The sequence below is a fragment of the Xenopus tropicalis genome, chromosome 8 (genome assembly GCF_000004195.4).
Source record: "Xenopus tropicalis strain Nigerian chromosome 8, UCB_Xtro_10.0, whole genome shotgun sequence".
NCBI classification, from domain to species: Eukaryota; Metazoa; Chordata; class Amphibia; order Anura; family Pipidae; genus Xenopus; species Xenopus tropicalis.
This window is the reverse complement of record NC_030684.2, coordinates 57,965,437-58,195,382: the sequence shown is the minus strand read 5'-3', so window position 1 is coordinate 58,195,382 and position 229,946 is coordinate 57,965,437. Positions and strand designations below refer to the sequence as shown.

Here is a 229,946-nt window from a genome sequence, read left to right as displayed (position 1 = left end):
CTGACAGTCTGTCAGGGTAACCAGGTTACCCCGACTGCATTAGATACAAATGTACCCAAAACAAATACTACAGGTGCCACTCATGTTTCCTTGGCTGCATGTGGCTAATCCCACAACACAGCAAATTCAGTGGGCCCTTAATATAAGCAGGACACTTTCTTTGGATTTTGGGATGGTCTGTTTCTTCCCACCTTTTCTTTACAGGTGGCAGGAAAGGATCCATCTCTGCAAGATCAGATCACAGCTTCACAACTCTGCCACAAGCAGGATTTGCTATGTGGTAAGCAGATGTCTGTATTGGGAGAACCAGACACCTACAGTTGCCCGAACTTCATCATAGAATTTAGCCGTTAACCAGTAGAGGCTACATTACTGGGACACGACTTGTCTACAGCAGTAAAGGCTAGTGAAGACAATGCTAGAGAGTTGCTAGAAGGTGACATTGAGCATAGTTATAGAATAAAAGTAGCAACAGCAGGTGATATACTTGCATGCCCTAACTATCCATTGCATGAGATTTGGGTCTAAATCCTATAAAAGCTTCAATGGTATAAGGAAAGTAAAGGAGTTGCATAGTATTTAGATAATTTTATTGTGATTAGCTCACCAGCATCCACTGTGTGAGAGCAGGTTAAGCACTATTCCAGTTGCATAAAGAACAGTAACATTTAAAAATGAAATTGAAAGGAATGGCAATATAACGTTCTGTTTCCCTGCATTGGCAAAACCTGTGCCTTTGCTGAGCTGTAGCTATGGGGGCTGCCATTCAAGCACATGATACACAACAGATAACAGATAAGCTGTGCAAAATCCCATTGTATTCTACAGACTATCCCCTATATATAATAAAAGTCACTCATTTGCCCAGGAACAGTAAACCATAGCAACCAATAAGATGTTTGCTTTTAAACAGGTGACCTGTAAATGCTGCCTGCTGATTGGTTGCTATGGGTTACTGCTCCTGGGCAAACTTAGTGCCTTTTATTACATTCCTCTATCTGCTATGTAACCTGTGCCTTTTCTCCTTATTTGACTTTAAATGGCCGCCCCCGTAGTTACACAGCAGCTTCTTTATATAAACTATAGTAAAGTTTCTGATGCAAAGGTGCCAGTTTTACCAGTGCAGGGCAACAGTAGCTTATATTTTAATTACATTATAACACTTTTATTTTTTGTGTTTTAGGGCCCTTAGGGTCAATTTTTTCTCTTCCTTACAAATTCACACTTAAAGGACAATGAAAGGTTAAATATAAATTAAAAGTAAGTCTAAAGGCATTCTTTTTAAGTACTTACTGCATATCTAAATTCCCAGATCCCTGCTTGCTTCTCTGAGATATGGTGCTGGCAGCCTACAGCAGTGTGAAGACTACAGTGACATCACTGAAATCTCTCTTCCCTTCCTGTAGGTGCCAGCGGCAGCCTTCCTATTCTCTGAGCATGTGGGTAACTTGATCCTGTCTCCTGTTCTGAGCTACACATGCCCACCAGCCAATCAGAAGCGGATCTGGCAGAGGGGAGGGGGGGAGGGAATGAAACACATGTGCAGTATGAAGCAAGGAGGGAAAGGAAGGGAGAATACCTTTTTAGAGATGGCTGCCTGTTCTAGAAAATGTGAAGTAAGTGTGACTGAGTAAATATTTGATTAGGTGAGACAAAAGTGTGGCGTTTTTACTAAACAATAGGAGGACTATTGGGCAGTATGCTTTTTAAATTTTGACTTGCATTCTCCTTGAATGCATTTTTTCAAAGTTCCCCTCTTTTTTGTTGTATTATGAATATTATGTGTATCAATAATTGCCCCAGGTCTCAGTGCTCCATTTTGGAGTGCAGAGACCTGTGTGTAACCCATTATTACAGCACTGCAAGGAACATTTTTGAGCCTTAGTGCTCCTGCACTTTTGTTGGGAGTCTTAGGCTAATGCTAGCTGGATTCCTCTGCTGCATCAACATGCTTAAGATGGCCATACATGGTAAGGGCCCAAGGGCGACACAATCAAATTACAATGTTGGTTATAGGGGCTGCTGGACCGAGGACCACATTAACGAGCCAATGCTTTTCAGCCAGTTATCAATTGGGGAGGATCACCGAGGGGCTCCATACACGGGCAGATAAGCTACTGAATAAAGGTCTAAAGGACTCGAATTGGCAGCTTAAATCTGATCATGTATGGCCACCTTTACTGTTTATGGATTTTTAAATCAATAATTTAGCCACCAAAATTCATATAAAGTAGTATGTATATGACCAGCTTTAGAATACTGGTGACCTAAAGTGTAGAAGCGGAGTAAAATATTAGGGATTATTATTGGGAGTCTTAGGCTAATGCTAGCATAGGGGCTGAGCCGAGGATTAGTCCCCATGCTGGCATAATCTTTCCCCTTTTCCTGCTCCTGGAACCATTGCATCAGCCCGGGTTCAGGTATACACAGTAGGTATCGGCTCAAAAATGCAAACTCTCATGGAATAACCATATCCACTGATATCCACCGTGTGTGCCTGCACCTGGGCCGACGCAGTGTTTCCAAGTGAAGGTAAAGAAGATGCAAGCATAGGGGTTGATTCTGGGCTCAGGGAAATATAGGGAATGGCTTATTAGCAATGGACACATTAGAGAGTTTGAAGTTTCATATTAGTGAGGGTCATGATGGGCACAGATTGGGGTGGACTCCACTTAGGCCTCAGTAATGCAGGACCAAAAGTGATTTTAGGAATTGGTGCCCCAAAATTTCTGAGTAAGGGAAACCACTGGAAACTTGCTGCAGTTCAGGTGAAAAACCCAGGCGAACCCAATGGTAGCAATCAATTCTGGTTGCACAAGTGATTCCTTCCACTCCTTAGGGTGAACCAAATTTGGAGAAGCTTATTGCTATGGTAGGGAATTGGTATCCTTCCTTATGCCTAAAAAAGGGTTATTGGTTTCAGTGGCCCACTGCAGATACAAATCACTTATCAAATCATTTATGTTGTTTTCAATAAACATTATTTATTTTTGAGGCCATTGTGGAATCTTTCAATGCCTGGATTCCTCTGCTGCATCAACAGGTTTAAGATGGCCGTACATGGTAAGGGCCCAAGGGCCACACAATCAAATTACAATGATGGTTATAGGGGCTGCTGGACCGAGGACCACATTAACGAGCCAATGTGGTCACCTGGATGCTTTTCAGCCAGTTATCAATTGGGGAGGATCACCGAGGGGCTCCATACACGGGCAGATAAACTACTGAGGTCTAAAGGACTCGAATTGGCAGCTTAAATCTGATCATGTATGGCCAACCTTTACTGTTTATGTTTACTGTTTAAATCAATAATTTAGCCACCAAAATTCATATAAAGCAGTATGTATATGACCAGCTTTAGAATACTGGTGACCTAAAGTGTAGAAACGGAGTAAAATATTTTAACGTAAAGTAGAGAGAGTGTAAATGAAGAGGAAGGAGAGAGGGGGTGAGTAGACAAAGTACAAAAGGACAGTTGTGTGGAAGAAAGGTAGTAGAAAACAGAAATCAGAGATGTGAAAGAATAGGAAAACAGTTAATCTATGGATAAGCAAGGGAACAGTGAAGAGGAGTGAAAGAGCATAAGAAAGAGGGTGGATAGTAAGGTACCAGAAAGAGTGCAATAAAAATATTATAAAATAGAAGTGGTAGGAAAAATGCTAGGCTGTGCCATTTAATGCTATAGGTCCGTGTAAATGCTGGGAATTACTATTGTTCTATATGATGATGGGAATCATCATGCATTTGATGCTGAATAGAGTTACTGTGCTTTTTAATGCAAGCAGTCACTGTTTCATTTAATGCTTGGGGTCTTTGTGCAATTTTATGCTAGCTGTCACTGTCTTTTTATGCTAGGGATCACTTTATTATTTGTGGTGCAGACAGGCCAGAGCATGTACAAAATGTATCTAGTTAGTCATATAGTCTATTTAGTCATATATGGCTGTAAATGTTGGAGTGACTTGCATAAACATGTTTCTCGTTTTCAAAAGTTGGCATACATGCACATGTAGGCCCATATTTTGGGTCATTTTACAACCAAGAGATTCCCCTGATGGTTAGGAACGTATAATGACTTTTCCATATACCGTGATAAATGATAATGTTACCAAATTTAAAATAATTCAGTGTTACTCAAAAGCATGTTATGACAAATATTTTAATGAATCATACATCAAACCCACAGATGCATAGTATTCTTACGATTTTTTTTTTATGTCAGTATATATCAGCCAGGCACTGCGAATGCGAAGGCACTATGTGAATGTGTGTTTATTCAGCATCTTAACCACCTCATGCATAAAATTTACAAGCAGAAGGGCCTAACTTGCAAATGAATAACAGGTTCTTATAGTAGAGCTATAGACAGAAAAGGAAGGGGATAGAAACATAGCAATGCCATTTTTTTGTTGGAGTCCTCCAATTATCATCACCAAAACCTTATGGCAGATAATCTGTTTCGTACACATACATTAAAATTTAGCATCAGTCAGAACCACCCATTGAGTTACCCATATTGCTCTGTCTCTGGATAGCAACTGACTCTATTGTTTTATCTCTGCAGATTTCTACCAGATATCTATTCATTTTGTATTCGGTCTCTGGCTTTCACCTAGACTCTAGAGGCATTTTACTAGCACTTGAATGGATCAGTGTGTGATACAAGTCACTTTTATATAAAAGAACATTTTGTAAATTTCTCAATTATATATGTCAGTTACATAAAAACAAATATTTATAGATAATAATAATAATAATATTAGTATCATATATTACTTTATCTGTGCTATGGGGCTTTGACAAACAGTGTAAGTGTATGAAAATATTGCTGGAAAAAATATGTCACATAATTCAATGCATAGGTGCAGCGTAGGTGGTTTTTCACGGTGAGGACAGTGAGGCTGTGGAATGCCCTTCCTAGAGATGTGGTAATGGCAGACTCTGTTAATGCCTTTAAGAGGGGCCTGGATGAGTTTTTGAACAAACAGAATATCCAAGGCTATTGTAATACTAATATCTACAGTTAGTATTACTGGTTGTATATATATAGTTTATGTATGTGAGTGTATAGATTGGTTAGTATAGGTTGTGTGTGCTGGGTTTACTCGGATGGGTTGAACTTGATGGACAATGGTCTTTTTTCAACCCTATGTAACTATGTAACTATGCATAGAAAATAAACCATGTGTTGCCTATATCTACCTAATTAAGTCCCAAGATCAGCCTACATGGCGTTTCACCTTCACATGTAATTAACACCAAACAAATGTTGAAACTATATACCACAAAGTTGAGACTTGGAACTTTCACTCCAAAATGACATAATTGCAAAATCTAAACACACACACAAGTTTTATTCTTAAAGGCATTATACACAATGATTAAAAACATCCCTATCCCATAAAACAATATTAGCAGCAGTTAAACAGGGGCCCCTCCTATATCATGTGAATAGATATCTTAGTCAAAAGGTGATGAGTATTAAGAGCAAAGAATTAAAATCTTTCTAATGCTCCTCCCTTTGCCCAAAGTAACTGGGAAGATATTCCATATGAAATCTTCAATTAGCACCATAAATGCCCTTATAAACTGAAATATCTGTGCTGTCCATTTTTAATCCACATATCATGTACTAAATATAAACCCAATGATTGTAAGCCTAAGGCTAATGCCACAAGTAGTGTATGGTGCATATTTTCGGCAAGCCAAAAACCTTGCCGAAAATATGTTCCATATGCACCTGAATGGATTGAATACGCTTGGGTGCTGGCACATGTAGTGATATCTGCATAAAAACGCAAGACTTTGCATTTTCTCATGTTTTTATGCGAACATCGGCTACATGTGCCTGCACCCAAGTGTATTCAATAACCCACCTGTGCCTGGTAGACTCCCATTACTAGGAAGGCAGTAGTGCAGGCCTTTGCTGTGAAAAGTAGGTATCTGACAAAGTAATGTAATGAACCAAGGCATAGACTTTATTTAGCAGCTTCTCACAGGGATGGCAAGATACAGACATGAGCGCTGGAAGCCCAATGTTTAAGTATAAATTAATTACACAAAATAAGCAGAAAGGATGCTTACACATCCTCATACACACAGCCAGGGCGCTCCTGCCAACCTACTCCTGAACTCTCCAATTAACTAACTGGCACAGGGTCCTGCCCAAACGCTATCTTCTTGTCAGGGCCCTTGCTGACTAGCTTGGCTACCTCTGAGGTGTGCTACTAACTCACCTAGCTCTAGCAGGCTCCAGCCTACCACCTGCACAGTAAGTGTTCCCACCAAGTGTTCCACGACTGGAATCAACTGCAGGATTTTGGGAGAATTTGTAAAAATCGGGGGGTTGACTAGGGCCGCCTCTGAGCCACATTTTTATTTTTGAAAATACATTAGCAGTCTCTTCACTAGGGATGCAACCCCCTCTGGATCTGTTCAGACGCTAAAGTTGTAATCACCGAGCGGGAGAGAGGGGGCAGCATTGGGGCTGCTGCTGCCAGAATCACCACTGGGGTTAGCAGCTCTGATATTATCAGGACAATGACAAAGTTCCCAGTTCCTCTTTTCTTTATATAGGCTCATTTAGAGGAATTCCCCTACAGAACAACTTTAAGGGTTAGTGCCACCTGCTGGCTGGACTGAATATTGCCTTAACTACTTTTATAAAATATATCTTTATTTGCCTGCTTGATTTTTATTCAGATATCTACTGGGCAGACCTTCCTTAAGGTGCCTATACACCTTAAGATCCACTACCTATGGTTGGGCGATATCGGGAGAATCTAGGCTAATTTGATCGTTTGGCCCTGGGGCCAAACGATCGAATTATAATGACGGGTATAGGCAAAGTCGGTCGGGGACCGCATCGGCTAGTTGGTGCGGTCCACGATCCGACTAGATTTTTAAACCTGCCCAATCGAGATCTGGCCGAGTTCAGGCCAGATATCGGTTGGGCAGTCCCGTCGGCAGTGCCCATACATGGGCCAATTAGCTGCCGAATCAGTCTAAGGGACCCGTGTATGGGGACCTTACGTCCCCAATACACTGCTGACAGTCTTATGGTATAATAAATCTCCAAATGATACAGGCAAGTTTACTGGTGTAAACTGGTGTACTACCCCTAATGTTCTGGCACATTATACCCAAATCCTTCCACAAATTCAGAATTCAACTGGTCTAATCATACAATTTGCCCGCCTGCAATAGAACAGAGGCAAATGCACCAACATTTCACTGGGGAATGTGGACACCCAATGCTGATCCATGTATCAGCTACATAAGATCACTAATACCTGGTGCCCTCAGTACAGAAGAAAATATTAAATGAATGAACTTTATTAATTTGTTTAATAGTTGTAATAAATAAAAAAAAGATTAAAAGAATATTTCTGTTTTTTTTTTTTTCATTTTCATGGAAAGGGAGTGTCATTGGGACGCAGTGAGTAGAGAGGGTAAGGATTGGGTATCCCTTAATGTAAACACTGAATATATTAAAAAAAAACATTACCTTATAATATCATACCTCCCTTCTGAAACATGAACTTTTTGAGGCATGTAATATGTTATGTCATTTGTACTTTTACATATTTTACCCCTAGGGGCTCTCATGGGTAATCTAGAAAATAATTCAACAAAAAAGGAATACAGCACCTTACTTTACAATTCAATTCGCTGTATACACTCAGAATATCACTGCATTTGGAAGCAATATAAATAGCAATATTTATCCACCACCGTAAAAAGAATACTTACCTTTGTATGTGTAATGTATACCTAAATCAAAGGTTTAGTTAGGAAAAGTAGCATACATCAAAAGAAGGATGATGGCATGAAAACAGATGGATGAGCCAGTATCATGATAGTGATAATAATGAGGATGATGATGCAGATAGACTAGAATGGCAAAGAATCCCAGATGGAAGATGAAACAGAATAGACATGAGTGGCTCCGAATCAGGCTGCTATTTTTAATAAAATGTCTGAATGATAAAGCCAACTGATCAGCAGCTGAGGGTTCTTAAGGAAAGCTATATTCCTGGAATGAATGCTTAACCAACAGATAATTTCTATCATATCTGGAAAATATATATATAATTAACATGTATGTGTGCCCTTGGTTTGTTTGTGTGCACTGTGAATCATATGGTCCCAAGGGGTGGCCCTTAGTACTTAAAATGCCAGTATTCTATTTATAATTACCCAGTGGCACATACTACTAAAATAAGTATATTTTTATGAAAATGATTTATTTAGATGAAGCAGGGATTTGCAACTGAGCCATTTAAGCAGTGGTCTAACTACCTTTACAGCCTGGGCGAAAGGGGGGCCCAGACCATGGGGTCTACTGTATTGTAGTCCCCCCTCCCTGGCCAGGAGGTTCAGCGCGGTGTGGGCCTGGAAGGGGGCAGGGAGGAGGGACTGTTCGTGTCGGGCTCCCTCAAAATATTTCTTTGCAGGAGGGCCCAACACGACCAAGTTATGTCACTGTGTTTAAGCAATATATTTTAATAGAAACCTTCATTGTTCAGGGCTAAAGGCTCATTTGTGAAATGAGTCCATGGTGCAAAATGCATTTTTTAGATGCAAGGCTTTTTTTGCAGTAAGCAGTGTTATTTCCAGAATTCCAGTGTCATTGCAGGCAAGTGTTGAGTTGCGTCTGGCACACATGCATGTAGTGTGCCAAAATGTGCATTAAGCACCTTATGCATTTCCATGAGTTAAGCCCAAGTTGTGGGTAGAGTTTGCAGAGTGGGGATAGTATGTCAATGTGTGAGGTGTTAATTACAGCATTACCAGCAGCTATTGATATAACCTGCCATTGGCCCTCTGAGCAAGTACTTGCAAGTCCAAGGACACAAGGCACCTTATGAACTGTGATCTTAGTTTGGCGCCCATTATAGTGAATTAGTAAAAAAGAAGGAAAAGACAGAAAACCTGGCAGGGAAACACTTGTATGAAACCTGGAAAAGTCTCTGGTAAACTACATTTACCTTTCATGGGTAGAAGCACTGATGTCAATAAATATGGAGAGAAATGTAAGGTGCAGAGAGGTGAGTACTGTCCCTGACAGGAGGGCATAAAATGAAAAGCAGGCCATATAAAGGCCAACCTTATTAATGGAGTAATGCTTTGTGTAAGGAGCCAAAAATGGCATGTGTGCACATGACCATGTCCCTGCCCTGCCCCAGTCACTCTCCATAATGCCTAACCCCTACCCACGATCCAACCCAAACCCCATCCACTCATGCACAAGTCCCATTCACTTTGTGAACTGTAAATTGAACGTTTACATCTTTTGGGCCTCCTTTGCCTTGGGTTAGTTTTAATGCAAAGCTCATTTATAGTGACCAGTAAAAATCACTAATAAGTAAATCAGAGCTGATCAATAATAGATCTGCCCAATGTGTTGAAAATACTATTAAAATATTCAGTAATCACAAGGTATGCATTCACAGTTTTGTGAGCAAGGACACAGAAATGAAAATAAAATTATATTACTATTATTCTCCTTTATTTATATAGTGCTCACACATTTATACTTTTTGCAAAGTAAAAATACGCTTTTGCAAAGATTGTTTGTCATTAGGACTGCTTTATAAAAAGAGACATATATTTTGTTTACTTATTAATATTAATATAAACTTTATGTTTTGCACCATTAAAGGAGCAGTAACACTAAAAGTGTTTTAAAGTAATTTAAATATAATGTACTGTGGCCCTGCACTGGTAAAACTGGGGTGTTTGCTTCAAGAACACTACTATAGTTTATATAAATAAGCTGCTGTGTAGCCCCTGGGGCAGCCATTCAAGCTGGAAAAAAGGAGAAAAGGCACAGGTTACATAGCAGATAACAGATAAGACACCATTGTATTCTGCAGGGTTTATCTGTAACCTGCGCCTTTTCTTCTTTAGAATGGCTGCCCCCATAGCTACACACCAGGGTTTATATAAACTCTAGTAATGTTTCTGAAGCAAACACAAAACCTTTACCAGTGCAGGGCAGCAGTACATTATAGTTTAATTTCTTTGAAATATATTAATTTTTTGGTGTTACTGTTCCTTTAAGCTAATATACTATTGCAATGCTTAAAGTGTATTAGGGGTTCATATGCCTGGAATTTAAGCCCCTTTGAAATGTATACTGTCCCTGCACAAGTTTGCAATTTTTTTTTGTTTTTATGCTTCTGATAAATCTTATCTTTTCTGTGCTTCCAAGCTATCATTTCTGCATTTTATAGGGTGTAAGTATTGAGTGATAAAGCCTCAGTCATACAGAGCAGGATGATTGATGCTGTTAGTTTTGCAGGGATAACTTGATTAGAATCCCAGCCATAAAACATGACAGGCTGTGTTCTTTAACAGTAAGGGAGCAGGCATAGCCCTAGATTGGAGTCCTACTGTATGTTCACATTCTTTATAACATTTTTTAAAGAAAGTTTATGATGTAATGCAGATACTCAGCATTACCAACTGAATTCACTTGCTGAAATGTTTTATTTTTATGCCGCTGTCTGTGTAACTCAGTGGTTATCAGACTTTTTCCCTTATAAGCCCTCCTTGGAGGTTCAATATTTAGTTAATAATAAGGCTACAGATATAATAAATAATAGGTGTATCAGTGATTCTTCCATCTTTCCAAGCAGGTCAGAAATGGGATTCAAAATAGTCCATGGCATTTCAAGTCCACAAAGGCCCAAAGAGCCCCACAGACCCAAAACAATGGTGATTGTCTCTGGCATCTTACAGCAACCCTTCTGGCATTTGTCAGAATCCACACATTGCTAGTCAGGGACCGGTTCCAAAAATAGATAGAATAGCAAATAAGAGTTCATCCCAAGGCTCACCCTAACTGATCTTCCTGATGGGCTTTCAGGAATTGACATGTTGCTCACCAACCCCTTGGATGTTGTTCCCCGTGTCCTCAAAGCTGGTGCTTATTTTTGAATTCCTGGCTTGGAGGCAAGTTTTGGTTGCATAAAAACCAGGTGTGCTGACAAACAGAATCTCCTGTAGGCTGCCAGTTCATATAGGGGCTACCAAATAGCCAATAACAGTTCTTATTTGGCACCCCAGGAACTTTTTTGCTGCCAAGTTCTTTTTACATTTAAATGTGGCTCACAGGGAAAAAAGGTTGGGGAACCATGATCTGAAAGAACAGATTCCAACACCTCACTCTAACTACTACCCTTTAAGCTCATCCCCCCACAATTTAGGACTGGGTTACCCAGAGCCCACTGGGAATACGAGTCAAGGGCCCACAACCCAGCCCCAGCTTCCCTTTGCTGTACCTCCAGAGGAATAATTAAAGATGGCTATGTATTCCACAATCAAATTGACAGCCATCTTTAATTATATTTCAATATGGCTGGTTTGTGAGCAGGTGCTAGGGCCCAATAAGATCAGGGCCCACCAGGATTTTTCCCAGTATCCCAGTGGGCCAGTCTAACCCTGATTTAGAAATCTGAATGCAATACAAGCCAACACCAACACAAATATTCAGTGTTCAAGAAAATATTTCCTGCCAGAAAAGTGCCAGGTATTCTAACTGTTTCAAGCCAAGACAAATAATGTTTAAAAAGAAAAAACTGATTAAACCTCAATTTTGTGCTTTGTGGTACAACTGTGCCTCTTGATTTATTAAAGGAAACAATACATAACACATATTCAGTCAATATTTGGTACAGAATAAGTTCAGTAATTCTCCATAAGGATCCTGTTGTTTTTTTCCATAAGGATCCTGTTTTTTTTTTTTTTTGCCACCTTACATTAGTAAATCATTATTGACAGGTTGGTTTATAAACACATTATTTTGTTACTTTCTTAGCATACAACCATTGAACATATAGCTACAATGAAAACAAAAATATTGATTAATAAGTATTGATTGCAATAAATGCTGTAAGTAGATATTTATTAGACTTAATCAACTGGCACTGGTTATAAAAGTGAATATCTAAGTAGCAATATTAGAAGGCAATAATTTATTTTGTAGACATTTAATCCAGGTATAATAAGGAGGACACCCCCTAATTTGCGAATTAATGTGACTGATCAGTCTCTAGTTGAAAGTGCTTTGGTTATCCTGGGTTGCAATCATTCAGCAGGCCAAGGACACAACCTTTGTTCCTGCAAGAAAATGCTGCCTTGCAATCTGAATGGCTGTATATATATGCCTTGCCTGTCTGCATTCAATACATCAAGGGGAAAAAATCAGGATCAATCACGTAATTAATCTGAGGTTGTGACACAGCATTTCAGTAAATTGGAGACCTGTGACTGCAAAAAAAAATTGTCCTCTGTATTTTTCTAGGACAAAATAAAAATGCTGAATAATTCAGAAAAATGAACATTAACCTTTAGGTGCAAGAAATGTTAATTGTGATGCAAGGCCTGGCTAGTATATAGATACAAGGGTTGATTCACTAAGGTGCGTTAAAACGAGCGCTATTTATAGCGTTAAAATTTTTATCGCGTCTTATTTTTCGCATCTTAACGCACAATTCATTAAAAGGATACTTGCGTTAATTTAGACGTAATGCTGTTTGCGTTATTTAAGACTATTTTCTGTGGTATTTGACGCAACGCGCGCTAATTAACAGCTGCCTTGTCACACAGCTCCGGCAGTGACAGTGAGAGATTGAGGCCTGGCTTCATCGGCAGCCTAGATGTGTCGGATGTGGAGGGCACTGACAGGGATTATCGGCCAGAGGAACCCAGTGGAGAGGAGAGTGAGGAGCTTCCAACCCAATCATCACCAAAAAGGAAGAAACAACAGGAGAGCAGGCTCCGAAACTTAGTTTTCGGAGTTTGAAAATGAGGCTCTTGTGGAGAGGCTCATGCCGGTATTTCACCAGATTATCGGCAAATATGCTGGCAAGATGCCGACAGCTGTTAAAACCAAGGCCTGGAGGGACATCGCAGACCACATAAATAGCATTGGGGTCTGTCTGTGCAGTGTCCAACACTGCAAAAAGCGCTACCAGGACATAAAGAGGGCCCTGAAGAAAAAGCTGGCAGAGGATTCCAGATACAGGTAAATATCTTACATTCATCTTTCTATTTAACACTTGCTCATCTGCTTTTCTCCTCAATCAGCTTTTCCTTTTGGCTTACTGTCTTTCTTTCCTTTTTGGCTTCTTTCCTACTTACTTTACTTGTATGTAATGTATGTATGGCACTCCTATTATTATGTGCGCAACTTATGTCCTCTGTGGAGTAGAACAACCAATTAGGACAGTAAATAGGGGGTTCATTTAAGAAATATTTCCCAAAATAATGAATGCCCTGTACTCTCCTTTATCAAGGAGGAAGCATTGTTTAATACAGAGTATAAGGGAGAGCCCTGGGAGTTAGCGAGGCCACTTAGCAGCAACTCGCAGCATTTTAGTAGGGTTTGTGTCAGAGCATGCCTTAGCATTGTTACACTTGAAAGTAAAGGGAATTGATTGGGACAACAATGAGTAACAAAAAGTGACTGCGTTGTTATGGTATGCTTATTGGAGCCAACATAATAAAAGCATTCCTATATTTTATTTAGATCTGGAACTGGAGGTGGCCCTGCAAAGAAAGTGTTTCTTACTAAATATGAGGAGCTGCTCCTCCCTTTTCTGCACACAGAGAGCGTGTCCGGCACCTTCGATTCAGACAGGAATGTTGGCCAAGGTAGGTGATTAATACAAGTGTATTTACTCTTGCAAAGAAGCTTAATATTAATGGAATACAATGTTTTCTACAACAGATTCATCCTTACCACCACCTGGCACAAGCAGACGCACACAATCGTCATCTGCTCCGATTCCAGGTATTTTTGTTACCAAATTTTGTTGGACCTGTGTTTTGTGTTAGGCTTGTGCAGTGGCATAATAGTGAATTGTGTCTGTGTATATTGCAGGTGTTTCAATTACAGAAGTGCAGTGTATTGCTAATAAGATAGGTGTGTTATTGGACAAGTGTCTTGCTGGGTTAGGTGCAGTCAGTTCATCTTGTACTTTTGGACAGTAAATCATTTCCCTTTTTAGCTCATTTGGAAGGAATCAATGTCCACAAATAGTTTTTGCAAAACAAACTTGTTCATGTTTTAAAACAAATGACAATCATTATTGTCCATGAAGTTTGCCTAGCATCATGAACATAATAACAAAAAATTAAATAAAGTATTTTTCTTATTTCCAAAAGGTGGCCACGGACGCTCTGCTGAACGCTCCTCATCTCTGCTCCACTCCCCACAATGTGATCCTGCAATTGAAGGGGAAACTATTAGTGGGGAGGCAAGTGAGAGAGGGTCACACGTATGTGGCAGCGACATGGCCTTGTTTTCAGATGAGGAGCCGGCCAACATTCCCCAGCAGCAGGTCACAACCCAGGCCAGAACCAGCACAGCTAATGTGGCCCCCCAGGAACCTGTGAAAGTTAGGTTTCACAAATCCCTAATGAGGCATAATAAAAACTTAATGAAAAAGTTGGACACATTGCATGTCGACTTGTGTGTGGCCACTAACGCCTACAATGCCAATCAGGCACGCCAAGCTGCAGACAAGTTGGCCATGTTAAGCCTCCAACAGGCGAGTCAGGCACGCCAAGCTGCACATGAGGCTGCCATGTTAAGCCTGCAAGAGGAGCGTTTAGAACTACAATGTCAAAAAGTAGCATTGTTGGCTAGGCAAAATTCGCTCCTAGAGCAACAAATTGCCTTGCAAGAAAAAGCACTAAAGGCAATTCAGCCAACATGCTCTACCAGTAGAGTTAGTGGTGAGAGCTCAGCTACCACTCCTGCAGCTCCCACTAGGCAGCTTTGTAAAAAAGAAAATAAATGTGCCACATTAGGGATCTGTGAAACCTATCTTTTCTTAGGCCTATGTTGTTTGTAAATATTTCTTTCTGTTTTCGCTATTTGTGTTGCGGGTGGGGGAATCACCTGCTCAAACCATTTCTTTTGGAAGTGGGAAAATAATTTCCTGGTAAATAAAACCTTTTTTTTTTGGAGAAGTTGTTTGTTATTTCTTGTTTAGGGGACTAAAGATTGTAGGTACTTACAGGAAAAGTAACGTAAATAATTGGTAACAATTTGTCCCCGGACTTCCCTCTGGCATCCGCACCTCGGACAGGATCTTTGGGATGTATGGGGTCATCCAGGTCCTCAGCCACATCACCTGGTAAGCCATGCCGGTTCACCAGATTGTGCAGTATAGCACACGCACCCACAATTTTGCCAACTTTAGAGGGGATGTACATTAGGCTGCCTCCCGACTTATCCAGGCAGCGGAAGCGGATTTTAAGGACCCCAAATGTCCGCTCAATCACAGACCGCGCTCTGACATGTGCTTCATTAAAAGCACACTGAATGGGTGTGATGAGCCACCTAGAGCACGGGTAGCCAGCATCTCCTGAAATAAAATAAGATGTAATAAGATGCTGCAAACAAATAAGCTGCTTCCAGTCTCCCTCTGTCAAAACATGGCCCTTTTGCAACAGATGTGACCATGTGAGACTGATAGGTGACACTACAAGTAGCTGCTTTGACTCTCCCACTGGCAAAAGAGGGCACTTTACAAATTGCAAAAAAAGCTTATGGCAGGCAGGGCCTGGTTTGACAGTGGGAGACAGAAAGCAAATGTGGGCAAGTTGTGCTAGACGTGACGCAAATACTTACCTAACAGCCACCCGTGAGGCATTTGTCCTGTCTCAAAAGCATCATAAAGTGCAGACTGCCTTAGGATGTAAGCATCATGAGAGGAGCCGGGGAACCCAGACACGATGCTCAGGGTGTTCAAAATGTGCATCGCACACCACTTGCACATTGAGGGAGTGGTAGCTTTTCCTGTTGCGGAAAATGTGCTCCCTGCCTTGGGGGGGGTTTAACGCCACATGGGTGCAATCAATTGCACCCAACACATTGGGGATGCCACTTACCCCATAAAAATGCCTTTTCAAAGCGTTCCACTCTTTCTGATTTTTGGGAAACAAGATGAAATTCCCAGACACCTGGCCTGGCCAAGGCACCGTGAAAAGGTAGGCTGTGACACCACCCCGTAAACCCACAGCAGTTTCACCATTCCGGGAACGGCATGGCTTCTGCGAGTAAGTGGCTGCAGGAAAGGTTCAAGCAGCTCATACAGGCTGTATATTGCTGCTCTATTGAGCCTGTAGTGCCTGACCACTTCATCTTCTCTTGAGCCCTCTAAAGTGGCCCTTTCCCGAAAAAAGTGAGGCCGCATCACTCTGAAAGGCTCGGGGACTTGATGTTCCTCCTCCAAATTGAGCAAAAACCCCATTGCAAAATCCATCTTGCCTTTTTCCACAAAAAAATGAAAAAATTTGGTCTGCACAACGCCTTCCCCAATTTAACACTAATTTAATTTAACACTTCATGCGCTTTTGTGAATCATGCATTACTATTCTTTTCATTCAATAATTAACGCAATGCGTTAAAATTAACGCATTTGGTTGCGCGCTATTTAACACAGGCGATATGCGACTTAACAAATGCGATAATACTTTAGCGAATCGCACGTTTTTTTCACGTCTATTTAAGAGCAAAAAAGCACTCTTAGTGAATCAACCCTACAGTGTCTCTATATAAAAATGCAAGGTACTTCATACTATATAAAATTGCTACAACTGATAGTTACAAAAATAGATATATGAGTAAAGTATTTAGGGACACATGTGAATTAAACATTTTTCAGAGTAGGTTTGTAAGGAGGTGGAAAATGATGGTGCTAACGAAAAGGTGAAGTGTGTATGCTTAATATGTATATTGAGAAAATGTGCTAAGGGTTATAAACAGGCCCGGATTTGTGGCAAGGCCACAAAGACACGGGCCTGGGGCGGCGCAAATGGGGGGCAGCCTTGGGGCGCCAGAATTTGAAATCCGGCACTGGTTATAAAAGCTTTATTGCTGTGTTAGGCCACTAGGTGGCAGTATAGAACTGGGATTAATTATAAAAGTTAAGTGTAAGGTAGACCACCGGCCACCAGAAGGCAGTGTAAGCAGGAGGATATAAAAGGAACAGGTATACCCCGGTTCAGGGTCTTTGACAGGTGGGCGTGGTCGAGGTAACACCTATCCACAGGAGGTGAGTTAGGGCCGGAACAGTTAGTAGAGGTTAGAGGGGTGTAATAGCGAGCATTACGTGCACAAGGCAGTCAGGGTAGATAGAATGGGCAGCCTCCGCTCCAACCAGGAGAAAGGGGAACCAGGTTCCAACGGGCACCCCGTTAGTCAGGAATCCAGTGGCAGTATAGGAACAGCTAGTGTGGAAGTGCAAAGGGCTTATGGCCAGAATCCATTAGAAAAAGGCCTATCCGGGGAAGAGTGGAGGGGTATCAGCCCGGAATACTGGACCACTAGAGCGGATGGGTGGGACAAGATTCCATGGTAACGGGAACAGAGTGAATTTGCCTAGCTGGGATGCCTATGGATATCCTTGTGGAGGGAAAGTAAAAATGTGTGAAGTTATTTGTTAATCGGCCTGCCTGAATGCCTTGGTAACCATCCCTTGTTAATAAAAAGTTATACGAGTCTGCACATTTTTCCGACCGGAGTTAGGAATACCTGACTGGGATAAGAGAGTTGGCACCGAAGTGGAGCTGCACCTTTAAAGAACTGGTAATCCGCCCTACAGGTTGTGATGATAAAGGAAGCATTTGGTCTATGTATCACAGACTTCCTGCCTGTAAGACTGCTGAAGAAGAGAGGATAGAGCCCATATGTGATTAAAAAGACTCAAAGACTGATACCTTGCACATATTCATGAAATGAGTTTTAGCTTTTGATGAGATTTTTCTAATACATCTCTATGCAAAAGGAAAGACTAATCCTGTACCTAGGAAATGTTGCATTGCTTTGTAAATCCAAGCAAACATTATACCATTTCTTGGCCACTAGGGGGCAATTTTCATTAGAGCCTAGGAATAAGGGTTCCTCTTCATAGCAACCATTGTTTCCCTTCATAATGTCAGTGAATACAGATAGAAAGACAGTTACAGATTTGCAATATAATTTATGCCACTGTGTTTCAATTTCAAGAGAAATTAAGTGAATGTAAATGTATAAAAAAGGTAGCATTTACTGGTCACATGCTCAAAAGCAGAGATGTAATTTGTTACTATGGATAACTAAACCTTAGTAAACATTGTGCCTTTTATTTCATCACCTATAGAAAAATATTTTCACAACATCGTAGTAATACATATCGCCCATTGTCAGTGAATGTCACCTGTATCCAGAGTTGCCACCACATACATCCAATATAAGCGACAACTTAACTGGAGGTAAACCTTGTCCAGTCCTCTTTCCAGCTACTCCAAGTCTCCTAGGTAATGTTAGAACCTTGCACGCCAGTCTCATTACATTAATTTGTGGGTATATATTTTGAGTCTATGTCAATAGAAACAGACAATAGAGCTTCATTGCAGACAAGTCTGCAAATAAAGCTACACGCATAGTTTATCAAGGACAGGCTAATATGAAAACAAACTGAATGTATGTGGTTACATGCTGAAAAACAGATGGCATACTTTATGTATACTAAACTGAGCCATGTGGTATGTTCTTCATATAATAATCAGGCAAGAACATCATGGTATATAATTTAAACGTATACGTAACAAGTACAACAGCTGGTCTGCATAATGCAGAAAAGTGGTGCCATAGCACCATCAAGTGGCTTGGTTGGGCATTACACGTTGTAATATGACTATATGGTCACTGTTTTCATTTACATTTATTTCTATAATACCACAATGTATGAAGCCCATAAGAGCACAGTATTATTATGATTATGATTATTCTTAACATGTATTGTATACAAAATATATTCAGCAGCACTGTATTATAACAGCATAAGTAACTGCATAGATTTTCTCAATACTAAATACTGTCTGTACATGTAAAATTTTCTTGTGTTTGTGGCCCTTTCTTGCAGGTGATGACAATATATAAACAATAATAAGCAAAGGAAAGGTTTGAATGCTCTACAGTGCCCTTTTTTTTACTTGTAATAGCCAGTAAGGCCACCTTTTGGCACTTAGTTACACAAATGGATCACTTAGGAAGACTCTAATTGCCATTTGGCCAGGGCCTCATACATAAACTGATGTCCTGTCATTACATCTACAGCACTCAGGTTGCTGATAAGCAGTGACCAGGAGTTCTCAACCTGCATGAGAGTGGAAAGGCAGCTCTAAAGTCTCACACTACTTGCAATAATCTGAACAGTCCACAAACTCTGGACCCACACAGATATATGTGGCTTAGTTTAGCTGATAGTTTCTTAACTTGCCAACAAAATTGTCCACTCTGAAGCCATCTTTAACATTTAAATGAAAGCAATACATTTTATATAGACTTTTCCATAAATAGTGCACAGTAAGCCTAGGTTTATATTTTTTTTATTAACTCCTAATAGATGGATCGGCCACATAATGCCATTACAGCTGTATGCTTATGATATACAAATATACTTATTAACCCCTTCATTAACAGCTGAAGCTGATACTCAAATCTCTAACTGCCTCGTAGAAATCTCCAACTGGAAGAATCAGCACCTCCTCAAACCAAACTAATCATCTTTCTGCCAGAACTTGGTCTTACTCCCCCTTCTGTCTCTATTGGTGGCATGCTCATTAACCCAGTCAACTCGGCACATTGCCTGGGGATAATCTTTGACTCCTTTCTCTACTTCTCTGACACCCCTGTCAAAACCTGTCACTTTTTCTTATGCAATATTGCCAAAATCTATGCCTTTCTTTCACAAGCAACAGTTAAGATGCTCAGGCATGCTCTCATCCTACCCCTGTCTAGGCTACTGTAACCTGCTACTAACTGGCCTCCCTAACTGCCATGTCTCCCCCGTACAGTCAGTATTAAATACTGCTGCTAGAATTCTCCTCCATTCATCCAAAAGGGTACAGGCCCCTCAGCTGCTGAAGTCCATATAGTGGGTTCCCATAAACAAATAATAACATAAAAACTCCTCACACCTCACTACATCTCTTCTCTTGTATCTCCATATGTTTATTGCAGACTCGTCCACTTCTCTCAGAGCAACTGCTTGGTCGCACCCTTACTGTTCCTTATATTTGGAATGTTCAAAAGAACACCCTACCCACAGTTAAGCATGGTAGAGGCAGCATCATGCTTTGGGGCTCCTTTTCTTCAACTGGAACTAGTGCTTTAGTCAAGGTGGATGGAATCATGAGTAGCTCAAAGTATCAGTCTATTTTGTCACAAAACCTTCAAGCATTTGCTTGGAAGCTCAAGATGAAAATAAACTTAACCTTTCAGCATGACAATGACCCAAAGCATACATCTAAATCAACAAAGCAATGGCATCACCAAACACTTATTAAGGTTCCGTAATGGCCCAGCCAGAGCCCAGACCTTAACCAATTGAAAATGTGTGGGGTGATCTTAAAGGAAAAAGAAAGCTAAAGTCACTTGGGGGTGCCAAAATGTTAGGCACCCCCAAGTGACTTTAACCGCCTACCTTTTACCCCGGGCTGGTGCCGCTGTCAGGAGAAAACAGCACCAGCCCGGGGTAGCTGCCGGCGCTTCCTCCTTCCGGCTTCGCTGCGCACGCATGCGCAGTAGAGTGAAAAGCCGAACTTAAACATTTAAGTCGGCTTTTTCGCTCTACTGTGCATGCCCGGCCACCGGCAGTTTAGGAAGTGGAAGGCGGAAGGAGGAAGTGCTGCGCTCCAGGTACCCCGGGCTGGTGCTATTTTCTCCTAACAGGGGCACCAGCCCGGGGTACAAGGTAAGCGGTTAAAGTCACTTGGGGGTGCCTAACATTTTGGCACCCCCAAGTGACTTTGCCTTTCCTTCCCCTTTAACAGAGCTTCATTTAAGACAGGATTTTTTTATATTTAATTTTGAAATTTCAAATGGGGATAGCCATGTTCTGCATTTCCCAGGGTGCCACAGCTATGTGACTTGTTCTCTGATACACTTTAGTCACACTTGACTGCTGAGCTGCATTCACTTACATGTGTCAGTGAATTGAATGGGGGCTAGGTGGGCCCTATGACAGATGCAGAACCAACAGCACAGTACCAGCTACTATGTTATTTATTTTTTTTGGCTGCTACACGAAAAGAATGCTATTATTATCAAATGGCAAAATAAATACACTGTTGCAAAGAATTATCTCCTCATCAAGAATGATCAAATCTCTGATTAATAACATCCTTGTGCTTTCATATAGCTGCAGTACTCCTAAGTTCTTTCTTTCTTTAGGGGGCTATAAAATCTGGCCTTAAACTTGATTTTTGCAAGCAAGAGGATAACATGGATAAGTAAGTTTGTAACGAGTACCTCATGGGTAATAATACATGTAATGGTTTGCGATTATTTGCGGTCTGCACACTGGCAGAGATAAGTCTTTTTACACAGAAAGCAAAGTCTGTGCTTATTTCAGTCAATTAGTTCCTTTGAACTGTATCACTAATTATAAGCCTACATAAACCAAGGTAATTAAATCATGGCTCTCTAATGTATAAGCGTGTCTGCCTATGCATTAATCAGATGCCCCCTCTCCTAAACAAAGAAGCGTAACAGGTGGTGCCTGCAGGTGCATCTTAATAAGGATTACAATGTCTCTATGAAATGTTGTTTCATTGGGTCTCATTTAATAAAACGTGCACAATTCTATGCAAAAAAGTCACTTTAGCATTATTTGCTATTTGTTTTGTTTTTTTGTTTTTTTATCAGAGCAGCCCTGACTTTTACCTTATTTGATAACTTTACAGAGTCACCAAGTACATAGAAGTCAAACTGGGATCAGGATATGTGCAGAAGGATAGAAGCAACAGGTTATCAGGATAGAGCAGTGTTCTCCAACCAGTGGCTTGTGAGTGACATGTTGCTACCCAACCCCTTGGATGTTGCTCCCCGAAGCCTCAAAGCAGGTGCTCATTTTTATAATTTCTGTGAAGGAGGCAAGTTTTGGTTGCATAAAACAAAGTATAATGCCAAACAGAGCCTTCTGTAGGCTGCCAGTCCACATAGGGGGCTATTAAGTAGCCAATTATAGCTTTTATTGGCACCCCCAATAAAAAGCTTGTGTTGCTCTCCAACACTTTTTCCATTTAAATGTGGGGTATAAAAGGTTAGGGATCCCTAGGATAGAGTAATAGGATCAGTGATCAAGAAATAAGCTTTATAATGAGGCTACAGTTGTTTTAAGTTTTATTTTTATACAGGCTGTTGCCTATTCATCATGCATTCTGTAAGAGTGAAGATACCCTTCAAATTGTATTAAAACATTACTATTAGTAAAATGCATATTTTTCCTTAAAGGACTCAAGTGCTTGTACTCAAGAGCATTTGTTCCTGTGCTCCCCTTCACATGAAGAAACACATTTCATTCTTTCTAATGGGGCCGTACTAAAATAAGCAAGTGCCAAACGCAGGTGGAACGCAACATGCTGGGTTCCTCCAGGAGAGCACCGTTGCAGGGAAGCACAGAAATAAACGCTCGAGAGTATGAGCCCTAAGTGTCAGGTAAGTCAGGTAAGATGGTGGTGCTGCTTTAGAAAGATCCCTTCTTAAGGTGGTCATACATAGGCTAAAAGCTGCAGACGGACCACGTCGGCAGCTTATCGGCCTGTGTACGGGGCCCTCCTACAAGTTTAAGAATCCTGTCGAGCCAGAAGAGCTTCAGCTCCTTGATGCAGTCCTTGCCTTGATGGCCTACATCCCATCAATGTGATCCCTCAGGCCAAACAGTCAGTTTAATCTGATACTGCCCACATTGCCAAAGTAGCCAAGTGAGCATATTTTTCAGTGTATGACTAGCTTTAAAAGCTAGAGAATAAAAGCCAAGGGGAAATAATTCTACATTTACTGCTTGATATTTCTGTTTGACAAATATAAGTTTAAATGCTGGTTTGTTCATGTGGCTGTAGTCTGCTGTGTTTGACTGAGAAGTACTTAAATTGCCTCCCAGGGAGAAGAGTGATCACTAAGGGAGACATGTTATAAAAAGTATTCATTATCTAATAAACTCCAGCATGTGATTTGTGTTTGTTCATCAGGAAAGATTTTATCCGTTGATGTGTAGTAATGGGCTATATCAAGCTGTGCACATGCCATTTAATTTGCTTTATGTACCTCTAAAATAATGCAAGACTCAACATGGCAATTTGTGGCCAAAGCAGCTCTGAATCCAATTATCGAGAAACAGTTAATGGCTGATAGAGACACCAGCTGTACATGCTAGTTGTAATATTGGTTTTCCCACTGGAAACAAAAACATCCAGTTAGATTTAACACAAAAAATGTTTACTTGTTTTCAGTTTACTCTGTGCAGAATTAATAAACGACTGACTTTTTAGCAATGACACAGGGACAGGGTTAAAATGTAAAGCTCAACCCAGCCACAAGTTCATGTCTGGGCCGGAATCCCAGGTTAATCCACACCTCTGACAATATTCCAGCTACATATAATCTGTGTCACGTTAATTCATAATTAAAACTAAATATACTCAGGATATTGGCAGTAAAGCGTAGAAAAGGAGGGGTAATTTGAAGAGAGTAAGAAGAAATAGAAGCAGAGACAGAGAATGCAAATGAGAACCTTTCTGATAAAAGGCTATTACTGTAAATCCTCTGCAGACAATCTATTAGTTTAACAGCTTTATATGACAAGTAAGGCAGGGTGTCAGGGACACAATGATGCATTTTTAAGACCTTATTTCAGGTTACTATTTAGAGTAAATCGGAATTCAGTTTTAAATAAATTCAGAACTGGATCATGGTTGCCCTGATGACATGGGGGGGGGTAGTTGATATCTCTGCTCTCACAATCCCAGGGCGAGCACTGAGTGCCCAGTGTTGGTGTGCCTATACCTCACACCAGTTTTGTCTTTGCTTGTTAGCTATTTGTTTGCTGCGAGATTAAGATTTCAATGTTCCAATAAGGTCTGGGTTATGTTGAGTGCCATTAAATCTTACAAGGTGAGACCCTACAGCTGAAGAAAGCAATAACAAAAAGGTAAGGAAAGACTGTCCTCAGTGAACAGTGATCCTTGTAGAAAACCCTAGCACAATTTAAATTTTTAGTCACAGAATACAAAAAACAAAATCTTTTATAACTGTAATTTTATAAGAATAAATGCATTTTGGTTACAGAGGCATAGAAAAACAGGACAAGTCTGCCACCTCTGGGATATAAATGAAAATGCAGTCCTCAGTTATATCAGTCCTTATGCTATAACTCAGCTCCTACATATTACATGTAGTGGGCCAAATAATTCTCATACAGAGTGTTGAAGGGGCCAGATTAAGTTAAAATAATTTTCTTTCTGTTCAGGGCCTCTACTATTAATCTTCCAGTGTGTTTACCTGGGTAAATTGGCCCCTATCAACCACACTATTTGTACTGATTGATTGATTATATTTTTGGGGGGGGGGGGGGGGGTTTAACTTATCCTACTCAAGTTTTTCTCACTGTGGGAACATTTATCACAATGCAAATCTTTGGGAAAGCTCTGCAACACAAAAATAAATGCACTGTTTTGTGACTTCTTTAGTATTTGCCCAGTGTGTGTGCCATGTTCTCTTCCCCCTCTGCCATCATGCTGCATTGCTGCAGAGGAGGACAGGTGTTTAGAAGGTGAAACACTGAAACTGAAAGCCTTCATTCTTCCTGCTTGCACCAAGATTAGGGCTATGCCTTGGGGGGTATGGCTGACAGACTGCTGTTGTATACACATTAAGAGGAGAAGGGCTCACTGTGGGTCATAGTATAAACATGGAAACAGAATTTTATACTATAAAAGTCTGACAAGAAATGAATCACTTATTTATAAAACCACCATTTGTAAAAGATAACCAAGTTTTCCTTTACACTACTAAAATGTGTACACCAGAGATATGCCAGAATATATGCAGTTATTTTACACCACCATGGAATTTTAGAAATGTTGAAATTAATGGAAAAAAAGCTGCATAGCATCAGCATTAGCCTTTTTTTGGAGTGTGTTAGCCCAGTGGGGGAGCTAGTTTTTATGTGAGGTAAGTTTTTATGTGATAATAAGTAATTCTAGTAGATAATGCATCTATTGCAGCTTAGTGATCTTCACAGTGATCTAAATTCTGCATGTTTCCCTAGATCGCTTTGTTTAGTTGAATGGTTAGCACCATGGCCCAAGTGGTTGGTACCTGCTGCATGCCAATTATACCAACATAACAATGCAAATGAGTAAGTCCAAAACCAGGCTGATGATACTGGAGTTAAGCAAATCACTTTGCTTCGTGGAGGAACTATGCCCAAATTCTTATGTAGCACCATTAGAATGAAACTTGAAACTAGGCCCGGGCAAGAATTTCAAAATAGACACTGGCATTTCAATTACACAGACGCCCAAACAGCACCCCCCCCCCCCCCCCCCCCCCCCTGTTAAAAGCATTTTAAAGCAGCCTCTCTGGCATTTCCGTAACCCACACATTGCCAGTTCATGCCTGCTTGAAACTGAACTGTAAAAAAACATTGCTCCAATTTCATTCAGTTCCTGAAGGTGGCAGAGTAAGATTATTATACTGTGTATGGAATTTTCATGATTGCTAACTCTGCAAACTGATACATTCCATTGGGAAACAAGCTGAATGATCCTTAAGAATAAGTCTCTTTGTGACTTTTTTTGTACATATATTGTACAATTACTTTCTTTTAAACATACAGTGTTGAGAGGAAAAACGTTTTTAATGGAACCCAGGATTTTCTTGGACAGCACAAAGGTATGAAATCCTCTAGGCTTATTCCTCACTCATAACTTTATGTTTTGTTTTTACCTTGCATGCCCCATTTTAATGCATTTGTTCAAGACCAGAAGGCTCATTTATTAAAGTATGAGCAAAGTGCATTATTCAGATGCAGAGCACTATGTTTTTACCCACAATCCAGTAATTTTCCCAGAATTCCAGCATAATTGCAGTAGCATGAGAGTATGTACACCTAGTGCACCAAGTACCATCCAGGATGAAGCAGTGGCTTAATAAGATGTTACTGAGCCCCACTGAAAATTCAATTTAGGGCCCCAAAACATTTATATACCAAGATTGAAATTACGCATTAATTAGGGACTCACTAGGCTCTCTACACTACCAGACCCTCCAACAGCCACAGTGTCTGTTTCCCCTATAGTTACATCCTTGACTTACGGTGAGAACCATTGGTACTCACCGTAAGTTTTAAAAGCGGCTGTATGGTCAAAAGTTTGAAGTACCTAAAGCACTCAGGCTCTCTGAATAGTGTCAATACATGTTCAATTCTGCATCCATTTCTGCTCTTTGTCATGGATTTGAAAGTCCCTTCTGCAATACTAGTAGAAAGTGATGAAATTGTACAAATGTACAAAACCAATAAGTGCATGAGAGTCAGTGGAGGAATTTTATGGGTTGGGGCATCCACTGGATTAATTGTGGTCGCCACTTGCTGGACAAAGTGCAGTGCTATACTCATTACTCAACACCAGCACTAGAACTATACAGATATGGGATCTGTTACATGGAAACCCATTATTATTATTATCCAGAAAGTTTCAAATTACTGAAAGGCCATCTCCCATAGACTCCATTATAAACAAATAATTAAAATTTTTGAAAATGATTTGTTTTTTCTTTGTAATTATAAAACAGTACCTTAAACTTGATCCTAACTAAGATATAATTAATCCTTATGGTAGGCAGACCTATCCTATTGGGTTTATTTAATGTTTATATGATTTTTAGCAGACTTAAGGTATGGAGATCCATATTGCAAAAAGATCCCTTATCCAGAAAACCTTAGGTCCTGAGCATTCTGCATAAGAGGTCCCATACCTGTATTAGCCATGCAGCAATTTGTTAGCACTAGTGTATTTTTTAATTCTGTACAATAAGTGATACATTAAACAAACAGCTTAATTCAGTATTTACAATCAAATTCCAGTCAATGTAATGCAATGAGAGATATGTGAAAATTGGATCTAACTGCAGACACAATTATTTTCATGTTTGCTATAAGCATAACATATGGGCTTGATCATTTGCATTCCAAATATCAGACTGGCAGCGTGAATTATTAAAACTCTGTTTCTTGAAAGCATTATCAACCAGATGTAAAATTGTCCCTATCCTTTTGCAGCATTTGCTTAAAGGAACAGTAACACCAAAAAATGAAAGAGCTTTAAAGTAATAAAAATATAATGCACTGTTGCCCTGCACTGGTAAAACTGGTGTGTTTGCTACAGTAACACTACTATAATTTATATAAATAAGCTGCTATGTAGCCATGGAGGCAGCCATTCAAAGGAGAAAAGGCACAGGTTACATAGCAGATAACTGATAAGTTCTGTAGAATACAATAGTGTCTTATCTGTTATCTGCTATGTGCCTGTGCCTTTTCTCCTTTGAATGGCTGCCTCCATGGCTACATAGCAGCTTATTTATATAAATTATAGTAGACTTTCTGAAGTAAACACACAACTTTTACCAGTGCAGGGCAGCAGCACATTATATTTTAGTTACTTTTATACACTTTCATTTTTTGGTGTTACTGTTCCTTTAATGCCTCGTATTTAACTAAATACAAAAGGAGCAATTCAATGCTAGAGTGGCAGTTGCCCATTATTGAGCCAGAGCAAACTCTGTAGGGCTCATTTACAAGTGCAGCGTGTAAAATCTAGTTTTAGGTGGCAATTGCCAGCTTTTTATTCAAAATGCAGCATTTTCCTCACAATTACAGATCTTCTTGGGCCATCTTGCAAGTTTAAGATGTACCCACAGATTTTCAATAATGTCAACCTAACAAATAATTCCAAATTTATTTCTATCATGTTAGTTGAGCAAAATAAACTTCACTTACACTCTATAAATAATATGTCTTGTTTCCTTCAGTCTTGGAATTACACAATCACAAGCAGGCAGGTGCCATTTTGTGGACACTGTTAGTAAGGAAAGCTTTGCATCATGCCAAAATATTGTTTATGTGATAGAATGGAGGACCAGATGCCCATACCCATGCACTGGCTACACAATTAGATAGTGAGGAAGGAGGGGAAAGTGAGGAGTGCAGTGACATCTAGGAAGTGCTGAATGGAAAGTTACTGTCTTCCCCACCTCTATGTTATTATACAGCTTTTTATGTCTGGGTAACAGCCCTCTTAATGTCTGTGAGGTCCATTCCAAAACCTTCAGCTTGCTTTTCTTCAAGCAGCTAATGGGGGCTTTTGAGGTATATTTAGCATCATTATCTGATGATATTATGAATAGTCATATTGGTATCCACAATTTGCTGATATTTAGTGGAATCCATGTGGAGATGGCTCCATTATATTTTCTTTCTTAAGGAAAGAACCTAATTAAGGCCCATTTACATTGTTGAAATCACCACATGTAAAACACATTACATGTGGCAATCCTGAGTTATTTTTTCAAAAATGCCTCCTTCCAAGAATGGATGGATCACCATAAGGGATGCTGCCAGCTACTACTGACCTAAAGCATGGGTACACTTAATTATTCACAATAAAAAATAATTACCTTCCTTTTGTAATTTGTGGGCATACACTCTGATTATAAACAAACTTCTTCAGCATTTTCACTGGTTAAATGGGTAAGAAATGGAAATTGTTATGTTTGCACAAAGTCTAGTAAACAGTAATAACCAATCAGCGGGTAACATTTGTTTTAAAACAAAGTTGTGATTAGTTGCTGTGGGTTACCATGCCTGGTGCATGCATACTTAATGACTATTGTTATATTAAACCTTAAGATTTTCCTTTACTGAAACTTGATGTGTTCCTTTATTGAGTAAACCTCTGCTTTCTGTGCTGCAACACATGCTCAGATACTTCATTTGCAGCTGCAATTCCCTGTTTACATAGCTGCATAGCTCATAAATGCCAAAGCGTGATTTCATCTTTCAAATTATATGTACAAACTGGTTTAAAATCCACCTGCATTTAGAAAATTTGACCCACCACCAGCTGAACTTTATGCTAGCATTGCTTTTGGTGGCTTGTTTATGCAATTTTTCACCATTTAAAATTTTGGCATGGTGCCACTTTCACATTTGTAGTATTTAGCTTTTATGTTTATTTTATTTTTCATTTCTTTTGATCACCAATTAATTTATTTAAATTAAGTTTATGGATACCACAATTTTCTGACTCAGAATGTGAAACATACAAGAAGCATCAGTGTTTTGTAAGGTGCTCGTGTACACTAATCAAATCACGCCACTTTAATGTTTACTATAAAGATTAATATGTTTTTTTATTAGTATAGTGACAACCAGGGGCCATCCTGGCTCCTAGTGCCACCTTATTGGATGCTGCAACCCCCCCTGCTTATTTGCGCATTTTTCGCCTCGGAGGGGGCCAAGAGGGGGCACATCACTAGTGCAGAGTGGGCAATAGCACTATAAAAGCTATGTTACCTCAGTCAGTGACTGGACAGAGCTGTCCCTTAAAGATAATGTCCCATGGAGAGATTAGTTGCCCACAACAGATCTTTACTACCGTGGGCAACTAATCTCTAAAAGAGAATTGCTGGTGGAAAGGCCTACGCAAAGTCTCCTGTAGGAGGAAACATTAAATGAGGATTTCCACATTTTGGAGAGATTAGTCACTCCTGGTAGCAGAGATCTATCACGGGAAATGAATCTCTCGGTAGGGCATTACCCTTAGATCTCATTGAGCACCATTCATGGCCAGATATTAGGACAGTGTAGCCCCATTATTTGTATAGCCAATAAAAACCATAAATCCAGCTGTTCTCGAGTCAGGTGTCATGGCCAGATATTACAGTGTTGGCAGCTAATGCTTCATTTATATAGATGTATATAAAACATATGTACCTAGACATATGTAATCTACAATGATTATTTATAAATGAAGGCCTTTTATAACAGCCTCCAGTCTTTCTAGGTTGACCCAAATATACATGATTCTCTGAGGAATCGTGAAGAACCCAAAAACTGCGCTAAGGGACCTATCAACATAATAAATATTAAAGTTCATGACTGTTAGAAAAAAGTCTCAACAATTATGACTTTCATACAAGGGTAATAGTGATGTGTGGCCAGAAATCTGTGGGGGCTGTGGGTTTGGGCTGGCTCATCACATCTTTGGCAGGTCATGGGTGGCCGGCTGGTTCACCCCACCTGGGATGTTACTACACTGCAAAATGCCTAGCAATCTGCTAATTTATACACACGTCTACCCACCTCACCACTAAACCACTGTTAAAAACTATTCCTCAAAGGTATTGACATCCTGTGTGTAAACAAAATCCCTTGATCATAAATTAACTAAAGTAAAGTCAATTTGTAAGGAGTGTGTTACACGTGATCTGGTACAATGTTTCAGACTGAACTTCTACAGAAAGTGTTATTTACTGCTGCTGAAGGTAGTTCTACAAGCTAATGACTCTAAAGCACTGCTTACTATTTTACATGATTTCTGGCACGTAAAATAGGTTATTTAACACAATTAAGATTTACTGCTTAAGGTTTACTAATCATGTCATGATGTAGCATAGGCATTTTAATAAATGTAGACTTTCTTTTTAATTTCACTGTTTAAGAACTTGAGTCAAATTTTGATAAATCTGCCCCATAAATTAATTGGCTAGTCCAACAATTAGTACATCACTACTGAATCAATCTTTGCATGCAAGTAAAATAGTAAATAAGGTTGTTATGACCACAGTTAACACTGGGTGATTTGTAGTAATTAAGGCAAATCAATGGAAGAAAAAACGTATCTAAAGAAAGCCTGGTTTGTGCTTGAAGCAGAAGGTGTAAATAGCGTGTGAAACATTTTTTAACGTAGTATAACACATAGGTAAAAAGGAAGCTGAAGGAGTTTTTTATTGCTGTCATATTCCTGTCACAATAAAATAAAAAAGACATGCAACTCTTAAGGTATTTCCATGCTTTGACATCTTCTCTGCCCCATAAAATTAACAAATGATGAGTCACACATAAAGGAGCGGGTGACTAGGCTGGGCATTTTTTTCCTAAGGGCTGTGACAGACGAGGAGATTAGTCGCCGCGACAATTCTCCCTTGTCGTGGGCAACTAATCTCCCCCCGAAATGCCATCGTACCAGCACCGGCTGTCACAGCCCTAAAAGGCACCTCAGTTTTCAGATTCAATAGGGGGTGCCTACAGTGCCGATTCTACCCTGCTCCGTGCTTAGAACTTTAGTTTCGGAGCGGGTCGAGAGGTGGTCGCATTGCTAGTGCAGAGAGGGCTTTTGCACTTTTTGCAGTCCCTGGTAACTGGCCACTCACTGCCACCTGAGGCAGGTTCTCACCTTGCCTGATGGCAGGAGCGGCTCTGGGTGCCTAACATATTGGCTTATGTCCAGTAAATCTGGCTTTCCTTCTCCTGTAAAGGAAATCCAAGTCTGCTTGAAGGGTATGTAATATTCTATTGCCTCCTCTCTCAGGTCCTCACCTGCATTGTTTTTCATGAGAAAAGAAGTTACATAGACCGACATAGGAACACAGAAAATAGTTATTGTGGCACTTGCAACAGTTTGGGCACCCTACTAAGTCAGTGTTCAGTAATTCCCATTTGGCACAGATCACAGCCTGTAAACAGGTTTTGTATCCAGCTGCGAGTTATTCAGTTCATCTTGTAGGGATTTATGCTCACTCTTCATTGCAGATCATTTCTTATTGAGATTTTCTTGGGCCACATTGCATGTTTAGATTTTCCCAGACTTTCAATGATAGAACTGTGAGGGTCATTCCAACACCTTCATGTTGTTTTTCTTCAAGCAGCTCATGGTGGATTTGAGGTATGTTAAGTATCATTGTTTTGCTGGGGCCATTCCCTTTTCAGGTCTTGGCTGACTGTTTCACGTTGGCATCCATATTTTTTTGATATTTAGTGGAATCCATTCTTCTCTCTACACTTAAAATGTTCAGTGTTTACTCAATCAGTGCACAGCACTTGTTTACAAAAGGCATCTAGCTTGTCTCATTGGTGCTTTTCACCAATCTCAAACAGTGACATTTGTGATGAGGTCACAGGTAAGGCTTCCCCTGATGATTCTTCCCTGCAGATCATGTTCATGTAAGCACTGCTGCTCTATGGAATGGATTCAAACTCCTGTGTCAGCCATCGTAGGGTTTGCCTCTCTGGCCAGCATACAAGCAGTCCTCTCTGGAAGTTTTCTTTCATTCCAGATCTTGCCTTAAATTTTACAGGTCCCCTTAACTACCATTTCTTGACATTACAGACAGCAGAAATTACAAACTGGAAGCATTTTGCAATATTTTTATTCCCCCACCCTACATCGTCAATTACCTAGAGGAGCCCATGGCTGTTGAGTGACAGCCCCAAGTTTAGGGTGTCAAGAGATTTTATTATGCTTTCCAATAGTCAACATAGTCTAATGACGTATTAGAAAAAAGAGGAAGGTTTCCAAACTTTTGCACATGCCACACTTTCTATTTTTTTTCCAATATTTTAAAGTTCACAAAATGGAATATAACTGTGCAATAACATTTTCAAGTATGTTGTTTACATCACTGATTCCTGCAGTAGCTGTTTCTACTTTTCACTTGAAATTAACTAAACATATAATTTGGCAAGGGTTGCATAAACTTTTTGCATTCAACTGTATGTCAGAGCTAGATAATACAGTGACTGTCATTCTCTGGCTCTGTTACACTTACCAAGTAAAGCAGGCTATATACAGTACTAAAAGATCTTTTGAGGTGGGCAATATTGGGCTGAACACAATGATGGCAAATGCAGGCCCTTATGGGATTTTTAAATCAATATCTGTCTGATTTTTGACCACATATTGGTCAGGCAGGTCCGTGCATGGAGACTTTTATGTATGGTCACCTTGGCTTTTTCTCAGAAAAAAAATGCAATTCATATAGGGACAGGACAGTCACAATAAATTAAATTAGAAAAATAAAACAAAGTATTTAGTATGGGTGCGTGCCTGGGGGCAATAAGCACTTGCAGCCCTGCAGCATAGAGAATGACTTGGGTGCTGAGGGTGCTACATAAATTATGACAAAAGCCAACTGTTTGGATAAGCAAGCCCTTGAGAAAAAAAGGTTTATCTATTATTTGCATGTATTAATAGCCCTATGATAAATCTGAAGCTGTGCAGAGCTAAAAAGCACCCCCCAAGATAAATTTCACGCAACTTTGGAAAGCTACAGCAATGCTTAGGTCTTTCCACTGGCTTTATTACCAGTGGAAAGGCTTTTTTTGGGAAGAAGTCACATACAGTGGCAGAGATTTATTGTGGGCGACTAATCTCCCTGTGGCACATTTCCATAAAAGAGATCAAAAGCTCTATATAAGCAACACCCTTCCTTTACTCCTTTGTTGTGACTGTTTTGACTTAGCAATATAGAAGTCTATTAAGCAGAGGGTTAATCTACACAGCAATTTTAATTTCCTATCATAAACCACTAGCGGATGATAGTTATGAGTATGTGTTTGACATCACACATATAATTGGCACATGAGATGCACAAATTATGTGCACTCTATTAGCTGTGGTGCAAGCTAATAGAGCCCGCACTCAGGTTGGGGGAAACAACAGTTTGTTTTGTTCTTTTCTTTTAATTTGTCCCCTAGCGGTAGGCCAGCCACACCAGGTGCAGGGGCCATGTTGTGCCACAACTTTTGCTTGTTATGCATGTGTGTTACATAACACGCATACCTATTTGTGTCTGTAAGTTACCCCCCATATAGATATATAGATTGTAAGCTCTACGGGGCAGGGACCTTCATCCTCTTGTGTCTTTGACTCTTTAACTTGTTGCAACTGTATTTATCTTGTATTTGTTATTTGTATTAATGTATTCAACTGTACAGCACTGCGTACATAAGTAGCGCTTTATAAAGATATATGTACATACATAACTAGCACATCATGTGCACTGCCTACACCAGGAGCTCCCTCCCAGCACAGGCAGCTTAGATCTTGTAAGAGGCATTTAAAATAAAACCAGAAAAAGAATATAGCCCACATCTCTGGTGGGGGAAACAACTTTACAGTGACGTGCCCTAAACTGTATGTTCAGTACAACCCTGGGAACTTTGTTAACGCACAGTTGCCATACCTTAGTCCAGTGCTGTCCAACTTCTGTGGTGCCGAGGGCCGGAATTTGTCTAGCATACATGGTGGAGGGCCGCTAATGGAAGCCAGTTTTGCCACTCCCCTTTTTTGAACCACACCCATTTTATCACAATGGTGGTAGTGCAGCAAAAACCCAATTGCTTGGTCCTCACTGCGGGGATATCAACAGTTATTCATATATGAAAGAATTATATTATGCCTGTGTGTGCCATACTCTGCCTGCCCTATGCTGCCTGTGTGTGCGCCATACTTTGCCTACCCTATGCTGTCTGTGTGTGCCATGAACACAGGCAGCATAGTCCAGACCCTACATACAATGTCTGAGGTGTGAACAGGGGAATAATGTGGTTGATTACAGCCTGAGCCTGAGGTGTGATCACTGCAGGGGGTGAACAATGCAGAAACTAAAAGGTGTGAACAACACAGGGGATTACATGTTTAAACAATACAGGGGGAATTACAGCCTGAATCTGAGGTGAGAACCATCTCAGTACTGATACTATTTAAAGCTTACACAAAGGTAAGCCATCAAAGCAGCCAGACAGGTGGGGGGCCACAGGCCACATGCGGCCCGCCAGTTGGACAGCACTGCCTTAGTCTATTTAATGCATAGCCTTCCCTCAGACCTGTTTAAAGAGATATACCTATATCTATTATACACATTAGAATGTTAAGATAACCCTTCTTACTCATTTAACACTGAACATTCACAAGACATCACAAAAGATTCCTCCTCCGTATAAGGGGACGAGAATATCCAAATTTTTTTGCATTTCCAGAACTGTAGTGTATTTTCAGGTAACTAATCGGTTAGTGTACTGACAAGCAAAATAGAAGCTCTATGAAGATGGTTGAACTTAACTCTTAGAACCATCTTGAATACTAGTCAATAATTTTAATTCAACTTAATTGGGCCAACTGGTATCAGATCAGGCTACTTGCATAGCAAGTTCTCCACCTTTTCATAGTGCAGAAGGCAAATACCAAATATGCATTAAAACTAGACCATCAGGGCAATGCTGTGGTTAACTACCACTATACAGGTGCAATTGGCCTCCTACTGCAGCGCAGGTCAATGGATTTGACTGTTAATCTTTGCTTTTTTTTTTTGAACATCTGAAAACTTGACACTGGCTTAGCACCTCTAAAATTACCAAAGTATTTTATCAATGACTTACGGAACACTTCAGTGTCACAACAGGGAAACCAACTTGTCATTACTATTGTGACTAAACCCTAAAACTTCAAGTTAAAACAGCTGCAATATATTTTCAGTGGCAATTGGATTTGTAGAAACATACCTTGCATCTCATTCCCCTTCTTTTAGACCAAGATCTGTTGAGCAGGGCCCTTTTTACATGTATGTAATCTAGGTTTGATGTATATACCTTCTATTATACAGAGCTATGAAATATACTGGCCCTTTGGGGACACATTCATTGTATAAAACTCTCAAATCAAACATTTTCACCAGTGTCACTTAAAAGATAAAAAAACCAAGCAAAACCAAACCTGATGAATCCTGGAAATAAGTGGAGCATGTGGAACGTTTGTCAAGAACAGTCTTAAAAATGTAATACTGTTTTATTTTTGCTTCAAAAACATTTCAGCATTCTAAACATAAAAAACATAACAATGCAAATATAAGTACAGAACGTTTTTGAACTTGCAGATCCTGTACTCACTCGCTCTTCACTTCAGTCAGTAAAGTAGTGTCTACAGTCTTTGTTTAAAAACTACCGCACTTAACTAAAAAATAAACCCATAAATGTTTCTCATGCCAGCTGAACCCCTTCCGACAACTAATGGCAGAATGCTAATCTCACTATATACAGAAAGACAACTTTAAGCTAAATAGACGCCCAATGTAGTGTAAGTTGATTTCATGTGCATGCTTTGGGCTAGAAGGACAACCCCCTTTGAAAAGGGTGACCTAGTCCAGGGAAGTTTGTAAACCCTGAGGTACCAAGAGCTCCAAGAAATATGCACCATAGGAATTTGTCTAGTTTACAGATTACAGATATGTACAAGTCATAACCCAGGATTTTCTAATCAATAACCATTAAGTAACACCTTAAATAAAAAAATGCTTGAAACATTTTTAAATGCTTTGTTACACTAACAGCAAAGTGCACAGAGTGAGGAGAACACTAGAGCGCTTTTTTTCTTTAAAAAATGTTTGGAAATATGTACAGCTTTGACAGTTTCATATTGCTCATGTTAACACGCACTGCTACTTAATGTAAACCAGTTACAATCCCAAGAGCATCATTATGAAACATTCCATAACCAAATTTTGCAATTAAACCTAATGAGGGCAAGTTGACCACCTTATTTAAGATGGAGTCATTGACTTCGGTTCCCCTACTCTATGGTATTCACATGGACAGAATGTACAACTTTAATCATCATCATCTTCTTCGTCCTCTTCATCCTCCTCCTCATCTTCATCATCATCATCCTCGTCTTCCTCTTTTTTCCGTGCTAATTTTGGGGCTCCTTTAGCACAGTCAAACTTTCCTTTAGATTTGTAATCAGCAACATCCTTTTAAGTAGAAAGAAATTTTTTAACAATCATGCCCTGTGAACTACTATAATCAGAAGAGTAAAAAAAAAAAAAAATTCAAAGTTACCTTTTCATATTTTTCCTTGAGTTTAGCTGCCTTGTTGTTGTATGGCTGCTTCTCACCATCGTTAAGGTTATTCCACATCTCACCTAGCTTCTTTGCCACATCACCAATGGAAATACCAGGGTTTGTAGATTTTATTTTTGGACGGAATTCTGAGCAGAAGAGGAAAAAGCCAGATCTAGGGGGAGAAAAAATATATATATATTTAGCAACTAATCACAAGTAACATCATAAACAGAACTAGCCAAAAAAACACCACAAACTTGGTACTTACGGTGGCCTTTTAGGGGCATTTGGATCTTTCTTCTTCTTGCCTTTCTTTACAGGTCCAAAGTCTTTCATTTCTCTGTCATACCGAACTTTGTCTGCCTTTGCCAGATCGTCAAACTTTGATTTCTCTTTAGCCGACATGGTCTGAATAATACAAGAACCATTAGTTTTTACAATAGACAATAGACCTTTAACGATGAGACTTTACTAAAAGATAACAAACCTTCCATCTCTCAGAGCACTTCTTGGAAAACTCTGCAAAGTTCACAGGGATTTCAGGATTTTTCTTTTTGTGTTCTTCACGGCATGTCTGCACAAAATATGCATAGGCAGACATCTTGCCTTTCGGCTTCTTAGGGTCACCTTTAGCCATCTTCACTCTAAAACAAAAAAAAAAAAAACCACACACATTAGCTTTTTACTGAAAAAGACATTTAAGCGACAGACTAAGGGGTCTGTAAAATATTACTCAGATTAGCAGAGACTAGAAAGTCAGCCCTTGGCAGTATAGATATTTAACCACAACTCCTACAATTCCCTTACCAGAACCAGTAGCTTAAGGTTAGTTGCTCTACATGAGTTTTGGCTATTTCTATTATCTCTACTTAGTATTATAAGCAGTAAAAAGATTGCATCCACTTGCGCAACATTGAAAAGCCAGACTAATGCCCCCAAAAGACCAACCACTGTACCCCTATGGCTGCAACAGCACACACTATGCCCACCCAAGTAATCAAGGAGCAGGCACTTTGTGTAGACTGTGCAGCACGTATAATTGTTGGCTACATTAGAATGGACCTAAGCTTGACTTTTTTTGTGCCATTGCACATTTTAACATAGGCAGCAAAAAATAAATTTAGACTCATGTGGAAAAATGTAGCTTATCCTAAATGCTTAATATATAAAGAATTTAACGTTTAACACCTGGCTAGAGTGTGTACATATATCTCCAGCATAATAAAATTGACCCACAGTACTAGGCATTTGTAACCAATCTTTGATGTAATAATTCTTTTGACTATACTTGACTATGGGTTAGTTATGTTTGTATTGGGGGTTGGTTTTAGAGGGGCAAAGACCTATCACAATAAGGTCTAATTTGGCCCTATGTATTTCATTACTTTTGCCAAGCTGCTTTCATCATTAGTTTTGCAACTACTGGTCAGGAAATAAATAAATCAGCGTTTTCCTTTGGGCTTGACCACTTAGCCAAATAGGACAGGACAAAAATTTTAAATTGAAACTAAACATAGAGAATTCTTAAAATGGAATAACCCCCCTCCCCCCTACACACAACCACAAAAAGATTCAGATAACCAACTATAAAAAAAAAAAAAAAAAAAGTTCCTGAAACTTAAATAATCCCCAAAAATATGGGGTTTTTTTTTTCTTTCAATGTGTAAAAAAAAAAAAAAAAAAAAAAAAAATAAAACGTTGTATCAGTTAAAAAAAAAAAAATAAATAATAATAAATAATAGAGAAGAATTGTTATAACTTACAGGAGAAAAGGAAAACAGAACAAAATAAAACAAACATAAAAAAAACAAACACTCTTTTGCCCCGCCATCTTTCCGTTTCCCCACAGCCAAGGTCATTATTAAAATAAAATCTGAAAAAATCCTAAAAAGCATGTGGGAATAAATGCCCCCTGTGGCGGGCTGGAGTTGCAGGCACGGCCCCAGTCACTGCATAGGGCTGCACTGCGAGGGAAAAGAAAGACGGCAGGTCAACAAGACACCAATAATTCATCTTCCATTTTGTGAAATGCTTCTTCATGAAAGAAAGTCCCCCTGAAATGCAGCCCTCAGGAACCCTTTAAAAAGGATTTAATTGTGGGCCGGAGCTTTGTGGGGGAATTTGGGATTAATCTCCGGTGCCGGCGGTTCGTGTGCCAGTATATAGCCTTGCTATGGAGTATATAGAGGAACCCAAGCTGTTCTTTGCAATGGGCTCTCCATTCACTAAAATGGCTTCTCTCTGTGTGCATAGGCACTGCTATACACACACTGCATTCCTCCTCCGCACATACTGACTCGGCTCTTTCGGCGGCGGAAAACGGGATAAAGCCATAAATGGCACGTCTGGAAAGAGCAGACTCTTTTCTATCTAAATGTGAGCTTTACATGAACGAGCGAAGCTGCGGGGGCGCTTGGGGAGACGTTTTACGGTGCCCCCCCATCCCTACACGCTGAGGCTTAGCGCAATACCCTGTTTAACAAAGAGCCGCGTTCAGCCATTACAGGCAAAGGGAGGGAGACACGGGCTTGGGGGCGCCGGGAAAAAGTAGAAAAACGGCAAAACCACTAAGGGAACTAGCGAAAAACCGACAGCACTGGGCAGGGCACAGCCGGGGCAAGAGCATGGGGTAGTTTAGGTGGCTTATAATACTATTACTGACAAACAGGAGCAGGTTAAACAGCGGGGATAAGACGAGTGCAGTTCTTTCCCCACTGCCGTGTTATTAATGGGAGTCATAGGGCAAACTGCAGAGCGGAGGGACAAACTAACAGGGCACTAAGCGGGGGGCACAAAATTATCGGAATATACAATAAGTGGGGTAAATAACAAAAAGGGGGGGGTAACCCTCCCCACCCCTCCTCCCTCGTCTTCCTCCTAAGACAGGGAAACAACAAGGCAGAGGATGACAGGGACAGCCATGTTAATGCAGAGCTATTGCAATGCCTATACACACACACAACCACCGGTACCCCAGCTTTTGCAGAACTACAAGTCCCAGCATACCCCGTCAGCGCTGCCGATACGGGGATGCTGGGAGTTGTAGTTCTCCCAATGACTGAAAAGCTCTATTAGTGGAACATACAAATGAAGGCAGCCATACAGCAAGATACTAATTAACAGGCACATACCTAGCTATACATTCGTGCAAGATATACTACGGGACTGAAAGAAAAGGGAAAGTTGACCAAGAAGCAGAGGCATATATACACACACATACATAATAGAAGGAAGCGAAGGAGAGAGTAGGAGATAAAGCCGGCGGGACCAAGCGGAAAGTTGAGGAAAGAGGAGGGGGTGCCAGGAAGGCAGACAGAAGCTGTAGGACGTTACCTGTATTGTTCGCTAAGTGTGGAGTCCCCCCTTGCGCACGCCGCTCTGAGCTAAAAGCCTGGCTCGCAACCTCGCGCTAGCTTACTACGAGAGCCTCCTCATTGGCTACTCGCCTCTCCCCCCTGTTTAAAACAACCTCCCAGTCCGGTCATTGGGTCTAGGGCTCATGAATAATTCGCCACGCCTAGGCGCGTCTTGATTGGCGGAGAAGGGCGGCGACGTCATTCATTCAAAAAGAACACCCGCCTGGGGAAAAAAGAAAAAGTGGCGAGTTGCTGTGCAAATTCCAGTGAAAAGAGGTTTCGCGCAAATAAAAACAATAATAATAAATAAGACTTTTCGCTCATTTGATTCACAGTATTTACTCTTACATGTTGTAGTCGCATACTTTATTTCACAGGCGCTCCTCTAACTGTAATTTTACGCAGAGTTGTTTGGTACACTTGGGTTGTTTATTTTGGTTTATGTGCACGTTTTGTGCTTATAAAAGAGTGCGTATAATCTAGTGCGTTTACCTACATAGTTACATAGGGTTGAAAAAAGACCAGTGTCCATTAAGTTCAACCCATCCAAGTAAACCCAGCATACACAACCCACACCTACCAATCTATACACTCACATACATAAACTATACATACAACCACTAGTACTAACTAGATATTAGTATCACAATCACTAGGAAGGGCATTCCACAACCTCACTGCCCTCACCGTGAAAAAAAGTTTCTGGGGGTGCCAATAAAAGCTGTAATTGCCTATTTAATAGCCCCTATGTTGACTGAAGCTTCAGAAGGCTCTGTTTGGCCTTACACTGTGTTTTTATGCAACCAAAACTTTCCTCCTAACCAGAAATTCAAAAATAAGCATCTGCTTTAAGGCCCCTGGGAGCAACAGCCAAAGGTTTGGAGAGCAACATGTTGCTCACGAGCCACTGGTTGGGGATCACTGCTCTAATCTATAGGGGTGACCTCTGGTGCGTTGATTGTATTTATGGGAAAAAAGAACATCCCCCATCTGCCTATAATCCCCTCTAATGTACTTGTACAGAGTAATCATGTCCCCTCGCAAGCGCCTCTTTTCCAGAGAAAACAACCCAACCTCGACAGTCTAACCTCCCCTTTACCAGTTTAGTTGCAGTCTCTGCACTCTCTCCAGCTCATTAATATCCTTCCTAAGGACTGGAGCCCAAAACTGCACTGCATACTCAAGGTGAGTATGCAGTGCCAGGGACCTATAAAGAGGCAAAATTATGTTCTCATCCCTTAAGTCAATGCCCTTTTTTATACAAGACAGCACTTTATTTGCTTTAGTAGCCACAGAATGACACTGCCTGGAAATAGACAACTTGTTATCTACAAAAACCCCTACCTGACTTTTAATTAAATGTAACCGTATTTATTATTTTAATTATCAACTCATTTATAAAACACCAACATTATCTGCAGCATTGTACAATAAATGGGTTTATACGTGAAATATACATTTGAAATGATTCTGTATCACTTGTTTGATCTAAATAAAAAATGAAGGCTTGTATGCTAATTTTGCATTACAGTCCAACTGTGTATATTCAAAATATTAAAAAGTTTACCTGCCCTTATTATTATTTTCTTTCCTCCACAGTTTCTGTACATTCCTATAGAAATGATAAAGCCCTTACTGAGGACTTTGCTGTTATTTTGCTTTGTGCCATTTGTGTTTGTCCTGGTATACATAGGGCTTTATATATATGCACTCCAGGGCCTGTGCCTAGGATGGCAGCTTTTGGTGGTGCGGCCCTTGGGTGCTTATAGATTAGTAGGGGGCGTATTTTGGTCCGGTATCTATAGTGGCATCGCAGCTAAATACAGCCTTGGGTATATTCTGAGCTAGGTATGGGCAAAGATTCAAAACAGGCCCTGGCATTTCCCTACACATAGGCCCAATCAGACTAATGTAGGTTTAGTATAAAAGTATCCTGTGGTTTCCAGGTTGCCAGTAGGGCCCTGTACAGAGCCCAGGCAGCACTGAATAGTGTGCTTTATTCAGATCCTCTCGTCCATAAGGGCTCTGGCACACGGGGAGATTAGTCGCCCGCGTCAAAACTCCCTGTTCGCGGGCGACTAATCTCCCCGAGTTGCCGCCAGTTGCCATCCCACCGAAATCGCGCCGCCGCGTGTGCCATCCCACCGGCGACTTACATTGTCGCCGGTGGGATGGCAACTGGCGGCAACTTGGGGAGATTAGTCGCCCGCAAACAGGGAGTTTTGTCGCGGGCGACTAATCTCCCCATGTGCCAGAGCCCTTACTCTGCAATATCTTTATTTTGTCTTGTATTTAGATAACATAATCTTAAACAACTCTCACTATTGCTTTTGGAGTAGGGTTTACACAAACATCAGGGCCTTCTGCACAGCCATAGCAAATATGCTCTTAGGGCGGTATTTTTTATATAGGCATCCAAACCACTTGGCTAGGGCAAGATTAATTCCCCTGCCACCAGCCAGGGCCAATTTAATAAATGGGCAAAAGGGGCATTTGCCCAGGGCCCACCAGGATAGGGGGCCCACTAGTGCACCTTTCATCAAGAAGCATCCTGCAGAGATGGCAGACCCCTCATTTAAATTAACTACAAGAGCTCTGCAGTATGGTTATTTTAATCTCTTTACCATTTTGTCATTTTTCTGCTGTCAGGCCTGTTGGTCCAGCACATCATCAGCACACCTGGGAATCATGTCTACCTCGGTAAGCACAGAGCATTCCTTCTCTGCCTGCCTTACTATATTGAACTTCATGTGCGTGCAGGCAGTGTCGGACTGGGACCCCAGGGGCCCACCAGACAACCGTAGACCCTAGGCCCTGCTTTCCAAACTACTTTTCCTCCTTTTCTCACCCAACCTCTTTATTCTACTATATTTTTTAATTTACATGCTAGCATCTATTCTTACATTTATTTCTCCTCTTTCTTTCCATTCAGAAATAGGGAATGACCATGAAACAGGCCAAATGGTCAGGAGTAGGAGGGCCCACCGGGAATTTTCCTGGTATCCTGGTGGGCCAGTCCGACACTACTTGAGGGTTATTCTATCACAAATTTCTTGGGGCAGTGGGGGCCCATCACTGAAAAATGCAGCCTGACCTCCATTTGCCTGCACTTAAGTGGACACTGTCATTTTCAGTGCAGGCACATGGAGCAGTGTAGGGAAGAGCTTCTCTCAGCCTGATGGAAAAAGGCAGGGTTCTATTCATTCCTATGGGATTTTTAGAAACATATGCATCAACGGGTGCATATGCATAAGCATTAAGTACACCATTTGATAAATACGCTTCCAAAAATCCCATAAAAATGAATAGAACATGGGTGAGTTTTTATGTGTTAAGCTCTAAACTCACATTTTGATAAATTTGCCCCATGGAGACAAATGTAATAAAACTTTAAATTTTCTCCTTTTTTCTTTTTAAAAATACGAAAAACTTATTTCCATGACATTTATAAAAAAAATCTGAACTGAAAAAGCATGTGCAGGAAATGTCGCAGAAAAGTAATAAAAACGTCTAATTTTTCAACTTGTCCCACAATAACTTGAACTTTTTCAAACTGATGCAAAAAAACAGGGTCAAAAATCTGAAAACCTATAAAGTTTCAAAGCAAAGAAAGATCTTTCAGGGATAAGAAGGGACATCTGCCATTGACTTCTACATGATCTTGACAAGTTTTAGATAGTGTATTGTCAGACTTGTTGCTGTTTTTAACATAGTAAATCTCGAAAAAGTCGCAACTTCTGCGACTTTTAGCACTAAAAATAATTAATCGGAAAAATAAATTTGACTGTTAATAAAGGGCCCCCTAAGGGACATTAAATTCAAGTAAACTCATTTCCATGAATGTCTTACATGAACTAAAAAAGTCCACATGGGAAAAGCCGGAAAAAATCAGAATTTTTCGACTGAAAACGTTTTCAAACTGTCACACAAAAACCCAGCATCAAAAATCCAAATCCTCTAAAGTTTTGAAGCACAAGAGAATCCTCAAGGGAAGGGATATCTGCCATTGACTTCTACATGATCTCGGGAAGTTTTAGCTGGTGAATTGTTGGATTCGGATTTTTAGCCGTTTGGCGACTTTTAGTGCAAAAAATCGGAAAAAAAATCAGATGGTTAGTAAATGGCCCCCTAAAATTCGACTACAAATGTCTGACATATACTAAAAAGTCTTAACTGAAAAAGTCAGTGCAGGAAAAAGTCACAGAAAATTCGCAAAACTGATATTTTCAAATTGTTGCACTCAAAACCTCTACTTTTTCAAATTGTCACACAAAAAAAACAAAAAAAGTTTTGAGACAAAAGAAGGATCTTTCAGGAAAGGGATGGGACATCTGCCATTTTCTTCTACATGATCACATTTTAGCTGGAGAATTGTCGGATTCGGATTTTTAGCCATTTTGACACTCAGGGGCCCATTCATTAAACCACAATTTTTTTGTTTTCAGAAAAAATCATATTTTTTCTAATTTATAGGACTTTTCGTAATGACCACAATATGGTTGTTAATTTTCACAAAAAAGTCGTATTTTTTTGCAAGAACTATGACCATTTCGGAATCCATTAAAGCTTTGGTATCGTGACTATCTTTTGGCCGGGTTGGAGCTGTAGAGTGCCATTGAGTCATATGGAAGGCTTCCAAAATCATACATTGAAGTTTCAAAGCCAGACAGGTTTTTGTGCCGTTTACGAACGTTTGGATCCAAAATCTTTGTGACTTTCAGAACACAACCATGATATTTTCGTACGACCAGTAAAATAATTTTCGCGACATTTTCGAACATCAGAAATTATCGTGGTTACTCCAAATTTTTTCAACAAATTGTTTTGAACCACCCAAAATTTGTGGTTTAATGAATGGGCCCCATAGTAAATCTCTAAAAAGTTGCAACTTTTTTTTCTGTGACTTTATCAAATTTTGGCACTAATACAAAAAAATACCGAACGCTAGAAAATGGCCCCCTTAGTGTCTGCATTTTAGGGAGCTGTGCCTGTGGCCTTTACATGCTTGTGGGCATGAGACTTCAGTGTGCTAACAATAAAAATAAATATTAAGCAATAAGGCCTGAAGAACCAGATTAGACACTTGGCACCAATTATACAATTTCTAAGTGGCACATTCTGTTACAGCAAAAACCTTCTTTTTATTCTTGTTAAAACGCTAATTGACACAAATCTGATGCTGTATTGCCTTTGACAGGGTCTCTTCTTATCGGTTAGTATTTATGGTCATGTTCTGAACCTCACTATTAATAAAAATACTGCCTGAACTTGCATGATCATAATAATTATTAACAATAAATTAAATTGTCTCTGTTTCTCTTGATAGAAAGAAAAAAAAAACTGGTTGTTATCATGGCAATTAGTGCTATTATTTACATATTTCTAGAAATGGTTCTTTCAAATTTAATGGCAACAGTAAAGTAAGAAATGATATTAGATTCACATTGTTTGCTGTATCTTACATGGAAACTACTACCCCATAAATTTACACAGTGTTTTTACAAGACATGAACACAAATAAATATATTGGTGTTAGAAATTAGACAGTGAAAATAAATACTACTGCTTGACAGTGGTGGAATTACTGTGGTTGTGATCGTATGCGTTAAGAGGTTGGCGAGGGCCTGGCTGCACGTCCTGTACCCCAGGCCCCCACCCATTATAGTTAAATTACTGCTGCTTAAAGTTTCAATACACAGTTAGGATGACGGTCCTGTCCCAAAGAACATACAGGAGGAGCATTGTTAATGCAGAGAGTACAGTTTCACTGTAAATTTGCACCTTGAAACTTTACCAGAGGTTGCTTTTTGCCACTCCTAGTAAAATGTCCCCTGAGGCCAGGTTTTTACCTACTAGGCCAGAATGTCAATCATGCATATACTAGAGGGAATACTACTGTAGATGGAAGATTTGAAAGATGAATAATAGAGTAAAATCTTTAAATTGTTGAGGTTGATGGTGATGATGTTGTAAGACATTGATGATGATGTTGGAAGATGATATTGTGTGGCTCTGTGTTTTACACTACAGAAGGGTCTAGGTGATGTGGTCCTGACCTCAGCCATATAGTTTATGCAATTTGTATGTGTTTGGTTTTAAAAGGATGAACAGAGACCATAATATGGGGCATATTTATCAAAGCACGAGTTTAAATTCCGAATGGTAAAAATTCGGATTGGAAACGAAAATTTCACGATAATATCGTATTGGCGATCCGAAAGTCACAAAATTTTCGCACCGAACGATTGTAGACAGCGGCAAAACCAATCCGATTTTTTTTTCACGCTAAAAATACGAAAAAGTCGCACAAGGTACGAAAAAGTCATGGAAAATACGTTTGGACCGATTGAACAAACTCTCGGAGCGTTCGTGGATAAGTAAATGTGCCCCTATGAGTAGCATACACTATATTTCAGGGCTTGTGGTTTTCAGTACCCTTTATATGTATTAGTACATTAGTGGTAGTTTTGGACAAAGCAAGTATTAGTAATACAGCAATTTCTGGATAAGGGATCACATATCTGGATTGGTCTGTGTTTGAGGAAAAGCAACCTTGTTCCTAAAGGTGGCCATACACGCTATAATTATGATCTTTCCCACGACCATTGGTCATAGGAAAGATCCTTCATCCACTCTACTTTCGTTAAGAGCTGAATCGTCATATATGCAGGTAGAAACAATACAATTCTACCCCATCTGACGATTCAGCATTAACGCTATAATGGCTCCCTATCAAAATTATTAGTCGTACCCAATCATCAAGAACACTGATATCCAAGGTTTTTACCAATATCGGTTGCCTTGTCTCCCACCATACATGCACCAATTATAATAATGGTGCATGTATGGCCACCTTTAGGCTTTAATACAAATCACTGGTTTCTGAGGTGACTTTTTAACTTTATGTTTTTATTAGGAGTTAGACTGGCAAACTTCTTGCCTTAAAGGAACAGTAACACAAATTAAAGTGTTTTAAAGTAATTAAAATATAATGTGCTGTTGCTCTGCAAAAAACTGGTGTTTTTGCTACAGAAAAGCTACTATATAAATAAACTGCTGTGTAGCCATGGGGGCAGCCATTCAAGCTGGAAAAAAGGAGAAAAGGAACAGGTTACATAGCAGATAACTAGTAGATAAGCCCCATATAATGGGGGTTTATCTGTTATCTGCTAAGTAACCTGTGCCTTTTCTCCTTTGAATGGCTGCCCCCATGGCTACACAGCAGCTAACTTATGTAACCTATAGTAGTCTTTCTGAGGCAAACACACCAGTTGGAGCAATGCAGGGCAACAGCACATTATATTGTTATTACTTTTATACACTTTCATTTTTTGGTGTTACTGTTCCTTTAAGGCGTGGTTTAGATCATTTTTGTATGATGTTCAGCCTATGGCTTACATTTTTCAGCCCTTGCCAAAAGAGCTTACAATCTAAAGTATTATTATTTCTTCTAATAGTGACTTTTGCTTTTAAATAATACTGGGAGCTGTAGTTCAAGAGGACTGCATGTTAGTTAATAGTCCTAGCTTATTAATGTTAGATGGGATTTACATTATTTCTATTTCTTTACTTGTTTGAGGCTCAATATGTGGGCCAGTGAGCAGTTGTCTGGAAATAACCAAACTATATGCTGAAATAGTCCAAATGTGTGGCGAACTATCTGTTTATATAATCTGTAAGCGATGTAGCAACTATAACATAAAGAACATATATGAAGTTATAATTATGCCCCTGTGTGAGTATAATATAGATATTGTACAGTAGTAATAATGGAATGGATTATAATTACGTATTTATAAAGCAGCAACATATTCTACATACACATTACATAATAATATCCCTGTACAGGGGGTAATGAGGGGCGTTTTTAGAACTTTCAAAATGTAAAGCATGAGACTGAAGAACCTTTTCGACAAGGTTACCAAAATATGACCCAGTAGTTCCTGATTTATGGCTGCATCCTTGGTATCTTGTCGACAGATGATGGAGAAAACTGTTCTCTTTATTCAAAGATAAATGTAGCTGTGTAAAAATTGGCAGGGTTTTGTATTGTAGCACACAAAGCTACAAGAAAGTGTGTGTAAGGGCTCTGGCACACGGGGAGATTAGTCGCCTGCGACAAATCTCCCTGTTCGCGGGTGACTAATCTCCCCGAGTTGCCATCCCACAGGCGAAAATGTAAGTCGGCGGTGGGATGGCACACGCGGCGGTGCGATTTCAGCAAATCGCCGAAAATGCCTCGCGAGGCAACTTCGGAGATTTGCCAAAATCACCTGCGCATTGTGTGCCATCCCACCAGCGACTTACATTTTCGCCGGTGGGATGGCAACTCGGGGAGATTAGTCGCCCGCGAACAGGGAGATTTGTCGCGAGCGACTAATCTCCCCGTGTGCCAGAGCCCTAAATGTGCCAGCCTTATAGATTTCCTACAGAAACAATACACACTGTGTATTACTAGTTTATCTTATTTATCCTGCCCTGCCAGGAGACCGTCTGACATTGCAGAAGTTCAGAATAATTGTATCTGTGAGTACTGTATCAATTTCCTGAGAGGAGCACAATGTACAGCTGGCAAACACGTCTTGCACAGAATGAATTAGCTGAATATTTTAAACCCAGCACCAAAATGCATACTACCATAACACATTGTTTTCCCTGTTTAGCCAAGTGGTATTAAATATGACCTCTTACTACTTCCTCTTGCCTTCTTCCCCTAGACAGCCTTTAAAACTGCATGTCAAACCATTGTTAAAGGAATACTGTCATGGTAAAACATTTTTCAAAACACATCAGTTAATAGAGCTTCTCCAGCAGAATCCTGCTTTGAAATCTATTCTTTAAAAACACAAACAGATTTTTTTATATTAAATTTTGAAATTTCACATGGGGCTAGCCATATTCTTCATTTCCCAGGGTTCCACAGCCATGTGACCTGTGCTGTGATAAACCTCAGACACACTTTACTGCTGAGTTGGAGTGATATTAACCCCACTCCCAGCAGCCGATGATAGTTACATAATAACATAGTTACATAGGGTTGAAAAAAGACCATCAAGTTCAACCCATCCAAGTAAACCCAGCACACACAACCTATACTTACCAATCTATACACTCACATACATAAACTATATCTACAACCACTAATACTGACTGTAGATATTAGTATCACAATAGCCTTGGATATTCTGCTTGTTCAAAAACTTATGCAGGCCCCTCTTAAAGGCATTTACAGAATCTGCCTTTACCAGCAGATCAGAACAGCAGAACAATGGGGAGGTAGCAAAATTACAGCTCCCAGTAGATATCAGAATAGCACTCAATAGTAAGATATCCATGTCCAGCTCGGGACTACTCCAGTTACATGGGAGTAGTAGAAACAATAGGTTACCTGAAAGCAGTTCTAATGTGTAGCACTGGCTCCTTCCGAAAGCTCAATTATTTGCTATGTAAACTTGTAATTTAGAAATAGAAAGTATACATAAACATCATGACATTATCCCTTTAAACTACAAACCCCAACAACAGTTTTTTAGACAAATTTAGACAAATTTAGTGAACTGCAGGATGGACATCTGTGCTATGGGAAATGGATGAAGAGGTCACAGTGCAAATCTCTGCAGTAAAATGTCAACTCTACATTAAGATGGATTGTCTAAATATTTCCAACAACAGCGTTTGGCAAACCAGTGATGCTGGGAAATATAGTCCAGACAAAGCTAGAAGTAAACTGCAGGACAGACAGCTGTGGAATGGAAGATAAGAGGTCAGATTGCAGACCTTTGCAATAGAATGTTAAATCTACATCAAGATGAATGCCCAGACTGTGACCTTCCTTTAATAGCAACTGTCGCTCTAATGTAGCACAGTTTCAGTCACTAGTCTGAATAGCATATAAGGAACCTATAACCTTAACACTGCGCAGCAATGTGATTGCAGCACGTGAGCTGTACCCATAGCTTCCAGTGAGATCTTGCCCATAAAATATGTCACAAGGCCTACAGAAAATAACAAAAGATATCATGCAGAAAATCAGCATTATGTGACTTATTGTTAGCAATAGAAGATACATAATGATTGTACCAAAGAGCATGAGCATCACCCTCTAACTCGGTGGGCTACGTTAGAGGGCATGTTAAAGGTGTTTCTCATTTAGATCACCTTTTACCTTTGGCCTGCACTATATTTCTCTGCCTGTGTAGAAATGCAGGCGCATAAAAGGCCTCCACTCTGCTTTGGCACAAAAATGCTTAATTTTACGTTTATACACCGAAACAGTGCAAAACTGAGAGGTGAGCCTTTTTTCTGCTGGCATTTCTATGCAGGGGGAAAAATTAAATATGCTATTGGTCTAAATCTTACCTGCTAATTTCTCCCCCATTTAACCTTTGGTCTGCTTTGTGGGGTTAAACCACACTGTTGATGTGATGTACTGTTTGCAGAATAGTAGTGTATTATAATACACGAATTATACCTATTGTGGTAAATCAAGCACTTTTTATTAAATAGTAGTGATTGTCTTAAATTCATTACAGTGCTTTCTGTTAGTATGCTCAAGCAAAAAGGGAGACTTGGCATACCAAGTCCACCTTTAATAGTGAAAAAAGGCTTAACCACGTTAAGATGACTTAATGTGCCTTCTTGCTGTGAACAGAGTACAGATAAGTGGTAAAATTATAATTGAGTATTCAAAATGTGTATTATTGGATTTATTGCTGCTATTCTGGTGGCCATTGAGGTACAGAATGTATATCCCTTTGCTGCTTTGCACCATGTGGGGCACAGAAATAAAGCCAAATATTGTTCTAGGAAACAAAGGTAACTGGAAGGAATTTTTTTCTTATTGCCTTTAGCCCAAGATATCATACAGATTTTAATGACAACCCTGCTCTCAAATAACATCTTCAACTCTTTTTTTTTTTCAAAGAAGTCACTTTAGCAAAATAACTCTTCTCTAAAGACAGGCAGCTGGCTCAGCTACATTTACTGACGTTCTTTCTAAGTAAGAACAAAGGATTTGATTTAGCTCCCCTCTCTAGCTACTGCTATGCGGAGAGGTTGCATTTTATAAAGGAAGGATAAGAAATGCAGCTTCTTAAATCTTCAGAGGCAGAGAACAAGCAAAGTGACTGCATGTATCGGCTATTCAGTGCCATGAGTGGGAGCCATGGACTTGCTTATTGTTGAATGGCAATGATTAAGCCTTCAGTACTGGAGAAGACTGAAATCTGCACATGCTGGTGTGTTTACAACATGAAACAGACCCCTAGACTGATTGTGGAACAGTAATCTTTACTGAAGCCATGCTTTTTTTACATTAATGTGTCACAGAAATGTCACCATTGAAATATCTAACAAATGCCCTAGGCCTGTGCCCTTTTATTTTTCCTGACTCCTTTATATACTGAAATCTTGGACTACTGGTGTAGAAAAAAAAAATCAAAATTTTTCACATGGGGGGGGGGGGGGTCAGTTAGATGGTGCTTAGGAAGCAGAAAAACCTTAGTTTTGTGATGTAGCCCACTGCAGAAATATTAAAATGATGGTTCCCTCATTCTTTAAGTTTTTGAGTGGAGCACAAGAACCGATCCTTCCAGCACTGTATTCAATAGGGACAAGCTTCATATAGCCTTATGACACACATGATGTTTTTTTGTTTGCTGGGAAACAACACTGTCACAAAAGAAGGGAAATTTGTCCTTGTAAGAATGGCATACGGGTATAAGTATTAGCGAAAACTTTACCTCCATTTTCAAGCAAAAATGTTAACCCCTATGAAAAACAATTGCTGACTACACGGATATTGGATAGTATTATAACTGACTTACAAGCTGGACATACATATTTCAGATTTTATTCAAGGTGAATGTTAATTAAAAGAAAAACAGTTTCTGCTTGAGGGTGTGTGCTTTGTATGAAACTCTAACACATTCTGCTGTCCTGTACAACAGAGGATATTTACAGAATGCCAGTACCAAGAATATAACAAAAATAAAATCATTCCAGCAGAGAGGTACAATTGATTGTGTAGGCCCGGCCAATAACACTGTCAGAGGAAAATGCATTTTGCTAAATAACTCACTGATTATTGTGTATATAGGTTTTTTCTCTTGTGTTTTTGCCACATGGATTTGTAAGACAAAGAGGCCAAAAACATTGCTGTAATTGTTAAGAAGTTCCATAACAAACTGCACCATTTACTTCTACAAAAACCCCTGTAAATATTCAAATGAAGGGCAGCTCACTTTAGTAACAGAGGCTTAACCTATTGTTATTGAGCTGGGACCAAGCTTGCATATTTAGCAAGTGATCTGCAGTGGCTTTAGCAGTTAGCCAGGACAATAGAAACGCAAGTATTCATCTGCAGATAAATTGCAGACCAGACATTGCCCCCCCCAAAGCCAGACAATATGTAGATAGAAATACAATACTCACATCACTTTTAGTAGTTTCGTGTGGAAATTATTTTCCATTTGGTGAGACCTATTTACTAATAAGAGGTAAAGTGCCATGTGTGATTTTTCCCACAATGCGCCTTATTGCCTTCAAGATGCATGTTGGGTGTCTTTAGGTGCAAATAATTTGTCTTTGAGAATGCTGGATACGTAAATGACATGTCAACCCCAAAAATATCTGACTCCTCCAGCAAGACAGGTTTTATGTGTTACATTGTTTCAACAGTCTGAGCTACCAGGGAAGAGAATAGAAAAGGACAAACAAACATTGCTTTTAATAGCAATTATATATACAAATAAGTAAAAAGCCATTGCAAATTTGCAATAAATGTCTATTGCAAAGTTGATTACAATTATGTTTTTTTTTATTAGTCAAAAAATTATATTTTTGGTTGACTTGTCCTAAGGGGCAACACGTGGGTGAGATGTGGGTGTCCCCTATCTGAATTACACATAAGGCAGAGGTTTCAGAGGATGCAAAGTAAAAGTGTGCATGAACTTTACACCTGATTAGGGCATGTATCAAGTACAGGGCTCCATAGTTTCTGTCAGCCATGTCCTCAGCTGTGCCCTTGGGCTGGATTATATACAGAGCAAGGTACAGAGCACAGCAGCACAAACTATGGGCAAGTCTGTAAGTGTTAAATGTATGGACCCTTGCCTGTTGTTAACAAGCCCTACAATAAAAAATACTGTATAATACACTTATATAATGGGGCATGTGTGCTATTTATAAATGTGAATATTTGCTATCCTAATATAACTTTAGACCTACAAGCAGTGGATAGCTTTATTGGTTTCAGTGTTGCTTTCTGGCCCCATGTAGTGGCAGGCCCAAACCTAATTAACCGATATGTTTGAATGCTCTCTTATAATTATTTAATATTATTATTTTTATGATTATTTCTCAACTTGATTTTTTAGTATGCCATGGCTGCTAACATAATGGTTGCATTGATGCAAGCTGTATGACAGCCCTCTAATAACTAAAAAAAACATTTTTTTTTAAGTTTGAGATCTATACAGTAACATTTTCTGAACAATGAATGATCAATGCAGATGAAAATAGTCACATGAAAACAGCTCAGTATACTTCACACAGTATATAGGACATATCTCTGCAGGTCAACTGCAAATGCACAGTCAGCTGATCTAAGTAAAACCTTTATACCTGGCATGTCACCATGAAGCAATTTAGAAGCAGATTGAAACACAGCAGAGAAGGTAACACACACTTCACACATATTTCAGATCTACATGGTTCTTAGTTATAGGCAGCAAGCATTTTCCCTTACATAAAGGCAACTTTCCATTAAGAATTATTGTGCCTTTAATCCCTCCATGCCAATGTTGTTTTCTGGACAGCAGCAGAAATTTCTTAGCCTACCAAGCTTTTAGGGCTCTTACACACAGGATTTTGGGCGGTTTATGTGTTTGATGCACATTTGAGACATAGATTTGACTGTATCCAAGCACATATCTTAATTGAGTTAGTGTTATTCTGCCTTGTTCAGTTGAGTTTAATTGCATTCACGTTTTGCTGCAGTATTTTAAACACAATGGGGGTCATTTACAAAGTAAATGCGCAGTGCACATTTATTCACATATGGTTGTTTTGCGCATGTTTTCCCCTAAACGATTGGATTTTGCATTGCTGTTCGAGATTTTCCTTTTTTTGCGAACCGCTGTGAGATGCGCATTGCACATAAAAATTCAAAAATGGGTCGCAAGTGACGTTGAGGTTTGTGTGAGCATGGCCATTGTGCGTGTTTGTTGTACATGAATATAATGGCAATTTCTACTAAAATGTTTGCAATTTGTGATAATGCAATATCTAAAAACTCTTAAGAACTGTGAATAAGGACTAAATGCCGCAATAATGTTTGCACATTAACTGCATCAATCTTGTCCAGCTTTATAAGTATAAACACAGGCAGGGCAAATATGTTCACTGTGCAAATAATTTTGTGCTGTGCAAACTTTATAAATGAGCCCCAATATGCTTCAATCTATTGAGGGTTGCGTTTAGAACAAGAATAAAGTATCCATGTGTACTGTAGAAAGAAGTATTATGAAGGCGGATTAACCCCTCCACAGCTAAGTTTCAATGTAGTGTAGTGGAGTGGCTGGAACATCAACATGAGGGAAAGATAAGTACCATGGACAGCAAGCAGTGCTACATCCCAGTTCCTATGTGCTACCCCAATTAATGCAAATTGCAAAAATTGTGGCGGATTGTGCCTGTTTATTTGCACAGTGGCCTGCATGTGGAATTTGGGCAAATATGAAGTTTAATTGAACTAAAAAATGAGTTTCTGTCAGAAAATCATTAAATGAGAAATTGACAACATGCAGGGAAATTTGGTACTCCAAAGTCACTAAAGTTGTGTTTTAAAACAACTATTTCACTTTAAAGTGTGCAAAACTGCAATATTCACAAAACTGATTAGGGGGTTTGTGAATATGATGTTTATTAACACCAATTTTAACTCCAATAATATTTGTTAACTCCAAAAATCCGATTTTGTGAATTTGTTCCCCTAGGAGTTCTATGAAGATTTAAGCCCCACCAGCAAGATATACCTGTAAGAAATTTTTTATTCTAAGACTGATGTCCCACACAGAGATAAGTCACCTGCGATAGCCGCGGGCAATTAACCTCTCCAAAATGCCTTTCCACAGGCAACAATACGAATCGTAATAAATCCTTGCTACTGCGGGCGGTTAACCCTCCCCTGGAAAGCTTTTCCACTGGCAATAAAGAGAATCGCCAGTAGAAAGGCCTACGCGTTGTTTCGTTTTTCCAGTGTCACAGAAAGTTGCTTGCAGGAGGAAACTTTGCGTGACCTTGGAAAAATAAAACAACGTGTATGCCTTTCCACTGGTGATTCTCTTTGACACCTGTCGAAAGGCATTTCAGGGAGATTAGTCACCTGCGGTAGGTATCGTGGGTAACTAATCTCTACGTGGGGCATTAGGCTAAAGCTGGCCATACACACACCGATAATATCATACAAAACCTTGTTTCATACGATATTCGATGCGTGTATGGCAAGTCGGCGAGGTGCCCGATATCGCAGGAGGCTGCTGTTATTGGTTGACTCACCGGGCGGGTTAGAAGATTTTGATTGGGCACCATTGAAGGCGGCCAAGCAAAATCTATGTTCAGGGCTGAATCGGCAGAAGGAGGTAGAAATTCTATTGTTTCTACTTCCATATCTGACGATTCAGCCCTAAAAATGCACAAAAAATGCCAGTTGACTGCAATTCATTTGGTAATACCTCCAAATGTTCATTTTATATTTAATACAGTAGTATAGCCATATACTGTAAATGACTTTAGTTCTCACATTTAAATCTAAAATATGAATTTTGTGCATTTGTTACATGTTTCAGTAGATGCACATTACAACCTCATATGTATAATCCCTAAAGGGCAAGTAAGCATTGTTTTACTGCTTAGTTACACATTATTTTATATTGTTGCAGAGGAATTAATGATTTTAAACTATTTTACTATATTTTAAATATACCAATAGGCAGTGCAAGACTCACATAAAAGAAGAAGCCATGATGATGAAGTTGAGCGTATATATTTTGGCCAAATATGGTATTTGTTTATGTTGATCTATATTTTCCTTTAATTAAACATTATTCTGACTGTTCATGAGAGATAATATACCTAGTTCAGAAGTTGTTGGCTGAAAATGTTGTTCAATATATTTGACTTTAACCTGTCAATGTATGTATTAATTAAACTGATAAATATGACTTTGTGTGCATATTCGGAGGTCTATCAGAGAATCTGACATGGAGGGCCCACTCTGACAACAATTAGATTTAGAATTTGCTGTTTTACAGAAACATTATAATAAATATTCATGAAGACATAATATGAATGTAACATCTCTCTTATAAACAGAGTACATAACTTTTATTAGGTATGAGAGCATAGATTATGGTACTAAATACTTGTATTTGAATATATACAATGGAAAAGCCTTTTTTCTCTTTTGACATAGAACATATTCTCTAGAGGTAATGTAAATAATATCAACCCTCTAGTGGTCAAAATCACAAATGGAGCAGTTTCAGGGAAGGATGTAGAAAATGCTTCAGCACTGGCAAATAATATGGTAATTCTTTTGTATGCATAGATTTAAGAGGAGGAACACCTCATTGCTAGTGATACTGGAAAGCCAATTTTTCATTAGGCTGTAACAAAGATCGGATGGAACTAAATACTTGCAAAATCTAATTTTGTGTGTGATGGGGAGGCTAAATTCTTTAATATCATATTAAATGAATTATAGACCAAGTCATTAGTTACCCTTAAAATTCTAGCCTCTGGGTGGGACTGTGCTGTCATCATTAATAATGTTAATTAACTGTAGCTCAGGGCGAAAATATTTTGTGAGGCCAGCACATTTTGGGTTGTACAACAGCTGCTGTATTTGCTGTATATACAATAATGCTATGTGACCAAGGGTATGATAATTTCCCTAATATAATATATTAGCACTCATATTATCATCTTTCATATCAACTCAAAGAGGCTACGGATGGCAGGATCTGAAGAGTCATTGTGAGAGCTTTGTTAGCCCTTGCCCTTGCTTTGCGTTATGTATCAGTGTTCCTTCATATGGTGGTGGTGGAACAAATGCACTGCTGATTTTACTTTGTGGCATGACAATAGAGAGTATAGTAAGGATTGTACCTGGTGGCCAGTATCAAGATAATGTGCAAGAGAAGTATTCTTAGAAGTCATAAAAAATGTGCTGTGCATATTTGTCTTAGTATATTCTACTGGGTACATGGCAGTGCATACTGGGAAAACTGTAAATTCAGGGTAAAGGTGGCCATACACGCACCGATAATATCATACGAAACCTCGTTTCGTATGATATTCGGTGCGTGTATGGTATGTCAGCGAGTCGACCGATATCGCAGGAACCTGCTGATATCGGCCGACTCGCCGATCGGACCAGTTGGAAAATTTTGATCGGGCGCCATAGAAGGCGCCTGATCAAAATCTCCCTTCAGAGCTGAATCAGCAGAAGGAGGTAGAAATCCTATTGTTTCTACCTCCTTACCTGCCGATTCAGCCCTAAATGTTGTGTGGCACATCTGACGATGTTTCGTGCGACCGATGGTCGCACGAAACATCGTCAGATCACCACGTGTATGGCCACCTTAAAACTACCAGGTGCCGGTGATCTGGGGCCCAGGTAACTTTAGAGATATTTACATCCATACAAATACATTTTAGAAATTTGTTCAGTGCGATGTTGTATAATGTTAGCCCAGATTATGAAATTTTCTAGTAATAACGTGGCCATAGGGAAGTTAAGGGGTCTGCACTATGCCTGCACCAGTATCATTCACTATCACTTCTTGGGGAAGCAGTGTGATGTATTTATTGCATTTGAAGACTCATTATCAGTAAGTTAGGGCCTCTGGCCAGGTAAGCAAATGACATTGTGGAACACTATAGTAGGCAACAGGTTTTCTGTCCCTAAGATCTTATTACTGAGGTTGTGCATGTAACATACAACACAAGGCCCCTTTGCCACCATGACACTATTTGGATGTACTATACATTATGACAAAATGCTACCCTCTTTTTTTCTTTTTTTGCGTAAGCTCAGATACAGCACCTTGTATACCTGCTATATGCTTGAATAAGATGCAACACGTAAGAGATCATGGTGAATAGCACCAAAATATGGCATTCGTTTAGTGATGCCTTGCCTGGAAAAAGGACCCCCAATGTTTTTCCTCATTAATATGCTCGCAAAATCCCTGCTGCAGTAAATGATATTGTTAATGCTATCAGAAAAGTATATTTGATTCTTTTACAGACCATGGCACTTTGAAATACTGTACATCTACCTGTGTATAGTAACAAAAATGAAATTGTGCTGTTTATTCTGGATCTGACAAAGGTATTTAATAAACTCATTACTTCAGCACACAAGGAAAAAGCAGAGCAGTGCTGCATTGAAGCGAGCTTTATAATAAACTGCTTCTAACACTTGTAAACAACCTTGCTTTCAATTAGCATGCTGCAAACATCCTCCTCAGCAGCCATAATGAATTAGCCAAAGGGCAGACAAACAATATATTCCTGTTGTCTAATTGCAATGCCGTCTGCCCATGCTTTATGGATGCAATCTTGGAAACGCATGTTTACAAATTCCTCTTTTGATATCATCTCCCTTCATGCCCCTGGTTGGAAATTGTGCATATTTCACAGAAATGTCCCCGGTGAATTACTGTGCAAAAAAGGCATTTGCATTTGATTATCTGTAAACCTCTGTACTACATGGCAAGGACCGCACGGGTACACACGCACACACACATGTCAGAGGATTTTATTGTGCATTCCTGTTAATCAGCAGCTCAGCAGCATTACAGCACAATCTGCAAGGCTTGGTCTTTATTTAGAAAGAGAGAGCGGAGTGGCAGTCTGTAGCAATGATGCTATTTCCATGCATAGCAAACAATATGCTTGCACAGTGAATGATGGTTTTGACCTTTTTTAGGTATAAGCACTCTGCAAGTAACAGTACCACCGGGGTTGCAAATAAGTTGGCTTAGCAGGGATATTCTATATGTTTCCCATGAAACATTGTGGCAACTAAACTCTCATAGAATTGTCACAGCTATCCATATCTACAAACAGTGCTTTTCTCCAAAAGAAGAGAGGTCTGCACGGATTTTGGGTTAATTTGGCTCTGAGTAATTGATAACTAGAGAATTCCTTAGCAGGTCTTCTTTGCTGGTTCTGTCTCCATTTTAACCCCCTTCTAGATGCCTGCTCTGTATCACAGACATTATTAACTGGGCTTAAGCCATCTATGAGATCACCAGAGGAAATGGGTTTATTAAAGCAATAAATACATTTAAAATCAGCAAATAATTTTACCCTGCTAGTATCAGTAATTATAGGTTAAACAGCAAGTATAGCAAATAAAAATACAGTTTTTCTTTACATTAGTTTCCTGGTATAGGGCTGCCAGACCTTTAAGTTAAGTTGGGCAAACATGGTCAGAACGAGGCAAGGTCACAAAATGAGTGGATCTGGTCCAGATTTGGCCACCCATATGTTGGGGGCAAATTGGGCTTATCCTTGGCCTTTGGGGCCTAATGAGCACCTTGGGATAAGGGCTGAATCATTGTGCTAAAGAATTCCTCATCTGATTGCATTTTAAAACCTGTCCTATTGATATCGGCTCAGTTTTTGGGCAGGTGTCAGTTGGGAAGGTCCGTGGTGGGCCCCATGCATATGGGACAAGCTTCTGACTTCTGATAGGCTTCTGACTTGGTCTAAATCAGTAGCTTAATTCTGCCTTAGTTTTACAACCTTTAGGCCAGTGCAGATAAACACAGGCAGAGAATCCCCCTCTATGTTTAAAAAAGCTTATTGATGCACCAGCCCGGGAGCAGGCACTCTGAGTGTATTTGGTGGGAAACTGCATATGTGAGTAGTTTGGTGCCAAATTCAGCTCAATGTGCCTGCACCTTAACCAACACAACAGTTCTGAGTACAGGCACAGCAATAACATATTTGAGGCATAGGGGAGGGTTCTTGGCCTGTGTTTATCCACAAACAGAGAATCCACCCATGTGGCAGGGGCCTTACTGCCTGCCACTGTACATATGGCCAGATGAGCATTTTGATGCTGAAACCAGCCCACTTGTGTAGTGACAGACATTTGGCTTTCACGTGGTTTGGCCCTGCATTGGAGTTTTTTTCTGCCGATTGTTTCCTCTCTCGTAGAAAAACACTTTGTGATATAAGCCTAAACCTTTTGATACCAATATGCCTAAGAATCTATGTCAACGGCATACATGTACCATAGTTCTGACTATTCCATTGGTTTTCTATTGGGTCTCCCTTTACTCTATACTAAATTATGTGTATACAGTACATACAAAATACTCAACAATAATTAACTGTGTGCAATTGTGTCACAACCTGTGTGCATGAGTGGACAGAGATGCCAACTTGGATTGGAGCTGATCCAGGTACATCTTGGTTCCTCCAGTCACACCCTGGCCATGAACTGACCTGTCCCAATCCCAGCCTCAATCATGCTCCAAGATCAGCTTTAGTGGATTATGAGTGACATTTTTATGCATTTAAATGGATTAGGTAAGTAATCATTCAGGTGAAAATAACTGACAGCAGTGTCGGGAATGATTCTGCAGGTGGCCAGGTAAGAGTGGTAAGACCAGGTGAGAGCCCCAGATGTGCACATTTGAAAACCAAAAGAAATGGTTAAATAAAGCATTGCCCTGCACACTTCACATTTGGTTATAACAGTTTAAACCAAAGTATGTAACAGTTAAAACAATTTGCACCAGGACTGTTATATTTGAGGGAGACATTCAATGTCTATAGTAAACATTCCTTCTCTTCCTACTTCAAGTTACCAGTAGGAGCTGCTGTATTGCTTGCCATGGCTAAAGCATATCATTGATATCATTCTATTTATGCATGACTGTTTATTAAGAGGCACTTGCAGGCAACTTGCATACAAGTGAATAACATTCTTTATACATACATACATACATACATACATGGGACCTATGCCATTGTATTTAACCAATAGTCTTTTTAAATAATTTAAATGGAACACCTACAAAATGGGGAACTTTTATTTAACATTAATACATTTTTTTTCCATGAATAGAACTGCAGTCTAGACTTTGAAAATGTTACTAACAATGTTGAATTGTGTATGATTAAAAAAAAAAAGGCCTTTTGCCAGCAACAATCTGTGAATGAGTGGGAATAGAGGATTTCTGTCTTTTCTTTGTCATTGCTTGAATATGTTTCACAGCACACAGGCTGTTCAGGCATAGCAATTAAAAATTTCAGTTTGTGAATTCAATTATACAATTATATCACCCACATAATGTTTTGTGGGCAAATTACTTCATGATTATCTATTAGATATGTAAATTATCTAGTTAATACTGTTGTGAAGTATCGCAATTTGGCATGCTCCTATAGGTATAATGAAACCATCACCCAACCATTTCAAAGGAAGTGTTCTATTATATTTTTAAACCATGTGCACAATATTTTAGTAGACTTTTCTTATAATTTAAATCTACATTGCACTCTTATAGGTTGCAGTTAAACTGACAATAGGGTTGACACATTTTTTTTACTATAATAACGGCCTTTGGGTTGGAAGAGCAGGAGGGGGCATCACATAGGGCATCACCTGCTCGCCATCTTTTTCAGGTTACATGCTCTTTTGTTATTCTGCTTCAGGCTGCAGGGCCAGAGTTAGAGGAAGCAGCAGAAGCATGTGTCTAGAGTCCTAGTGCCCTTCCACAGTTGTTCCATAGGCACATGGCTCTGCTGTCTATTCCTAGTTCTTGCACTGGCGATTTTGAGCAAAATTCTTCTCACACTGGTGACCCTGATGATGCATAAGGAGCTTTCAGGGCTTTATATTGATTTTGTGCAGCCCTAAGGGCAGTGGCACAAAGGAAGATTACTTGCCCGCAATAGTGAAGATTTATCAAGGCCAACTAATTTCCCCCTGTACCATCCCACCGGCAAGAATGTAAATCGCCAGTGAGGTGTCACATGCGTCGCTTCAGTTTTCTGAAGTCGCCCGAAGTTTCCTCGCGAGGCAACTTCGGACAACCAAAGCAATACGTATACCATGACACCGGTGATTTACATTCTTACCGGAGGGAAGGCATGTCGGGGAGACTAATCTCCCTGTGTGCCACTGCCCTAAGACATACTGCTTAACTTCAGAAACTGGTGGTGACTATGGAGACAGGAGGCTTCCTTGTTTTTAATATATGTTCCATAAATGACACAACTCATGGCATGGGGCCCCAGTGAAAAACAAATAACTTGCAGAAGTACAACCACATCTGCCCAGTCACACCCCATTTTGACAAAAAGACTTTTGTCTGATCAGCAGTTGTGTTGGTGCCTTCTTATTAGAGAAATATATACATGCATAATGATGATACAGTCAGAAATGTCAGCATTCTATGTTGTTTTGGTACATGTAGCCAGCCTAAAGGTGGCCATACACGAGGCGATTTCGCTCGTTGTGCGATGAACGATTATATCGACAAACGATCGTATGGCGATCGAGTTCCCATACGATATGCCATCCACGGGCAACGATAATTCGGGAAAGATTTCGTCGCATCATTATCGTAAAATACGTACGATCGTACATCTACGTATGATCGAATGTCGTTGACTTCCGCTGCTGGCAATCGTGACATGCGCAGAGAACAATCGTTGAAAGACAAATGTCTGACACTCACACCAACTGGCAGATTTTATCGTTAAACGACCAAAATTTTTAAACCTGGCCGATCGATTTTGGGGACGATAATGTCGGCTCGTTTAGTGGGCCGACGATCGTTCGTACACCACCAACTATACGATAACTTAACGATAGCATCGGATTGTTCGGGAATCGGTCGTTTGTAAGTAAAAAATCGGTCCGTGTATGGCCACCTTAAGTGCAGGAGTGTTAAGTGACAGAGAGGTATTTAAGCTTTAAGCTCCATGCAGAAAGTAATTGAGCATAGCCCTTCTGTCATTTGCATCTGGTTAAAAATCCAGCACAAAGTGGGCAGAGCTGTCAGGTGCAGGAGGTCCCTGCACTCAATGCCTGCCATATAGTCCATCCAAAACACTGTGTGTCCCCTGGTGCTTCTGGCATGCATGTTCTGAATAACACAGAAGTTAGGTCTGCCATGGGATGCCATTTGTAAGGTCTGCTAAAGTGAGGGACTCGGCCAGTGGGCTGGACTTAAGGTGGCCATACATGGTAAGATCCACTCGTTGGGCGAGGTCCGGCTAATCCAATCGTTTTGCCTAGGACTAACAGTAGGCATAAGCGCTGTTGGACCAAGGACCACATCAATAAGGCCAATTTTAGGAGAGATGTTGGTTGGGTAGGCCCGTCGGGGGTGCCCATACACTGGCAGATACGCTGCCGAATCGATCTGAAGGACATGAAATGGCAGCTGAAATCTGCCCCTTTATGGCGACCTTAAAATTCTGCAATAGCAGATTAAAGCATAAGTAAAAAACATACATTAATAATTTGTTTTTTTGTTTCAAAGTGCTTTTACTTGTTTAACAGCAAATATAATGGGTTGTGCCATCTGCTGGTCAGTTCTGGTAACTCTAGGATCTGAGAGATTTAGACATCTGGGGTTGTTCTGCTCAGGAAAGAGATAGTAAACGTTTTCTAAGCATTCTGTCTCACTCCAGCTTTTTTATGGGGGTCACTGGCCCTGACAGCTAAATTATATTGCTCTGTAAGCCTACAATTTTATTTGTTATAAATACTTTCTTTTTTTACTTTTAATACTTTTTTTTCCTATTCAGGCCTCTCCTGTTCAAATCCAGGTCTCTCATTTTAACCAATACCAGGTTCCTAGCGTAAAGTAGACCCTAGCAACCAGATAACAGCTAAATTTCCATATTGGAGCTGTTGATCTAAATGCTTAGTAATTAAAGGAGCAAATTGATGCACTTCATGTTTCATGTATCATATATGTTTCATGTATTGTTCTACTTACCTAGATTACTATCTTTTGGCTCCAGCATTCCAGGCAGGGGGATGGGTGGTGACATCACAGGGGCAGAAGAATGATGTCACAGGTGATGTCAGGGGCTGGCCATGACGTGGCGATTAGCCAGTCGCACATCTGGATTTCCTCATTTAAAAACCAGGCAGCCAGTTTTGAACCAGACAGCCCCTCCGGCATCCAGTCTGTCTGGGTCAAAACTGGATAGGTTACAACCCTAAAAACTTCATTATCCCAGTGTTACATATGTATTAAAAATAAGTGCAATTATACTCAAAAAATTAACTATATCCCATATTTCATATAAATACGTCTTGTGTGTAGCTCAAGCGAATCTGGTATTGGTGCATTACATATGTAGGAAAGTGATTAATATGTGATTAATATAAATGATTTAGTAACTTCAAAACTAATTAATATACAGTGTACAAGATAATAAGGGCATTGCATATCTTCTATATTTAATAAAAGGCACAAAGTTTGTCAAGGTGCAGTAACCCATAGAAACCAACATAAGATATGTAACACTAAATTCTACCTGATTGCACCATTTATTACATTACCCTCATAGTATAATAAGTGGACAGTAGAAACATAATGGAGCAGAAAAAGTACTAAGGAGATAGTATAGGTGGAATTAATTAATTGAATTTTTTTTGAGAAACCTACAAGTGATTAACTGTGTTATTCTTCAGAATTTTTCGTCGCTTGAGCAACTTTTTCGACGCCCATGCAACTCTTTCGCACGCTTACGCGAAAAATGACGCCCCCCCATCCCTCTGCACTTTTGTTTATTGCATCAGACGGGGATGAGGGTGAGTACATCATTAGTGCAGAGAGCACAATAGTGATCCCTGCACTAGCAGAGGCAAGATTCAGAATCAGAATCCGTCACACTGGTAACTTCAGGAGCTTTGCCACTGGAGGCAAGTATCTTGACTCACCTCATGGCAGTAGCATCCCTAAATCATACCTCCCAACATTTGAAAAATAGAAAGAGGGTCAAAAACAAATGCTGTGCGCAGCATGGTAGATCTTTAACCACACCTGTTTTTGCAACAACACCCCCTAAATACCACTCTGGTTATGGTAGCTGTAAAGCTTCTCATGCTAGCTAATACCTGTATATATATATATTATATATAAATATTAGACCATTAGCTAAATGGATTAGAGAATATTAACTCTCATAACTGAATAAAGTTCCAGAATTAGGACAAGTAACCTTGACATAAATAAGCATCATTTTTTAGGATGTTTAGGCTTAAAGGAGAAGTTCAGAATAAAAATGAAACTGGGTAAAATAGACTGCGCAAAATAAGAATGTTTTAAATATAGTTAGTTAGCCAAAAATGTAACCTAAACCAAAAACAAATGCTGTGCGCCGCTTGGCAGATCTTTGACCACTCCTGTTTTTGCAACCACACCCCCTAAATACCACTCCCATATTATTAAATTTGGCAGGTTATTTTAAGTTTGAAATAAGTTTTTGGTTTGTTTTATGTGTTATTACAGTTTTGCTAAGGGCTCTGGCACACGGGGAGATTAGTCGCCCGCGACAAATCTCCCTGTTCGCGGGCGACTAATCTCCCCCAAATGCCATCCCACCGGCGAAAATGTAAATTTTCGCCGGTGGGATGGCATTTCGGTGAGATTAGTCGCCCGCGAACAGGGAGGTTTGTCGCGGGCGACTAATCTTCCTGTGTGCCAGAGCCCTAAAAAGGTGAAATTGCCCTTTAAGCTGCAAGTCTCAGTTCCCCCAACAGACCTGCTTATCTTATTAGTTACAACTGTATCCAAGTGCAGGTGTAGCTTGTTACCTTTCTGGGCATGTTGGTGAGGCTGTAAATCCATACCTGCTTAAAAATTTTGCTCATCACTGTACAGGTATGGGACCTTTTATGCAGAATGCTTGGGACTTGGGGTTTTCTGGATAATTGATCTCTCCTTAATTTGGATCTCCATAATTTAATTTAAGTTTTATTAATACAGAGAAAAAGGAAATAATTTTTAAAAATTAAAATTATTTGCTTATAATGGAGTCTATGTGAGATGGCCTTTCCATAATTCGGAACTTTTTGGAACAATGAGTTTCCGGATAAGGGATCCCATACCTGTATTTCTCACGGGTGATTTATAAGCAAAATAACAATGTCTATTGAAAGGATAAACCTTCGGAGTGCTCAGCATTTACATTTTCTTTTTACTGATAAATAGAGTTTTATTTGGGATGGTGATGAGGACCAGGGTCGGACTGTTCCCTCATCTGGAGGCCCAGACCTGATGCCTATTGCCACTCCCCCGGCTGCCAGTGTCCTCCCCTGACGCGTTTTACTTATGCACACTCAGGGGAGGATGTCGAGGGGGCACCTGCGGGGGGTTCGGGGGGAGCATTGGGGGACAGAGCACGGCAGGGGAAGCCACAAAGGCCTGGGCCTAGGGCAGCACAAAAGGGGCAACAATGCCACCCAAGCCACAATGAAACTTACATACGGAGCAATATGGACTGAGCATGTAGAAACTTCAGCGCATCCTCTCCCCACTGCTCCATATGTGAGTTAAGTGGGGAAGCATTTGCGCGAGGGGGGAGAAAGGGTGGCGACATTGGGGCGCCATGTTATCAAATCAGGCCATGGATGAGGGTTCTGTTCGAGTTTAAATAGCATTGTAAATCTGTGAGCTTATTTGTAGTGAGGTGCTCTGGAATACCAGGAAAATTCCTGGTGGGCCAAGGTGTCAGTAGGCCCTCCTGCAACACTGGACAAATATGAGTCAATTTGTTTTTTAAACCTGTTATCAGAGTCCATTTCCATTTACAATCCTGAAATGTACCAGCTCTATCAACATAAAACAACTGTTTCCCTTACGTCCCTTTGCGGCAGCAACCATGAGATTATTACATTCCCCTGTCAGGTAGGACAAGCACAAAGAGTTAAAATAAAAGGAAAAACCCCACCTATAAGTAGGAGTTACCTTCCAGCCTTCATTAGTGTTTTTTTGTCCTAGTCGGTAGGTTCAAGTGAAATCTTTCTAATTTCTCTTTCTTTATTTTTCAGGTTTTTGCCAGGTCCTGAGGGGACTTGAGGACCGATGGATTACCTGTCCAAGGGGCAGAATATCCAGAGGACGCATTATGTCCTTAGGTGGAGCGGCGCCACAGTAAGGGAAGGCAGCCTAGGGCTGCCTCTTACCAAGATGGCCGCCGCATAGTGAATGCGCTGCTCGGAGCATGCGCCATACGATCGCGGGTCGCGATGACGTCACACGCGCGCCGATCGGGCGGAAGTGCTGGGGGAAAAAAGGGATTTAAACCCAGTTATTGTTTGGCGCGGTGCCTAGGATCAGGCGGCGTTTGGAGACGCTTAAGAAATCCTACAGCGTGACTCTCCTGCCTAGGCTGCAGCCCTCTGAGTAGGCTGTAAAGTAGTGTAGAGGTTATGGGCTCTGTGGTAACTGCTGTGTATAATGGGATTTACACTCAATTACTTATTGTTTTGTTCCAGATGTCCACCCCTCCTGTTCAGGATGCACCTACCCCCACAGGAGGTTTCTACGCATAGCTGTAGTAATCAGAGGTTCCCTTCTCCACCTGCAATTCAGAGTCTTACCATTCGGGATAACAACAGCCTAATACTTTCGTTCAGCATTATAGGGTGGACATCTTAGCCTCTCAGGAAGCTTCCTTTGGCAGTAGCATAATCCAGAGGGCGGCATAACCTTAGACCCACCCTAAACTACTTGTTAGTTCTCATGGTTGCTGCCGCAAAGGGACGTAAGGGAAGAAGTAAATTTATACTTACCGTAATTTACATTTCCCTTAGTCCCTGCGGCAGCAAGAATTACCCTCCCATTAAAGTTGGTTAAAGCATTTTTGTCTGTGTTACTTTTTTAAATACACTAATGAAGGCTGGAAGGTAACTCCTACTTATAGGTGGGGTTTTTCCTTTTATTTTAACTCTTTGTGCTTGTCCTACCTGACAGGGGAATGTAATAATCTCATGGTTGCTGCCGCAGGGACTAAGGGAAATGTAAATTACGGTAAGTATAAATTTACTTCTTCGCTCAAGACATCTTTATAGGGTATAGCCTATTCAAGTATTTCAGTAAAGAAATTAATTTTCATATCAAAGAATGCTTTTTTTTTACTAAAACTTGTGGTTGTAAATAGCCAATCAAAAATAGCAGTATAAGGATATTTAAGAGGGTTTTATGAACCTTCTTGATAACCACTGATTACCTTGAAAGTACATGTAGAGTAGAAGTACATGGAAGTAACAGATGTAAAGGTGCCCATACATGCTACAATTACCATCTTTCCCACAAACAATGGTCATAGGAAAAATTATTCGTCCACTCCACTAACGTTAAGAGCTGACTCATCAGATATGCAGGTAAAAAAGGAATTCTTTACACCTATTTGACAATTCAGCATTAACGTTCCAATGTTAGGGCACATTCAAAGGCAGGCAAAGATTTTACCGATATCGACCGTCTCGCCTCCTACCATACACAAACTTTGTTTTGTACAATGATATTGGTGCGTGTTTGGCCAGCTTAAGGCATGTACATTCCAAAGACCACTGAAAATGTGTTCTAGGTCTTTTACCAGACAGTTGGATATCACTGGTTATGGTAGCTATAAAGCTTTTCATGCTAGCTAATATATATATATATATATATATATATATTATGTAGGAAAAAATATTAGACCATTAGCTAAATGGATTGGAGAATATTAACTCTCATAACTGAAAAAAGTTCCAGAATTAGGTAAGCTTGACATAAATAAGCATCATTTTTTAGGATGTTTAGGCTTAAAGGAGAAGTTCAGTGTAAAAATGAAACTGGGTAAAATAGACTGTGCAAAATAAAAACGTTTTAAATATAGTTAGTTAGCCAAAAATGTAATCTATAAGGGCTGGAGTGGCAGGTGTCTAACATAATGGCCAGAACACTGCTTCCTTCTTTACACCTCTCCTCCTCCTTTACAGCTGTTAGCCGAGAGTAACCAATCAATGACTTGAGGGGGGAGGGGCATATAGGACATAACTGTTCAATCATTTTGTATTTGAATCTGACCTGCATGCTCACAAACTAACTGAACAGTTATGTCCCATGTGCCCCCCCCCCCTAAAGTCACTGACTGACTAAGAGGTTAGAGAGCTGAAAGCAGGAAGTAGTGTTCTGGTTATTATGTTATCTATCCACTTCAACCTTTATAGATTACTTTTTTGCCTAACTAACTATACTACAAATATTTTTTATTTTGCGCAGTCTATCCATTTTACCCAGTTTCACTTTAGAATTGAACTGTTCCTTTAAGATTGTTGAAATGGTCTAGCAAATAAAAAAACAACGTTGTTCACCCTTCCTTTTTCCTCAATATATCTTTGTCATGATGTAGTAGATCAACATAATGATTTATTGAGAATACTATGTAATATATATAGGGCCCGATTCACTAAAGTGCGAAATAACGTGCGCTAAAAATTTTACCGCTTCTTAATTTTGGCGCCTTTTCGCACGATTCACTATTAGTACACTTGCGCTATTTTACGCGCGGTATTTCATGCAATATCCTTGTCGCGATAAATAGCGTGCGCGGTATTTTCCACATGCACGCTATTTATCGCATGCGCTAATTGTCGCGACATTACGCACGCGACAATCGGCAGGATAAAAATGGCGACATTTTGCCCTGGGAGAGCACAGAGTGCTAGAGAGGTGCTGTATAAATATTTATTTGCAAAAAAAAAAAACAAAAACCAATAAAAATATAAGTAAGAAAAAAAAAGAAGTGCTAGAGATAATAAAATGGGGGGGGGGGGGGGGGGGCATTTAAGAATATTTAGCCAAATACTTAGGGGTCCGTTTGCTAAAGTGGCTTAAATTAAGTGGGAGATTTTAGACACAGAATAAATGGCAAATATGTTATGGGCACTTTATTAAACGGGGACAAATATAATATTGCAATTATTCTGGCAACAAAACATTGGATTGGCAGTTATCACACTCGCCGGAAAATACGCTACGTACTAATTAACGCAAGTTTTACTATTCAGCAAAATGGGCTAAAGACTAAATTGTTGGCAGACAATTGGCCTCGGGGGCCTCCTCAGCCTCTGGGGCCTGTGAAGGTCCTGGGGCCTCTGGGGCCTGTGAAGGTCCTGGGGCAGGTCCTGGAGCCTGGTCTGCCTGGGGTTGTGCCGGAGGGAGGAGAGGCGCGATGTCGATATTGAGTTCTGTGAGACAGTATTGCAAGATGTTATTTAAATATATTATACATATATATATATATACATTCATACACAGAGGGCCACCATCCTAAATAACGGGGCCCCTCACAACACTCCTCCCACGCCCCCACTGGCCCCTCCCCCTGTGATCCCTCACATCAATCCAAAGGACACACAGACATTGTTAGCCAGGGCCCCCTAAAACATTCGTGGCCCTTCCCCCAAATGGGCCGCTCCCTGCTGCTTCCCCCCTGCTTTAAACTCATTTATGCATATGTATTTGAATATGTGTGTTTGTATATATATATATATATATATATATATACACAGGTATGGGATCCCTTATCCGGAAACCCGTTATCCAGAAAGCCCCAAACTACGGAAAGCCCGTCTCCCATAGACTCCATTTGAATCAAGTAATTCATAATTTAAAAACTCATTTCCTTTTTCTCTGTAGTAATTAAACAGCACCTTCCTTTATTGTGTATTTTATAAAAAACATGCATATATACACATATATATATATATAGAGAAAGAGAGAGAGAGAGAATATACATTTCAAGTTCAAATTACTTGCTAAATCTTTGAAGAAACGTATTGTGTAAAACCATATTAAAGTAGAATAATTACCTTCAGCGATTTCAGAGATCCCCTGAAAGCTCCTGCACTTCAGGTCTGACGAAATCCGCTGGAGCAGGCGGAGGTCCATTATGAGGCGAAAGTCCCTGCGCAACCCAGCTATTAGGTTGCGCAGGATAGCCCTCTTCCTCTCATGGACCCCTACTGGCCCCAGCGGCAGCCTGTCATACCCTGAGTGCAGGAGGAACGCGATAATATAGCGCCTCTCCTCCATTAGCAGCTCTGACACCCCAGGCATGATGCTCTCAGTGTGGTGACAGCAGGCTCAATGACACAAAATGGCCACAAGTCGCACATGTCATGAGATTCCAAAATCGGCACAAAATGGCCGCAAGTCGCGAGATTACAAAATCGCGATAAAAAAAATCGCCAAAATATACATAGTACTGTATTTTGCCCGACTAAATATTCACTGCTATGGTACTGTATATTATCACTACTAAATATTCACCGCTATTGTACTGTATATTTTGGCGACTAAATATTTACCTCTATAGTACTGTATATTAGTAGCGAAATTCCATACATGTCAAGACTTTAGTGAAATTGAGTAACCATATTTTATTGCCCAAAACTCATTTACTGTACTTTTCTATAATTTTTCGCCTGCCTGTAGTAGGAGTTAATTTTCGCATAGCCGAATGCGATATTTAGCGCGCCAAAGTTATAGTGAATCATGCGATCGTATTCTTTTCAGCGCGGAAATTAACACATGCGGTAAAACTAGCGTGAGAAATACCGCATGCGAAAAAGGCGACTTATCCCATGCGGTAATGCTGTAGTGAATCGCGCGCTAATTGTCGCGTCTTTTTTACCGCAAAAAAGCGTGCGATAATTTTTATCGCACTTTAGTGAATCGGGCCCATATAGTCTTAGAAAGTTTAATCCTTTATTGGCAGCTGTCAATGCTATGCATCAGTGTTGTCCTCCTGACTTCCCACCTTCCACAGCAACAGTGGCCAATCGCATAATTAGGTTATGGGGGCCATGCCAACATGGGTTTTCTCAGGAAAGAACTAAAGCACTTTCACTGCTATTGGTTAGAATTGTCCAGCTCTGAGTGGTGAATGTTTCTTCTTGGCTGACTCTATGCTTGCCTTCTGTGGCCTCACTACCGCTACACTACAGCAAATTATACTACTATATCAAGTCTGAAATATTGATATCATTGATGATCAGTGCATAGAAGGACACCTTGAAGTGTAATTAGGATGAAAATGTATGTTTGACATTATTGATATTTCAACATTTTCTTATGTGTTTAAAAGTCTTATGAAGTCTCTGTAAGCAGTGAATGATATTCTCAGTGTACACACCACACAGGAAGACTTTAGCCAGAAAAGGCAAACATTATTGGCCCAAAATCTGCCTTGCTGACATTTGGTGCAGTATTTTTTTTTTACGATTTTTACTGATTTAGCCCAACATTGTATACTTGAGGAGATTGTGCTGCACTGGGGTTTTAAAAATGCCCTCTTATGCTAATGTCACACAAAGCTTGTCTCCAATGGTTCTGAGCACCTCTTGCAGTTGCAACTTCTTTTAAAGGAGAAAGAAAGGTAAAAACTAAGTACCGTATATACTTGAGTATAAGCCGAGTTTTTGAGCTCCAAAAATGGGCTTAAAAAGACACCCTCGGCTTATACTCGAGTATATACGACAGCACCCCCCCCCATCCCGTGGACTGACGGGTCCCGCCGACGGCTCACTCTCACGTTCGCGTCATGTACATATGGTGGCAGCACCCCCCCCCCCCCCTGGACAGACGGGTCCCGCTGGCGGCTCGCATCGTCTCACTCTCTCACACGGCGAAGGGGTGCGGCACGCATCGTGTACATACGGCGGCAGCACCCCCCACTCCCTGCCGTGGGGCATCCGCCGGTGGCTCGCATTAGATTACTCCCACACGCGAGCCGCGGGTTGTGTACATACCCCCTGGACGGCCCCATCGGCGGCTCGCAGCGGCTCACTCTCACATGCACGGCTGGGGCTAGGGAGCGGGCGTCTCGCATTGTGCATATACGGCAGCACCACCGCATTGACCACCTTCCCCCCCTTCTTTAACTAAGGGCCCTAGCAGCAGAAAATATCAAAGTCCATTGCACCTTATGTAGAGGAGACTGCAGTTCTAAACATTCCCTGTGTGACTCTTGAGCTGAGGTTCAGGTGTCAGTGGTACGGGAAGTTGCTAGAGGAGGTATGCATGTATATGATTTGCACCAAGATAAGGACTAGTATGGTATGCCAGAACTACATGTACCCATATTGAGTGGAAAGGTGCACGTTGCTATGGCAATGCCAACCATCTTCCTGGGCTTAGCAACAAAAATTAGAGTGCCTGGATTTCTGATGTAATAGGATGCATTTATAGTTATAAAGTTATTAATAGTCATTTGTACAAAGTTATTAAGAGGGGTCACGCCAGCGGTTCGTGTCGGCGTGCATATGCAAGCGTGTGCACACTCTTAGGTGCGTGGCTTCGGGCTAGCGAGTGGGTATATGAAGAGCACAGGGAACTTGTGCATGCTTGTGTAGATATATGAGAGTATATACAGCAGCACTACCAGCCCCCCTCCCGTGGATGGACGGGTCCCGATGCAGCAGCTTATACAAGAGGTATGGGCAAGGCATTTCTCTTGCGTACACCACCTGCCCATACATATTCACTACACATGGGCATAGGAGAGGCACATACCTGCATATAGGTTTTTAGCAGTCACACTCCTCCATTGAATTACAGGGCAAATGCCCATACATATACACACAAATATAAGCAAACACATAAAGTTACACACAGACATGCATATGTACATATGTATCTATCTATAAGTACACAGATACATATACACATAAGGAGACATACAAATACACACTTAGAATTGCAGAAACACATATCCACACCCACATGTATATTGAATAAAAGTACAAACATTCCTGGGACTAAGAACTCAGGGGTTTATGTGACTAATGTCCATATCATTTATGTTACCCATGAATTTAAGTAGAAGTATAGCAGATTTAGATGTTGCTATGCATTTTTGCGTTTGCAGGATAGATAGATGATAGATAGATAGATAGATAGATAGATAGATAGATAGATAGATAGAAGCTTTGCTGTCAGTTGTGCTGGGAGACATGCCGCATTGTGATGGGAGGGCACACAGCAGGATGGCAAGTACTTGATACTTTGTATGGCAGCTTCCTTAGCCTTCCCAAACTTGCCTGACAGTTACAAAAAAAAAACACCCTAGGCTTATACTCGAGTCAATAAGTTTTTCCAGTTTTATTAGGTAAAATTAGGTACCTCGGCTTATATTCGGATCGGCTTATACTCGAGTATATACGGTAAGCTTTATCAGAAAGGTCTATGTAAATACAGCCATAAGCACTCACAGAAACGCTGCACTGACTTCTCTGAAAAAAGATTTCTTGTGTCTGTAATTCCTGTGCCACAAACACACAGCTTTCTGCTCTCTCCTGCTCCCCCCTCCCTCAAGAATGCTAAGAACTCACTCCCCCCCCTTAGGAATGTGGATCTGAGCAAATCAGCAGGAAGCTTCCTCATGGGGGCACATTTACTTACCCACGAACGGGCCGAATGCGTCCGATTGCGTTTTTTTCGTAATGATCGGTATTTTGCGATTTTTCGGAAAATTGTCGCAACTTTTTCGTTGCCATTCCGAATGTTGTGCAAAATCTGGCGATTTTTTCGTAGCGTTAAAACTTGCGCGAAAAGTCGAGCCTTTTTCGTAGCCATTCCGAAAGTTGCGCAAAATGTTGCAATTTTTTTCGTAGTGTTCGCGCCGAGTACGAAACATTCGGATTCATTCAAGCTTCAGTATGGTGACTTTTCTTGGGCCAGGTTGGAGCTGCAGGGTGCCATTGAGTCCTATGGGAGGCTTCCAAAATCATGCTAAGTCTGAAAGTTTTGCCCGCCGCTTAGGAGGGCTCAATACGAAAAAGTCGCGACAAGATACGAGCGCATCGTAATGGCTACGAAACACTTGCGTTTTTTCACGCGAATCATATTGGTAACGAAAAAGTCGCGACAATTTCCGAAAAGTCGTAAAGGCGCCGAAAAAATCGAAAAAAATACAAAAAAGTCGCAAAATGTTCGTTTTCCAATCGGAATTTTTCCAATTCGGTTCGGATTCGTGGGTTAGTAAATGTGCCCCATAGTCTTACAAACTGAGCATGTTCACTTAGTCTGGGTGTCTGTGCAGGAGTGAGGCATTATGGGAACTTTCTTTACACAGCTCAGCGTTTTTTCTTCCTATTTGGCATCTGATCTTCTGAACAGGTGAAATATGGGGACCACACAGTAGTACAGGTATGAGAGATGTTCCTTCAACCAAACTTAATAGGATCCACAGAAGTCAGAAGGGGGAAGGTATATGGCCTACTCAAAAAAGCCAGGGAGAATAAACCCTCTGTGTGACATTAGCATTTAAACTGATCTGAAGCAGTGCTGTCAACCGTCCAGACTGGACTGGAATGAAAAATAGGCCCTGGCATTTCAAGCACACAGAAGCACAACCAGCCCCCCAGCAGCCCACTAAATAGTCTATGGCATCTTAGAGCCAGCGCTGGATTTTTTATCCGGGAGCCCCAAGGCCGCCCCAATTCGTCAACCCCCCCCCCCACCATCGACATTTGGACTTGCATACGGAGCAGTGGGGAGAGGTACCCATTGCTCTGTATGGGAGCAAAATTTCAACATTTCGGTGCTGCCCTAGGCCCAGGCCTTTGTGGCCTCTCCACAAATTCCCTATGGCATTTGACAGAATCCACAGTTTTGGCCTGGCTGTGACAGGCACTTACTGCGCAAAATTTTGCAATGAGCCCTGTAACACGCAATTTACTTTAGTTAAAGGGGGTAATATAAAGTGTTTTATCTATAACAACTCACCACAGAAGAAGAGCGCACCATCCTGAGCCTTCAGCTAGGGGAGCGGATATCACTGTTTTTTATATAGCAGGCACTCATTGAGCAAATCTTCAGGCAGAATTCTTGATTAAAAAGTAGCTTTATTGGAGTACCACAATTGCCTTATGCGTTCATGCTCACAGACAGTCAAGCATAGACAAACTATTCATAAGGCGAAGAATTCTGCCTGAAGATTTGCTCAATTAGTGGCAACTCTACAAAAAAAAAACGTGATATCTCTTTAACAGACTTGTGTTGACTGAATTGGATGCTAATATAATTTGAAAATAATGCACCACAACTGCAATGTTAACTGCCACGTGTCATTGCGAGCAGGGTCGGATTGAGGGGTCTGAAATACAAGTGCTTTGGGAATGACTGCACATAATGGAGGAATTGTGGAGTAGGGAGCAGGTAGAATACTGCACAATGGAGGAATCATGGAGTAGGGAGCAGGTAGAATACTGCACAATGGAGGAATCATGGAGTAGGGAGCAGGTAAAATGCTGCACAATGGAGGAGTCGTGGAGTAGGGAGCAGGTAGAATGCTGCACAATGGAGAAATCATGGAGTAGGGAGCAGGTAGAATGCTGCACAATGGAGAAATCATGGAGTAGGGAGCAGGTAGAATGCTGCACAATGGAGAAATCATGGAGTAGGGAGCAGGTAGAATGCTGCACAATGGAGGAATCATGGAGTAGGGAGAAGGTAGAATACTGCACAATGGAGGAATCATGGAGTAGGGACCAGGTAGAATACTGCACAATGGAGGAATCATGGGGTTCAGGTAGAATACTGCACAATGGAGGAATCATAGAGTAGGGAGCAGGTAAAATACTGCACAATGGAGGAATCATGGAGTAGGGAGCAGGTAGAATACTGCACAATGGAGGAATCATGGAGTAGGGAGCAGGTAGAATACTGCACAATGGAGGAATCATGGAGTAGGGAGAAGGTAGAATACTGCACAATGGAGGAATCATGGAGTAGGGACCAGGTAGAATACTGCACAATGGAGGAATCATGGGGAGCAGGTAGAATACTGCACAATGGAGGAATCATAAAATAGGGAGCAGGTAAAATACTGCACAATGGAGGAATCAGGGTGCATGACAGATGAGGTAGGTAGGGAGCAGACAGGACAAAGGACGTTGCAGCTTACCCATAGGTAGCAAGTAAAATTTTGCAAAACGAAGGATTCAAGGTTTAGGATGGAGGGAGGTGGGGGGAGTGAGCAGGACAGAGAAAGTATGCTCCAGCCCGGTACAATCGCATGCACAAAAAATGAGATTTCAGCTTGTGGAGGGAGCAGGACGCACTGTCATTTTGAACGGGTCCTAAAATGGACAAGGGGGCGGGTTTCGCCTGAGAGCTCCCCCTACCCTTAGCACTACCAGTCTGATCTCTCCGCCCTCCCGTAGTCGCATCGCCGTTTTGCCCTGAGGCCGATACAGGGAGTAGCCCCTCGGAGTGAGGAGCCACAGGCTAGTGTCTTTCTCCTTTTGGCTCACCCCCACACAGCATGGCCAAATGGGGCTCACCCTTCGTATTTGCTCTGGCCTGTTTGGCTTTGAGCTGGAGAGGTAAGTACACATTTGTGTTTGGGTTGGGGGTGCAAGGGAGACAGTAGCTGTCAGAGTATTGCTGCGAGACAATAGCCGGGTGTTTCATGCATTATTAGTAGTACAAACTACAGAGGGACAGTGCTCTTGCAGTCACAGGACACAAAATCACATATTTGCGTCCCGTTGTTCAGTGCATGGGGTGTGATGTGGCCGTGTGGGGAATTTGGCCCCCGGCTGCCAACTACAAGTCCCAGACCAACAGCAGCTGCTGTTTTTGTTTAGGCCTGTCTATTTTATACCTATTGCAAATAATAATATGTATGGGCCATTATAAACTATGTTTTGCTACATATTTAAAGAGGCACAGGAGTGAAGCTGAAAGTGTAAATTATGATTTGCTTTATTTATTAGAAGTCTCTTTGTTATACAATTATTAATATAGGTGGTACAGTAATTGGGATACTGGCCTGTGATGAGTCTGTGAGGAGTATAGAGAAAAGATCTCAGGTGTCCCAGAATCCCCTGGCAACTGATACTGGAAGTTGTAACTGAGCAACAGCTTAAATCTGCAGATTAGACGATCCCTTATACATCACAGTTGCACAATTGCACATATGTATGTGGGGCTCAATGGGCATTCATTCCTTCTTCTCAGTTGGACCTCAGTAAGCATTGTGCTTGGACTGAACCCCCCTAAATTGCACTCCTCAAGCTTTGAGCAACATCTGGCATTATTATAAAACTAATAAAGAGTACATTTGTTCTGTGTTTTAGAGAACTAGCCTTGTTGCAGCAGAAGGATTAGGTCCAGCTGTCATTAGGCAGGTGTAACCACTAAGGCAGTGTTGTACCCCTTAGGGCAGTGTCACATTGGGTGTTTTCAGAGAAAAAGATCCACTGACTTTTGCTTCTTGTTCTGTATACACAGCATGGCCTGTCACAGTACAAAATGGGTGGTTTTCACAGCAGATTCCACCCCAAACGAGGTGCCTAGGGTCCACTAGACTTTGGGTAATGGCATATGGGCGATTGTATCTATCACTGCTATTCAGTGGAAAATGGTAGCAGACTAAACACACTGTCTGCCTGTCACATCTCTGATGTTGTTAAAAAACACATGGGGCCATCTTGCCTGTGGTAAATCTGTGCTATCTCATGAGGTATGTTCTTCCAATTCACCTTAATGTCACAGTGAAAGCGACTTGGGGCTGTTTTATTGTCTGCAGTAGCAGATTTACCTCAGGCAACAAATTGTCTCAAATGCCATTGCCCTTAAGGTGGCTACACCGAGCAATTTTCGATCTTTCGTGCGACCGATGGTCGTTCCCACCCTCCACTGACATTCAGGGCTGAATCGTCAGATATGGAGGTAGAAACAACAGAAATTCTACCTCCTTCTTCCGATTGAGCCCTGAATGTAGATTTTGCTCGGGCGTGATCAAAATCTTTTAACCTGCCCCAGCGACGAGTCGACCGATATCGGCAGCCTCGTTGAGCCGCAATACACGCACCGAATATCATAAGAAACAATGTTCGTACAATATCATCAGTGCTTGTATGGCTTTAGAAGTGGTTATTGTCATACAGTGACGTTTTGTTTTACACCGAGCAGCAGCAGACAAAACTCTATTACTGTTCTACTTTAAAGCACCAGTAGGAAGCAGCATAGGCAGGAGCACCATCAAATGAGTAGATATTAACAGCACCCATGTTCATTTTTTGTTTTGCCTCTACAGCACAGTTGTTTTATGCAGTGAATCCCATTTTGGGATTTTACCCTGAATCCTTTGTAAAAGAATTGGCCAAATACCAAGATACATTTGCATATTCAAATTAGCTAATGGAAAGATTAAAGAAAACTGTGAGTGGGGTGTGCAGTTAAAAAATATCAACTTCCATATATATGTGACGAAAAGTCATGTGATTTTAAGGATTTGGTTCAGCCAGGCACATGGATTTGGCCAATTCCGAATCTTGCTAAAAAATAGGCTGAATCTTGGCCGAATCCCAAACCAAAACATGGATTCCGTGCATCCCTAATTTGTATATACATCCTGGCATAATAGTGGGCTGCTTAGTCAGAAAATCTTTTTATATGCCCTTTGATGACCTCAGAACTTTTAGATTATCAAGTTTTTATACATTTACATTAATTATTATCCATACACTTTAAATGACAACTATCAGGTACAAACAGTTATCCACTAAACCATTTACATCTTAATAAAGCTGAAATATTATTTATATTTTGGGAATGTGTGAAAAAAGGGAACAAAAAGGTATTGTTCAGTGGCGTGTAGGCATTCTGTGCTGTCAACAGTTTTTTTGTATCAAATGATCCTCTGCCAAAGGATTGGCTAATCCTTAGTCACTTAATAAAATTTGGATTACAGTTGTATCACTATAGCTATCATTAGGGATTTAGAGAGTGAATGCAGCTTCCTTCTGTTAGTGTGTATAGTTAATGTGCATATATCACTTTCCAGGACCAGTTCTGGAAAAGGGCAGAGTGGGCATTTCCCTTTGATCCCCAGCATTAAAGAGGCCCTTTGTAGGAGGGAAGGCAAATACAAGTTTGAATGGTATATTACGCTGAAAATCAATGTTTGATATTTTCTGTCTTCACACTGAGGATGTCCAGTTTTGGCGATGATAAGGTTTGATATTCAACAACTTATGGTCAGCCCAGAGTTATGCAATTTCCTTTTTCCACTCCAGATGTAGATCTGGACTTCTCTTCCTGGCACACTTCTCGTTTCTGTGGTCTTCTTGCTTGTTTTTGTTATTTATGCTAAATCCAGTTTTACTCACTTTCTTGATAAAATACTTTTAGCCACAGGTGAAGCAATTTAATTCTTGAATCACAGGATGACCTGTGACCATTCTACAAGGCTCTTTGCCTTTGAACCACAATTTGCCATAACTGTGTGGTTGTTCATTTGCTCGCAATAAATAGGTTGCACTTACATGTGGACAGTTCTAAAGGACAAGAAAAGAGAAAATTTCTGCCCTATGCTAGGGCACTCATCAATAAAAAACAAACTAGATTATTTTGGTTGGGTAGGCCCTCCGGAGGGCCCCATACATGGGCCAAAAAGTTGCTTACACAGTCTGAAGAGGGTTAAATTGCCATCTTTTATCTGCCTGTGTATGACTAGGAAAAGGAAAGGTTACGTCACTGAGGGCTGCCAAATGTTAGCTATCCCCAAGTTACAGTTATTTACCTGATAACCAGGGCTATCACCGGCCCAGGTTACTTCTGAGCGAGAGCCATGGAGAGATCATCTTCTGATTCTTCATTCTTCAAGGGCCCCCAGACCAATACATATGCAGTAGAGTGGAAAGGCTTGCCTTTTGCTAAAAGTTTGTCTTTTTACTCAAGAATAATAGTAAAATGTCACAAATAAACCTTTTTACACCAAGGGGCCCATTCATTAAAGTACGATTTAGTCCGAATGGAAAAATGTTTTATTTTTTCTGCTTTTAAAACTGTGCATGTTTTCTACAAAATTTTCATTAATTTCCGCGACTTTTTCGCAATTTGCGTCAATTTGTGTGACAAAATCGCATTTGTCGCAACGAGTACGAAAGTTTTGGATTTGTTCAAGGTTCGGTATCGTGACTTTCCTTGGGCCAGGTTGGAGCTGCAGAGTGCCATTGAGCCCTATGGGAGACTTTCCTTGTGCCAGGTTGGAGCTGCAGAGTGCCATTGAGTCCTATGGGAGGCTTCCAAAAACTTGCACAGAAGGTTCAAAGTCAGAAAGTTTTTGCGCCTTTTACGATCGTTCGGATCATACCATCATATTTTCGTACGCCCATGATCCGATATTTTCGTGCTTCAGAAAATATCGAATTTAATCCGAATCTTTTGTATTGTACTTTTAGAAGGACTTTGATAAATGGGCCCCCAAGTGTCAGAGCTTGACTGTTATTGTATTTTCACTTCATGCTGTAAACTAGCAACACTGGAAAGTTAGTAACTTAAAAGCCATAACATTAAAAAAAAAAGTTGCTTAAAATATGGGCCCCTTAACTCTATGCTAGCACAGGTATAGGACCCATTATCCAGAATGCTCGGGACCAAGGGTATTCCGGATAAGGGGTCTTTCCGTAATTTGGGTCTCTATACCTTAAGTCTACAAAAAAAATCAATAAACCATTAATTAAACCAAATAGGATTGTTTTGCATCCAATAAGGATTAATTATATCTTAGCTGGGATCAATTAAAAGGTACTGTTTTATTACTACAGAGAAAAAGGAAATCAGTTTTAAAATTCTGAATTATTTGATTAAAATGGAGTCTATGGGAGACAGGCTTTCTGTAATTCGGAGCTTTCTGCATAATAGGTTTCCGGATAAGGGATCCCATACCTGTATATGTTTCTAGTGAAAAGAAGAGCAAATCATTAATAAAGAAGTGAACAGGTGAAATAGAAAATATAAAGAAAAATGCAAAATAAGTGAAAATTCCATTTTTGGGTAGTACTTCACTAAAAGGAGAAAGAAAGGCTAAATCACTAGGGGTTGCCAAATATTAGTCACCCCCCAGTGATTGTTAACGCTTACCTGAAACCCACGGCCGATGCTCCTCTTAGCACCGGGCCGTGGTAAATGCAAGTGAACGATTCTCTTCCTTCCTTGTCCTTTCACAGCGATCCTGGGGCCTGTGCATGCACAGTTGATTAAAAAAGCCAACTTCTTTGTTGTTCAGCTTTTCACTGTACTGCGGAGAGGAACGCTTGCTCGCATACACCCCAGCTGGCACACCCCTGTGATTGTAACTTTCCTTCTCCCTTAAAAGTTATTCAGATTAAATAATTGATGGTTAGCCCTGGGTACATGCCACATTTGCCCAAGTGGGCCTGTCTGTCACTCAGTACAGTATTTTAAGTGATGATATTAGGAGCAATGCTGGTGCAGATGGCTCTAGAAAAAGTGTGGATCACTGTGCCAAACCATTTTTTTCTACCTTTCTTGGACTTCTCTATACTTAGACTAGTGGCACATGGGTGGTTTTTATTTCAGCAGAGAAAAGCTGATTCCCTGATTCCAACTCCCTTAATGTATTTGCGCTGACATGTATAAGACTGGGCTGTCAGTGCACAGAGAACTGAAACCCTAAGCCTAAGGTATGCAAGTTTGCGCCAGAATCACATGTGTGTGTGCTTGTTGACTGGCTCATCCTGTGCCTAAGGGTTCATTTAGTCAGCACTCCCCAGTTTTAGACACAGTTTGCTCACAATGCAGTGTTTTTCCCATAATTCAAGAGTCCTTGAAGGGGTGATACACCTGATGTAGTTGCAGCTCCTGCATAAAAATGAACACACTTGCATGCACACTTCAGTAAAAATCGGACACATTTCCACTGAAAATTTTCTGTATTCTGATGGCATGTCTTTTGGCACTCTGTGCATGATTCTTTAGGCTCAAGATACAGACAGCTGTGGGAACCCTGAAGCTTCTGGAAACTTCAAGGATGGTGGTAGCCCCAGAATGGCCCTCTGCCAATAGGCGCACTTGGGCATGCTTTTTGAAACAAAAGAGCATAGTAGTTCAAAGCAGCATTAGAAACAAGAATCTTAAATGAATGTAATTTTTTTTATGCAGTGACTGCAAATGATGTGCAGTTGCACTTTGTGCAACTTTACTGATAGATGCATTCGTAACACATATTGCAGCCAGTTTGTGTGGTTGGCAAGGTTTGAACTGTCAGCCATAAAAATTAATTGGCACAGTTTATATTGTGGGGATCCTCCTTACTGTGTAGTTTAGTGTACACATGTGGTTTTAAATGAATCAGAAGACCTGGGGCATTCATATTTATGATGTTTAACCTTTTTACTTGGGCTAGTAAGATATAAAATGCTACAAAACGTTAACTTTTGAGATGATTTTCAGAAATTTTGTAAAAATATATTATGTTGGAATGCTTTCTGGTTTTCTACTTTTGGTTACAAAGACATGTTTAAACATATTTAATTATTGGAAATGTCTACTTTCGGCATATGTGCGGTTTTATATGAAATCTTAATGTCACTGTAAGCCTTAAACATTCCTATGTAACTTCCATGGTGCTGTTCCCAAGTTACCTCCTCAAAGGGCACTCTTGTCTTTGTTACTTTATTAATGTAGTACATGTAAAACCTTCTGTAAATCTGTGTGTATTAGGCTAGCCAGTTTTATCAGTCCTTCTGGCAACTGTGGGAGGAAATTTTAATTTGACAGAAAAATAGCACTATTTTGGCTGTCAGCCTCAAACAGCATGTTGTTCAACCCAAACATCCTTTTTCAAATAATCTGTTGCTTCAGCTGAATTAAACAAAAGTGATACACTCACTACCTTGTTCTACATCTTACATTTGGTTGATAGGAACTTGCCTCATGAGGAAACTTCAGACAACTTTGAAAAATTGAAGCAACACGTATGCCATCCCACCAACGGTGATTCACGTTCTTGCTGGTGAGAAGGCATTTTGGGGAGATGAGTCACTCTCGGTAGCAAAGATTTATTGTGGTATTGCCCTGTGGTAGGATCTAGCAATCGCCTACAAGTTAGAAAACAAAAGCAAATATCTGATTGGTTGCTATGGGCAACATCTCAGGTGATGTTTGTCTCCAGTGTTAATAAATATACCCCTTAATAATTGCCACAATTTAATCTAGGGGCCAATACCCTTGGGGATGCAGTTGAATGTTGGATACAATAAAGATTGCTTCTGATTTCTTCCATGTCTAGGGGGACACAGGGACTGTGGAGTAAAGGGTCACTCCCATCAGGAGGCAGGTCACTCATGACATCAGAGTTGAGAACCCTCCTTCACTCCCTTTATTCCCTGCTACCCTGGAAAGAAGCCCGTTTTCCCAGTGTCCTTCATCCAGGGGGCCAGGAGTGGCCTCTAGGTAGGCCCAGCTAAAGCATTCTGTAGTTAGTGATTAGCACTAACAACTGGGGTAAATGCTGTGTCAGGCCCTGTCTGTTCACCAGTGGCGAGCCCCCTATGTGGGATTCCCCAGAGTGTGCCTTTGTGTGGAAGAACACTACCGGCGCGCACACACAAATGCACTGCATCAGCTCTCCCTCCGATTTAGTTATCATGGCTGATAGTAGGGGCAATCTGTTCTCCAAGAGGGCCAGACACACTAACCATGCTGTTACCAAGCATTTCTCCATACAGTACCCCTTCCCTAAGGAGGCCATCAAGAAGTGGAGCATGCCCCAGTCTTGCGACTCTTCAAGGCCACTGCTCTCCCAGTGCTGCACACTTCGGCCTGTAAAGATCCTACTGATAAAAAGTTAGGCCTGCTCAAGCCGAACTTTCTCTCAGCGACCTGTCCTAGCATCCACTTGGGTGAGACACGCGGTTGAGACGGGGTCCAGCTCCCTTCTACAAACCACTCATGAAGGCAGCTCTAAGGAACAGATGTATGAAACCCAGTTATTGTACAGCGCTGCAGAATATGTTGGCGCTTTATAAATAAATGTTAATAATAACAGATAGTATAGCTAGCTTCCTACATTTAGGAGGCTAATTAGTTTTTAGTGGATGCTTCCCTCGATGTAGCCCAGGTCCAGGCAAGGGCCTCCGCTCTTTCTGTTGCAGCTCATAGGGCCTTATGGCAAAAGCTTCAGTCTGCTCACCTTAGCAGGGGGGTGCCTTTGGTATTTTGCAGATATCTGGAGGCAAAATGTGGAAGACCTTTGGGTCATCAAATAAATTTCAGCCAGCTAACGGTTACAGTTTCACCACATTCCCCCAAGGCACTTCATGTCCAGAATTCCCTCACAGTCCCTCAAACTAGAAGCCTCCCTCTCCATAATAGACAAGCTGCGTGAGATGGGGGTGATTGTGTCAGCCTCTCGAGCCCAAAGGTTCCAGGGTTTTTATTTTAATCTTTTTATTGTTCCAAAGAAGGATGGGTCCTTCCAACTCCTGAAGAGATGGATAATCTACCACAAGTTGACTATCATTCCGGCCCTGGAACCAGGAGACTTCTTGGCTTCTCTGGATATTTGAAACGCATACCTGCATGTCACAATTTTTCTTTCTCATCAACAATTTCTGAGATTTGCCTTTCAGAATCAGCATTTTTGATTTGTTGCTCTACCTTTTGGCCTGTCCTCAGTGTCACGAAGATTATAGCCGCCATAATGCTGTATTTGGATGACCTCCTCATCAAAGCAAGATACAAAGCCCTAGGGGGCACAATGTATAACTGACAGTACAGAAACTTCAGATGTTCAGTTGGTCTATTAATGTGCACAAGTTTTCCCTGTCACCGAGTCAAAATATGCAGTTTCTGGGGCTTAAGTTCCAGACAGCACTGCAGAAAGTATTCCTCACCTGGGAGAAACAGCTCAAGATTCAGTCCATCAGGCTGCCAATAACATCAGCATACCCAAAGGTTCAGACATGCATGAGGGTCTTGGGATTGATGATCTCCACTATGGAGGCAGTCTCATTTGCCCAATTTCATCTTCACCCCCTCCAGATGGCAATATTGAAGCTTTGGAACAGGACATCACTTCACCAGAGGATAGCCTTACTGGAGAACACTCTGAGGTCATTAAGCTCGGACAACCCCACAGCGGTGGTATATATATAAATTGACAGGGGGGCACAAGAAGCAAAAAGGCAAACCAGGAAGTGGCCCTCATCCTAGAGTGGGCAGACCAAACTGCCACCCAAATATCTGCAATACACATTCCCGGAGTGATCAACACAGAGGCCGGCTTTTTAAGCAGACACCAGCTGGATTTGGTAGAGTGGGAACTACACCAGGATTCATTTCAAATTGAAATGAAATCAATCTCCTGGTGTCCAGACACAGTTGAAAGGTACCCGAATTCTCAGCAAGAAGGCGCCACCAGTCAAGAGCCCTTGATACCTCGTGGGTGCACAGGAATCTTGCATCAGCTAAGCAAGTTTGCAGGACGGCCATCTATCAGTTCATTACTTACCTGTCTGCAGAGGCAATCTTCAGATGGAAGGTGCTCCAGGCACTGATTACCCATATGGTCAGAGTTCTTTTCTCCCGTCTGTTGAATTGCTTTGGTATGTCCCCACAGACCCTGTGTTCCCCTAGACATGGGAGAGATTCATATACTTATGGTTAAATCTTTTTCTCTCCCCTCCCAGAACTCTTGTTCAAATATGCCATCAGTTTTGTTGAAAGTTGTTCCTTCTATTCTGTATACATGATATCTTGTGTCCGACTTCTATCCCTTAGAAAAATCCTTCAGGGCAGAGCAGCTCCCCCTTGCTTCTGCTCTCTCCCCTCTCTGCTGTAATACGATCTTAGAGTTGCTTCCTGTCTGCACCCTGGCGCCTGGAAGTGAAGTCAGACAAAGTTAAAATGGCTGCTGCTATCTTAGTTAACTTTGGTAAAGATTTCTGCAGAAATATAGGGTTCTAGCTTGCACTATTGTGACTAATCTATTGGCAATAAAATGCCTGAATAGCTTTCCTTGTCTTTTAAACAATCAAGCTCACATTACTGTAAATCTGCCATAGCTTTGTGCTCAGTATTGCATTAGTTCAGTGCTGTCCAACTGGCGGCTCGCGACCCCCCTCTGTGTGGCCCCCCACTTGTCTAGGTGCTTTGATGGCTTACTCTTGTGTAAGCTTTAAATGGTATCAGTACTGCCGCCCTGCATGGTAAACCCTCTGTATTGTTGAAAAATTTAATCCCCTGTGTTGTTCACACCTTTTAATCTCTGCATTGTTCCCCCCCTGCAGTGTTCACACCTCAGGCTCAGACAGTAATCACCCACATTGTTCCCCTGTTCACACCTCAGACAGACTGTATGAAACCCACAAATAATCCCTGCACACTACAAAAAAAACATATACTGAGGTGGTACTGCAATTAAAAAGTTTTTTAATATATAGTTATTGTGCAGACTGTAGGAGCAGTGCCAGCAATGTGTCACTGTATGCTGCCTGTGTGTGCCATACAGCATAGGGCAGGCAGAGTATGGCACACACAGGCAGGGTAGGGCAGGCAGAGTATGGCACACATAGGCAGGCTAGGGCAGGCAGAGTATGGCACACACAGGCAGGGTTGGGCAGGCAGAGTATGGCACACACAGGCAGGGTAGAGCAGGCAGAGTATGGTACACACAGGCAGGGTAGGGCAGGCAGAGTATGGCACACACAGGCCAAGTATGGCACAAACCAGCCAAGAATGGCACACACAGTCAAAGTATGGCACACGCAGGCAGGGTAGGGAAGGCAGAGTATGGCACAGGCAGGCAGGGTAGGGAAGGCAGAGTATGGCACACACAGGCAGGGTAGGGAAGGCAGAGTATGGCACACACAGGCAGGGTAGGGAAGGCAGAGTATGGCGCACACAGGCAGGGTAGGGAAGGCAGAGTATGGCGCACACAGGCAGGGTAGGGAAGGCAGAGTATGGCACACACAGGCAGGGTAGGGAAGGCAGAGTATGGCACACACAGGCCAAGTATGGCACAAACCAGCCAAGAATGGCACACACAGTCAAAGTATGGCACACGCAGGCAGGGTAGGGAAGGCAGAGTATGGCACAGGCAGGCAGGGTAGGGAAGGCAGAGTTTGGCACAGGCAGGCAGGGTAGGGAAGGCAGAGTATGGCGCACACAGGCAGGGTAGGGAAGGCAGAGTATGGCGCACACAGGCAGGGTAGGGAAGGCAGAGTATGGCACACACAGGCAGGGTAGGGAAGGCAGAGTATGGCACACACAGGCAGGGTAGGGAAGGCAGAGTATGGCAGGTTTTTGCTGTACTACAACCATTAATATGGGTATGGTCATGTGATAACACGGGTGTGGTTTCAAGTGGGTGCGGTTTCAAAAAGGGGAGTGGTCAAAACTGGCTTCCATTATCGGCCCTCCACCACGTAGGTCGGAAAAATTCCGGCCCTCGGTACCACAGATGTTGGACAGCACTGCATTAGGTGATTGTGTTGGTCACAAAGCTTTTTACTCACATTAAGCAGAAGCTATTAATCTACTCTTCTACATTTTTTAATCAGTGTAATTATTATTATATTTTATTTTGTTTCCCTATGGGAACAGCTGGGTGCTCATAGTTTAAAAAGCAGCTGCTTCCAGACCGGTAGAATGTACCAGAAACCCCTTAAGCCGGGGGAATAATGTTTTGCAGGTAACTGGAACATTTCTGTATCCTTTCATTTCTGTATCCTTGTTTGTACACGTTCCAGGAAGTTGTATAAGGGGGTAAGTGTTTTTTTGCTTACATTGCAAGGCATATCTATTGCTAGTACCAATTTACACACAATAAACATGTATGGCATGGGTTCCTACATGTAATAGATTATTAGTTCCCTTTGCTTGTTGACCAGTATTGACTGTAATAGTAACATAATAAAGAGTAGGGTAATAGTAATAAATAAATAAATTACATTTACTCTATAAATTAAAAATAGGCCATATAATGTGCAAGGCCCAGCTTGTATTGTCTTTTATATAAAAAGGAAGTTATCTTCTAGGGCTGTGTTTTTTAATGATACAGTATATTGTCCATGGTGAAGGTAACATACACTCTGTATTGTGTGAAGTAAGCACGAATTGTATATTCATTTGTAACCATATACCCAGAGTCATCTGTCCTACCGCACCCAACCTTTTTGGCAAAGCACCTTGTGACATATGCTCTGTACTAATTAAAGGACTTTTAAATGGACATTCTACCCCCATTAAACAGGGCTTGCGCTGAACATACTTTTTGCCTAGGAAGTATCTATGGTTTTCAAATCAGAACCTCATTGAAAAGCCTCTGTATAATTAAACCCCTGCCTCCCCCAGCTACAACTTGTTATCTATGTAGATAAATAGCAGCTCGTTATACAGAGACTTTGTTTGATCATTGGGATCAACAGCTGATCTACTCTTCTCAGCCTGCTCCAGTGTTTGCACTAGCAAGCACTGCTTCGGAGCAGGAACAAGCAGATGCCAGCGGATCATCTGATTCTTGACCTGCCTTTATATGTGGGCCAAGAATCCTCCCCATGTGGTACTAGCCTTAATGCCTAACTTGAGTAAATGCACCAGTCCATGCCATCTTGTAAATATTCTCTTTAGCATAGCCAAAATGGGAACAGTTGTGTGTTCTGTTGTCTTCATTTTTATGTGGTCTCCTTTTTTCATTTGGTATTTTCCTTATTGTCCACTTTTCTGTTTCTTTTTCCCATCTCCCTGTATGGCATTCTGTCCTTTTTGTTCATCTTTCTTCCAGATTTTTATTCTTTTGCATCTTCTCCCCATGTTGTTTTTGGTGCATTTATGGAAGATTTAAGAGGTCCATACACTTTGCGATCCGCTTGTTTGGCAAGGCTGCCAGTCGAGCGATCTTCTCCTGGCCAAATGGTGAAATTAAAACTGAAGGCAAAGGCGCAGTCGGACCGAGGACCACATGAGCCAATGAAGTCCCTGATCTAACAGGTAAATTAAACCTGCCCGACTGAGATCTGGCAAATTTTAGGCCAGATGTCGGTCGGGTAGGCCTGTCAGGGTTGCCCATAAATGGGCAGATAAGCTGCCAAACTGGTCTGAAGGACGCAAATCGGCAGCTGAAATCTGCCCCTGTATTGCCAAGTCAAAGACTTGTTTGAGAATCACTGCTTCTTATGCAAACACAAATCCATTTTTGTAGGATACTTTAGGCTAATGTCCCACAGGGAGATTAGTCGCTCATGATGAATTTCTGCTACTAATGTGCCTGAATCTTTCCATTGTTGCAAAATTGCTCTTTTTCTTTTATTAGTAACTAGAAGAAAAAAAAAAATAAAACCCTAAAAAAAAAAAGGTCTCTGCTATCTATATGTTAAAAAAAAGATTGCTGAGGGGTAGTTAAGTGTAACTTCATTTTTTTTAGAAATGATAAAAAAAGTTTATTCCGTGAAAATTGTACTTTGTATTGTATTAAAACCTATGCTTGTTTTAATGTATGGTAGGTATGGTATATGAACAGTGGTCCCTGCTATGAAAATTTCCAGTTATGGCTGTGGATGACCAATTATACCCAATGGTGGATTAAAGACATGTGAGGCCCCTAGGCTACACTTTCCAAAGGGTCCCCTTCTAGGCTAGACTGTGGAAAGTATAAATGTCCATGCAGGGAGAAAAAGCAGAAGGTGGTGCTTAAGTCTGTGCAGGTTGAACAAGCATTGGACAAATGGCGTGTACGTCTGTGCCCTGTTACAGTACCTCACAGAAGGTGAGATCAAATTGAGGAATATTGGCCTAGAACATAATATTTGTAATTGGATAGAGAACTGGATGAAGGATAGATTACAAAGAGTGGTGGTAAATGGAACATATTCTAATTGGACCAGTGTGGTTAGTGGAGTACCGCAGGGGTCAGTCCTTGGTCCTTTTTAACTTGTTTATTAATGACCTGGAGGAGGGCATAAAGAGTACTGTTTCTATTTTTGCTGATGACACTATATTGTGCAAAACTATAAGTTCCATGCAGGATGCTGCCACTTTGCAGAGCGATTTGACCAGCAAACTGGAAAATGAGGTTCAATGTTGACAAGTTCAAAGTTATGCACTTTGGTAGAAATAATATAAACGCTAACTATCTCCTTAATGGTAGTTTGTTGGGGGTATCCTTAATAGAGAAGGATCTAGGGGTTTCTGTAGATAACAAGTTGTCTAATTTCAGGCAGTGTCATTCTGTGGCTACTAAAGCAAATAAAGTGCTGTCTTGTAAGGGATGAAAACATAATTTTGCCTCTTTATAGGTCCCTGGTAAGGCCTCACCTTGAGTATGCAGTGCAGTTTTGGGCTCCAGTCCTTAAGAAGGATATTAATGAGCTGGAGAGAGTGCAGAGACTGCAACTAAACTGGTAAAGGGGATGGAAGATTTAAGCTATGAGGTTAGACTGTCGAGGTTGGGTTGTTTTCTCAGGAAAAGAGGCGCTTGCGAGGGGACATGATTACTCTGTACAAGTACATTAGAGGGGAATATAGGCAGATAGGGGGTGTTTTTTTCCCATAAAAACGATCAACACACCAGAGTTCACCCCTTTAGATTAGAGGAACGGAGATTCCATATGAAGCAGCGTAGGTGGTTTTTCACAGTGAGGGCAGTGAGGTTGTGGAATGCCCTTCCTAGAGATGTGGTAATGGCAGATTCTGTTAATGCCTTTAAGAGGGGCCTGGATAAGTTTTTGAACAAGCAGAATATCCAAGGCTATCGTGATACTTACATCTACAGTTAGTATTAGTGGTTGTATATATAGTTTATGTATGTGAGTGTATAGATTGGTAGGTTGTGGGTTGTGTGTGCTGGGTTTACTTGGATGGGTTGAACTTGATGGATCTGGTCTTTTTTCAACCCTATGTAACTATGTTACGTTGTATCGCATTTGGTGTGTGCCAATTATATCACTGACGTGCGACAAATGCGAAGCAACATCAGAGCGCATAGACTTGCGTGTCATTTATCTTCTGCTTCTTCAACCTTCAAGCTTCTGATGAAGTGACGTGAGGTCACGAAACGCGTTAAGCGTAAGTCCTGATGCTGTACATGTGCCATTTTAATGTAACTGAATAAAGACTGATTTTATTTATTTTTTCACCACGTGGTGCTCCGCTTCTTCTGGATGGGCTTCTTCAACCTGCATGGACATAAGCGCCATCTTGTCTAAGTTAGTTGACGTCTACTTCTCTTCTCCCTTCACAGACCTATGCACCGCCTGTCTCCGCATGGGGCAGCAGCTGCTATAGCCTATGGGTGCCTAGTGACTAAGTACATACCTCCCAACATTTGAAAAATGAAAAGAGGGACAAAAAGATTTTTTGACCACGCCCACCTTTGTGGCCACGCCCCAATTAACACACCCCATTTTTTTCTAAAAATACTCCTTTTATGTAGTTGAAATGGCGGGATCAGACGCAAATGTGCTATACCCTCATACTGTACTGCCTAAGGAAAACAATATAGCAACTCCTACATATAAATACAAATATAGAGAGAAGGCAGTGAGTTATAACTATGTACCAGTTTTGCCCCCCATACACAGTACCCCCAATACACAGTGCCGTTCATACACAGTGCCCCCCAATACACAGTACCCTTCATATGCAGTGCCCCCCAATACACAGTACCCTTCATACAGTGCCCCCAATACACAGTGCCCCCAATACACAATGCCCTTCATACACAGTGCCCCCCAATACACAGTGTACCCTTCATACACAGTACCCTTCATACACAGTGCCCCCAATACACAGTACCCCCAATACACAGTACCCCCCAATACAAAGTACCCCCCAATACACAGTGTCCCAATACACAGTACCCAAATACACATTGCCCCAATACACAGTGCCCCAATACACAGTGCCCCCCAATACACAGTGCCCCCCAATACACAGTGCCCCCCAATACACAGTGCCCCCAATACACAGTGCCCCCAATACACAGACCCCCCAATACACAGTGCCCCCCAATACAGTGCCCCCATTACACAGAGCCCCCCATTACACAGAACCCCCCACACATCCTCCTACTTCTTCCGCGGTTCCTCTCCTTATGCGGCTCCATGTGCAGCGGTGCTAGGCCCTTTTATAAGGTTGCGCCCCGTGTGTACGTGTGACGTCAGAGAAGAAGCCACATAAGGAGAGAAACCGCGCAAGGAGCAGGAGGGCCCACCTTTAGCCGGCGGATTTCGCTATCACGGATCGTTCCATGAATGTTACAGAAATGCGGGACATTCATGGAACGATCCGGGACAGTGGGATGCACTATAAAAAGCAGGACTGTCCCGCGCAAAGCGGGACAGTTGGGGGTATGTAAGTATACCCCATTGTTGGCAGACCAAGGCAGACTGAACACCTTGATTGCTAAGCCTCTCTGATTTCTTGTTAGGGTAGGAGGAACAAATAAATATGTGGAATTATAATATCCTTTTTATTTCATAAATACCAACAAATAATACAGTTAATCAGTGAGTGGTCAGTCGACTAATTCATAACAATTCATACAAAAGATTTCCTTAAAATAACTAAAGACCACTTTAAAAATTAATTAGTAATTTTTATTAGAACCTAATGAATAAGTTATTCATTCACTATAGATCCATTTATAGAACCCTAATGTGCTAATTTCCAGATTATAATAGTTCAACAGCCACAAAGTGAATAAGCTGGTCTGTAGTATTTTGCAGTGTGATGTGATTCAGCAGCCTCTCTCAACAATATAATGCTGCAGTTGGGGTGACAATAGTTAGAGCACGGTATAAGGGCAGTAAGATTAAGGCAGATCACTTCGTAGACACAGTCACAAAGTCTGTTATGGGGAATATAGAGGCAGATTTATTATGCTGTGTAAAAAATGGAGACAATATTTGCCACACATCGCCAGGTTTTGCTGTGTAAAAAATGGCATAAAATTTGCATAGTTTTTTTTACGCTTTTTTCATCCACCAGAACTTACGTGAATTAGTGCCGGAAAATCTGGACGGCAAACTTCATTTATTTTCCACAGTTTTTTTACAGTTTTTACTGCAAATTTAATTTTCCGCAGCACAATAATTAGGCCCCATAGTGTGTATATACTGCAATCGTAGAGACTTTCTGTTTGGGGATGTTGTCACTCCACACCTTAGATTTAGATTTCCACAGGACATTATAGGAGAGATCTCACCCAACTAATTCTCCGAGTGCTCTGCCTGTTTGTGTCTTTTACATTAATCCTCTGTCTGGACCCAAAATAGTGTTGTGCTCCACTCACTTGCATGGGCATTCCACTGTCAGGTTCACAATTGAGCATTAATTGCTACACGTTTTGCTAAAACAACTTGTATCCTTTCCTTATATCCCTTATAACCCTCTACTGGTACTTTAAAAGGAAAAAGTTAGGGGAAAGTAACCAAAAAAAAAGGTGATAACTCTTTAGTGTATCTTTTAGAGTAGCAAATATATACTGTTATTCTTTTCATATCAGCAGAAAGAAGAATCTACCCCAGCTAAAGTGACCCCTTTACTCCTAGTAAAATTGCTTCTGTGTTTATGGGCATACTGTTCATAAGTATATGGAATCTCGATCCCTGCAATTAAAGAGCAAGGAAAGGCTACTACTGTAGCCCTTAATATAGTGTAGAGCTCCCTTGCCCATTTTTTAAAATAATGGCCACATCTCCCAAAAATTTGCTTGTAACTTAGGGTGTATTTGCAGCCTGTCATGGCTGCCATCTTGGATTCCCCCCCGCTCGGGAGGGGAGCGCGCCTGCTTCTCTCACTAAAATCGAGCACTGCGCATGCGCCACCTACAGTGTCCTGGTCACATAGTCTGTGCAGGAGCGATGCATTATGGGAATCCTCTTTATCCAGCTCGGCGTTTTTTCTTCCTGTTTGGCTTCAGATCTTCTGAACAGGTGAAATATGGGGAGACTAAAGGGCACTATTGAGAGAACTGAAGGTATGCCTGCAGCTTGAGATTAACTCTTTATTAGCCTTTCCTTCTCCTTTAAGTTAAGATTTTTTTAATTACTTGTACCTCTGTGCCCTCCCCCCCACCCTACTGGTAAGTGCTCCAATTGTTTTCCCAATATATCTTTATATATTTGGAAAGTGTGCTTGGGCATTCAGTGATATAAACTACATGTTTGTATTGAGTCACAGGGTAGAACTCATGATATGAAGCATAATAAAAGTGGTGTAAAGGTGACACCTTTAGGGCTCTGGCACACGAGGGAGATTAGTCGCCCGCAACAAATCTCCCTTGTTGCGGGTGACTAATCTCCCCGATATGACATCCCACCGGCGAAAATGTAAATCACCGGTGGGGTGGCATACGCGGCGGCGCGATTTACGGAAATCGCCAAAGTTGCCTCGCCGATCTTGCCGCCGCGTATGCCATCCAAAAGAAAAACAGGATTTGTTGTCTTCTTTTTTGTAAACATGTTTACAGAAACATCCTTAATTCCTGGGGCCAGAGTCTGTGCAGCTCTCTCCTCTATCCCCTCTCCTGCTCCCTCCTCCCACAAGAATGCTAAGAACTCCCCCCCCCCCCTCCCTTAGGAATGTGTGATTTGAGCTATAAGAACTAGTTGCAGCAGGAAGCTACTTAAAATGTCAGCTGCTGTCTTAAGCAAATGGAGAAAGCTTCTAGAACGGTTTATTCAGGTACGGTAATGCATTCTGCAGAATAAATATATTGTTCAAGGTGGCACTAATGTGGCAATTCTATTGGAAGTAAAATACCAAAATGAGTCTCCGTCTCCTTTAAGATCTGCAGTACAGTGAATGTGTAGACACTCTATAGGTTACCGCAGTGTTAACTTAAATCACCACCAGCAGGAGCATGGGAAATAGGATAGTCCTTGTTAAGGGTGACAAAGCTGCTGGTTAGGAAACCATCTGTTGTCAGCTGTATCACAGCAGCAGCAAAGAAAAACAATATCAGCCTTACGCTTCTGTTCACCATATACCAGACCTAAACAAGGCAATGAAGTCTATTTGGAAACAAAATGATTGTTCTGTTGTTATTGTCTTTTAAGCCAAACTGAAAATATTGAACCTTCCCAATAAACAAACTGACCTGCTGATGGTACAAAGATAGTGGTTGGGACTGCCTGCCCAACGTGCACATAATGAAACTTTGTTTCATACATTTTAGCAGTATGTGTATGGTCTAGGTGTAAGCAAGAGAGAAAGCTGAACATATCAAAGCTGCAAATACTTTAAAATACAGATTTACAGAGTAGGGATGCACCAAATCCAGGATTTGGTTTGGGATTCAGCAGGATTTGGATTTGCCCAAATCCATACTCCTGACCAATCCGAATCTTTAAAATCACATGACTTTTCATCACATAAACATGGAAGTTGAAAATGGTTCTCTTTAACCTTTCCATAGCCTAATTTTCATATGCAGAATCGGTTCGGTATTCGGACAAATCTTTCATGAAGGATTCAGGGTTCGGACAAATCCCAAAATAGTGGATTCGGTGCAACCCTGGTACAGAGTAGGTATGATATGTTGTCATTGCAACATTGTTTCAAGAGTTAGAGCCAGGAGGGCAGAGAATGTAGATGGCCAGGCAAACATTTACAAACAACAATAAAACTATTAAAATTGAAAGCAATTTTGTGACATGGAACCTTTTTTTTTTTTTTTTTTTTGCAAAATGCGTCCGTTGATAGCTGAATCCTGAACTAAACATGTTTTTCAAAAGCGCAAAAAGGTTTTTTTATATTTCATTTTGAAATTTGACAAAAGGCAATTTTTTTTTATTTTTTTTTAACTTTTCCAAGTGCCCACAGCCTTGTGACTTGTGATGGGCATCAGTAAGTGGTAGGATAGGTGGTCTATTGGGGTGAATTGCCGACACTGCTCGTTTGCCTTAGCAGATACAGTTATTTAGTATACACCCCTATATTAGGTTTAATAATCTGATAAATTGTATTCTGGTGATGTATCTGCAGGTTAGCCATTATGTCAGGCTGATTAACTTTTATATACATATATGTATATTTTTTTTTCTTTGTTTTCATGTTCACACATTTATCAAATTGTGTTGCTTGCATTGATATGACTGTTGTGTTTTACCATAGAATATGTAGTTCATTATACCATAAAGTTTTTATTCTCTATGCTTGTTTACACTCTACGCTTGGTTCTACACTCGGAATTCTGTTCAATATATCATAAATAGTGCCTAGTGATGTCACTACGGATGTCACTATGGAGTTCCAATAGATGGATATAAAGGTATGGGACCTCTTATCCAGATTCTCTGGATAAGGAATCTTTCTGCAATTTGGATCACCATACTTTAAGGTCTAGTAAAAAATAATTTAAACATTTAAACTGTTGCCTCCAGTAAGGATTAATTATATATTAGCTGGGATGAAGTACAAGGTACTGTTTTACAGAGAAAAAGGAAATCATTTTTAAAAATTATTTGTTTAAAATTGAGTGTATGGGAGCTGGCCATCCTGTAAGAGCACATATTCACTTTAATTGCTGTAGTTAACCCTAAAGGTTTATAAAAGCATAACATTTTTAAAAGATTGAAGCAAATTTTATGACTGTACCTCATTGGTATATAATCTCTAAAATCTAGTGGGATTTTGGAAATTTCTAGTCCTTCTGTCATAAATGACAGTCCTTCAAGTACGCTGCATTGAGTACGGGTGAGTAGGCTGCTGTTTGTGTGCAAGCTGCAGAATGCTCAGTGGGAGTAGAAATTTGGCGTGGGTTTATATTTTTGGGGAAAAGCCTAGTTTTACAGTATTTTTATGTAGCATGTAAACACATTGTGTCATAATAAACACTTGTCTTTAGCACTGGCAGATAAATATTACATGTATTGAAAATCTGTTCCACTTTTCCAGCTTAAACAAGAACGTGTCATTATGCCTATATATATGTGCCCAGTACTAATGTTGCATTTGCAAGGCCTTCTCTCTAACTCTCTACCAATACTTTCCATGGCAAAGTACCCATAGGCTAAGGCACTGTATACATTTGTCCTCCAGTCTGTCTGTATTATACCTGACCCCCAAAGCCCACGTCAAATGACAACTTCCCTGTACTTGAAGCTGTGACGGGGCTCAATTAGGTAAGTAGCGGAGGGCTGGGGGGAGGCATATTTTAAAAGCAAGATTATTACTGACCACATGTTTATATGCATAATGACACATTCATATTACAACCTAGAAAATGTCCACGGGCGACTTACAGACATCGCAGCGACGCGTATGCCATCCCACTGGCGTTGCCTACCCCTGCCATCCCACCGGCGAACATGTAAGTCGCCGGTGGGATGGCAGTCGCGGCGGCGCGATTTCGCGCTTTGTGCCAGGGCCATTGTGTCTCTTTACTCTCCCTTCCAGTCCATGGAATTTTTTAGTACCAGTTCTTATTCTTCAATAGCATTTGCAACTTAAGTACCACTATTGATTGGTACTATCTCTTTAGTGGATAGATGGTGTCACCACATATATGGCATATGTGCGATATGTGCATGTCTGTTTTGACTGGAATGTGTGCAGGATCTGCAGGTACCCATAATAAAATGTGACTTGAAACAGTGCCACAGATATTTTTGGAGATAAGACCTAGCTACTAAACCCATCGCAGATGTCCTGTTGTGACTTGTCAGTGGAAGTCAACCAGTATTCTCTGCTTGTACAAACCACCTCTAAGGGCCGTGTCACACAGGGAGATTAGTCGGCGCTCGACAAATCTTCCTTGTCGCGGGCTACTAATCTCCCCGAAATGCCATCCCACCGGCTAGAACGTAAATCGTGGTGGGATGGCATATGCGGCGGCACAATTTGTTGAAATTTCCTCTTAAGGCCGGTGGAATGGCATTTCGGGGAGATAAGTCACCCACAACAAGGAAGATTTGTCACGCAGCGACTAATCTCCCTGTGTGTCACAGCCCTAAAAGGGTCAGTTTGGCCATTCAATCCAAATCTAAAAATGAATGATGGCTGGATTGGTCAGTTTAGAATTGTGTAGACCTGCCCTTCTGCCTAGTGATTGGGCTGTTTGGCCTGTGCAATGTGTTTATACTGTGTGTAGCCAAATGCCACAATTATCTGTTTGAAAATACCTGACGAAGGCGCATGACCCTGAAACTTTGGAATGTTTTTATTTTGTGTGACTCCGTAAACACAAGGGGCTTGCCACCCCCCCTCGCCATGTGTGCTGGTAATTATTCCTGATATCTCCGCTATGTCACATCCACACAGGCTTAATATATATGGGGATATGCTCCGGTCACATGGAGCTAACTTGAGAGCAAGACCCGGATTCACCACATTGTATGGTGTAAGCAGTATTATTCTTCTGTATTTTTGAATGATTTTGTATAAAACTTCATCCATGGGAAATCCAAACTGCTAGCAGAGAAACATTGTTATTACAATAACTGCACCCAAGCCTGTGCCATACAGGGAGAACGTACACCTAGTTGTACCTGGCTAAGAATTGGTTACAGTTTTTCCATGTGGCTAGAAGGTAATTATGTCCTGTCTGGAAACTAATAGTAGCAACTGGTCTTCCTGTTTGAAACAGAGCTTATAGGCTATATCAAAATGAAATAGTATAATTATGAAGCAGGTATATATCACGGCATACTCTTTTTAATATCATACATTACCTGTTTGCTCCCCTTATCACTTATCTTTTTTCCAGTAGAAAAGTGTATGCCCTATGCCGTATATAAGTTGTTAATCAATTATAAAGATTATTTTGCCAATAATAATCAATATGGATTTTAACTTCAAATTAATTTTGTTTAATTAACTCTAAGTGATTTCTTGGACAGGCTATCCCTGGTAGGGAACCAAGAGTAACTTGTGGCAAAACATTATTTTAGCAGCTTGAAGATTTGCTTGGCTGCCAAAGTCTGCTAAAATCAAACTTCTTATTTTCTTTGTTTTCCAGTCTATGGAGATGACTTTGACTTGTATGATGCTCTAGGTGATCCAACTGAGAAACGTAAGTACAACAAATCTGTGTAATAAGTTTTTTACATGTTAGTAGTGAAACTAGTCTTATGTTACGTGAAGCTTACTTTAATGCACCTGCAACTTTATAGATATCATGTTTTACACAAAATGAGTTAAATGTCAACACCACGGTAAACAGTGGTACTGTGTGCATCAGTTTAATGGGGTTTATGTAATAAAAGTTTGCTTTAGGTCTGGTGATCCGTGACAGCCAGTCATAAGGTAATGGTAAGAAGCATCTCATTGGTTGCTATTAGTTACAAGAACCAATACAAACATTTTTCCCTTCTGTTACATTGCTTTAATATAATTTCTTTTATCTTATTCCATTTTCAAGGCAACAGCATGAGACACACTTTTGATAGAAGCAACTGGTATAAGTGTCTATATGGATTTTGTGTGGGGGATTTAAACCTTCAGATGAGGAAATCCACACTCTAGAGCAGAGATAGCAATTCCAAAGGAGTTTTCTTAGGGCAAAGTCTGACCTGGCGTACTGTCTGCTGCTACCCAGTGATGTGGAGCTGCTGATGAGCACTGTACGCCTGGTCTGACTTTGCCATTAATCGCAACATCTTCCATGAGGGATTAGACCAGAGATTTCACATCTGCAATCTTTATCAGAAGACAGCAGCTTCCAGATTCCGAGCTATAAAAAACATACCAAAATGTCCCAACATTTCATTTGTGATGAAGAGGAAATGAATGCACCTTTTGTAAAAAGGAAGCCCTAATCATTTTTGGCAATGGGGGTACAGCTATAGGGTGTTCTAATCTCTTGGTGCTCAGGGGATCTCTGGAGAGAACACTATCCAGGTCAAGGGAAGACTTGGACTTAAAAAAAGGGTCAAAAGTGTGAAACTGTTGCCAAGAGAAAATCCTTGTGGAAATCAGATTAGAAGTAATAGTGTGCTAAATAAACAAAGGGAGTACAGGCTCCTGAAGCAGCAGGTGCTGTAGTAAATGAGATTTCTAGAACGTTTAGGGCTCTGGCACACGGGGAGATTAGTCGCCAGCGGCAAAACTCCCTGTTCGCGGGCAACTAATCTCCCCGAGTTGCCTTCCCCCTGCCTTCCCACCGGCGAACATGTAAGTCGCCGGCGGGATGGCACACGCCGCGGCGCGATTTCGTGCAAATCTCCCCGTGTGCCAGAGCCCTTAGAAAACAAAGTTGTAGATATATTACAATGCTTTCTCTGTAGTTTCTTCAAGTGGGTGATTATCTGCAGTGTGCTAATCTCTGCACTTTGTGTTTCTATTTTTATTGCCCAGCTAAAACAAAATAGTTTGTTTTTCAGTTGCATATTAAAGGGAAACTAGAACCCATGTACTATTTCATTCACCATAATAATTAAGGTTATCCCCAAATACAAAAATTAGTTAAATTCAAAACTCAAAAATCTATCTGGTAAAGATGAAAAGTGAAACAAAAAATATATAAACGATAAAATTCGTACCAAGTTGAACAATGAGGTCCAGGTGTGAACACCCCGAACCTAACACAAATGTTAAGAGCCAAACCAAAGCCTGTGAAATCTAATAGCAGTCAGATTCACTCGCATTTTAATGGATTAATAAAGATGGGATTTTAATCTTTGAAGTCCAGAGTATTTGGAGCTTCTTCTGTTCGAATTCATAATAATTAAGGTAGGTGCTGTACAGTCCAGACAGATCTTCAAACTGGGGAAGCAGCCTGCCCAACATGAAAGGACCAGTGCAAGAAAAAGGTGCTAAACCTTGTTTTTTTTTAAATGTGATAACCCTCTTCCTCATGCTTCACAGATGGAAGATGTTTAATGTAGACACTGCATGCCCATAAACCAGGTCTCTGTGCTGTAAAGGGTTATTTGCATTGTAACCTATGAACTACAGTAGAACCCCCATTTAAAGTTTTTCAGGGGACCAGAAAAAATGGTGCAAAATATATAGTGGGACCATAAAACAATGGTGTAAAATGCAGGAAAACTTAAACTCGGGTGATTAAAATTGAGGTTTCACTGTAGTTCATATTTGTGCTGTCTCTTTAAACCGCTTAATGTACTTGCTACCTTTTTGACACAGTACATGAAGCAATTTAAGCCTCAATAATATATACTTTGAAACAATTTAAAGGTCCCTGGCTGTGCTAAGCAGCTCTTTATAGAAAATCAAGCACTTACAAAGCCAAGTCTAAGATCATTTTGTCAAACTTCCCATTTCAAATGGAATCGGGAAAGAGCTGACAAAAGTGGATTAATTCTAAATGCAGGAATTGTCTGTTATGTAGACCTGAATGACAAAAATTGCCTGCAGAATGTGCTTATTGTGCTTAGGAAGTGTTATTTATCTGCTCCTTCCTTAGTTATAACTAATGGAAACTTGCATAGTAGTGGCTCAGCACATCAAGTTAACAGCTCAGTTGCAACATTCTGGAAGTAAAGGGATGCTTTGATCACACTGTCATTCCATTTTCTTGAAAAACCATTCCAGTTTTTACATAAGTTTAGTGTTGTGCTTTATTCTGGTAAATTAGAGGTTTATATTTAATACACATATATAGCTTATAAGTCCAGTGCATCTTCTTACTTTGCCTTAACTAAGCTTCCTTATCTCTTTTGAGTTTGTTTCTAATTCTGCCACACACATGCCAAGCTGCAGGGTGTTAAATGTTAAAGAACCTTTCCCATCATGAATATTTGGTCCTGCTTAGTTTTGTGGGACACTGCTTGAGGATATCTAGGGTAGTTTCTGGCACTTTGCCAGAAAGAGAAAAAAATAGTTATTCTATTTTTAGTACCATAACTTCTTATTATTTGAAATGTTCAGATGTTTTGCTTCTTTTCAACCAACCTTGTAGACCGTAATTCATTTTTGGAGAAAATTGCTCCCAATCAAATCTTCTGTCAATGAGTGCCATACCCTGGCAGATTTCAGCTGCCGATTACGGTCTTTCAGGCCGATTTGACACAAGGGCCAAACAATCAAATCAGCCTGATATCACCTACCTTTAGATCTCATCAAACAAGCAGATTGCTATATGTATAGTAGCATAAAGTATGGCTACAAATTTTATATACTGTACTTACTGCATAAGCAAATATTCAGAATCTTTATAACATTAATAATCCAGGTCTTTACAGCTGTCATAGGAACTTCCCATCTTGGATTTTGTCAGGAGCGTCCGTGACACTTACATGCTCAGTGTGCTCTGGGCAGCTGTTGGGAAGCTAATGGGCAGAAATGAGGGTTGCCTGTCATAGGCTACAGGGTTGTATATTAAATTGTGATGCTAATTGCACCTGCCATGTAATGAATATCTGAGTAAGTTACATAATAATCAAACTTATATTGGGACATTTAAATTATATATGTACACAGTATATTGTGCATCTGTCTCTAAGCTCAGGTAAGTGACAGCAGCACAGAGCATGTGCTAGGAATGAGCAGAAAAGAAGATGGGGAGCTACTGGGCATGTTTAGAGGCACAACTTCCCTACTAAAGGGCTGTGGTTGCCTTGGGCTGGTACAAACGAATGTACAAGATTTCTGCCCTACCTCTTTAGCTAAGCTTCAGTTGTCCTTTAAGAATTGCATGCATGCTGCAAAATTTCTATTATATTAATGTTTGTAACCATGTGCGTGTGTTTTTTGTGTTTTTTTTTATAATAACAGCTAAACCAAAGCCGCCTAAACCACCCAAATCCCCAACTCATGACTCGGGTAAGTTGTATGAGTTTAACATGTAGTTGGCAAATTATTTGCAGTTAACACTGATTATTTTATTCTACGTATCTATAGTTTTGTAAATGTTGATCAGACAGTCCTGACCAATATGTACATGAGTATCAGTTGGTTAGCTGATCAGGCAGTGTATGGCCTATAGCCCATATGGGGTCAGACAAAGCATGGCAAATTTAAAACAGATTTATTGATTTAACCATTTATTTCCCAGTCTACCTGTGTTAAATAGGGGGTGCAGTTGGTCATTGTGGAGCAGATGCATACACCCACCTGCGCTCTCACTGTAACACAAGTTTCCCATTTTCTGGTTTGTTTGCAGGTGATCTGGATCTGAGTGATTTTTTTGATACCCCTGTGAAGACAACAACCAAGTCACCAAGACTCCCACCAAAACAGCCAGGTAATTTTGGGAGGCTTAAGGATAAAGGATAAAGCTGTTATGCACATATAATCACATTTTCCCCCTCTCAGGGATAGTAATAAATGCATTGGATGTACTGAATGTAGGTTTTTTTATATTCAGCCTCAGGTCAGATCCTCTACTGAAGGTTTGGCTCTATACCGAAGCCAATTTTGAATGCACCTGCCCTTAAAAGGGTTGTTCATCTTTGGGTTAACTTTTAGTATGATGTAGAAAGCAACATTCTGAGACAATTTGCAAGTGGTCTTTATTTCTAATTTTTTATGTTTTTTTATTTCACCTTATTAACCAGGGTGTGGTTTGACAGAAAGACTGATATATGAATAGAAGAGAACCTGAATCGAAAATAACAATAACAATTAAACTATAGCTTCACAGAGCAATGTTTTTTTGCCCCCCGTTTGAAAGCTGCAAGGAGTTAGAAGAAGGCAAATAATTCAAAAACTATAAAAAATAAATAATGAAGACTAATTGAAAAAGTGCTTAGAATTGACCTTTCTATAACATATACTAAAGGTGAACTACCCCTTTAACATTTATGTAACCTTTTTGTCATTTTTTTTTTTTCATTTGCCCAGGGCAGTAAATACATAACAAATTGCAATTATTGTGAATAAATATAAATCTTGCAAAGAAAACAATGGGCTTCAACCAAAGCTTTAATTTAGAGAATCACAAATTGGCTAAATCTTAAAGGGACAGTATACACCCTTTTTTAAATGAGCTTAATAAAACATATCTTTGTAAATGTAAGACGTGTTTGTTTCTAGCATCTAGGCTCTGCAAAGTCTTTACCAGCAAAGATGTAGGTAGATGAATAAGGCCTCTGTATAATCAGCTGCCCCTTACTTGAAGCCTAAAGTTAGCTACATATGGGGCAGTTTGAGCATGTACCGCAAATTGGCGGGCCTTTGTCACAGATAATGCTATAGTTGAATCACAAAATAAAAGCCCCAGCAGGGTACAGTCAACAGCAGTTAAAGTTAATGGAGAGGCAGCGCAAAGTGTTTTGCTGCCTGTCTAACAAGTTTGAGGTCATGCAGGTGGCAAAATTCTGGGAATCTCTGTTTGTGCTATAATGCTAAAGAAAAATAAAGGGGAGCCAGGAGACTCTAATATAAGCAGGGCTCTGATAGGACACCTAGGACAAGCTCTTAGCTGCAGTTATTTTGTATATCAACCAAACCCAATATATATAAATGCAGGCCAAGAAACAGCCCATCTGCTCATGCTTCTAGCCTAAGACTAGTTTCAGATGTGGCTGTTTCTTGGCCTACATATAAACCTAGAGCAAAGAAACAGCCCATCTGTTCAAACTGCTTCTCTCTGCAGTGACAAACACTGTGTCAGACTGGGTGCAGACATATGGAACAGATTTTGCAAGTATGCATTTTTATGTTGAAATCCACTCAGTGTGTCTGCACCCAGTCCAACACGATGCCTGTCAGTGCAGAAAAGAAGCATGAGTGCCTGGCACTACCCTAAATATTATTTAGCATTCCATTCTTTTCTGCCGGGAAGAAGTGCTGGTATAAAATGTAAGTTAATGACAACAGAAAGCTGTTTTTTGCTATCAGTTAGGAACAGCACTAATCTGGTCTTTTATTTGATTTTTCATTGACTCTTTTAGACCTTCGGTTTTCTACCACAACAAAGAAGCCCAGAACTACTAAAATACCCCCCAAGAAATCAGGTACAGTACACAAGGCGATGCATGGTAGCAGTTGTGTAATGTTTGGGTCCCCTGTCTGTCCACGATCATGGGTCACCCGTAGCATGCCTCCCCGCCCCCAGACACAGCAGAAAACAGTTTGGCCCGGGATCTGCTTCCTCTATCAGTTAGGAATAGCACTAATCTACTCTTTTATTTAGATTTTTCAAAAGATTGTGATGACCAGTGATTTCACATATGTAGCAGGTCACCCCAGAACCCTCCGTTCCCCCCGCCACCAGACACAGAGGAAGCAGACCTGGGCCCCTCCACAGCTACGGGGTTTGCTTAGTTACACTAGTGTAGGGAACTCTTGACAAAAATGTTTAAGCTGAAACATTGGGGTATTCTTTCATCTTTGGGGGGGGGGCATACAAGGGGGGCTGCTGGACACAGGAAGCCATTTGGACAGCACTGCACTAGAAGAACATTTTGGAATGTTGCACAGTCACTTGGTCAAAAGAAATAGTTTTGAAAAAGTTTTAGACCATGTTGTTCTGTGATATTGACATTTTATTTACACAAATATATGTATCATATATATTATGTTTATGTGATTTTCAATTATATATCTAATACTGTGCATAAAAATTTGCTTTTTATTTGATATTTGGCTTTGTTCTTCCCATTTTCTCCTTAAAGATCCAAATGACTTTGACTTGTCAGATGCTCTGGATGGAAACAATGGGAAAGGAGGTATGGATGTGTCTGCATAGGCTGCATATCAGCTGTTCTGCCATGGGCGGTCTACTTTCTTATAAAGAGCGGATAGCATAAATAAAATAGAGGTTTTATATCACTTAATAAAGACAGGGGAAGGAATACCTGGTCTACTTAACCATTTGTTGACTCAATAGACTGTATTATGCCTAGAGCACCCTTGTGTGTCATTTTCGAAAAAGCTCCGTCATGGATAGAACAGGGAGAGACTAAGGGGCACATTTACTAAGACACGAATCTGAACCGAATTGGAAAAATTCCGATTTGAAAACGAACATTTTGCGACTTTTTCGTATTTTTTGCGATTTTTTCGGCGTCTTTACGACTTTTTCGTTACCAATACGATTTGTGCGAAAAAACGCGAGTTTTTCGTAGCCATTCCGAAAGTTGCGCAAAATCTGCCGATTTTTTCGTAGCGTTAAAACTTGCGCAAAAAGTTGCGCCTTTTTCGTAGCGTTAAAACTTAAAAGGTGCGACGTTTCGCGCAAGTTTTAACGCTACGAAAAATCACCAGATTTTGCGCAACTTTCGGAATGGCTAAGAAAAACTCGCGTTTTTTCGCACAAATCGTATTGGTAACGAAAAAGTCGTAAAGACGCCGAAAAAATAGCAAAAAATACGAAAAAGTCGCAAAATACCGATCATTACGAAAAAAACGCAATCAGACGCATTCGGCCCGTTCGTGGCTTAGTAAATGTGCCCCTAAATGTGAGCCATTGTAAAATGGGAATTGAGTGAAGGGATGCCAGTAGGCAGATTGGAAACCTAGGAGTAATGCAATACAAAATGTAAGGCCTGTAAATCCTGCCTACTGATTGGTTGGTATGGATTACTAGAACCTGAGCATGGATTATCTATAGAAGTGGAAGTGAAAGTGTGGCTATAAAACAGGGTATTTTGGCTACAGCTCATAGCACTCCTAGACATTCTCTGTTTTTCTGGAGATACCTAAAGTTATATATTAATGACAGCTGAAGGCTAGTTTTGGGGAATCCTAAAACATTAGAAGGGAAAGCCTTAGCAGGATTCTTGTTTTTTATTTTTATTTTTTATTCCCGAAGGCCACCAATACAGAGTTATGATGATGTAAGCTTAGCTCAATATTTAGATGTTACACATTACCATGACTTTTTTCCCTTTAAAACAACATATGCTTGACCTTTTCATGGCTCTAGATTCAAAGGATAAACCCTCAGGAGGTAGACAGTATGGTAAGAAGTTGCTCTCTAACACTAAAGTGCTAACTCTATTCACCTCTTTAGCTCACTAGCCTCTAACTATGCTGTTTTTTTGTGCTATTTTGTGTCATGCTGCAAGCTGAAATACCTTTAAACTCATGTCTTTAATCCTTTTATTGGCAAGCAGGGTCCATTTCAATCTGTTTCTCTGTCTTTTCATGAACTCGAATCAGTCAGTCTGCCTGAGCGTGAAATTTACAGTAGATGCAGTTTTAGGGAACTCATCTACAGCCTTTCATTAATCTTGCACAATGATATGACATTGCTTATTTTATATGCCACTGGCACAGAAGCCTGTTTAGTAAAATGCTTTTCCATTAACCTATGGGACAAAATAGGCTGGAAAATGGTAACCTATGTGACTGGTCTCATGGGATACTGTAAAATGCCAGCCATTTGTAGTTCATTGACAAATGGTTTATAAATTTTGACCAGTTAAAAGTTCTAGTTAAAGGAGAACTAAAGCCTAACTAAAGAAATAGACTAGAAATGTTGTACATTATGTTTTGGACTTCTGTACCAGCCCAAGGCAACCACAACCCTTAAGCAGTGAAGATCTGTGCCCCCAAATAGGCCCCAGTAGCTCCCCATCTTCTTTTCTGCTGATTCACTGCACATCCTCTGTGCTGCTGTCACTTACTGAGCTTAGGGACCATACTGTTTATATAGAATATAAATGTCACAATATATGGCTGATTAGTAATTAATACAGATAATTACTGTGTGGGAGCTCAGAAACCAGTGCAATTAGTGTAATAACACACCAGTGTTGAAAAAGGAACATCAAGCACTCCGGACTGCAGATCTGCTATAAAACGGACTTTATTTCTTCATTTTAAAAGAACAAATAGATGCCTGACGCGTTTCGTGCGATCGTGCACTTAATCATAGGCCTATGATTAAGTGCACGATCGCACGAAACACGTCAGGCATCTATTTGTTCTTTTAAAATGAAGAAATAAAGTCCGTTTTATAGCAGATCTGCAGTCCGGAGTGCTTGATGTTCCTTTTTAAACACTGGTGTGTTTTCCCTTCAGCTGCGGGTTCGGGGCCTTGAGCACCCGGACCACCATTGGACTTCGGTGAGCATGCTGTTTTCCTTGAACTAAATGCCTTTTATGTGATTAATCTCTGTATTGGGAGCGATAGACTCGGGGTTTGCACACCCGGGTCTCAACTTTCTACTAGGTATTTAACTAATTTCGTTAATGCTGTGCTAATAGGCACAAGCGGTGGTTCAGGGATTTATTTATTTATTTTGTTATTCAACTATTTACTCTTTTTACTCTTTTTACTCATTTTACGCTGATTTTGCCTTTGAGCGTATTTTGGTTTGATTACAATTAGTGTAATACTTACACTAAGAGCGCACTGACCATGTGCAGTGTCACTGACAAGTGCTGAATCATGGCTGCTATTGAGATGCTGAAACTTTAGGCTGGTGCAGTTCAGTTTCTAAAATGTAATTTTTAGCCATATTAATTTTTAGGGTTTAGTTCTCCTTGAAAAGAGTGTATATAAAAACATAATGTCATTATCAGATTGCTCAGAAGACTGATTCATGTTAAAGGGAACCTGACTCCACTATATATTAGAACTGACAAAATATTTAAATAGTAGAAAGCTTATTACCGTATATACTCGAGTATAAGCCGATCCAAATATAAGCCGAGGTACCTAATTTTACCTAACAAAACTGGAAAAACTTATTGACTCGAGTTTAAGCCTAGGGTGGGAAATGCAGCAGCTACTGCTAAGTTTTAACAATCAAAATAAATACCAATAAAATTACATTAATTGAGGCATCAGTGGGGTATATGTTATTCAATATTTATTTCAAAGAAAAACAGTAAACTAGCTCTGTAAGCGGAGAAAAGGGTCAACAAAAACAATATGAGTACTACCCCACGCTCATTTCACATTGGCAAACTGGCAGCAGACCCAGTCCCGGAGGAGATGTAAGGGCAAATAAGTATTGCTAGTGGGAGCCTAGGCCAGGGCACTGGAGGGTCTGGTTGCAGGTGGCCTAATTTGCACACAAAGGAGAGAGGGTGCTAGTCTGGAGGGACCCATGGCACCCAACTCGAGTATAAGCCGAGGGTGACTTTTTCAGCACATTTTGGGTGCTGAAAAACTAGGCTTATACTCGAGTATATACAGTAATCTTAAACTAGTGAGATACCCTCTTACCCCTCTTTCCCAGATTGCCTTGGCCACTTTTACTGTTGGTAATCAAATGATCCTTTATATAAGTAATAAAGGAAACATTCCATGTTGTGCTATGCCAAATCCCACTCTGGTAAGCTATGGAATACTTACTGGGGAATACACAATCCTTTTTTTAATAAATAAAGAAAGTCTGTGGGTTTTATTTAGTTTCTTTATTGGAAGTGAAGCCTCTTTCATTGGCATAATATGCAAGGGGGAACATAAATATATGCCCCCCTTTTTCTTCTTAAAGAACTATATACAGTGCTTGTAAGTGATTACAAAGGTAGTTTTTATTTGGTGCCTTTTTTATTATTGTGGGGACAGGTTAACTTTACTTTCTAGTTGGGGCTTTGAGCTTTCTGCCGTGGTGTTGGGCTATCCCTCTGCAGTTTGTATTGCGGCACGCTCTTTCACCTTCAGCATGTGGGTTCTGTGCTTTGTTATATAATCATGTTATTTTCTAATAGGAGAAGTCCTGCATCCTTGTGTTCCATAAAATAATGTGTATTTCTCTTTTCTCTGTAAGTAAGATAAATAGCAAGTTGTCTGACATCATTCTGTTATACAGCATTCTCATCTGGGAATTCCCTTGTATCTGTAATTAAATCATGTGTCATTCTACAGCTGTATTATTTTTTGTTTGTTGTTTAATAAAGCCTTAAAATGTTCACCCCAAATCTTAGCTTTTTTTACTCCAGAAGGCCAATAAAGGTATCACCAAGAGACCCTGGGCACACTTGGCATTTTGTCTGGCACTGCCCTCATAGGGGAAAACAACCACCCTCCTGTCTGTCAGCACTCCTTACCTTTTGTTACACAACTGAATGACAATGCAACGTGGAGTGGTGACAGGCGATTTCTTCACTTAAGCGTTTTATCTGTTCTCCTGAGGGAAGAAGTGTACATAATGGCCCATGTGCTAGGCAGGCTGACCTGTCACATATTCTTTGGTTCCTGGGTGGGGGCAGCCCCACAATTTAAACCTTTTTTCAAACCTTTTTTGTGATATTGGCCTGCTAAAAAAAACATATTTATCGAAGGCCTATAAATATATTTTGTTCTACACTCGACTCTTCTACAATAAAAATAATGACAGAAACCTATATGAGATACTGTTCATTTCATGTGGCATTCTAAAACCCATGTGTTTCCTCGTCACAAGTCACCATGATCAAATGCTTTATGGTAATGCACATCACTTTCTGTTATAGTCGGTGGGAATCAAAGTGCAAAAGTACAAGAGCCACCTTTAAAATTTGTTTGTCTAACTTTGTGCTTTGTACCCAGGACCAGAGCTAAGGGTAGGCAGATGGGGCACCGTCCTTGAGTGCAGTTGGTAGGGGGAGCAATTGGTGACGGAGTGAGACAGAAGCAGTCAGGGGGGAGTGGGCAAGGTGCTAAACAAAATGCTACTCCCTTGGGCATCTATACTAGTTAGCCTGCCTCTCCACCTAAAAACACTGAGTCCCATTGATAGTAGCATTTGTTTTAATTTTTATTCTTCTGACTTCATGTAAAATATGCACCCCAGCTATTTACCCTTATACAAGAGGTTACTGGTGGATTGAATTATTCAGTGAAGTTTCAGCCCAGTCATCAGCCTTTGTTTAATTTAATATCTGTATTTAGCTGAACTGTGGTGTTTTGTTTTTTTTTTCCTTTTTTTTTTTTTTTTTTTCCTTTTAAGACATTTCCGATTCGGATTTAGATGATATTCTCAACGATGGATATAACCCGGACAAGAAAAAAGGTAAGGATCTAAAGGGCAGCACCATTAGTTTTACTACACACATCTCAGTCCTTGGACCTCTTCACTTCCTTCATGTTTTCCCTTTCATTGGCAACAGCCCATAGCCCAATGCAGCTTAAGCAACCCACAAACATATGTCACTTACATCAGACCCTGCCCCATTGGAATCCAAGGTCCCGATCACATCCACATGCAGTATTGTCAGTTTAATCAGGAAGCAATTAACCAAGGAACCTGCTGATTTCTGTTTTGCCGTAAAACTAAAGCTGGCCATATTTGCACTGAAATTTTTTTTGTACGATATTCGGTGTGTGTACGGCAGATTGACAAGGCGACCGACATCGGTCGTCCCGCCGATCAGGCAAGTTAATAGATTTTGAGCGGGTGCCGTTGAAGGCGCCCAAGCAAAATATAAGTTTAGGGCTGAATCAGCAGGTGGAGGTAGAATCCCTATTGTTTCTACCTTCATATCTGACAATTCAGCCCTGAATGTCAGTGGGGTAACCACCTTAAGTTATCCGTTAGGCTGGCCTCCTATATAATATGTTTTCAATTAATTATTGTATATATGTGGGCCTCCAAAACAATTAGTTTGGCATTCTAAAAATTAGCTCAGGTATGGAACCTGTTATCCAGAATAAGGGTTCTTTAGTTCTGATATACCAGAAATTCCCCTCTTCTTTGTTAGATTAAGTACAGGTATGGAACCTGTTATCCAGAATAAGGTGTCTTTAGGTAACTAGGATCTCCATACCTTATGTCTGCTAAAAAATAATTTAAACATTAAATAAACCCAATAGGATTGTTTTGCCTCTAATAAGGATTAATTATATATTAGTTGGGATTAAGTACAAGGTACTGTTTTATTATCACAAAGAAAAGGAACGTATTTTTAAAAATTTGAAATGTTTAATTAAAATAGAGTCTTTGGGAGATGGCCTTCCCATAATTCAGAACTTTCTGGATAAAGGGTTTCCAGATAACGGATCCTATACCTGTATATGCAAACATGGCCAAAAAAAGTATGGACATTTTATTTAAATGCCCAAACAAGTAGGAATATTTACTGTCTCCGGCACATTTGCCTTTGTCCATTTACTGAGTGTGCACTGGCTGGGTCTCCGGGACTGTGTCTCCGTGACTGTATTATCACCACAGTGGGAGGATTAGCACATTTCCTAGAACAAGATGTACTTTTTACATTCAGACACTAATGATGTTTTCTTTGTTCAGGTGGCGGAGGCGGTGGAGGCGGTGGAGGCAGAGCCACGGGTCAGGGAGATAATGACGGCTCTGATACTGGTTTTGGTAAGATTTGTTGAGTCTTCCTTATGCTCCCAGTAAAGTGTCTTTGGGCCTTTATTTAAAGTGGGTTATTTTTCTGTGCTTTTATTCCTTCCCCTGCCAGACACCCTGTATGGTGCAGTTTCCAGTCTGAAACACTGCTTATCCTTCTCCCGTCAATTATATACACTGAGCCATTCAGAAACTGCTGCTACAGCACAAACCATTTCAGCATGAACTTCTGATGTGCTCAGGCTGGGCTGCAGTACAAGTTTTGCATTGTCAGAAAGACTGGTGGATAGAGAGTAGAATAACTGTTTTAAAGGCCCTTAGTTTTATGATTAAAGTTATATTGTCATCACATAGTCACCCCTTTAGATGATAAAACTGTTCAATAGTGTTATGTTATTTCTGCAAATAAATTACATTAGAGGTTCAGATTTAATTAGTTATTAGTGAATATATCCATTTGCTTTGCTTTAGTTTAGCCTCCTTATCTCTTGCACAGTCGGTATTATGGCTGCAGCTGTGCTCAAGCAGGAATCAAAGGGGGAAGGGGAGACAAAATGCCCCTTTCTGTCTGTCGCTGCTTCCTTTATTATGCTAAACCCTCTACCTGTGTCACACTTGTCACACCAAAGTCGCAGCATTTTCATCATACATCCCAAGAGAAGCAGATGGGCTTTTGAACCATCACTGTTTTCTATCCGAGCATAGCAGTGCTTAAACTGGGTTGGTTGCCATAGGCCTTATAGTTAAAACAGACATTCCAAACAGTAGTGTAGTAAATGTAAATAATAGGGATGCATCGAATCCAGTATTCTGTTCGGTATTTGGCCAGGATTCGGCCTTTGTCGGCAGGGTTCAGGTCTGGCCGAATCCACGGTCCTGGCCAAACTGAATCCAAATCCTGATTAGCAAAATTAGCATATGCTAATTAGGATTTGGAAGGGTTCGTGTGAAAACAGAAGTGAAAAAATTTCCCCTTCCAGATCCTAATTAGGATATGCTAATTAGGATCTGGATTCGGTATTCAGCTGAATCCCTTGGGCTGGATTCGGTGCATTTCTAGTAAATAAGCGTGATTGTTCCTATTCTCTCCTGTAAATGTTGCCTCTAATACTGATACACCTATATATTTCCTATATATATACCTATATGTCCCTGTATTTAATATTATAGTTTGCCCTGAGAGCACTTCAGCAGCCAAAAAAGGGCCCTTCTGCCGTAGGACTTATGTGGCCTTTTATGACTTCAAAGTTATCCAAATGGATGGCCAAAATGTGAAGGCTTTTTTTTGTTTTTCTCTGATGGTGAATTAGTATTGTATGGCTGAAATTAAACCCAACAAACACACAAAACAGCTCCAAATGAAATGTTTAAAAGTGCCAAGCAGGAATAACTTGTATGCCATGCCATGGTGACACTTAGAAGGGCCTTCCAGCCACATATTTCCAAATATTTGCTAAACCTCAAATCCCTGGCTCTGAGGATGCACTATATGACTGGCTGCCTGTGCCTGTTACAGGAGATGTGGGCCTAGGGTTCTTTGCTACTTTGCATTTACCACATGCTTATGGAGTTGTCTATTCTAATGACAGGCAGTCAAGCAGAGACTGGGACTATTGCCGGTATCGCCAGTGCTTTGGCTATGGCATTAATTGGTGCAGTATCCAGCTACATTTCTTACCAACAGAAGAAGTTCTGCTTCAGTATTCAAGGTAAATATAAGCCTTACAGTTAGATCCAAAAGCCTGGTATGTACCTTCTGTTACTTAGAGTATTTTGGGTTATTGACCAGAATTAAGGCATAGGTATTTTCCATAAAGTAATGCATGGTTGCCTTTTAAAAAGAGTGCCGCTTACACTTACACAGTGGGCATATTTATATGTTTTACGCCAACAAAATTAAAAAAAAAACAAACCTATGTATCTGTCCTTGTTTGGTGATGTATGGTGTATTTCAGTGCCTTTTTTGTGAAGGCTTGAAATGTAACAGCAAGGCTAGTTGAGTTGCTACTCCCCTGTGAATAGATCTGCTTCCCATAGCCCATTAGCTATGCACATGTATCTGGGAGATGAATGAAGCAGAATACTCCTACAGAGCTTGAAAGGGAAACCCCCTTAATGCAATATAATGGAAGGGATCAGCAGCTTATCCATTAAAGTGCATTAAGAGGGTTTCTCCTTTCACTTGCCATTGGACTGTGCAGCTTCATTTATTAATTATTGACATAATCTGTCAAATTAGCCTGTTTGTAATCCTTATATGTATATATAAGGATATATAATTTTAAAGGGGTATAAGTATATACCCTAATCACTTCTTATATCCTCCTATTTGTATTATGTCCAGCACTGTTTACATTACATATAACAGGTTACCCACATCTTATGTCTATACAAATATATAAGTGAAAAAGCTAACTGTATTAGGCTGCTATTCGCCTAAAGGGATGTTGCCAGTTGGGGCCCCTGTTTGTGCTAGGGAAGATAGTATGCTGCAGTAATACATTGCATACCCATCTGTTAAATGCATCTCCCATGGGAGTATTGATTGTCAGGAGCCATCCTTCAGCCTCTATCAATAAGTCAGGCAGTACGTGAGCACCTCCTAGGGGAATGGAGAGAGGGATTAGCTGGGAAGAGAGATGCACTGCCTCAGATCCCATGAGAGCCAAGCGCTGATAACTGGAGAAGGCAGCACATCTGCCTGTGGCTATAAATGAAAGATAAAGGGAATAAAAGTTAAATAATAGTAAAGATACCTAACCATACCCATAAATAAAGGAGACAACATTTCTAAGAGCCTCACATTTGTGTGTCTGGGAAATATCTGCCATGAGCTGAGGCTCCTATGTAAGCTCTGTTCTCTGCTCTGGGCCCTCCTAATATTGTGTTTTGATTGTAAATGGCCAAGCCTTCTGGACATATAAATTATACAGCTTTTTTAAATTGGCACAGCAGCACCCTTGAGATGGGACTGAATGTGCAAGTGCCTTCCCCTGTGAGGAGCCACTCTGCATAGCTAGGTGAGGGCAGGGATCAGCTTACTGCCCTGTGGGGAACAGCACTGCAGCAAAATGTGGGGGAGCAAAAATGCTGAAAAATAACCAGTCACTTTGCAGTTCTGTCACCAATAGATTATATAAGTCAGCAATCCAATATATTTTTTTTTTTTTTTTTTGGAGCAGTTACTTTTATTTACATGTCTTTATTTATTATGCATGATCCTGATTGGCTGGCCTCTCCATAAAAGGAATATATCCTTATACTCAGTCAGTGCCAAATTTGGTAAACTCTGAACAGCACAGACCTACACTTTTGTATAATAATCTGACCAGCCAACCTGCCAGCCAAGCATTCAGATCTGTACAATAGAGCCCCCCACATAGAGTCCTGCGTAGGTCTACTTGGGCAGACCCATGCCCAACCCTGAGCTGGGGGGAAAGGGGGTAAATAAGTCCATGAGCCCACATGGTCAGGGAATTGGAGACTTTCTGCCTAAAACCTGATGGCTTTGCAAGTATTCTACTGGTACCAGAACCGATGCAGAACTCCCTCTGTCTCGTGTTTAAGTTGGGCAATGTATGACTGGGGGGTTGGGGGGAAGGGGGTTTGTAGCTAATTTATTCCTGTCAAGGCAGTCCAGTAGTGAAAGTCTGAGATATGTAATGTAGGTAGGTAGGTAGGTAACGTTTAGCATGATGTAGACAGAAGTATTATTTTTTAAAAAAGAAACTACCACATAGCACTTTAAACTGCAGGCTTGAAAAGAACAATTGTAGAACACTTGGTAAAACCAGGAATAAATAACATACTAATATTTTGTTAAGTGTTTGTGTGCCCCCAGATACATAGGATATATGTGCCCTGCTCTGTGTAATTAACATGGAGGAGATACAATCTGTAAGAGGTTCTCTTAAACAATCACTAATGCTTATTCATCGTATTCACCATGGGAAACTGCTTCATATTCTGGATGCCTTCCCCCCTTACTACTCTGAGTTTCTCACCCTTTTAAATAGGACGAGCATGAAAGTGGCTATTGGTTACTGTGGTGTCTGGTGTTGGCATCCATTATCCCACGTTTTATTGCTGCTTCATGTTATAACGTGCCTAATAGTCATCCGCTCCTCTATCTATATATATATATATATATATATATATATATATATATATATATATATATATATATATATATTCACAAGAGATGTTTTACCCCACCTACAGAAATGAATAAGCCAAAGCACTGGCTGCTTCCTTCTCCTGCACATCATTACTTTATCCCTATAATAGAAATGTCCAATGAGCCATGAAGAACAAATGGTGTTTTGCTGTAGGACAAAGACAATGATAATACCAGACCTGTCTGCTAAATTAAAGGGGCTGCAACTGAGATCTGCTAGCACTGAGCCCCTTATTTTTGCTGCACTCCCCTGTTTTGCTCTGGAAAGAAGCAATAAATGTATTTGTATTGTGCAAGGGCTGCCCAAAGACCCTCAGCCATGTGTAGAACTGTATCCCATTCAGCCTCTTGGGGCTCTCTGCTTCCTGTGCCGCTGCGTTTATATACGTGGGGGCACTCTGCCTGGCACCTGACAAAACCCTCGCAATAACTGTGCCTTTCATTTCTATTTGCTTCACAGAAGGGCTTAATGCTGAGTATGTGAAGGGGGAACATATGGAGGCTGTAGTTTCTGAAGAGCCACAAGGTGAGAAATGCCATTTTATTCCTGATTTCTCATTCTTCATTCTGTTTTCCACATTGTTACCCACACAGTTCTCTCAACCCTTCTTCTTCTACTTACCACTTACTTACCAAAGTATCTTAATGCTAAAATGCAAACTCATGCCTTGTTATGGTACAAGGTGGGCAGCAGAATACTGCTATATATTATATGTTATGTTTTTCCACGTTTCCAAGATATTGGCAGGTTTTACAGTGGTAATATAGAGAATTTAAACTGACAGTTGCACCTCCTTTCTTTCAGTTTGGCTTGCATCTGTCAGAGAAATAGCTTGCTGAGCAGAGAAGCATCTCCTCTCATTGCTCTGCTCTATTACTCATAGTTACATAGGGTTGAAAAAAGACCATCAAGTTCAACCCTTCCAAGTAAACCCAGCACACACAACCTATACTTACCAATCTATACTATCACATACATAAACTATATATATACAACCATTAATACTAACTGTAGCTATTAGTATCAAAATAGCCTTGGATATTCTGCTTGTTCAAAAACTTATCCAGGCCCCTCTTATAGGCATTAACAGAATCTGCCATTAGCACATCACTAGGAAAGAGCATTCCCCAACCTCACTGCCCTCACCGTGAAAAACCACCTACGCTGCTTCAAACGGAAGCTCCGTTCCTCTAAAGGGGTGACCTCTGGTGCGTTGATCACTTTTATGGGAATAAAGAACACCCCCTATCTGCCTATAATCCCCAATAATGTACTTGTACAGAGTAATCATGTCCCCCCGCAAGCACCTTTTTTCCAAAGAAAACAACCCCAACCTCGACAGTCTAACCCCATAGCTTAAAGCTTCCATCCCCTTAACCAGTTTAGTTGCAGTCTCTGCACTCTCTCCAGCTCATTAATATCCTTCTTAAGGACTGGAGCCCAAAACTGCACTGCATACTCAAGGTGAGGCCTTACCAGGGACCTATAAAGACGCAAAATTATGTTTTCATGCCTGGAGGCAAAGTGGCAGCATCCTGCATGGAACTTATAGTTTTTACAGATTAGTGTCGTCAGCAAAAATAGAAACAGTACTTTCTACTCATTGTCAGCTCTGCCATCAGAGCAGCAAAACTGAGCATAGAAGTGTCAGGACATGCTTCTCTGCTCAGTAACAATTTTCTGCCCGACTAAATAGCTGTGGGCCATGCTGTTTCAAATGCATTATATTAGCAGTGTGTGCAGGGGTGTTTAGTTTCCTAGCACTTAGTGATGCCAACCATATGCATTGTTTGTATCTTTCAGTGAAATATTCTGTTGTGGAATCTCAGTCGGCAATCCCCTAACAGAAGATGGTGCAAAGGTGTGAAGGCTGACACAGGGAACCACCACAAGTCAATGCCAGCCGCACACTGTCTCAGAAGCCTGTATGTGTTTCATTATTAGGGCACCATAGATTCTAAGCTTTGTGACAAAACAATAACTGGGATCTCCAGCCTGGGGCTGTCTGCTCTAACTGAACTTCAGCTTTATGCAATGTAAGCTCTAAGGTACACCCCTTCTCTAATACAGAGCTGTATGTTTGTTGTTTACACCATTTTATTGCACATTTAGCCACTGACTATATTGCTACTTTATACATACATGTTATTAATAATCATATTCTCGGGTACTAACTGGGGGGTTATAGTTCAGTAGAAGCCACAGGTTGGTGATCCCAGGTTTAAAGAGTTCTGTGTTTACAATTTAGTGGCAGGCATTTCATTTTTGTCATGCTGTGAATGTGTTAGCATTAGTGTGGCGCACAAACTGCAAGAGACTGGGTTTGGCAGAAGCCGATACCTTGATGCTGTTTTATAAACAGTCTTTTATTTGGGCTCTCTTTCCAGCATGGGGAATAGATCAGCCAAACTGTAACCCACTCCTCTCATGGATAGTGCATGATACCACATGATTTCCGTTTTAGAAATAATGAAGAATTGTTTTTTTAATGTCCATCAATGAGGAAGTTCATATCTTCCATTTTGTAGATGGAACCAAATTTCACAGTTGGTGTTCATAACCAATAAAGGTTCCAACGTAGGTCCACATGAATCCTATATTACTGCTAGCTGATCTAGAGGAAGGCAGAACCCCATCTCATGTCTCAGAGGGGTAACATTCCCTCCTGACTCCAAAAGGGGCAATCAGACCACACACTCTATCAACTTTGTACAGAACCTATTGATAGGTTTTTCTTCTTGTATTTTCTTACTTACCTAAAGGCATCCCTTTTCTGGTGTGTCTGCCATTACAATGACTTCCAGCTTCCCATGGAACTTTAAAGGAGAAGGAAAGATAAAAACTAAGTAAGCTTTATCAGAAAGGTCTATGTAAATACAGCCATAAGCACTCACAGAAATGCTGTACTGAGTCCTTTATCAAAAGAAACACAGGATTTCTTGTCTCCTTTTGTGTAAACATGTTTTTTGGTATCTGACTTCCTCTCTCAGAAAAATCCTTAATTTCCGGGGCCAAAGTCTGTGCAGCTCTCTCCCATCTCCTTCTCCCCCCTCCCATAAGAATTTACTCCCCCTCCCATAAGAGTGTAATCTGAACTACCAGCAGCTAGAGCTGCAGCATGGAAGTTACTGAGACCAAGCTAAAATGGCAGCTGCAATCTTACACAAACAGAGAAAGCTTCTAGGGCTCTTTATTCAGGTATGGTAATGGTTTCTACAGAATAAATATATCATTTTAGGTGGCACTAATATGACGAATCTAGTGGAAGTAAAATGCCAAAATGCCTTCCCTTCTCCTTTAATGGATGCCATTGTGTTGCCTGTAAGGCTCTGATGTTTTATAAAACATTATCCCCTATATCTAATAAAAGACCCCAAGTTTTCTCAGGAGCAGTAACCCATAGGAACCATAAAAGAAAAAATAAGATTTTGCTTTTAGGTAGTATATTCTACGTGCTGATTGGTTGCTATGGGTTACTTCTTCTGGGCAGACTTAGTGCCTTTTATTACATAACCCCCATGTGTAATATTGTATGGTTCCCTTCTATATATATACCTAGTAGCCAGCTTGGTCAGCCTTTCCTCCTAACAAGTGCATTTCCCTTTCTGCAACCCTTTTAATACCATATAGAACAATATCTTGCTGCTGCAGGTTTCTATCCACCTCTAGGTGAGGATTTGCCTTACCTGCTAACATTAAATATGTCATTTGCATGTTGTAAATGCCAAGTGCATGACCTTACATTTATTGATCCGGAATCTCACGTGCCACCCAGATTCTCGGTTTATCAAGATCTCCCTAATAGAAAGCACCTTGTGCATGCATTTAATTAACTGATGCATTTAGAATAAAGTTGCCCATACACGCACCGATAATATCGTAAGAAACCTTGTTTCTTACGATATTCGGTGCGTGTATGGCAAGTCGGTGAGTCGACCGATATCGCAGGAGGCTGCTGATATCGGTCGACTCGCCGATCGCCCAGGTTAAAAGATTTTGATCAGGCGCCATAGAAGACGCCTGAGCAAAATCTGCCGTCAGGGCTGAATCGGCAGAAGGAGGTAGAAATCCTATTGTTTCTACCTCCTTATCTGCCGTTTCAGCCCTGAACGTTAGTGGAGACCGAAGCAGTTTTTCCCAGTTGTACTGGACCCATTGTATCTCACCATCGTTAGAGTAACTGACATAAGCAGTTATCAATAAGATGCCTTGACAAGCCTACATACCTCTGTCACCTTGTAACAAAGGGGAATGATACATTCTCTGTAGGTTTCTATGCAGTGCGCTGTACTGTATCTGTTCAGCTTTAAAGGGGTATGTGAGAGCCTGCAGGCCCCATACCTGTGTAATTGGGTGCCTTAATAGGTGAATCAAATCTTAGGGGTGGGTAGGTGAGTTCTGAAACCTGCAGTCAGAAGCCAAGAAAAGAAAGAGGGCATGTGTCACACAGCTTTAGTTTTTGGGCGACACAAATTACAGTTCTCTATTCATTTTAAAGCCATTTGAACATTTGCCTTTGTCACATTTTTGCAGAAAATACTTACCAGGTTTGAGTTGAGGAGATATTTTTATAAAAAAAAAAAGAAGAATAAATTGGCAGCTTTCTGCAATTTTGTGCTTGCACTGCGCATGATCATTGTTAAATGGGCCCCCCACGAGTTCTATAAGGAAGGTCTTCCTGTTGCAGAATGGTATGCTTCCCATGTTCATTGTCATATAATCGCATTGTCCTAACAGATTTAATTTGACCCTTACTGTACTGATACGCTGGAATTTGGGGGGGGGGGAGGGTGTTGAGGGAAGGGGCGATGTTGAGGGAAGGGGCGAGCAACTTCAGGTCAGCTCTCTGCTTCCTCACGTGCAGATTGTTCATTGCACATAAGGGGGGAGGGAGGATAGAACAAATTTTGCTTAGAATGAAATACCTTGGGTTATTGTGTTAGTCGGTATAAAATGAATTGTATGGAAATATCATGTTCACTTAAACCACAATAAAAGCTTCCTCTCTCTCTCTCAAAGTGCTTTCCTTTGCAGTGTTCTCTTATACTGAACCTGCCAGTAACCATGGCGAGTAATGGCACGGCCTGCTTTTCTCTCTGTATATATAGAGCTGCTGTTGCTGCTTCTGTGGAAATGCATTTGGGGAGTTATTGCTGCTGCCCTGCCATTGCAGCAGGGGGTGTAACGATAGTGTTTTTGTATGTGCATCTGCACATTTAACCAACTCACTAACATCTCCCAAACTGCAATTACTAATTATGACATTCTCTGCATGTTGTTTTATTGATTTATTGCAATGCCACCAAATGTCTAAAGTGATGTAGGAAAGGGGATTTTCTTACTGGTTAATCCTTTTCTCCAAAACCCTGTAGCTCCTCCTGCCCCAGTGTATGCAGAGGGCTCCTCCTGCCCCAGTGTATGCAGAGGGCTCCTCCTGCCCCAGTGTATGCAGAGGGCTCCTCCTGCCCCAGTGTATGCAGAGGGCTCCTCCTGCCCCAGTGTATGCAGAGGGCTCCTCCTGCCCCAGTGTATGCAGAGGGCTCCTCCTGCCCCAGTGTATGCAGAGGGCTCCTCCTGCCCCAGTGTATGCAGAGGGCTCCTCCTGCCCCAGTGTATGCAGAGGGCTCCTCCTGCCCCAGTGTATGCAGAGGGCTCCTCCTGCCCCAGTGTATGCAGAGGGCTCCTCCTGCCCCAGTGTATGCAGAGGGCTCCTCCTGCCCCAGTGTATGCAGAGGGCTCCTCCTGCCCCAGTGTATGCAGAGGGCTCCTCCTGCCCCAGTGTATGCAGAGGGCTCCTCCTGCCCCAGTGTATGCAGAGGGCTCCTCCTGCCCCAGTGTATGCAGAGGGCTCCTCCTGCCCCAGTGTATGCAGAGGGCTCCTCCCCTGACATTTTCTAGTAACAAAGTCACCGGATAGGAGGAGAAAGGAGCACAGAAAAGAGAACTATTATAGGATAACTAGATGCAAAGGGAAGAACATAGTAGAAAGTATAAGAAACCATAACATCATGGCAATTTGGCCAGGTGCCCCATAGGCCCAAAGGAATAGCTTGTTTGGGTAAATATGGCTAAAGTGAGTGTCAAGGGGGGGTTGCTAAAATCTAAGCTTCCTTTTGCCTTATGGCCCATATTTTTGGCCGATCTGTGTACATAGTGGGGGAGGGGGCATTGGGGTTAGGTTCACTGGTGGGCCACAGGTATTCCAGTCCTAAGCTGCATTTTTCTGTTATTTTTCATTGTGGCTGCAAATTTTTGCCATAAATTTTTTTAAGTGTTGTACAACATTCACATACCATTTTTGCAAAATTGGCAGCACAGGAAAAAAAAACCCCTAATTTTAGAAATCTCATTACGGAAACCTTTGTGAATTTATCCTGTAATGTTACATGTAGTCTGAACCCAGCCTATATCCATTCTATGGCTTTACCTATTGTGGACCAGAGCATGAGGCCCAAAGCTATACCCTGCTGTTACTATAGGCTACAGATGTAGGTTACAGCTGGCTTGTGTATTTCTGCTTATGCTGAACTTTTGTTTCCTATTGGACAGCAATGTGAAGCAGCCAATCTACATTGAGCCTTGCAGCAATGCCACACTTAATGTTGAGTGAATTAAAGGGTAACTACCCATTTTATTTATTTTCCTTCCACTGGTCATGAGGGAACCATAAAGGAAGCCTGCATTATAGCCATATCCACGAGGATCCATTCCTATCAGCAGTGCCACACACTAATGAGAAGATGCATGCTGCATTCCCATGCTTTGCCCAGAGGGCCACATACAAAGGGATGAGAGAGCTGCACAAGGTGTATAATAAAAAGGCTTTTATTTCAACACTTTTGAACAGAATACCTGAATGTCAGAAGAAGTCACTACAGATTCACTTTACAGTATATACACTGGAGTAAACATCTTTGTGCTCACAGATACCTAACAGCTATAAATACTCTTACATTCCATGTACAAAAATAAATGCACAATAGCATCCATATAGCAGGTGAGTAACAACTCTACATTTGGGCAGTATATACCCCATACCCCACCCCACGTGTCAGGGTACAACGGAAGGGCATTGGTGCAACATGAAGGGAGACGGGTAGTGCCCACTTGTAATGCACTATACCCTCACACAGCTAATAAAGGGGCAATTATCCTGCAATAAATGGCTACTATGGTGGGACATGCCATATTTCAGATGAAGAAGTCACTTCTGTCACTAAGCTGGGTTCCTATACAGGGTGCAGAAACAACACATGGGAGAGCCTGGCGAGGCACGGTGCTATAGTTCAGCAAGTGATTGTGTTCTACAGTGTTCCTATAGAGAGAAGGAATTGAGTCTGCATTAAATCATGATTTGAGCTGTTACTAGGACTGGCCCTTCATTCCCACAAATTTCACATGGAAGCTAATGAGTAGCTGATACAGATGTATGCTGCAGACTACGCAGGTTTCTGAGCATTAATACAATATGCACCTCAATTAAAATGGCAGTTAGTACAGTCAGATGTGCCTTTATCTACAAGCTATGTTGTTGGCAGCCAATCAGCAAACAGAGTGAGAGCCTGCCAACAACGTAGCACTTATGTTTCCATGTTTAACGCTGAGCTACAGAAAAACGTACTGCCTAGAGTCATGCTTTTTATGAAGCGCACTTTACCTGTTTTGCTGGCATGTTACAGGAATGCAGTTGTATCTCTAGCTGCTCAAGCTGATCAAAGGTGATCTAAACATTCCATAAAATGTCCAACTGCACCCCTCTAGCTCTCTAAAAGAAGGGATAATAAAGGGAAAACTAAACCCCTTTTTCACATGAGCTTATTCAGTTGGGGTTATGCAGAAAAGGTACCTTAAACACTATCCGAACTTCCTAAAATAAATATAAAAGTATATTTTATACACAGACATACCAGATTCTACAGACTGAAAGGAAACCATGATACTCATACAAACTATTTCCCAACCCCTCCATCACGTTGTTCCATTGTTGAAGTGATGGATTCTGGGACATGAAGTCCTTCAGTGCACCACCCACTACGGAAAGTAGATGGACTTCAAGTTCCAGAATCCATCACTTCAACAATGGAACAAGGTGAGGGAGGGGGTCACATCATGCATGAGCCGAACAGGGTGGGGTAACTGGTCCCAGCAATCCCAGAGACAGACAATATTGGGTTGTTTTTTTCACTCTGTGGTATCAGGTACATAAAAAGACATTTATAATTTCTGGAAGTTCAGATAGACAATTTTGCATTGTAGTGCAGTTGCTGACTGACAAATACACACACATGCACAGATCCAGTAGGACAAGAAAGGCTGCAGAAGCTCCAGCATCACTTTCATTGCCTTTAAAGCAACCAGCCTGTGTGTGTGACTGCCGGGGCCCAGGGCCACTCCCGTGTGTTGCAGCTTTGCAATACATTTTGCCATTCATTCGAATGTGAAAACACAATATTCACTGCTGACACTTTTTTTTTTTTTTTTTTTGCCAGTGATGTTGATTCTGCACTGCTGGCAGTCAACGGGTTAAGCTGAGCAATTTAGTAGCAAGTAATGAGTAGAATCTCCTAAGAAAGGAATAGGAAGTGTAGCACAACCCAAAGGAATGTCAGTGGCAATTACAGTAAAGTATCCCATGACTAATGGCACATTTAGTTCAGAAGAGTAATTGGATTCAGCAGTCACACACACACAAACGCTTATTATTCAGGTGGGACACTGATTCCATCACTTACAGGAAGACACAAATGCACAGCACATGGAATATACCAGAAAATCATCTCCTTGAATCTATTTCAGTCTCTCTTTGTTCATCATTCGCATGTTACAAGAGCAACACAATGCTTTCAATGGCAGTTTAAAGGGAACTGGTCCATTATTGTGTCAAGGAACTCAGTTGAGATATATTTGTGAGTACTGGGGTTACCACTCATCCTATGATAATGGGGCACCCCTTGTCTGTACTGAGCTTTAGTGTGTGTGCCCCCTTCTGCACCATGCCCACCCTGCCCAGAAATACATTGCAGCTGTAGGTAGGCATGAGTGAAAGGTACAGTGTAACCCCCCTTTTCCAATAACAGTTCAATGAATTGAGCTTTTTGCTGAATGTGCTTCTTGCCTATTGTTTTACTTAGGAAATATCTGTGGTTTTGTTCATTCTTGCACTAAAAAGGGCAAAATCTGAGAGCAAAGTGATGATCAGAAGCAGAACACAGGGCCCATACAGTAATTGTATACTGCTGTATGCATCTTACCAGCATTAGTTTTCCACTGATTCAGCAGATATTATGCTTGTTGCAGCTATTAAATATAGAAAGCAGCTCTCAATAGGGTTCTGATAGCAGCTACAGGTATCTAGCAAAGCCTTTACATGGATAAACTGTACATGAGTGTGTTGATCAGCTTAGCACAGGCTCCATTAACCATGCACACGTGCCTGCAAACAACAGATTGTAGAATGCACAAAGATGGTCGTTTTTTGCACACTAAGCCTACAATAAAGGACAGGGGAAACACTGGCACATCCATCCTGTTATGTGCCCCAAACATGATCAAAAACACATTTTGTGCGGTGCTCAACACTAGAAAGGAACCAGTATGAACCAGTTGATGTAAAATGGCTCATCACATGCAATAAATAAGATAAAAAAATGTGAGAGATATACTGGCAGCTAGCTACACCCAAGCAAAGGCTTTCTGAGGTATGAAGCCCTTCCTGTATATTAACACCCAATGTATTGGCCAGTTTCTGTCCTACCCCATAATGGAACACTGCAGAGCCTATGCAGTCTTCCAAGTCCTGATTCTGCCTTGTCACTTACACAATCACTATAAAGACTCCATTGTATATTATGTGCAGCATATAAGCCAGCACTGCATTAAAACAAATACTTCTTTCCTTCAATGAAACAGACTAAACAATGTGTTTCTATGGCCTACCCCTGGGAAACACAGCAAGAAATCCCCCAGCAATGAAACACATGGTCCCCAATGTGCCTGCCATGCGTAGCCACTGAGCCACTACTCCTCTCACTGCAACTAATGCAAACATGGTCCCATTTAGAATATATATATCAGTAGCAGCTGCAGTGACTATTTCTATTAGAATAGAATGGCCAACCCACTCTGCTAGTTACACACACAAAGTATACACACAGGCTCATCATGCTCTAACATAGGTCACAATGTCTGCACCTCAGCAACCTGGCCACACTTATTCATATTGTGTCAACAAGTGATAAAGCGGAACTGCAACCAATCAGCAATTAGCTCTGATCACTTGAATGCTGTGAGGAGAATGACAAAGTATATAAATGGCTGCTAGTGGTTACTGGCAAAGGATTGTAATTTCAGGTGCATATGAAGCCTTACTTGGCTGTCGCGGACTCCACCTCACACTCTCAGTCCACTAAGCCAGCGACTGGCGTAGCACTGACTGCACTAGTATGAGCATCTCTTCATTGGCTGCTTTTGAGGAGAAAACACCTCTTCTCACAAGTATATGCTCCCCACCGCATTGGACTAAAACATACACTGTACAGTAAGGAATTTGACAAGAAATACAATGTGTTCCCTTTAAACTGCTGAAAGGCATGACTTAATAAAAAGAACCCTACAGTGATGCAATAAAAACCCCACCGTTTAAAACTTTCAAAATCTTATAAAATGTAACAGATTTAAACTCAGCCTGGAGGAAGTAAATCACAACATACACATTAAAATAATAAAAAGCATGTAAACATTGTCTGGGCTATTTACACATCCGAGCTATGTGGGGGGGATTGTAGCAGGACGCACTCCAGCATGGCCTCTTTAAGAAGCCGGCTACACTTTGCAGCAGGTGAGGGGCTTACAGGTTACACTGGCAGCACAAGGAGCAAAGGTACCTGCTGGGACACTGCTTGGGTGCTACAACTTCAGCACAGACCTGTTTGTACAATAGACAGGTAATGGCACCTAGCAGTGTGCACAGAGTCCTAGTTTCACATTCATGCAACTTCAAGTCCCGCCGGCTTGCTACACAGCTGTGTGTACTGGGGTGGCGGAATGTGAAGGGGATGAGCCCCGGTCAGAGGATGAGGAGACAGATCTAGTTGCGGCTTCACGTTGCAGCTCCTCCACCTTCTTCTGCAGCTCTGCTCTAATGGCCAGGAGATCCTTGAGGTTCTGATGAATTGGCATCTACGGTTTGTAGGAAACATGAAGGAATTAGACCAATCAGCAAACATTTATTCAAGAATCAGTAGGCAAATGTGCTCCCACTATTGCCAGAAAGAACCCCAAACACAACTGCCAGATGTACACAATGGCCAACAACAGAAAAGAAATGGTGGGTGCTGGTAATTTAATTTTAATCAATGCAACTAGCCTGATAGGGTTTGGTGGGTAAATGATGCAGAAAACAATCTGGTCTATAAAAAAACCACTGTGACCACAGAGCTATGATGCAATGGGCAGAGTAAGGGAATCCCTACAATACAGGCAAAATTCATGGATGATAAAAAGAATGGCTGAAGCTGGGATGCAGACTGCATCAGTCAATGGACTTTTTAAAGTGATTCACTGCAACATTTAAAAAGGCAGCAAGGAAAGTAGAGGATGAAGACAATAGGGTAACTGGTTTAGCACAAGGTCTCTGTATTGCAGCCATCACACACAAGAGAGCCAATATGCCAGATATACCCAAGAGATGGAGTGTTTATATTCCTGTTATATGTTTATTCCAGGGCACTCAGTTTCAGCATCCTGTTGCTAAGGTTTTGCCATAAACACATGAGTGTGAGTATATGGTCCTATCCACAGAAAGCAGGGGGTGCAAGGGAAATGCTGGACTAGAATGAATGTACCTGTAGTCAGGCTGTATCAGAACTATGGCCAGAAGGAAACCCTAGTGAGCTTCAATACAAAGTGAACTCCTGCACAGGGCTAGTACCAGGGGATACAGTAATCAGGAGGCAAAAGGGACCCCAGGTGACGCAAAAGTTTCAATTGGATTGAGAAGAGGTGGGGCTTGAAGAACTGTTCAGGGTTTGGCTAATGTAGGTGGGGTTTTGGCATAATAGTATTTAACTGGGGTAGATCAGTGTCACAGCTGTGCTTTTTTTTTTTTTATTGGGAAACCATTCTACTTGTTGGTGGGCCCTCCTCCCAGGGGCCAAGGTGACCATGGGTTACAATGGGGGCAGGGTTCTGTGAGTCCTGATGGCCACACTGTTCTCACAGATTATCTGTTCTGTAATAACATGGTTGCTTGTGCTCCTTATATCTGCCAGTACCAACTCTGTACAACTCATTTTCTAACTCATTTAGTAAACCAGGCAAAGAAAAGGGGAAAAGAGCATTTGCTGACTCCAATGAGTAACAATAATACTATATATACAGCACATTATTTTGTAACAGTAATGCTATATATGCTATACACAGGGAAAAGGAGGATTTATTTAACTTTTCAGTTCCTGGCATAGGGCCATTTACAGACAAACCAAGGGGAAAAAGAAAAAAAGCCAGCTTGCCCCAAACACAAGGAGCATGCATGCCAATTACATGATCATACAGCAAAATCACAAAAATGGTCCGTTACATGCAAACCATTCCAGGGTACAGCCAGGTATCTAACCAACATTTCTTTCAATCGAAAACTGTCACACAGAAGCCAGAATGTGCAGTAGCAATGGCTTCTGTTGTTGAATGAGGAGAATGGGTGGGGGAGACAAATCCAGAAGGACACAGACATAAAGGCTGCTCCTGTTTCAGCACGTGTGCCTGGGTATGTCATGTACGCTGCATTATTCACTCAAGGACACACATTAGCTTGCAGATTGTTATGTGATGCACTTATTGTTCCTGCTGAGTGAGTGCTGTGTGCCTAGTAGCCCTGTGCGTCTAGTAGCCCCGTGCAATGGGAAGGTTAGCCTTACTGTAATGCTACTCTGTCATCTCAGCCGCATTCTCATTTATTCATAATACATTCCCTTCTATGGTTTTTTTTTTTTTAAGCATCTTAAAGAACAGAATGTGATAACCTGAAAGCAGCCAGTAATATGCATTTGTGACAAAAAGCATCATTTAACTATATGAAAGGCTGCAAGTGAATGCACTCCAACGGGGACAATTAGCATTTACCAGCATTGTTAGTAGGCACGCTTGCTGTGCAGTCTGGGTATTCATTATAACAAATACACCACCCAGCTTCACACAAGGGATGACTGCAGCTTTCACTATTTCCTTCTTATTTACAAAAAACAGAAAGCTAATTGGCCCTAGTAGCCATGAGCTTCTCATTACAGCTCAGCATGGGGATAAGCGGGTTATGTTTTCCAGCGAACTCTCTCATTACAAAGCATTAGTATTTATTCTCATTTGGCTGAGTGCATTTTTACATCCGGTTTTTTATAACCCAAGATATTGTCCATGGCTTCTGATGAAACTGACCCTAGTGCTTGTGTTGAGTGAATGTGATAGGGACACTAGTGTAAGCTCCACTGGGGCAAGGACTAGGGATGAAACCTTTGCTTGTATTAAGGAGGAGTATTACTGGGCAAATCAGAGGTGAGGACTGGGCAGGGACTGGGATCTGGATAATAGGGGATCAGGGACTGGGGTGGATTGAGAACATAAACAGGCAGGTCAGGGGAATGATGGGGAATTACAAATTAATGGCAAGAATATGGCCAGTATATCTGTAATACAGGCCTCAGCCTTAGTTAGTGATGTAATGGTTGCACTGGAAACCCTAGCAAGTACTCATGTGAGCGATGTATAATCTTTGTGAGGTGATGTATTACACGCCAGGCACTAGAAAAAGGTAATTTTTGCCATATACATTCTGTATATTGAGCACCCTGTCTACCACTATCGTGCTTGGGCTCTCAGACATAATAAATCAGGAGGAGGTTGTTCCCCAAATGAAATGGGGCCAGCTCAACTGCACAGTAGGATCAAGCAAGCACTCTACCAACTCTACCACTGGAACAATCAGTTGGATTCTGGAGGGTTCAGTCTTCATTACATTCGGTGAATGAGGTTTCACCCATCCTTGTAAGAGCAAGGGATATAGCACATTAAGAGGAACAAACACAAGTATGCAGTTAATATGCATTGCTGAATAACCAATACCTAAGCAAAGGTGGTCATTCAGGGGCAGATTTAATCTGCCAATTCGGGTGTACAGCTATGAGCAAGGTAGTTGGCCAAGGGAATGAAGAAAAAGATAAGCCACATCCTAGCACTGTGTCTTATCCTTAGTAGGCATCTGAAATCCCTCTGTGCAATGCAATGATTCCACTGGCTTCAGTACTGCACTAGGCAGAGATGCCCTCATAGAATAGTTTCATGAAGGCAGCAGGCAGTCTTTACAATTAAAAACAGATCAGCTTGGGTGCATGTTAAATTAACACTGATGAACACACACTCAGCAGAGGAAACAAAGCACACTTACAATGCAGATACCCTTGGAACATGCTGTGTGACTGTACTGACAGACAAGCAAAGTGTTTCCCATCTAGAGACATAAAAATGGCGTAACTCACCTGAGGTCTTGTCCGAGGGTTCCATCTAACATAATAATTCACCCAGAGTTCTAAGTGGCTGAGACTGGCAACTGGATACAGAACGTGGTGTTCATAATTGACATAAAAAGGGTTGGTAAACTCATCCACATGGCTGTTAATGTAAGACCACAACGATAACGTCTTTGTTTGGATTTCCTAGGGGTAAGATAAGGGAGAGCTGGTAAAGGATCGTCTCCCATTATCACAGTGGCGCTGGAGACAAAGCAGGGTATACTCCATGTACAGAATGTGTAACTGGATTAGTAAGTTTCCAGAAGTTGAAAGCAGAATATGAATGACTGTTCTCCTCCCCTATGCAGAGATGGAGGAGGGGGTAGAATGGACAAATCCACTGAACAAACCTAACATGCTAAGGGTGCCATCTTGTGGCTAAAATGACCTACAGTAGCAGACAGTGTATATATTCTCATTGTGACAAATCTTTTTCATTAAGAATGGCACAGGCAGAAAATAAATACAATGCATGGTTATAGCTGAAACACATTTTCAATGTAATGTGTACGTTTCCTTCCACTGCCTCAGTTCACTAGTGTATAGCACATCAGCAAATAAGGCAGTAAATAGTGAACAGGAATCATTTATAAAGTAAAGAGGATGAAAAAGCCCCCCCACCCCCCCACCCCCCCCACTTAGCTACTACAAAGCAGATAATTCAGCATCAATAGATACTGTAGATGGATAAATTAAAGTCACAAATTTTGTCATTTTGTCACTCAGTGTGACTCTAAGCAGTATTATACTGCTACATGGATGCAGGATAATGTAGCTCACTTCTCAGTTTTACTGCCCCAGGTATATTCAGAGCAACTGATGTGTCAAACAAATCAGGCTCCCTGCATCTTGCCAGTAAAACCAGCCGTATATCTCTTGCACTTGGGGATAACAGCTCCAAAAAATACAGAACAGTAGTAAAGTCTTCCTTTAGCCATACAGTTATACAGCCTTTATACTTATCTGCACCTCTGCCATAGGTGCATATTAAGACCAGTAAAAAATAGGTACAAGAAAAAGCTTTAAAGCAGAGATTAACTGCTCAAAAGTATTTATTGTCACACATCATGTTTCAAACCTATGGGGCTCTTTGTCAAGTGTGACTTGACTATATTTTCTTTTTTGAGTACCAAAAAAACGACATCATGCTTAAGAGGTACGAAAGCTAAATGTTAAAGGAACAGTAACACTAAAAAATTAAAGAGCTTTAAAGTAATAAAAATATAATGCACTGTTGCCCTGCACTGGTAAAACTGGTGTGTTTGCTACAGTAACACTACTATAATTTATATAATAAGCTGCTGTGTAGCCATGGGGGCAGCCATTCAAGCTGGAAAAAAGGAGAAAAGGCACAGGTTATATAGCAGATAACAGATAAGCTCTGTGGAATACAATAGTGTTTTATCTGTTATCTGCTATGTGCCTGTGCCTGTGCCTTTTCTCCTTTGAATGGCTGCCCCCATGGCTACATAGCAGCTTATTTATATAAATTATAGTAGACTTTCTGAAGTAAACACACAACTTTTACCAGTGCAGGGCAGCAGCACATTATATTTTAGATACTTTTATACATTTTTATTTTTGGTGTTACTGTTCCTTTAATATTAGAGTTTGAATACTAACTGAAAGGTACCCAATAGGGATACAGTTGCCCCAAATGTCTTCAGGGCTGGAAAGAACAAACATATGCAATGTACAAATCATTCCCTAGGAATTGCCTAGACAAATGTGACCCTTGACCCTGTTTATTTAATTCAAATAATGGTGAAAAACCTAATAACCTGTTTTTTAGACAACTTAAATATTTCCAGGTTAAACAACCCCACAAAAAAGCCACATGACACAAGTACAGATTTTATTAAGCTGCATTGGCTGCATATTGATTCAGAGAAAATAAATCTGGGATTCAAAGTGCCGTATAGTTCAGAAGCAAATTAACAATACACATAAATAAGTGGTTTTTTTTTCTACATGTTCTAGATACATGAACACTAATGCAAACTGCAGTGGGTACAGACACAGCAGAGAATCGAATCTAGGAAAAGTCATATGAAACCTGATCTTTAATGAACTGATATAAGGGCTCTGGCACACGGGGAGATTAGTCACCCACGACAAATCTCCCTGTTCGCGGGCGACTAATCTCCCTGGATTGCCATCCCACCAGCGAAAATGTAAATCGCCGATGGGATGGCATACGCGGCGGCGCGATTTAAGTGAAATTGCAAAAGTTTCCTCTCAAGGCAACTTGCGCAATTTCACTGAAATCGCACCGCCGCGTATGCCATCCCACTGGCGATTAACATTTTCGCTGGTGGGATGGCAATCCAGGGAGATTAGTCGCCCGCGAACAGGGAGATTTGTCGTGGGCGACTAATCTCCCCGTGTGCCAGAGCACTTACTCCATATAAAAAGGAACCAGGTCCTAAATTTCACGTCAATGTAATTACACAAAGAGAGAGAAGTGTTCACCATTTGATTTTCATTACAGAAGAGTAGCAGGAACTTACCTCTTTCATTCTTTGCTGTTCACTGTTGTACAAAAATGTTCCAAACAGACAGCTATACAGGTGATCAAGTATGGTAATAAGGAAAAGCTCATTGAACTCAAAAGCTGCAGGAAACTAGGATAAAAGTGAAAAGTTAAATCTGTGTCAATTAAAAATTTTCTGTAATGTATTGTACTGCATGGGGAGCGTGTGTGCCCAGCCAAGATTGCTGTGCAAGCAAATCTGAGGCAAGTGCCCCCCAGTGGTAACTTGGTAATGGAAAAAAAAAAAAATAACAGCAAAGTGAGTGCTTTCACCATCACATCATAATACAAGCACTGTGGGGAGGGGAATCTACCACACCTGCCAGACAAGGGAAGAGCCAAACACATCTGGGACACTTGCATGCAGATACCGCAGAAGAGAATGTGCTCGTTCATCACACTCATTCATCAACTCACTTTGTTTGGGATAATACATAAAATCACACAAAGCAGGTGGAGAAGTGACAAGCTGCTATGAAACTTGTCAGACTGCTTTCATAAGGAAGGTATCCAGTGTGGTGAAGGAGCAGTGTCCATCTTTACATTCTCTTTTGACTGATGCCCCACTCACTGTGCTGCGGTTTGTTCCTTCTATTTGCCTTATTTTGGAAGGGTGATGATTCCTGCCTGGCCATGCTCCGAGTGGTATAATTGTGAGAAGTCAGCTGGGTTTCTAAAAGCCGTTTAAGTGGGTATGTATAAACATTTATGCACTGGTTTGCTCTAGTTGAATAACCCACTGCAAGCAGTAAGGTGATTGCTACCATACCAGGAAGCAGTTGAATGTTGCAAGTGAATGAATGGTGCAAGTGCTGCCACTAACAGGGCATAATGCCACATCTGCAAGCAAATTTGCTACATCAAAAAATTCAGCTACATCAAATATGTTAAGCATTCTCTATTGTGTCAATCTTTACTACAAGCAAATGCTCAGAATATTGGCTATGGTCAGTAAGCCAGTGCAACACATTAGAACTGCTTTCAGATAACATATTGTTTATCCTACTCCCATGCAACTAGAGGAGTCCCAAGCCAGACTTGGATTTCTTACTATTGAGTGTTATTCTGATATCTACTGGAAGCTACTATCTTGTTGCCTTCCCATTACTTAAAATATAAATGAAATTCAATACAGGTTTCTGCTGGAGAAGCTCTATTAACGGATGGGTTTTGAAAAAAAAAAAAACAAACAAAAAAAACAGGTTTTCCCATGACAGCATTCCTTGAAACAACTGGAAGATTTTGCCTTGGATTGCACAATAAGAAGTGTCTTGAAGGTTGCCAAAGAATGGTTATTCACAGGACTGCAAGGCTTGCATATGTATAATGTAAAGAGGGCTGTAGTAACGAGCTTACCTGATTTGTCATTTGCCAAACACAATCAATGAACTGGAGGAAAATTGGGGATCGATCAGCATCGGCATGGTTATCATCTCCATGCCCCACTCTCTGCACAGATCAGAAAAAAATCATGTTGCCGTTGGTTATATTATTCACCCAACCTTAACTACAGTCTGCATTTACACACACAATCCATTTATATTTTGCGTTACAACGCCAACATACAGGCAAACTTACCATGGCAAATCTGTGGCCAAAGCTTATCCACTCTTTCTCCAACAGAACCTCAAATCCTTTAATTGTTCTATAGTAGCTGTCCAACATTAGCATGGCCAGAGAGGTTAACTGTGCCGTCCGATCCCATCCATCGCTGCAATGTACCACTACTGAGGTTTTACTAGATTCAACCCTATCAGCTATTCTCACTGATCCAGCAAGAAGCATCTGGAAGACAAAAAAGAAAAATTACACAAGGACTAAAAGGCAATCAATGGGCTAATTCTAAAAAAAAAATAAAAAAAAAAAATAATCACATACTTTTCTCTCTTATGAACATTGGTACAGGTACTACTATCCTCATCAGTATCAAGGAAAATGATACTACTTTATACCAAACCCAAACAATGCATTTAGAGACTGAAAGCAGTTACATGAATGACAGATAATAATTTGTATATGTAAGTTTACTACCAGTGAAGTTGTTAAATGTTAAACTTACCCTTATGTACTCTAACCAGTGTGTGCCATCAACATTGGACAACCAGCGTGCCTCATCAATGGCTGGATATACTATTTCCTTCAGCTTACGCAGGGACTCCCTCATCACATGAATGTTATGTATTTCCAGGAAGATCAGCTCTGCATTTGGGTATGCACTCTCGCTCTCATATCCTCCTCCTTTGGTCTAAAATGTAGTAAGCACAGGTAACAAGACATTATGCAGTCTTTGGCAATACACTCCATACACTGCTAAGAACAGAATCTCCATGGATTTTAGACAGAGTAACATTGATTTTGCAGTAATTTACATTTTTTTCAATAAAACATCTCAAATAATCTTATCCATAACCTCTTAACTGCCACAGATTGTAAAATCTATACTACTGACACAGTATAACCAGTGTGCCAGTGCCATATATTCTACAATTCCATATAGCACGTAACAATTAACAATTTTTGAACAGCGGTGTCTCCCCAAACAACTCCTTCCCAGAACTTCCAGATTAAAATATAACTTGCAAGTTCCTTACATGTTCAAGGTAAGAAAATCATACTTTCCCATTGAGAACAGCAAATGTGATTTAAATATACATCATGCTCTGTCAAGAGGTAACAGTGGTTTGACTGTGTTTTCTTAATTGACACACAAAACAGATAGTAATTGGAAAGTGTTCCCCCAGCAGTGAAATTTCTCATAGGGTAATGTACCTCCCCAAACAGATTTGTCAACTGCAGTCGTTACCTGTCATGTTATGTTAAATGATGTGCCACTTGAGCTGCCAATAAGAAGCACTGCAGCAATAAATAATTCTGCTACCAAAGCTGATATTTTACTGGGTTGATGTATTAAAATCTGCTTGTTGGCTAGTTCACAGAATGAGTGGATCCTTACCCAATACAGCTATCCTTTTATAAATTAAATTCAGTCTTTGGTTAGGCAAGTGGCCAATAAATCAGTCTGATCAAGACCCATGAAGTCTTTGGGGAGCCTATATTTCTGATGGTAACCACCAACATAAGTGTATATATGCATCTTAGGAAGACCATAAACATTAAACATCATTACATACACAACATTAACATATACAGTGGTGTGAAAAACTATTTGTCCCCTTCCTGATTTCTTATTCTTTTGCATGTTTGTCACACTTAAATGTTTCTGATCATCAAAAACCGTTAACTATTAGTCAAAGATAACATAATTGAACACAAAATGCAGTTTTTAAATGAAGGTTTACGTTATTAAGGGAGAAAAAAAACTCCAAATCTACATGGCCCTGTGTGAAAAAGTGATTGCCCCCCTTGTTAAAAAATAACTTAACTGTGGTTTATCACACCTGAGTTCAATTTCCGTAGTCACCCCCAGGCCTGATTACTGCCACACCTGTTTCAATCAAGAAATCACTTAAATAAGAGCTACCTGACACAGAGAAGTAGACCAAAAGCACCAAAGAAATTGAGGAACAAATGAGAACAAAAGTAATTGAGATCTATCAGTCTGGTAAAGGTTATAAAGCCATTTCTAAAGCTTTGGGACTAGAGCGAACCACAGTGAGAGCCATTATCCACAAATGGCAAAAACATGGAACAGTGGTGAACCTTCCCAGGAGTGGCCGGCCGACCAAAATGACCCCAAGAGCGCAGAGACAACTCATCCGAGAGGCCACAAAAGACCCCAGGACAACATCTAAAGAACTGCAGGCCTCACTTGCCTCAATAAAGGTCAGTATTCACGACTCCACCATAAGAAAGAGACTGGGCAAAAACGGCCTGCATGGCAGATTTCCAAGGCGCAAACCACTTTTAAGCAAAAAGAACATTATGGCTCGTCTCAATTTTGCTAAAAAACATCTCAATGATTGCCAAGACTTTTGGGAAAATACCTTGTGGACCGACGAGACAAAAGTTGAACTTTTTGGAAGGTGCGTGTCCCGTTACATCTGGCGTAAAAGTAACACAGCATTTCAGAAAAAGAACATCATACCAACAGTAAAATATGGTGGTGGTAATGTGATGGTCTGGGGTTGTTTTGCTGCTTCAGGACCTGGATGGCTTGCTGTGATAGATGGAACATGAATTCTACTGTCTACCAAAAAATCCTGAAGGAGAATGTCCCATCTGATGTGCCATCTGTTCGTCAACTCAAGCTGAAGCGATCTTGGGTGCTGCAGCAGGACAATGACCCAAAGCAAATCCACCTCTGAATGGCTGAAGAAAAACAAAATGAAGACTTTGGAGTGGCCTAGTCTAAGTCCTGACCTGAATCCTATTGAGATGTTGTGGCATGACCTTAAAAAGGCGGTTCATGCTAGAAAATCCTCAAATAAAGCTGAATTACAACAATTCTGCAAAGATGAGTGGGCCAAAATTCCTCCAGAGCGCTGTAAAAGACTCATTGCAAGTTATCGCAAACGCTTGATTGCAGTTATTGCTGCTAAGGGTGGCCCAACCAGTTATTAGGTTCAATTACTTTTTCACACAGGGCCATGTAGGTTTGGATTTTTTTTCTCCCTAAATAATAAAAACCCTCATTTAAAAACTGCATTTTGTGTTTACTTGTGTTATCTTTGACTAATAGTTAAATGTGTTTGATGATCAGAAACATTTTGTGTGACAAACATGCAAAAGAATAAGAAATCAGGAGGGGAGCAAATAGTTTTTCACACCACTGTATGCAGTTTGGGTCAATACCAGGTGAAAAATTTTGAACCTGATACAGGTCTAGTAAATATCATGTATACATATCATATATGTCCACACAGGGGGCACAAACTAGATTTATGTTTAGTGGTCAAAATGATGTTATTACATGGAGCTTTACAGAGTATATACACCAGGATCCCTAAGCCTTTTTTACCTGCGAGCCACATTCAAATTTGGGGAGCAACACAAGCATAAAAAAGTTTCTGGCAGGTGCGAAACAAGGGTTGTTAATGGCTATTTGTCAACCCCTAAGTGGACTAGCAGCTTGCAGGAGGTTCTGTTTGTCAGTAAACCTGTTTTTTTTGCAACCAAATCTTGCATCCAAGACAAAAATTCAAAAATAAGAACCTGGTTTGAGACCTCCAGGAGCAACATGTTGCTCACTAGCCACAGGTTGGTGATCACTGATATACACACATGTTAGTGTTCATGCTTGTTCTGCTGTTACCTTGTTAGTGTCAGCAACACTGTTTTGTCTGGCATCAAAGATAATAAGTTTGTGTGACTGGGCATTGGCATCCATTATTGTCTGCAAGTATTTCTCATCCTCTTTACATCGTTTGTCATTTGGTCCAACAAGTGGCTGGCTGCAGCGGGTTATTGTTGCCTGGCTTTCTGGATGAATCCATGACAAAACCTGAAAGCAAAGCATAAAGTTTCTGCGCTCTCATCTTCCGTGTTTATTCCCATGGGAACAGGAAACTTGAGGCAACCCATGCAAGGATAATGTTAGACAAATCGAAGAAAAAAAAAAAACCCAACATATTCTGTCTGATACTGCCCCATTTCTCTTAGCAGTCATAGCATTGGTATTCACCCATGACTGTGGAGGCAGGGTAGGTTTAGGGCCAAAAACACTTCTGTGCATTAAATGAATTAAGTATTTTCTCCACTGGTGAAAAACACAGTTTGATATTTACCTTACTGAATAAAAGGAAGGTATTTTATCAGCTATAGGTTTTTATAAATGATATCATTTTGCTATTGTTTTATTGCAGCTTACCGGTATTCGTCCTTTGGCTCTAAAAGCAACAACTCTCGCAAAATCCTCATCTAACACACTGGTTGGTACAACAAAGACTGCAGGGTAAGTGTCACACAGCTCATAGGTATTATTAATCTTTGTTATCTTCCAGCTCTCATTTGGCAGACCCTGAGTGCACAAATCAAGTAACAAAAATGTAAAATTATAATGTATACAAAGCTCTGAAGAGATGCATTGCAAAGACCTGTACTATCTAAACCTGTTTCCCAGTGCATTAGAGATAAATTAAAAGTTAATGATAACTAATTAGGCATGCCTTAGTTTTTTTGTTTTTTGTGGTGATCCATTTAATTTTGTTCTTTTTACCTTTGGCATTGGCCTTGGCCTTCTACCTTGCCTGCCCATTGATTTGGCCCAGGTTCTGGGTGCAGGCAAAGAAGAAGGCTGATGCCAGTGTAGGGGCTGATTCTCTGCAGGCTGAGATCAGCCTATGTGGCTTCAGCCTTAGATATCCCTCTCCAATGAATTAGATAGCTAAGGCCTATATATGCACAGTACGGTAAAGTCAGAAAATATTTGCTCATTCGCAGCAAGCCAGGAAGGAACAACAAATGAAAAAGGTAAGATATAACTGATAGGGGGGTGCCTAATGTTTTTGTACCCTCCAGTGAATTAGGCTTTACTTGTTTTATAATTTATTAAAGACATCCAGTCTTCCCTAAGGAGTGGATTATGGCAATATTTGACCTTATTCCACCTGTAAGTAATTGAGCTTTGGTGGAAACAGAAATCTATATGCCTATAGAAAATGAATGGAGGTACATCAGGGTTTCCAGGGCAGGAATCATTAGAAAGACTTAGGGCAATGGCACCTGGGACAATTTCAAGTGCTTTGATATCTGTTATTTTAAGCAACTTGAGAGGTGGCGCCCACTTGCCTTTTACCTAAAATGGCAATTGCCTAAAAGGGAAAATATACTGGAAAAGCAGGCTGGCACTCCGGATCACCCAAAAGTATAAAGCTTCAAAGCAGCTCAAATGATGTTAAAAGCATTCTTAATGTACTGAAGCCATACTCAAGCCATACACAAACAAAGCCTTACGCACAAAGGGTACTTAATCATAGGCTAGCATGTCAGGAAGATTAGTCGCCCCGCAACAGTGAAGATTTATCGCAGGCGACTAATCTCCCCGCGTGCCACTTTAAGCACACACATGCAGCAGCTGTCTTTTTTGTGGGCAGGAAATCTGGCTTCCTGCTCTGGCCACTTCATGATAACTGATTGGAATGCCTCACTGAGCCTGCACATCTACAACTCGTCTCTCGTAGCTACACAGCAGTGCAACTCTGCTTGAAGCGGGAAAAGAGCAAACTGCAGTTAATATCTCTACTTGTGATTGGTTAAAGCATTTGGTTCATGGCATCTGTTTAAGATAAGCACAATCAATAGGACAAGAACTGAAAACGTATTCTTTCACTTAAAAAAAAAAAATCCAAATTTTTTTTTTTTAAATTATAACAAATAACAAATTTTTACAGTTACTGTCTTCTATTCTCTACCCCCATAATCAGCAGGAAAAACAGAAATGAGATAAAAAACAAAACAAAAAAAACCAGACCCCCTCCATTCCCCAGTTACAGCCTTTTATTATGCAGAAGGCTTATCCTTTGACCTACTCCTCCTCACACTTGTTTATAAGAACAAGGAAGTTGGAACAAACTCTCAAATTCGGTCTTTGCCTTAAAGGAACAGTAACACCAAAAAATGAATTGAGTAATTACAATATAATGTACTGTTGCCCTGCACTGGTACAACTGGGGCTTTTGCCCTTTGAAAGACTACTATAGTTTAGAGAAAGAAAGCTGCTGTGCTGCTGTTGGGGCAGCCATTCAAAGCAGAAAATGCACAGGATACTTAGAAGATAATACATAAAGCCCATTATATTCTACAGAGCTTATCTGTTATCTGCTATGTAACCTGCACCTTTTCTGCTTTTTTCCAGTTCGAACGGCTGCTCCCATGACTACACAGCAGCTTATTATATAAACTATAGTAGGGTTTGTGTCGCAAACACACACATTTTACCAGTGCAGGGCAACAGTACATTATATTTTAAATTACTTTAAAACACTTTAATTTTTTTGGTGTAACTGTTGCTTTAAAGAATGGAGTTTTTGCAGTCTTGCCATTTTCCAAGATGTTAAGAGTTTTCCATACAGAACACAGAATCTGTTAACAAGTCTTAATATTTTTAGAAGTTGCGTTGAGTTAAAAACCTTAAATGAATATGAGTAACTCGAAAAAGCAAGAAGAAAATGATCTGTAAAAAACTAAAATGTGTCTTCTTAATAAAAATATTATATGTAATCTTACCTGTCTTTTGTATTCTGCTGTAGGATCATAAACTTTCCAACCATTTACAGAGAATTTTTCTTTATAACTGAATGCAAAAAGAGGCTTAAGAAGAGGAGAAGAGAGTGAGTTAGAACAGTGTTGCATGCTGTGCTACTATAATGCAGTCTGAGAACAAGAGCACAAGAAGGGCGAGGTAGCGCTGTTGGTACAGAAGTAATTCTGCTGCTCTGTTAGGGTGAAGACACACAGAGCTCCTACTAATGGCTACTTGTCACAGCTACGGAAATAGACAATGCTGATCATAGAACTGTCTCTACATGTGTTTTAGCAGAAGCTATTCTCATTATTGTCTTAAATAGAGTATTTTCTGGTGTTTAGTAGCTGTGACAAGTAGCTGCTACTGAGTATCTCTGTGTGTCTCCACCCTTACAGAAGCCCAGCTCAGCTGCTTATAATGTATTTTCTTGAGCACAAAGGACTGCTGAATTTATGCAATTTACAGCACAGGTAATGGAATTACAGCCATGTTGGGGCGCATATATGTGCATAATGAGCGAGTGCCACAACTCATTATGCGCATGTGTCTGACATATGAGGGATTTAAATTCACTGTTCCTACGTCAGGCGCATGTGCATAGTAAGCAAGCTTATTATGCGCATGCGCGCCAACCAACATGGCCACCCGCACCAGGAGCTCCCTCCCAGTGCTGTAGCCCAGCCATGGCAGGGAAAGATTTTATTAAAAAAAAAAACAAAAAAAACTATTGTTTCCCCCAATCGGAATGCGGGCTCTATTAGCCTGCATCACACACACCATTTTCAGTCTTGTCTTGCAAACTTCTCCCTAATTAATTACAATGAGGAAAGAAACAAGGTTCTACTCACCAGCTTATTGGAAACAGGAAACGCATTTTTTATGAGATTTTCAAATATTTCCAATTTGTTCTGCTCTTCCTGTTTGTAGGCCAGCCGCAAGTTTCTCATATCCTTTAAACATTAAACAAAGGATTGTGTTACAAGAGGAAGTGCATCAAGACCCATGTGAAAGGCCAAATAAAAGTTAGAGCGGTTAACTATTTTGCTGCCACTACCCTTGCTAATTACATTACCTAGTGGCCTTTAAATAGAATACAGAGGGATTTATCTGAAAATAAAAGGCCAGCTGCTATACTGTGAATCGACAACCATCAGGACACCGGCAATTATACAAATGCTTTCCATGTTCTGCTCATTTATCAAAGACAGACGTGCATGAATGAAACACAGGTCTTGTAGTCCCCATTTATCTCACACTGAAGGCTTATCAATAACAAAGATTTAATCTGGAGATAAACAGCCAGCATAGTCTACCAGGTTCTGAATATATAAGAAAGGTATGCATGGAATAAACAAGGTTTTTTTTTTTTTTTTTAGAAATGTAAATGTTATTTTTCTCTTTCCAGTTTTAGCAAAGAATTTGTTAGGAAAGACATTATACCCTTAGGGGCAGAAATCACAAGTTCGAATCCCGATTGGGAAAAATTCGGATTGGATAAGAAAATTTCTGAAGATCGCAAATATCACTAAAAAAGCTTACAAAAAAATATTGGTCACAATAATATCGTATTGGCGATCCGATAGTCATGAAATTTTTGTACCGATCGATTGTAAACAGTGGGAAAACCTTTCGGATTTTTTCCGTGCAATCATACGAAAAAGTTGCACAAGCGTAGAAAAAGTCAGCGAAAATATGCTCGGAGCGTTTGAATGAATGCTCCAAGCATTCGTGCATTAGTAAATCTGCCCCATAATGTACCAACACCTTAATCCGCTCTGCAGTTTTCACTTCCTTGGTGCTTCAATACCTATAACTACAGATGTATAGGATCTGTTATCCACTAACCCAATATCCAGAAAGTTCCAAAATAAGGAAAGGCTATCTCCTGTAGACTCCATTTTAATCAAATAATTCAAATATTTAAAATGATTTTCTTTTTCTCTGCAATATTTAAACTAAATATTTAATCTTAACGTGACATCTATAGAGTAGAGGAAATTTGAGAAAACCCCCAGGGACCTGAGCCCCTGGTTGCAACTCAGTCACCTCATAACAAATAGGGACTTATAAATTATTTTAATATTGTTCTTAAGTGCTATATAACTTGCCGGCCATGGCATAGCAAACCAGGAAGCATGATGTAACATCAGTGGGGGTGTGCTGGTTAAGTTTTTCATTTCCAAAGCAGGCACAACTTATGAGGTTCTCTCATAGCATAAAAAGAGAGCTGAAATACTGGTATTTCCCTGTAATAAGTACAATTCTGCAGGAATTTATTTATATATATATATTTTTTTTACATGGGGATCAAATCAGGTTTTCTCATTGCATGACAAACAAGAATAAGTTAAATACATTTAGTATTACCTTGCACACAATCTCTATGCCGTAAGAATGGCTTCCTTGACTCTGTACACCAATCTTCTCCACTCTGCTTATAACACCAAGGGGAACATCCAAAATAAAAGGAGGGTCCTGAAATGCAACAAAAAAAATACATTTGCATTATAATGATGAACACCTAAGAAAACATTTGAATTAGTGTTATTTTCCCAGATTGCTCTAGGGCAGTCATCCCCAACCAGTGGTTCGTGAGCAACATGTTGTTCACCAAACCCTTTTATGTTGCTCCCAGTAGCCTCAAAGCTGGTGCTCATTTTTGAATTTCTAACTTTGAAGTAAGTTTTGAAGGCATAAAAACCATGTGTACTGCCAAACAGAGCATCCTGTAGTCTGTCAGTACACATTTGGCTGCCAAATAAACAATCCTAGCTCTTACAGGGCACCCCCAAGGAACTTTTTTTGATGCCTATGTTGCTCTTCAACTTTTTCTATATTTAAATGTTGCTCATGTGTAAAAAAGGTTGGGGATCCCTGCTCTAGGGCAATTCACTCATTTGTTACTGTATACTAAATCAAATAGTCTAAGGCCAAGTAACTGCCCCATGTTACGAAAAGATATATGAAAATGTAAATTGGGATTTACAAGGATTCCCAGCAATTCTAACTGTATCACATTTAGAAAACACTTGACACATTTATGAGGAACAGAACTTGTTATGTCTCAGTACATCCTAAAGAACCTTGTGTTTGAAATAATGTATTTGAAATAATATAACTGATAATTAATTGGAAATGTCAGTTCAAATAAAATGTATACAATGCATTTTATTTTTATTTTTTTTTTAAAAAGTGTTGCGCTCACAAGAAAACTGTAAACTTTGATGAGCAGGGCCCTCTTAACCTGTCAGTACTTGCATATATATATATAGGCCCTTCTATTCTACAGTGATGCAGAATATGTTGGGACATTATAAATGTTTTATAATATTTAGTGTGCAAAATTGATGGAAAGACTGTATTATAATAGTACTACTTTTCATTTGAAAATACACCTACTACATAAATAAAACAGAAGACAAACTTACCCTTTCAACATTTTTAAAGTACATCTTAAAGTCTGTGACTGTAAGAGTCCCACTCACTGCTCCCCAAAATGGACAGATGTACATAACGTCCTTAGCTACAGAAATGGACAGTATACACGTTAGATAATATACAAATAATATACAAGGATGATTTTAAAAAAATCCAATTACAAGGCATTTTTCCTTGTTTTCACATTAACCCCCTAGCAGTTAAAAACTGAAAGAACTGGAGGATGCCCAGAGCTGATGCACATAGTACATAAATACCACACATCCTCATCTGGAAACCTTACTGCAAAGATTCATTCTCAACCCGAGAGCTCAAAAGCATGGGTTTCTATGAACTTCACCATGCATAAGTATCAGAGGTGTAAAGGATGCCATCACTGGACTCTGGGTATGGTGGTTGCCAAGAGAACCTTGCGTGTCTGAATGCATAGGGCTGACTATAAAGCCCAGTGGAGGAGGAAAAATGGCTGCAGTTGTTTCTGATATTTTCAGGAAGGGCCCACAGTTAGTCAGGCAAAGTTTAATTCAACAGCATACAATTATAAATCTGTGCTTCCTACTTTGTGACATTGTAATTTCCAAGTGCACAAAATAAAGTCTGTATAGAACTGATTTCTGAGAAGGGAATGGAAGAACCTGTCCGGAACTCCCATTGTGAGCCAGGCCTGATCCAACATCAGACAACAACTTCACTAAAGATATAGAGACTGCTAATCCCACAAATAACGTTCCAATATCTAGCAAAAAGCCACCCCAGTACAGTTATGGCTGTTATATAAGCAAAAGAGAAAAAATATTAATAGCTTTGGTTTCAGAATGGAATGTTGGATATCCTGGTATGCAGATAATTTTGGTAATATAGTACAGGTACTAAAGACAGCAATGACAATTGACAGATGTCATTATATCTGTATAGCTACTTTCTACAGCAACCGTTGCATGGTTTTATTGCCTTATCTAGTCATGTAGAACAAACATTATGGACAATAAAGTCTTTCCCGCTTACATAAAAATCTTCAGACATGAAAGGGATTGTGTCATGATTTTTATGGTATAGTTCTTATTATTATATTACACTGTTCACTTTGCAAATAATTATGTCTACCATTTAAAATTGTATTCTTGGACCAACAAATATATTTTTTTAGTTGTAATAAGTAGGCAGCCATCTCAGTGTTTTGTGCTTGGTTCTGAGCTTTTAGAAGAAGCCAGCACTGCACAACAGAACTGCTTTCAGGTAACCTATTGTTTCTCCTACTCCCATGTAACTGGAGAAGTCCCAAGATGGATTTGGATTTCTTACTATTGAGTGCTATTCTCATATCTACCACTAGGAGTGATATCACTCCAACTTGCAGCTCAGCAGTACAGAGTGACTGAAGTTTATCAGTGCACAAGTCACATGTCTTAGGGCTCCTGTGAAACTAAGAACACGTCTAGCCCCATGTCAAATTTCTAAATTAATTATAAAAAAATCTGTTTGGTCTTGTGTAAAACAGATTCAATTAGGGATGCACCAAATTCACTATTTTAGAATCTGGCCAAAATCTGAATCCTTTGCTAAAGATTTGGCCGAATACAGAACCTAATCCTAATTTGCATATTCAGTTTCCATGTGACAAAAAAGGCACGTGATTTTAAAGGATTCGGTTTGGCCAGGACCATGGATTTGGCCGAATCCCGAACCAAATCTAGAGATTTGCTGCATCCCTAACTTCAATGCAGGATTCTGTTGGAGAAGCGTGATTAATTGATGTGTTTTGTTAAAAACATGTTCCATTTACAAAATCTCTTTAAGGACCCTCTTGGCTTTTTTTTTACCATTCCATAACCCACGGCAAAAAAACATTTTATCAAGGCTAGGGCTAACAACATTTCAATTAAAGTTTAATCCTGTCAGCTACATTTAAGGGCAAACGGTGGTGAGCCGTCTCCCTTTGAGCTGTGTATTGCACAGTCCCTTTTTGGAGAATGCAACAACCTCTTAGGACACAAAACTCATTAGTGAGTAGTGTTCTGTTTGGGACAAAATTGTCTTATGGATGAGGATTTTTGTTCTCACCAATTGCCTTGATAGACTCGCCAGGAAATAGTGGTGCCTCTTCCATCTGTGCCAGCTTATTTCCATCTCTCAGGGCCTGGCAAATGACAAAAGGCAAGAAATAAATCCGGTTTCCCATCTGTGCATTTCTGGCACAAATTCAAACTCTTTCTCCCATAGTCTTGAAGAAAAACAATGTTGTCCCTGCTATCTGCATCTGTTTAGTTGCAGCGAAGCTAAAATAAGTTTTATGTCAGTAGATGGGGTTATTTTCAGTCTCCCTTGTACAATCGTGATTAATTTATTTCATCATTTCTAATTGCTAACGCACAGTTGCACAGTCGGTTCCGGTGCATTGACCCCCGAGGAAAGACTATATAGTTTAGATGTCTCACTTTAAACATGTTAAAAAAATGTCACTCATTAAACTTCACATTCACCCTCCTAGTAGTATTTACTGGCTACCTGTTTGAAAGTGCCATCTGATTGGTTGTTAGAAACTACTACTCCTACCTTGCAGAATTTGTTTTTATTACCCACATTGTTTGCCCTAATTGACTAAATGCAGCAACTGCCAGAAATGTAATGGTTAGGGCAATGGCACATGGGGTATTTTGACACCTGTGGAAATTAGGCACCCAGGTGGCTGTCAAAATGCCATAAAATACCAACCCACAGAGTTACATTTGAGCATCCTTACCATTCTTACGTGATGACACACTGGATGAATCAACTAGAATGTCTATGGGAAAACGTTTTCAGCTGTATTTCAATTAAAGTCACACCTAACGCCACCCCTAAACACACACACTCTTGTGCAATATAAGCCTTGATATAGCAAAGACCAACCTAAAGCATTTAGGGGGTTGCTTCCTTCTATGCATATACAATGCCATAGCAGCTGTCAGCAAGTTATGCCTGGTTTAAAATTATACATATTTCTGTCTGGTTAGCTGCAAGAGGATACAATATAGTGTCTACAGTCCTACAAAGAATTAAGAAACATCTCATTCACATCATATCCTAGGTGTGTAGAAGTTCAACATTAGTAGTTGCAACAAAATGGGATGGTCAAACATATCTTCATCAAAGCATTCATAACTAATTGAAATTTGGAATGAAAAAATCGCACAGGCTAATGAGGCTACAGTTAATGTGCATTAGCAAAAAAATCCAGTAGCACACTGAAGATGCAAGCCGTGAAAATTTTTTTATTTGCCATAGTACATATAAAAACCAAGAGCAACGTTTCGGGCCCCTCCGGACCCTTTCTCAAGCCGGGAGGGTCCGGAGGGGCCCGAAACGTTGCTCTTGGTTTTTATATGTACTTGGGCAAATAAAATAAAAAAATTTTCACGGCTTGCATCTTCAGTGTGCTACTGGATTTTTTTGCTGTTGGATATTGACCCACATGCAAGGTGAGGTTCTTCCAGTATTTGCACCTGATACCCATTTGGGTAAGTTAACAGAGGGTTGAGCTCCCTAATACTGCTATTGCTACAGTTAATGTGCATTGGCATACTGTTATTTACAGTGGTGTGAAAAACTATTTGCCCCCTTCCTGATTTCTTATTCTTTTGCATGTTTGTCACACTTAAATGTTTCTGCTCATCAAAAACCGTTAACTATTAGTCAAAGATAACATAATTGAACACAAAATGCAGTTTTTAAATGAAGGTTTACGTTATTAAGGGAGAAAAAAAACTCCAAATCTACATGGCCCTGTGTGAAAAAGTGATTGCCCCCTTTGTTAAAAAATAACTTAACTGTGGTTTATCACACCTGAGTTCAATTTCCGTAGTCACCCCCAGGCCTGATTACTGCCACACCTGTTTCAATCAAGAAATCACTTAAATAAGAGCTACCTGACACAGAGAAGTAGACCAAAAGCACCTCAAAAGCTAGACATCATGCCAAGATCCAAAGAAATTGAGGAACAAATGAGAACAAAAGTAATTGAGATCTATCAGTCTGGTAAAGGTTATAAAGCCATTTCTAAAGCTTTGGGACTAGAGCGAACCACAGTGAGAGCCATTATCCACAAATGGCAAAAACATGGAACAGTGGTGAACCTTCCCAGGAGTGGCCGGCCGACCAAAATTACCCCAAGAGCGCAGAGACAACTCATCCGAGAGGCCACAAAAGACCCCAGGACAACATCTAAAGAACTGCAGGCCTCACTTGCCTCAATTAAGGTCAGTATTCACGACTCCACCATAAGAAAGAGACTGGGCAAAAACGGCCTGCATGGCAGATTTCCAAGGCGCAAACCACTTTTAAGCAAAAAGAACATTATGGCTCGTCTAAATTTTGCTAAAAAACATCTCAATGATTGCCAAGACTTTTGGGAAAATACCTTGTGGACCGACGAGACAAAAGTTGAACTTTTTGGAAGGTGCGTGTCCCGTTACATCTGGCGTAAAAGTAACACAGCATTTCAGAAAAAGAACATCATACCAACAGTAAAATATGGTGGTGGTAATGTGATGGTCTGGGGTTGTTTTGCTGCTTCAGGACCTGGATGGCTTGCTGTGATAGATGGAACCATGAATTCTACTGTCTACCAAAAAATCCTGAAGGAGAATGTCCGGCCATCTGTTCGTCAACTCAAGCTGAAGCGATCTTGGGTGCTGCAGCAGGACAATGACCCAAAACACACCAGCAAATCCACCTCTGAATGGCTGAAGAAAAACAAAATGAAGACTTTGGAGTGGCCTAGTCAAAGTCCTGACCTGAATCCTATTGAGATGTTGTGGCATGACCTTAAAAAGGTGGTTCATGCTAGAAAACCCTCAAATAAAGCTGAATTACAACAATTCTGCAAAGATGAGTGGGCCAAAATTCCTCCAGAGCGCTGTAAAAGACACGTTGCAAGTTATCGCAAATGCTTGATTGCAGTTATTGCTGCTAAGGGTGGCCCAACCAATTATTAGGTTCAGGGGGCAATTACTTTTTCACACAGGGCCATGTAGGTTTGGATTTTTTTTCTCCCTAAATAATAAAAACCCTCATTTAAAAACTGCATTTTGTGCTTACTTGTGTTATCTTTGACTAATAGTTAAATGTGTTTGATGATCAGAAACATTTTGTGTGACAAACATGCAAAAGAATAAGAAATCAGGAATCAGAAATAGTTTTTCACACCACTGTAAATGCTACAAAAACTCAGTATATAGCACTTAAACCTTAAGTTCACTTAAAGACTTTGTGACCTATAATAGATCCTTGTATATTATCTTAGGAGTACAAAAACACTTCCAGACAATAACACCACAATAGGAAGGACCATCTACTGCATGTGGCAAATGACACCAGTTGAAATATGTAACAACAAAAAAATTAGGTGGGTTCATTGAAGTCAGATTTCTACTATGTTTAACAGCATAATTTAGCTGTCCCATTCAGTCTTGGGTGGACACACTCCACCCACTTTTATTGATAAAACAGCCCCTGCAGACACAACACAAAAAGTTAACTAAACTTAATAACAGGCAGAATCCTTATACAGGTATGGGACCTGTTATTCAGAATGCTCGGGACCTGGGGTTTTCTGGATAAGGGGTCTTTCCCTAATTTGGATCTCCATAACTTAGGTCTGCTAAAAATCACTCAAATATTAAATTGGCTTGTTTTGCCTCAAATAAGGATTAATTATATCTTAGTTGGGATCAAGTACAAGGTACTGTTTTATTATTACAGGGAAAAAGGAAATCATTTTTAAAAATTAGAATTATTTGCTTATAATGGAGTCAATGGGAGATGGTCTTCGGAACTTTCTGGATAATGGGTTTCCGGATAAGGGATCCCATACTTGTACATGTAATGAGAGTGGCAGAATTTCATTCTTAAAATCCTATACGAATAAAGAGAGAGCAGCAGAATTTTCTCTCACTTATAAATATGCCTCTATTCTTCCAGCCAGTAAGTAAACACTACAGCACAACCTGGCACCAGGTTTGCCCTTTACATTCTCTTGCAAGCCATCTGGAGGCACTTCTAGGAGTGTTATACAGACAACTGACCCATGGAATAGATAAGAAGCAGTACATATCTAATTTCCTTTCATATCTCTCACCGTACCTAGCCTGCCAGCACAGACACAGACATTAGGGTTCTAAGAACAATTAGAATGGCCAAAGAATATCACGGTGATTAAAGCTGGCCATACACAGCACCGATAATATCGTGCGAAACCCCGTTTCGTACGATATTCGGTGTGTGTATGGCAAGTCGGCAAGTCGCCCGATATCGCAGGAGGCTGCTGATATCAGTCGACTCACCGATCGGGCGGGTTAAAAGATTTTGATTGGGCGCCATACAAGGCGCCTGATGAAAACCTGCCTTCAGGGCTGAATCGGCAGAAGGAGGTAGAAATCCTATTGTTTCTACCTCCTTATCTGCCGTTTCAGCCCTGAACGGTTACTAAGGCACAACTGTACAGAACAACTGACCGTAAAATAACAGTTTTAAATCTGGTGTTCGGACAGTGTAAACTAAAACACGCCTTGATAAATTCGTCATTTATTTTACATAGCTCTTTGCACCATTTTTTTTCTTTTACATTCTTCGTTTTACACAGCACAATAAATAGGCCCCTAGGTGACTTACTCAAGGTTATTAAGAATCGCCACAGGGAACCAAAATAAGGTCTCAAGCAAGAGATCCTGCATCATATAATGTATTCATTATTTTTCAGTGACAAATAAACTCCAGTGAGCAATATTAATCCTGTTACTTTAACAGTGATGCAGGAGAAGCAGGAATAGGTTACTTGACCGACTAAAAGATCTCAATTGCTTTGTAGACCAGCATCCCTAAACCTGTTAAATCACAGACCCTTTTGCAAAGTAAACAAATATTATTGGTTTTTCTTGCACAGTGCAGAACAGACATACTCCATCAAGTTTAAATTTTGAAGATGCGGAGTACATTCTCACAGTGAGGACGGTGATGAAACCTGTCCAGTACACTCTGCATGAAGCACATATAGGACGAGGGCAGTGCCATAAAGTAAGTTTGCTCAGTAAGGACTGGGATTGTAAGTTATTATGCAAAGGGTCCCTAGTCACGAAAAGTGGCACAGCAGCCCTATGCCCAAATACAAGGCCAAATAAAGTAAAAGGGTAACTAAAGCCCAGGCTAAATTTAAAGTCAAGTAACCCTTTAATCTTCCTCCTCCTGTCCTGTTAAAGCCAGCATGGAGAGTATGAAATTCTATTTAGTCTATTTGAAACTATAGACTCTCCATCATCATAAAGGAAATTACATCAAGATAATGCTGTCACGTCTTTGCGCTAACTGTTAAGAGTGGTTGGCGAAGAGTTTAAGGGGTACCAAGAAGGTGGGAGGGGAAGGGACAGAGGTTCCATATTGGTAAAGAAGCACCTCCTATTTATAACTAATAACAAATGAACCTGCAGGATTTTTCTAGCTTTCTTTTTGCAGTTTTACTTTTTTAAAGACAGCAATCTCAGACTGAAAGCATCTCCACCTTTGCTATATTTATCTAAACAAAGAAGGCAAGCTACACTGGCACAGGAAAGTAGCTACAGCATGCACTAATTTTAGCAGAAACATACAAGTGAGGGAAAAAAAGAACTTGCCACCTGCTCAGTCTCCGACTCTGAATGAAACCCATTGTGCTCGTCCTGAATATCCTGCACAGCGAAAGGCAGCGATGGACAAAAACAGAGGCAACAAGAGAGAAATAATCATGCACACAACAATACAAAGCACATGAAATACACAATTTAAAGAGACAGTAAAAACTTTCACTTTTTCATATCTAAGATATTGTAAAAGACATTCCTTTAAGGAAAAAAAACAGATATTTTGAATGATATGCATGCAGTTGGTGAAGTGAAAGTGAAAAAATGCCTACAGAAGTTTGGTTATCATGCGTGAGCTAGGCTCTACATCCTCAAAATTAGTGTTGAGATGACAGTAAGCTTAAACTGCCTATTTCTTTCAGTTGTGTCTTGGTCTCATATGTTATAATGCCTGGCTATGTGGAGGTGTGTCTTTGCAGTTCATGTTTTTATCGAATTACACTGAGGGCTACTTTATACACCTACACTACTATAATACTAAACCTGATAACTGCCAGTATTTGCAATGGGTATTCCTTCTATTGGGGAGGTGCAACAAGGAGCTCAACTAGTCCAGAGTGTTTCATGCCCCAGTCATATACAATGACTTAAGGGTAACTATCATGTTTTTAAGATAACAAAAATTCTTGAGCTTCAAAATAAAATGCATGCATATTATTCTATATTCAATATTTAAGTCGTAGTGCAGTTGTAACAATTATTGCAACACTGGAATAAAAATGCAAAAGAAATGAACCAGCAGGCATTTAACAGAAAGTGTGTACTGTCTTTTTAAAAACAAGCAATTACATTGCATATGCAAAAGACCTGAGGAAAACACATGCAAGAAATAAGTTGGCATAAAACAGGTATAATCATGCATAGTTGAAGATGTTGCAAAACAAACACTGAAGCAAAAAAAATGAAAGCACAAAATAAATAACTGCTTAGATAAGTGCAATGGAACATGCTTATAAGGCAAACCAAACTGGCCTGTACAATGGAAGCCATACAGGGTTCCATATGCAATTCAGCCCATGGGCCAAATGGATGGATATCAAATTAGGGATGGCAACCGTTTTTTCCTTAATATTGTTTCAATCATTTGGCAGACAACCAAAGCTGACTGTCCCCTGTACTTATCTAAGCAGTCGAATTACATTTACAGGTATGGAACCTGTTATCCAGAATTCTTATGACTTTGGGTTTTCCGGATAAGGGGTCTTTCTGTAATCTGGATCACTATTCCTTGTCTTGAAAAATAACTGAAACATTAAATAACATCAATAGGCTCAGCCTCCAGTAAGGATTAATTATATCTGCATTAGGATCAAGTACAAGGTACTGTTTTATTATTACGGGGAAAAAGAATATAATTTTCAAAAACGTGAAATATTTGCTTAAATGGGGTCTATGGGAGATAGCCTTCCCCTATGGGAAGTTTTCTGGATAATCGATCCAATATATGTAAATGAATAGTCAGTCTGACTGTAGCATAGCATAAAAGAGCCCTACAAATTAATTAATTCTATTTGAAACTTATTATTTAACTGAAAGCTTTGACAAAGAATGTAAAATTACAACTCTTGTAACTATGAAGACAGAAGAAGTTATTTTGCACTTTATGTCCAATAAACGTTATACCTGAACAGGCACATAAGCCCTTACTCTGGGTGTGTGAGGCAGATGATTATTTGATTCTTGTAATTCGGTGTGTAAGACTGCATAAATGCTGTTCATACTTACCAATTCTTCTTTGCAACATTAGAATCTCCTAAAAATCTGCATGCTTGGGGACCAATGTCACATAAGTAGCTTTACTCAAAACACAACCATCATGCAGTTTGGCCATACATCATGCATAGACATTAAACAATATTTTATCAAAGTTCCATAAAGGGTATATAACCAGTTTTGCAGACTGTCTAAAAACCATTTGTTAATTTGGGCAAGATCTACTTTGTGATACCAGCAAAACCACACACACGGACCAGGTAATTCCCAGTGTGGCAACCAACACATTTTAAAAGTGCAACAATAATAGTAACTCACAAAAATGCAATGTTTACTGTAAGATAAAGTACTTAAGTAAAAAAAATATTTTAACTGTACACACTGATATTTTGAGTTTTCAACTGGTCTTCATTTTCTATTTTTTGTTCTGTGTTTTTGAATTATTTGACTTAATATTCTGCAACTTCTAACCTAAATTTTAAAGTGCCATCTGGTTGGCAGAGTAAGTGAAATCTAGCAACTAGAAAGCAGCTTCAAAAGGTTTTTATGGTTATGATGATTTTTTTTTATTTTTCCTTATTTCTTTTATTCCTAATTTTTTCTCATATTCCAGTCTGTCATTCAACTGCCTGGTTGCAGGTTACGTAAGATCCTAACTTGATTCCAAGCTGTTGACCTGCAGAATAATAAGTTAAATTATTCAAATACCCAGAAATATAAAAAATAAAAATAAAAATATAAAAAAGAAAAATAAAAAACAATTAAAACCGTCTTAAATGTGTCACTTTGCCTTTAATAAGCTACCCAAAAGTAATCAATAATCACATTTCTAATCACTAGTTACGTTCCTGTTGGGACTCCCTGCAGCCCCTGTTACATAAATGATTCACATGCCAAAACAAACCATAACTCCTCTCATTATGGACTGTTGTTATCACAGCAATTATGGCACACGTGTGACTGATGCAGTTGTGAAGAATTGCCTAGGAGTAATTCCAGAAGTTCACAGTGGCAAGTGACTTGAATCAAATACAGCATGTTAAAATGCAGGAATTCTTGCAGAAATACAAGCTTTTTAGAAATACCTGTGGCAATTTTGAATGTGTTGCAATGGAAGGAAATCTTTACAGAAGATTTACTTGTCATATGGTCCTAAAAGTACCAGGACTGGCGGTTTTATACTTTGAATGCCAAAATACACAACAATAAGAATCTCAAAGTGAGACAACCCACAAATAGTTCACAAAAAGAAAACAATATGGCACAATGAACAAAAGCAAAATGCAGACACACCTGTAGCTCTTTTACAAAGACAAAACGCACAATGGAGGATTAAAATCAAAATCTCAAAAGGTAATATAGTAAACAGACACAACACTAGACAATTTTAATGTTCTTTGAGATGTTTGTGCACTAACAAGTGTTGGTCTAATTTTAAAAACAGAGATTCTGATCATGGGCCTCCTAATACAGACTTTTAACACACCACAGCAGACAAACAGGCCAACTTGCAGGAAGCCACAATATCTTACCCTGAGATCAGGCCTCTTGTAAACCTGTTAAAATGCACAATATTATGAACAATAATAAAACTTCTGTATATCAATGAATTTTAACATATGTTGGAATTAATGCAATGTGTATAACTGCAGTGTACTGTAACTGTTCAACAGTGATGCATAGGTCAGAAAAATTAAAGTGTAGTGCTTTAATAAACTACAATTTCTTCAGAGATTAGTCTACCATTTCATCCAAATGTTCTTAACTGCCTTGAGTATTTCCTATATAAAGCTATGAAAAGAACTGGCAGGCACTGACACCTTTAAAACTCCTGCCTCTTCTGTGTCCTTTTCCCATCTGTTCTGGGTCAAACAGACATTAGTTTGATGGCTTGGATTCTGGCACAGTGTCCATGAATGGTCATTTGGTTAAATATGTCTATGTGGAAGGAGGTCTGCCTTAATTATATTTATGCAACTTCTATACTGTTTAGTATATACATAAACCACAGTAACATAATCTAATGATCTATGTCCTAGCCCGTATATTGCATAGGCTGAACAGTACTTAGGGAGTACTTGGTTATGGAATAGGATTAAAACAGTGGTGTAGACCATGTTTGGAGTGGAGCTGGTGGATGAAGCTGATAAAGCAAAAATATCTGCATGAAGTCTGGGCACAAGCATGAAAATTTAAATATGTTCATGCAGTTGGTTAATAGATGTATGACTACAGATAAATAGTTTGAGGTTTGAAATAAGAATCCAGATGTTTTCCAAGGCAAACTTAATATGGGAAGTGAAATGTACCTTTTTAATGCCAAGGATACAAAACCCTTAAATTGTGCTAAGAAAAATTCCTTCTGTGCATAAAAGCCTTTGCACATAAGCAACAGCCATGGAATAAATATTAAATGATTTCAGGTTGTGAAGGGGGACAGTAAATTATGTTCCATTAAATTGGATATAATATTCAGATAATGTTAGCATCCACCATTATAAACGCATTGTAATAATAGTGTATACAACACACAGCATAACACAAAATGCAAAGTAATGTGCACAGTTTTAGACAAAAATAACATGTTTGTTAAAGGAACAGAAACACCAAAAAATGAAAGTGTATAAAAGTAACTAAAATATAATGTGCTGCTGCCCTGCACTGGTAAAAGTTGTGTGTTTACTTCAGAAAGTCTACTACAATTTATATAAATAAGCTGCTATGTAGCCATGGAGGCAGCCATTCAAAGGAGAAAAGGCACATAGCAGATAACAGATAAAACATTATTGTATTCTATAGAACTTATCTGTTATCTGCTATGTAACCTGTGCCTTTTCTCCTTTTTTTCCAGCTTGAATGGCTGCCCCCGTGGCTACACAGCAGCTTATTATATAAATTATAGTAGTGTTACTGTAGCAAACCCACCAGTTTTACCAGTGCAGGGCAACAGTGCATTATATTTTTATTACTTTAAAGCTCTTTCATTTTTTGGTGTTACTGTTCCTTTAAAGCAAATCTGCAGCACACTGGATTTGCTGCAAAATACTTCTCCTCTATCTGACCCAAGGCAGATTTTGTCACACTTTACAGCACCTAGTACCTAACAAAAGTTTGCCCAGGCTAAGCACTCCAATACTTGTGAATCCAACAACATATAAGTCACTAATGCTGGTATCTTCTTGTGATATTCACAGCCACAAAAAAAGGACTTTGGTGGCATATTTAGGCAGACTAATGACTATAAAAAACATTTGAAAATAATGCCTAAAAATTGGTACATACAGTGGTGTGAAAAACTATTTGCCCCCTTCCTGATTTCTTATTCTTTTGCATGTTTGTCACACAAAATGTTTCTGATCATCAAACACATTTAACTATTAGTCAAAGATAACACAAGTAAACACAAAATGCAGTTTTTAAATGAGGGTTTTTATCATTTAGGGAGAAAAAAAATCCAAACCTACATGGCCCTGTGTGAAAAAGTAATTGCCCCCTGAACCTAATAACTGGTTGGGCCACCCTTAGCAGCAATAACTGCAATCAAGCGTTTGCGATAACTTGCAACGAGTCTTTTACAGCGCTCTGGAGGAATTTTGGCCCACTCATCTTTGCAGAATTGTTGTAATTCAGCTTTATTTGAGGGTTTTCTAGCATGAACCACCTTTTTAAGGTCATGCCACAACATCTCAATAGGATTCAGGTCAGGACTTTGACTAGGCCACTCCAAAGTCTTCATTTTGTTTTTCTTCAGCCATTCAGAGGTGGATTTGCTGGTGTGTTTTGGGTCATTGTCCTGCTGCAGCACCCAAGATCGCTTCAGCTTGAGTTGACGAACAGATGGCCGGACATTCTCCTTCAGGATTTTTTGGTAGACAGTAGAATTCATGGTTCCATCTATTACAGCAGGCCTTCCAGGTCCTGAACCAGCAAAACAACCCCAGACCATCACACTACCACCACCATATTTTACTGTTGGTATGATGTTCTTTTTCTGAAATGCTGTGTTACTTTTATGCCAGATGTAACGGGACACGCACCTTCCAAAAAGTTCAACTTTTGTCTCATCGGTCCACAAGATATTTTCCCAAAAGTCTTGGCAATCATTGAGATGTGTTTTAGCAAAATTGAGACGAGCCATAATGTTCTTTTTGCTTAAAAGTGGTTCGCGCCTTGGAAATCTGCCATGCAGGCCGTTTTTGCCCAGTCTCTTTCTTATGGTGGAGTCGTGAACACTGACCTTAATTGAGGCAAGTGAGGCCTGCAGTTCTTTAGATGTTGTCCTGGGGTCTTTTGTGGCCTCTTGGATGAGTTGTCTCTGCGCTCTTGGGGTAATTTTGGTCGGCCGGCCACTCCTGGGAAGGTTCACCACTGTTCCATGTTTTTGCCATTTGTGGATAATGGCTCTCACTGTGGTTCGCTGGAGTCCCAAAGCTTTAGAAATGGCTTTATAACCTTTACCAGACTGATAGATCTCAATTACTTTTGTTCTCATTTGTTCCTGAATTTCTTTGGATCTTGGCATGATGTCTAGCTTTTGAGGTGCTTTTGGTCTACTTCTCTGTGTCAGGTAGCTCCTATTTAAGTGATTTCTTGATTGAAACAGGTGTGGCAGTAATCAGGCCTGGGGGTGACTACGGTAATTGAACTCAGGTGTGATAAACCACAGTTAAGTTAATCACTTTTTCACACAGGGCCATGTAGATTTGGAGTTTTTTTTCTCCCTTAATAACGTAAACCTTCATTTAAAAACTGCATTTTGTGTTCAATTATGTTATCTTTGACTAATAGTTAACGGTTTTTGATGATCAGAAACATTTAAGTGTGACAAACATGCAAAAGAATAAGAAATCAGGAAGGGGGCAAATAGTTTTTCACACCACTGTATATATAGCTGGTCACATAGATACAGTCAGGCAGAATTACTCTGTGTATGCAAATAGTTAGTTTTGTGTTCCCACATTATTACAAAAAGGTAACTGATAAATGTCTAATCTCACTTTTCCCTTTATTAACTCTTAAGCTGGCCATACACACACTGCTATATATCGTCAAAAAACTAATTTTCGGACTGTGTATGGGCTCTAAATTATCATCCAGTCAATTTTCGAGCCGTGGTGATTATTTAGTTGATTGGACAGCTTAGAAAATTTCTGTCGGATAACAATAATATCTGTGCATGTATGTATTACCTATCTGACAATATCCTACAAAGTATTTCTGGAACATAACTTTCATAAGTTTGTTGTCTGGCAATTAATATGCGAAACAGTTAGATTTGTTATTTTTAGGACTTTAATCCTACAATTTCAATCTAAATGTAAGTTTTAGGCCTTTGAATTCAAATGTAAGATCAATATCCAAACGTTTGTCGTGTATGTGCATGGCTATACAAGATGTAATAAAAGAACATAGTGCTTCCCAGCAGTCTTACACACAGCCATGTTAAAATGCACTTACTCTGTAATCTCTGGATACATTTTCTGAGGCAACAGGGCCTGAAATCTGGCTGGATATTGTAGCTGCAATTAGTTGCTTGCACCACTCCACATGTGATCCAGTAGGACTGCAGGGAAGGGCAAAAACAATTAGTGACAGTGAAACAGACGGAGAGAAAGACACGGACAGAGAAAAAGAGAAACAATGCAGGTGAGAATTATGCATAAAGTGGTATATTTATAAAGGCGTGTAAAACATTTTATGTCAAAAAAGGAAAAAATCCAGTTTTTGTCTTTGCATGTGAATTAACCCCATACCTGCCTAATTTTATAAAGGTTATTATCAAAATATTGTTATACCTACAGCCGTAAAAATGTAAATGAGGAACAAATACTTCTTAAAAAGATGGGCTTATGTAGAAAAGGTGCATAAAAAGTATCTAAACTTCTGAATATCTAAATATAAATGAATTATTTACACAATCTGTTTTCACAATAAATTCCCTTGTCCTATTTAGTCTCACAAACTGACCCTTAAGGTCCCCATACACGGTAAGATCCGCTCGCTTGGCGAGATCGCCAAGCGAGTGGATCTTCCCCAGATATCCCCACCTTCGGGTGGGCGATATCGGAGAGCTTGAAGTTAAAAAAAATAAATAATCCGATAGTTTGGCCCTGGGGCCAAACGACCGGATTATGTAGGCGGCAATGGTTCGGGGACCACATCAACGAGCCGATGCGGCCCCCGATCCGACTGAATCTTTTAATCTGGCCAATCGATATCTGGCCAATTTCAGGCCAGATATCGGTTGGCCAGCCCACTCGTTTCTGCGCCTACACGGGTAGAAAAAAGTGCATTGCACTGAGGATTTCTAATGCAGTGCTCCACGCGCTTCTTATGTACACTTCCCAGGAGCAGACTTAAGACTTGAGCATGCAAAGTAGAATAAAATTGGAAAATGTTAGTTTACTGCACATGATGTACAAGTCCAAGTCTAGTAAGGGATGACTGAGAAATACAGGTGAAATAGCCATGAAATGCTACTTTAGCAGTGCCCTGGGTCAGTGAACTTTTTCCACAAAGAGGAGTACTAGTCTGAAAAATAAGGTTATTAATTGAATTCACTGGGGAGTGCCTGGGATACGGAGAAACCTGCAAGTGAATTTGGCTTAACTTGTCTTTTAAATGGACACTGCAATTTATAGACCTCTGGCAAGGCAATTTAGAGGGTATGTAGGAACGAACATAATATGTGCTGTCAGTTATGTATGTTGTATTTTGTGGGGCTATAATCCTATCTGGATAAATTAAGATACATTTATCATTGCATTGAACTAAGAGTAAGAGTAAAGTAAGAGTTAAAATCAGGGGTATATTATACAAATTTAAACTTTTCTTTTTGCTGACAAAGAAAGATTATAAATTGCAGCCAGAAAGATTATAAATTGCAGCCAGTTTTCCTTGGTCCATGAGCCAGAGTTTAGTAAAGAATGGAAAATAATAAGAGCTAAGCAAACAGGTCAGAGAAATGCTTTTGCCAGTAAACTGCACATCATTGCTTCTCTGTTGCTTAAACAAACAGAAACATGTATACTATTGCTTAAGAGTATCAAGCATATCCTTGTCAGGAATAAATCGAAGCATGAGGGAAAAATCCTTAGCTCTGCCCTTTGTAAACCATTCAATCCTCCACCCAGTGACTAGGGGCTCAGACAAGAAGAGTGGGTAAGAAATGACCCATTACAGGTTGCCAAACATATAGGATAAATAGTTTCAGTCAAATTTTAGATCCTATCGGATTATTAAAGCTGCAAACCCTCAGTTCCCTTTAAATCTACACAAGAGGCAGTAAGCATACAATCTGTTCTCCCAAACCACTTTATCTGTCCCACACAGTTCAATGCAGCACATTCCTCCCTTACAGAGATCATGCATCATTCCCATCAGCCCCTGCCCCCAGTGGATCTTCCAGTCTAAGGTTCCTATAACATCCACACAGAATGGGCAATTTTATCAGGAGCCAATAAACTTCCATGTATGCTTTTGGAAACCCACATAGGCAAGGGGAGAACATACAAACCCCTTGCAGATAGTACCCAAGCTGAAATCCAACTTAGGACCCCAGTGCTGCAAGGCACAAGTGCTACCCCCACCGAGCCACCGTGCTGCCCAGTAGCACAATGTAGCCGATGCCAGCTGGTCAGAACCAGAATGGAAAGACATAGCCAAATAATGTTTTAAGTTGCAACAGTATTTTCAAGTAACATTAAAAACATTACAAATGCATAATACACAATTTCATTATGCAAATCCCAGAAAGTAACAACTCTTTTCATAGGCTGACAAATTCAAACACTGTGTGCAAAAAAAAAAAAAACTCTCTCTATGTTACCATTTAGATAAGATTGAAAAAAGACACACATCCACCAAAATTATATAAACTTCCCACATATCTGGCTCTGCACAATAAATATTAACCCGATTTCTAACTTTTACATAATTTTGTCAGTGAGACTGACTTTAACAAACTACAACTTTTCTTTCAACTTGTGTTTATTTAACCTCTGCTGCAATAATGACAATATGATGGGACCTACCTGTAATATTATTCCAGGATTTCCCCAGTTTGGACAAGCTTAGCATTAGCAAAATGATTATATAGGGATGGCAAGTGTGTTGAGTTAACAAGTACCATGCACTGTATACCAGCTGTCAACCTACATAATTTTACTTTCCCCTTAACATTTCCACCTTACACTAATTGATTCCTGCTCATTTTGTCATTCTGCATTTATGTGCTAGTTTATACTGAAAACTACAAAAAAATCCCTTGCATAAACTACCCCTGAAATAATGTAAACTAAAGCTTGGTATACACAGAGAATTCTGATGTAAGACATTGGTGGCTGTCGGTAGACCTACAGAGAGAGATAAAAACACTACCAGGCTACCCAAAGAATCTTGTGGATTGTGTTAGTTTTATTTCTATGTGTTCACAAGGAGAAACCTGCAAATTTAGCAAAGGTTTGTACAAATAGTATTCAAACAATACTGAGAACAAATCATAGGGGATAAAGCTAGACTACACAGAAAGATCTGCTCATTTATCAAGGTTGGTCATGTGTTGGCTCAAATCAGGCTGATTCAATCATTTGGATCCTGGACAAACAATGGTATCATGACAGGAGAATATAAAGATCATTTGAGGAGGAGTGCATTAACACACAATCCCGGTATCTGTCAGGCAGGCTATACACATTGCCACCATACATTAGGCAATATGCTGCCAACTCTGAATTGAGTCAGTGTATTGCCACTAAGTGATATGTAAACAAGAATTATCTGTAAAGTCTGTATAACTGGTAGGATAATAGTGCAACCCAAAGCAGGCCCCTTGTAGTCTATAGAAGCACACACCCCCTTATAGAGAAGAAAAGCTGTATGGATGCTACTCTTGGAGCAGCTGAATGCACATTCCTAAACTGGGCAGAGCAGTTACAGGCATACACCCCCCATCAGGGTAGAATGGTGCACCCAAAAGCCCACCATCCTCAGGGCAGAGTGGCCCAAAGCACACCCTCCTTCAGGGCAATGTAAAGTACAATGTACATCTTTACTAGGGGCAGTACAACAGTGGCCAAACAGACCAAAGCATAGCCATCTATTTGCCAATGAAGCTCAAAGCACAAATCATACCCTGGTAAGGGTAATCATTGTCTAAAACGATGTATCACTCACACAGACATTCAGCACAGATTCACAGTAGACAGCGCATCCCATTATTATAAACATGCCAACATAACAGTATGGCCGTGAGAGCAGCACAGGCAAGGCTTGAGGGTGACACAGTTTCACTTGTTAAGCTTTTGGGGAACCAAGTAGCACCTATTTCACAGAATGAATAGGGAGAAGCCTCACATCCCTCCCCTCAGCAGTAACCCCTACAGCCATATGCAGGTCTGTGCTGCCTACCGTGGCACTGCCACAATGAAGCTTTAGAGCTGCGCAGTTACATCCTGCATTGCATTATTTACCCAATTTCATTCCCCTCTTTTGTTGATTAATAACTGCTTTCCCATGATGCTCAGCCATGCAAGCCTAACTCCTCAGCCTGGGAGTGGCATTTTTGCCCTGTACTGTACCTGTCCAAAGTCTCGACGCTAGGCTGGCGGGAGCTGGGCAGCGAGGGGGGCGCGGACGGCCGGGGAGGCTTTCTGGCAGCAGGCGCCGCACCCGCAGCGCTTACACCCCCTCCAGGCACAGCCTCCAAACCCGACAGCTTGTCCATGGGCTCTTCCTTTCCACCCCTCCCTCCTCTCCGGATACTTGTACGGCCGCTGACCCCCCCTTAGCCTGCTTATCGCACAGGAAAAGCCGGATTTCAGGCCGCTCTTCCTGCCGGCTTCCTGCACAGGGGAGGGAGACCCAGTGACTCACACAGCCGCCATGTCTTTGGACTGTCAATCGGCCCTGAGCCCATCATGCACCGCGGCGGCACAGAAAGCTGCTGTGTCCCACAATGCACTACGGCTGCTACTAGACATCGCTGAGGGGAGGATGGTTATTTGTGTGTCTCAGTTGCGCAAAGTTTATATTGCGGTTTTTTTGGGAAAACGATTTAGGGAAGTGGCGGCAGTGGTGGGTGTAATAACAAATGACCATTGCTTTATAGTTACCGTCTTGTCTGCGTCTTGCCTGATTATTGCTTTCCTTCCTGCTGAGGATGACTTTGAAGATAATAAAATGATGTAGACACACGTGACACGTAGTTACTAATAGCTGTTCTGGGGAATGGGTGCGTCACCATAGCGGGTTTAGTCACTGAGGTTGGCTTCCTCTTATATTATCTGCTTTACTCTTATTGTAACTACTAGGGGCACCGACTGCTCCATATTACCCAGTTTCCTAAATGGAAATCCGCTTATCTCTCCAATGTGATTGGTGAAAATGTGGAACCCTGAGACGTCACTTTAAAAAAATATATATATTCGTTTTGAAAGGTGGATAATATTTTATATGAATGTAACCCTTTCTTGGCACATTCACTTAATATTGGGCTGTATTTACAGGAGTTGTGTGTTCTCAGTGAAATATAGATACTGGGAACAGCGCAGTGCCTCCACCTAGTGGACACTGAGGAACACACCTCTAGGGGATTTCCACCTGGAAATAATCACACACGGTTTGCAGCAATATCGAACTTTATATAACTTTTGAAATAGAAAATAGAACAGCTTTAGGGATGATTGATAATCCTGCCCTGAGGAACTTGTGTGGGCTATCCACTGCAGGCACAGTCTCTGTACTTGCCCAGCCCCAACTTGGATAGACCCCCAAACCCTTTAAATCAGTTCAGTCCCTTCCCCAAGAGCTCTTTAGCCCCCCCCAGGTAGCGCTACCTGCCCCAGAGTACCTTCCCCGTTGAAAAGGGTGGCTGCTCCCACGTAGCAGGCGAACGGGCAATACCTGTTCATTCCAGGGGACACACACACAGAGAGTTCCACAGAGGACTTTATACTCCCTAGCAGTCCAGCAGACTTTTATTCTTTCAAGTCTGAACACACCACACTTTGTACTGGCTGCTCACTCTGGATCTCTCTCTGTGCACTGGCAAACAGCAGGGGCTCCCTTTATAAACTGCTGGCCCCCCCCCTAGATTTTTGGCTCCAAAGCTTAGGCACACCTCTCCCAGACGTGCACTGGGGCATCCAAGCCAATCAGATCCCTCCCCAGTCTCTAGGCTGGATGAGATCACAGACTGAGAAACAGGGGACAGGGTTCTCTGATCCCCTACATGAAGATAAAGCAAATTTCAGAGTTTATGTAGGAGATGTTTAGGCATAGAACGTGATATGGGCCTGGCAATGGTGCAATGTGGTAATACTTATATTAGCTGTGTCTAGCACTTACCAGCCTCAGTCCCATCATGCTGCTTGTCCTTGGCTGCCTAGCACCCACCTTTGGACTGGGATTCAAAATAGGCCCTGGCATTTCAAGTAGACAGAGGCCCAAACAGCCTACACTACCCACTAAATAGTAAATATCTATGGCACTTACAACAATCCCTCTGGCATTTGCCAGATACCACAGATTGCCTGTCCCTGGCAGCCTTTCACCACAACTTTTTCCCAAGATGGCAGTGGCTATGTCCAGACACCTTTCTGATTGTTCCATTTCAGGCTGACTTTGTTTTTAGGTTTTTTACTTGCTAGTAACAGTTTTTGGCTCTTAAGTCATCTGGCTTGATAGTTTAAGATAGCAGTGCACTTTGGGATATAAGAAACTAAGCTTCCAGTATAGTAAAGGAGACATATTGGATAAATGGAAAAAACCCTAATTTTGTAGGCAATTATGAATAATATATGGTGCTGGTTTCACTTTGGGCTAAACATTTACCCTATCAGTAAAAATGGCCCCTTTATTGGAGCTCCCTATAGATCCTATTCTAGTTCTAGGTCCCTGTTTCAAATGAAGGGTGGGTGTGTCCTAACAGTTCCTGCCAGAAGCACAGCAGGAGGGGGATAGCCAATCACAGCCTTGCGCTCACACAAAAAAAGAAAGGCTTCAGTTCCCTATCAGGTCAGCCTAGCTTCTGGTTCTTATCCTACAGTGCAGTGTACTGAGAGGTTTTGGTGGCATTTCTCAATAAATCAGTCCGAAACAATCCTATATCTAGAGGAGTTTAATTTACTGGTACATTCTTAATTTTTATATGATGTCTCGTTTAAAGATTGATCTGACTGATGCCAGCTGAGATACTTTGTGGTGCAGAGAAGGTTAATGGTCGAGGACATGGGCATGCAAGTGCACAATGCTGGACAAAGAAACATGGGGGGTGGTTTGTGGTGGTATCCAGAATAGACTGAGGACGTGTGCCCCTCTCCCTCCATTTCTAAAATACTGCATGCCAATGGGGGATCAGAGAGCAAAAGTGCCTTTTCAGCATGAATTGGTGGTTTGTAGTACAGGTATTGAAACCCTTAACCGGAAACCCATTATCCAGAAAGTTCCAAATTATGGAAAGGCCATCTCCCATAGACTCCATTTTAATCAAGTAATTCACATTTTTAAAAATTATTTCCTTTTTCTCTCTAATAATAAAGCAGTACCTTGTACTTGATCACAAAGAAGATATAATTAATCCTTGTTGGAGCCAAAACAATTCTATTGGGTTTAATTACTGTTTAAATAATTTTATTAGCAGACTTAAGGTAGGAGATCCGAATTACGGAAAGACCCCTTATCTGTAAAACCCCAGATCCCAAGCATTCGGGATCAGGGTCGGAGGGGGGTGCAGGGCCTCCCCAAGCGTGTATTAATTGAACGTGTCAGGGGAGGAACAGTCAGAAGGGGGAGCGCCGGCAAGGGTCGGACTGGGCCGCTGGGGCCCACCAGGATTTTTCCTGGTGTCCCGGCGGCCCAGTCCGACCATGTTCTGGATAATGGGTCCCATACCTGTATAACTGGTTTATTTCTGATTTGGATGGTGGAATTTTACACATTGGCACAATACACTTTTTAGCTGCTTTTTTTGCACATTCAATATTGTTTGCACAATGTTTTAGCTGCTTATTATAGTAGGGTTTTTTTGGTTGGAATTTTGCACATTTAATATTGTTAGCACAATGTACTTAGCTGCTTACTATAGTAGGCAGCTATGCTCTGTTAGAATGATAAAACAATTTCAATATATATAATATAAATATAATATAATATATATATATATATATATATACAGATTCTGTACTTTTAGATCTCTGTAAGGGAAAATGAATGGCTTTTTTTTTTTTACTTTCCATGCATTCCTCTACATAGACTGTAAAGAATAAGAGCATCCATTGTTACAGCACTTTTCTTTGTGTAAATTTGCATGGGCACATGCCGTGGTTGTTGCCTCCTGAATCTTAACAGCTTATCCCCATCTATTTATGGCCATGAGAGTGCTTGTTATCAGTTTTCACTTCTGTTTTTTTCATACGACAATGTTCAGAGTCAGTATGGGTGGTTTATAACATGTAGCTCTCAAAGCTGTGTAATGCTGTGCCCAAATAGTATAGAGGGTGGATCTAAAGAAAGAATAAATCAACAGTTCATAGTTCAACTACACTATATTTTTTAAGTTGGGGTATAGGTCAATGTCACTGCATTTTGTAAGAATTCTGAATATAGAGAACACCAACAGGAACACTGGTAGCGCCTCTGTAAGACTTGGGGGAGATTTATCAACATTCGTTTTTTTTTTTTTTTTTTTTTTGCAACTGGGATGGGGGACCCTGAGGTGGCATCCTTGGTCTCCAGTCTCAAACTATCCACAGCCACAATCTTTCCCCAAAGAGTATACAGTATTATGCCCACTACTACAGCCATTTCTGCACTGCCTGCACAGTCCTTAGGCATACTGCATGTTAATCATGAACTTTTCCACACTCATTCTACCTAGAGCTGTTACTTTTTAGCAGGCACTCCTGTTTGGACATTCCTGAAAGAACGCTAAATGAGAGTGGGAACCCTTTAAGCACATTGTAAAGCAATTCTATTGCATAGAACAGACTGAATATGAAGCAGCAGTTACAAAAGCAACTAGTTTAATGCAAATCTTTAACTTTGCACTGAGTCACTGTACTGAAGAAATCACCCCATGCTCTTTTGTAGTGTTGTTTAACTGCAGATTAGAATTATGCACAAGGTGTACATTATTTCATGATGTTTATTGTTGAGCTTCTGTGTCAGGCCAAGCTAGCAGAATCTGCGTTGCCACTTCACAGTGAAATTGTCTGGCTTTCCTAGAGGCTAACATTTCACTGTACAGGAAAAAACTAGCGGAGAGTGGAAACAACTGCTCTTGTATCTTTCTCCCTTAAGTGGCCTCCTAACATAGCAAACTAGGAGTACTTTCCTGGCATTTCCTACAGCCTTGGCTACAAAAGTGTCAAGTCACATCTCAGTATGAAAGCAAAAGCTGTCTTGGTCTGCGCATTCTGCTTGCGATCAGAGTTTGGGGTTAAGCAGGGAGCAAGTAATTTCTGGGGGCCCCACTGGGTTTTTTTCCGTGCTGGGAGATTTGTAGCAATGTGTTAAAATAAAATTATACCCCATTTTTGAAAGTGATCTTATTCATTTAGACATATGTAAAAAAAAAAATTGCATAAACGTTATCAAAACTAAAAATAAATGTATTGTTTTTTTTTTTTAATGCAGACCGACCTGATTCCAGAGTAAAAAACAAAAGTCTGCCTGTGTGCTTGATTGAACCAGTTCTCCATCCCTACTTCAGTCCTCTATGCATTCAATAGTGGGTGGTTCACTTCCCAGAGATCTTGCACCAGGATCAAAGGGACTTCAAGTCTCAGAATCCATCACTTTACAATGGACCACTGCAGGCCCATTAGTGCCAATTTAAAGGGGTTGTTCGCCTTTAGGTTAACCTTTTTTTAGAGTTTTAAATTATTTGCCTTCCTAACTAACTTCCTCTTTCCAGTTTTCAAATAGGGGTTAGTGACCCTAGCAGCTAAAAAAACTTTTGCTCTGTGAGCCTACAATTTTATTCTTATTGTTACTTTTTATTATTTATAGGGCCCTCCTCTTTTCATATTTCTGTCTTTCTGTGAAACCACTGCCTGGTTGCTAGGTTAAATTGGACCCTGGCAACCAAGATAGTTGCCAAAATTCTAAACTGAAGAGCTGCTGAACAAAACGCTAAATAATTCAATAACCCCAAATTATAAAAAGTGAAGACCAGTTGGGAATTGTCCCAGAATAGCACTCTCTACATCATACTAAAAATTAATTTAAAGGTGAACAATCCTTGATCTAATTTCAGTTGAGAATCTGTAGTAAAAAATGAGTAAAAAAAAAAACCTGGGGTAAATCAGACAGTAGATAGCATAATTCTTGTTACAGGGGCTCGAATACTAGTTCGGTAATTGGTGTGTGGAGTCCTGCAAATTGCATGGTTTCTAATCAGGTAATCTAGTGCCGTTCCTCTCTTGTATTTGTATTCTCTCTAGGCATATCTTGTTGAAAAATGCATAGTTCTGTAAATAGTCCGAAAGGCAGTGCCCTGAACTGGTGATATTACTTTTCTATGGTGAAACATAGATATCTATGAACATAACCTGATCAATATGTGCAGATATGCATCTTGTGTACCATGTTTCTATATAAATATGTCCCCTGTTTTCTTTACTAAAAACCCTTGAATGTCTCTTTATGTCAAACATATAATTACATTTTTTTTAATGGTTTCTGAATGATTTCTCTGAGAACCTGTTTAAAGATGTATCCTGGTATTAAGAGCTAGCAAATCTGCAGAGGCTGTGAATGCACATGTGATCTTGTAGCCTTCTCTGATAACCATTAGTACTCTCTGTTCTGCATGCCTGTACCAGATTTGCTAGCCTTTCTCAAATGGTCTATGCTGAAATTGGTTTTGTGGGTATTCCTGAATTATCATCTGTAATAAAAAAAAGTTGAAAACCAGAGAGTGAATTTTATATATATATATATATATACACAAAATTGGTGGAAAATCTTTTCAAGATACTGAATTCTGTTACTCAGTTTGTACCATATCATCATTATTATTATCAACATTTATTTATAAAGCGCCAACATATTCCGCGGCACTGTACCATACGCACAGTTGTTCAAACAAATTAAAGCATAAGGCCATGTGTAGTATTTACAGTTTTATTTCAGTTTACCATTATGTTTTATTTATATTTTCAAACAAAAGCAGTATACATCATTTTTCACAAAATAATTTCTAGACAATTGTTGTTGGATATGTTATACAAAGTATGTACTCCATAAGAAAGGACAATTCTGTTCAGCCATTTCTACTCTACATGTATAATGTGCTGTACCCAATGCTGTGAAAATATTTTAGTAAAATAGAATATTTACTACTTACTTTTTTATTGTATTTATCCACTTTACATAGTGCTACAGCCTTTTAAAGATATATTCCTTTAGAACTGAGTTTTTTTTCCTTAATTTTAAGGCACTTTTGCCTTTGATTAAAAAAATAAACACATTATACAGCTGCAAAATAAATATAGCCCAAATATGAAGGGAACTTAATGAATTTATCCAACTATTAATGCCTCCCCCCCAAAGCATCTGTGTGACTGCAGGTTCTGACACAAAAGTATTAAAGGACAAGGAAAGCCCATATTAATAGTTTTGCCAGTCAGATACAGACCCCTTTCCTGCAAATAATAGCTAAGTTTGTATCTGTCAAGAGCACCTTCTTCACTTACATCCAGCAGATTTGTGATAGTCTCCTCTAGTCCTTTTCACGCTGCCATAATTTATGCACCAGTCTATCCCACTCTCTCTTATGTGTTTTAGCTCTGTATTGGAATCAGCGTGGCAACCAGATGCGAAGGTTGCTATTGGCGGACATTTGTGAGGTTAGTTATTTCTTCTACTCTACCACTCAATCCGTTCTGCTTCCCTGGAAGACACTACTGCGCAGAATCACTGGTCTTGGTCTTATCTAAATCCGCAGCTGCATGGGAGGTTCGTAACAGACACAAGTCAGCGTTTTTCTTCTCAAAAAAACAGTGCTGCTTGAAAAAGATTGCTGTTGGAGGGGATTACAGAGCGCTGCCGAAGTAAGTCTTTTTATATAGAAAGACATTTTCAGTGGGCTTTCCTTGTCCTTTAAAGCAATTCTGACATGTTCCTATGAAAATCTATAGAAACGTGTCAATATCAGTAAAAAGTTGGGGCAGGAAAATCTTTGTAGCCAAAAGTTCTCCAAAGTTGCCCCCAGCGGTACTTACCAAAGCTGACATGGCTAAAGGCTCTCCTGCCACTTTGTCAGGCATGCAAGGCTGGGGGGCAGCAAGATTTTCGTGCTGCATTTCTTTACTAATACTGACACGTTCCTATGAATTTTCATTGGAACATGTCAGAATTGCTTTAATACTTTTGTAGTCAGACTATTTGCTGTCTTGGGGCCTATTATTTAAGACTGAAGCATCTCTAGCAGCGAAAGAGCGTTGATAAGTTTTACATACAATAATCACAAAGCTGTGCAACAAAAAAAACCACAGTAATCTACTTACATTTTGTTCTGGCTTCAAAAATACTGTTTGATCAGTCTATTGCTTTCCACAGTATTCTGCAACTGTGTTTTATGAATGAATACAGACATTATATACAAAAAGCTGTATATGCCAACTTTACAACAGACTATGGCATTATAACATAAAGCACTGTGTTACTCTCTAAACTGTTATGTTTACAATAATTTACAAAATAAAATCTCAACAATCCCTTCAAAACTTTCAGTGAAATACAACTAAGGGGAACATATTGTAAGTTAACAGCATGAATGACCTCTTAAAAGTTATTCTAAACAAAAATGACACCAGGATTTATAGGATTTATCATTAGCAGGAAGAACTTCTGAAAGATTTAGATTTTGGCTACATTTTACAGATGCAGGTTATGGTTTAAACATACTTAACCATCATTTAATAAAAAAAGCTAGTGATGTAATTTTCCTTAGTAATGGCACAGTTTTAACATCCATCAAAATTACAGGGAAATCTTACTGTAAAAGGCCTTGAATTCACCTTAAGCCTAACACCCAAGAAAAAAGCAGTTAAATATCTTGATCAGAAATCCCCTAAAATAAAAAAATCAACGAGCATTTATAGATAAGACCTGGACGTAACCTTATTACCAAAGAAAGGGCTCCTACTGGCTTTGGTAAAAGTCTCACTAAAAAAAGATATCATACACTAGCTGCACTGGGGCATGGCTATTCAAAAAAAAGCCATATATAAGACTCCCCCAAACAGAGCCAACAAAAATTACCAGCACCTCTGCCTAGCTATATTCATACTACCACCAGAAAAGTTGGCTAAAACACCTCTGTATAAGTTAAAGGGACAGTAACACCTTTTCAAAACACCCTGCCCATAAAGTCAACATATCCCACACCTTCTATTTATGATGTTGTATAGTTTGTCAGTCAATGGGGGCATGTGACATTGCTGCAATTTGAAAGGGCCCCCATCGCCATATTACTTCCCTTGATTCCCTTCATGCCCGCTCATGTTGTCTACTTGCAGCCCCATGTACTGCCCCTCTAACAAATGCCAGTGCGTAAAAGTTGTGCATTACTTTCCTACAGCTGCATACACGAACACTTCTCACACAGGAAGCCGCTCAGTACATTCTAAGCTCAGCCGGCAAAGCAAAAGTTTGCCAGTGCTCTGCCTCCCTCAGTGTGGATGTTATATCACTAAACGCGGCTTCCAGCATTCTTCCCTGACCCCAAGTGCAATAAACAAGAAAAAAGAAAGTTACTAGATACGCCGATGCTATAAATCTTCACTGGAAATGCTGCATAAAGTGACTTCCAGTTTCAACAAGAACGCGCACATAGAGCTCTGTATACTAAATGTCGTCCGCTTGCCTTATTTTGGTTTGTCCTGTAGGGCTAGAACACGTCTTCAAATGGTATTTATTTAAAAAAAACCTGTTGAAAAAATGAAATTGTACTAGGCTAAATCTATTACTAGAAGTGCTTAGAATTAATTTTCTTAATAAAAATGTCTAAAGTTACTTGTGCAAGAACATGAACTAACACAAAGAAATCTACTTGGGTGAAATTTTGAAATGCCAGAATCCATAGACTGCCAGTCCAGGCACACTGAGTATTTTAGAATATTCTGGTAGGTGGGGATTCATTGCACTGTGTTTTGCAAGCAAGTATACCTGTTATATGCATTGAGAATACATAAAAAGAGATAATCAGATAATTGTATGATTTTAATCAATGTTCATTTTATAATGTCAGTAATTACAATGTTATGTCAAAGATATGTACTTAGCTAAGTAATTGCTTATGTCTAAAGTAAATTAAGAGTATTTAAATAGCCTTTTTAGGTCAATGGCACACAGAAGTAAAATTCACCTGTAGGGACAATGGTCAGATCACTTGTGCAAGTGTTTGTCGGGTTATTCTTAAATGTTCAAAGTCTAGGGTTTTCAAGCTAAAACTGCCTAAAAGCACCTAATGGCGATTACCACAAACACAAAGAAAGGGTCATTTGGGGCATTTTGACCCTTCCTCAACAGTGCCAAAACAACTGAGCACCTTATACAATTAGCCTGCAACAAGAGATCCAAGCGTCAGCAAGCAGTTCATATAGGAAAAAGGCAATATAAAACTGTATGGTTTAATGCTATATAAACATGTCACTGTAGATCATCACAAAATGCACCTATGATGCTGCTCATTGACTATAGGTCAGCTTTAAACATACAAACTGCTGCTGAATAGTGTGAAGCAGGAAATCATTTGGTTGTCTTTCTATATAATATTCAAACCTCTAGGCTCCAGATCCATTGCCATCTAAAGTATTAAATGTTCCAAAGCAAAGCTTTGGCTTTTACCAACAACAGTAGCATTAGCACTAGTTTTTATAGCTGGTGTTATACACAGTCTGAGGGACACCAAAATAAGACACTGCTCCATGAAGAATGTCTGTTGCATTGCTTGGCATATCCTTTCAACCCTTTGGATTTTTTTCCTATGTGGTCATACACAACTGCAGAAAAAGATGAATAATGTATCTCTGGGGTTTGTTTGTTTTTAGAATGAAATATGATGTCTTATGCTCCCTGAAGATAAGTACTATTTTTAATGACTAACAGATGAAACATACATGGGGCTCAAGCATCCGTACAAAGGCACATATGCTCTGTTACTTGTCTCTGAGTTGTCCACTAAACACCAAGACATAAAGACAATAAGGCAAGGGATTACGGACGTCTGCACCTCCACCTGCTATGGGTGATATGTCCCAGCAATGGCTGAGGAGGTTAAAAAAGCGTAGGCGGTCTTAGTCTTACAGCTGTCTTCATTCAAATGTTTAATCACATTAAGTATTAAAATGAATGGGCTATGGACACCAGGTGGTTTAAAAATCAGATTTGTGTCAGAAGTCATTCAAAAGCAAAAAAATGTATCACCTTCCATATATTCTAAGCACTGCACTGAAGCATCAAGTCTGAGGCCAAAATTTACGCTTATGACATAATTTATGCAAATATTGGTATAAAAGAATATACAGGCAACTCCAACACTAAATATGATTTGCATCTCCATAAAACCTTAGTGCAAGCCGGGCACAAGCATCTGCACATACAATGCAGTGTTTTCTACTTCTATATTACATCATAAACCATTTGTTAGCTACATTTGTTCTGGTTCAGGGTCGTCAAGCATGAACCACACTGACCAGATGACACGCCATTTATTTAACAGTGTGGCCATTCACTCAGTCTGTATGAGTGAAAATGTGTCACTAAAGTCCATCTTTACAACCTCCTCTACCCAAAAGACAGAAAGTGCAGTGTTTTCAACACATTTACATGATGTAATTGCTCTACAGGTGGCTTCATCACATCCAAAATGTCAACCAGGAAATTAAAAGAAAAAAGACACTGCACATTAGGTGCTCTGTGTGACCAGCACAAGAGATGTAATCCATAATATCAAGTACAACACAACCCAGGTCTTCTACTCCTGGAGAAACTGCTATTTTGTACATAGGCATGTGACATGGGAATGAAAATATTAAAGCAGCTGGCAGAAGTGAATCCAATCTGTTCACTGGACATGGACCTTTCCTTGACATTGAAAATGCAAGCAATTAATACAAGCTATGTTCCACCAAATCTGATGTCCAACATGATTGGGTGCAAAACCATGGCATCCTTCCTACATCTTGTTCTTCAAAAGGTCATTATTAAAAGAAAAAAAAGCAGATATTCCCAAATGTTAATACAATACTCTTAAGAAGGCACATTTCATTTCAACCAGGAGAAACAAAATTCAGTGGAAAAAAAAGGAATCATTCAAAATGGCCTTTCATAAAAATAGTGACTTTACAATATAAAGGACACAGGACTTGGATCAAAATGGTGTATGCACTTGTGGCATAATCTGTGATGGGGAAGAAGGCGAGGTGGTGGAGCTGTTCATCTTTGGTGAATTAGTGATTTGGAGCTCCTCAAGTCTTCTGACATAGTCATCTCTCAGAGCTAGCAACTCCATGTAACGCTGTTCCACAGGGTTTGGCTGCTACAAGAAATGGGGGAGACAGAGAGAGAGTACAATGTCATGCTGTATTTAAAACAAATGACATGTACCAACTGTGCATATACAAGATTTATTTTTCAGATTTTACTAAAACCATGATTACACAGTGCTAGTGTACTCATGTATAAACGCTAGGCTACAGGAGCACTTGATTGTAAGGATAATACTGACACTAATACTTTTTTGTATTATTCATTCAAAAGCTAGTCTGTTTCTAACACGCAAACAAATGAATTTGCCTGTAGCACAAATAAGAACTAGTGGCAACATTCTTGTTGCTGATGGGAAGAAACATGTTATTAAAGTGGTGCCACACCTCTGGGTAAAATACAGTATGTTTGTGGCATCTCCTAGGAATTGGCTCTTGTTTAATAGGCTTGTGAGCTGTATTTTGAAATGATGAACACCTTTAGCATTCATAAAAACACTATTTTAAAATACTTTATGGCTTGTTTAATGTTTTTAATCCAGTCTGCATGCTGGGCATTGAAAAATGATCCTCATTAGGGCCTGTGCTTTGCAACATGTGACACTTTATTTAAGATCTTGGCCAACTGTTTACAATGAGCAGAGATATGGCTGGTGCCTGGCTAATACCAACTTGACATGACCAACTTACTTGCTGCCTGATTCTTGGATTCCATCTAATATAGTAATTCACCCAAAGTTCCAGGTGACGCATACTAGCAACAGGATATAATACTCGATTCAGTTCCTTGGTGTAGAAAGGATTTGTGTATTTTGATTTTTCACTGCTTATCAATGACCACAAAGACTGTGTTTTTTCTCTCACTTTCTGCAAGGCAAAAAGGAAAACCTTATATCAGACATGGTTTTCTAGTGTGTTAGTACATGACACTAGGCTCTCAAAACAGTGATTTCTCATTACACTTACACTGAATATTATTAAAACAATAGTGTAAAGGATATTAAAAGTTATATTTATACCTGTGTAAATGCATTCAGGCTGTCCAATTTTGACATAACTCACACGGAATATCACAATAATAAGCAGGGCATGCTGTAAAAGTTGCCACAAAACATCACAAGGCATGTTACTATATACCATCTTCTACACAGCTGGTGGGTTATTCGTTTTTGCTTTTAAAGGAGAACTAAACCCTAATAAGGAATGGCTAAAATGCCATATTTTTTATATTAAACTTACTGCACCAGCCGAAAGGTTCAGCCTCTGGCCCAGGCCTTCAAAGTTGTCAAAGGAGCTCACCATCTTGAATTCTGTTAGAAGTGTCTGTGACACTCATGCTCAGTGGCACAGATCTTTACTGCTAAAGGTCTGTGCTTGCCTTGGGCTGGTACAGAAGCCCAAAACAATCTACTTCTTTAGTTAGGCTTTACTTCACCCTTAAGGGCACTGGCATTTATGGTAATGGTAATTATCTGGATCTGTATTGTCCATATTTTGACCTGTGAGTGCACCATACTGGTTTAAGTGACTACAATTCAATTGAGTGGAGGGGAACTTTGGAGTGTTTTTCCACTGGCCACCTGGAAACCTGTCCAGTGGAAAAACATTGGGAAAAGCCTCATGCCAACAGAACCTTAATTAAAACAAGATGTCTTTTAATGCCACATGGTTCTTTTACTGGTAAAAACATGTTCCTTTCCAGATTCTACTGATCTGCGGAATTCCTCTAGTAGCCACTTGCGTCTGGGCGATGCGGGGAGTTTTAGTTCACACAGTGTGGAAAAGATTTAGATTCCCTACACTAACAAGCAAACCGTTGTGTGAATTCCACATTATTCCTACTTACTTCTTTATCTCTGATGTTTTCACAATTATACAAGAATGTTCCAAACCGGCAGCTATAAAGGTGATCCAATACTGTGATCAAAAAATGCTCATTGAATTCAAACGCTGTTGGAAACTGGAATGAAAATAAATAGGTCATATTACAGGTGAAAGTAAAGGAGCATAAAAACACAAATATTTCTATTAGCATGATAGTTATTTTGCTTCTACACACTCAAACAATGGTTGGCAAGCTTAATATATACACCTTAGCTCAGAGCCATTTACCTGCTTTGACATCTGCCAAACACAATCAATAAACTGCAGGAAGATAGGAGATCTGTCGGCATCAGCATGATTCTTATCGCCATGTCCTATTCTCTGAAATGATCAGAGCACAATATGTATTATAATAGAGGATGGTTATTAGGATCACTATCTTTGATGGAAGATGTTTTACCAATGTAATAAAAAGAACTGCCAATAAATGACAGCATTTCATTTCATCCACATACTTTTTTTAAAGAGCAAATAACCGCACATATTTTGCAAGAAAGTTAGATAAGATTATTAAATTTTAAATAATTAAATTATTAAAGCACTGCACATAAACACAAAAACCAGCAATGAAGTAACTGTTAAGTAGAGTAAAACATAACACTCTGGATGGCTTTCAAAGTAACTATGTGATGCAGTAAAAGTCTCCTGTACAGATACTTCTTTATTCTAACAATGAATTGGTAGCCACTGATACAAATTGTTTTTTAACTATAAAAAATATAAAAGATTGCTGCTCTCCATGGTAGTAAAAAAATATTGCTTTAACCATATATAACAGCGACCACCTCTCTATAAATCCTGGGCTGTCACATGAGCGAATCATCCAATTCAATTTGTATATGTAAAGAAGGAAACTGCTAAACATCCGAAATAGGTTCCAGTGTTCTCAGTGAGTACTCGTCAACAGGTAACAGGCCCCGTGCTGGCTGTAGACATTTCAAATTTATACAAACAACCCGGAGAGTACACATGTTCTTCAGTGAAACAGGGTAATTTATTGAGATATCACTGCACTGCAGTGGGGGGCAGCTCTAACAGTGGATAAGCAGGTACTCCTGCAGCTAACTTGGTTGATGATAAAAACAATGTTTACTTTATATTATTAAAAGGCAATCAAGGTTTCAATATTCTGAATTAAATATTGTTTTTATCAACAACCACATTGCTTGCAGGACTGCTTACCTACCTCAGTGTTAGGTGTTTATCATGAAACATAAACTCCATTAGCAACATAGCGCAAATATTGCCACTTTCAGGTATGCAGTATGTAGCCCTATTTACTATATTGCACAACTTCAACAGCCCTTAGTTACCTATTAGATCTTTGCATTGACTTTCTAACTAAAAAGCAATGCTTACCGATGAAAATTTGTGTCCAAAACTAATCCACTCCTTCTGCACCAGAACTTCAAAGCCAACAATAGTTCTGTAGTAGCTGTCCAACATCAGCATGGCGAGTGATGTTAGTTGTGCTGTCCTATCCCACCCATCACTGCAGTGCACAACAACAGAACTTTTCCCTGAAGCCACTTTATCTGCCACCTGGATTGCACCTGTCAAGACAAGCTGAAATAATAAAAACATTGTTAGAATGAAAAATCTGTTTGCCTGATTTTCTTTTCAACAGAGCAGTAAATATTTGCCTTTTCTAGCAGAGGTAGGGCAACAGGCTTTAGTTAGGGTGGGAGAAGTTAGTGAGGAGAAACAGAAGAAATGGCTGAGATGCATTGGTGGCACATAAACAGGGTGACAATGAAGAAAAAATAAGAGTACAAGTCTAATGCTAATGCCATATGGGGCAGATTCTTGGCCTATGGATATTATTATTTGCTATAAATTACATAATTTACTATATTTATAAAGTACCAACATAATCAAAAGCATTTACAAAAACTGTACATCATTCTCATCAGTCCCTGCCCCAGTGGAGCTTACAATCTAAGGTTCCAATCATACACATTATGGTATACGTGTGTATAAGTTTTTACTTACCTTAATATGTTCTAACCAGTGAGTTGATTCTAAACTGGAAAGCCAGTGAGATTCCTCTACATTTGGGTAGACAATATCTTTTAGTTTTTTTAGGGACTCCCTCATGACGTGGATGTTATGAATATCAAGGAAAACTAGTTCTGCATTAGGATACGCATCCTCGCTCTCATAGCCTCCTCCAGTGGCCTACAAGATCAATACAACTAGATCAGCTCATATTATAGACACCACATTTAACAGGTTCATGACCTAAATAAGCACCACCTATTTCATTTATGTCTTTCGCCTTCAATGTGATATGACATACAAGATATGCCTATTTGGACAGACTACATAGCCTGAGGTGCAAAAAGCTGCATAGTAAGTTCTGTAGCCTTTGATTTCACAATAAGCATTCCGTATAGTGGCTGAGCTACTTACCTTATTTGCTACTGCATTAACATTAGGCCTGGCATCGTAGATCGTCAACTTGGATGTCTGGCCATTTGTATCCCTGATAATATCCAGATACCTCTCATCATCCTTATTACGTTTGCCACTCATACCCACAAGAGGCTGGCTGCAACGCATAATAGCAGACTGATTCTCTGGATGCAGCCAAGACAAAACCTAGAGGAGATGATTAAGTTCTGTTGTGAAATCCAAGCATCAAACCTAAGATGGTTAATGTGCAAGTCTAAAACAAAAGGACTGGCAACTCCGCTAAACTGTTCCTCAGCAGTGGGGAATTCCCTTCATTCCTCAGGGCCTCTGACACTGGTCTAGACCATCACAGTTGTAAACAATTATTCATTATTGGGCAAAAATATGGAGATAAGTAAGATCAATTAAATGATAGTATGTTTAGCTTTTATATAAGCATAAGGTTTACATGAATTTGATATCTAAAAGTGCATAGTTTACCTTAAAGTGGCAACAGAAGATATTTTGTTTTCCTGAACCCCTTATAACACTTACCGGAATCCTGTTCCTGGACCTGAAAGCAGCAACTTTTTTAAGATCCTCTTCAGAAGCACTGTACGGCACCACCAAGAGAGGCGGATAGGTGTCACAAAGCTCATAATTCTTATTAATGAATGTTATTCTCCACTGGCCATTAGGCAAACCCTTGGAAACAGAGCAACAAAAGCAAAATAAATGGCTATTCCAATTTTCTGTTTCTCCGTAACACATGTACTGTGGGTATAAGGCCACTTGGTGGTGATAAAATCCCAGAAGAACATTGTGATTGTGGTTGGAAACATTAACTAAAGAGGCGGGCAAACATTTTTTCCATACCAAGCATTTAAAAAAGCAGAGTGATGATATATAAAGGATTTTTCTAAACACAAAGACATAGTGGAGAATATGTCTGCACTGGTAATGGTTGTAATCTTGTCAATTGCAAAACGATTAACTATGTAAGATGGGCTGACTGGTCATTGGCATGGCAGCTGTTACACTAACAGGCTGACTCAACCTGGGCAATCCGCCTGGAAATGGTCTCTCATACTACAAGGATGGAATGGGAAAAACATTTGATACCACGTAGTACTCTGCTGGGCTGGTGAAACCATGGCTACTTTGTTCCAAAACAGTTAGAGTAAATGACAAGGAACTCAAACATGGTTACTGTAGAACATAGTAATGCCATCAGTACTTTAAGCTTGCAGAGAGTGAGGCTATACTAATGAGCATGCATTCTCAAGAGTCCTCAGCCTCAAATTACTGATAAATCACTAATTGAAAATGCTCAAAAGGCGAGTAAATTGATTGTCCTTAAAGCAAATATCACGAGTAGATCAGTCACTGCAGCTGTAACGTTTGTATAGTTAAAGTACCCGAATAAACGCCCGGAACGTCAAATGGCTCTCCATGGTATGCAATGAGAACTGATAACTATATAGCACCTATGCTAAGGGTCAGTAATTGCATATGATTCTATGGTTCTATTTGTCACAACATTTCCACAGAAATGCCATGGCTGCTAAATGGGGACAAAGCCCATGCTGAGAAGTTACACATAGTCTCAACTATGGCAAAGTGCATTTATAGAATATGATTTTGACCACGTAAGTGTTTAGGTTATAAAAGTAAAATGCCAATGTATTGCCTCTGTATATTAACTTAAGGTGTGTATGTTATGTACTGCCATATGTACAGTAACCACAGCCACACACAAACAATGCCAACCTAACTGATATTTGAATAAGCAGAGATCATTTACTGTAAGGCAAATGTTGTGGGCCCTACATGTGCCAATAAGCTGCCAACTTGTTCAAGAGAGACAGAGGCAGCAGTCAATGTCTGTATGTGTGGGGTCCTCAATACAGTAAGTTACATGAGGAAAGCATGAACTCCTTATAAATTCTGTGTAGACTACTATATATATTAAGCAGCACTGTGTTACAATACAATATAATCCTAGGAATCTCACTGGGCTGATGTATTATTTAGGAGACAAGCATAGGCCTATTTATTTTTCTGACTTTTCTGAATTTATGCAGAGATATCATTTGTCTGTTTGGGAATCCCAGAGGACTGATCTAAAAGTTACTTGTATAATATCAATGTGCTTTTATGGCAGCTGCTGTTTTACACCTAGTACTTGTCTGAGAAATCAGCAAGAAGCAAATTCTGAAAACATGAGAGGATTTCTTACACCTCTTTGTTCGTAGTTGGAAAACCCCACTTGGGGCTCTAGCAAATCTGGATTTTCACTTCGGGCCCAATCATTGCTGAAATGCAATTTTATCATGTGTAGCAACTTTATTGGTGATATACCAGTAGTTAAGAAAAGTCTTTTAGCATAGCATAATATAGAACGTGCTATTAAAGGAACAGTAACACCAAAAAATGAAAGTGTATAAAAGTAACTAAAATATTATGTGCTGCTGCCCTGCACTGGTAAAAGCTGTGTGTTTACTTCAGAAAGTCTACTATAATTTATATCAGTGCTGTCCAACTTCTGCGGTGCCGAGGGCCGGAAATTCTCTAGCATACATGGTGGAGGGCCGCTAATGGAAGCCAGTTTTGGCCACTCCCCCATTTTAAACCACACCCACTTCAAACCACACCCACTTTATCACAATGGTCGCTGCAGGGATATCAACCATCATTCATATGTTAAAGAATTATATTATGTCATATTAAGACCAGGAGCGATTCTGGACATATCCTGGATGCCCCCCCCCCCCCGGTGAGATCGCTAGTGCAGAGAACGCAATTGCGCTCTCTGCACCAGAAGAGCCGATTTTCCGGTTTTACCCTCCCTGCCCTATGCTGCCTATGTGCCATACTCAGCCTACCCTATGCTGCCTATACACAGGCAGCATAGGCCAGGCAGTACATACAATGTCTGAGGTGTGAAGAGGTGAACAATGTGGGTGATTACAGCCTGAGGTGTGAACACTGCAGGGGGTGAACAATGCAGAGATTAAAAGGTGTGAACAACACAGGGGATTACATTTTTAAACAATACAGAGGGATTACAGCCTGAATCTGTGGTGAGAACCATGCAGGGGGCCAGTTAATCTCAGTATTGATATCATTTAAAGCTTACACAAACGTAAGCCATCAAAGCAGCCAGACAGGTGGGGGGCCACACAGAGGGGGGTCGAGGGCCGCATGCGGCCCGCGGGCCGCCAGTTGGACAGCACTGATTTATATAAATGAGATGCTATGTAGCCATGGAGGGCAGCCATTCAAAGGAGAAAAGGCACAGACACATAGCAGATAACAGATAAAACACTATTGTATTCTACAGAACTTATCTGTTATCTGCTATGTAACCTGTGCCTTTTCTCCTTTTTTCCAGCTTGAATGGCTGCCCCCATGGCTACACAGCAGCTTATTACATAAATTATAGCAGTGTTACTGTAGCAAACACACCAGTTTTACCAGTGCAGGGCAACAGTGCATTATATATTTATTACTTTAAAGCTCTTTCATTTTTTAGTGTTACTGTTCCTTTAAGGTGCTTGCAGTACAAGTATAGGATCGGTTATCTCGAAACCTTTTATCCAGAAAGTTCTGAATTACGGAACAGCCATTTCCCATAGACTCCATTTTAATCAGATAATTCAAATTTTAAAAAATGATTCCCTTTTTCTCTGTTGTAATAAAACAGTACCTTGTACTTGATCCTAATTGAGATAATTAATTCTTACTGGAGGGAAAACAATACTATTGAATTTAATTAATTTGTATATTTTTTTAAGCTTAATTGAGGTATGGAGACCAAAAATACAGAAAGATCCCCTATCTGTAAAACCCCAGGTCCCGAGCATTCTGGATAACACATCCTATACCTGTATAAGAAATTACTGTATTTGCCAGCAATTCTGCTATTTGTCCCTAGTCTTTTGAGATTTTATTGGGTTACCATTCCGTGTCTTGTAAACCCTCAGTGAGAACTAAATTTGCTGGTTAATGCTGGTAATTACTAACCTTAGGGCAATGGCACACCATAAGATTTATTGCCCTGTGCTACTACGGGCGACAAATTCCCAGAAGTACCCTGCCATTGCCTAACATTGCGATAACCTTAAGTAAAACATATTACTTGTGTTGATCGGGCTTCATCGCAGTTTGCTTTCCTTAACTACTTCCTGCAATTAAGTCAGATAATTTCAAGTAATAGGTTTTAAAACCTTTAAGGAGATTTAGGAGAGCTACCATGGGCAACAAATCTTTACGGTGTGCCAAAGCCCTTACTGTTAATGCTCTGTACATGCCTGACTTTATACATCACACAGTTTATTTTGCAAGCTGCGTATATTTCTGTGGATGATACCTGCATTGTGGGAGATTCATTTCCCATAGGTTTGTAGAGACTGACTTTAGGCTTGGCACCTGGACATTTGTGGTGGTTGTGGCATGCTTACAGAAAACTGTAGTGACCACTGCTTCCTATTATGTTTAATAGGAAATGGATGCCTTACAGCACATTTCAAGGTGTTCCCCCAAGAAATATGGGGTTCCCAAGTAAGGCTTACCTAGTAGAAATGTTCCCAACTAGGACCTAGTTCCTAAGTAAGGCTTACCTAGTAGAAATGGCTTGTGCCACATAGCAGCAGTTGCTCATTACCTAGTAGAAATGGGTTGTGCTACATAGCAGCAGTGATGAGGAGTTCACTACAATTCTCACTGAGAGGACAGCATTGATGAGCACTCTGTGTGCCATTGACCCTAAAGTACTTATTGAACCTTGCTGGCGATTAATGTAATACTGGTAACATAAGTAGTGTGACTGCAGTTATAAGTGATATTACCCTCCATAGAATCACACATTAATTGCAGAAAGGCAAAATCCTAAACATTTAACAATCTTCAGAGGTGAATGGCACGTTACACACAGTGTTTTGATACGCCAATACTGGAACAAAAAGTAATTGGGGGAAGTAGAAGAAAATGAACTAAACAACTCCATTCCATATGCCTCATTATCCAGCAGCCTGTACCTGCATAAACCAAAAATATTATCAAGAGATTACACATTGTAATGAAAATGAAATGATTTTAGTTGTACACTTGTCCTCTATTGCACAGTTGATTAAATAAGCACTGAAGGGGGAAATGTAATAAACAAAGGCTGTTCATGTCTGACCATGCGTTACTGTGCTTAATAATAATAATTAGGCTGACATACCTGTCTGCGGAACTCAGTCATTGCATCATACACTGCCCAGCCATTCTCTGGAAATTTCTCCTCGTTTTGAAAGGCAAAAAGAAGCTGGAGGGTAGTAACATAAATCAAGTCAAAACCATGCTCTGCAGATATGAATTTGCTGTAGGCGCATGAGTTGCACTTGGCACTCGTGTTTAGCTAAAATACCCTGTTTTCTTTTTTATTTTACTGCTTGGAATGCTGAATAATACATATTTTTTTACTACAGGAATGCTGAATAAGTACATTATGAATAATACACTCAAGCATAATATATCGTTCGGCCTAATGCTGTTTAATAATATTCATCTAAAACAAATATTAAAGCAAAGTGAAACATAGGACATAAGGCCTCATTTACCACAGCAGTGTTCCAAGCAAAGTGCAAATTTCCATTTGCGTTCCTAAATGAGCTTTATCGTTTAGCCTTTTTAGTATTTCTCTTATTAATAAAAAAAAAATATATATATATATATATAAATATACAAGTCATATATAGATATTAATCCATGATATTGAAATGGCATGTTATCCTGGGCTTTACAAAGGATATATATCATTCATAGCAGTTCCTGCTGTGTTTTAGATTTAGTTTAGCTGTATAGAGTAAAATCATAATTTACATACACCTTTCTACCTACTCCATTAAAGGTCTCATGAATTCATACCAAATCATCTTTAAAGCTTCCAGAATGTACATTTTCAAGGAGTTTACAACATTTTTACCCTGGCATGCTAAATACAGTAAAGGTAAAATTCGAATGCATTTAACCAATACCATGGACCAGACATACATCAGTTGGGGACCGTTATAAGAAGACAATCACAGAATTTGCCAATCTTAGATTCTGTATCATAAACAGGGCTTTGTTCAGTGCTGCCCTAGGCATGCGACCAGATCTATCTAATAAGCACCCATGGGCTACCCCACTAAAGCTGCTGCCCTATTTATAAATACAGCCCTGCTTATATAATCCATTATCAATAGATCTGTATAAGCCAGTATACCACATTCAGTATACCACAAGGAGTCCTAAGTCCCACATCTCTTGTATGAAACATACTGGTAAGGGTGATGGCTTACTGACTGTAATCACAATAACATGCAAAAAATGCCTTCTGGGTTGCTGTGCGATTACGCAGTTCTCCACATGAAGTACAGAATGGAAAGTAAAAGTACTTGCTATAACTGAGGCACAGAGGTGGGACAAGCAATATAAGACTGACAGCTGAGGTTTTTAAATACCAGGTATGGATATTTTAATAGAAAAAAAGGAAATTGAGTTTAATTTCAAGAGGACTTTTTTTTATACTAAAAAAACTCCCGTTTACAAACACCCTTAGGCTAATGCCACATGTAGCATATTTTCAGTAAGCCGATGTGCAGGCACATGTAGCGGATATCCGCCGAAAATGCTTGCTTTTTTGGCGGATATCGGCTACATGTACCCGCACCCGAGCATATTCCATGCTTTCAGGTGCAGGAACAAGGTAGGTGGATTTTACAGCAGCGGGACGGGCTACAAGAGGCTGTTACTGGCATTTAAACACCATGTATTTGGGCAAAATAAACTGCCCTTAAACTAAGCTTTAAGAAATATCGAGAAATATCTGAATCCCATTCCATCTTGAACTTGAGGATGGGTCCCTAACAGAAAGTGTGGTAGGAAAAGACCTCTATCCATTCACTGGCAGATATGACGTAGCATCCACACGAGCCCTTGTTTTGTGCGAACACAGTGGCTCATAAGAGCAAGAGAAATTTATTAGTAAGAAAATTAAAAAAGGACATTTCATATGAAAAGTATTTATAGAAAACATTTTTAAACAAGGGCACTTTAGTGGTATATGTTTAACGAGACTCTGTATACAATGTTCAAGGGAATAGTCTTCCTTTAAAAGCTTTTCTTGGCAATTGTCTAAAATATACTGCATGCTCCACTCTTATCATCACTGGAACATGTCTTATTTTTCTCAGATCCACACCAGTAATTACTGCTTAAGTAATGATTACAGCAGATGATCAAGAATGCAAGACCCGTGAGCACAGGCATAGTTAAAATGTATGGTACATATTCAGCGAGAGCCCATCACGGCACAGCCTAGGATGGAAACAAAAGGAAGCATTGAAGGAACACCTGCAAACAGCCCCGATCCTTGCTTACAAAGGATTTTCTGTTTCTGACTGGCTGGCTTCATCTGTTCTCTGGGTTATAAATCACCAACCTTCTATTCAACCAAATGCCTGCCACTTTCACTGCACAAACACTTAAACACAACAGTTATCCTTTTCTCTTACTTTAGACTATTGGTTCCAGGCAACGAATTGGGTTCAACAATGAGGCCCTTGGTGGGCATGTGGAGCTATAAAAACCCCTCTTGCTTTTCATCGATCAGTATTAAGCTTTCTACAGAAAGACAAATCTGCCTCTCTACCCTTCCAAGCCACAAAATATGCCAACTGCTAATTATATATTACATGATATATTCTCTCTCAAATATATTATAATATATATACACAAACATACATATATACATACACATTCTCCTTTCCAAAGGGAAAGTGAGAATAGGTGCATCCCTATTTATTACTTGGATTGTTTCATAAACAGTTTGTTTGGAGCATTAGCGCTTTAGCAAATAGGCCAATATTTCTTAGCAGTAAAGTCTGGAGACCAAAGCACTGCTGTGATTATACTAAAACCTTTAATGATATCTTTAGTTCAGCCCATAGTATGTAAGCCTTTCTGTTCTGCCAGACAATAATAATAAAAAAGCAATTATGAGTCTAGGTGAAGAGTTCAAGTTGAAGAGAAAGATTTACAAGTGGATTTTTTAGAAAGTGGATGTAAAGAGAACATTCTGTTTTAAACTTAGGGATGGAATTAAACTGCCTTTTACGTAACACAAATTCTGCCCAGTTGATACATATATTCATTATTCTCTTTCACTTACGCCAAAGGCCAATGGCACATGAAACACTTCTCTGATGAACAGTGCATACCCCTTGGCGCCCCCTCTCATGCACATGTATGGTGACAGGCGGTTTCTGTTAATGCAGGAGGAACAGAGAGGTATTGGACAGTACAGCGGTAGTTTACCTTGATATAAACTGAAAAACATTTTCAGGTCTGAACATAAAAAGCAGAGGACCTGGATAGAACCTTATAAATAGGGATGTAACGAATCCACTATTTTTGCATTTGGCTGATTTCCGAATCCTTCGTAAAAGATTTGCCCAAATACAGAAGGCTACAGAGAGTTCAAGAGATGTGCGCAAAGCTTAGAAACCTTTTTACTTCCATGTTCACGAGACCAAAAGTCACAGGATTTTAAGGCTTCGGATTCGGTTTTCCAGGCACTTGGATTCGGCTTAATCCGAATATTGCACGCAAGTGACTACAGGGGAATTTGAGCGAACATGACTGTACCTACTGAGTGTTGGATGATCAATAAACAGTAGTGGTTTAGCAGAGCCCTACCTATTCATCTTGATTATTTTCTATGCAACAGTACTGATGAGTTGGTGCCATAGCTGTTAACCTTTACTATAGATATTAAGCAAGACAGGATGTATATCGATGCAGGGGACATTTTGTGGAGTTATTTTGGTACACCACACGTCACTTAATTTGTCTTAATTTACTGATTCCAGTTTTCTGTCTGGATAAAAACAGGCAGAAAAAGTAGCATTAAGTACACTTTTTCCCCTCTGTTTACTTGAGTACAGGTATGGGATCCATTATAAGGGAACATGTTAACCAGAAAGCTCCAGATTATAGAAATCCTGTCTCCCATAGACTCCATTTTAATCAAATTATTCAGATTTTTAAAATTGATTTCCTTTTTCTCTGTAATAATAAAACAGTACCTTGTATTTGATCCCAACTAAGATATAATTAGTCCTTAGTGGAGACAAAACAGTCCTATTGGGTTTAATTTATGTTTTATTGTTTTTTAGTAGATGAAAGGTATGAAGATCCGAAGAAATTACAGAAAGACCCCTTATCCAAAATACCCTTAGTCCCGAGCATTGTGGATAACAGGTCCTATACCTGTACAGCCAAAATATTTTTTACCGTATTAAGACTGAAAACTGTTAAACAGATTTGTTGCTTTTCTTACAGAGAAAGACAACATCCCACACCCCTGCAATATTATTTTGGTCGACACTGCAGTGCTGTTTATTTAGGAGAGTCTATAATGCTGACACAGACAGAATTCAGTCCAGTCTGCTGTTGCAAGTAAAGTGCCCAAACCTTCCCTAAAAGGAGCAATCAATGCTGCCATTCTGTATTTATTATGAAAGGAACATGTCTGGTAACCATATATTTAACAGGGAAATAGATGAATAGCCTAAATATAAAATAACAATTTGGCAAAGTAGAAAAATTACCATGGCCAGTGCAGCTCATTTTGCTTTGTGAAATGAACACTTCTGTAAAGTCAGCAAATATAGGGCAGTATAGGGAAGATAAAGCAGTACAGTTGTACTACTTATCTGCCTTATTATATATACGTTCAGCAGAGCTGAATGATCTACAATGTGACTCAAACTATCACACACACCATATTACCAAATATAGAACAGATTAACGTTTTGTTCACAAAAAATGCAATCCTGTGAGTGCGGCATCTGTTCTAATTTTGCTCCAAATATAGAACTGCATGTCCAACATTTCATTATGAATGCAATAAGCACGGTATTACCAAAAAATATGTTTATGTCATCACAAAGTTTTTGCCTTTGCCCAGGGCCCAAACCAAAATTAGGAAACTTAGCCCCAGACCACTTTTCCTCCTCCAGATAACTAAAGTTGACAATATGCATTTAAGAAGGTAGTACTCTCAGATCCAGACTTGTCCGTCAGTTATATTGTGAAGAGTAATTTATAACCCCAGAGAACGCTTTCATCTGTCCAATGGCAGCGACCTGTGCTCCACTGTAGCCAATACTTGCATTGTGCAGTAGTTCACGCATACAAATACCCATAAACTGCCAGAAATTATGTGCCAATGCTGCTTCCACAGACATTTCCGATAATGTCAATAAGTGTTTTAACTTAACTATGGAAAGGCCATCTTTAAGATGGGTTGTTAAGACACTATAGTGCTTACATATACATGGAACGGTGGCCTTTTGTGGGTGCTGCCACCTCCTTATGGACATGACTCACGATGTGAATCAAACAGAACATGGAAGAAAGTATTTCTAAAGTTCTGATTTAAATGTTTCCCTGAGTTACCTTTAGTTACCTTTACCTGTTACAGAGAACATCAAAGCACCAAACATGCCTACGCAAAGGCTGCTAGATTTGTCCAGCTGCTTTGCCCATGAGAAGCATAAATAGGTGTGTAGGATGAATAGGATTCAATCTATAATCAGGGCTTGATGATCAGCAATCATTCAGCTGAACCACAGGGATACAGGAAATAAGTATTAAGGCAAATCGGACTAATAGATGATTCCAACTGGGATGCCATACTTGGCTAACAAGTTTATCTTCCCAGCGTGATCAAAATCTTAGCAATACTAATTGTAGGGAGTGATCCTTTCGGGCTTGCATATGGGCCGATGCTCTAGTGACTAAAAAGTAGTAGCCAAAGTCTTTCCATGCTTGAGCAGCTTAAATTTAGTGAAAGCCGATGTATCGCTCTGCTGGGTAACACTTATTTATAATCTTATGCATTCATGCTTTTCTATGTGACTGCAAGACTATGAACTGCATAAATGTAGCAATAACTAACCTATCTAGGGCTAAAGTTGCTGGCTTGCCTTCAAAACAATTTCATCTGGGTTTAATTGTTTCTGAGAAGCTGCCCAGAATGATATCAGCATTAACAAACCAATGCAGAGAAGAGATAAAGGCTGAAGAGTATGGAAAGTTACAATGATTTTTAAATATACAATATTTAAGGTTCTTATTTCTGGGAGAAAATCGCTGCAGTGACTATATATAAATGAAAGGCCACCCAAAGTTCCAAGCAATAAGAAATTCCCCCTTAAGTAGGGAAATATTATTTGGCCTTCAATGGGACACGATTATCACACTATTTTATGATTGAACACTTTCTAGGACAGAAATGTACAATAGTTCCGTTTACATAAAAATATAGGTTTTTGAGATATCTCACATTAGTAAACTTTTCCACATATCTTCAATTCTAGTGTACAATTTTAATAAGGCATCTTCTTGCCAAATCAACTTAAGAACTGAATCTGAAGGTTTGTAAATACAGGTATAGGATCCTTTATCCGGAAACCCGTTATCCAGAAAGCTCCGAATTACGGAAAGCCCATCTCCCATAGACTCCATTTTAATCAAATAAGTCAGAAATTTAAAACTGATTTCCTTTTTCTCTGTAATAATAAAACAGTACCTTGTACTTGATCCCAACTAAGATATAATTAATCCTTATTGGAGGCAAAACAATCCTATTGGGTTTAATTAATGTTTTATTGATTCTTTAGTAGACTTAAGGTATGGAGATCCAAATTACGGAAAGACCCCTTATCCGGAATACCCTTGGTCCCGAGTATACCTGTATACAGATTAAGTGGCAATGGTGCACTTACAATGGTGCAAAACAGTTCAACATTACAAATTATTATAACCACTGGAGTAAGTGGTGTTCCTCTATTATACTTTACTATGCCGAGTTATAATTTACAGTTAAAGCCTGTATATTCATTTATGGCCTAAAAATTGAGCAACCAATGAGTAATTATCTGTGAACAGTGAGCTACAGGTGAAGACTGAAAGCAAATTACTAATTGGTTGCTAAGGGTTAAATCTCTACAGAGTGCAAATAAAACAGTTTACTCTTACCAATCCATGTGACAGGGGAAAGGCATATTTTGTAAGGTCTTCAAATATCTGTTTTCTACTGTGAACTTCTTGTTTAAGAGCAAATCTCAAATTCCTCATATCCTAAGTAAAGAAAGAACACAGCCATCAAACAGGGGTCCAGTTTAATAACTAGCTATCAGCATAACACTTTAATCTGTATACTGAATATAATAACTTCATCTTACTTCATCTAGGAAAGCCAATGTTTTCTTACTGATCAGTAATGCAAGCAGCTCCGCCCCCCCAACCCACAAGCTACTAACATTATTTAGGTCATCCTGTGAATGTAGCCAAACACTATAATATCCGCTCATTTGGAAAGGTCAGCAAGCAAGCGGATCTGCTCCTGATATGCCCACCTGCAGGTAGGCATTATCGGGCTAATTTGATCCTTTGGCTCTAGAAAAACAACTATTATTCTTGTATGAAATCACCAATCTGAATACTAAGAAGTGAAATATTTAAAGCTTACTTTGCACGTTATGTCAAGACCATATGAATTTTCTCCTCTACTTGATGCACCCCCCATCTTTTCTATCCGCGCAATGACACCAAGTGGAACAGAGAAAGATATCAATGGCTCCTAAAATAATGGGAAAAAATTCAGTTAAAAAGGTCATATTTTTACAAATATAATATATTTATATTTATTTTTTATATACACACATATACACACAGTGGCGTTAGCTAATGGGGTAACATAATGTCACGGTATCACCCCCACTGTTTCCCGCCACAGTATGTTTATTAGGTCTTGCTTTGTTTATTTTTGCACTTCGAAAAAAGCCAAAAAAGGCATTTAGACTTGTATAGAGTGTGCTCCTCTCTGTATACTATATATAAGTCATATTTTGTGTCCGCACACCAGTCCAATAAGTGGGTGTTAGGTCAAAACATGTAAATACCTATAAGAAGGACCTTACACCAGGTCACATCAATATCTTCTCTTCCACGGGGAGATCAGCCTGTGATAAATCTGCTACCGTGGGCGATTAATCTCTCCAAAATGCCTTTCCACTGGCAATTAAAGGAATCGCCAGTGGAAAGGCCTACGCATTGCTTCGGCTTTCTGAAATCATGCAAAATTTTCTCCTGCAGGCAATTGTTAGTAACCTGAATTTTATTTCGGCTATTAAGAGCCAGTAATGAGATATGCATAGTAGAGTGGCTGATGGAACTTGTTTGAAGCTGCGTCGCTGACCAATGTACATTAGTTGACAGAGACCAGTGGCTCTTACACAAGTATTTTCTCATGTGTACCCCCACAGTGGCTTTTCTAGGCATTCCATCTAGGTATGCATTAAATCCAGGATTCGTTTTGGGATTCTGCCTTTTTCAGTAGAATTTGGATTCGCCCGAATCCACACCCTGCCCGAACTGAATCTGAATCCCAAAAATCACGTGACTTTTTGTCACATAAAAACGGAAGTTGAAAATTTTTTGCCATGCCTGGTTCCCTTTAGCCCTTCCTTATCTTGATTTGAATATGCAAATTAGGATTTGGATTCGGTTCAGTATTCGCACAAATTTTTCATGAAGGATTCAGTCGAATCCCAAAATAGTGGACTCGGTGCATCCATAGTTCCATCGCAAGGGAACACAAAGTTAGTTCTTTCCAAGTGGCTGTGCTCACTGCACCACACAGAACCGCTGAACGCAAATGCAACGCATCTTACTGCAGAGAGAAAATTCTTATGTGTTAGAAGGCCTATAGAGGTATAGTAACACAATCCTTTCAACACCTGGAATGTGTCACTATGCCTTTAAATGACTTATTCTGCTGAAAAAAAAAGCTGCTACCAGTGAGAGGGGACTCATACAGCCTGCCTAGCTTTCAAACTATTCAGCTGCCACTGGGCATTATCGTTAAAAACAGAACAAAGTCAATTATTCGTTAATTTAGGACATTTGCAGTCAACCAAACACCCAAACTTTTAACTTACCATCTCCTCACCTTTGAAGTACAGTTTATAGTTTGTAACATGTATTCTCCCCTTGACAGGACCATAAAATGGGCACATGTAGATTACATCTTTGTCTGTTAAAAAGCAAATAACATTACACACAAAAGCCAATCAATATATTTCACTGAGATCTATCACTTGGTATTTAAAATGACTATGCCTAGGCACATAAAATAGTCTAATAACTGGAAGTCCTTGCCTAAGGTGGCCATACATGCACCGATATTATAGTACTATCGTGCATGTATGCTGGGAGAGGAGGCGACTGATATCGGTAAAAGCCTTGGATATTGGTCACCTCATCGATTGGGCAGGACTGAAAATTTTGATTGGGTGCCTTTAAAGGCGCCCGAAAATCGTAGTGTTAATGATGAATTGTCAGATGGGGTAAAGAATTCCTTTGTTTTTACCTGCATATCTAATGATTCTTCAGCCAAATGTAGCGAGGTGGTCCAGCTTTATTACGTAATGTAATTACTACACACAAGATATGCTACTAATGTGTATGTATAACTTTATTTATAAAGCGCCACAAGGGTACGCGGCACTGTACAATCTTACAAAATACAAAATTACACACAGGGAGGACTAGTGTAATAATAAATAAATACAATAAATATATATAAATGCACAGGGAATAAGTGCCATGTGGTATGAGACACAGTAGGAAGGAGGTCCCTGCCCCGTAGAGCTTACAGTCTAAGTGTATGGGTAAGTCTATTGGTGTAGGTTAAATAGTTGTACGGCATATAGACAGGCTATTATGTACATCAATAATTACCTCAGAACAGCTGCTAGACTAGTGCCTAGAAGGGGTAACCACAGCTCTGGGAAGTTCTGCTTGCTAGAACCCCATGTAACCTACCATTACATTTTCATAATACCACCAATCTACAGAGGAAAACCCTCCGAAACAGAACTGGGACACTCAGGTCATAGAATGCAGAAACAAACAGGCTCCTACTACGTTTTGTGTCTATTTTGAGGTATTATGGTGTTTTAAGGCTATTGTCCTATATATGAAAACCATGTCACACCATGGTAAGGCTGCTGTTGGATAGCAGAGGTATTCATGAAGCCAAGTGACTGTTTTCAATATTAAAGTATAGTCAATTTTTATACTAAGGATAGTATTTTCATTTTAGATTTTAATAAATCGGTTACCTGTAATTAAGGCCTCTCCTGGCAGACATGGTATTTCATCGTTTTGTTCATGGTTCATACCATCTCCTGGAGACTGCAAATACAAATTATATATATCATCTAAACACACAATTTACAGCCAGAAACATACCAGCAAGTCAACTAGAAAACAAAACATAAAATGGAACATAAAAACAAAAGTACTGAATGATGACTGGGTACAATGTAATAACTAAAGGACAAGTAAAACAGCAATCATTTGGTGTGTATGTACTGTATATACTATTTTGCCCATGGTCAACAGATTTAGTTTCTCCTTCACCCTCGCCCACCACTTAGGTTCACCCAGTGTAGCTCAGTGTGTACACAGTAAGTCGCCCTGGCCTGCAGATTACCACTTCATTTGTTTCAGTATAAGCCTTTGTTATAACCAGTTGGAAGACAACATATCTATTTAGGGAATATTGCTTTGAAGAATTTCCTTTTAAGAATTTAATCATTGTTTTGTATGACAATGGGCATATTTAGAAAGATGTGAAAAAAACAGTGTTGAAATACATCACAACATTAAGGCTACGGTACCCGCAAGGTTGGAGGTGGTTTAAAATAATGGTGTCAATTATTGCATTAGTTAAAAAAAAATACACAACTTCATATAAATGAGTTCTTTGTAAAGAACTATTTCTGTCTCCACAATGCATTGTGTTAAATCATGCATAAGGAACAATACTGCTACACAGATTTTTGCCCTATTTTTTGGCATAAATCATTTTATGCTGCAGGCAGTAAGGTAAAATTATATACATATGGACAGTATTTTAATACTCTGTAGCTTGGTAAAAAGAAGATTGAAGGAAGGGCTCACTTAGTTCCATTGCTTTTGCATTGAGTTACTTATAAAACCAGTTTAGATCCCTACGAGGTGTAGGTGCAAGATTAGATTTAATGAAGGATTTTATGCATCAACACATCCTGCTACTGTCTGCTGGCAAACAGTAGTTTAAGAAAGTATTTATTTCTTCCACTAAAAGAATGATAATTCTAAAAACTAACAACTGTGGATATCCATGTAACAAAGTACTCACTATGGGAGTATGTACTCTCAGGGGGCCCCATGACACATAATAAACTGGTTTTCTCAACAGTCTGTAGACAGCCTGGTTACTGAGCAACAGAAGCACTGTTTGTGTAGCAAGTAACGGGGCCAAGATATAAAACAGGCAAACTGATTCTCTGCATATTTTTCCTTCCCCCTTTTTCTAGCTAAGTACTTTAAATTTAGGGGTTTTTGCTTCACTAGTATAGTAATATTTACTATAAATTAAGAGTAAGCATGAAAGGGTATTGAAATGTGTTCTCTTTTAATTTAAAAACATTCCTCCTTTATAAAATATTTCTACTTTAATTGGCTAATGTTTATGGTTTATTTTTTACCCCAGCTAGTTTTTATTCCCTCACTCTACAATGAGCAGTGTTAAAGCACTGTATAAACAAGTTCCTGAATTTTCCCAACAACTTCTCTTTATAAATAAATAACCTTTCCTCCTCTTGCAATTGTTCTGGGAAACCAAGAGACTAAAATCAAGTGAAATGAAATTCATCTTCAGTTTTACAGTTTTGTATTGACAGTTTTAACATATAAAACAAGTCTAGTATATGCCTTGTTTTTCACTAAGTGCAATAAAGAAAAGCGCTGACCATTACTGTTAAAGCCATCAGCAAATTGATACATGGGCAGCAATTAGACACTTTAGTCTGAGATAGATTAATAAACAAATAAACTCAACGCGGTTAATGGCAAACATGCACTGCAAAGAGGACTTACCCTTCGGAGAGAATTTTCTAACGAGTTTGAATTATACTTTGGTGTGGAGTTCGAGGCCATTATTGCTATAATACAAAACAATAAAAAAATGTTGGAAACCAAACATTAATATTATTATTATTATTATAAGCAAGCATATAGAAAGAGCCAAGAAATTCTGCAGTGCTGTACAGTAGGGCGCCGTATAAATAAAACATACAGAAGCAAAGAGGATCCTGTTTATTGAAGCTTACAATCTAAAATATAAAGAGAGTCTTCTCCCCCTCTAATATAAACCTTTGCCACTATAAACTGTGTGTAAATTAAAGGACTGGTAGTAAAAAAATAAAAACCTTATTCCTGCTCTAAAATCAGAGCAAACACACAATATTATTGTTCATTCTTATGAAAAAAACACTACATAGCACAATCATTCTGACAGTGTCACAAATATGATGTCAAGACAGCAGTGTTTCAGTAAGATGAAAAAACAGCCCCAGGCTTATTAAGAAACAGTTTATCATTCCAGACAGAGTACAAATGGATATAATTTGATTTCAAAACTCCCCTAGACTTGAGAGAACAAATTTAAGATTCAAGAATTCCCTATGGCACATTGATAACAGCAGCGCAATGGAGTAGAACAGGCTAACTGCATAAGCAATAACAGGAGAAGTTCAAATGGAACAAGCTTGTGTTTGTAGGGAGAGGAAAATCAAATCTGTGTCTTTCTGGCAAGTGACCATTAAGAAGAAAATATAACATACTGCTGGAAAAGGCCTGTAAACCTGGACTGCTAGAAAAATCAGCGGACTGGTCACGTCAAATAAAAGTGGCTGTGTGAAGAGGCAGGGAATTCATACAGTGGAAAATAAACCACTGCACAAGGCATGCAAGTAAAAAACTGGTAGTTTTGCAGGGCAACAAATCCCAGCAGTAGCCTTGGCTCACAAATAAAATTTAGCTTCAGCTGTTGGAAGCTCAGATCAGACATTCCTAAGGGAGGGAGGAGTGCATCCTTATGAATTCTTATGTAAGGGCGGAGAGAACTGAGCAGACTCCTGCTTCAAACCTGAAGGAGCCCTAAAGGAGAGGAAGTCGGATACCGAAGAGCATGTTTACAAAAAAGGAGACAAGAAATCCTGTGTTTCTTTTGATAGAGGACTCAGTGCAGCTTTTCTGTGAGTGCTTATGGTTGGATTTACATAGACCTTTCTGATAAAGCTTACTTAGTTTTTACCTTTCTTTCCTATTTAAGCATTGTCCACAAATGCATATTAAAGAATAAGTAAACCTTATTCAGAGTGAAGCTCCGCCCCCACTTCCTGTTTAGGTCTCTCATCAAGAAAAAAACCCTGCTAATGCCCAGACTGGCTCCGCTGCCTCCAGGCATGTGCAGAAGGCTCTCCAATTCGACTACAGGTAGTCGATGTAATGAGAGACCTGAACAGGAAGTGGGGGCGGAGCTTCACTCTGAACAAGGAAGGAGAGGAATCGATCATCTTGTAACTGAGGAACCAGGTCAGAAAGAACAGAGGGGCAAAGGTAGGCAATTCTGGGAAGCTGTTTAGAGTAATTTTATCAAAAAAAAAAAAAAAGGTTTACTTATTTTTTAAGAGGCGAATGGCCCAAATCTCAGAATTTTAACCTGCCTGTTGTAAATTACAATCGCAACGAGGGAAGCTCTGTCTATGGTAAACACATTCAAAAGCTATTCTGTAGAAACCCACAAAAGGCGAAAAAGTGCACTTGACATTGACATTGTATCCCATACTGCAATGGTCAGAACACCCAACGTGCCATAGCCCTAGGTCCAAGAGGAGGCCCATGGGTCAGATGTAGCTCTACAAGGATTTATATGGCCCACATTCTGCTTAAGGGCTCTACTGGCTTCTAATGTATGTTCAGCACAAGCAACATGAAATAAAACAAAAAGGAAAAGCAACTGATAAAATACACTGTACAGTGGCTTGCAAAAGTATTCGGCCCCCTTGAACTTTTCCACATTTTGTCACATTACAGCCACAAACATGAATCAATTTTATTGGAATTCCACGTGAAAGACCAATACAAAGTGGTGTACACGTGAGAAGTGGAACGAAAATCATACATGATTCCAAACATTTTTTACAAATAAATAACTGCAAAGTGGGGTGTGCGTAATTATTCAGCCCCCTTTGGTCTGAGTGCAGTCAGTTGCCCATAGACATTGCCTGATGAGTGCTAATGACTAAATAGAGTGCACCTGTGTGTAATCTAATGTTAGTACAAATACAGCTGCTCTGTGACGGCCTCAGAGGTTGTCTAAGAGAATATTGCGAGCAACAACACCATGAAGTCCAAAGAACACACCAGACAGGTCAGGGATAAAGTTATTGAGAAATTTAAAGCAGGCTTAGGCTACAAAAAGATTTCCAAAGCCTTGAACATCCCACGGAGCACTGTTCAAGCGATCATTCAGAAATGAAAGGAGTATGGCATAACTGTAACCGTACCAAGACAAGGCCGTCCACCTAAACTCACAGGCCGAACAAGGAGAGCGGTGATCAGAAATGCAGCCAAGAGGCCCATGGTGACTCTGGGGGAGCTGCAGAGATCTACAGCTCAGGTGGGGGAATCTGTCCAGAGGACAACTATTAGTCGTGCACTGCACAAAGTTGGCCTTTATGGAAGAGTGGCAAGAAGAAAGCCATTGTTAACAGAAAACCATAAGAAGTCCCGTTTGCAGTTTGCCACAAGCCATGTGGGGGACACAGCAAACATGTGGAAGAAGGTGCTCTGGTCAGATGAGACCAAAATTGAATTTTTTGGCCAAAAATGCAAAACGCTATTTGTGGCGGAAAACTAACACTGCACATCACTCTGAACACACCATCCCCGCTGTCAAATATGGTGGTGGCAGCATCATGCTCTGGGGGGGCTTCTCTTCAGCAGGGACAGGGAAGCTGGTCGGCGTTGATGGGAAGATTGATGGAGCCAAATACAGGGCAATCTTGGAAGAAAACCTCTTGGAGTCTGCAAAAGACTTGAGACTGGGGCGGAGGTTCACCTTCCAGCAGGACAACGACCCTAAACATAAAGCCAGGGCAACAATGGAATGGTTTAAAACAAAACATATCCATGTGTTAGAATGGCCCAGTCAAAGTCCAGATCTAAATCCAATCGAGAATCTGTGGCAAGATCTGAAAACTGCTGTTCACAAACGCTGTCCATCTAATCTGACTGAGGTGGAGCTGTTTTGCAAAGAAGAATGGGCAAGGATTTCAGTCTGTTGATGTGCAAAGCTGGTAGAGACATACCCTAAAAGCCTGGCAGCTGTAATTGCAGCAAAAGGTGGTTCTACAAAGTATTGACTCAGGGGGCTGAATAATTACGCACACCCCACTTTGCAGTTATTTATTTGTAAAAAATGTTTGGAATCACTTCTCACATGTACACCACTTTGTATTGGTCTTTCACGTGGAATTCCAATAAAATTGATTCATGTTTGTGGCTGTAATGTGACAAAATGTGGAAAAGTTCAAGGGGGCCGAATACTTTTGCAAGCCACTGTATATGCTCAGCAAAACATTTATATATTTTCCATTTAGTTCCAGCACACACATTTTAAAATGAAATTTTGTTATATTAATTGTTATATTAGTTTTAGCACTGATTTAGTTAGGAAACTATTACATCCCAAAATGGTAATTGCAGGCTCAGTCTGAATCCTTGGGAGTAGGCAGCACTGGATCTGAACCCTACTTCAAATGATTCCATGCTGATGAACAAATGTAAACAATACATTTTTATACAAAGAGGGTGCAATCTTGGTGATAACAACCTATTTCTAATTAAAATAATTGTTCTTAAAAGTTTAACCAGCAGATTAGGATTAGTGTGATAATCTCCTAGGGGGAAGACTAGAAGGAATCCCGAGCAAGACTACACACCGAATGGAACATCAGCAAATAATCGCAGCTGACTATATACACAGTGCCATCTGCCAACTGCTCAGAACTTTATGCTCCTCTAGAGAAACCCAAACAGCAGCAGACATGAAATGAAAGGCATAAAGTGTGGATTGTCCTCACTTTCCTTTTGCAGCACAAAGCCTGTGCAGGAAGATTTGTTGGCACCTATAAACCAGAGGAATAAATCTCCAATCATCTCCAGGCGTACTGGTAAAAATCTCAAGCTACCTGCATGGATGCTGCTGATTTTTCCGATAAAAGTAGACACATCATGTGTTTTATATTGAGCTTCCTAGTGACATTTCAGGAACTTTTCAAGTAAACATTGTATGTGCTACTGATCACCACTATAACTGGGCTGTTTTCCCCTGGTACCAAATTTCTTCTTGTGTTATTCCCAAAAGCCTGACAAATGTCTAAACAACTTACATGGTGTGGCAGCACAGGCTGGGAGCACCCTACTACATCTTATACCATGTCATAGGCTATGGGTAGGTGGCAGACACTGGCATATTAAACTCTGGATACAATGCATACCTGCTAATCAATGGCATGAGAAGAAAATGGGGTGTAGCTAGTAAAGTCCCAACGCCACACCCAGCCTTGACAATTGGTTCCCAGTACTTCTGTTGGCTGAAAACCCATAGTTTAGATGCAATTGTTTCACAGGCACAAATCAAATTTTAAAAAACTGAACTGTTGCACAAATATTCAGCGATTTATGGAAAGAAAATAAAACCCTATTGAATTAAAGTCAATAATTGTACATTAACAGGAATATTCTGCTTTGTGATTATGTAGGTCATTTTTATATTCAATATATCAGATGTTTTCTAGATTGTCTTAAATCCTTACCCTAAAGCATTAACATCTTTTAGCTGTAGATTCAATCACTGATGTGAAGAGAGAAGACAAAATAACTTGATAAGGATGGTTTTAATATAGTACAGCGCATTGCAATAGTATTCAGGCCCTTGACCAATTCTCCTATTTTCATCTCCAAACCATTACTTTTTTGCTCTCTGTGATACATTTTTATTTCAAAGCAATGAATCTCCTTTTTTTAAGGTGACAGAGCTTTGTATGTATGTATGTATAACTTTATTTATAAAGCGCCACAAGGGTACGCAGCGCTGTACAATCTTATAATAGGAAGGAGGTCCCTGCCCCGTTGAGCTTACAATCTAAGTGGTTGGGTAACATACAGGCACAGACTGGAAGGTAAGAGTGCACTAGGTATGAGCATTTGCCCTTAAGCACAGGACTAGGCAAAATAATGTTTTAGTGCTTCATCTTTATTAGAGAAGTCAATTTAAGGAATATAAGAGGTATGGTGTATTTTAAGGTGTGGGCAGTGTTAGTCTTGTATTGCACAGATTACTCTGACCTTTGGTCAGAAAGTTTCTACTTGCCTCTCATTTTGACCACAAACCTTTCCCGTATTACTGTGGGTTACTCATGCTTTGTATTTAATGTCATTAACCTTTTAAATGTAATGACTTCTTTTTCACCTCCCTCCTATTCGGGCTTACAGAGTGACTGATATGATTCATGTCTGCCTACAGTGAAATATGGTGGTGGTAGGCTCTGTCCAGATTTATATTAAAGAAGAAGGAAAGTCATTTTGGCATTTTACTGCCAATAGATTTGTCACATTAGTGCCACCTACAATGCTATATTTATTCTGCAGAATGCTTTATCATACCGGAGTAAACAGCCTTAGAAGCTTTCTCTGTTTAAGAGAGCAGCTTGGTCTTCATAGCTTCCTGCTTGCAGCTCTAGCCAGTATAGCTCAGATTACACATTACTAAGGGTGGGGGAGTGAGTTTTATGAACTCTGATGGGAGAAGGGAGCAGGAGAGATGAGTCAGATACCCTAAGAACATGTTTACAAAAAAGGAGACAAGAAATCCTGTGTTTCTTTTGATAGAGTACAGCGTTTCTGTGAGTGATTATGGCTGTATTTACATAGACCTTTCTGATAAAGCTTACTTAACAAAATTGTTAGAGCAACTTTATTGTCTTTTTATAAGAAAATATTTCATACTGAAAGTATGCATAAAGCCATGCATGACATGTCCTGTAATAAAACATAGGGCTGCTTGATCCCTCGTCACTCACTGCCCCACTACACTTGTCCACTGGTTAGGTCATTTCCTTGGCAGGCTTTAAATGAAAACTATACCCCCTGAATATATATCACATAAAACAGCCACACACTATTTTATCCCAAGAAAGGCAAAACTGGTCTGTAGCTGGAAATCTGATCAGCTATTATGCTGGCTTTTGCTTTAAAAACCCAGTGGGTGAGCTTTGGCCAATAGGGTAAACCCATGTAAATTTGGGATTAGTTCCCAGAATTACTTGTGTTCATTTATCTAAATAAATCATTTAAAAAATATATATATACGTTAATAATAGTATGTGCTATTGGATAATCCTAAATACTGTAGAAAACTTCCATTTTAAGTACTAATGGCTGTCCCCTGGCTGAGCAAACATTCAAAGCAAGGTCTCTCATACATGCTAGACTACATCAGCCAATGATTGGGCAGATCACTGTCTCCCATACTTTAGCAGAGGCAATTCTCAGTATTGTCTATGGCAGGGTATTTTCTGGTGCTAGTAAAAGTGACAAGTAGATGCTACTATGTAGGTCAGTGTGTCTTCACCATTGTTGGTTGGAGCTGCTTTATTTCTGGTCAGGTGAACTCTTAGGGAGCACACAGACCATCACAAAATTGTGGCTCAAGGAAAAAGTTGTAAAAGGGAAATATTTACTGATATATTCCAGTTTTGTATTATTATTTAATAGGCCACTTAATACTATATAAATTATCAGTTGGTAGAGTATTATTGTGAAAGCATATTTTACCTTTAGGTATTAAAACAATTTTAATTGTTTAATAGCTTGCTATGCAAAGTGGGTCCTAACACCCAAAACAGCAGCCCTATTTTGTTTTACAGCTAGAACTCTATACATGGGATCAGTGCCTCACAAGAAATATAGCAGGATCAACTAACATTTTTACCTGAATGTCCTATTTATGTTTACTACACTGCTGCATGGTAACATCTGTGGTGTGAAGCTATGAGTTGGGGCAATTAGATGGCAAGCTTAGCCATGTGACAGATAAAGGCACTCTAGTAAAACTCAAAAAAGTAAATGGAAACAGTATTTATAAGACAGTTTCTTGTTAAGTAGCAGCATAACACCTGTCTCTGATGACCCCTCCAATATTACTATTAAAGGCAGACCTTTAAATTTACCTTTAGTATGTTATAGAATGCAACTTTGCAACTGGTTTTCATGATGTACTTTCTATAGTTTTTAAATGATTTGCCTTCCAATTATGCCTCTTTCCAGCATTGAAATGGGGGTCAATGACCCCAGCAGTCAAACCGTATTGCTGTGAGGTTACAATGTTACTTGTATTGTTACAACTATTCATATTCCTGTCTCTTGTTCAAACTGTTGCCTCTTTGCTAGGGTAAATAAGACCCTAGCAACCAGATAGCTGCTAAAATACCAAACTGGGGAATGACTGAACAAAAAGCTAAATAACCATAACCATAAAAATGAATATCAATGTCTACATCATACTAAAAGTTAATCAAAAGGTGAACAACCCCTTTTAAGCTTCCTGTGAAGTACAGATGCACCAAATACAGGATTCAGCTGAATACGAGCACTTTGTGCAGGTTTCATAATTTGCTGAAATCCTTCATTTTTAGGTAAACTGAATCAACTTTCAAATGAATAAAGTCAGAAAACCACACTGCTCAAGTCCCATAAATCACTTTGAAACAGGTAGCATTTCTGTGCTAATCTCTAAACATAAACAATATTTCCTGACTGACAATATGTTTCCTTTTACATAGATTACAAGGGCAAAAAGGAATGTCAACATGGCATTTCCATATGGCAAAGTATTTGCTCTGGTAACATGCCCAAAAGCTAGTCAGGTTAACAGGATATTTGTGTATTCCTCCATGCAGGCGTGTTTGTTTTATATAAAGAAAAAGTAGCACCAAAAGCTTAACACTTGCAAAGCTTTCCTAATACCATGCTCTTTCTTTTCTGGTTATGTATCCAGAAGTGCAATTAGGCAGCATCTAAATCTGCAGTATTAATACAATACATCCCTTCCCACTCCAAAGAGCATAAGTGTTTTGGAAAATCTGTCCTATTGAAAAAAGCAACACAATTTCCTAAGCTATTGCACCCCCCATCCCCATACTATTATAAGAGGGGCCTGTCTGGACCCTCCCTGGTGGGACATCTTGTACAGGTCAGAATTATTGAAGTGAAAACAAAAAAAAAATGTACAAGCAGGTACCAAATTCAATTCACTTTCTACCTTTACACATACAGGAACTGAGATTGTATGAGGAAATTACCATGAATGAACTGATACTGTACTGTATTTTTTATCTATATATTCACACAAAGCAAATGGAAGTAACATAAGGTGATAGCCCAAACAGCAGGATGGCATCACTGTGTAACAAAACCATGTAATTTATTGGATTATATAAATGTTTCACTCAAGCTTGTAATAATCAAAACAAGAATCTGCAAATCACTATGAATCTGGCAAAGTGATTTGCATTATCCCTACATTGGGACATTAGGACAGTGTTTGTGCAAGCTTCTAATTAGTAAAATTGGCCAATTAAAGGCACAGCCATGTTATTCTCGGCACCATACACTGGCTGTAGAATGGGTTGTACGGACAAGCTCAGTGACTTTCAGTGTGGCACTCCAAATGAGCATATAAACTGCTGAATCGTCAGCTTAAATCTGATTTTATTGGCCTGTGTATGGCCACCTTTAGCCCATGCAAACCCAACTGCTGAAGCATGTAGCATCATATCCCTCAGTTGGAACACAATTTCAGTAAGCAATGTCGGCACAAGAAATATTCATCAGTTGCCTAACAGCTGCACAGAAGGCTAACACCACCATGCATAGTGCCAAGCACTTGCCAAGTGGTGCAATTGTCATTAACAAATCAATCTGTTCTCTAGAGTGATGAATCACATTTCCCCATGTAGAAGTCTGACAGACAAGTTGGAATTTGGTGAAAACCAAGGAAATACTGAAGAAAATGGTGTGGGATTATAATTTGTTGTTTGTGCTAGCCCCCTAGTTGCAGCTGAAGCAAAGTTTAATGCGACTATGTACAATAACATTTTTCATAGTTCTGTGCTTACTACTTCATGGTAACAGTTTGGGAAAAGCCTTTTCCTGCTTCTGCATGATAATGCCCCATGCATAAATGCACATTCACATTCACATACAGAATGGATTAGTGTAGGTGAGTGTGTTAAAACTTGATTGGCCTACATGCAGCCCTGGCCTTAACCCAACTGGGGAATGTACTGGAAGGCACCTATGAGATAGGCCTGCTTGACCAACATCTGTGCTTAACCTGATCTTTTTCTGGTTCGGTGGAAGAAGATCCCACCACCAGTGTTGAAATATCTAGTTGAAAGTCTTCTCGACAAGCCTATTCACCGAAAAAAGGACAGACTTTATATTGAAAGGGCAGTTTACCCAGCATTTAACACAATTTCAATTAATAGGGATTGTGCCGAACATTCTTTTTGTCTATTTTAATTTGAAATACAGTGGTGTGAAAAACTATTTGCCCCCTTCCTGATTTCTTATTCTTTTGCATGTTTGTCACACTTAAATGTTTCTGCTCATCAAAAACCGTTAACTATTAGTCAAAGATAACATAATTGAACACAAAATGCAGTTTTTAAATGAAGGTTCACGTTATTAAGGGAGAAAAAAAACTCCAAATCTACATGGCCCTGTGTGAAAAAGTGATTGCCCCCCTTGTTAAAAAATAACTTAACTGTGGTTTATCAATTTCAATTTTCAATTTCAATATCAATTTCTGTAGTCACCCCCAGGCCTGATTACTGCCACACCTGTTTCAATCAAGAAATCACTTAAATAGGAGCTACCTGACACAGAGAAGTAGACCAAAAGCACCTCAAAAGCTAGACATCATGCCAAGATCCAAAGAAATTCAGGAACAAATGAGAACAAAAGTAATTGAGATCTATCAGTCTGGTAAAGGTTATAAAGCCATTTCTAAAGCTTTGGGACTCCAGCGAACCACAGTGAGAGCCATTATCCACAAATGGCAAAAACATGGAACAGTGGTGAACCTTCCCAGGAGTGGCCGGCCGACCAAAATTACCCCAAGAGCGCAGAGACAACTCATCCGAGAGGCCACAAAAGACCCCAGGACAACATCTAAAGAACTGCAGGCCTCACTTGCCTCAATTAAGGTCAGTGTTCATGACTCCACCATAAGAAAGAGACTGGGCAAAAACGGCCTGCATGGCAGATTTCCAAGGCGCAAACCACTTTTAAGCAAAAAGAACATTATGGCTCATCTCAATTTTGCTAAAAAACATCTCAATGATTGCCAAGACTTTTGGGAAAATACCTTGTGGACCGACGAGACAAAAGTTGAACTTTTTGGAAGGTGCGTGTCCCGTTACATCTGGCGTAAAAGTAACACAGCATTTCAGAAAAAGAACATCATACCAACAGTAAAATATGGTGGTGGTAGTGTGATGGTCTGGGGTTGTTTTGCTGCTTCAGGACCTGAAAGGCTTGCTGTGATAGATGGAACCATGAATTCTACTGTCTACCAAAAAATCCTGAAGGAGAATGTCCGGCCATCTGTTCGTCAACTCAAGCTGAAGCGATCTTGGGTGCTGCAGCAGGACAATGAACCAAAACACACCAGCAAATCCACCTCTGAATGGCTGAAGAAAAACAAAATGAAGACTTTGGAGTGGCCTAGTCAAAGTCCTGACCTGAATCCTATTGAGATGTTGTGGCATGACCTTAAAAAGGCGGTTCATGCTAGAAAACCCTCGAATAAAGCTGAATTACAACAATTCTGCAAAGATGAGTGGGCCAAAATTCCTCCAGAGCGCTGTAAAAGACTCGTGGCAAGTTATCGCAAACGCTTGATTGCAGTTATTGCTGCTAAGGATGGCCCAACCAGTTATTAGGTTCAGGGGGCAATTACTTTTTCACACAGGGCCATGTAGGTTTGGATTTTTTTTCTCCCTAAATAATAAAAACCCTCATTTAAAAACTGCATTTTGTGTTTACTTGTGTTATCTTTGACTAATAGTTAAATGTGTTTGATGATCAGAAACATTTTGTGTGACAAACATGCAAAAGAATAAGAAATCAGGAAGGGGGCAAATAGTTTTTCACACCACTGTATGTATGGTTTTTATTATTTTTTTGCACATTCCACTTCCTATCCTTGAGAAAAGGTAAAAACAAATCAGCAGTCCACTGATAACCCTTTTGGTTATGTACTTTTACTTCAGATTTTGCCTTATTTAGTGCAAGCAATAACAAAAAACATGCATGCGTCCTAAATAAACAATAGGCAAAAATTATTTTTAGCACAAGTCCTATTCATTGTAAAGGCAGGTATACTGGTAATCTTGATTTCAGAGATGTTGAACAGGCAGGTGTCTGTATTCTTTTAGCCACACATTGTACATTTAGGGTAAAGGTGGCCATACACGCACCGATATTATCGTACGAAACCTCGTTTTGTACGATAATCGGTGCGTGTGTGGTATGTCGGCGAGTCGACCGATATCGCAGGAAGCTGCCGATATCGGCCGACTCGCCGATCGGACCAGTTGGAAAATTTTGATCGGGCGCCATAGAAGGCGCCTGACCAAAATTCTCCCTTCAGATCTGAATCGGCAGAAGGAGGTAGAAATCCTATTGTTTCTACCTCCTTACCTGCCGATTCAGCCCTGAATGGTGTGTGGCGGATCTTACGATGTTTCGTGCGACCGATGGTCGTACGAAACATCGTCAGATCGCCACGTGTATGGCCACCTTAAGGCCCCATTAGGCAGATTGTCAGCCTGTGTATGAGCGCAGGCTGACAATCTGCCCTTAAGCTTGTTGGTGGATATTGGCTGCACCTGGGCAGATTCAATGCTTCCGGTTGCAGGCACAATTAGAAGATTTTTCAAGCATATTTGCAGATACAGGCAGGCACATGTAGCCGATATACGCATCAAAAAGCGAGATAATGCAAAGTCTCGAGTTTTCATGCGTATATCGGCTACATGTGCCTGCACCCGAGCGTATCTCATTCATTCGGGTGCAGGCACATGTAGGAGGCGTAGGGCGGAATTTTCAGCAAGCGCTTTTACGCTTGCCGAAAATATGCGCCCTACGCCTCATGTGGCATTAGCCTTAAAATAACAAATTGGAGGATGTTCTGAACATGAAATAGTTGGCAGACACCAATCGTATGAAAGTGACTTCCATTGTTGGTCCCCCAAGGATATCTTCCGATAAACAATACATGCGCAGATTTCATCATTATCCGACCAAAATTTTCTACCCTGTCCAATTGACTAAACGACCGATCACCATGGTACGAAAATTATTGGTACGATAATTTGCATCCCATGCGCAGTCCAAAAATCTTACAAAGATTATATCAGTCCGTGTATGGCCAGCTTTACCATAAGTGTTAAAGATAAAGATAACACATATTGTCATATAGCTGAAAAAGAACAATGCCTGGCTCTGCAAGAAGGCTGCACAGGACAAGACACTGCGTGAAGAATAAATTACGTACCACTAATACACGTGAATCCAAATAAAGTACTTGGAATGACTTATTCCTCCTCAGTAACTTAAATAACGTCAAGTAACAAATCGGAGGAAGTTTCGAACATGAAAAAGTTAGCAGACACCAAACGTACAAAAGTGACTTCCTGGAAATGCATTGTAGGTCCCCCAAGATTATTGTCTGATACACAAAACATGCAAAGATTTTACCATTATCCGACCAAAATTTTCCAAACTGGCCAATCAACTAAATGACCAATCACCATGGTAAGAAAATTATCTGAACAATAGTTCGGAACCCCTGCACAGTCCAAAAATCGTACAAAATGGTGCACATATGGCCAGCTTTACCCTAGGTTCTAAAAAGATAACAGTTGAAGATATTGCTAAATAGCTGAAACAGAACAATGCCTAGCTCTTAAAGAGTAACTCCACAGTAACTAAAATAACGGCACATAAGTCAAATAAGCTCAGCCAAATGATACTACCCTACGAGGTAGCACCAGAGCAGCCAGATGAGGCATAATAGGGGACGTTAATGCAAATGAACAGGACTCAAGAGGCACTGGTGCTATAACACATACTGCGTCAGAATCACACCAAAATGTATTTAATTATTTGTGAAAGACCATGAATGTTAAGACTGGATGATTAAATTCTGTAAGTGAAAATTATAATGTAATTAATGTGAGTCATTATCTATTCATATTCCAAAAAATAAAAAAAAGACAAAAAAAGCGCAGGGGTTTTATTTCATATCCAGGTTAATTTTTTGCCTTGGTCTAGTAACTCAGAGCTACCAAACCTGGGCAAAGTTTGCTCCTGCCATAAACACTGTGGTGAAATCTCAAGCCAAAGCTACATTCCAAGTAAAGTTGCAGGATAGAATGAAGTCAGCTATGAAATGTCATTCATTCAAATAGCCTTAACAGGGACCAATATACTGCAACCATACAGAGACTGTTCTTCTGTGAGAAGTTTACATGGAAAGATCTTTAGCCCAGGGAATTCTGCAGTTTGTTGCCTACAGATGGGCAGCTTTTATGCACAGAGAAAGTACAGCCTGCAGGTAAATTTCTACCCAATGTATGGACAGCAATTACATGGCCCTCATCCCTTCTTAAACCTCTTCCGTCAGAAACATTCAGTGCCATGAAAAGCAGTGACAGATGACACAGGCATTTTGCCACCGCTGTAATGTGCCAGAGAGCAGTGTTTTTTGGCTTATATATGAAGGATCACCGATCCAGTGCCTTGAATCTTCTACAACTTGTGTTGGGATTCTGAAGGTTTACCTTATTTTGGTTCCAAAACATATAATGGTTCTAGAACAAACAAAACAGTTCTAATAACAGTGACATGAGCAGTACAAATAGAACAAATCTCCATAGTTAAAAATCACTGGGGGGAGTTCCTATAATGTTATGTACCCACTAGTTATTATAATTGCTTACTTGATACACCAGGGTGGTGCTTCTGTTCGCTAAAAACTCCTTGTTGCCACCTTCTTTGTCTACTTTGGTCCTGGCAGGTGCCTGCGCAGCAGAGTCAAAGCCCCAGATCATTGCCCTAAAGCAGGGTCTTATACTGATGATCCTGGCGCTGCGGGGAGCAATGCTGCCTTTCAGTGCTTGACTTTTAGGCCAGAAAACAGCCAGTGTACTATCTGTGAGTAGTAAGTGTATATGTTCTTCCAATTTCTGTATAGATTTACACCACACACCAAAACACAGTTTAATGGGCTCCTGAAAATGTGATCATAGTGTGTGTGAGTGTGATAGGGACATTAAATTGTAAGCTCCTCTGGTACAGTCACTGATAAGAATAAGCTATATAATGTCACCACTACCTAGAGACTAATAATAACCTATAGTATAAATATATCATTGTGGGGAACTGGGAGGCAAGGGATCACATAGAGTACAGATGTGGTTATACTAACACAGCCAGGAAAGAACACCCACTTTTAGGAACTGAAAGGCATAGCATAAGAGATGACTATAGACATGTATGGGCAGGCTAGCAGGGCTACTAGTACTTTTAGCCAGCCAGCTCCACTGTTGACGTTTCTATTTGCGTCCTGCTGACTTGCGATCCCCTGATCTGGGCAGACGCAGCTGAAAGTCAGAAATCTAACACCGATAGGGAAGAGGGTACCCGGGATGAGACAGGTGCGGCCCCAGTCAGCCCTGCCGGACACACCTCGCTGCTATGCCTTACTCCTTACCAACTGCACACAGGGACTGATCGTACGGACAAATGAACTGTAAGCGGCAATTCTAAGCTTCAAACCCAATCCCTCCGACCCAGCACCACTGTTCTGCTTACCTATGCGGGACAGAGCCGCCTCCAAGGCCGCCGAGCCTGACAGGAAGTTCTGAAGCCGCCGCTTACCTCTCCGGAGGGGGGCGGAACAGACAGGGTCATGTGATCAGATCGATGGGCAGGGCATTGTGATATTCAGAACTTCTAATTGGTCCAGACAAGCAATTCAGTGACTGGCATTATGGGAGATGTATTTCTTTAGTTCATATGGCTACAAGATTCAGAGAGGCGTAAGATTTGAGTGAGGGAGAGTTGTATTTATAGTTGGATGCTGTCAGGTTCTGGTAATAGATGGCTCGTACTGTGTTGTAGAGCATTTTCCTTAGCGTTTCATAATCATCCAGTGAAACCAGCGATCCTCCTAAACCTTGTCTAATGACATGATACACATTGCTAAGTAACTTCTGAAATACGTTAAACATTTCTGATGTTTTAAAGTTGTTTGTAAATATTATTGCCATTAGTAGCAGAGTTGGTTCTGGCTCTTGAAATTACCTGGCAGAAATGACTTCTACTCCAGGTCTGTTAATTAGCTGGCTTCTGCTACATTGCTTCAGGAGTCAGAGCCAGGAATGCAGAGATTATAAATAACCTGACTGATACTGCTTTCAATATCAATTATGTTCGCTTTTACAAATACAGCTATGGGACCCATAATCCAGAATGGTGTTTTCTGGATAAGAGGTCTTTCCGTAATTCTTTCCGTAAATTGCATCTTCATACTTAAAGTCCACTAAAATTCATTCAAACATTAAATAATCCCAGTAGCATTGTTTGCTTCCAATAAGGATTAATTATATTTTAGTTGGGATCAAGCATAAGGTTCTGTTTTATTATTACAGAGAAAAAGAAAATAATTGAAAAAAATTTGAATAATTTGATTCAAATGGACTCTATAGGAGATGAAAAAAGTTTGTGAGTGATACTCAGCGCTATAGGTGTCCTCGTGCTTAATTAATTTCAGTCTTCAATGTAGACAATAAACGTGGTGCTCAAATCTCCTGCTGCTTCCTCCAAAGAAAATACCCCTCTTGGATGGGTATTAAAACATGTGCAGACCCAATGTGTTGGAAGCGCATGAAAAATAAAAATACAAAATAGTGCAATATGTTTCAAAAGTTAATGAAACTGAAATGAAAGAGTTATGCCTATAACTCCAAATAATAACAAAGTGCACATAGGAGATGACCTTCCCATAATTTGGAGCTTTCTGGATAATGGGTTTCTTAATAAGTGATCCCATACCTGTGCATCATTGGTATGGATTGTTGGAAAGTTGCTTAGAATTACTCTCTCTTCCTTTCTGCAGAAACTGAGGCCTCTAGTCCCAACACCTGGCTTATTTATATATCCACCTAACTCACTGCACAAATCAAATAGGGAAAAAGATGTACATTAAGGGCTCTGGCACACGGGGAGATTAGTCGCCCGCGACAAATCTCCCTGTTCGCGGGCGACTAATCCCCCCGAAGTGCCATCTCACCGGCGAAAATGTAAATCGCTGGTGGGATGGCTTATGCGGCGGCGCGATTTCAGTGAAATCGCGGAAGTTTCCTCTCAAGGTGCCACCGCTGCGTATGCCATCCCACCGGCTATTTACATTTTCGCCAGTGGGATGGCATTTCGGGGAGATTAGTCGCCCGCGAACAGGGAGATTTGTCACGGGCGACTAATCTCCCCATGTGCCAGAGCCCTTAAGGACTGGAGCCAAAAACTGCACTGCATACTCTAGGTGAGGCCTTACAAGTGACCAGGGGCAGGCCAAGCCGACCGGGCGCCCTAGGCAACCCGGACGGCCAACTCCGCCCACCAGCTGCCTCTTCTGCCTACCCCTAGTTCCGGCCCTGCCAGTGACCTATAAAATTATGTTTTCATCCCTTGAGTCAATGCCCTTTTTTATACAAGACAGCACTTTATATGCTGTATTAGCCACAGAATGACACTGCCTGGAATCAGATAACTAGTTATCTGTAAGGATACCCCCAACACATAACCATTTAGTAGATTATTCATGTTTGTATTATTTTTACCAAAGTGCATAACTTGTCCACATTGAACCTCATTTTCTATTTTGCTGCCCAGTTTTCCAATTTTGTCAAATCGCTCTGCAAAGTAGCAGTATCCTGCATGGAACTTATAGTTTTGCACAATTTAGTATTGTCAGCAAAAATAGAAACAGTACTTTCTATGTCCACCTATGGCCCAATTAGAAAATGTTCCATTTAGCATCACTTTTTGTAATCTATCCTTCAGCCAGTTCTCTATCCAATTACAAATATTATGTTCTAGGCCAATATTCTCAATACTCAATTGTATCATTAACTTTCTGTGAGGTACTGTATCAAACGCTTTAGCAAAGTCCAAGTAGATGACATCCACTGCCATTCCAGCATTGAGGTTCCTGCTCACTTCATTACATTACATTAACATTTATTTATAAAGTGCCAACATATTCCGCAGCGCTGTACAATATGTGGGTTACATACATTGGACATACAGAGTAACATATAAAGCAATCAGTAACCGATACAAGAGGTGAAGAGGGCCCTGCCCAAAAGAGCTTACAGCATTGAGGTTCCTGCTCACCTCATTACATTACATTACATTAACATTTATTTATAAAGCGCCAACATATTCCCCAGCGCTGTACAATATGTGGGTTACATACATTGGACATACAGAGTAACATATAAAGCAATCAGTAACCGATACAAGAGGTGAAGAGGGCCCTGCCCAAAAGAGCTTACCTCATAAAAGGCAACTAAAATTAGTCTGGCAAGATCTGTCATGCATAAAACCATGCTGGCACAAACTTATAGTCTTGTGATTTGCAAAGTATTCAAGTACCCTATCCCTTATTACCCCTTCCAAAAGCTTTCCTACTAACAGGTCTATAGTTTTCAGGGTGAGAACAGGATCCTTTTTTAAGTAACGGCACCACATTAGAGATTCGCCAGTCTCTTGGCACCATGGGATCACTTACTCGGGCTTTCAGTAAAGCCTTAAATACTGATAGATCTGTTTTTTTGTCTAAATATAGGAGCTCCAGTGCAACTACCGTGTCTGGAGGGTCACCCATCTTTGTGACGGCCTATAGTAATCAGTTCTATAGGATTAGGCAAATAGTGAATGAACTTGTTCCGGTCCTATATAATGACTCTGACTTAGCCTCGATTTTACAGGATGGTTATAAAGTAGCAGCACGTAGGGCTCCAACTTTAGAAAATCTTTTATCTCCGACCTTATGGAGATCGCAACCCCTAAAAAAACCAACGTGGTTAGCCACCAAAGGGACTTATTGTTGTGGTGCCAGGAGGTGCGTGACCTGCAATTATATCAAGCGATCAGATCAGTTTTTCTAGTACTGTAACCGGCAGGGTATATGATATGGATTTTTACATTAATTGCAACACTCAAAATGTAGTTTATTTGTTAACTTGTTCTAAATGTGGTATTCAATACATTGGTTGCACGACACGTCCTCTCAAAAATAGGATGCGTGAACACATTCGAAACATAGTTGCAAGGGATGGTAATAGCCCTATTGCTAGAAACTTTGTTCAGTGTAACAACTCTGATGTATCGTTTTTACAGATACAGGGCATTGATAGGATCACTCTTGATGAGAGACGTGGCGATATATATGCACGTCTGTTGCGTTCTGAAGTGGATCTTCCATCTTGGTACACGATGTCCGAATGGTCTCAATTCCATATTTGACGTGAGCTGTTATACTTAGGGGCCCATTTACTTACTCACGAACGGGCCGAATGCGTCCGATTGCGTTTTTTTCGTAATGATCGGTATTTTGCGATTTTTTCGGAACTTTTTCGTTACCAATACGATTTTTTCGGAAAAACGCGAGTTTTTCGTAGCCATTCCGAAAGTTGCGATTTTTTCGTAGCGTTAAAACTTGCGCAAAAAGTTGCGATTTTTTCGTAGTGTTAAAACTTGCGCAAAACGTTGCGCCTTTTAAGTTTTAACGCTACGAAAAAAATCGCAACTTTTCGCGCAAGTTTTAACGCTACGAAAAAATCTCAACTTTCGGAATGGCTACGAAAAAGTCGCGTTTTTTCGCGCAAATCGTATTGGTAACGAAAAAGTCGCGATAATTTCCGAAAAGTCGTAAAGGCGCCGAAAAAATCGCAAAAAATACGAAAAAGTTACAAAATGTTCGTTTTCCAATCTGAATTTTTCCAATTCGGTCGGAATTCGTGTCTTAGTAAATCAGCCCCTTAGTGTAGCAGCAGTTGAATGACGTTCTGACTATTACAATATTGTATTTCCACTTTTATGATTTGAGCTGCGAATTCTTACACTATGTAATATAGTGTTGGTGGATTACCAACACTTCAGCTTTGCATACAGCGATCGCGTTTTGCTAATAACGGTGGGGTAGTGTGGAGATTTTAAGTTATGTGTCGCACAGTTTGGAGTGTGACGACTGATCATGGTAAATTGATTTGCCCGACATTCATTACGGCGAATTGACTCATCTAATGGTATGATAGTGGACAATGAACCACGTTATTCTAGGATTGCCTATATTAGTGGGGTAACATTGAAGTCTTATGTTATACATTACTAATCTTGATTATAATGATAGAATTGCCCAGATCGGTGGGCAATACTGGGATTTCTTTGTTACATGTTACAATATCAGGTCACTGTAAGTGTTTGCGGCAAATTGATCTGTCTTTAGATACGATAGTGATCTGATGGCTAATGCACTTAATATTGCGATCGGTAGTTCTATCACTCTTGATGATATAGGCGTACTTTTGATCATGGACTTTCACCTATAATGATGCAACTTCATTCATATGGGCTGCTTTCCCTTTAGGTATTTATTTATTTTTATTGGTATCTATGAACTCCTTTTCATGTTATGTCATATAAATTAATTTGAACTCACTACACTTGATAATTGACATAGATCCTAATGATGAACTTTGTGATTTTATTAGAGATTTATCTTAATTAGTTTATTAATTATTTTATATAGGATTACTTACATGTTTTTTGTATATAAGATTATTGATTTGTTATATATTTGCAAATTGTTACATCTATTTTGAAATGTGTCCCCTTTATTAAGTTCCCATTAAGATTGCTTTTTGGTCTAGCTTTTAACTTTGTGTGGAATGATATGTACCTTTGTTAATTGCTAATTATTGTTAATTGTTGTTATACACCAGTGCTGTCCAACTGGCGACCCCCCTCTGTGTGGCCCCCCACCTGTCTGGCTGCTTTGATGGCTTACTCTTGTGTAAGCCTTAAATGGTATCAGTACTGTGATTAACTGCCCCCCCTGCATGGTTATCACCTCAGATTCAGGCTGTAATCAGGCTGTATTGTTTAAATATGTAATCCCCTGTGTTGTTCACACCTTTTAATCTCTGCATTGTTCACCCCCTGCAGTGTTCACACCTCAGGCTCAGGCTGTAATCTCCCACATTGTTCCCCTGTTCACACCTCAGGAGCAGTAGAAACCCACAAACAATCCCTGCACACTACAAAAAGAACATATACTGAGGTGGTACTGCAATTAAAAAGTTTTTTAATATATAGTTATTGTGCAGACTGTAGGAGCAGTGCCAGCATTGTGTCACTGTAGGCTGCCTGTGTGTGCCATACACACAGGCATCATAGGGCAAGCAGAGTATGGCACACACAGGCAGGGTAGGGAAGGCAGAGTATGGCACACACAGGCCAAGTATGGCACAAACCAGCCAAGAATGGCAAACACAGTGAAAGTATGGCACACAGGCAGGGTAGGGAAGGCAGAGTATGGCACACACAGGCAGGGTAGGGAAGGCAGAGTATGGCACACACAGGCAGGGTAGGGAAGGCAGAGTATGACACACACAGGCAGGGTAGGGAAGGCAGAGTATGGCACACACAGGCAGGGTAGGGCAGGCAGAGTATGGAAGGTTTTTGCTGTACTACAACCATTAATATGGGTATGGTCATGTGATAACATGGGTGTGGTTTCAAGTGGGTGCGGTTTCAAAAAGGGGAGTGGTCAAAACTGGCTTCCATTATCGGCCCTCCACCACGTAGGTCGGAAAAATTCCGGCCCTCGGTACAACAGAAGTTGGACAGCACTGTTATACACTATTTAAATCCTTGTCTTCACATACGGGTATGCCTATGATTAAGTGTGCACGCGCACGAAACGCGTTAGGTATCCGCATTTTAATGGACTAATAAAGATGGGCTTTTATCGTTTGGAATCCGGAGTGTTTGGAGCTTCTTTCGTTTGAGTTTGGAATCATTTCCTTGGCTACGGGTTCGGGGCCCTGAGCACCCGGACCACTTTGGGACCTGGGTGAGTGAAATTGATCTTATTGGACTTCATGGGCTTTGCCTTTCTACATCAGCGTTAGGTTTGGGGTGTTTACACCTGGACCTTGACGTTTAATTTGGTACGAATTTCATCGTTTATATAATTTGTTTTATTTACTGCACATTTTTTCATTAGTTAGATTTTTATTTTTTATTATTTTTTTATTTTTTATTTTTTGTTTTTGGTGTTTGTGGGTCTGTTGGCACCATGCCAGACCTCAATGAATTTAAGTGAAGAGGTTTGGCAATCACAGAGCTAAGCTTGACCAACTGGCAATCTGGGCGGCTAAGTGGCAGATGAGATTTAATGTGGATAAATGTAAGGTCATGCACCTGGGATGTAAAAATATGCAAGCCACTTATACCCTTAATGGGACTGTACTAGGCAAATCCATAATGGAGAAGGACCTTGGAGTCCTTGTAGATAATAAACTTGGCTGTAGCAAGCAATGCCAGGCAGCAGCTGCAAGGGCAAACAAGGTTTTGAGCTGTATTAAAAGGGGTATAGATTCACGGGAGAAGGGTGTTATTCTTCCTCTTTACAGAGCGCTGGTAAGGCCCCATCTAGAATATGCTGTCCAGTTCTGGTCTCCAGTGCTCAAACGGGACATGATTGAGTTAGAGAGGGTCCAGAGAAGGGCAACTAAGCTGGTAAAGGGTATGGAAAGTCTCAGTTATGAAGAAAGACTGGCCAAGTTGGGTCTGTTTACACTGCAGAAGAGGCACTTAAGAGGTGACATGATAACTATGTATAAATATATAAGGGGATCATATAATAACCTTTCTAATGTTTTATTTACCAGTAGGTCCTTCCAACGGACACGAGGGCACCCACTCCGTTTAGAAGAAGGGAGGTTCCGTTTAAATATTCGGAAAGGATTTTTTACTGTGAGAGCTGTGAAGTTGTGGAATTCCCTCCCCAAATCAGTTGTACTGGCTGATACATTATATAACTTTAAGAAGGGGCTGGATAGATTCTTAGCAAGTGAGGGAATACAGGGTTATGGGAGATAGCTCTTAGTACAAGTTGATCCGGGGACTGGTCCGATTGCCATCTTGGAGTCAGGAAGGAATTTTTTCCCCTCTGCGGCAAATTAGAGAGGCTTCAGATGGGTTTTTTTGCCTTCCTCTGGATCAACTAGTAGTTAGGCAGGTTATATATAAGCATTATGGTTGAACGTGATGGACGTATGTCTTTTTCAACCCAACTTACTATGAATACCATCCAGTCCTGGACCTTTGTTTACCTTTACATGTTCAAGTGTCTTTTGAATTTCCTCCCGAGTGACCCATGCATCAGTAGTTATATTACTAGAATTGGGTCTATCAAAAGGAAAGCCTTCATTAGCTGGCTCCTCAGATGTATAGACAGATGAAAAATTCAAAATTTCTGCTTTTTCCCCTGTTCTCATCAACCAACTGACCCTCCTGTGATGATAAGGGTCCCACCCCTTTTTGCTTCATTTTTTTACTATTTACATATTTAAAAAATAACTTTGGATTCCTTTTACTCCTAGCTGCTATACCCCTTTCCATTTCTATTTTAGCTTGCCTGCTAGCATTTTTGCATGCTTTATTTGCTTCCTTGTACCAGATGAAAGTTTCTGCTGTCCCAGCTAACTTGAATACTTTATAAGCACATTTTTTTCTTACCAACCTCAACACTAACACTTTTATACAACCATAAAGGTCCCCTTCCACTCTCTGTCTCTCTAGGAGCACATATAAGTGGGACACAGATGCGGTAAGGATTTATACATTATAGGGATGCACGGAATCCACTACTTTTAGATTAATCCAATCTTCGTAAAAGATTCGGCCGAATACCAAACCGAATCTGAATCTAATTTGCATACTGACATCCTGGATTCAGTTCATCCCTAGATGGAACACCTATAATAGCCACTGTGGGGGTACACATGAGAAAACACTTGTGTCATGCTTAAAAAGGCAGAATATTGGCCAAATCCCGAACCGGATTCGGTGCATCCCTAATATATCACTACATTATACACCTCTCCAACCGCTCCTCCTCTGCCGTGCCACTCTGCCAATCCCTGCACTGGCTTCCCCTACCATCCAGGATATATTCATATTTATGTATTTTGTAAAAAGATTTGTTTGTCTGATACCTGGGCTCATATGAGACACTGTGGGAAAAAATTACCAAATCTTACTTTACTTTCCAGGGAATTCTCCTGTATAATGATCAGCTCAGTATTCACTCATTGCACATACAGTAGCTTATTCCTTTTCCTACTGAGAGTAAAGTCGGGACGTAAGTATTTCCCCACTCTTAACAGTATTAACAGTGAAATAGCCATTTTTTTTAACATTGCTAAAAGTATAATCTGCTGTGGGCATTACTGTGTAGGAAGGGGATGTTATCCAACTAAGCTTTAGAGACCAGACAAGAAAATCTTTTAGAAGAATATTATGGTACTTGTAAGAGTTGCTCTCATGACCCTGTAATTATAACAGTTATGCAACCCTTGTTCAGTAAATTAAATGGGTAATTATGAGCAACCATTTCACTAATTTTTAAACTCTATGCTTTCCTAATTTGCCAATGGAATAAGACTTTTCCCCTCTTATTGTTCTTCTGAATGATAGGATTTAAAGATACTATTTTTTTCTTAATCAAATATAATTACAAGCCTCCTAATGCAATGTGTTTAAAACAGGGCACTATAACTCTGCTCTCCGTAATGATCAGAAGCCATCTGTTAATTGTAGCCTTAAACTGTATAAAGGCAATATTTAATCTAAGGTGATTAGTTCTCAAAGTAATCGTCTTAATTAAAATATGGTGTATTTTAGGCTTGTTCGTCCCCCAGTTCATTTGCTGTCCCTGCTATACAATTGATGCTGCCACAGGGGTTTGCGACTGTGATGTCTGCATTTTATACATTCAGCTTGCAATATACATTAACTTGTTATCAAGCCCTCTGGATAAAAGGCTTCTAGTTTATATTTTTTTCAAACTAATTTTTATAAATAGAATTAAAAGGGAACACTGAAATGTGCCCTTCCTGATTTTTGCATTTGGTATACATGGGGCAGGCAGCACACCATACCTATATATACAGTATGGAACAACAAATTGCTTTTTGTACTGTTGTGCATGCCACAAACCAGTGTTGGACGGGCACATCCAGGGCCGACCAGAGGACATGAGTGAAGGCCCACCTCTCTCCACCCTACTATTCCCCCCCCCCCCCGCCCTTTACCACCATTTCTACACACAGGATAGGTTTGGAAAAATATACCTTATGTTTTAGAAAATGGACTGGACTGGGAGAGTGTTTGGTAATCTGGTAGGCTAGTTTGGACCTGCTTAAACTGATAAAGATGGCAGTTATATACCTGCATTGTTCTCTTTATATAAAGCTGGGCATACACGCACCGATATTATCATCTGAAACCAGGTTTCGTACGATATTCGGTGCGTGTATGGTGGATTGGTGAGACGAACGATATCACAAAAGCCTTGTATATCACTCGTCTCGTTGGGCAGGACAAAAGATTTTGATGCGCCTGAGCAAAAGCTGCGTTTAGGGCTGAATCGTCAGACAGAGCTAGAATTCTACCTTCATATTTAATGATTCAGCCCTGAACATTAGTGGATGGTAGGATGATCTTTCCTACGACCAATGGTTGCAGGATCAGAATTGTAATTTGTATGGGCAGCTTAAGTCATACAGTGCTCAAATGTTCAAAGCAATTTATCATCTGCTAACTGATATTATACATGTGTTTAGGCACTTTCAATTTATTGAGCAATTTTAAAGGGGTTGTTAACCCAATCATGATGCTGTCCCACTGCGCCCCCTAGTTTTGCCGTAGAAGTTGGCAAGAAATGTAATTATAGATGCAAGGAGATTCACCACTGAGCATTCTACTGACCAAAAATCTCATTATAAGAGAATGCTGATTCCTTGAACTATGTCAGCCATCTTGCTGTTATTTTACATATAGAGATAATTATGTCATTTTCTTCCTCATTTTATGACACTGGAATCAGACATTGGATAAAGGACAGACTTGCTCATTGCTGGGAAACTGTGCTTAAAGGAGAAGGAAAGGCTAATAAAGAGTTAATCTCAAGCTGCAGGCATACCTTCAGTTGTCTCAATAGTGCCCTTAAGTCTCCCCATACTTCACCCGTTCAGAAGATCAGAAGCCAAACAGGAGAAAAAAAACGGGGAAAAAGTGTAGAGAAGATTCCAATAATGCATCGCTCCTTCAAGACTTGACGACTTGTTACTGCAGGAGGCGCATGCACACACAGCAGGAGCGTCCGGTTGCCATGGCGACGCAGCGTCGGAGAACTCTGTGACAAGCAGGTGGGGGGAGCAGGGGGGCAGGTGTGGCGAGCGGCGGAGGGTTTGTGGCAGGAGCGGGGAGCTTGAGGGGGTTTGTGGCAGGAGCGGGGAGCAGCGGAGGCTTTGTGGCAGGAGCGGGGATCGGAGGGGGGGCTGGCTTGTGCTTTTCAGCCCATACAGACACGCTGGACAAGATGGCAACGCCGTTCACTGAAACAAGTATGTAGGCTCTAGTATGTGTATCTCTGTAAATCTTTCATTAGGCAAGCCAGAAATATAGCATTTTTACACAGCAATAGTAGTACTATTTAGTAGTGTGCTTAATAGATTTTGACTTTCCTTCTCCTTTAATGCTCCCAACTCCAATTGCAGGCACAAAGAACAGGGAGCCAGATTTAAACACATCAGCTGGGATTCTCATTGGAGGATTTTCTGCATTTTTATGCAGCCGCTGGCCCTTGAAATTTAGGGAAAAGTGTTGGAAAACTATATTTACTTTGGGTAGCTTGCCATTCTTAAGATGGCCATACACATCACAATCTTTCCTGCGACCATTGGTTTGTACCCTCCACTGATGTTCAGGGCTGAATCGTCAGTTATGGAGGTAGAAACTAGGCATTCTACCCCCATCTGATGATTCGGCCCTAAATGCATGCTTTTGCTCGGGTGCTTCATCAACGCCCAATCAAAATCTTTTGTCCCGTCTGATCGACAGGACGACTGATATCCAAGGCTTTTGCGATATTGGTTGTATCATCAATCCACCATACATCCACAGAATATTGCACAAAACCTTGTTTCATACGATAATATCGGTGCATGTATGGCCAGCTTTTATGCCAGTTATTGTAACAACAGTCTATTCTATGTACAGTCATTTAGCTAATATTATTTAGCAATAGCATGTATTTTACTGTCCTTCTTTTTGTGAGGTGGGGAAATAGTGCATGAAATACAGCTTTAGCAGCTATGAACAGAAATGACTGCAGCAGAAAAACAACATATTTTTAGTACAAACCTAAAATCTCTTCTAAGTAGAGTAAAAAACTGTGGTTATGACATTTCTGCGTTTATATAAGGGTACTGCATAGCCAATAAATGCTCCAATTAAGTCAAGATTTCCTTTAAACTGCTGTGGATAATTCTTGACAATTTCATTAACACTAGACTCTTATTAGTACCTATACCAACTTCACTTAGTGCCTGCGGCAGACAGAATTACTGCTGAATACAAATTAAGCAGACACCTCAGTAACGAAAATGGCTTTTCATGCATCTGCAATGAGAATTAAATGCTGACAGCACTTTGCAATTTGAAATGATATTTTTCTGAAGAGGCAAATTATCACATGACTAGTTAATCTGCACACGAACTGTAAAGCAGAAACTCGACTATAAATGGGACTGGCATTTGCATAAGGAGAAAAGTGTTAAAAATTCTGTGTTAAGGATTGGACTGGAAACCCGGACTATTCTTAAGCATTAAAATCTTTATGGTGACATATTTAATTCTAATTGTGGAAATAAATAATCATTTTATTGATTAACGAGGTCAGAATGATTTTACACAACTACCTGTTTATCTGTGCTGTTATTTTTGTTGTATGTGTTTTGTTTAGGAAGAACAATATGGACTTTTATTCACTAGAACTAAAGGCACCTTCTATTTTAATAACTTAATTGTGCCCATATCTGCCTTATACTCCCTCATCTCAATTACACATTCCATTTTCTTGTCCCATAAAGAAGTATACAACTAGGGGGCCATTTACTAACATTCAGATTTTTTTTTTAATGATATTTTATTTTTTATTTTGTAGCACCAAAATTCGAAAAATTTGCAGAAAAAAGTTGTGACTTTTTAGAGATTAGCTATGCGTTGTGAGCGATGAAAGGATAAAGGTGGGATACAAGTAGCACCAGGTAAAATGCCTGGTTTTGCAGCAGATAATGCTGTGTTTATGTTACTGGCTTAGGAAAAGCCAAATGAATAGGTCCCTGGAGTGAATGGAGGGAGAGCAGGAAAGACCCTCCATTCCATACTCCACTTAGTATTTTCAGTTGGCCAGCTGTAGGGAGCTGCCTGATTAGGCTGCAGGTGAGTAGCAAATAAAAGGGCTGTGTGATTACACAGGGGGTTGAGTTGGAGGTTGATTCTTGACTCAGAAGGTCACTCTCAGAGTGGGGCACAGGGCAGGAAGGCTGCCTGCCTGTGTTAGAAACTCCCAGAGGAGCTGGGGGTTCCTCCTGCCACTGCGAGGAGCAGAGGGAGTTGTGACCAGGCGGATGAGTGCTGAGAGGAGTCAGCAAGGCTTAAGGTGAAGCCTGAGTGTTCGCGAGTGTGAGTCACTGTGCACGTGTGAAAGTCACTGGGGACAGTGAGAAACCCAGTAAAGGTTCCAGAGTGTGGAAGTAACCCTGGAAGGTGAGAGCCCTGAAGAAGGGACAAATCCTAACCCTGAACTGTTTGTGAACTGACTTATGTTGATGTTGGGACTAATTGGCCATAAATAAACTTGTGTTTTGCTTGAAGAAGTCGTGTCCCTGTCTCTTATGCTCCAGATCCTCTGCATGCCTGCCTACCTTTGCTAATTCCCCCAAAATTATGTGTACAGGCAGTCAGCATGTCACAGCGTCAAAACAGCTAAAAATCCGAATCCGACAATTTGCCAGCTAAAACTTGGCAAGATCATGTAGAAGTCAATGGCAGGTGTTCCTTCCCTAAAGGATTTTTCTTTGCTTCGAGAGGTTTTCGGATTTTTGATGCTAGTTTTCTGTGCAACAATTCGAAAAAGTAGAGGTTTTGGTTCGATAATTTAAAAAGTTTGCAGTTTTGGACTTTTCTGTGACTTTTTCAGTTCAGATTTTTTAGCAAAGACATTCGTGGAAACAAGTTTATTCAAATTTTAAAATTAAAAAAAGTTTTAGCACATGCTTTACTGAAGTACTTGAGTGAAGGAGAGTTAGAACCAATTCACTACTAGAGGTGCTTACAACAGAATCCCAAGTTTACAGGAGCAACTGACCAAAGGGTTAGTGGAAGGCAAGTTTTACTGGAGCAAAATTTGGCATAGAAGAGTTAGAGTGGAGCCTGTGCTTACTGGAACAGCTGGAAGCTATTGGACAGTTTATCAGTCATAGTTGTTATTATTACCATGATCAAGGCACTGCCCTCCCTGCCTCTTACACTAGAGTTGTTCCCTTTAGAAAATTCCAACTCTTCGAAACTTCCAGTCATTGCTAAATAGTGAAATAGCCACTTCAGTGCAATACAGCTGAAAATATAGTTTCCCTTAGATTCAGTCATCTTTAGAGCTTATAATAATAATGGAAGATTAAGATTTTTATTCATGAATTAAAACAAAAAATGTAGTTTAGTTAAAGGCTCACAGTCTGTGTTCTTCTTTCCCAAGGCTCTTTTGTGCAGGGAAAGGCTAATAAAACCTTTTTTGCCTCTCTCTGAAAAACATCTGATGAACGTCTTCTACACTAAGAACAGCAAATCATGCTCATTGCTGTAGGGTAATGTCTGCCTTTTAATAGTACTAATAAATAATTCTCCCCTTATAGTGTATTTTCCCCTCCTCCTAATCTACTGAGCTCTAATTTTCTTCAACAGCTAATTAGGAGTTTGCTCTCACAATCTAGATTTGATCTGTCACACAATTTCTGCTTCCCTCCATTACAACATAGGCAATGATATGTGAGCAATTTAAAGAATTCAAAACAGCTGTATAAATATGTCACTTTTCCACTTAATTCCTGGCACGCGGAGCCACAGATCACTCTACTATAAATATCACTTTTATATTTAATTTATAAAGCTTCAACATTTTCCATAGAGATTCACTGGCTATTGGTTACTATTATTGCATTTATTTATAAAGCCCCAACGTTTTCAGTACAGCTGTGCATAAGGGTACAGATACATTAGGTAAGATTAGCCTCCTTTAGGGCAATGACACATGGTGCTATTTGTAGCCTGCGTTTTGTCACAGCTACTAAAAGCCAGAAAATACCCTGCCATAGACAATATTGGGAAAGGCCTTCATAATACATTTTTTATTACGCAATTTGAATGTTTTAGCAGAGACAGTTCTTAGCATTGCCAATGGCAGGGAATTTTCTGACACTTTGTAGCCGCAACAGAACATGGGCGATAAATAGCACCGTGTGTCATTGCCCTTAGACAACCAGTAACCTGAAAGTGGCCCTTGAAAGCAGTGCAGTGTGCATAGTGCAATACTCAGTTGCAAATCGCCATATATTTTAGCCACACTGTAAATGTTTTTTGGTTGGTATTATGTCATGAGAGGGCCTGCTATGATTAAAGGAACAGTAACACTAAAAAATAAAAATGTTTTAAAATATAATGTACTGTTGCCCTGCACTGGTAAAAGTTGTGTGTTTGCTTCAGAAAGACTACTGTAGTTAATAGAAATAGCTGTTGTGTAGCCATGGGGGCAGCCATTTAAATTGAAAAAAGGAGAAAAGGCACAGGTTACATAAGAAGATAACAGATAACTGTGTAGAATACAATGGGAATCTATGCTACTTATCTGTTATCTGCTTAGTAACCTGTGCCTTTTCTCCTTTTTTCAATTTAAATGGCTGCCCCCATGGCTACACAGCAGGGTATTTATATAAACTGTAGTAGTGTTTATGAAGCAAACACACAACTTTTACCAGTGCAGGGCAATAGTACATAAGATATTAATTATTTTTATACACTTTCATTTTTTGGTGTTACTGTTCCTTTAAGTACAGATAAAAGAGGCAAAATTAGGGCAGATCAGGCTAAGTGGGCTGGCAACTGAGGGGCAACTATATTTCTGGTAAATACTGGCCCTGGCTAGTGTTTTACCTGCTAGGCCAGCAAAATACTGGCCAGGTGACCAGCCCTTATTATTGGTCATCTGCAATTGCTCCTGTGTGCTCCCTATATAGAGGAAGCAGACCCGAGCCCACTGGGATCTGCTTCCTCTAAAGTTAACCACTGGCTTTGATGATTCTATTCTATTGATCCATAATTAATTATTATAATCTTTGTTTGTTCTGTGCAGTCACACAGACTAGGAGTAAACAAGAAACAAAAGCCTCAGTCGCACTTTTGAATTAAAGTTTGGGGGTGCATTTTAAATTTAAAATGTAGATGACACCTGTGCTTCCTACTCCTACTGTTTGCTGTATTATCTTAATAATATCCACCTGAAAATGCAACCGCAAAATCCCTGATATTGTCTGCTAAAACCCCCAGTGTTATCAGTGGGAATTATGTAAAAACATTTTCACTGGTTATTTTTCATTGCGATTAAAAACAAAAAAACATTACAAATCTATTGTGCTGGCGTTGCCACTGACATGGATGGTCTATTATTTGGGTGTTTAAATGCCATATTTATAGAGAGTGAAAAACATGGTGGATAAAATGACTGGTGTGCCATAGGCCTGAAAGAAAGAGGATTGCAGCATTGCGAGTGTATAAGGTTAAAATATATAAAGTGATGATAATTGATAAAGAAAAATAATAACAAAAACAAAATCATTAAGAGTTCCTATACAAAAAATGGGTGATGGTTGAAAGTACAATTCTTTATTTAACAATATACCCTTTTATAGTAAAACAACAATTTTTCTGGATTACTTCACTTTAAGCCATTTAAATGCCTACTGTATGAGCTGTCATTTGGATCTGACTATTTCAAACAAATCTAGAAATACTCAAGCCGTGGAGTCAATCACAAGCAAAAAGTCTCTTGTAATTGTGAGGCTGCTTTGCCATCTATATTACAGAAATGACCTGCCTTGAAGATCTCTCAGCCGAATGTCCCAAAACAGTCTGGTGTAAGACGCAAATACAAATGCAAATGTTCCTATTAGAAATTCCAAATCAGCTTTTCAATGCAAATTAGAGAGGAAAAGCAGTGAGGGATTCTATTTTTATACAAGCGATAAATGTTTGGAGTGCAGAACAGGGCTGCTGTGTGACAAGGATGGCAAAGCATTTAGGACAGACTGAATTTTCCTTTTATAGTTTTTATTTGGTAGTGAGGCTGTTTTATTATCATCCTTGTTTTCTAAGGCACCAACATATTCTGTAGAGCTGTACAATAACAGATTAAACTAAACAATAAATGACAGTAGAGGATCCTAATAAAACTGAAAATGTGAGAAGCCTGGAGAATCAATTTATGTGTTTAAATAACCCAAAAGCTAAAATCTAAGCTCTTGTGAGGCAGACCCTCTGTTCCATTTGAGCAGGTTTTTATGTCACAGATATGTCCCTGC

At 40.1% G+C, this 229,946-nt stretch overlaps 4 protein-coding genes across 14 annotated transcripts; 1 reads left to right on the top strand and 3 right to left on the bottom strand.

The window, feature by feature from the left end:
* Window positions 1–35,663: 35,663 nt before the first annotated feature.
* Window positions 35,664–40,145, bottom strand: hmgb3 (high mobility group box 3). The gene is given in 5 exon segments (NM_001004888.1): window positions 35,664–36,655; window positions 36,744–36,918; window positions 37,015–37,154; window positions 37,234–37,390; window positions 40,080–40,145. Coding segments are annotated over 4 exon segments (609 nt in total). The 5' UTR covers window positions 37,384–37,390; window positions 40,080–40,145; the 3' UTR covers window positions 35,664–36,511.
* Window positions 40,146–77,328: 37,183 nt separating this feature from the next.
* Window positions 77,329–121,821, top strand: cd99l2 (CD99 molecule like 2). Of its 4 annotated transcripts, none has more exons than XM_031890218.1 (12): window positions 77,332–77,537; window positions 99,929–99,982; window positions 103,645–103,692; window positions 104,033–104,113; window positions 105,765–105,827; window positions 106,488–106,541; window positions 107,741–107,776; window positions 111,702–111,764; window positions 112,998–113,072; window positions 114,650–114,769; window positions 117,698–117,763; window positions 119,042–119,819. In XM_031890218.1, exons 1-12 carry the CDS (start codon window positions 77,477–77,479, stop codon window positions 119,080–119,082), a joined length of 762 nt encoding a protein of 253 aa, XP_031746078.1. In that variant the 5' UTR covers window positions 77,332–77,476; the 3' UTR covers window positions 119,083–119,819.
* Window positions 121,822–124,047: 2,226 nt separating this feature from the next.
* mtmr1 (myotubularin related protein 1) lies at window positions 124,048–165,479 on the bottom strand. Of its 7 annotated transcripts, none has more exons than XM_012968570.3 (17): window positions 164,851–165,323; window positions 160,730–160,835; window positions 156,805–156,828; window positions 153,554–153,607; window positions 147,972–148,047; window positions 145,901–145,995; window positions 144,840–144,947; window positions 143,321–143,422; window positions 142,454–142,537; window positions 140,097–140,246; window positions 139,542–139,730; window positions 136,389–136,574; window positions 135,908–136,114; window positions 135,686–135,778; window positions 134,307–134,420; window positions 131,764–131,940; window positions 124,048–128,416 (listed from the first exon to the last, which is right to left on the bottom strand). In XM_012968570.3, the coding sequence occupies exons 1-17, from the start codon at window positions 164,994–164,996 to the stop codon at window positions 128,252–128,254; spliced, it is 2,076 nt and encodes a 691-aa protein (XP_012824024.1). In that variant the 5' UTR covers window positions 164,997–165,323; the 3' UTR covers window positions 124,048–128,251.
* Window positions 165,480–171,383: 5,904 nt separating this feature from the next.
* Window positions 171,384–213,127, bottom strand: mtm1 (myotubularin 1). 2 transcript variants are annotated; one of them, XM_031890426.1, is made up of 15 exons: window positions 212,989–213,127; window positions 198,073–198,137; window positions 196,269–196,341; window positions 195,084–195,178; window positions 193,613–193,723; window positions 193,120–193,221; window positions 186,272–186,355; window positions 181,600–181,749; window positions 181,063–181,251; window positions 180,643–180,828; window positions 180,010–180,216; window positions 178,879–178,971; window positions 178,613–178,726; window positions 177,457–177,633; window positions 171,384–176,816 (listed from the first exon to the last, which is right to left on the bottom strand). In XM_031890426.1, exons 2-15 carry the CDS (start codon window positions 198,130–198,132, stop codon window positions 176,652–176,654), a joined length of 1,806 nt encoding a protein of 601 aa, XP_031746286.1. In that variant the 5' UTR covers window positions 198,133–198,137; window positions 212,989–213,127; the 3' UTR covers window positions 171,384–176,651. The 2 variants fall into 2 exon arrangements, with proteins under 2 accessions (XP_031746286.1, NP_001015828.1); NM_001015828.1 differs by having other exon boundaries at window positions 174,487–176,819; window positions 212,989–213,014.
* Between the last annotated feature and the right edge of the window lie 16,819 nt (window positions 213,128–229,946).

What these genes read in the sequence shown, in the direction of transcription:
- cd99l2 (XM_031890218.1), top strand. Translation starts at nt 77,477, where the DNA reads ATGGCCAAATGGGGCTCACCCTTCGTATTTGCTCTGGCCTGTTTGGCT. An exon ending in ACTCCCACCAAAACAGCCAG is followed by an intron (nt 104,114 to 105,764) that starts GTAATTTTGGGA and finishes TGACTCTTTTAG; the next exon opens with ACCTTCGGTTTTCTACCACA. An exon ending in CGGCTCTGATACTGGTTTTG is followed by an intron (nt 113,073 to 114,649) that starts GTAAGATTTGTT and finishes TTCTAATGACAG; the next exon opens with GCAGTCAAGCAGAGACTGGG.
- mtmr1 (XM_012968570.3), bottom strand. Translation starts at nt 164,996, where the DNA reads ATGGACAAGCTGTCGGGTTTGGAGGCTGTGCCTGGAGGGGGTGTAAGC. An exon ending in ACAAGAGGCCTGATCTCAGG is followed by an intron (nt 153,608 to 156,804) that starts GTAAGATATTGT and finishes TTCGCTGTGCAG; the next exon opens with GATATTCAGGACGAGCACAA. An exon ending in TTTGGCAAATGACAAATCAG is followed by an intron (nt 134,421 to 135,685) that starts GTAAGCTCGTTA and finishes CTTTTATCCTAG; the next exon opens with TTTCCTGCAGCTTTTGAGTT.
- mtm1 (NM_001015828.1), bottom strand. Translation starts at nt 198,132, where the DNA reads ATGGCCTCGAACTCCACACCAAAGTATAATTCAAACTCGTTAGAAAAT. An exon ending in TTCCCCTGTCACATGGATTG is followed by an intron (nt 186,356 to 193,119) that starts GTAAGAGTAAAC and finishes ACTACCCTCCAG; the next exon opens with CTTCTTTTTGCCTTTCAAAA. An exon ending in TTGGACACAAATTTTCATCG is followed by an intron (nt 178,972 to 180,009) that starts GTAAGCATTGCT and finishes TGATCATTTCAG; the next exon opens with AGAATAGGACATGGCGATAA.